Source organism: Epargyreus clarus, unplaced genomic scaffold (assembly GCF_041222505.1).
Source record: "Epargyreus clarus isolate Ecla_fem2 unplaced genomic scaffold, WU_Ecla_fem_2.2 ptg000026l, whole genome shotgun sequence".
NCBI classification, from domain to species: Eukaryota; Metazoa; Arthropoda; class Insecta; order Lepidoptera; family Hesperiidae; genus Epargyreus; species Epargyreus clarus.
The window spans coordinates 4820650-5073192 of NW_027332233.1; the positions used below are offsets into that span (position 1 = coordinate 4820650).

Below are 252543 nucleotides of genomic sequence, written 5' to 3' on the forward strand. Positions count from 1 at the left end.
AAGTAGGATAATATATCTATGCCTAAAACAGCGGACCACTTATTTTTTGTGCTCCCTCATGATTATGATATGAAATAAAAGTATTTTCTAAGAATATGAAAAGGAAGTGACGTTTTTATCAAAAAAGCTTTTTTTAATTATTAATTTACATTCTATGTCTATTTAAGCTGAAAAGTAGGTATGTAGTAGAAAAGTAAAACATCTTGATATGAGGTAGAAATTTTATTAACAGTTACAAGCTAATTTTTACAAGCTTTACAAGCTAAATAAGGCACTGATTAAGGATCAATCAAAATAATGCAAAAAACAACAGAACGATTAGATATAAAACTTTAGTACATTTTATACAAAATTTGCACTCTACAACACGATAAAAAAAGGCGTCAACATTCTTGATAATCGATTAATTTTACATCTAAGTATATTATTGTTGCCATAATAATACAACGTTCGATACTTTTCTCCTTATTCACACTATCAGATTATGAGTTCTATAAATTGTTCTTTGAAAGAAAAATTGGCACATTTGTTAAAGCTTACTATGATAAGGCTCAATTTACACAAAATTACAATCGCCCATTTTTATTTGATATTTAATATATCCAATTGTGCTTTAATCTTTAAAGTTCAATTAAATATCAAGTAATAATTGACTCATCATAATTATTAATTATTGGAGAACTAAAATACATTTTTACACCAATTATTGACAATTAATGACAAAATAATGACCAAATAATATATTATGAATATTTATAATCATACAATGAACTTAAGCAGGATCTATTGTTTTAGGTGAATTAAGTACATTATTAACTTTTGTATGACAAAAAGAACCGACTATTAAACTTCATACGAATAGAACTATTAGATGATGTTCCTTGTTAAACGCAAATACTTGAATCAAATATAATAGGAGCATCTAATTACTGTTGGTATCGAGGTTTGTTACAAAAAAAAAGATTTCCAATATCAATATAAAGATATATCTTATATCTTAATTAATCGACATTAGATAAACTTTACATGGAGTCAAAAAAAGTAATTTTAACAATAAATATCCTTCATAACAATTTTATAGATTTATACAGCTAGACGTAATGCTTGAGCTATTAAACCAGAAGGCATAAATAGCACCTGTTTTCCTTCACAAAATAATAATAATTATTATTATTAAGTCATTTATGAACTTTTTTGGTTAATAAAAGTACCAGCAAGCCTCCAGTTATGATGGCACCACCCCTGTGAAATAAACAATATTTAATATTTTAATTTAATTAATCAAATAACTTTTGAACATTAGCAACAATAATCTAATTTAATCGATAAATAAATGACAGTATAAATTTAAGGTCATTATATATTATGAAGACTCGAAGGTAATTTTAATAATAAGTGCTTGAGCACTAACAATAGAGTCAAGTATTTTCATTTCAATAACAAAAAAATAAACAACTATAATTTAAATAGCTTGTTTAATGTGTGCTATCACTTTATTAGATTTATATAATAAAATCATATTTGCAAAAAATACGGAAAAAGTGTTTGGATCTGAAGGGTAATAGTAATAGGTACTCTCTTCTCCTTAATTTCGTGTCGTAGAAGGTAACTGTGGAATTTAATTCTAGGGAAATTCAGAGGTGTTTTCTTCCAAAGTTGTTCGTCTACGTACCACCAACATACACCCTCGTTTTTAAGGAGGACTTTCTAAGACACCATGCAGTTGAACCCTTTTACTAATCGTATGACAGAAATCTCACCAAATTGTCATCCGGCCGGCAGTAGAGTGCTTATACGCGCGGTACATGGATATTTTATAGTCGCTATTATTTTTAAATTGTTTCAATATCTTATCAGCCCTGAAACAATCAATAAACATACATTTCAATAACATATGGCATCCGCATCAGATGCAGTCAAAGAACCGTTATCTTCAATCTTAAGGATTGACGACTTTTGGTATATTCAATTTGGTTGGGTTAATTGAAGTTATAATAATTTGGCTTCAACATCAGTGAAGAACGGAGCAATGGCAGATATGGAGAGCTATTTATTTGGTTCTTAATGGTGCGTTTGGATATCTCACGTGTGATGCGAATGCGCCGCCACGAGAGCCGTTCTTTTGCCGTAAGCTTTGACGTCCACGACGCCGTAGCTCGAGAGCGCGAAGGCGACCTGAAATATACACAAATGGTCTAATTCTGGCACCACAATGCCATTTTGAGCGCTATCTATAGTCAGGGTAACGTAAACGGTTACATCGCGAATACAACCGCGACGACACTCGTACCGACGCGATCGTATTTATAGCTTAACCTTAAATCAACCTTGACAGTGGCATGAAAAATGACTTTTCCTACATTTTAAAAATCAAACACGGGCGACGTTAAAAAAGTCGCCGGCGAAAATAAAATTTTCTACTTGTGACACTTGGGCATTATCAATCTGTTTTAACTAGCCGCGGGGTATGCGTGTACGCTGTGAGCGGTGTGTGTGTGAGCGTGTGTGTGCGTGTGTGCGTGCGGCTGGCGTCGTGCCAGTTGTGTGCGGACGGCTTTCAAACACAGTGTCATACTGTTGCACGATCTCTTCCCTCTGTACCGAGTCTCAGATCTACGATAGCAGACACGGTGCCAATTGCGCCGCTAGCTGGAAACCCCGTACCAACAACACCGGTCGAGGTGACAATTATTACTACCATAACTGCTCCGTAACATATGGCAGCTAATTTTGGCCCCGAGGAGTGAGACAACGCAAACGGAACCGGGCATGTTTACAATACGACACAAAAATAACATTACGAAAGCTTTATGCCGTTCCGAATCCTGCCAGGGCTGCGGTAGACTTTGTAGTTGTAATTGCTCAATTTGTATCTAGAACCGGCAGGGTACATAGCAACATAATTCGCGATGTTAGAATGGTAACACTAAACATAGGTTTATTGTAGGAAATTTACACTGGGATCTGGGAAGTATCTAATAAAATATAGAAAATTATGATCGTGCACGAAACTCAGCTGCAATTTTGAATGTAAGTACTTTTTTATGTTCGAACTCAAAATTCATGGCTTAAAGTTTATCCAACTATTCGAGATAAAAATAAGTGTAAGTTTCGCGTGTTATTTTAATTTTATTGCTAGATTTTTGTGTACAAACCCTCTGTAATAATGTTATAACATCAAATATGAAGCTATCATAACAGTGTACACACAACAACATATCAGTAAGCTTAATGGTAGTAATAGTATAATGTTTAATGTAGCCTTCAATAGATAGGCTCTCAAGAAATTAGTTTTACTGGATTTTGGCTTCTATAAAGTATAGCGACCATTAAATAGAAGACAGAATAGCAAGATCATTTTTAAATTAACAAATGATTCTGATGAAATCTGATAATTACTTCGCCTAATCAAGTAGAGACAAGTTAATTTGCTTTTTAACCGACTTCGTAAGGTGTCCATATGATCTCCATCGAAACACTTGATCAACGAGCGATCGATATATGTGTGGACACCCTCACGAATATGTACTTGTACAAGAATTGCTCTGTGATGTAAAAGAGAGAGCAAGAATCTCACTTACTTTTCCAATATTAATGACTCGTTCTTTCACAGATTTCACGTGCAACAAGTCAGGCCGATGCCGCGGCGGGTCCTCACCAACTAAATTCTGGAATAAAACCAATTTCTTAGTCTAGTAAAACAATCTTGTGTTTTATTTCTTAAATATACAATAGATTAGGTTATCCATGATTTAACACTCTGTATATGATGTAATAATATAATGTGAACAACACCCAGTTCTTATAAAGAGCGTATAGTGCACATCATCATCATCATCATCATCATCAACCCATTACTGTCCCACTGCTGGGCACGGGTCTCCTCTCAGAATGAGAAGGATTAGGCCATAGTCCACCGCGCTGGCCAAGTGCGTATTGGTAGACCTCACATACCTTTGAGATTTTTTTTTTATAAATGTCTCAGGTATGCAGGTTTCCTCACGATGCTTTCCTTCACCGTTTTAGCAAGTGATAATTAATTTCTAATACGCACATGATGTCGAAAAATCAGAGGTGCGTGCCTGGGATTTGAACATCGGATCCCTCGATCGAGAGGCCGAGTTTTTTTAACCACTAGGCTATCACTGCCTTCCACATTGCACTTATGCAAATATAAACAGGATTTCTATTTTTGTAAAATAGATAAATGAATTGCGAAACTATACGAATATGAAAGTATATGCATTAATAAACTTATTTCTTAACTATACTTTGTTCTTTAAGCTATACTTACTACGAATACTATGTGACATGATATTACGAAAGTAAATACAACCTTTTTAAAGACATGCGCTACAAATACCTTCACTAACATTTACTTTTATTATTTCAGGTAAAACAGGAAACAATTTATTTTGTGTCGCCATGCTAAATGGTCCATTTAAAAAGCATATCATTTCAGGTGTTTACAGAATATAATTTATGTCCCTATACCTAATCTATAAAAAAATAAAATACGACGACATTTACGAGTTTTCTAACAAATATAACATTTAATAAGTGGCATTATGCAGGCAACGGATGACATTTCGCAGACTTCGAGTTAACGTGACTGTATTCGTTTTATTACCGTGAATTATTTAATAATACTATGATTACCTAGTACATAACGTGTAATAAAACTGTTAAGTAGCTCACTTATTGTCGGTACCGATTTTTTAAACATCAGCTAGCTATTATTTTATTGGTGGCAATTTTTTTGAGCACTTATCAAACTCTTAATGTATAGTATTTTCATAATATTAGAGTAGCACATGAGTAGGCAGTCCACCTGATGGTAAGTGGCTACTGCCGCCCATGGATATCTGTAATCAACCCCAGATAGGAATCGATATTCTTACCTGAGGTCGTCCACAGATGCGGACTAAGCTGGAACGCCTCGGAAAAGTATGTCTCCCTTACCATACCCTTCTAACAAGAATACAGCAGCGTTTAACACTGTTGTAATCAGGAAGAAATATGTGTTGTGATGGCGCTGGAGTCGAACCACAAAGCGTTCTACCATCTTCTTCAGTTTTAGATTTAACTAAAATTACATACATTCTTAAAAGCTAATAAAGGTCTTGAAAACATTATGGAAAACTTTCAACTGTCTCCTCATCACATTTTCCCCCACAGTTAAGACGATAATTAATTCACACATGAACATACTTTGTTTCTACGTGGGCACAATTGATTATATCTTTTGGCAAGAATATTGTTATGCAAAAAATAACAAGTACTATTCGAACCACATTCTCTATTTTCAAATTCTTGGTTGTTTCGTCTCAGGTCTAATTAATTTCGCTGACACGTGTTAGCCGTTCAACTTTGTGTTTCAGTGTATGAGCGGATTTTGCAGCCAACTTTAGCAGGAAATAGTCAAAAGTGAGGCAATTTATCACCAAGCTTAGAGTACATTGTATTTGACAGTTTTATGACAGTACTTTGTTTAATATTATTTCTACTAGATGAAGCGCACGAGGTAGCGATAATTATATGAATCTAATAAGCAGTGGGTTCTGGGTTTGATCTCCGGTCAACCAGAAGGTTGGGACAAATGTCACAATAAAACAATGTTATATTTTGTCGTGGTAGACAAAAAATAGCGACATTTCTGTATTAATCTGAACCACAGACATTTTTAAGGCTGAATCGGTTTTGCGCCTCTGATTTTATTAATGTAGGTATAAAATAAATCAATATTTATGCATCTTAGGCCTTATCATAGCTTATCGAGGTTAAATGCGTGCCTATCTACTAATAAAAAAAAACTCAATTTTCTCAGGAACTTGTAAAATAAATTGTTAATTGTTTAACTACGGCAGTGTCTCCAAGAGTTAGTTGTGGTAAAACTTAGTAAATGTATGGCTGGGAATCAATGGCTATATCGGTTATGAGAGTATTATTAAAATGTGTGTCCAGCTTTGAAGGTGGTAGAACCCTTTGTGGTTCGACTCCGGTGGTAGAACCCTTTGTGGTTCGACTCCGGCGGCAGCACCGCCGCACATTTTTTTGCCTCATAACAGCAGTGTCAGGCACTGCTGTGTTCTGGTTTGAAGGGTGTGGAAAGAGAGACATACTTTTTCGATGCGTTCCAGATTAGTCCTCAGGGGTCGGGTGCATTTGCGGCCGTCCTTAGGTAGGAATATCTAATCATAACTGGCGTTGATTACAGATATCCATGGGCGGCAGTAGCCACTTACCATCAGGTGGACTGCATGCTCGTCGGCTACTCTTCTACAGTAATATTATAAAGAGGAAAACTTTGTTTTATTTGGTTGTAATGAAAAGGCTCAAAAACGACTGGACCGATTTTAAAAATTCTTTCACCATACGAAAGCTACATCTACATACTATACATACATATCTACGAGTAACATAGGCTATATGTTATATGAAATATATTTGATAAATAGATTTTGAGGCGGTACAAAGCTTGCCAGGTCAGCTAGTATGGTATAAAACAATTACCATATACGGAACTGCTCCACGAATGATATTGACTTTGTTGCAGTACGGCGCCATCGCAGTGAGCTTCTCAGTAGGGCCCACCGGTCGGTATTTGCCCATATTCTCACAGGCTGCCCAGTGGCCCAATCTTATGAAACAGTAACCTAGAATTTTATATTTGTTATAAAAAAAAAAACTGTAGAGCGGTAGAAAAATTTGTGGTTCGGATTCGGAAGTCATTCACACCTTTTGCCTAATAACAGCAGTGTTAAGTACAGCAAAAGGTCAGAAAAGGTCAGCCACAGATTCAGTACTATCCCTGGGGACTAAGTTCGAACTACGGATAACACACATAACACTGCGCCTAAGTAGAAATAGAACCTAATAAAATACAGACCAAAAAAACCTAATAAAGTAAGTAATTATAATTCACATTACCTGAACAATATGAATCCCAACCAGCTTCATGATAAGACTGCTTGACATTGAAGGGTGTACTTAGTCTTATGAAGTTCACACCAGATTCCAACTTCTTACACTTGCCTTCAGAAAAGAATTCATACAAACTGAAAAGAGAACAAACTGTTCGATAATATTAATTTGAATAATATTCTTTCATGTTCTTTATAATCTTAATATTATAGATTAAAGAAATATTTAATACAATTTTGAACTACCATCTTATATTCTTATACTATATTCGATTCTCCTATTCTATCGTATCTTATATTATATTCAATCAATCTTTATAAAATTAATGTTTGACTATATGTCCTTTATAGAATCATTAACTATGCATTTGATCATGTGATGATCTTAAGCAAAGTTGTTGTGCATGAGCCCACAAAGGTTTCTGAGTTGGTACGACCAATTTTCGACAGATGGCGCCACTGTCATCAAACTGAAGGTACAAATTTTCATTTATATGTATGTCGTGTTATTTTTTAAAAAACGCGGGTGAAGCCGCAGTCACTTCTAGTCACTAATAAAACATTGGTCACTCTAAGCCTTCAAAAGCAACAATTATTCTTAATTTCCACTGGATGATGTTCCCCTTAAACTGTTCACGATTACTGCACAATTTTAAATGCTCTTATCACATTAAATAAACAACATGCGCACAAAATCATTATTTTATTATAGATTGCAAGTAATTTATTAAGGCTTGTAATAAATAAATGAAAAATGGCAGACCATATATTTTTACACCCTACATAATTATTTTTATAGTATAGATATACATATAACTATGTCCAATAAATAGTAATAAAATGAAATCTTACTCTCGCAATGAATTTGATTTCCAGACTTCATCATAAGTCAATTTATTCCTCATTTCATGCGATATGTACTTAGTATCAAAAATAATTGGAAATATATTATTAATATTTTTCTTGAAGTCTGAGTATTTCTTGGGTAATGGTCCTATGAATTGGTTGTGGATGAGCACAGTATCCAGAAATATATTGTGTCCAATAATTGGTTTCTTGTATAAAGCAAGCAAGTCGATAATTTGAGAAAAACCTTTCAAGTGAAATAGTAGATTCTCTTCTAGTATGGCCATTGGTGCACTGGTTGCTCCTTCTACATATTTATCTCTGTATATGAGTACCTGAAAAAAGTAATTGTATTGAAAAATATGCTGTATGTGCCATGCATAGATTAGTAAAGATACTTCGCCGCCTTGAAATTGAATGAAGCCACAAACGGCTTATTAGTAAGTTCTTTTTTTTAATTCTTGACAAATAAAATCATTTTTAGAGAAAATTTACGAAACTACTTTAATAAATAACTAATACTGCATAATCTACATACTAAATAAATAATTATTTCAAATATTTTAGGGACATTTTAGCACGGAGATGTGGCAAAACTTTTTTATGCAACTATTTCAATTCTCAAAACTGGGTACATTTTCTTGTTAGGAGTGAGTAATCTTTACTAATCTATGGTGCCATGTTGATCATTGTTTTTACTTATTGGTGATTACATTTTGGTGTCTAGAATTTTTATAGAACATAGTATATACAAAACACCATTTAGATGGTGATTAACTCCAGGGGCACTACTGTCACACCTATTTCTGCCCTATAACATTTACTTACTATTAGTCAATTATTATCATGCGGATTGCATGTTGGTTTACTACTTTAGTATTATAAACAAAACATTATGATCTCATCTGGGGGGAGTCATTGTCGGCTGAGTTACATATTACCATTTGTATAAGCCATTTCAATTGTCAGGAGTTGTGATGGGCTGCAGGTAGAACGAGTTCTATATATGGATTTGGTCACAGATGTAAGTGAGCTGCAATTACCACTTACCATCAAATGGACTGCAAACTCGCTTGATATTCTAATCTTATAATAAAAGAATTACTTAGACTTTTATAACATTTCCTTTTTAAGTCCTATACATCAAAATGGTCAATAAAATGGTCACCTATACATTTACATGGTAAACATCTACATCTTAAATAAGGTATTAAACTCACACTGGCGCAGAGTGGAGTATACTTCACGCTTCTCTCTTTCGCGAAGCATATACAAATTGTAGATATCTCTTACAATTACCTTATTACTATTACCTAAGCTATCGGTAGTGAGCACATTGGGAAACCTCATCCTGAGTTCATTGTGGAGGATATACCGGAGCAGTGGATTTTGCACATCCAAATACATTGTGCCTTCTTCACTGGTATGTAACCACCTGGAAATAAATTATAATACACTAAATAAAAAAATCAAAAATATTATATGCAAAGTAGATCATCAACAGAATTATTTTCAAATGTCAGTAATCTACAAGGAATTCACAAGGTGTTTCGTTATAAAGAAGAATTGGCGAAAGAAACTACATATCCCGCATCTTGCGTAAAAAAATAAGTGAATATTTCTATAATATTATTTCCATACAATATATTGTCTTCATTGTATAATTGGTACAATGCAAGGTTTTATTCAAAGTATACTTCATTCAGATAAGTTCAGTCTTACCAAAGGTTGGCCATCGATACATTTTTACTTCTGAGAACTAATATTGTCACCTCATATATAAAACAACCAGCATGCACACCTTTCCAACGGAAGGCAGAACTGCGTCACGCTAGAAGTAGGTGTGGTGGTGGTATCTCCCCAGTCGAACCATTCTGGTTCTTCTTTTATTAACCAGGAGTAGCAACCGAGCATACTGTCCACCTGATAGAAGCGGCTACTGCCACTAATAGACATCTGTAATCAACCCCAGATACGATTTGATTGTTCTCTGAGGTATGCCATAGATACAACACTACCCCTGAGCACTAAGCTGGTATGCCTTGGAAAAGTATGTCTCCCTTACCACACTCTTGAAACCAGAACACAGCAGTTCTTAGCAATGCTTCTATTAGGCAGATATAGGTGTCATGGTGGTGTCACCAGAGTTGAACCACAGAGTTCTACCATCTTATTACCACTGCATATTATATACTTACTTGGAAACTTCTGAGCAATAGTTCTGTATCTGTTTTTCGTCATCTATTTCAAGTGTTGTATTTAGTTCATTAAATAAGCTTTTATCTTTCAATTGCTGGTGGACGTTGGCCTCTTCCGCTTTACTAAGGTATGGTAGACCTTCATATGTGAACTGGAATGTTACCAAATAGGACTTCATTAGTGTGTTTTCTATTTCACATTGGTACTAGATAGTTCCATAGTTAAAATTATAAAACATACACTATATAATCACAGTACAATTCCTCAACGAAATAAAATTCATATTTTATTTTCAAGTTTATAACTAGAGTTATAAAAACCAAAACCCGACTGTTATAAAAATATATATGTATGTCATATGTTAAAATCTGTCAAGCTGCTTGGGCTGCAGGGCATGAGAAAGAGTAAAATACATACAGTTCAAAAACTTTATCTTCCACAATTAGATAAAAAAATCTCCACATCTTACACATGTAACATTCTTTAAATATTTTTAGGTTAAATTTGAATTTTGAAGTAGATCCGTAAAATCCATCTTTTAAAAAATGTTTGCACTTTATGATTTATTGGCTTTATCATGATATAATAAAGTTACATTTATAATATTTGGTCAAGTCAGTAGTGATGACGGTACTGTGGATAAATAACTAGAAAAAAACTGTTTTTGTAATTTAATATCTATTTTGGTTAAAGAAATCCTCACCTTGTTAAAATCAAAATTATGTTTGCACAGAAACCTCAAAGTCGATGCTTGGAATATAAAAGCTTGGTCAACACATCCGAAGGCCTGAGGACACAGGTGGAAGGTATAGCCAACAGCAACATATGAGTCATGCTCTCTGTCATACTGGAATACTGTTAGACCAACTTGGGTCATTATCATCTTGCTAACTTCAGTCTTGATGCGGTCATATCTTTCTTCATTTGTGTCAAATAACCTGAAAAAAATAGGTTTTGTGTTTAAATTTTTTGTTACTTGCATAGGAGGTATGTATGTGTCATCATAAATACATAAAAGAGTATGGTTTTTGTATTTTTTGTCTTGGTCTTTTTAATATTGTAAATGTTACAACAAAGGAATATGGAAGAAATGTCATGGATATGTATATCTGCTTCTTAAAAATTGTATCTCAGGATTTTAAGTTCTGCCAACTTATCTTAAATAATCTAAAGAACAGATTCTAACTGTAGGAAAGAAATTATGTAATAATAAAATCTATTATAATGAAAATTTTAACTACACTTACATAAAAACATGCAATATTGTTTAATATTAAATTTTTGTTAAATATTCTGTACACACTCTTGAAAAACAGTTGAACGAATAAGCCTTTCAAATGAAGGTAACGGACTTATTTTATACTAAGAATATTTAGGGTTTCCTTAATTAACTTCAAAATTAAAGCTAATAAACAAAGTTGTTTGTAGGTATATACCTGTGTTTAAAACATTCTCCTGACAATATAGCTGTGAACTCTGCGTCGAAACCAACGAAGCACGATCGTTTTAAGTCTTTATTAAAGTTCTCGAACTGTTCAGCAAAGTTTTTCTTAGTTATTTCCATCGTGTTATGGAACCGATTCTAACCTCTGAACAAATGAGAACTTATACTTTTAAAGTAGCGATGCGTTTATTTGTTCAATCTTTATGCAACTATTATCGTAACAACACTAGTTTAATACCCATATCCTCAAAAAGACGACATAAAGTAAAAAGCTTGGAATTGCCATTCAAATTCCATAAAATTATCAGTTATCACCAAATGTCAAGAAATTTATGTCAAATTGGCATTTGTTGTTTTAAATTTCATCGCTGTGATGTGTAAAAGATACTATTATAAAAAGCCTAAAATAAAGTAACTTTTTATTGTTGTCTTTATTTACATGAATGTGATCTCGAATAAATGGAACAAGAGATATTATATAGTATAGTACGATAGTATAAATAATATTATTTAAAAGCTTTCATTCAGAAAATCGCAAAGAGTATAGTATGTAACCTACGATAATCGGACCTTAGATTTAATTGGCCATATTCGTGATTCAAAAAAATAAAACAAGTTATGTTTGGAATGGTTGTTGTTGAGCGGACTTTAAACGCTTATTACACAATCCGATATGAAGGGCCCTGCATCCAGGGTGGGCGTGTACCCTAGTTAGTGCGGCGCTTATTACACTTCTCTGCAAATTGGGCCCTAACTCAGTTTATACGCGAATGTCTAGAGAGATAAACGTATTGTCGCATTTTACATTATGCCGTCGTCAGTATCGAAACTTCAAAAAGTTGCTGTAGCAGTGACAACCGTGCTCGCAATAACAAATATTAAAAAAAGAAAGAAGAGAAAGATCTGGGTGAAAGAGTATTTGCGGTTACGTGAAAAGCTTTCAAATATGCAAATACTTAACGTGCTTGAACCGGGAGATTTAAGGAATTATCTCAGAGTAGGTGCAGAACAATTTGAACACTTGTTGAGTTTGGTGACACCTTACATACAAAAGCAAAAGCAACTGAGCTCCCTAACCGCCCTAAACGTTATTACACTACCCAATCTGCAGGGCGCTTAGGGAGCTAGGCAGATCGGGATGAAGCGATCGCCCTAAATAGGGACACTAACTCCCTAAGTCTTATTAAACCACTCTTAGTTTGGGTTAGGGTCCCTCAAAATTGGGTGGTCTAATAAGGCCTTTACTTTTTAGAGATACCCCGTATAACTTAGATCAGTGTTTTTCAACGTGTGGGTCGCGACCCCGTGGGGGGTCGCGATGGTTCTCTAGGGGGGTCGCGATGGCTGAGAGAACCAACTGAGTAAAAAAAACAATAAAGTTAAAAAAAATAAATTTATTAAGAAACAAAATGTTAATAAAAGGACGCATTTACTCGTCCACATTTGTATGTGAATACAAACAAATCAACTAAAAATAAAATACAAGAACATCTTGTATATAATTATATATCGCCCCCATATAATTCTCCCATCGTGGATCAATTTTTGCTATATTGAGAATTAAGTCGTTTTCTAAGTTTAGGCGATTTCTTTGCTTACTTTTTATTTGGGTCATTGAAGAAAAAGTTAACTCGCACAAATACGAGGTGGCAAATGGAATCAAATATTTTAAGGCCTCAATTGTTAATTCAGGGTGTTCTCTTTTCCTTTTTATCAAAAAGGTATTTAAACTGACAGACTTAAATTCTAAGTGCAACATCCCATCTGCAGATATTTTTTAAAGATTTTCTTTTAGCTTACTTGCCAAATTTGCCTCATTTATAGCTGCAGTTAAAAGGGATTTAAAATCCACCGTTGCGCAATATTTTCTGATACTTCTTGCACTGAGAAGTAGTGGCATAATTCTTCCTTCAAATTCAATCTAACACCATTTTCATACCAGGCATATATGCGTTAATGTTTATTGCACTTCCAACTTCTTCAATAAAGGCCTGGGTCGATGAAAATGAGTCGAAGTTGTTTTGATTTATAGTCAATTTTTTTTGTAAAGCCATGAATTTTGTCTTTTGCTGTGATGATATTTTGCTCCCTCTCTTGAAGACTTTGATTAAATATATTTAAATGCTCAAATAAGGATTATAAGGACGCATAAAAATGTTGTATGGATTAAATATTTAAACATAATAACATAGGTATATGAAAAAAAATAAAGGTCGGGGGGTCGCAAAATTTTTTTCTTAGTAAGGGGGTCGTGTCATGAAAAAGGTTGAAAAACACTGACTTAGATAATTAAACCAATTATCTAAGCCATATAATGAAGTTTCTGCTTATTTTATCCAAATTATTTTATAATTTCAATATAAAAAAGTAAATTAACAAGTCTATATTATGGAATACCCAGTTACATACAACATGTTACAAACATTGAAATCAATGTCTTTAAATATTTATGGGTAGTAATTATAGATATTTCTTTGGGATCTACTTTATTATTAATTTTATTTCTTCTTTCAGTACTTATGTTCCTACCTATGTTACTGTATGTTCTTCCTATATAGGTTACTATACTCTTTGACTGTATGTGAGTTTCGTCAAAATGTCTTACCTTAGTAGGTACCGATAGTAAACACTTTGTGAAATTTCGTTTGAAATTACGACATCTACAATAGTGTGATGTTCATTTTTTTTATAAATAATCAGTATTACCTTTCAAATAATTGTTATGTAAATGAAAATACTTAACATTCCTTTATTAGAAAATAACAAGCCTTTGGTCGCTTATGTAGAGAAAAAAATCTATATAAAATTATCAATCCACACAGTCATATGATGAAGTAGTATCTACAATCTACATTATAGATGAACACGTGCACATGTAAAAATTGATTTTTAATTTGCCTAATTAATTTATAGGTATTTTGAAAAAAAGAGGTCCGAGCTAGACAATGCTGTAAACACACTAAATTTTTTTTGTAATATCGTAGCCAAATTGAAGAACTTACCATTTACCTACACGGAAATACGACCAGTAAATTGGTCTTGCTAATGTATTGAAACAAAATTGGATTGTTTTTTTTTAATTATATACCTATATTTACTTAAAGTTAATTGGATACTAAAATACCGGTACATAAAGCTTTGATCTATTTCATTATCTAATTTTAAACCGTACCGAGATTAAAGCTAATTGATTATTAAATAAACTAATTCCTTTGGTAATTGCATACCAGAGATTCCTCTGTTACGGCACCGATTTGTTCAGGTGTTTTATAATAACAGTATCAAGGTTTTATTTGAAGCGAGCGCTTGTACCAACGTAGATTCATATTTATCTGTTGCTCAATATAAAATTACATAATGGCGCAGAGAGAGTTCACTCAGCGACTAACCAATTTACTTCCGAAACGGAGCCCTCACTGGCGTCCGAGTGGCGTGAGGTTTGAAGGTGCACCCGATGTTGCAATGCGCTGATCGCTGGTCGCCTCCACTCCAGTCGCCACTTGCTGGTTGACTCGCGAGGCCGCGCCGGATTACGCCTACACGATTCATGTCAACAACACACAACATTTAAATATGCCGCGAGCAATGCCGCGAATCTACGCTCTACACTATCTGTGAAACAAGTTTTAAAAAAGTTTAGTAAGAGTAACGAAAATGGAGCTAGAAAAGGAGTTAGTGGATCCTCACAGTGCAGTGATAAAGAAGCCTAACTACATGCTAATGTCCTTGCAGAGGATACTCATATTGTGTGTAATTATAGCTAGTGTTGTAGTGGTTGTTTACTTCACCCCGATGCCAGGTGAGTGTGAACTATGTTGTGATGTAAACACTGTCGTAAAATTCTACCCTACATTATGATCTCGGTGTGACAGTAATGGTATTTAAATGATTGATGGTTAATTAAGAAAACTAATTTAAAATAATATAAACATAATAACTAGCATATAAATTATTGGTTATAGAAAAGGTGGAATACAGATACATAATTATGTTTTAAATATCTTTTGTAAATTACATACTTAATTATATTTTACTTGCAACGAATGGTATGTTAGTTGTAACAACATATTGTTTCTTTCCATCTATTTAACATAATTTGACTTTATAATGAACTTGTGTCTTATGTAAATTATAATTTCATTACAACCTCGATGTTTGGCACTCGATATTTTTTTAAGTAGTACCTACATTGAGATTTCGTTTTATTTTGAAATAAGTAAGTTATAAATATGCAGTAGTTTTTTTACACAATAAAATGTAGTTCAACTAAACTATGTCAGTCGATTTAAATTTGTATTTTTAGTTGAAGTACAATCAAACATAAGACTAAATTCTATTTAGATATATATATTTTTCGGGGGCCCTATGCAGTTGGGGACCCTGGACAAGGGCCACGTGTTCCCTTACGTTAAAGACGGAACTGACAAGAATTTTATTTATAAACACCTACTTACTATATTTGCATAAACTTACATAACTAAAATCAACGTGATTGTTGTTTTATTCCTGTTACTTGTGACTTTTGTACGTTTTATATTATATAGATAACTTTCTTTTTTCAGAGGAGTATTTCGAAAACTGTGATCGAGAGTGTCACGAACTTGATTGGCCCATGATATGCCGCGTGAAACTGGTGATCGAAGTTTACAAGACTTTTAGCAAGTATGTTCGAATTAAGCAATGGTGAAATTTGCGATTGTGTTAAATGGTAAATAAAAACTAATTAAATATTTTTTGCAGGTCTTGCAGCAGCTGTTTGGAGGATGGCGTGGAGTGTCCATTGACGTGCATTACAGCAGATGGTCGCGAGCGTGGTGTTCTCTCGGCCAATAGAGAACTACCAGCGCCAGCTTTCCACGTTTGCCAAAATGATATTCTCGTGGTGGATGTAGTACACAGAGCGCCTGCTCATGCTTTGTCAATTCATTGGCGTGGACAGCCCCAAAAAGAAACTCCTTTTATGGACGGTACACCAATGTTCACACAATGTCCACAACCGGCGTATACCACTTTTCAATATAAGTTCCGTGCGTCGTCGGCAGGAACACATATGTATCACGCTCATTCAGCTGCGGATGCTGCTGATGGACTTTCTGGAGCACTTATTGTACGTCAATCGGCACGTCTGGATCCTTTGAGGAGTCTATACGACGTTGACGCCACGGAACATACAATCTTTATTTCCGAGTGGGGACATTCAATGGGACCGCTAGCTGGTATAACTTCTAAGGTTCCTAATGCAGAATCATTGCTTATTAATGGTAAAGGAAACACTCAAGAATCTCCAGACGCTCCGTTAACGAAGTTTGTTGTTGAATATGGTAAAAGATACAGATTTCGCTTGGCATATGGCGGCGGAGCCAAAAGTTGTGCTGTAAAGTTTTTCATAGAGCAGCATGTTCTTGAGCTCGTCGCTCTCGACGGTCATATGATCCAAACAGAAAAGGTTGACTCCATTACAATGGGACGAGGAGAACGAGCAGATTTTATACTGGAAGCTAACAAACATCTCGGTAAATACAAAATGAGAGTGATTGCCGAAAGTTCTTGCCAAGAGGATTTGGAAGGTCTTGCTGAATTAGTATACAAGGATAGGGATCAAAAATTATTACACAAGAATGATGAGGTCGGTGATTATCCAGTGAATCGTGAGTTTACGACGATTACCAGCGATCAGTGCAGTATGGACAGTGTTGTGTGTTTGGGTGACGTGCACGCAAGCAAAATACCACCTGAACTCAGTGGAGCGACCGCCGAGACAATTTATGTGCCTTTTAATTACTCCACTAGACAAATTTCAGCGAAACGTGTCGGTGAGTACTTTAATTGTATACCTATTGTGCTTGGAAAGTTTCTTTGCAATTTACATTCTATGTAATGATGCTTTGTTCATTTTGTGTTCATTACGTGAAACATGTCCGCAACATAAAGGTTATTATATATTTACTGCGTACGATTCGTGAGTAGCTTTGTACTAACCAGTTTTTGGAGATTGTTGCAGTAAAGTTTATAACGCACAGTGAAGGTGGAATTAATTAATGTTATATACCTTGATACCGTTATCATATTATGGTGCTTGGTATTAAGCTTGTCCAATTTATATTACCTGTAGGCAGGACGATAGGCATCGTAAACTATGAGTTTATATACGACGAGATTTTGCCCGCGGCTTCGCTCGCGTTACGAAGTAATATTTTCATCCCCATTTTATCGCCTTGGGGGCAGAATTGATCAAAATCCTTTCTTAGCGGATGCCTACGTCATAACATCTACCTGCATGCCAAATTTCAGCCCGATCCATCCAGTGGTTTGGGCTGTGCGTTGATGAATAACTATGTCAGTCAGTCACCTTTAAGTTATATATGTATATATTTAGATAATAATATTCAAGTTTTTTATTGTAGCATATATTTAAACGAAACAAAAAGTCGAAACAACTAGGTCAAATCAAAATAACAAACAACAAAAAACAACTCAGTCTAGTTTATTTTTACTTTGGATCTAGATAAAAAATTATCCGATTGCTACGTTTAATACTAACCTAAAGAACAAAAATACCTATGAACATAAATAAGCTATAGACGTTAATGAGGCCTTTTGAAATAAAACGTAAGTATTTTAGATCTTTCCGTAGAATTTGAAATGTTGGCGAATTTTTGAAACAATGGGCTTGATTTACCGAAAATGTAAAGAAGGTAATAGGAAGTATTTAACTGAAATTCGCTGGCATTTGTTTTTTGTATCTTGGAATTGTATAAATCCATTTATTTTTGAAAGTATCCAAAATATTATAATTCTTTTCTTTTTACTGGCTAGAAAACTTCAACGATGATTTTGGATGCACAGAACCAAATTTATAATTATACATATTTCAAAGTGTACAAACCAAATATCAATAGTTGCTTATTCAATTCTAGATGGTTCACTATCTCTTAAGTATAATCTAGAAAGTCTTTTCATACGTAAACGTTGTCTTACCCTAAACCATAGATATACTGTCTTCATTAGTAGTATACCTATGCCCTAAACATACATAAATCTACCTGTTACTCCAAACCAGGATAGTAGCGCCAATACTGCCAGAAAGAATACATAAGTGACGACACTAGTAGGTACTAGTAATGAGTAGGTACGCTAGTAATGAGCAAGTACCATCTGATGGGTACGTTCACTTTATCTTTTTAGTAAAACAGCAAAATTGTACGTTAAGTTCAATAACCGCTTAGTTTCTCATATTAATAAATCTTTGCGACAAGTGTACACGTTCACAATGGGCACATCACTTCGGTGTCGTACATGTAATAGCAAAGGAAATGTCAACGACGTGTGTTTTGTTATCCATTAGAGTCGGAGCACGATTGTCAAGGTCGGGTGTATTCAGCCTATTGATCTGCGACCTCTTTGTAGGGACGTTGATTTGACCGATTAATGAAGAATCGATTTCTTGGACGAAATCATCGATTTTAATCGCTATTAAAAAAACTCAGAATCTCAGAATTGATCTCAGCTCCCAAAAATGACGACGTAGCATTTTTTCTGTTCTCTCTATTATTTTTGTTTCTGACATTTTTAAAATAACAAAAAAAAGGTTTCGCCTATTTTTGTATCGGTCTTATTTTTGGGGAGACCTAATTTCTGGGCGGTTTGAGTGACTTTTTTCATCGATGTGTTGAATTCCACCAGAGCGGCATAAAAAATAAATTCCTAAATAAAATTGATTCTTTAGACTTCCATTCGAATAATTTTTAATCAATTCGGAAAGATTCGCATCACTACCTCCTTGACTCCATGTCTTGGCCTTATGGCTGAATAAATTATGAACCTGAACAAGCTATACCATATCGCTATCTGTATCTACTCGTATATGGACGGATTTAGGCGACTCGCTTCGAGTCATGTTTTGTCTGTTTGTATTTTTAAATTTCGAAATAGTGTAGAATTTGTACCGTAGATAATGATGTTTTTATGCATCACAATTATATTATTTTTTATGCTACATAGTGCTATTATTATTAATTATTAATGCGCTGTTTCAGAACCTGGCATTAACAGATTTTACGATTAATTCCGTTTTTGTCCTCTCGATATTTTTGTGTTGTCTAGTCAGGTTCTTACGTCAAAAATGTATAATCTCACGAAGATCTTGACAGTAAAGATGTTTTTTTATATTTGTCCCTTCTTTTTATCGGTAGGAATATTGAGGTACTTTTACAAAAAATGGATTTGGAGCTATTTAATGTAGTTCACGTACTTCACTACTTTGCAATGATGATAAATGCATAAATATAGTTAGTTATTTACAACAGATTAAAAGTTCAAAAGTAAAAATACTAATAGATATTGATGAATCGTTAAAACTTACTTAATTGCTTGTAGTTTACACAGTTAATTCATAGGGTGTAAGTTTAGTCGACTTGAAGGCTTGTTTGTTTATTCGATTAATTTTCCTTTGTGTATAGGTTACGTATAGTTTACTTGCATACTTTTCTTATTAACTACAATCATTACTATTCACTTTATAGTAAATTCGTATCAATGCGTCACAGATTTCCAACATCATAAGATCTATAGATTATCAATAAATGTAACTAACGTAATTTTAAATACGTTCCTAAGACCCAAGATATCAAAATAAGAAAATAATGAGAATCACGCTCGAGAAATTCGCAAATTCTTAACGAATCAGTGGCCATAATCTTCGTTAACCTTCTGACCGGATCGTGGACGTTGAGTAAAAGAGAAAACGTAAGCGATTTTGCGACACTCCCAAAAACAAAAGGGCAACGCCAATTAATTATTCACGTTCTCCGAGCCCGCTTCAAGTTTGCACAAATGTCAACGTTATTTTTATATCACTTTGGTTCAATGAAAATCTTCCATAGGTTTAAATGGGAAATGACTATAACGTGTTCTCAATGTCTAAAGTAAACGGCGAATGCATGGCCTTTCAAAACCCATAATTGAAAATATGTACTTACAACACTTTACCGCACCTATTTCTTAAGCATTCTCTTTACATGTTTGTGTTAGTTTTCGCATGAGTAGAGTTACTTAAGATAAACTATTAGTGTTTCAAGGCGATATGCAAACTACGTAAGTTGGTATATTAATATTTTACTTTAGGTACTGAATGGCTACTTTCATATCCACATATAGATATATTCTCGTAAAGTTTGATATTATATTGAATGGAGATAACAGTACTTGTTTTGAATGAGATTAGATAATAAAGGATTTTGCGAAAGTGGCATAGTGAGATTGTGTTTTTCAAAATTCTAGTTTGTCTATTTTTCTGAATTCTAAGTTCACTTGTATTTCAGTTAACGAAGCTATTTCATATAGCAAGCTCGAAAATGTTCATTTTAATTTGACCCATTCAGAAAAGGTAAATGATTTTTTAAATATTTTTATAATGTCAATAAGCTATAAGTTGTGGTTGAAACCCGGCTTCTCAATCGAAAGGTCCGAAGCTAAAATCATAGGAAAATATGGTTTTCTCAAAAGTTTTGCACGTATGTATGTATTAATTACCACTTGCATTAAGAGCAAATGAAAACATCGTAAGCAAACCTAAAATTCTGAGAGTTTTTGAAACATGTTTACAAGGATGTGTGAATTCTACCAATTCATACATGGCCAGCGCATTTGATTATGGGCTAAAGTCCTCTCGCTCTGAGAGGAGACACGTGGCTAATAACCCATTATTGTTGTGAGTTGACGATGACGACGAATGTCACTAAAATATGGCTCTAGCGGTCATCTACCTCCAATTTTATCGCTCTTTATTTCGTACTAGCTGACCCGGCAAACTTTGTACCGCCTCAAAATCTATTTATCAAATATATTTCATATAAAATATAGCCTATGTTACTCGTGGATAATGTAGCTTTCGAATGGTGAAAGAATTTTTAAAATCGGTCCAGTAGTTTTTGAGCTTATTCATTAAAATTAAACAAACAAACAAAGTTTTCCTCTTTATAATATTAGTATAGACTACTTACAATGTTGTTTTCAACAAGTAAGTTGCATTTATTCCTATAGGTAACATGTTATACATACTTTAGATTTTGTTTATATGTTTACATTAATTAACTCCGATCCAATCCGATTGTGAATTAACTGTTAGTCTGTTACACCAAAATACACGAATAAATTAGCAAGTTTCGCTTTTCTGTAAAATTGGTTATTTTGACTTGCACGATAGCACATCAAGCCATCGAAAGTAATGACCTCATTTGACTCATAATAATATGTAACACATTACAAGACGAAAGTCTTTATGTATCATCAAAAACGAAAAAATAATGTAGTCACGTCATGTTATGCGCATTTCGTGCTGTTGTTACATAACTTTTCTCAAATTAGGTTTACCGTGTTAGTGGGTCGCGATTATTATGCAATTGTGTTAAATCACATGTCTGTATTCTGTCCTACAACTTAAACATAGACAACGTGAAATTATATTGTTATTAAGGTAACTAATAATACGAGCGTATAATTAATTCCGTTCGTAATATTTTTATATCTCTACCTAGATCTACCTACCTTTAAACCAGTACCCATAGATTAGTAAAGATTACTCGCTCCTAACAAGAAAATGTAACCTTTTGACAATTGTCACTGTCATCTATTTTCGAGTTTGAAAAATGTTAAAAAAAATTTAGTTTTTAGATCATTTACTAATGAAACGATATTTCTTCGCACTTTTTCTACGATTTCGTATTTTAACTGCGCATGTCGGCATTGTTCCGCGTAAATAACACCATGACAGCCATTAAACGACTCTCATTTCTGTCAGCAGTTTAAGTCATTTAATGGCTTCTTTCAATTACAAGGCGGTGAGATATCTATACTTATCTATGCCAGTACCATACTGTTTTTACCCTATCAAATCAAATGTTAATTAAATTACCTATCGACTTGTCGTATATGCCTTCCAAACTTATGGGAAGAGTCCCGTACCCTGCTCAAAAAAGTAAAATCCGGTTAGTTAATAACATTGACTTCACGTGATCTGTTTTTTATTCGTCGCAATAATCATTTGAAACTACTTAAGTATTCAGATTTATTTCCTTCTTTAATGATATTATGCAGTCTTTATGAATAACGTTTATGGTCAAATACTTCATAATGTTCATTGATGGTTCGTTACCATTAAGAATCAGTTTAAAAGTTTGAATAATATACCCTTAAAACCAATGACAAAGGCAAACAAAAATCTTAATACAAGAATACTACCATTACTTTTAAATACGCTATTCGTGAAATTTGCCATAAAAATATATTTACGGCTTATTACAGCGTGTATAAGGAAAGTGAAGTAATCATCGGAGGTAATGGCGTCGGCTGTAACCACAAATAATATTACTTGATTGCGGCCGTGGTGTCTCTGTAATCACGATGCAACCTCCTTGAGATGTGGTGCTTTCGTACACCGATTTCGTTTTTAGTACACTTCTGCAATCATGAGTTTCAATCGGTGTTATTTGAATGAATAGTTTGATGATGACGTAACATACATAGGTTGTGTGTTGCATTGCAAGTATGTTTGAAGGTGGTACAATTTTGACGGCGCCTCACCTATTTCTGGGTCATTTCTGCTGTGTTTTCTATTGAAGAGTTCTAAGGCAGAATTACTAATAACAGTAGTATAATAACTGCAATCGTGTTCGAAGGATGAGGTAAAGGAGACATACTTATCGGGTGTTTCAACTAAATTCTCAGGGTTAGCAACGCATCTGTGGCCAACTTTAGGTAGAAATCTGATCTCATCTGGGATTGATTCATGTCCATGGGCGGCAGTAGTCAGTCACTGGCTATCAGCATTCCATCAACAGCTTGGACTGCACACTCGTCTGCTACCCCTATATTATATAAAAAAAGCTATTAAGTAAGATTGATCCATCGAATTTAATATCCATTAATCAGCAATCGTGTTACGTTAAGTTATGTGAAATAAATTTAGCTAACACCGCGAGCACTTAAAAAGCAGGTCGCTCTTGCATTTATTGCAAAACGGATGTGTTTGCAAACGATAGACACGTGACTTACAACATGACCCCAATTATCTTTATACTTGACGCATATGTGCAGCCAGCTCCAAAAGTAGATATAGGTATAAGTATTATTGACACCCTAACCTGTTCATCTACTTTCGAAGCTGACTGTACCTATACTTTTACCCATTGGAGGGTAATTTTTTCGTCTGTATGTATGTAGGAGTAGGTATGTTCTCATTCTTTAGTATGCTCTGTAGTCCAAACGGATTGACGGGTATTATATATTTATTGAATTAATATGAGGTGTCGTTGGATTCCTCTTAATTGTAGGGGTGGTAGTGTTAGTGGTAATAAGTGACTCATATGTACCATAACTTTTATATCATTAATGTATAGCAAATTCATGTATAGCAAACATCGTGAACAGCTAAATGTACATTAAAAACTGAATAAATGTACATTATAATAACCGCTTTTCTGATGTAAAACAAAAATGACGTAAATAAAAGGAGTTAAAAATAGCTGTATAGATATTTATCATAAGAATTTAACTAGTATACCGTAGTATTTTCCTGTTCTCCATAATGTCCTTCGCTTAATTTTATTACATTTAATTACCAGTTACCTTACAGTTGTTTCTTTTTTATAATGGTAGATATGTACTAAATTGAAATGTATAATTCGATGTAAGTGTTTAAAAGTCCGAATCGAATCATACAGCTAGAGTGCTACCAACTTGAATAAGTGAGTTTAAGTAACTTTACTTTTCAATGTAATTTCCTTAATAGAAATGATTAATCCAGTATTGGTCATGGATTGATCATGAAGGAAAATATCTTCAAGAAGCCTGAAGTTGATAACAGGTTAGCAGCGCGCTTTCATGAATTTTTTTCCATGAAATAAAAAAACTAAGCCAGCAAAACCGCTGTTAAGATTGCCACTAAGCACAATACCAAACTTAAATTTGGACCAAAGTTAAAAAGAGATTTTTCTAATATTTAAAACTTACATCAAGTTCCTTAACGTTCGTGCTAGAAACCGTAAAATATATTCGTGAACTATAATATTCTACCACCTGCCATCTGCGCCAACTTATTTGAGCATCAAGACACGTATGCATGCAATGTGCTCAGAATGTCGCTTACATAATAGAACGTTTAACTCGAATCTGCTTTGTAATGCCTTCACACGAGATATACATGTTGCAGGCGTTTGGGTTTACCCGGTATTTAACCAAGCGCCTAAGTATATGATAAATAAAAGAGGGCTTCCGGGGTAGTGAATGGCAAGAGTGTGAGCTAGAACCACCCGGACAGCGACCCCGGGAAGGACAGTGGTATGTGTGGTTGCATGCCGTTGTACACACCTGAGGGTGTGGCGAGCTAATACTCGCCTGGGCGAAGTCTGATGAGGCAACGCGCTTAGAGGACTCCGGTTGCGTTCCATGAAGATCCCAGAGTCCTCAACGCAGCGCCGAGGATGGCCACCGGAGGGATGTTAGTGCGGTAAGAATCCCACATAAACCCGTGTCGATCCGACGGCATAAAACCTTTTGAAGGTTTTCCCCTCGTAAACTAAAAAAAGGCATGCGATAAAAGTGCGTTTTAGATTTTATCTCATATCTAAGAAATTTCAGTTTTATGGTCAAATTATTTAATTAAAAGATGCAAATTACTTAAATTGCCTGCTATTTTGTTTTTTCTTTTTGTTATTGCACTTGACATTGCAGCCATGAAGGGTGGTGGTGCTTTAGTGGAATTAAAACTATTTCACCTGATTTTATGCAGCTTGTGTAGTCATTCTTCATAAGGTCTTATTTTCAACTTTAAAAAAATATTGCTTTGGAGCATATCTCTTGGCATTTGATAAAATATCGGATTTTGCTCCAAACCAGTAACATATGCGACTACAACAGAGTAACATTATATTCGAAGGAGTCTCTTATATTCTCAGTTTATATTAGGTACTTAAACGTAGATACGAAGTTCGATTGCAGAATTGGCGCTATTGGGTTTTGGTTGAAATGATAGGTTTGTGGTAAGATATAGATGATACATTTCAACTTGTTCTATGGTTTATGGTTTAAGAATTTAATGAAATAATTAATTTTCTTCGCCATTGTTCTCAGGTGTAAATCCTAAGTCATCTGTAAAGTTCAAATATAATTAATATGAAGTATGTTAAATAGAATCAATATGACTTATGCCTAATCCTTAGGATAAACTATAAAAAAAGAAAAAAAAAAATGTTATCATTGATTTAATATTTTGTAGTCTCTCCTTAATTTTAAGTCGTTTGATCACCCCTATATACGTAACTGTTCAGTATTTTGTGGAACCCTTTGTGGGTTGCCTCCGGCGGATCCACCGCCACACCTATTTCTACCTCATATATACAGATATGTATACCCATATATTTGAATATGGCTAGATTGGTACTAGAGCAGGCATGTTTCTATCTAAATTATGGCATAACCAGCGCACTGCATGCCGGTTTTATACGAGAGCCATATTTCAAGGCAGAATTGTGCCGGTACCAAAGGTAATTGTGCTAGGGAGCCATCTAAACAAGCTGCATGCAGGCAATTAGCTACGTTTAAGCTAATTAATTGCAAGCCATGAATACCAAGCCAGAATAGGACATCAAGATAGGCTGGTTAATAGTATCTTGTTATACCGTAAACCACTTACTGTAGAGCTGTAGGATTACGGACAATACTTGGAAGCTGCTCCACATTGGGCAAAATACGACACCCAAGTCAAATTGAAGTGGATATAAGAGACATATTAAAAATATAATATTTTTGAAACGTACAATTATTACCAAATCATCTATATATATAAAAGCGAAAATATACTCACGTTCAAAACGTATTAATCAAGGTTTTGACTAAACTGCTGAAGCTACAATCATGAAATTTAAAACATAGATTCATTTTATTGTATAGATGCGCACTAAGAACGGATTTTTTGATATTCTACTGATAAGGGGGTTAAATGGGGGTTGAAAGTTAGTATGAAAGTCCGTCAGTTTTAAAGCAAACTGGATAAAAATTGGTATTTAGCTTTCTTATTTAAAGTAATCAAAATTTAATCTAAGGGTTTTTCAAAAATCAACCCTAAAGGTGGTTAAATAGGGGTTGACAGCTTTTTTTTAATTTTTCCATTTTGGAAGCCAGCACTATGAAAGTTAGCCATTGCTTTACTGGTTAGATGTAATAGAACTTTAGTTCTACCGTTTTTGGAAAATCAACCCCTATGTGGGTTAAATAAGGGTTGTAAGTTTGTATGGATTTCCCTCATTTTTTGATGTAAACTCTATGAAAATCGGTATTTGGGGTTTCGATTAAAAATAATTAAATACCTATTTCACCATTTTTGGAAAATCAACCCTTAAGTTGGTAAAATAAGGGTTGACAGCTTATTTTAAAATTTTCCAATTTGAAAGCCAGCACTATGAAAGTTAGCCATTGCCTCACTGGTAAGATATAGTGGAACATTAATTTTATCGTTTTTGGAAAATCAACCCTTATTTGGGTTAAATAAGGGTTGTAAGTTTGTATGAGAGTCCCCCAGTTTTGATGTAAACTGTATAAAAATCGGTATTTAGGTTTTCGATAGAAAATAATTAATCACCTATTTCATTGTTTTTGGAAAATCATCCCTAAAGGTCGTTAAATGGGGTTTGGAATTTTATTTCAAACTCCGTTAATTCGGAAGCAAGGACTATAAAAATTTGCATTTTGCTTTCCTGTTGGAAATAATAGAACTTTTTTAACACCATTTATGGAAAATCTACTCTTAAGAGGGTAAAATTAGGGTTGAAAGTTTGTTGGGAAGTCCGCAGATTTTGAAACAAAGTCTATGAAAATTGGTATTCAGCTTTCTGATTGTAAATAATAGATCACCTTTTTTACCGTTTTTGGAAAATCAACCCTTAAGTTCGATTAATAGGGAATAGAACTTTATTTTAAAATCCGTTCATTTGGAAACAAGGATTGTAAAAAGAGCATTTAGCTTTCTGGTTCGAAATAATATAGCTTCTTTAACACCGTTTATGGAAAATCTACCCTTAAGAAGGTAAAATAGGGGTGGAAACTTCGTTTAGAAGTCCGCAGCTTTTTAAGCAAAGTCTATGAAAATTGTTATTTGGCTTTCTGATTGAAAATAATAGGACACCTATAAAACAGTTTTTGGAATATCAACCCTTAAGGTTGTTTAATAGGGGATGGAATTTTATTTAAAAAAACCGTTTATTTGGAAGCAAGGACTGTAAAAATGGAATTGGTTGGGAATGATAGAACTCTTTAATACCATTTATGGAAAATCTACCCTTATGAGGGTATAATAGGGGTAGAAACTTCGTTTAGAAGTCCGCTGATTTTGAAGCAAAGTCTATGAAAATTGATATTTTGCTTTCTGGTTGTAAATAATATATCACAATTTTGTCCATTTTCACACACAAAATCAACCCTTGAGGTCGTTAAATAGGGGTTGGAACTTTATTTTATAATCGGTTAATTTGGAAGCAACCACTATGAAAAATTATCATTGGACTTAATGAAGCATCTGAGTCACTGTTTTTTTAGATCAACCCTTAAGACGGCTATAAAAGGGTGTTGTGTATACACATCTGTTTCAGAATTTTTAGGAACTCAACAATCAACCACATTAGGGTACTATAAGTAAAGAAAGTTTCTTTAAAAACCGTTATTGAAGTTACTTCCTTTGGCGTGTCTGGAAAAAGAACAGAGTGCAGAGAAGTTTAGTGTAGGGCGAAATTCTACGGGCCGTCGTAACATATATTTTAACATGGGAATGTATTGCGCGTGCTGAAGTGCAGAACAGCGGTTTTTTAGGGTTCCGTACCTAAAGGATAAAAACGGAACCCTATTACTAAGACTTCGCTGTCTGTCCGTGTGTCACAGGGCTCTATCTCTGGAACCGTAATAGATAGACATGTGAAATTCTTACAGAGGATGCATAACGGTGGCTGTTCTAACAACAAATACTAAAAATAAAAAAAGTTGAAAACAAAAGGGGTCCCCATACAACAAACTGCTATTCGTTATTTTTCCAACTAACTTTTGAATCGTTAGAGGTAGACAGTTCAAATTTTCACAATGTGTGTACTTTAATGGGTGTTGCAATATTAAATACTAGAAATTAAAAAAAAATGAAAATTTTGGTTTTACTGATCCCTCCTGGTGCGGGTTTGACTTACACTTGGTCAATTATTAATAACGCACAGACCCGCGGGCCACAAGGGGAAGTCGCGGGCCACACACCACCCGTGGGTGTCGGGTTGCCGACCGCTGGTGTTGAATATTAGCTTTCAGAAATTTGCTGATAAAGTACTTATTGATGCTTATGTACATAGGATGTTTTTGAAATTCTACTAAGGAGGTAAAAGAAGTTTTATATGTATACGGGAATCATTTAGGTTCGAACTTAGAAACGTGAAATTTCAGATAACGTCTATTCAAGCAAATGTACGACAACGTGGACGGGTGCAAATTTTATATATGATAATGTGTAAGTTTATTCAAATTGGCCTACATTTTGGTATACTGATTATGTACGTTGCAACTACTTTGGACACACTGCGTGCCAACATTTTGTCCTGCCGTGGGGTATGGTTGTGGTTATGCGTGGATTAGTGATGGTGATGTGATAGACATATAGATCTCGGATTAAAATTTTGGGCTAGAACAGGGCTACAGTATCCCCTGGCTGTTGTACGAGACTAAAGGGGTACTTCTGGAGTAGCGGGTGGCAAGAATGGCAGCTCTAACCGCCCAGCCAGAGATCCTAGAAAGAACCACTGTATGTAAGGCCCCATATAACATGGATGGTGCCTATGGAATAGTGTAAATAATAATTATTGTATTCTACATGAAACTTATATTTTAAAGAAAGTTTATTACAGTCCACTTAGTAGAGTTTTAGTGTATGTTTCTGAAGAAAGCTTGACCAATTTAGGTACACAGTGACGAAAAAAAAAGCTTTTATTAATTAAATATTAATGCTACTTTATCGTTAAAATTGTTAAAAGTACAAATTTACGATTACAGTTATTTGTATGTCATATCATATTTTTTTACGCGGGCGAAGCCGCGGGTTCTGCTAGTTTTAATATAAAACGTAATGCGGTATTAGTTATATTCGTTTAAGAATTAGCAATTAGTAATAACTAACAATGTATGTACTTGATTTCTCAATACTAAACTTGGCTAGCTAATCCATACTTATAAAAGACTTATAGGGAAGATGACTTTGTCCGTGTAGTCTCGGGAATAGAATAGGGCAACGGTATCCCCTGCCTGTCGTAAGAGGCGACTAAAAGGGGCTTCCGGGGTTGCGGGCGGCAAGAGTGGGAGCTAGAACCGTCCAGCAAGCAACCCTGGGAAGGACGACGGAATGTGTGTTCGCATTCTGTCGTAAATACCAGATGGTGTGGGAGGAGCCAAAAGTGCTTCCCCAGGGTAGAGCTCGATCGGGGAATCGCGCTTGGAGGACTCCGGTTATGTTCCCTCGGAGATCCCAGAGTACGCCAAAAAGCGTTGAGGACGGCCACCGGGGGGGTTTTAGTGCGGTAAAAATCCCACATAACCCGGCGTCGCTCCCACGTCGTCGGGTACCTTTTGAAGGTTTCCCCCTCGTAAACAAAAAAAAAAGAACTATTAAGGAAGGAACTATTGAGGAAGATTACAGACTTATTGACAATATTCATCAGCGCCATTCTTTTGAATTTACAACAAGAGGAGGAACTTATCCATTGTATTGACATTAGGTAACTACAATAATTGCTGTCATATCGAAAGTAGAAAGTGTATGCAAAGCAGAGGTCAAAAGTGTCTACGTACATCATTTCGTTCTAATCATGCTCTATTGTATTCTGTAGATATTCGCCTCTCAGTGCTAGAGAATGACCAAACCCGTAATGACTAACATATATGTTCAGTATAGTTCGTTATAATAGTGATAGATCTCCCTTTATGTACTTTTGTTGTTGATAAGATTTAACTAGTATTGATATAAAGTTCCATTGTATGTGCGAAAGCTTGCTACATAATATTCGTGATGTACTCGTATTTATAATTTATTTTCGCTTTTATATATAGACACTTTAAACTAGTAATATCAAGGCCCAAAGTAAAGGTTAATTTTTACTTCCTTTGTAACTTTATTGAGTACATTTCATACTTAAATTCAGATTGCACTTCAATCTACTGTCTTAAAATAGATTTACATTGTATTTTCCTGGAAATCTATACCGTGTTACAGAGTTAACTCTTGAAATAACAAAATTGTTTTCGCGTTTACCATTTGAAAGACAGTATTACTGTTTGATAGCTATATAGATTATTGCCGTAAGGAGTATTGGCGTAAGCAACATTTTTTAATACTTTTGAAGGTGGTAGAACCTTTTGTGGTTCGACTCCGGCAGCACCACCGCCACACCCATTTCTACCTAATAACAGCAGTGTTAGGCGCTGCTGTGTTCCGGTTTGAAGGGTGTGGTAAGGGAGACAGACTTTTCCGAGGCGTTCCAGCTTAGTCCTCAGGGGTAGCAGCGCATCTGTGGTCGACCTCAGGAATATCTAATCCTATCTGGGGTTGATTACAGATGTCCATGGACGGTAGTAGCCACTTACCATCAGGTGGACTGCACGCTCGTCTGCTACTCCTATATTATAAAAAAAACTGCACCTGGCCTGTCTAGATTTAGGTCCTCAGTTAAAAACCATGACAGTAAGCGTAACCATGAGTAGTCAGCATCTTAGGATCTGGTAATGACTGTACAGTATTATAGTGAACACATATTACTATATTACTGTACTAGGGCAAAATTCTAGGGAAGACACTAAACCGGCCTCGATTTAAATCCACCCGTCTTAATTACGCCAATGATTGACTTAGAAAATTATTTTTATACTGGTCCGTTAAGAAACCATAACACAATTTACATACGGACATCTTCTAGTAAAGTGGTAGCACGCTGGTTGATAAAATCTTGAATACTTTTACTTTTATGCAACGCTATACTGAAGTGTTTGTTCGAACCTCGAGTACTCTGAGCGTCACTTATTTATTTATTTCGTATAGTTTCACCCAAACAAACTATTCTGTTGAGTGGTGAGTGGGTAGCTGATGCATTTTTGATATCGGCTTAGCGTTAGTAAGCGTTGTCCGGTAGTTTATTCACAGTGTGTTCCATCGACCGTAAATTTTACTATCTTTGGGCCACGGTGACGTAACAAGAACTTCGCTTCCAAGACAGTAATAAAGGCCTTATGACAGTTGCGTCGAACCGCTCACATAAGGAAAATTATCGCATGTAAATTGATATCTCTATGAAAATCCTTTATTTGTCGTAGATAAGTATTATACTGTTATGAAATACGCATTTAAAATTATATACATGCAACGATTTATTATTTTAAACGTGTTTAAAATGTCAGTATTGTGTTTATGTAAATTTTGTGTAATAGACGTAAAATAGACCTTGCATTGTTCTTGGATCAATAGGTACTTTTTTGTACAGATTCTACGAATTTGTGATTTATGCCCGCTTGTGGAGGGTATTGATTTTTGAGCGAATGTATATCTTATTTATTCTCGTTCATAGATTAGTAAAGATTACTCACTCCTAACAAGAAAATGTACCCAGTTTTGAGAATTACAATAGTTGCGTAAAAAAGTTTTGCCACGTCTCCGTGCTAAAATGTCCCTAAAATATTTGAAATAATTATTTATTTATTATGTAAATTACGCAATATTAGTATGATAATTTGTTGTTATATTAGTTATTTATTCGTAAATTTTCTCTAAAAATGTTTTATTTGTCAAGAGTTCACAAAAAGAACTTACTAATAAGCCGTTTGTGGCTTCATTCAATTTCAAGACGGCGAAGTATCTTTACTAATCTATGTTCTCGTTATAATATTATTGGGAGCAGTAGGATCATTTTAAAAATGCATAAATGAAAGTGACGATTACTTTTCACAAAAGAACAAACATGATCGTCAAACCAATATTAGGTCTTCATTATATATTTATACATCACATCATATTTATTATTATATCATACTAGCTGACTCGGCAAACTTTGTACCGGCTCCAAATCTATTTATCGAATATATTTCATATAAAATAGCCTATGTTACTCGTGGATAATGAAGCTTTCGAATGGTGAAAGATTTTTTAAAATTGGTCCAGTAGTTTTTGAGCCTATTCATTACAATCAAACAAACAAACATAGGTTTCCTCTTTATAATATTAGTATAGGTAAGCTATCATATAACAAATATACTTGTACAATTAATTAGTAAAAGAACTGGTTCCCAATATATCATACCAAATTTCGTAAAATGAAACTTCGACCGGAAATATTTTTATTTAGGTCATTTTTGTCTTACAGAAAGTTGGGGTCACACCGACGGTCATCGATTCACGTACCCAGCGTCGCCGTTGCTGACGCAAAATGGTGACGTCACGCCGGAGTCCATGTGCCCCAAAGAACCGGGTCATGGGGAAGAGTGTGTACACATCAAGAGCATTCCTCTCGGCTCCACCGTGGAGATTGTGATGTTCGATCAAGGTAAGAAGTAATTACTAATTGTAAAATCAAACAAACCAAGTGTAGTTCGATTGAAATTATGCTCCTTGTTGTCTTGTCCGAAGATGATCATAGAATATTAAAATTTTATCTGACTGCGACAGCAGGGTCAAGAGGGAGTGTGTTTGTGTGATCAAATCTTTGGCACACTGTACAGCCTAAACGGCTTATTCAAAATTAATTATCACTTGCTTAAACGGCGAAGGAAAACATCGTAAGCAAACCTGAATCTGAGAAAAAGTTGTCAAAGGTATGTGAAGTCTACCAATCCGCACTTGGCCAGCGCGGTGGACATGATCTAATCCTTTTCATTATGAGAGGAGACCCGTGTCCAGCAATGGGACAGTAATGGGTTGATGAAACAGGTTAGTGCGCTTGGTTGAAACAGTTAACATTTTTCCAACGCACAACCGTGCTTATCATTTTTGCCATCAAGACATCTAATCTCTTGCTTTTAATCATATAAAAAAATCAAATAGAGCCATTTATTTTGACGACTTCAGATATTCTACTAACATTATGGTAATGTATATACAATTTTTGTAGCGTTTATCTTCAATTCCGACTATTGTGTTTACTTGCCTGCCCATTGTTTGTTTTTTGCTGTTCCAAAAACAAATCCTACATTTCGACTATGTGTATGGACTATGTAATTAAGGTTCATTGAACTTGTATTTTATTACTTAAAGTTTCATTGAGTTGTTTTTGTATTCCATTTATACAAAAACAACAAATGCGTGTATTTAAAATAACATTACAACAGTTAGCAGTTTAAAAAATATTTATACTTAAGTATACTCGTATATTATGAAAAGTCATGATTCTTAAGGAAAGGGAAATCTTCGATCTATAGAATTATATTTATCAATACTTATTTAATTAAGACTTTGTCTTAGCGTTGCAAATAAAGAAGGCAGGACCAAATATTGTTTTCGTAATCAATGGAGCTAACAATTAAGCTGTGGTTATAATTTTTTTTATTGATACACATACGTACTTTTAATATCCGCATAACAACGGTCGACAATGTCTTTTAAGATAGGTGTCCACCGTAATAGACAACTAAATCAAAATGTATAAATGTACAGAAATAATAATCTTCATAGTCATAAATATGCATACACATATTAGTACAACTTCAAAATTGGTACCCTTCTCAAGACAATCTTTATTTTAAATACCTTTGTAAATTTTAGTGTCTGAATGCCTAAGAACTATCCATACAAACCAAGCAACAATTCAAGTTTTATAGGTGTTTAACGTCGCCATATTCGTAATTAGACACTTTAAAGTGATTTATGCACTTGTAAGTATTGACGGCTTTCAACTTGGAAAGCTAGTGTTCACTTTGACAGCACTTAACTTGGCGGAAGGCTTGCAATGTAAATATTGGCGTACAATGGAGTAACGTTTGACTGATGGGAAAATAGGGAAGGCGGAATCGATCTTTTGGGCAAAAAAATCGATTAATTTAAACGATCTCCAGTAATTTATCGACTCAGTGAATCGATCTGTCATCCTAAAAAATCGAAAGTCTATCTTTTCGTAGAAGGATGAACGTCTTATAGATATTTCTTGCTGACGTACACGTATTTCAGTGCTTGTCTTGGTCCTGATGACCTTTTTTTCGCTATTTTCGCCCTTTGCAGTTGATAAGATCGAAGATTGATTTATCGAGGATCGATTCTTTGGGCCTCGATATTTTTGGATCGATTTATTACACTTCAATTCGTATTGCTTCAAGAATCTTTCTCGGAAAGAATCGCCATCCCTATGAGAAAATGTATAGGAAGTCTGCAGGCCATATGTGTATGACCTGCGTAGGTTTCCGGCGACGGACGAGAGGTTAAGATGACTTGATCTTTAGCACAAAAGCAAGTTCCGACGGAAATTGCAAAATGCAGGATGTGACCACTTCGGATTTCGCGTGTACGGAGTGAAATTTAAAGTTTAATGAGTTGCATGTTGACAAAGACGATGTTTTTGGTTGTAATACGTTTATGTCGTTCGTCTTCGTAGTCGTTAACCCCTCTTTGGCCACGGGTTTCCTCTTAGAACGAGAGGTGTTTAAGGCCTAGTCAGCCACTTTGTCTAAGTAAGGATTGATAAAGTGGACTCCTCTTTGAGAACGTTTTTCTAGAGAATTCTCATTTGTGTAGGTTACCCCGACAAGTTTTATCTTTAAAACAAGTGATAATATGAATTTCTATTCATATGTACATTACTTCGAAAAATCATCTTGTCGTATTTTTGTGCTAAAGTTTCAATAATGAATCAGCCAATATAGGCCAGAAGATACAGATAAACACTAAAACCCGATTAACTTTTAAACGAATGTACTTAATTTTATAAAAGAAAAACATTTGTAAATCACAGACAAACACAATATTATTTATACGAAGATTAACAAATAAATCACGGTTCTAGTCTTGTTCGCTTATAATAGGTTTAAGTCAACGTTTAGTTGCCGACACGACGATATCCTTAGGGGTTAGCGTTTCTCGTGACTTTTAGTATCCAGTTGAAATTTAATTTATCCGGCGGCGGGGCCATTATATCGTATTGTCTGGAGGTTTCGACAAAGAACGTAATATTGTTCGATGCTCTATCTCTATAATTATTTTTAACTTGACAAGTTTTTTAGATATCTATCCATTTACACTGTATAAAAATATTTATTAATAACTTTCCAAGTAAATAAAAAGTGGATGTGCCAAAAAAGATCCGAAAAAAGGAAGAAAAATATAAACAGTAAATGGAAACTTTAATTCAACATACATAATTGGTAGCTCCATTGTGGGTGTTTTTTATGCAGAAAAAATGAGGGCCGAATTTTGTATATTTTTAGATCTTAAGGGGCCGATTTTTTTGTTAGCTTACGACTTATTTTTACATAAATGTTTTTTATTGGATTATATTGTCAATCAACTAGTGGGTATTGCTGTTTGTTTATAATAGGTTTAAGTCAACGTTTAGTTGCCGAAACGACGATATCCTTAGGGGTTAGCGTTTCTCGTGACTTTTAGTATCCAGTTGAAATTTATTTTTATCCGGCGGCGGGGCCATTATATCGTATTGTCTGGAGGTTCCGACAAAGAAAGTAATATTGTTCGATGCTTTATCTTATATACTCTCGTGTCACAATGTTAGTTACCGTACTCCTCCGAAACGGCTTTACCGATTTTCACCAAATTTTATATGCATATTCAGTAGGTCTGAGAATCGGCTAACTATTTTTAATACCATTAAGTGATAAGGATTGTTCACCCTTAACATTTTTTATTTATATGGCAGCACAACGTTTGCCGAATCAGCTCAGATGTGATGAGTTGTTTAAAAGTCGTAGAGGTTTACGTAGTTATAGTAGATCGACTTTAGATAAAACAGTTGGTGCTTATGTGTTAAGTATAATGATGATAATTTCTTCATACTAAACATCGTTGTAATTCGATATTTTGATAGGTAAAAATGAGATAGATAGATTATGAATAAAGAGGTAAAGAAAAAAGAGGTAAAAAAATTAAGCGTGGAAGTCACAAAAAGCAATTTTTATTTTAAAAGAGAATAATTATTTTTAAAATTAAAAAAGACAAACCCACTGAGTTTCTTACCGAATCTTCACAGTAGAGGTCGCGTTCCGATCCGGTAGTAGTTTAAGAAAATATTGTAACTGACAATTTGTAAGTGCCGCCGTTGGCCTATACAAAATAAATATATTTCATTTCATTTCATTTCATTATTGTTTATCAAATTAGATTTTACAATTACTTCCGGTAAGAAGCTGCGTGGGAACGTTATTATGTTTTTATATGTCCACAGACGTATATTCTCATAATAACATTGGTCATAAGGTGCAGTGTACTCATATCATTAAGAAAATCAGTAAAGTAAATTAAAGTACCCAATCAATGAAGCTTTTAATAATTTATTAATATATGTGCCAATAATAATCTTGATAATTATCATCTTCATCATCATTTTCGACCTTTTATCGTCCTATTACTGAGAAAGAATTTCTCTTAGAAGGAGAAAAGTTTACGTCATAGTAACATCCCTTTTTTGAGTTCTCGCAGGTTAATTTTCAGTTTTCCTTTATTAATAAGGATTTGATAATTAAATCGAATACGAATGTAAATTCGAAAAAAATGTGAGGTCTGCTTTGGATTAAACCTCGGGCCGCAATTGTGAGTTCCAAAATTACTATTTACTAAGATATTACTATTCTTACGTTGATATTACAGAAACTAATTATAGTAGAACGTGATCTCAATGCGCGCTCACAACGAGTAATGAATGCGCACGCGCAATGTAATTGCTGCTCTAGGAAACCGGTTGTTCATGTCTTCTTACCTTCTGAACCGGTTTTATCGGATATACGTAAATGGATACCTGATTGATTTCAGGTGGAAATGAATGTTTCGAAATATAGTACACGTGAACCATACCTATGTATATGTGGAAATTGATATGTATTCATAGAGTAGTTAAACATAGGGTTAAGGTGCTTATACTTTATGTTATTAATTATTAACATCATAAACAAAAATTTATAAGGAAGGGTGAATGTTGGTTACTCTTTGATGCAAAATTTCACGCACGAATAGTTTATGTCCTACTTTAACTAATACGACACGTTTTATTGTAGTATAGTAGTTATTCTAATAATAATATAATGAGGATAATAATATGCCTATATATGCAAAATCATTTACGCTATGCCAAACGCTGTCATTAACGCAATTTAATGGAAGGTATCTAAGAATATATAAAAAAATTAAAGGCCATCAAGATACGCAGATGAGGTCTAATGCATGTATTGTATAGTTATTGATATTCATTATTTTATGTATAAATAATGTTTTCGTATCATTTTTATCGCCAGACACAATCGGAATATTCTTGAATTATGAATATTGTTTTGCGAATTCGTTTCATATATTAACTTAATTTCTTTTTCTTAGATGTCATGGTCAGTAACTACAGAAATTTTCGTGAATATATGATTCGTTTTAATTCTTGTACAAATCTGACTTATTGTTTTTATTATTTTTTGCGTTTTTTTACTCTGCTTACTTTTGTACTTCAACTTTCAATATGAAGTTTTTGAACTTATATATCTTGTGTCTAAATTATGCAACTTAAGATTTTTTTATAATCATACCATTATTTGAATTTAGATCCGATGTGTCTGCCTTCATATCAAGATTGGCTATGAGCATTTCGTATATTTTTCTGTTTGATTCTATTCGCCAGATTGTTGTTTTTCTGTTCACGGTTTAAATCCCCACCCATATATACACAACTACAGTATCTATATCCATTCAAATTCAAGTTACAAAGAAGGAAATATAATCTTTAGCAATCAGTTTCGTTATTGTGTTACCTAATATGAAGTTTCTTATTATGCAAGCATCTCTTTTTGCCGCGGGCGCTCGTGCAGTGCAGAGATGAATCATTCAGGAAAGAGGCGAGCATTTTGATTTATTTGCGACTTTGGCACAGATGGCCTGTCACTCTAACGACACATATGAATAATGAATGCTGAAACTTTGGAATGCATTGTTTACATACTGCTATGTATGAAAGCAATCGTAGTTATTTATTTTGATACATACCTACTAATGTTCCTATGCTTTAAGAAGATTACTGTTGGACCTTAGTTCAAAGGAAATCCTGAGATTTCCATATGTGTGTAAGGTTGTTGACGTTACCATACTTAGTTCTGTCGTCCATCTCTGTATTAAATCGTTTCTTACAATGTTAACGGAAAAAGAATGGTGCTATTCAATGCTGTTAATTGCCACTTTATTACATGATAGGTATATTGTATAAGTTACAAAGTAAATAAAACAATTTAGGTGTATGAGTTGAATAGATTAATTTAGACCAGCCCCAAAAAATATTTTAATGAAAGTAACGTTGTTACAATTCTAGTTTATATTTCTAAGGACTTACCAATATTCTATTGTAAGTATATCGTAGTTAGTTGTGTCATCGTACTGGACTAATATAGAGTTGTATCTAATTTAAAACAAGGTTTTTATATAAAAGAATAGAATTAACCATTATATTTTATGCAATAGCACTTGGTATATCAATTAATTTCGGCGCAAAGAACTATTCTAATATGATAATGTTCCTAAATTCATTCAGAAAGTATGTTGAGCGTATATTCTGAAAACTTTGTTGGAAAATCTTTAGAATTTTCTTTGGTTCAATTAAATTGAATGATAGCGGGCTTGGAACGAAGTACTACTTGTCATCGTCTATTCAAATATTGAATATTATTCATGTTTGCAAAGAAAGCTGTTTTGTTAAAGAAATAGCAAACGGTTATAAAGTATACTCGATATTGATAGAGAGATTGCGGCTGAAGTGCGACTTGCCATAGTCTATTCAAATATTGAATATCTTTTAATGTCTATAAGGAAAAATGTTGCGACGTTAAAAAATAGTATGCAAATTGCATACCATATAGTAGACCTACTGCAAAGTAGGAATTTTATGTTAAAGATATGTTTGTTATTGCCTCTTGAAATTTTTCTTAAGATTTAACACAAATTAATAAAATAATCGTGAAAAATTGGGACACTTTGAATTTTGATACAGCCTTACCGTATACATCTTGCATTATAAATGTTACCTTTCAACAATTCTATGGTTGTCTGGAAGATATAGCTTTTAAGTGATAACAGCGCCTGTTGTACTTATAATTATGAATATTTGTCAAGTATTAGTTTGTATACAATAAAGCATTTTTGTATTGTATTGTAGTGTTTAAAATTGTTTTGCAGTCAGATCTTGTATAAAATGTTCTGTTGCTTCTACTGGCTAATATTCGTTAATTGTTTCAGGAGGAGAAACAGACCACATATTCCATCTCCATGGATACAGTTTCTACGTGACCGGCGTGAGGCAGTTCAGCAATCGGTTAGACAAGGACCGCGTCATCCAGATGAATGAAGAAGGAACACTCTTCCCTTCGAGAAATCTCATCGACCCTGTGGTGAAGGACACGATAGTGGTGCCAAAGTTTGGTGTAGTTTCCCTTAGGTTCAAGGCTGATAATCCAGGGTATTGGATGATGAGAGACGAAAGATCTTCTCATTGGACTAGAGGATTGGACTTTGTCCTCAAAGTCGGCAATCAGAGAGACTTTGTTCAAGCGCCGACCGATTTCCCCAAATGTGGATCGTATGTGGGCCCGGAATACTTTTTAATTTAGGCTATGTTCATGCTACATCGTTACCATTAGACTTTGGTATGCAGTTGCTCAGTTATTTATTCCATTTGTGATATATTTTTGTAAGAAAAATAGAGATATTATGTTTAAAGTTATTTTTAGGCATTTAAAGAAAGCCGGTCACGGTAGTAAGCGTAATTTACATTAATGATTCTTTTAAATGGATTTTATTAAGTAATTACACACATTGCTTTGTGAAATATTAGATAAATAATTCATAAACGTTGTACGATAATAAATATAGTAATTTGAGTCCCAACAAGTAATCGTATAAATAATAATAGATCTAATGTTATTGTTACTACTTTCTTTTACTATTTACTTGTGACATAAAATTGCTAGTAAATTGTACAACAATAAGTAAATTAACAAGTGTTAACTATATTGTATAATGAAACTTAATAAACCTTCGTTTCATCTTCAAGTTACTGATTGTCGCACGTTTTATCGACAGTCACTTTAATTACCTTAATAACAATTTCCTGTTGAAAACAATGTTACAACAATCTTGTAATAACACATTGTATAATATGTGGAAAGTATGTTATTATTCTCCATAATAGAACATACCTAGCGTACTGTTACTGCTGTTTCATGATACATTATGTCATCAATTAAAGTAAATTATGTAGTTACTGTAAATATAATGCGAAATATATTTTTGATAGTAGCTTTTTAGTTTTAATACACAAGGATGAACTAAACATACCTATTTTAAAATTCACTTTGTTCTAGATGTCTTAGACAAAGTCACAAATTTATTCACTAATAATACCTGGAAAGAGGACGAATAGCTAACTTAATCATTTAGGCATTTGGTTGACTGAAGATTAATAAACGGTGGTAGAATCCTTTGATGGTTAAACTCCAGAAACGCTATCGCCACATCTGTTTCGACCTAATAACAATAGAGTTAAGTGCAGCTATGTTCAGATTTGAAGGGTGTGATTAGGGTGACATTCTATCGGAGACGTTTTAACTTAGTCCTCAGGGGTAGCAATGCATCTGTCTGATCTAGGGTAGGGTTCTTATGTGTTTTGTGTGGTAAGGGAGATTAACTTATCCGAGGCGTTCCAGATTAGTCCTCAGGGGTAGCGGCGCATCTGTGGCCGACCTCAGGTAGGAATATCTAATGCTATCTGGAGTTGATTACAGATGTCCATGGGCGGCAGTAGCTACTAAAGTGGCCTGTATATTCATTTGCTACTTCTATGATAAAAAAAGCACCCAAAATCTTCTAAACAGCAGACCAGTGACCATTGTGAATAGAGGGTCATCATTGACGTACAGTTTTTACCACCGTTTCCAGATAAAAAGTAATTTAGAGTGTTTATACCTTACTACTTTTAAAGCAGACACGGAACCATTCACCTACTTATCGACATGAAAAAAGGTAAAAATGGTAGTTCTTTTATACGGTGAGTGAAAGGGGATATAATTTGATGGTTCAAAAATCAATCGGCACTTAATTTCGAAATGTTTTTTTTGCGACGTAACTCCTTAATATCATATTTGCTGGTTAACGAACATGATAATTTGAAATAGTGTTTAGTATTGGAAGTTGGTTATTAGCTAGCATAATTATATGGTTTATTTGCAATAGATTTCTTACTAGGAAGGCAGTCTTCGCACTTTACACATAATCTCTAGGTATTATCGAAGTAAAAGAGCCTTTGTTACTCACTTTAAAGTAGTGTTTAATCGTAATATTTTTCGTGCGTATGTTGTATGTATGTCTCATTCTTTGGCAGCACGGCAGCCCGAACTGTTTACCGGATTTTAACTTATGTGTCGTTAAATTCTTTAAAATTATGACAGTGACAAAATGTATATATAATGTAATATGTAACTCGTAAGGGATATTGTTATTGTAATAATTATTTAGTTTTGAAAATTGGGTAAAAATTAATAATGCTGGTTCTGAATTACCTATCTCATATACTCAGAAAATAATACTCAAGCGGATTTCAATCTGACAGTCGTGCAAATTTGTATATGATCTTAGAAAGTAGCAGTTATGTTGAAATCACATATAGACAGCTTGTTCATTGATTGCATTGGAACATGTCCCGATTAATCTTACATTCACTTTGATACTTTTATGTTTCTTATTCAATCTTTTATTCAACCATGCAGCGCTTAATTGAGTTCAATTTGAATGGTATATATTTATATTTTGTATGGAGACATAATAAAGAAAGTAGGCGTCAAAATATCAATGATACGTGAGTATTTTAGTATAGTTATGAAAAACATACATGTAAATAAGGATATAATAAAATAGACTTTACCTACTTGAAGCGGTATTTCTAATAGTCCTCATGGAAGTGAGGCATCAGTGATCAGCTTAAGGGAGAGATATATTCTGATTTTGTAACACATGCCCAAGCGAGTAGTAGATGCGAGTAATAAAACGCACACGAGATGTTCCAAGTTAGTTTTCCATATAGTTGCGTTTATGCAAATGGCCAGTAGTAATAGTAACAGCCGACGACGCGTTGTAATTTTATTTTAAGAAGAAAATATATATTTACAATCAGCGTAATAAAGAATTTAATTAAAGCGTAATAATATTTTCACAGAATAATATTCTGTGGTATTATGTCCACCTTTCAACAGCCAAGTAGATTCAATATAATACCAATAAGCGTAAAAGGGAAAACGTGTAGATACATGCCGGTTTTACTCAAGACGGAGATTCTTTACAAAAAGCTTGCCATTCCCTTACAAATTGCATTAATTTATTACGTACTAGGGATGGCGATTTTTTTCCGATAAAGATCGATTCTAGAATCGATTCGAATCGAAGTGCAATAAATCGATTCACATAAAAATCGAGGTCCAAAGTATCGATCTTCCAAAAATCGATCTTTGATCTTTTCAGCTAAAAAGGGCGAGGATAACAGAAAAAAGGTCATATTAATCAAACAAGCACTAAAATACGTATCCGGCAGCAAAACATATCTTTTTTTTTTTATTTTTTTTTTTTTGTTTTTTTCTTCTCGAGGGGGAAACCTTCAAAAGGTACCCGGTGCCGTGGGAGCGACACGGGGTTATGTGGGATTTTTACCGCACTAAAACCCCCCCGGTGGCCGTCCTCAGCGCTGCGTAGAGGACTCCGGGATCTCCAAAGGAACGCAACCGGAGTCCTCTCAGCGCACTGCCCCGTCGGGCTCCGCCCAAGTGAGATTGAATCACCCCACCGTCCGATGTACACGACGGTATGCGACCACACATACCGCCGTCCTTCCCGGGGTCGTTGGCCGGACGGTTCGAGCTCCCACTCTTACCATCCGCAACCCCGAAAGCCCCTTTTAGTCGCCTCTTACGACAAGCAGGAGATACTGTAGCCCTATTCTGGTCCCGGAACTACAGGGACAGCCAAACATATCTATAACACATTCAACCCATTTTGAAAAGATCGCCTTTCGATTTTCTAAGATGAAAGATCGATTCACTGAATCGATCCATTACTGGACATTGATTGAAATAATCGAATTTTTTGGCCCAAAAATCGATTCTTCGATTAATCGATCTCAGATCGCCATCCCTATTACGTACGGAGAAAAAGGCAAATCCATTTTTCTCAACATCATTACCAGCAGTCATTTGTCAGTCATTGTTACCGTTAAAAGATTGTATGCTAAGTACGAATTTGGCCCCATTGGAGAAAACGCTTTATGTTGAGAGAAATAATTAGTATAGAGTAAGTTAATGTTCCATACAGGGCCGGATTTGGAGGTTTAGAGGCCCTGAGACAATGAAAGGGCAGAGATGTGTAATTATTTTGCGAATAAAATATTTTTTCCGCCAAAATGGTGTGTATAAAAATTGTAATCAAGGTCTCACTCGTCGAATTTCGATTTTTTCTCTATTGTCGACGCCTCGGGGCAGTAGCCCGGCCTGTCTCCAATGATATAAAAAGTACTTATATCATCATCTGCTCCCCAAATTCGGCCCTGGTACCATACCTGTTTGAAAATAGCTTATGACATTTTTAGAATTACAATATTTCTCACAATCTTTCTCAGTATAGTTCTTATTTCTCACGAAGTCCATTCGGGTTCCATAGATGTCTTCGTAAATTAAACGCTAGCTAAGCTTCGCGATAAACGCTATCATACGCATTGAAACAAAACAAATAAAATAATTGTATTAGACATCATCATCATCATCATCACATTAATGTCCCAGTACTGGGCACGGGTCTCCTCTCAGAATGAGAAGGATTAGGCCATAGTCCACCGCGCTAACCAAGTGCGTATTGGTAGATACATACCTTTGAATTTTTTTTTATAAATCTCTCAGGTATGCAAGTTTCCTCACGATGTTTTCCTTCACCGTTTAGCAAGAGATAATTAATTTCTAATACGCACATAACTTAGCAAAATCAGAGGTGTGTGCCTGGGATTTGAACCTCGGACCCCTCGATCGAGAGGCCGAGTTTCTTAACCAATAGGCTAACACTGTTGCTATTCTATTAGACATGTATTAAACAATATACCTATAAACTAATATACATTAATTTCTTATTTATATTATTATAAACCCGTCACGCACGCGGCTCGGACGGACTTCGTGAGACAGAGGAATTATACGCTTGCTCTATACTTTACTATTACTCCGATGAGAAAACGCTTTAAGGTTTAAATAGCCCGGAGTGTCTATATAATGATAATGCTTATTAATCACTCGTCTTCGGTACGTCAGACGTTTCCACAGACTTGCCAAAATGGAACTTGTTTTAAAATACCTTACGGCAATTCACGGCCTTTCACTTTTTAACAGCATTCGACAAATCAATATAACCTCTGTAAGTGATGTAACGAATATTTTATTTTGATTCGTATTCGGTTTATATTAAGTAGTTTTTGATTTCACTAAGTAACATATCTGTGTTAGCGGTTACATTATAATGATTTTAAATTATACCTATTATATGCGCAGACAAAATTTAGGCCAGCCTAGTTACTACTGTATTTTTCTTCTTATTTATTCTTTTCGTATTTTGCTAATAAAGATGTGTTACTTAAAAATACGTTATTTTTGTTAAAAGCCTCTGAAAATAATAGTAAAAATCATATTTTAAAAGTACTTACCAAACACAGCTATGACAGCCGATTTAGTAGTTGGCCTATTTTTTGTAGACTAGTGGATATTTTAGATGGACACATAATACCTTAATTCATTTTCTGACTCAATGTTTTTTTTTGAAAAAGTATGACTTTCAATGATTTTATATTTGTAATTATATTCAGTGATTATTTCCTTAACTCATTAACCGCAAGGCTTTAAGTAGTTACAAGATAATTGAACTAGCAAATAGGTCAGTACTGCGCAACATTTCCTTAAAACAAAACCTTTGCCTTCATTAAAACTAATATAATTAATATAATATATTTAAACTAATATAATCAATTAACGATAATTGGATAACAAAAGCCAAACACCAAAACAAGTAAAATTATAATAACTTACGGTAGATATCGACTGTTTATTTCTGTATAGGGCGTGTTTTCATCAGACGACACGGCACCGGCATCTACAACACGACACCGGCAGTTACTTTTTTTGGCAGACGTTCTATCAACACGACACGACACGGCACTTTACTCTATTTCAATTAAATACTTTGATTTATTTATTACGTAAAGGTTAATTAAAGGAATTAAAACCATTATCTATGTCGACTGGTATCCTTCTTAACGAAAGTTTACGTTCCACATAATATATTAAGATGCCGACACGATATAGATATGCCGGGCCAGTAAGACTTATGCAACATGTTATTTCCGTTACCGTGCCGGTGTCGTATCGTCTCTATAAAGAGGAGCCTATAGACGTGTAATAGTTTTAAGTGGCATTCGTTAACACTTTCTTAGTAGGTGCGTAACCACACAATTTGGCAATATGTTTGATTATAAATTTCATATGTCAACATTAGCGTTTAAACCTTATTGAATAGATAGTTGCTAAAGTGGCAAGTATTTAGGGAATGTCCCTGTAGTTCCGGGACCAGAATAGGGCTACGGTATCCCCTGCCTGTCGTAAGAGGCGACTAAAAGGGGCTTTCGGGGTTACGGGCGGCAAGAGTGGGAGCTCGAACCGCCCGGCTAGCGACCCCGGGAAGGACGACGGTATGTGTGGTCGCATTCCGTCGTATACACCAGACGGTGTGGTGACAAAGTCACCTGGGCGGAGCCCGACGGGGCAGTGCGCTGAGAGGACTCCGGTCGCGTTCCTTTGGAGATCCCGGAGTCCTCTACGCAGCGCCGAGGACGGCCACCGGGGGGGTTTTAGTGCGGTAAAAGTCCCACATAACCCCGTGTCGCTCCCACGGCACCGGGTACCTTTTGAAGGTTTCCCCCTCGAAAAGAAAAAAAAAAAAAAAAAAAGTATTTAGGGAAGTAAAAACAATGCAATGTGTTGATTTAGAAAGTTATACAGTCATACTCCTCAAGGGTATCATTTGAAGAGTACTAGTTGCAACAGAATCTACATGATTACACGTTTCATAAGCGGTTATCGATCTGAGAAGTCGTATAGCGAGCTACATTTAGGCTATCTAGGTTAAGTAACTCCGATACAAGCGGTCTTGTAGTGTATTAGCACCAACATCTTGAGTTTGGAAATGTGTTATAGGTTTATTTTTAGCGTCCTATTTTTATGTTATGCTATATCGGAAAGCACGGGATGATGAATGCTAAATTGAAGATGTTGTTGCTGCACATAATGTAGTACAACTGTTGCTTGAGACTCTACATTTCATTATATAATTAGGATATCACGGCACAATACTCTGTTATAGCGCCCAAAGATAGCATTTTAGCGTTTATCGCTTATTAAAATAATTAACTCCGCGTAAATCATAAACTTATGTATATAGTACAAAGCTCAAGGTCCATATTTTACTTCTATACTTTCTTCTATTTTACTTATAAAACGATGAAACAAATTTTTCATTTTAAATATTAAGGCTAAATCTATTATCATTATCATATTATTATTATTATTATTATCTATTCTAAATTCCAAGGCGTATCCAAACTAATGAATGAGACAAACAGTAAAAAATGAAATCATTTATTACCAGAAGATTGGGCGACTATTAAAAGAGCATCAAATAATGTATTATTATTAATAACTTATAAATCTAATGACGTCTACGTACGTAGAGGTTCCAAATTAAATTTAAAATAAACATATCCGTATACACACGAGAATTATGTGTACATTCAAAACGAATAGCGTCAGATTGAACCATTAACAAATAAACGAGAACATTTCCAAGAAATATTACACACATTTGATCACGACGAAAAAACGTAGAAAAAGGTTAAAAGATATTTATGATACCCTCCAAACGTAATAACAAGAATAGCTCTTTTGATGTGGGTACCGTATTTAACTGTGACATGAAAACACCTGTCGTCAAGTATCGTAAAATATATAATGTTTAGCAAAATAAACCTTAAGAGTAGTTCAGTTTTGTGTCTTCTTGTTTATTTATTGCGAAAGACTTTAGTCGTCGTCTAGTTAAGTATGTAAATTGGTATTTTCAATCAAAATTTTGCAGTTTTGTAACCTCGTTTGTATTATGCATGAATTATGATAATATTATACTCGTATCTTCGATCATTAATAGGAACTAGTGATCGAAGACTCATATCAAAATGTTAGAAGTAATTAAGTTTATTAAATAATGATTGGAAGGCCAATTCTTATAGTTAGTTATATTAGCTGCTGTATAGATTTGTTGCTGTGGAAATTGGCATGAGCTGAATAACTTGGCTGCTGCAGATTCCCCGGATTTTATCTTCGATCCTTCACTTATCCAGAAATGAGGGTAGTGGTGGAATAAGTGGATTGTAATTAAGTAGGAATTAGTGGTTTAATCACGAAATGGAATTGAATTAGATTTCGCTGCAAACTAAGTTACCAGATAAAGATATACGATAAGATTCGACGACCGACAGACATAAAAAGATACTCGTTAGGTTTATAAGATCTCTTGTCCCTGTAGTTCCGGGACTAGAATTGGGCTACGGTATCTCCTGCCTGTCGTAAGAGGCGACTAAAAGGGGGCTTCCGGGGTTGCGGGCGGCAAGAGTGGGAGCTCGAACCGCCCGGCCAGCGGCCCCGGGAAGGACGACGGTATATGTGGTCGCATACCGTCGTATACGCCAGATGGTGTGGCGAGCGTCAAGCTCACCTGGGCGGAGCCCGACGGGGCAACGCGCTAAGAGGACTCCGGTTGCGTTCCTTTGGAGATCCCGGAGCCCTCAACGCACCGCAGAGAACGGCCACCGGGGGGGTTTTAGTGCGGTAAAAATCCCACATAACTCGGCGTCGCTCCCACGTTGTCGGGTACCTTTTGAAGGTTTCCCCCTCGACAAAAAAAAAAAAAAAAAGGTTTATAAGATCTCTATATTTTATATCTTTCTTGTGTATACGCTAAAAATTAGCGATAATAAACAGAAATGCGACATTTGTATACCATTTTCGTTGCAACAAAGTATCCTACTATATGTCTAGAGAGTACCTGAAAGTCCAAGTGAGCAATTCTTCTTTAAAACCTACCGACAATTACCTCAACTCCGCACAACTGGGACGAAATTTAAAATAATAGTGCGCTTCTGCTTTTATGCTCCTTTTAGAAGGAAAACTAAAAAGCTTTGCTTAAGGTAGTTACTGTAACTATTGCTGCAATGTAGGGTAATGTTACGATGCGAATGTGTATTTTAGTTTAAAAATAAAATACTTCATTTCTTAGTTAAAAGAAATAAGGTTCACAAATCTGGAGTGCCTACTAGGCAGATGTATTGTTATCTCTGAGTATTAAGTTGGAACGCCTTAGGTATATGAACATATACTTTTAAAAACAGTCCACAATTTCGTCGAAGGTTCTGGACCGACATCCTTACATATGAGGAGACAGGAGGCGTCCATCATTGCCCTAAGGAGTGGCAATGCATCTGTGATCGGTGATAGTGACCACTTACCATCAGGTAAGTCTACCTATTTCTACCTAATAACAGCAGTGTAAGGCGCTGCTGTGTTCCGGTTTGAAGGGTGTGGTAAGGGAGACAGACTTTTCCGAGGCGTTCCAGCTTAGTCCTCAGGGGTAGCGGCGCATCTGTGGCCGACCTCAGGTTGGAATATCTAATCCTATCTGGGATTGATTACAGATGTCCATGGGCGGCAGTAGCCACTTACCATCAGGTGGACTGCATGCTCATCTGCTACTCCTATATTATAAAAAAAGGTAGACAGCAAGGTGCCTTGTTGGATACTTCATTGTTATATATTTCTAGATATTATTATGGCTACTACATAATAACTATAAAGATGCCAACCACCTTCAAGTTGTATATGTAATAGGACAAAGCGGTCAGAAACATAATAATTGTGCTAAAATGAAACACGTGCCGTATATTATTCTTTCAAACACAACACGTCATAAAAATAACAAGAAAACGTAAGACGCATGGATGTGTAAGAGTCCCTAAGTGAATAAGATGCTTACCCCATCCATCTGGGAAATATCAGTGGGCTTGTATTATCTGATAAGAGTAACGGGATACGGGAACATTGTAACGTACTATATAATATATGTAACACCCATTACTGTTCCCGCTGCGGGAATGGGAAAATTCCAGGGGAAATCCTACATTTATACCCATATATATATATTGATTTTTAGGGTTACGCATTCAAAGGGGAAAAACGGAACCCTAATATTAAGCTTTCGATGTGTGTCCGTCTGTCACAGGGCTCTATCTTTTGACTCGTAATAGATAGATACTTGAATTTTTTACAGAGTATGTATAAGGGTAGCCGCTAACAACAAACACAAAAAATAAATAAGTTGAAAATAAATGGGTGGCGCCACACAAGAAACCGCTCGTCATTTTTCGATTTATTTGTAGGACCGTATTAGGTAGATCGTACAAAATTTCACAATGCATTTACTTCAATGATTGTTATAATAACAAATACTAATTTAAAAAAATTAAAATGTTTGTAGTAAAGAATTTGAGAATTTGACCGTGTGCGAGTTTGACTTGCAAATGGCCATTTTTTAAATATAGAACTAGCAAACGAGCGTGCGGATTGCGTTTCACCTGGTTATAAGTGGCTACTGCTGTATTATATGATTTTAGACTAAAATTGAGACATTTTATTATGTAACGGGTACTCACGATATGCAAGCCACAAATAGTGCAAAGTACGGTGCGTAAGGATATTGTTAGTGTTGTGTGTCGTGATATGAAACCTAGAAAAGAAAAACGAACTAGACGTAGGGTAGAAAGATTAATCTACCACTAGTACTTGTCAACGGTTTCTCCCCTCCACCTCAGTTTCGCCGTGACCACGATCCATGCAACTGGGTCAAAATATCGGCAATAAAAAACGCATATCGCGAGTACCCGTTACATAATAAAATACTGCTGTATTTGTAATTATCTTCAGATGAGGTTATATTCTACTCTACTCTACTACTCTACTATTAGGTTCTACCTGGTGCAGGTCACTGATGCTTTGCTACCCCTGAGGACTAGGTTGGAATGCCTCAGAAAAGTATATCTCCCTTACAACATCCTTCAAACCAAAACCACTGCTGTTATTAAGAAGAATTAGGCGTGGAAGTGGTTCCGCCGGAGACGAACCACAATGGGTTCTAGCACCTTCTAAAACTGGTTCGTATTTATAGCTGCTCAAATTTAATAAGACCATAACCGAAAATTAATCTACTAATGGTATATTATTTCATCAAGTACAAGATCGGTAAGCTTTCAAATAAATTGACAGATAAAGCAAATAGCCATCAATTTTTAACGGTTTTTGAAGGATAATTTAATGAAGAATTGTTCGAAATGGATACGATAGGTACTAAGCCTCACGCGATACCGTCGTTTAGCTATTCCAGTTATTTACCAAAAACATAGTAAATTTTCTTTAAAAGAGGTAATTTACGCTTAATATTTACGATACCTTCTAAGCTGTAGGTTAACGGGTGATTTATGATCTGTATTTTGAAGGTCTGTTTTGATTAATTTTGAGCCATTAAGTCAAATAAAACTTGACCTCTGTAAAACTTGGCTACAGGGTAAATTGTTTTAATGGTAAGGGTAATAAGTAATAAAATGAGTTTTACTATAACACTTATTTAACACAATTATTTTCTGTTACTAATAGAGTTGGTATAATACATTAGTTACATCAGTGGGTTAAATCAGTCACCATACATTTTAGTCAAACTGTTTGCCGTGTATATTCTTGATGTTTGTATAGTGTTGCAAAGGAGGACTACGAATGTAGATACATAGATAAAATAAACGAGAAATCCTTCATCGTTCTTCATCGATGTAAAATTATTAATATTTACCTATTTATAGAAAATTGTGGACTTTGTTGAGCAAAATATTAAATATATCAATCTGAATTTACGCTAGAGTCGATTGTATACTTTATCTACAATCTACATGTTAAATACATTTGCACTAAATTAAAATATTTTTAAGTAAATAGTTGATATTAAAACTGAGAGCAACTTCGTTAGCATATAAGCATTGAAAACATTAGTCAGAACAAACGTTGCATACATTTATTATGCATACTCTAACTAAAGTAACTAACTAATATTATCGCCATTATTATAATGTGCGCAAAGCTTTAGCGTTCATTTATTTAACTTACACAAATGTGTCTGAAATGCTGAATTAATCGCAGTTGTGTAAAGTAATGAAGTCTAGAGAATGGTTTTATAGGTACTCGTGATTAGTTTTAATGTTCATAAACTTACATAATTAATAAAAATAGTTAAATATTCGACAGCTGAATATTATATGGGCAAAATATAGACCTACCTCATTGAGTTCGGTACCCCAATCAATAAAAAATAGCTAAATGTTAGGCATATATGAATATTAGATGGATAAAATATAGTTGGTAAGAAGTTTATCTCCCAAATACAGTTATTGATAATGAAACAACATAAAGATTTATGGTGTGGGCAAGTGGGTAATTAAAATGAGGTTTGCATTTCATACACCTAGGGCAAAATGGAGATGAAGGCTATTCTGCACATCTATCAACAAAGTTTCGGATAAATCAGATATTTGATAATAGGTACTCGTACTCTCGGTAAAACAAATGTCAAATTCAATTTTGCGATTTACTTTAACAGGGATTATTGTAGGTTCCTATTCGATAACTGATATTGTTTATTTTTTGTAAAATCGTAGCTGTAAGGGAATATGTCAAACTGAGAACGAAAATTTGGATTTTACGTAGACTTCCAAAAACACTAATTTCTGAATAAAAATTGCTTTTCTTGCTCGGAGCGACATGACATTCGGTTTAGATCGCAGAACTACTGCAATTCTGAATTCGGGCTGTTATGTCACTTTAACGGTTAAAAGTCCTTTGAAATTCGAATATCGTGAAGCAATGAGACTGGGAACATGAACAAATGCTATATTTCCGGCTCGAAGCGACGTGACGTCACACAGTAGAACGTAAACTGCATTGCTAAATTTGGGTCGTTACTTAGATACGTTCCTAATGGTTGAAAGTCATTTAAAATTCGAAGGCGTCGAAGCGAACATGATTTTCTGAATTAACTTTTCCTTCTCCGAGCGACGTGACGTCACTCAAGAGCCCTGTTACTGATTGCAAGCTGTTACGTAGCTTTAAAAGTTGGACTAGTTTGAAATTCGAAGACCTCGAAGCACTGAGAATGGGAACAATTTTCTGAACAAATATTTTTTCCACTGAACGATTTGACGTCACTCTGTTAGAGAGCATTTGTGTCCAAATCAACACAAAAGGTAATCGTTTCATTGAGATACTATTTTGAGTATCTTTTTCATAATAAGCAATCGTCACGTCATGAAAAAGATATTATACGACAAACGCGCTATTTCATTTGTAATGTCTTTTCCCAGATCTTACCCTAACTTAGCTTACTAGTTAAATATACACATACGGTATTAGTAAAAAATACATAGCTTATGGGTTCGTACGTCGCATCGCAAAAATCTGCGAGCTCCCTCGACGCATCGCAAGAACTTGCGAATTGATTCGCATCGCACAGTGGTTGTTGTTGTTGGTCACCCTGAGAGACGCTACGCCGCACGATATCGCATCGCAGCAATTCGCATCGCAATTTTCTGCGTTGCGAATTCGCATCGCGTCGCATCGCAGTTTTGTGTTCGAGCCCTTAATGTTACATACTTGTAATGGTTGAAAGTGAATTGTTTTCTTTACGTCATACAATAATTAGCCAAGTGTGAGTCGAACTCCCAAATGTAGGTTTCCGTGCCACTTGTTAATAGGGCAAATATTAGTAAATGTATCGTTCAATAATTGGTACCAAAAATGGAGAAAAATACTGATTTCTTGTATGGGTCCCAATACTTTTTGTTTATAAATTTTAAATTTTAGCATTTATTGTTATAGCAGCCATAGCAAAACACTTTGTAAATTTCAAGTGTCTATCTATTACGGGTTAAGAGAAAGCGCCACGTGACAGACAGACAGAGGAGACTTAATAAGCGGTTTCCGTTTTTACCCTTTGGGTACGGAACCCTTTTTTTGTTTGTTTTGTACGAGGGGGAAGCCTTCAAAAGGTAGATGTGGGGGCAACGCCGGGTTATGTGGGGATTTGCCGCACTAAAACCCCCCGGTGGCGTCCTCAACGCTTGTTGAACTCCGGGATCTCCGATGGAACACAACCGGACTCCTCCAAGCGCGATGTCATGATCGGGCTCAGCCCTGGGGGCGCGTTCGCTTCTCCCACAACATCTGGTGTTTACGACATTATGCGACCACACATACTGCCGTCCTTCCCGGGGCCGCTTACTGGACGGTTCGACCTCCACTCTTGCCACCCGCAACCCCGGAAGCCCCCTTTTAGTCGCCTCTTACGACAGGCAGGGCACACTATAGCCCTATTCTTGTCTCGGAACTACAGTGACATTGGGTACGGAACCCTAAAAAATATACAGATTGTAGTGAATGTCGTTTTTGCTAGATAATCTTAATGAATCCTTTTCAAAGCGTCGGGTCGGAGATATGAAGAGTTTTTGCATTACTATGGAGTTTTTTTACGTTTCTCTTATTCTACGCGGCATCCGGAACGGTGCTACTGGGTACGTTGATTGATTATGATTGCGTACAGTTTCCGGCAAATTATTTTGTTTCCTTTTTTTTGCCAGAGAACTTTTTTGAAGATTTCTCGGGTATTGCAGGTTTCTTCACGATGTTTTCTTTTACCGTTAAAGCAAGTGATAAATAATTTATAATGTGCACATAAATAAAAAATCAGAGGCCGGGGATTTTGAACCTTGGATCCGTCGATCGGGGCTAATTGTATTTATATATTTGTAAAAGTAAATCACAGTCCTGAAATAGATTTCCTACAATATACTTCAATATATTAAATTTGAAAAACTATTTTGATATATTAATTTTAACTTTTAAAAATCATATCTCTTTAAAAAAAATGGGAAGTAGTCATCTTAATATAAAGTTTTACCCAAATATTGTTGCCGTTGCCGAAAAGCTCATGTAGATGTTAAATTATTACAAAATCAATACGTTATTTAAAAGCAACATATTTAAAAGTAAATTCGTATGTAATTACGGTAATTATTTTCTATTTTTAAGTATCAGTTTGAACGTTTTATACGGAAGACGTAAAAAATATTAATCACTATCAATCTTCAGTTATTTTCTGTAATTGGAATCATTATCTCCTTTATTGAAGTTGTTTGATTGAGTCATTTTTAAATACATTTTGTACGACACTAAGGTATATGATAGGTATACGTTTAAGTTAGTGTACATTTTGAATACATGGTCCATAGATAACTTTTTTTAACCAATCAATATGAGAGCGCAGTGGTTTGAACGGTTTCTTAATCCAGGATGTGAATCTACATCCAGGTTTATTTAAAAAGATACGTATTATGCATATTACAAATTAATCATTTGCTTAACCGGCGACGGACATAGTAAGGTAATAAACACGGCTAAAAGTAAAAAAAAATCGCGAAAATGTGTAAATTCCATAACCAATCCGCACTGGGAAAGCCTAGTGGCCTGTTCAAGTCCACTCTGAGAGGTGGCTCGTGCCCAGTAGTAGAACAGCAACGAATCGACGACGACTACAACACACTAGCTAACAAATTGATCCAACATAACCATTAACATAATAAATGTATAACAATAGTATACTTTCTTTTGTACATGAGTGAATTTGTATAATATAAAAAAAAGAAAAAAATTAAAAAAATATATTTAAATTAAATTTTTGAATTAAAATTATTAAAATTTAGAAAATTTGTATAATAGTTATTCTCAATATTTAGGAATATTCATTTCCTATTTCTGTAGTTAAACACATCTTATGGAAGGGAAGTTGACTTCAATTTAGGAATAGAAACAGTTAAGTGCTTTCTCGTGCTGTCTCTTGTTCTTAGACATCCAAATACGAATATGTTATTCTAGTACTCAAACAGGCTTGTAGCGCATAAGTAGGACGAGGTATTAGCAGGTTGCGAGTACTAAGGTGGTAGAACCCATTGTGATTTCCAGCGGCACCACCGCCACACCTATTTCTGCCTCGTAACAGCAGTGTTGAACGCTACTGTGTTCTGGTTTTAAGGGTGTGGTAAGGGAGACATACTTTTATATTATTTTATTCGTATTTTTTATGCCATTGTATTTTATGCTTAACAGAAATAAATAACTAAAAATATTTCTTGGTCTACCTCACCTGCCTTCTGTTCTTTTTATGGGTGTCTTTAAGTAATAAGTGTATTGTAGATTTTACTGGCTTATTATTGAATCAATTTAAAAAAATACAAAAAAATATCACCGACTTTTATGACATTTATTTGAATTATATTTTACTTTTTAGTGACATAGAAGTCGGTTATATTTTTTTGAAAAAAAAATTTTCATACTTTTTAGTGATGAAATACTAACGTTTATATATATAGACAAGTTCCCGCTTGTCTCTACACAATAAAAAAAGAAAAATTAAAATCGGTCCACTAATGGCGGAGTAATTTGTGTACATACATAAAAGTATATATATTTAGGTATATACCGGCCGACTTGAGAACCACCTTCTTTTTGAAGTCGGTTAATAATTGAGCATAAAAATAATAAGACACGTGTATACTAGACAACTGTAATTCAAAATGACGATAACTACCCTTCCCATTCTGAAGTAACACCTAGAATAGATGATACTTTATCCCCTACTTAGTATTCACAATGCGTAACAAAAGAGTATCCCTTCTATTTCAAGACGTTCCCTGTCTCTTGGCCCGTTAGATCGTTTTAGATCATTTTTGTTCCGATTAAATGTTAAGGGAGTAGATAAATTTGACCTGAAGGGTGTGGTGACAAAGACATCATTAATTTAGGAATTTAGTAAGAGCTTACTTTAGGAATTCAGTTCCTATATACATATATTCCTATTATATGTTTTAGAGTTTAAGGTTTTGAACAATCGGAGGTGCGTGCCTGGGATTCGAACTTCGTACCTCTCGATTGCCTGCACATTTTGAGTGGTATCAAGTAATCAAGGTATCTTTTATGTATGGGAATTTAGGACATAATAAATCATAAAAATATCGCTCAACTTGCCAAACCAACAAAAATATTCTGGATATAGCGAAGATAAGTGTCATCAGCAACTTATAATCAATAGGGAATATTTTCTGAAATATGTCAAGAGTTTGCTATGTCACGAGAAGAAAATAACAACCATTGCAACGTTCTAAAAATAGAATACAAGTACAGATATTCTTGTTATCCAATCAGTATTCAGATCGCGTCACCACAACGTGACTCGTCTTAAGAGGTTTCCGGTCCCCAGCAGAGGAGCTTTGAGCAGTTAAAATTCGATTTTAAGCCATTTACATTCGAAAATAATCAGTTCCGCTGATCTGATTTTTTACTTCAATTATGTTTTAGTAGTCATTTGTATCCACGGTTTAAGATGTTTACTTCTAATTCGAATAAAATATATTAAATATGAGACATAAATTACAAATAAGCTTTAAAAAACCAAAACGGCATCCAAATTGGATCAGCAGTTATTGAGAAACATACATAGGTACTTACCAGTCGAATACAGAACCTCCTTTTTTATTCGGTAAATAATGTGAGTACGATACAGACGGTAGAATAAAAATCGCAACTTTATGGAGATATCAAGACATAATATGCATATACTAATCAAGTAATTAAGTTATATTGATTTAAAATAGCTCCATATATACTTATATTAACAAAAAAGAAAATATATTTATCTGCAGTTTGATTAATTATTGTAGCTGTCAACGGAAACTTTCAATAATAAGTTTAGGTATACCTACAGATTTTAATAGGAATTTTTGTTACTATAATTACTTTCATCCGTCATACCTGACTAACGATCTATAGGCCTTTCATAATTAATATTCTACACCGTGTACAAGCCATTAAATTTAATAATTCGACGTTTAAAATTTAACTCTCTAAAATAAGTATGTTATTACTACGAACGTATGTACTATGTACAGTCAGCTTCAAAAGTCGGTGAACAGATTAGGGTTTCAAAATTACCTATACACCCAAGCGTTCATAAATAGCTGAACTTTCTTTGCATCATAATTAGATGAACATCGTAAAGCGTTAAAATTAGATGAACACTAATGCGTCAAAAGTAGCTGAACACTGTATGCGCAAAATGGTTAACGTCACTAATATTATGTCATTGTTCAGCTACTATTCACACTGTAGTGTTCACTTTTGAAACTTTATGACGTTCATCTAATTATTGTGCTTGTTGTGTTAAGTTATTTATAAACGCTTGGGTGTATTGGTATTTTTGAAACCTTAATATGTTCATCTACTTTTGGAGCTGGCTGTACATGTCAAATTAAATGTCGGCGAAACTTTGCTAAGTATTGGTATTCGGAAGTTATTTTTTATAGGCGATAGTGATATCTAAGTATACCTTGAAGGTGATAATAAACGCTTTCTACACGCACAGCCCGACACCAGGATTTCCTGTGTCGTGGGTGCCATGGACACACACATGGACCCACACACAAACACCCAGACCAAGAATCAGAAATCTAAATTCATCGTTCAGATATCTGTCTGGCCGGGGATCGAACCCGGGACCCTCTGCGCGTCAGACCGGTATGGTGACCGCTCCGCCACGCAGGTCGTTAATAGAGATTGTAGTGAAAGATATTCGATTCCGATTGCATCACTATTGCTGTCTTATTCTGTACCTGTCAATGTAAAGCTGTTTTGTTTTGGTTTGAAAGTTAAATGACGTAATTACCCAAGGCGTTCTAATTTAGTGGTTCCTTAGGGGTAGCGACGCATTGGTTTCCAACTTAATGTGGGAATCTAATCTTATCTGGAGTTGTGTACAGATGTTCATGGGCGACAGTAGCCACTTACCATCAGGTGGACTGCATATTCATACCTTAATATTATAAAAAAAATTATACACTACCTTTATATTATAGAAAATCGCGCGGTTTTCTAACAACCTTATCTACTTTTAATGTGCCGGCAATTTATTTTCTTGCTGTTTCTGATGCCTCCCAAGATGTGATGATTAAAGCAATTGCTTAATTTGCTTAAGGGGAAATTAGTGTACCTACCTAAATAAAATAGAGTCGTGTATTGTAATTACTTTAATAAAATAGAATTAGTGTTAAGTATTACTAAACTAGATCGTATCAGATGTTATATAAGAATCAATCTAATCAAATTTTACGAGTACTGACATTTTACTGGGGTATCATGTCGGCCCTCATTGCTCACTTTCGAAATTACTTAACGTGAAAGCAAATAGACCATAAAAGTGGGAAACTAATTCGCGAAATGAGACCGCATCGGCCTCGGTTCACTGCATCTTGTATATAAGACATTTGTCTGATCGATGTGTTGAAGCGAGAAAGGATTTCAGTGAATAAACGTCATGTCGAATTCTTAAAAAATACTAACAATTTTAGATATATACGAGAAGCGATAAGTCTGAGAATTGAGTGAAGTTTACGTCGATTTCATTAAAATAATTCTAATAATAGTCTATACGAGAAGCGATAAATCTTGTCGAAATTATTATCATATAGATAATTCAGAAATTTCAATAAAGGTACAAGTATACGTACTTAATTTTTTGTGTAATTAAATTAGAAATAGAATTTGAATAATTACTAACATTGGCGTCAATCAATATGATCACATGTCGCAAAGAGAGGGATTTTATAACTGTTGTATAATAGTTATAAAATTGTAGTTACCTTTAGCTCGTAAAAGAATCAGTTGACAAAGTGCATTTCATAAATGTATTAAAGCGAAACAAAATTTATTGTCACCGATAAAATTTATGCCGTTTGAATTTTTCTCGCTTGTTGTACGACAGCAGCAAATATTTCCCGTAGATTGTGCTTTGCCATTTATTGGTCATTAAACAATGTTGGGTTTTAATAAGCGTCATTAAAACTTTATTATCTTGAATGTCAGATGTAGATTGTGGGTCAAATTTGAACTTCATTCATTTGGAAATTTTAATTTTATTAAATAGGACGGTTTTTTATAATAATTAGGTACTTCTTAATTATTTTTTTTACATATTAAATAGAACATAAAATTTAACTCGTACTTTTTTATAAAAAATATAAGAATAAACCAATGAAGTCTCTAGACAGATTTATTGCGAAGAAATCGGTTGAAACTTGCTATGCATAACATATTAAGTACTTATTTTAAGGTACACTTACCTTACACGTAAAAAATTTCGCTGATGTATTTACGAAAAGAGCTGTATTATTTACGTGAAAAGTAGGAGAAGATATAGTAGTTTTGGGTGCAAAATTTTCCTGGTTATTTGCGGGTTGCTTCAATTTCTTTCTCTATGCTTATACTTAGGTAGTTTTTTAGAAGTTTAGTAGTATTTTAGTGGTGGAAATTCATATTTTCTTCGATTTTGTGACCATGGGATGTACGGTCTATTGGGTATTATTAAAAAAATGCTTGACTTATGCAAAAAGCTTATGGGGAATTCTATTCTACTATATCACTTAAGTAACCTAACATAAAGTAGAAATATTTTGTAAAATATTCATAATAACTCTAAAATTCATAATTCAATAAATAAGTTTTTATGTATAATACCGTAAACATACAGAATAAGTAAATATGCATAAATTATAAAGATATCAAGCTTTTCTCTATTAGAATGAAAGCAAATAAAAATCGTAACAAGAAATATTTTCAAAGAAAAATCAGACAAAAACCTGTTAGCTAGTCTTTATTTATAAAAACAAATTGTCGTCGTACGTAACGTTATATCAATACCCGATCTAAAGGGATTAGCCATGATTGCCCGGTTTTCGATGAGCTAAATTGATAAAAGACTAAATAAAACATCAGGCCACAATACGGGTTGGCTCGCAGCCAGCCGACAAATGTTACCTTTGGATAAGAACATTCTGTACGCTAATATAAATAGACTTAGACCAATTTTGTTGAAGCTTTATTCTTGTATTTATTATGAACAATGAATGATAGAAATGTAGGCTTAGTGAAGACTTTTGAAATATTTTTCCAACAACAGTAAATGTTTTATTAGTCTGTCATTTGTACTAAGAGTGTTATGTGTCTGTGTGTGTTATATGCCGGAGGAATTGATTTTAAACCTATTGTTTATTAAATATGTAGATACATTCTCAAATACATATTTCCTCCATTAAGAGAGCATTCTCCACCACATTTGAAATTTAGACTAGATGTGAGGCGATATTATAAAAACATCGTATAATTCCGAATTTCTAAGTCCATCTGTACAATTCTGTTTAATTTTACAAAAACTAAAGTAAATTGACGTGTGTTTATGATACAATATGTTTCCGGCAATTAACTTTTTAATAACAAAATAATTATTTTACATCCATATATCAAACTACATACATACACGTAAAATAGCCTTTGGCTTTCCACTGGTGTGTACTACATGTGTAGTCGAATTTAATTGTCTACTATTTTATTACGAAAGTGTAATAGAAATTTAGGCCTAAATGTTGAAACATTTACGCTCTATGCTTTTTTAGCACAACCATAATATCTCTGAGTGTGTAATTAACGCAAGTCACTCTATCGGATTTCCATAACACCATAAATAATGTAATAAAGTCAAACATCTTATCATCAAAGTATCTGCTTATAAAAATTACATAATCATTTTATTTTTATATATTTAGACGTGGCGGCACTCCTAGTGGTTCAACTCCGCCGCCATACCTATTTCTACCTAATAGCAGCAGTGTTATATGCTGCTGTGTTCTGGTTTGATGGGTGTAACGGGAGGCGTACTTTTCCGAGGCGTTCCAGCTTAGTTCTTAGGGGTAGCGGCGCATCTGTGGATGACCTCAGGTAGAAATATCTAATCCTATCTGGGGTTGATTACGGATGTCCATGGGCGGCAGTAGCCACTTACCATCAGTTGGACTACATGCCGGTCTGCTACGCCTATATTATAAAAATAAATATATTTGTAGTAGCTATGAAGACACTTGGCCAGCGCGGTGGACTACGGTCTAATCCTTCTCAGTCGAAAAGGAAACCCGTACCCATCAAGTGGATTGATGACATGTGAAAATATTTTGCATCAAAATTTATTTTTAATTTGAAGTGTTTATATAACTTCGCACAGTTCACAATAATCGAATGTAATTAACTTTTAGCGGATGAAACCTTCATCATTACACAGTTTGGCAACAGGTCCGTAAACTAACAGCTTTCAGAAAATGGCCCGCGGCGTTTAGCTAAATGGTCTATTCTTCGCTTTCTATATCAGTTTGGGCACTAATAGCTTCCATTTTGTAGTACGAATAAAATTGATGTGCGATATTATCTACTATTAAAATCTTAATTGAAAGGTAATTCAATGCACTGTTTGGTCTATGACTTGGTTTGCATATATGTATATATACATATATCTATGTATCTATATTTCTATATAGTATCTAATTATGGTACATAATTATTTTTGTTGATACTTATTGTTACATTTTCCGTAAATTATAATACTTTTCTGACACATTTAATTAATCTTGATTTTTGTTAACAAAATTCTATTATTCTGTACTATTTGACGTTTAGGGCAATAAGGTTAAAATAATAAGAAGTTATAAAATTATTTTTATCCGAATTTAAATCTAAAAAACTGGAGCTTTAAGTTAAGAGCTTTAAAAAATAAGATTTATTGTATTGTACTTGAAGTCATTAGAAACTCATTAGAAACTTTTAAATAGGAATCTTATTAGGAAACTTAAGGAAAAACAACGGGTTGAAACAGGTTTTATAAATAGAATTATTGTTTAATTTTTGTGACATTTAAATTTTTAAACGCTTTTATAATTAACGTCTGCTTGTAGCGTGTTTTATAAAAATAGTTGTCAGACATTACATTAATGACTTATTGTTCGCTTGGTCTAGACTTTAATAGCTTCATTTCGTAATACAATGTAATTACTGTATATTTTAGTCATCATTTAATTTTTTAACGGTTCAAAAGTTTTTTTATATAAAAAGATCCCGCAGAGATAAAATTAATAGTCTACTGTACGTTTTAATAGGACGGTTGAAGTCCAAATTAATAACTTTTGACTGGTTATAATTTTTTGAGACCAGCTCGTTACAAATTTAAATATACCTTTTTTACTTACTTATAGGATATTATATGATTTACGAATAGGTTCGTTTGACATTCAAATAAACATATGGAAATACAGACAATAATCATAATATTGATGGTAACTAATTGTATAAGAATACTATCCCGTGTTGAAAAAATATAGGATGCGTATTTTTCCAAAACGAACTGATTCGATTCACTACTAGGCAAAAATATTTTAAAAAAGCTAATGATGCTGTTTTAGTTTTTATTAAAATGGGTCTCGTAACTTTCAGCACTTTTACTAATCTTTATAGTTTCGGATTTGACACTCAGGGCCCATTTGAAAATTTCACCCTGTAAAGTAATGTTCATTCATTCATTACAAATATAAGCTAATTTCTTACGACAGGCGCAAAGAGATAATAAAGAATGACTAAACGCACTTCGCTGGTTGCGTCTTCTGTTGGCAAAACAAAGTTTACAAGTACGATAATAAGTACAGAAAATTGCTGAACTTGAACTGTTGATATTGAACAAGGCGGTAATATTTTCTAAGTTTATGCCATCTCGTAAACAACAAAGTTGTGATATGCTGGCTTACGACGGGATATAAGAGCACTGTGGGGGTCAGGCAACAACGCTGCACAATGTTTAATGATACACGAGTATCATACATGGTACATTGTAATATTTTATATAGAAATAGACTAGGTTATTATAAAATTACTGCTTAAAAAATGACTTACGACACCTCATAGGTTAAAATAAGTCAAACCGTTTGGGTTGTAGAACATGCAAAAAATGAGACATACAAACATACATACATCCACTCGAAAACATTATTATCTGTAGTCGGGTAAAATTCTAACGAGTCTCCGGTTTGAGAATACCTATACCCTCTGCCACTCATTTGTAATCAACCTAATGTAAGCCACAGGATTCTAGCAACGCAATGCCTCTGAGGACTAAGTTGAAACGTTTCGGATAAATGTGTTCCTTATCGCTCCTTTAAATCAAAACACAGCAGATCTTAATATTGTTATTATAAGGCAGAAATAGGAGGTGCAGTGGTGGAGGCACCACTGCAACTCATATCTCTGAAAATTATCTTTTCAAATTGAAGAGAACGACCAAGAGTTCTACCACCTTCCAACTTCGAATAGATTCCTCTCTTATTTTAATTTGTGTTACATATCCAATGACTTTAGTGTTTCTCTAATTTCAAGCGAACTGTATCTTCATTTGCAACTTCTATCAAATATAAATACCTAATGTTGTACCTTGATTTAGTCATCACAGAACGCCTGGTCTTTCTATCACGCTATTTTGTATTACGATTCACGCGATACAGTAATCAATGTTTTGTGTTCTAAATCGTCGATAAAAAGGCCTCAAAAGCCAAGGATGAAGTGATAAAGAAATTACTTTTTAAACCAATGGAAAATAATCGACATTACATTTGTTTAGTAAATGGAACGTCCTTATAAATTTAACACAGGGACCTAATTTTACATCATGAGGGTCCAAGATTACTCAAGATTAAAATTTTGTCTTTGATCATTTTTTTTTTATATTATAGGCTTTACTCGGTTCAATAAGCAAACGATTATACAGTCCACTTAACAGTAGCAAGTAGTCAATGCCTCCCACAAATATTTGTAACTAATCGACTGTTTAGGCTTTAATAAAATATTGAAAAAATCAAAACGTCAAAACGGTCGCCGTGTCCAATTAAAATTGGAATTTCTAAAACAAGAAAAGAAACAACAATATTATTTTTCTAAGTCAAAGATAAAAACCAAAGTCAAGATCTTCTAAACAGACTCCAAATCTTACGTTGCAATGACTTATACGTATAAAGTTTTTCTCATAATCTCCTTTAAACTAAATCCATCAGTTCTTGAGTGTTCAGACAGAAATAGTAGTTGCAACCGGAGTTAAACCACGAAGAGCATCTTAAAACTGTATATCCAATAAATAATATTTATTTACCTATTAAACTTGTTATTCTAGTTAAAATATCACGAATACTCGTCTCAAAAGTTCTCGAATTCTCAAAGAACTTCTGATTTGAAGTGCTCTGTGAATATTCTGCTCCGATAATCAAGTCCATTATTCGACGACAGCTATTCACATGAATTTAAGATTGTAGTGGGTTGCACCGTGGGGCCGGTTAAAGTTTGCGGTAAAGTTAAATATAACAATAACATTGACGTTTACGTAATAATTCTGTATTGCATCACGTGGCGACATCCCGCAACGCCTCAAGAGATGGCGCCACAAGAATTCTGAATCACGCTATCTAAGTTTTCTAAATATCTTGCATATATACAAGCTCTAAAATGAGATTTTTGGAGCACGGCAGCTCCCGGGCATGATCACCTAGCACACTTAGTAACGTCATACGGACGTTGACGAGAAAAATAACTTTAACTGAACGAAATCGACGGGTTTAGGGTAATTGTAAGAAAATAAAGCATCATGTTAACCGCAACTAAAAGGGTGCATCCATGAAATGTTTAATCGTAGATTTGACGGCTGGTTACACTTTTAGATTTAAACTTACATGGTGAAACCCAGCCTAAGCTTGTTAAATTATATGAATCTATGTTAGTGAGCGCTTCAACTATCTTCAAATCATAATATGGATTTAATTTACGTCGGAATATAAATAAAACTTCAAAGAAGTTTGCGTCAACAGCGGAGTATTCTTAAGTTGTTATTGTCTGTTCTATTATTATTCTCATTTCCATACTGTTATTTTAGATTCAAAGCTATTTATAATATTTCAAGTAAAATTATTTTAATGCTATCTACTAATAGATTGAATGATATCATAAAGTTTGAAGTTATTTTGACTGTATATATAATGTGAGAGAAATTGCGATATTTTGATAGGCAACCTTGTAAAACCGTATTTCTCTATTAATAATTATCTGCAAAATAATGATTGTCCTGTACAACATTTGTATTTTTAACTTTATTAAATATGTTAAAAAACAGGGCTAAAGGACTGTTATTTCCTATGATGCGAGTGTGGGTATCCATGCGCATGACAGGGAAAAAGCCTTTCGTTATTATGTTATCGTTAGATTAGTAAATAGTTATTACTTAGAAATAGTAATAGTACCATGAATTCAGGTATATCTGGAATCAACTGCTATTGCAAGTTTTGTCAGAAACCGATAGATATTGTTGCTCTCTCTGAAGCACCCGGAGTTATAACGTCTCATTTGTATCTTTTTTTTTAAGTAAAATATAAAAAAAGATATATCAAAATTCGTATTTTTCTGGCAGAAGGTTTAGAAACAGGCGCATAATTTGTCGCTGTATGTCGTGCGTATAGACAAAAACTAAACACAGCTGGTTCCTACATATAAAAATATATACCAATTTTTTTTTCTGGCAGAAGTTGTAAAAATAAGCGCCTTTTTGCCAATGGTTGTCACTAACGTCATGTGTATAGACAAAAACTGAACACAGCTGGTTCCTAAAAATAAAAATATATAACAGATATATCAAATTCGTCTTTTTATGGCAGAAGTTGGAAAACAGACGCTCTATTCGTCAGTGTAGGTTGTCACGTACCGTACAATGAATTCCGGCAGAGCTTGCCGCATTGCGTGTCATGTGTATTTGTGAATTTATTTATTCCCCGACAAAGTTTGATTGAATGATTAGATTTCGTAGAAATTTGAGCCCGTATGTTTTATCCACTGTTGTTGGAAAGCTTTAGAAAATAACAATTGTTTTAGCAAATTTCTGCGATTTGTCAGTAATATTACTGCAATAAATTTTAAACAATGTTTTAATGGTGTTTTGAATTTGTTACTTAGTTGTTATTGATTTCATTTAGAAGGTAGTACCAAATATATGTGACATTAAATAGCATGTTAGTTTGACATTAAATAGCATGTTATTTTTATAAATTGATAATTTACTTTTAAATATATAAACAATAATAAATATTTTTGTTTCGAGTTACAAGTGCATTCCGAATTTTTGTGTGGCAAGTGAGACGCATTGAAGATTGATATTTCATACAGTCTCTAAAATAGTAAAAGAAGAAATCCGTTTCTTAAAACAATCTTTCCTTACATTAGGTACATAAGCAAAAAAGCATGATCATAAAAAAATAATAATATCCGACAACAGTTAGAAGCTCATACCGGACGACAGGTCTTAATAAACGTAAGTAGAAGCTGCCTTTCTGTTTTATGCATTCTATTCATGCCATTATCTTAGTCTCATTATAACATAGAACTCATTTCTATGAGTGCTACTTCTGTAGCTAGTTCTGTAGCGGGCTCATCCAGTATTAAGTGATAATAATAGTATTAAGTGATACTACTCGTACTTACGAATTCATATCGTTTCAAAAGGTAATGTTTCCAGTTTAATTCCCAAGTATTATTTTTTTGGTCGTGTAGGTACATATTAGAATACTATTATCCTTTAAAATATGCTTTTGTTTGTGTTATCATCAGTGAATACTGATCAGTGATAAGAAATCATAAAAACGAAATTTATGATTATTATGGGTGATCGTAAAAAATAATAATATCCGGCGACAGTTAGAAGCTCATTACCGGACGACGGGTCTTAATAAACGTAAGTAGAAGCTGCCTTTCTGTTTTATGCATTCTATTCATGCCATTATCTTGGTCTCATTATAACATAGAACTCATTTCTATGAGTGCTTCTGTAGTAACGGGCTCATCCAGTATTAAGTGATTATAATAGTATTAAGGGATATTATTTACTAATTATGTATGTCTCATAACCTGATATATTCAGTTTAATTCCGAAGCCTTAAGTTTTTCGGTCGAGTACATGTTACAATACTATTATTCTTAAAATATGCTTTTTAAATAATCTATTAAAATAAGCGAATGAAATTGTAAGCTTATGTATGAAGTTTCCATGATGTTCTTAAACATACCAATCCATACGTATGTAGCAGTGGATTATAATTTTAAATTGAGAAGAAATCCGTTTCTTAAAACAATCTTTCCTTACATTAGGTACATAAGCGAAAAGTTTTTTAGCAAATTATATGTGTAAAAGGAGAGACTTATAGGTATTCTAATAAAGTCCTTGGGGGTACCAAAGCATCTATGGCAACCTAAAGTAAGACTCTAGTCTAATGGCCGCATTTGTATATTTTTATTTATATACCTTTTTAAATATATAAATATTTGTTACTCTATAAAGTACGAAAAAACAAGTCGAATATATCTGGTTGTTAATAAACACATCCATCGTCATTGGACCTGGGAAAGACTCCCTAGTCGGTTATAACGGAGTTTTATCTGGCTAATTTATATACTCAGGCGTTTCGGATCGTATTTTACTAACTTGTTTGAATATACAGTAATCTACTACGTTGTTTTTGCAATTTCACGCTGAGATTGTTAAACATTCTTTTTTTTTATAATATAGGAGTAGCAGACGAGCATGCAGTTCACCTGATGGTAAGTGGCCACTGCCGCCTATGGGCATCTGTAGCCAACCCCAGATAGGATTAGATATTGCGCCGCTGCCCCTGAGGACTAAGCTGGAACGCCTTGGAAAAGTATGTCTCTTTACCTTCAAACCAGAACACAGCAGCGCTTATCACTGCTGTTATTAGGCAGAAATAGATGTGGCGGTGGTGCCACCGGAGTCGAATGACTAAGGATTCTACCACCTTTAAAGTTCTACCACCTTTTGTTCTGTTCTTTCCTAGCAGGCTTTGACTGTCTATTGTTGAACATGCCCCATCTATAAATAATTTACATCACCTCGTCTATTATTGAGCATAAAATCCAGCGGTTTCCTGTCGTTTTCTTCAGGTCATCAGTCCACCTAATCCCCGATCAGTCCTATATTCCTTTTGCCTAGAACTTGTGGCCTCGATTTTAGGACTTTTCTACCTCATTCGTTATCTGTCATAACAAATGAACGTCGAGAATATTTCGGATAAATAATTCAAAATAGATCTGAATTATTCTCATTATTTTTCCCAAATGTGCCTAAAAAGTATGACTTCAGATTAGAAACCTATCTTTCAAATGACTTTTTTAATGCTTGATTACGATTAAGCATTCAATACTTAAGTTTAAGGCAGCGATTTACTTTTAAATGTCAGATAGTTTATATGTAAATAAATCACTTTATAAAAAGTTTTTATAGGATTAATTATAATTTCGCAAAATTCAATGAAAGACGATTCATAGATATTAAACAAAAAGTCAGTAAATAACAACCACTCTCATTCTTTTCCCAAACGTGCCTAAAAAAGTATTACTCAAAATTCCCCATTCAAATTTCATTTTGATGGTGGAGTGCATTCAATACTTAAGTTTAAGCTGGCAATTTACTTTCATTATAAATGTCAGGCAGTTTATATAATTCAGTGGGTAATGCCAAGTTCGCGTGGAAAGGGACCATGCTCAAACACTAAATTGACTTATCAATCTCAAAAAGTTCGTAGCAATAGTCTAAAAAGCGTCGGGCACATACATCTTGTATATTTGAAAGTTTTTCTAGTAATGGTCGTTTAAATTTTATTTTCCGTGTAGAAATTATATTTTTATATTATGAACATTTTTTGCCATAAAATAAATGTTAAATTTGAATGTACATTTATCGAGGAGCTTAATGATTTTAACAAATGTGACGTACATCTTGTATATTTGAAAGTTTTCCTAGTAATGGACGTATAAATTTTATTTTCCGTGCGTAAATTATGTTTTTAAATTAAGAACATTATGTAACTAATTTTAAATTTGATAGCTAAACAGTTATTGTGGTTATTGAATATCTAAACGATTTTAATAAATGTTTTTTTTTACGAAAGCGCAATGTTTGAGTTCTGAGAGAACCTTTGTGATTTATGTTGATACAATATTATGGCTGTTAATATTGTGACTATTAAAAGAAGTGATTGGTTTTAATACGTATCGTGTCGTCAAAGTTAAAGAAAGTTAGACGTCGAACTTAATACCGAGTATGTACTTGTATATTCTTTGTCGTAGTCAAACCATTACTGGTCTGAGACACATGCTCAGCAGTGGGGCATGTGTCTCCGCCCAGAGTGATGAGTTTACGTCATAGTTCACTGCGCTAGCCAACTTCACACATTATTTTTAAAAATCAGACGTGCGTGCCGGGGACTTGAACCTCGGACCCCAATTAAGAGGTCGAGTTTCAACCAGACTATCACTGTTTCTGGGATATTCACGGAGGAGTAAATAAATCCTTGTTTCCTACCGTTCAGCTTTGTTCATCTTCATTATCGGCAGCTCCTCATTATCTGTGGCCGGCCTAATTGATCGAAACGTGTTTATTCTCGAAGCCCGTGATTACTAATGTCAATTTGAATTTCAAATAAGCGAGCTTTGAAACTCAATTGTATCCCTTTCAGGAATTTCGAAAAAAAAACCTTTATGATAACCGTATTAATTGATGACTTTCATCTATTTTTCACATTGTTTTTTTTTTAATTCAACTATGTATATAAGTAGTGGCAATAGCGATCTATTCTATAAGGGGAGGAAATGTGTCATGTAGGTTATTCCTAATTGGTAGTAATTCGATCGTCGTATACATCAACTGCTGCTATTTAATATGAAATAAGTTGAATGTTTTTGTATAAAAATCTTGTCAATGTCTACTATACAAACGTAAGTAGTATATACGAATACGAATTCAATAGCTATTCTTAGAACATAAAGATCATTAAGATATTAGATTAGCCAGGGAATCATAAAAAATGCCTGGTATTTTGAAGGTGGTAGAACCCTTTGTGGTTCGAGTCCGGCGGTACCACCGCCAAACCTATTTCTACCTAATAACAGCAGTGTTAGGCGCTGCTGTGTTCCGGTTCAAAGGGTGTGGTAAGGGAGACAGACTTTTCCGAGGCGTTCCAGCTTAGTCCTCAGGGGTAGAGACACATTTGTGGCCGACCTCAGGTAGTTCCTGATCTAATCCTATTTGGGGATTGATTACAGATGTCCATGGGCGGCAGTAGCCACTTACCATCAGGTGGACTGTATGCTCGTCTGTCTGCTATAGAGATATATTATATCTCTTTGTGTAATATGTTTGTATGTATTGTCACTGTAGTATTATGGTCGATAATTTGTCTGCATGGAGGTAGTTATTATTCATTATGCTATTACAGTCTCAAATTTTATACAAGTTAGGCACTGGGTTTTGGGTTGACAAATCGATCTAGATAGACGTTCTGGCGAGAACTTTCACTGGATAACTTGTAATGAGCCATTATACTCTGGGGCCTACAAACTACGAGTATATGCGTAATTCAAAACTTATTCTAGGATTGAGCTGAATTTTACGGTCCACTACTCAATATCTACTATTAGTATACCGCGTTATTCAAGCGTTGAATTACTTCGTAACTTCTCAACAATATAACATTTTAACATTATTGTATGAAAGATGATCTATTTTCTTATAATATGTAGCAAACGAGCATGAAGACTACCTGATGGTAAGTGGCTACTGCCGAAATCTGTAACTAACCCCAGAAAAACTAGAGTCCTACCTGCGGTCGGCCATAGATTTTTGCCACCCTTCTCATTCAAAGTTGGAATGTCTCCAAACCGAAACAGAGCAGCGATGAACCCTGCTATAATTAAGCAGAAATAGATATTATGGCAGATAGAAAAAGATGACAAAAGACATAGAATGTCGATTTTTGTTATGAATAATGAGATACCATTGTTGAAATATCAATGTTTAGGTAAATTGTGTGAGGGGAAAATAATATAATGTAATTTGAGATATGTGTATTACTTGTTCCAAGTTAAATTAAGCATCGATTTCAACTTGAAAAGAACTGCCCAACAATATTGTTGAAACTAACTTCGAATATATACACCGTTACTTACGAAAATAAAAGACCTAGGGGACTGTTCATCGAATAACTTAATAACATAACATGTTACACGAAGCGGAAAACATCCATAAAATGAACGTTAGCATGATTACAAAGGGCATTCGGGATAGGAAATGTTTCCTTTAGGTCAGCGTTTCTTAACTTTTTTAGTTCAAACCACTAGAAAGTAAGCAGTAAGCAGAATTATTAAAAAAAAAACACTTGTATAAATTTCAGACACCTTATTTCCCTATTGAAAAAAAAAACAAATTATTTATAAAATTATATATTAAATTTATTCTACATAATAATATATTATTTAGTTTTAAAATAATAATCATTTAATGTGACTTTCACATGCTGAGATGCTGTTTTTGCTGGTTGATGTTATTTATTTGTTGTAATCTTAAATTGGATTCCAATTATAATCTGTTTCTGTATTTGATGATACATACAAGAGACTAGCTAACATTATTAATTTAAATATTCATAGATAAGACGGTGGACCCCCATGACCCACTTTCGTGTACTTATGGCACACAGTTTAAGAAACACTGCTATAGATAATAGCGTCCAATTTCCATCTCGTGCCCCGCCAGTCCTTTTGTCACATTCTATAGAATAAAATGGGTGTTAGTGTGCCCAGTGGTCCTCCGGCTTATTATGTGGGTCCCGTGGGTTAACGTGCACACATCCGCCGGCGTCGGGAACTAACTGAATAAACATGTAACGGCGTGTTTTCATTGTTCCCTCATTTTCCTTATAACATGTTTCCTCTGGAGCAATATTACGGTTTTTGAAAGTAACTTTTTTGCTGGTTGATGTTTGTATTAGTTGATACATCAAATCGGATTTTAAGTTTAATCTGTTTCTGTATTTGTTTTAATACACAAAAGAGACTGTGTAGCATTTATAATTGCTTTAAATATCCATAGATCACAGTTTAAGAAACACTGCTATAGATAATAACGTCCAATTAGTTTTTGATACATTCAACAAACTGTCTGACATTATTAATTTATATATCCATAGATAAAACGGTGAACCCCAATGTCCCCCTTACACGTAGACCAAAGTCTAAGAAACGCTGCTATAGATAATAGCGTCCAATTTCCATCTCGTGCCCCGCCAGTCCTTTTGTCACATTCTATAGAATAAAATGGGTGTTAGTGTGCCCAGTGGTCCTCCGGCTTATTATGTGGGTCCCGTGGGTTAACGTGCGCACATCCGCCGGCGTCGGGAACTAACTGAATAAACATGTAACGGCGTGTTTTCATTGTTCCCTCATTTTCCTTATAACATGTTTCCTCTGGAGCAATATTACGGTTTTTGAAAGTAACTTTTTTGCTGGTTGATGTTTGTATTAGTTGATACATCAAATCGGATTTTAAGTTTAATCTGTTTCTGTATTTGTTTTAATACACAAAAGAGACTGTGTAGCATTTATAATTGCTTTAAATATCCATAGATCACAGTTTAAGAAACACTGCTATAGATAATAACGTCCAATTAGTTTTTGATACATTCAACAAACTGTCTGACATTATTAATTTATATATCCATAGATAAAACGGTGAACCCCAATGTCCCCCTTACACGTAGACCAAAGTCTAAGAAACGCTGCTATAGATAATTGCGTCCAATTTCCATCACGTGCCCCGCCAGCCCTTTTGTCACATTCTATAGAATAAAATGGGTGTTAGTGTGCCCAGTGGTCCTCCGGCTTATTATGTGGGTCCCGTGGGTTAACGTGCGCACATCCGCCGGCGTCGGGAACTAACTGAATAAACATGTAACGGCGTGTTTTCATTGTTCCGTCATTTTCCTTATAACATGTTTCCTCTGGAGCGATATTACGTTTTTTGAAAGTAACTTTCCTTTTTACGATTTTTCTGAGAATATGTATCCCATTCATATAAAAACCCCAATACCGTTCCAATGTATAAATTTATTTTTTGACATACAGTTTGTGTCTTTATTGTTTGGTAATGATACCATATTATATTTTATTTTTATATTTTTACGAATACAACTTTTTCCTTAAAAGATGTTGTATTCGTAATAATAATAAAAATATATATTTAAATGTGTCATTATTTAATACATAAATTAGGAGAATCAAAAGAGAAAATTACTTTTATACTCTGTACACGTAATAGCGATAGCCTAATGGTTGGAAAATTGGCCTCTTAATTGGGGGTCTGAACTTCGAATCACAGGCACGTACTTTTGATTTTTCGAAGTTATGTCCGAATTAATTATTAATTAGAACACGTTTAAACAGTGTACGAGAGTTCTTAAAAAGTTTTATAAGGATACATAAAAAGGACTTACTGGCATTATTAATTTAAGTATCCATAGATAAGACGACGGAACCCAAACAAAAACTCGTAGATCACAGTTTAAGAAACGCTGCTATTGATAATAACGTCCAATTTCCATCACGTGCCCCGCCAGCCCTTTTGTCACATTCTATAGAATAAAATGGGTGTAAGTGTGCCCAGTGGTCCTCCGGCTTATTATGTGGGTCCCATGGGTTAACGTGCGCACATCCGCCGGCGTCGGGAACTAACTGAATAAACATGTAACGGCGTGTTTTCATTGTTCCCTCATTTTCCTTATAACATGTTTCCTCTGGAGCAATATTACGGTATTTGAAAGTAACTTTTTTGCTGGTTGACGTTTGTATTAGTTGATACATCAAATCGGATTTTAAGTTTAATATATTTCTGTATTTGTTTTTAATACATACAAGAGACTATCTAGCATTTATAATTGCTTTAAATATCCATAGATAGGACGACGGACCCCCCAACACATACTGGTAGATCACTCTTTAAGAAAAACTCCTATAGATAATAACGTCCAATTGGTTTTTGATACATTGAACAAACTGTCTGGCATTATTAATTTATACATCCATAGATAAAACGGTGGATCCTCATGTCCCCCTTACACGTGGACCAAAGTTTAAGAAACACTGCTATAGATAATAGCGTCCAATTTCCATCACGTGCCCCGCCAGCCCTTTTGTCACATTCTATAGTATAAAATGGGTGTTAGTGTGTCCAGTGGTCCTCCGGCTTATTATGTGGGTCCCGTGGGTTAACGTGCGCACATCCGCCGGCGTCGGGAACTAACTGAATAAACATGTAACGCCGTGTTTTCATTGTTCCCTCATTTTCCTTATAACATGTTTCCTCCGGAGCAATATTATGTTTTTTGAAAGTTACTTTTCTTTTTACGATTTTTGTGTGAACATGTTGTCCTGTTCATATAAAAAGCCCTGGTACCGTTCCTATTTATAATTATATTTTTTTGATATAAAAATATACAGTTTGTGTTTTTACTGTGTATTCGTAAAAATATATTTAAATACGTAATTATTTAATACATACGTTAGGAAAAACAAAAGGGAAAATCACTTTTATACTCCGTACACGTAATAGCGATAATCATTGGAAATTCGGCCTCTTAATTGAGGGTCTGGGGTTCAAACCACTGGCACGTACCTTCGATTTCCCGAAGTTATGTTCAAATTACTTATTAATTAGAACGTGTTTAACCGGCGAAAGGGAATTCTTAAAAAGTTCTTGAAGTGTATGTACTCGATTTTGACAATTGTGGTAAACTATGGCAGTGTTCCGCAAACTTGTTGTGTTAAAGGTACATCTAGGAAAACTAAAATTTTAGAAGGTAAATCACAAATTAAAAATTCGTTTTTAAGTAATATTAATCAACATTTATTGAAACCAAAAAATTAGATAAACGAAACAAAACGCCTCGCTCGTGCGCTCGCGTGATTTGTGTAGGTATTTTATTTACCCTTACTTACTAAAATAATTTTATAAGATAACCTTATTTTTCCGCGGCATACCAACTAATGATCACGGTACACTAGTTAAGGAAAACTGAACTACGGTACAAGCTCTTTTACTCTGTGAGGAATCCGGTGCCCAGTAGTGAGATAGGAATAGGTTGAATGCGAATGGACACATTATACGTACTATAAGATAAAATATTTTCATACGTATACAGCTATTTAAGTGCAGAATTGTAAAATATAGGTACCTCTCGATATTAAAAGTAACTTTTGTACGAGTGAATAAAAACTGCTCCAATTTGGAGTAGATAGTGATCTCTATTTTACATTTCCATTTTCATATACTGGGCATTATTGAAAGTAACTAACTTTTAGTTTAACTTTCGTATTATTTTTGCAAATTTGCACTCCGAATAAAATAAAAGTATACTTTGCTATTAGTTTTTGCAACTGCACTCCGAATATAATGAAAATATATACTTTGTTATTTTTCCTATATATTTTCGTTCTAATATGATAGTAAGTTTTTATGTACATTGTTAAGAGGAATGCACACTTATTTTATATAATAACTAATAGGAACATATTATATAAAACTACTGAAGACTCAAAGTTTAAAAGATGTTCACAGAGTAAAATTGTATAAAAATAATATCAAACATATTAATCAAAAGAAATAAAATCTGAATAGTTGTTTTTGGGTAAGGGTCTCAAGGCGCTGGCAGCATTCCCTTTTCAATGAGTATACCAATTTGTTCCAAAATGCGTTCCATTTCTTTGGTCACCGTAGAAAATACTGTAACAAAGTTATGTATACCGGCACATGACCGTTCAGCGGTGACAGAGTTAATCCCTGAAGAGTTAGTTAAAATAGCCTCTTTTCAGTGCTAATTTAGTGTGAGGGCAGTATCTACAATCTAACCTCCGTTATTAATAATCAATCTGTCCAATGTTCTGCAAGCCAAAGATTGACAATTCATAAAATTTATGTATATTACATATTGTCAAATTTCGATTTTTGGTAGGATTAAATTAAGATTAAGTAAGTATAAAATTAAGATAACTGTCCTTTGTACTGTATCTTTATAGTGTTTGCTATTAATTACTTTTCCGTGTACAAAAAATATAAATACAAATAAATAAATGTAATATTAATAATAGGCATTTGCGGAGGCAATACAACGTTGGCTGCGCTTATTGGATATCTAATGATTATTCTATATATTAGGTACGTAGAATAGACCATCTAATAGATAAACTATAATACCTACAAGCAAGCTTCAGTACGTAAAAAATAAAAGTTTCACACTACGTTTAACACCTGCCACACAATAAGCCACTTTACGGCGTTAGTGTAATTATGACACACCTGCATTTTTGCCTTACCCCTTTTAATAGAATCCTGGAGGACCCTCGGTAGAATTTTCTCGCATAAAATGCCAAGCATTTTATAGATAAGCTTATTCTGGACTGAAGGACACGTTTTTTATACTCTTATAGTGTTAAATAGCAATTTGATCTGGTGAGTATAGTGTGAAGTGAGACTACTTTTCTTGTGACATTGAAGGAGCATAAAATAATGCAGTCCACACTATAGTAGGTAAATGGACACTGTTATTCATAGACGATTTCTTTTTTCAAAAATATAGGAGTAGCAGACGAGCATGCAGTGCACCTGATGGTAAGTGTTTACTGCCGCCCATGGACATCTGTAATTAACCCCAGATAGGATTAGGTATTCCTACTTGAGGTGGGCCACAGATACGCCGCTACCCCTGGGGAGTAAGCTGGAACGCCTCGTAAATGTATGTCTCCCTTACCACACCTTTCAAACCAGGATACAGCAGCCCTTATCGCTGCTGTAATTAGGCAGAAATAGGTGTGGCGGTGGTGCCGCCGGAGTCGAACCACAAAGGGTTCTACCACCTTCCAGGATTGTAATTGATCCTAAATATAATTGGAATCCTATCTGACATTGGGCACAGAAGTATCGCTATTATCGAAGATTAAGTTGGAATGGAATGGTTTGACGGAAAAGGTTATGCTGATACACTTATTTCTAGCGTGAAGTATTTTCTACGTTTTGGTGGATGTGTAGATGCCAGCTAACTTACATATGAGCAAACCATCTAAGACCTAAGAAGTCGCAATGTCTTTGTGATCGGCTTAAGGGTTCCCTGTTTTAAATTGATTTGGTTACAGATCACGGGCGGTAGTCACCACTTACCATCAGTATGTTTGTAAGGTATTCAAAGTTATAAAATACCCCTTCTGCATCACTTTTAAAACGGAACAAAGAGGCACCACTTAACATTGTTGTTATATGAGAGAGAATGTCATTAAGTTTATTCAGGTTTTACGGTACTGATAACGGGCCTTTGTTGCATCTGCGTACTAACTGGAGTGTAATGAAACAGGAAAAGGTCTTCATTTCATTAGAGAGTACCTCTTCATTCAAGTGAATACACACTAGGAAACTGTTTGCTCGGGCCTGAAGTATATGGTCTTGAAGGATATATATATATATATATATAGGTTTTTGAGCAACTTTGAAGAAGAATGTTTTCTTTGGTCCTTATTGTATAAAGGTATTTAATACGTTTATTATGGTACTTGTCTATGAAAAAGTTTAACACGGGTATACATGCAAAGAAAATTTGAAAAAAAACAAATCTCAAAGGTAATATTTTTTTGTGGATTAGACGTGATAAACAAGTATGCGGATTTCATTTTAGTTGCGATATTTTAATATTTTATTGATTATACTTTACCTTATATTTAAGCTTGTTATTCATTTCAATTATCCAATGTTTGCCTACCAAAGATCAAATTTGATTGGTTATGAATAGCGAGAGTTCATTGAAAATGAATAAAAAGATGTGAAAAAAAGAATTTTATTTTACAACATTTACCAATGTTTATCGCTCTTTATTAATTATTTAGCAATGTTTAGCAATTAAAAATCTGTAAAATTTTGTTATCTAATAGGAAATAAGTAAAAGATAGATTATTAATAACAGAAGTGGATTACGCATATTGTACCAAGTTTAAAATAATATTTTTCGTCCTGTCTTGAGTACCTAGAATTATCGTCGTGTCGCGTAGGTGCTACGTCGTAGAGCTATGCTACGTAAATCATTACTGCCAAGCAACTATACGACACAAGATTATGATTTAATCAATTACCAGAACCCGGAAGTAGAGTGCGGTACAAGCAAAATGAATGAATGTTAAAGTAACAAAGTATTGTAAGGTAAAACCTTTTTGATTTCCCCAGAGTTTCGCTGGATTGATTTTAAAAAACCTATCAAAATACGTTTGGGTGTACGAAACCGTTAAAATCAGGTAATTACTCTCCGGGATTTCTCTTCTTATTTTATTTTTGGAAACATGACTCTTAGGTGTACAATTTTTATAACCATCAACATACCATCGGATATGTGATATCTATGAAACCGATTCGGTAGTTAAAATTTGTGAAGAGTTCGTTTGTGAACAATGGTTTCAAGTGTCACAAAGGGCGCGAAGACTAAACGAATAGAGGCTTCAGAGAGCGTGGGGCGGGCGGGGGCGGGGAGCGAGCGGGGCGATCGGCGCCCAGAGCTAAACGCGCGATTGCGGCGGGCGAACGCCGCGACAACCCCAGCTACCCGCCGGCACATCTCAAAGAGAAAATCACAACTAGTGAAAATTCTGTGTGAAAAAATGCCAGTTGATTAGTTCTGTGAATAGCGCGTGGTCTAGACGCCTGTTGCGTTCGCCTCTACCGTTTCCCGCCATCTCTAACTCCTTAGAACTTGCCAGGCCGCACCTTTTTGGGATTTCGTCGATAATTTTGAGGTGAGCACAATTTTCTTTTGTTGTTACTTGATAAGTTAAAGCCGAGCTGCCTTTGATATCAAACGCAGCGAGATTGAGTCGCTCGGAAAATTACTCATTATGTAATGCTTGAAAAGTTTTAGTTCGCTCGTAACTTTTGAACTAACGGAAACCGTTGCGGTTTCAGTGTTTGTCTGGACTAAAAATATATTTTTAGTCTAGAAAATGGTATTTTTTAAATTAAAATATAATGAAAATGACGTCTAAAAATAGTTTTAATACCTTTGTCTTGGCCTTGATTGTTTGGCTAAGCTAAGATTCAAACTAGGTATTGAAAAATATAAAAAAAATAATGTCTCCTAATTTAAAGGTAATAATTACAGCAAAAATAGTTTTTATGTTGGTTATGTAGTAATAAGTGCATATGTGCGTAAAATCTGTTAAACCTTCGAATATGTATTAAAAAAATAGATCTGTTTAAATAAAATTTATCCTAATTCAAACCCAAATTCCCTAATTCAAAATTGACACTATGCATTTCTTAAAGAAATATATTTATTATACATTAAAAATCTTGCCTAGTCAGATTTAGATGTAACTAATGCATAAATAACTAAGATGGTCTTGAGTTCTAATTACTCCATCGTAGAGATACGAAACCTTATTAAATTAATCTGTAAGCGACTGGGTAAAGCATATTTCGTTGCTAGGAGGGTTATCTCGAATGAGATTAGACCTTTGTAGGAGCTCGTTAAAACTTCGCGATACCCTACACATTGCGTGACATTATATAAATCGCGAACAAAGAAACTTGGAGATGGTAGAACCCTTTGTGGTTCGATTCCGGAGGCACCGCCACACCTATTTCTGCGTAATAGCAGCAGGATTAGGCGCTGCTGTGTTCTGGTTTGGAGGGTGTGGTAAGGGAGACCTACATACTTTTCCGAGGCGTTCCAGATTAGTCCTCAGGAGTAGCGGCGCATCTGTGGCCGACCTCAGGTAGGAATATCTAATCCTATCAGGGGTTGATTACACATGCCCATGAGCATTGGCCGCTTATCTTAAGGTGGAAAGCATACTCGTTTGTACGCAAACTTCTAATATAATAAATAAAAAAACATTGTAAAGACAAGAATAAATTATTCCATCCGGTCATCATATTGCGCTATTATTCAAACGAAGCCGTTAATGGCGTTAACTTTCTTTTGTTGTCAGCACCGAAAAAGTCTGAGAACAGACTGAGCGGGATTAAAAAGGAATTTGCATAATATGACTGTATCTTGACAAAAAAATCCGTGTTTTTGAAAATGCTTTCAAGCTCATTTTAGTCGCAATTCCGGATTACATTTAAAGATATGTTATAACGATTGAGTTGTCTTTTTTATGTGATCCCGTCATGACATCACCCACACGTATTTTTCTTTATTATATAGGTAGTGTTAAGTGTTGCTTTGTTCTGGGTTGAAGGGTGTGGTGAGGTAAAAACGAAACAGTCCAACTTAGAATTACCGTATCTATGGCTAAGTTTAGACGGGGCCCTATTCCATTTATTGTTCTAATTCTATTAATAGCTTATCACAAATGTCCAAAGGCATCAGTAGTAGTAGACCACTTACCATCAGGTGGATTACTTGTTAGATTGCTACTAAAATGACTTAAAAATGGAAAATAGAATACACGTTTATTTTACCGACTACTATGTACGAGTAGTTACGTATGTGCTTGGACATATGTAATAAGATTCAAATAGTATTGGTTTCCGCAATCGATCACAGTTGCTAAGTTAGGAGTTCCGCCCCAGAGGACTGAGTTAGAACGAGGTATCGACTTCCACATTCTTATCCAGATACAGCATAGATAGTAACACTTACATAAAACTACATAGAGATATGCTCTTATATTATATGAACAGGCAACGCCACAGTTTTTCTGGTGTAATAAAGGAGACACATTCAACCACAAGGCGTTCCAGCTTAGTCCAGGTAGCAACACATCTGTGGCGGCTCAGTAGGATCGCAGTAGGACTATCATTTTATCTGGGGTTGATTATGGATGTCCATGGGTAGTATCCACTACCATTAGGTTTAATGCAGTCAACCTGATGGCAAGTGGATACGGCTCGTCTGCTAGTCATATATTACACAAAAGATAGTAATACAGTACTTAGACAAAACCACGAAGAGATATAGTACCTACCTCAAAATATAGTGAAGTATATCTGCAAATACGTTATGACAGTTAAGTAATAACTGACGGTACAATTTGAGATTGATTTACGTAACTAGAAAACCGCTTCGCAAACTGTAGCTTATAGTTACGTAAGATTTTTGGGATTAGATGAGACTTCGAAAAGCTCTTTCCTCTTTTACATTCGCTGTATATATTTTAGTTGTTTGATCAGGGATAGTAAATCTTAACATAATACTGCGAAGAAATAATTGAGATTGATTCCAGATTGCAAATAAAAGGTTTAATTTATTTTAAGACGATTGAATAGTACCAAAAAGTTCGTATTTTTTGTAAAGGTTTCCAAATAATGTTTAAATTCAAATATAGAATATAAATAAGATATTAAATTACCACTTTTTGGATGGACCACCACCACCGCCCCACATATTTCTGCCTAGTAACAGCCGTATTAAGCGCTGCTTGAAGGATGTTAAAAGGGTGTTCCAATTTAGTCCTCAAACGTATCAACACTCTGTGGCCAGGTTCTGGTAAGAATTGAATCTTGTCTAGGGTCGATTACAGATGGCTATGGATGGCGGTAGCTACTTACATCAGATGGACTGCATGCTCACTTGCAATGCTACATGCTACAAAATTCGCCAGAGTGACGTTAACTAAGTCGACAGCTTTGCACTTCCAACTTTGTAAGCTGAAATGGGTAAAAATGCTTAATTTGCATTACTTGTTTACTGCCGACTTTTATAACTCACTCCTTGATGCCCGATACTGTAGTAAAAAACGTCACGAAATGCTTTTGAAACTTTTTAATTTCACTTTTTATAGCTCGCGATACGGTTTTATATCTCACACTATTCGTGCTTGAATTTTAAACAAACAAAGTTGTTTTTAACGAGCGAATTTGGCCTCGTTGTTGACTCACGGGGAATGACAAGTGACGTGGATTTTATTTACGTATGTTTTACGTGTGTAAAATGGAAATACGAGGTTATATTTATTTTGTGTACGAGTACTAGGGAATATGTTTGACAACGAGTGATAACTTAGTGGCTAGTCATTCGGCTTTTTGAATCGAAATTTTGTGTTATAAATTATATAATACTTGCTTTAAGGTTACGTCAAACTAAGTCCGTTTATATCTACGACATCGAACGTGTCAAAAATGGGTAATTACAAACAAAATCCAATATTTTGTACAATGTTTTGAGCAGTGAGAAATGCTTAAAAAAGAAATTAGATAATATTTTCCAAGAAAACTTTTAAAGCTTAAAAATCAGTTTTGACTAATTTGAGATAGTTAATTATAACAGCATTGTTAAGCGCTGCAGTGATCCGTTCTACGAGGTGTGGTCAAGACTTGATTATTTGAGACGTTTTCATTGTCCTCCGAGTTGGCCGACCTCAGGTAGCAATCTAATCTTATCTGGTCTACTTTAGGTAGTTTCTAGCCATTACCGTCAGGTGGACTACATACTAATTGCTGTTACTTCATTATTATAAAAACGCTTTTAACTGTCATCGGTTCAACAGCCGCAGTCTTTACTCCAAATCAGGTATGCGGTTTGTCATGTTAATGTCTGCGAGAATTAAACCATTCGGTTGCGTAAATTTGTGATTAGAGTTTCCCATTCTGTCAAACCAATTATCTATACTTCTATACTAATATTATAAGGAGGAAAACTTTGTTTGTTTGTTTGATTGTAATGAATAGGCTAAAAAACTACTGGACCGATTGTAAAAATTCTTTCACCATTCGAAAGCTAAATTATCCATGAGTAACATAGGCTATATTTTATATGAAATATATTTGATAAATAGATTTTGAGGCGGCACAAAGTTTGCCGGGTCAGCTAGTGTATTATAATTTAATCAAAATGATTTTTAACTTTTGCACGACTCATGATGCGAAGCATCAGAGAGTGCTTTACGATCGAAAAAATTTTTTCGCTTCATTTTGGCGACTATTTTTATTATTATAGCATTGATAGTTCACGGAATCAAGATATTTTGCATACTATTGTCGAGATAATTTAATGGAGTTTAATTCCATACTTTTTAAAAATTGATTTACTGCAATAGAATTGGAAAAAAACACCAAAATTTCCTGTCCGTCATGTGTGAAACCTGAAAACACTGTAACTTGTGAAAAAATCCATCATTTGAGTTATTTTTTTTTTTTAATTCTAATCGACGATTGTAGGTCACTGAATGCGAATGATTAATTAATTCAGTGTCGTTTAATTGCAATTAATAAAAAACGAAAACTACAAGACTGTATATCTATAGATATTATGTACATTTATTCCACCAGGGGCGCTTGTGCAGTACCTTCTTCCTACTACAGCTGTTTTTTCGGCAATTAATTTTGAACGGTTTAAGTTTTTTTTTTTTTTTATATTTCATAATTAAATGAGCATTATGAGTCGTGCACTTTTGGATTTTCCAAACTTTTTAGTTAATACGGTGGAATAAAATGATGCAGAAAATATCGTGTTCATTTCAGGAGTGAATTCCTAAAAATGGGGTGCATACGATTTTTATAATCGAGGGGTTCTTGTTATCGTTACTTGTCATCTAAACACGATTAATCTTTGCCTTAATTAAGTTTATAGATAAGGAAATAGATATAGATATGGATTAATTTTAGATAAAAAAAATGGGACGATGGAATATAAAAAGGTTATAAGTAAAATTTCAAATCTTAGGTCGATATTTTTTAGAAAATAATGTTTACGGGTATTTAAAATCCATAAAAAAATATTCTCTTCCAAAAATTCTGTTTGAAATATTAAACAAACAGCTCTTGGGTTGAAAAGCACGAGTGTGTTTCCAAATTTAGGCATTTAAATTTCTTTGAAAAAGATATTTTGCATAACTCTTTGTTACATTTAAGAAAAATGGCAGCTAGCCAAACGTGTGCAAAAAAGTATAAACCTTTGTTAAAATGTAGTGTGCTTAAGAAATTTTCAAAAAGTATTAAAGCTTAATGCTATTAAGTAAAGGTTCCTAAATGCCGTTAATAACAGTATTATATTTCTTCTATAAAGATGGACTCAATGCCCCAAGTTACTATTAATTAGAAGCCTTAGAAATGTTTCACCCTGGATGCACCACTGCTGCACCTATTGGCCAAATAAATATTGTTAAGCGCTGCTATGGGTATGACAAGGGAGACATACATTTTTGTATAATCTGGAAGTAGCAGACTAGCATGCAATCCAGTAGCTACTGCTGCCCATGGACACCTGCAATCAATCCCAGACAAGGCCAAACTCCTACCTGATGTCGGTCCCTATGCGCTACCTCTGAGGACTAAGCTTGAATGCCTCGGAAAAGTATGACCTTACCACACTCTTCAAACCAGCAAAAAGCCACCTCCATTTTTATTCTAAGCATTTTATATTTAACCATTCATGTTAGAGCCTTCACAAGTCGATGTTATATATACGGATTATAATAAAGGTTTTGACAGGATTTAACATGATCCTCTTACGGAAAGTTCAGATCGCCGGGATAAGGGGAATTCTTTTCAGATGGATCGCCTCTTATACTCTGAATGGAAGTCAAACTGTACTGCTCGAGAGGTATTTAAAAATTTTTGACGTTGGTCCTTCCATCTATGATATTATTGTTCGGCTCATTACTATCCCACCGCTGGGCACGAGTTTTCTCTCCTAGTGAGGAAGATTTACGCTATAGTCTACCGCGCAGCCAAAATGTAGATTGGTTGATTTCACACACCTTTGAAACCTTTCCTTTTAAACTTTTTTGGCAGTGAGAGATATAGTGACCCCGGCGGTCCTGACAGTCTAGAATAGTCTAGATGACCATGCCCATGGAACGGTCTGGCTCGAATAGTCTCAGTTCGAAGCTTGTTTGCGTACAAAATGTTGAGAAAATTTCGATAGCGTCATTCAGAAACGTGGTGCCATCTATTAACGAGTTGCGCGAAGTCGCCACAAACTCTCACCCATACAATTTTCTTCACGATGTCGCTATGATGTTGCTCATATATTATCTGAATGTCGCCCGTATGTTACCTACCTTATGCAACTTGTTGTAATAATATGTAAAAATATAAATGAAAAATCCTTTGTCCGTACAAGTGGCTTGTCATACTCCTGTAAGACATTCTTTTAAGGTTTAAGCTACATAACCTAAAAGTTAATAAAGAAATTTTATTCTGTTATTACGTCCGTATTACACTTTATCCCGAAAGTTTAATATCTTTAAGAATGAGATTAGCAGACAATTATTAGGTTCTTTTTGTACACAAAAGCGTCAAAGCCTCTCTTCTCTGTTAAGTTTTAGCGTAATTAAAGTATAATTTCTTTTATATTTCCGAATTTCTGTTTAATAACATACTCTATGATATATTGAAGTATCTGATTGTATTTTCTTATTCACATATAAAAGTATATAGGACCCACATACTTAATTTTTTTTTTGTCTGATTGTCCGTGTGAATGTCTTTGAGTTTGTTCCGGGTAAACTCCGAAGCGCTTGGACTAATTTTGACGAAAGTTTCACTGGAATTTAAGTGGTATTATAAGTAGCAACTTTGACTACTTTTAGTTTTTAAAAAGAATTAGGGTTCCGCGCAAAAATTTTAAACATATTATTCCAATAAAATGTTCTGAGTATACACTTTTAAAAGCTGGTAAAACCGCGTTAAGACTCGTTATATAAATAATATACAGCATAGGAGGACAAACAGAAAAATAAATAACGAAGGCTGTACGGTACGAGACCCGGCCGAGGGGTAATCATTTCTATGTAAATAATATATGAGGGCCGAAAATCCCCGCAATTAAAGCTCAAAGTACCATTCCGCTTCCCATATTACTTTTGTATATCAAATGTATAAATAATACACGGTCAAGTATCCGAATATATTCCGTGTTAGATGTGATCGTTTTGCTACCTGGTTTTACATGTTATTAAACCAACTACTTAATTGGAACTACTGTCAGAACTATTGATAGACTAGTTGAAATCATATCTAAGAGTTACCTCTTGGAGTAAGGCTTTAGATCTAGGGGTATAGCCCATCACGCTAGCTAAGTGAATTAGTAAATGTTACACATTTATGAGCATTTTATTTTAAGAACTCTTAGGCCTATATGTTTCCTCATGATGTGTTTCTTCGCTGTTACCGATGTTTCTATTACATTCCCACTGTTGGGTACGGGTTTCGAACCTTGATTGAGAGGCCTAGTTTCACCACATATAATTTTCCGACGTCATGCGTAGTATGGATTAATTATCACTTGCTTTACTGAACAACTTCGTGAACACTCCCACTTGCCTGGCAGTTGACTAACATTTAATAAAACCTTGTTGCCCAGCGGGAAAGACTACGACCTAAGTCTTTCTCATTCTGAGAAAGTACTTCATCGTCAATACATTATAGTCTCACTGCTAGCTGCCTCCTCGGGACATGAATATCAACGTCTAAAAATCTATAGTATGTTCCGTATATATTATTTGCTTTGAGGAAACCAATTACATCTTGTATCATAGGCACGGGTTGTTATTTCAGGAACTAACGGCGGTTGTAAGCACAAATATGAAGTCCATCGAGCCGTGTAATGGGCAATTTCCGTTAGCCATTAACGAAAGGAACACATTTCTCTACAAGCTTTACACGTTTGGGCTAACAGTAGTTTTATTAAGAACTGTTCTGTTCCGCTTTGAAGGGTGTGGTAAGAGAGACTTTTTAGAGAGAGACTTAGCTTTTACCCGCGGCTTTGCTCGTGGTCAAAGGTTTTTATCTGTCTCTCTGGAACGGCAATTTTTTTCGGGATTAAAGATATCCCATTACCTATGGTCACATTATTTGAGCCACTGACAACGTGTATACATAATTTCATACAAACTCACATTCGCATTTATAATATTAGTTAGGATAATTTAATATATTAATCCTTCAATATTTAAAAAAAAATCGTTTACGCGTAAAAAAGTATTTAAAAAAAAAATATATTCTCTCTTTACTTTTTGCATAGCGCTAGCGCTATCATGTTTTCTGGTCACGTGCCTTTGCACAGAAATCGATGTTTCGCTAAAATTGTCTCCGCGACAGACGAACCTACGAAGCGAACCATACTATTACCCTGATGATGTTACTGACTGCTTGGAGATGATATACTAACGACTTCCGAAACAAACGAAATATACAAAATGCGACTATTTTTATAAGATTGAAATAGCAAAAGAGCATGCAGGCCACTTGATGGTCAGTCGCATCTATGCCACCCATTGACATCTGTGACCCACTCCAATAACAATAAGGATTCTATCTAAAGCTTTCAATAAGGATTCTATCTAAAGGAAGTTAAATTTTGATTCTACTCATAGGATAATACATAAGCTTATTCCAAAAAAGCAAGAATGAAAATAAATATACACACAGACAGCCGTCCGAGTTACTTCAATACCGGGACCGGACTGAAAATCAGTGTCGTGAACCATGTTTTCGCGACTTACGCTGAGTTCCGGTAACCTTTTTGCGAGCTTTGCCTGCAGCACGGTATGCAAAACATTGTCCGTAAAATAGTAGGTATATTAATAAGTCGAAATTTTTATTATTTTTTTTTGTGTTTTTATGTGATTTTGTATTTTGCCATAATGATTGCTGTAGTCCTTGTTTTCGTGAATAAACGTTGTTATTATTATTATTATTATTAAAGCCGATCATAGATGCGCTGTCACTCCTAGGGAATAAAATAGTCTCCTCATATGTAAGTAAGCCGGCGTTCTTCAACGGCAAAGGCAAGAACTGTTCCATAAAAAATAATGTTTATTAAAAATTCCTCGCCGAATACATTTTCCACGAATGAAATTTGGAAGAATTTGTTAACATGATTGGCTAACGATATTCTATACGGCGTCTATTTCGTCAGACAAAATAAAGCCCAATCGCTCGGTAAACAACAATTCAAAGGATGCTGCCACGAGATTTAAATAGTAATTTGTGCAAAATGGAAAAATAAATGGAGCCGCTTAAGGGAATCCTCCGAGCGAGATCGATTGCGAAATTGTTTTTACCGCGAGCTCCTTTCCTCAATTTGTTCATTTCGTTCATTCTGTTGATATTTTCGTTCACTTTATAATTCAATCTTATACATAAATTTATTTTACGACATGAGATATTTTTCGTTGCGTTGTTTCTTCTTGTTTATTGCAAATTAAATGAGAATTCGTGGTAAATGAATAAAGAATTTCGAGCTAAATATTGTAATTTATTTCCTTATGAAAAAGCAGTAGGTACAACCTCTCCATTTTGTTTCCCTAATTGTCTAATATCTGATAGATTTTTTTAGATATTTTCTGTTTTTTTTTCCTATATACAACAGTATATAATAATTGAAGTACCAGCAGGACCAAATAAGAGAAAAGTGACAACATCATATACATTAATACAAATCGTAGGAAGTCTTTGCCGACAGGCACGCCGAAATACGAGATATTTTGTAAAAGTGAATACGGAAATTTCGAAATAAAGGGCTGTATTATTATTAATTTTAGTACCTACTCAATATACTGACTGAACTAATACATGAGCGATATTCCCTCGCCAACGTTCACCGACGATACTCGGCGACGGTCGCAGACAACTGTAGGCGACTGTCCGGACTCCGGGTAGAGGACTCCGGTTGCGTTCCTTTGGAGATCCCGGAGCCCTCTACGCAGCGCCGAGGACGGCCACCGGGAGGGTTTTAGTGCGGTAAAAATCCCACATAACCCTGCGTCGCTCCCACGGCGCCGGGTACCTTTTGAAGGTTTCCCCCTCGTAAACAAAAAAAAGGCGACTGTCGCCGATTCGATCTTCTCGTGTTACTTCTCTTAGAGTAAATGTTGCCTTGAGCATTTTAAATTAACTTAACTATCGCTATAATTAACAAAACAATCAATACTATGTCAAACATGATGGCTTAGCAGTAAAGTTAATTAGTTTTAATAACGTCTATAATTAACAGTCATGTGGTGTGGTATATCAATATCATAAGTAATAATATTCACTTTAATTATTAATGTACCGTGAGTTACTATTGTATCGACCCTAATTTACTTTGTTAGTATAATAGGTAATAGGAACTTTAAGTATGTTATCAACGTGCGCTATATGAATTTCCTATCGCAGATTGCATCTCAAACGGGCGTTTTTTCATTTTCATTGGTGTCTGTTTTAGAGATAAATGTAAACATAGGGTACTATTACTTTAGAAATACTTCATCTATAAGCGAAAACCCGTGTCATGTGTAGTGTCACAGGATAGTCTGTCTGACAGTAAAGTATATTTACGCTGCTAGATAAAAATAAAACGTTTTATCACTATCACACAAAAATCATAATTTTATATAATAACCACATATTTGTATATAGGCAATCAGGTTGGCATCCTTTAAAGAATTTCTCTTTTGTTTCTCAATTTTAGTCAGTTTGTCGACTTCCCGACATCAATTAATATCATCAAATCCTCAATGATTTTATTATAATCATATTTAAATTTTGATAACTAAGCCAATACAAGTTTATCAAAATAAAATTGTAAATAGATATTTCGATTATAATAATAATCATTGTTACATCTTCTCATTCGAAATAAGCCAATACTAGTTTATCAAAAAAAAAGGCAAACAAAATTGTAAATAGATATTGTTGTATTAGTTGAAACACAATTTTGTACTTTATTACTTCCTTTATTTATTAGGCCTGAATTATACATTACACGTTCTTACCGAACTTCTAATCCTTTTTACTTCCGCCATCTTATATCCTCTTGTTCCAGCTCCCTTTCAGTGTTGCTAGCTCTCTTCTACCTGTCATGTTCCATTCTTCCAACAGATATTTTGATTATAATAATAATCATTCTTACATTTTCTCAACATAATTATTAGTTTAGGCGCGCACGTAAGCAGTAACGCGTGTAACTATACATTATAACAAGTCCAATTTGCCAACTTGGAATAATACCGGTGGGGATGATCCACCCTTCTGGTTACTACGAGAAGCTTTCATCCCTTAGCTAGAGCGTATTTACGTTATATTACTTGAACAAACACCTCGTTCTCCGTTCCTAGGTTTATTTTGAAACTACTTTATTTGGTTTAACTTATGTAACACGGTCATGAATTTATATGAATTTATTGAAGCAGTCAACTAGTATGTGGGATTTGTAGTAACAAAATCTTTATTTATAAAAAATAATTATTTATAAAAAATAAAGATTTTGTGTGTTATTCCAAAAGTACTGATTGGCTTGGACTTTGTCACGTTGCATAAGAGTATTGAAGTCCTTTTCTGTACTACGTGCAGAAAAAGACAGAACTTGTATTTGATCCCCTCATAATTAATATCAGACAGCTACAGCGGAGAGTGACAGGATTTAGGGGATTTTTCCTATGACGCATTTCATGCTCATCAACCTTTTTATAGTTTTTTTCCTGTCATGCATGCGGGTAGGACACACGTGTGCAGCCTTTCGTGACAGGAAAAAGTTAATGAAATAAAATACATATATATTTATTTTGTTTGGCCAACGGCGGCACTTACAAATTGTCAGTTACAATATTTTCTTAAACTACTACCGGATCGGAACGCGACCTCTACTGAGAAGATCCGGTAAGAAACTCAGTGGGTTTGTCTTTTTTAAATTTTAAAAATAATTATACTCTTTTTCATTTTTTTAAATGCCATTATTTTTACATATAATTATATTACATACACATTACATTACATACCCATTACATTATATTATTTTTACAATAACTGTATTATAGTCGAAATTCGGATATATCATCATACAAAAAACAAAACCTTCACTGTGATCTCTTAAATACATAATATTAAATCGCTATTTGTATCAAAACAATGAAATCAGTACCAGTTTAATATTTAGGCGATGATTAGATGTATCAATATACCAATTTCATCAAAATCGGGATCGGCTAATAATTTTATCCGGAACCAGGTCAATCAATATTTATTTACCGTACATATACACCTAACTACAGCGGGGCTCTGTACGATCGTCCCCTAATAACGAGCAACGAGTATTTTGACAAAAAAATACAACCGACTTCTATGTCACTACAAACATAGATAAGTATGGATATCTCATCGCCTTGTAATTGAAGGAAGCCATTAAATCACTTAAACAGCTGACAATTCTGTCAGCCGTTTAATGACTATCATGGTGTAATTTACGCGGAATTATTTACGCAGAACTATGCCGACATGCGCAATTAAGACACGAAATCGAAGAAAAAGTGCGAAGAAATATCATTTCATTCGTAAATGATCTAAAAACTACATTTATTTTAATATTTTTCAAACACGAAAATAATTGACAGTGACATTTGACAAAAGGTTACATTTTCTTGTTAGGAACGAGAAATCTTTACTAATCTATGACTACAAAGTAAAAATAATTGAAATCAATATTTATTTAGTACATACTTCAATATATTACGTTGGATAACGGCGTAAACAGCGTGTTCAATATGAGCGCCGACTTCAGAAATATGTAGTTATCCCCGAACAAACATAAAAAAACATATATACTGTCGAAATCTCCTCCTTTTTTGAAGTCGGTTAAAAAATGTGAGCTGTCACACTGAGATTTGACAAAGCAGCTGTAATTTAGAAGACTGAGTGACGTATAACCAGCAATCCTGCGGCTCAGTATGAAATATATTTCCAGTTAGAATTCGCGTCTATTCGAGCTAATGTTATCTTGTGGGTGCCATGAATGATGAGTCCAAATGGACACTGGCCACTTTGATGCTCGTTTTAAATTAAGGAAAATACTGATTTTACCAGAGGCTATCGTTATTTTAGCATTTAATTAATTTAACACAAATGTTAAAATTGTACAAAATGTTAAAATATCGTAATTGGATCCTGTTTGATCTTGAATGAATTAAATTCGTATTACTCGTGTCGTGTACTAATGTGAACCTCGGGGGCTTTTCAGAGTGTAAAAGAATTAGATTGTATAAAGGCACATGTAAAAAAATCTTTTTATTTTTGTTAATGTTTAAATTGTTTAATCTTTTTATTTAAGTTATGTGATACGTCTATGTGATGGTTTAAACGGACTATTAGTATGACAAGTTTAAAAACGTTTGCTTAACACGACCCAAATAGTATATATTTTGTTTATAATTTTATACTTTGAAATGCCAACCAGAAAATAATTTTAAAGAGATAAAATCGTTAACTCGCTGTTGGTCAACCCATTAATCTGCAGCGTTCATAGAAGTGATTGTTCAATTACCAGTTTCGGATCTAATTCGATTTCAAACGAACCCAATTTGAATTCGGAATGCGAGGGCGAACTTTTTAAATTTTACATACAGAGCTGGCTTTGTTTTCAGAATAGTTTGTGGTTACTATTAAAGTCAGGTCACGGCGCAGTTTCGTTATTGAGGGCGAGATCCTGCGGAGGGGATATAAAAGTTTATGACGTAGTAACTGGCCCGAAAGTTCACTACAAAGAACCATTGCTAATCTTCTCACGAGGTTCGGGTGACGAGTTTCTGAATAGTCAAAAACGAGTTACCGTTACCCTTGTTGTTCTGATGGAACTTAAATAAAGATATTTTGGTGTATATGTGTTTCATATTTATCATCGAAATGCTTTGTTAATAAATTGTCGAAAATATTTTATAAAATACGAGCTTTGACATGCCGCTCTGTCGTGATTCACTCTCGTTTGAACAGATGGGTATATATTTGGAAAAAGATGTTTACGAGTTATGTATGGGTGCAGACGAGGGTGTTTGATTGAGATTTCGAGATGGTTACTAAAACTATTTATTCAATTTTTACAATTGATACTACATTCTAAACTAAAATCTAAATTATTCTATAGTGAGACTCGTACGATGTTGGTAACGAGAATAATTTAGCTATAAATTATGTACTAGATATAGCGAGTCACAAGAGAATAATCTTGCACTTACTATGTCATCTCGTCTCTCGGTCGTGTCGAAGTTTGGATCACGTAGACAGACACCCTGCTGCAGCTCCTTGTAGATTCTTTGGTAGACTGGTATCTTCCCTCAGGTAGGTACTAACCATCCTATCCTACCGACTGCGCCAGTTATATATTGCGTCGGGATGCAGCAGCCAGGATACAGAAAGACCGAATTACTTATATATACGTATTTAATCAAAACAGAATATTACATGTTTTGGATTAAATCTAACCTAAATTAAAACTAACTATCCTAAGTGACTCTGGGCGCTAAAATTGTCCCAGCAAGTCATGTATGTACATATTTGTCGACTATCTGAGTCCTTAAATAGGATTTACATGCTTTAGAATTTAGATGGAACCCCTGTTCTATATGAAAGTGGTTACCGACGCCCATGGACGGCAGTGACCACGTATCATCAGGTCGACGGCTCGTTTGCTACTGTCATCGTATAAAAAATCCTAAGCTCGTGACCGTTTGTAACAACGACCTATCCGTGGAATAAACTTCATCATCATCATCAACCCATTACTGTCCCACTGCTGGGCACGGGTCTCCTCTCAGATTGAGAAGGATTAGGCCATAGTCCACAGTGATGGCCAAGTGCATATTGCTAGACTTCACATACCTTTGAGATTTCTGTTTTAATACTTCGCTCAGGTATGCAGGTTTCCTCACGATGTTTTCCTTCACCGTTTAAGCAAGGGATAATTAATTTCTAATACGCACATAAATATGATAAATCAGGCGTGCCTGGGATTTGAATCTCGGACCCCTCGATCGAGAGGCCGTGTTTCTTAACCACTAGGCTATCACTGCTTTTTAGTTTTACTTTTCTATAAATTTGAACGGAATAATTAGGTAACATTGAAGCACAGAAATCGGTCTTCCACTTAAATACGTCACTGTTGCGCCGGCGATATCAATGTTTTCAATCTTTACCTGTCACTTTGTAGCACTGTATACTACACAAACAAGACTTTCCTTTGCTTTTAAATGGAATATGTAAATTTGTAGGTACTAAAGAGTCAAAGTAAAGATTGAAAAGATAAGTGTAGCTATGCTATATTATAATAATAATGATAAAATATCATAAATTTAATTTTACAATAACAGCACGGATCTAAACACACACATCTATGCACATGTACTCGTAATACGTAACACGTAGTTTTTTATTAAAAAAAGTGCAGCAATATATGAAAGTAATATATTAATATAAGTATAAAAAAATATAAGTTAAATAATAAAAGGTGATGTTCGCGCTGACCTTTCGAACCCACTCTCTTGTTCCATTGTTCGCGTGTGCCAAATTTAAAAAGATATTATGTCTAATATGTGCCTATAGTACTCCCACAACTTATTTGAATCCGTCAAGCCATTGAGTTGTAGAGTGTGTCAAACAGTAGGATATATATCTATTATAAATGTATACATTCACACATACAATACATACATACATTTGTAGAACCCTCTCTGGTTCGACTCCGGCGGCACCACTGCACAGATTAATAAATAGTTACTACCACTGCCACACCTATTTCTCCCTCATAACAGCAGCGTTAAACGCTGCTATGTACTGGTTTGAAGGGTGTGATAAGCTGGACATACTTTTCCGACGCATTGCAGCTTAGTCCTTAGGAGTAGTAGCGTATCTGTGGCCACCTCAGGTAGGAATCTAATCTTATCTGTGGTTTCATATGTCTATGGGCGGCAGCAGCCACTTACCGTCAGGTGGACTGCATACTTGTCTGCTATTCCTATACAAATTATAAGCTCGAAAAAAATATACAGTTAATTGCAATTCGCTGCTCTACTTCCCGTCACTATTAAATAACTAGAGAAAGTAATATATAACTGGAATAACTAGAGATCTGAAGTACACTTTTCCACCGCTCGTACTGGTCGACGAAAGTACGATTCAGTTTAACGAGTATGTTTAACTTTTATGTAGTATGTTCTATCCGTATGTTATTTTGTAGTAGGATGTAAGTAAAATGTTACGAATAAGAAAAATGATAAAATATTCCTACAAGGTAGTACAATAATTCGAGTTACACCTACAGCTATTAACAGTTGTGTTAAAAGTTGGATATTCCTGCTTGGAAAATATTGTAACACTTATATGAGACATTCTAAAAATTCTCAGACTTCACTTAAATACGCATTACTACATAAAATACATGTTACCCATTAAATTCATCACCTATAATAGTTAATTATTGCGTGAAAGAAAATTACTATCTATCAACTTTTTTAAGCACGCCAGCAGCCACGTCCGATTTCCAACTTGCGTAATGAACGCAATTATTTTTTCTTTCAAAATTGGAGCTATAATCTAATTATATGCTTATCTATTATATAAAGCTAATTATATACAATTTTTGATTTTCCCGATTGGGTTGATGAAAATTGACCAGATTCAATGTAACAAACTGTACATTAACGTATGAAAAGTATATACAATGTAGTTGAGACGTTCAATGTACAGAGAAGTTAAGCTTCGCCGTCCCATCAAACCGCAACTAGGAAGTCCGCCGGTGTGGAGTTGATTGCGAATACGCTATTTCCTGAACTCAGGTGTATTGTCTCCCTCTCCCTTCCACTTACGAATGCAATTAACTGGGCACAGCTGGACTTTAGTTACCTAAATATACGACGGCGAACTGTGGCTTTCTTCCATTATCGGGTGAATGTATAAACTTACCCGTTTATACAAATTAGTTTTTAATAAACAATCTACATTTTTGCGTTTTATCACTTGCTTAAACGGTGAAGGAAATAATCGTGAGGAATCCTGCATACCCGTGAGCTTTAAAAAAACTTAAATATTTCGAAGTGTGCCAGCGCGGTGGACTATGGGCTAATCCTTCTCACTCTGAGAGGGTATCCGTCCCCAGCAGTGAGACAGTAATGGGTTGACGAATAAGGAATCTATAATCTATATATTTGGAATCGCGTGGTGCAGTGGTCATCATACCAGTTAGATTTAGAAGGTTCGGGATTCGATCGTTACCTTTCAGGCGACTAGATGAGATTTCTATTCTCAGTTCTGGGTGTTTGTTCTGTGAATTATAGGGTAGGGCTATGAGGGTAGAAAGCAATTTCTTATTTCTTGAAGCATTTCCCGATGATATGATTTGAACGTAATATCACAAAATATTGTGGTAATATGCCATATATAAAATAGTATTTGAGTTAAATTCCATTTTAAACGACCTTCTCTTTGATATTTGGAAAAATAAAAGAGAATAATCCAGACTATATGATATAAAAAATATTTCAAAACTTACTTTATAATTATTTCATGGATTTTGAATAACTGACTAAATTTCTGGCAGTATTATAATCCAAAAATGCTACGTCTATAGCAGATGACAGTATGTATTTTAATTCCACTTATAATTGAATACTTCCTATACTTGAATTGAGATTAAAACGAGGAAATGTTTTCGCTTTCGTTGAAAACCAATTTAAACTTTCGCAGGTTACCAACAATGCAAATATTTTATCATAAGGTTTCTGATTAAATTACTCCCATTGTCGAGGATTTTATTTAACTTCGTTCCTTTAAAATTGTGCTTAAAGGCGAAAGATTTATAAAACAATCTCATTCGTAAACATTTATTTATAGCCTTTGTACCTATATACTTTAAAATTATGTTTCTATTTACGATTTATGTCGTTTCTTTATAATATAGCAATTGTAGATAAGCATGAAGTCCACCTGATGATAAGTGGCTACTGCCGCCCATGGCAAATATAATCAACCACAGCTAAGATAAAATTATTTCGTGATACACCGCTATCCCTAAGGAATAAGCTGGAATGTTTCGGAAAAGTATGTCTCCCGTACCACATCCTTCAAACCAGAACAAAGAAGGGCTTAACACTGCTGTTATTGGGCAGAAATAGGTATAGCGGTGGTGCCGCCGGAGTCGAACCCCAGAGGGGTTACACCCTTCAAATAATGTGCAAATAACCTTTATTATTGAACTTGACTATCCATTTTGAAATTCAATTTGCATGGTTACTAAAACAGATTAACGTTTTGTATCAAATTCGATGTCCTGCTAATTGGAAAATTAAATGACGAAACTGAATTAACTATTTTGGGTTTAGTGTTTGTGGGTGTGCGTAAATGTCAGTTCTGGATCTAGAATTAGTATTTTTGGAGTGTCCAGAGAAAAACAGAGACCATGTCTTATGTACACTACGTTTTTTATTTAACCAAAATAAAGTTGTGTTGAAATATATAATTTCTACTTCAAGCATAGATTAGTAAAGATTACTCACTCCTAACAAGAAAATATAACCAGTTTTGACAATTGAAACTGTCACTGTCATCTATTTTCGTGTTTGAAAAATATTAAAATGTCACATGTCGGCATTGTTCCGCGTAAACTACACCATGACAGCCATTAAGTGGCTGACAGAATTGTCCGCCGTTTAAGCCATGTAATGGCTTCTTTCAATTACAAGGCGGTGAGATATCTATAGTTATCTATGCCTATAAGTGAAATTCTAATGTACTTTTTTGGATTCTGTACCCAAAGGGTAAAAGAGAGACCCTTTTACTAGGCATCGATGTCTGTCTACAGGGATGTATTTCTTGAAGTGATCAATCTTAGAATTTTTACAATGTATATTGTATATACCTGGTAAAAAATAAAATGAGAATTCTGTTGGCCTGTACCTGTATTAGATCAGTGGTATTTTTTTACGAAATCCGTGTTTTAAAAATATACTCACCGACTAAAAGCATGGAATTACTGTTAACTACCTAAAGGAAAAAGTTCTATCGTCAAAATTTCAAGCAACACTTCTTAATGTAAAAATGGAAGCGCTATTTACCAAAAATTTGGAACGACTGCTAATTTACCTTTGTACTAAAATATTTCCAAGATTCTAGAAGTATTTCGGTCTTGGACGCTTTCAAAGAAATTTGCTTCGTTTGTGTCGGCAATTTATAACGCTTTCAAGCCGAAATAGACCTTTATATCTGTAACATCTCAAAAGTAAATACCTAAAATATAACCGAGATATTTTTTCATTTAACTACAGATACTGATAAAAATACTTTGAACTTTAGATATTATTTAAAATATTTGTAATATACTTATGTTAGTTTTCAAGGCCGGATTCTTTTCTTAAAACAGGGCATGTGTTATGATCTCTGTTCTATTTGGGGTTGATTACTGATGTTCGTCGATGAACACGTAAACTGTTTGTGAATGCCATATTTTATTAAAACAATAAGGAAGTCAAACTACAAACACAAAGGGTTCTGTACTCATAAGTAGAGAGTTTATATAACACGGTATTTCTCACAAGCGCCTTGAAAACAAAGGTTATTTCAGCGGTCGCTTAATTAATCTCAAAGTACATTATGATATTAAAAAACATTGGATTGGAACAAAACATTTTCATTGGAAGTGTTTTTTACTTCTAGTGCCAACAAACTAGCTGAAATTATAAAAAAATAGATTTAACATAATATTTACGTATAAGAACGTTAGTATAGATATTTGTACTACATTATCCTTATTAATTTTTTTTATTAAGAACCTTTATTTTTCTGTTTTTTACTTCAAGTGCCAAAAATCTGGTGGAAATTATAAAAAAAATACATAACAAAAATACGTTTAGGTATGTCATATGAAAATATGTATATTTAAAACTATGTATATACGATCCCAATTAAGCCCAAAATGTCCATCAGTACTCACATGACAACTGGGACACTAACATTTTATGAAAGATAAACAGATTTGGGAGCCATCGCCTTCGGAGTGGAATTGGATGGCTATCGATAACGGTGCCATCAAGGAGATGTAGGGTCGTTCGTGTGTTACTTTTATTGGGGTCCCACTTGGAAAACTGCGAAATTCGGCCGAAGTGTGTCAAGTGTGTTTGGTGCCTTTGGGACCGGGTTAAGGCTGTAATAATAACCATGAGTAGAACGTAAACCATCAAAGATAAAGTTACGGACATAAAAATCACTCAACGGAATCTCTTCAAATAAAATAGACCGTACTTCAATACTGTTGTAAGGAAGAAATTATGTTAATAATATGTTTATTTGCTAATTCGATTTTGGAGTGGAATGTCAGCTATATATACTATTATATTGTAATACGCTTGCATTGTAATAGCGGCTACATTTTATGCATGTGGGTTTTGTAAGGCAAAGCGATTTCGCGATCCGAGCAGGTGCGGATAAAAATCGCATCATGAGTTTTTACACTTAGTCAATGTGGAAAATGTGCTAAGGGAGACCTACTTATTCGAGGCGTTCCAGCTCAGTCATAAAAAGTTGCAATGAATCCGTGTCCGACCTTAGGTAGGATTCTAATCTTATCTGGTGTCGATTACAAATGTCCATGGACGGCAGTAGCCTCTTATTATAAGATGGACATACTCGTTAACTACCTTTAAATTATAAAAAGGATAGGCATAGTGTATATATGTATGTATTACTAATATGTAATTACTAACAGAAATACTGACTTTTATTAGTGAAATCTACCTAGGAAGCATTAAGCAAACATTGGAATATTCCTGAAGGAGTCTAAACTTCGCTTTACTCGAATAGTGTCCGTCGGTACATATTACATTATGATATAGTGCCAAGGTCTCAGCGGTAAGCTCAGTACTTGTTGGGTCGAAGGGTCGCCACAAAGGATTGCCCTAAAGGCGACGACACGCGAACACTCTCATCGTGAATATTGCACGCTACCTCCATTATACAGGGAACATTAGTCTGAACTTATGCATAAAGGTAAGGTTGTAAGTATGTGACGTTAGAAATATGTTTTTAAACTAAAGCAGTATTTCTATTTATTAATTACTAGCTGACCCGGCAAACTTTGTACCGCCTCAAAATCTATTTATCAAATATATTTCATATAAAATGTAGCCTATGTTACTCGTGGATAATGTAGCTTTCGAATGGTGAAATAATTTTTAATATCGGTCCAGTAGTTTTTGAGCCTATTCATTACAATCAAACAAACAAACAAAGTTTTCCTCTTTATAATATTAGTATAGATTAAGCTTGTTTGACTACATTTTTAACCGTCTTCAAACAAGGAGGTTCTGTATTCGACGACAATGTATGGATGTATGTAAGTATGTTTGTCCGCGATGTTCTCAAAAACTACTGATCTGTAATCGTTTGATTATGGTCTAAGGTTTTGCATAAATAGAATGTGATTTGTGTAAATTATATGGTAGTGATTACTATAAAAATATTTATTGTTATTTATTTATATTTTATTGAAAGCAAATAGTGCACTTTATCAAAAAAGAAAATCAGTACAAAGTGTTTAATTTTGTAAAAGTTAAAGTTCAAAATCAAAATTTAGCACGTTTGCTGTGAATTACTCACAATCAGCCCGATGTCGTGCTTAATTACATACTTGTTAATTACAGTAGTTGACATATTCAACAATTTGTCAAAAACAATTTTCATGATGCTATTAATTATTTCAATTCATAAATATTTAATAATAATATTTGAATCGGGTAAGCTGAGGGAAAATAAATGTCTGTTAAAAATAGAATTTAGAAAAAATCAAGTATCGCAACGCAGTTTTTCTACCTCAAAAATGATGAGACCTAATGTAAGACTAAGTCAGTTAATTTTTTCCACACCTCCTTTTAGGTTGCATATAAGTTACTGTATAAACAGTAAATACAAGCTAAACATAGGCTATTTTGTGAATGTATTGGGTGTATAACAAAAAATGAAAAATAAAAGTACACGTTAAATATTTTCATAGGCTATAAAATAGTTTGAGAGTTACGAGTATTAAAGGCGGGCAAAATATTTTCCCTTGAATAAAATATGTGTTCAGCGACTTTGACCGGCGCCGGAAGACCCTCACGGTCCGTGACTAATCTCGTTCTGGAGGTACATAAAAACCTGGCTTCAATCTCAAGAGAAATGTTTCAAAGAATCTCGCAAATTGTTAATCCGCCTATATTTTTTCAAATAAATTCGGGCATCTTTTTATTTTCATCCCATTTAACGCAGAGTATCCGTTGAAAGATTAATACGAACAATTTGTAAGGTGATGGAGCCTGTATGGTTTGACCTGTAAGGTATACACCGCCTATTCTAGTGTGACGCAATTTTAATTTTAGGTGGAAGATAGCACTTACATTTGCAGAGACTATCTCAGTTCAAAGGAGTGGCAATCAATCTGTGTTTGATGTGAGGTAGAAACGTAGAAATTATGTTTCAGAAGCAGTAGGTTACAGATCCATGGGCTGCAGTGGTGGATCAGGTGGATTGCATGCCCATTTGCTTACTATTATAAAAAATGGACCAACTGCAGTCCTACAGCTTGTGCATATTGTAATTGATCTACATGGTTAAATCTGACACAACATCGGACTCGGTCGGGTCATCACTGGAAAATAAAAGGGGATTTCGATATTATTTCAATTGTTTTGACTGAGCCTTGCCTATTTCTTGTTAATAATCCGAACGGTATGATGCAATACCATGCTTAAAATTAGCCCATTATATATCATTCTTCTTGTCATCTTGTATATCACGGGACATACAAACTAAAATCAACTTTAATAATATTCTTGCTCCATCAACTTGTAAACAAAGAATTTCATTGGAGAATATAAAATGGGTTATTTAATGATGTCAGCAGTAATTTATTTATATAATAAAATTCTTACTGAAATGTCGTTAATAAGACCCCGAATCATGGGGTGCCGCAAGAAATTGGGGGACGGGGAAAAAGTAATCTACCGTCAGCTACCTTGTCATATAAAATTCGTCTTGTGAGAATACAGGAAAATATCTGAAAACACAGTCCCTGAAATATTGAATAGCACCCGAAGGATGAAGTAAGCATATTATGTAAAACATGGAATATGTAAAAGATTGACGGAATCTTTTATGGTATCAATTTTTGGGGTTACCCTTTCTTTGGGATTCTTGTCCATGGAGTTGGATTTTTTTTACAATACGGAAGTAGCAAAGAAGCATAAAGTCCACTTGATGTTAAGTGCCACTGCTGCACATAGACATATGTCTATGACGATACCTTAATTCGCAAACCAGCCAACTCCACTTTTTTTCAATATGTTTTTTTTTATTTATTTTGATTTCGTTTAATTTTTATCAAAATAAATAAAAAAAACATTTTGAAAAAAATATGCGAATTAAGGTATCGATATGTAATCAACCCCAGATAGAATTAGAATCTCACTGGAGTCATAGATGCGTTGCTACGACGAAGGACGTGTTGAGGACGAGGAAGTTGTAACGTGTTTAATAAGTATAAGTATCTTCTTTACGGGACACAGCAGCGTTTAACACTGCTGTTACTAGGCAGAAATAGGTGTGGCAGTACTTACAAGTCGAACAGCAAAGAGTTCTTAAAGGTGGATAAAATAATATAGTTACATCAAGTCTTTGTGGCGCGCTTCGCATCTCGAAGCCGTTCTAACGAGATTGATCTGTAGCTTTTAACAATACTTATTGGTTCAAGAAGTCTCCATTTGCGAGTGCCGCGTCAAATAATATTCGATATAGGATTCCATTTTGAAAGGATTTTTTCGTGTTATTAATAAAATGGATTTACTGTTCGAGTTACAAAGAAACTTTTAGGTTTTTCTGATATTCAAGGTTCATGAAGAATATTTAACACGGTATTTATTTATAAAGTTTTAAAATCCGAACAAAAACAAAAAGTGTAAAAGTTTAGTATAAAATGGTTATTGACGTTGCTGAAAAGAGTTGAGATTTTAACGGGAGCCAAGTTTCACAACAATCGTTTATAACATAGTTATAGCAATATATTTATAACGATTTTATATTAATTTGAAAAAATGTATGTGTTCTTTAATATTATATCTGTAATTGACTATTTATAATTTTTTTTTTTATAATATAAGAATAGCAGACGAGCATGCAGTCCACCTGATGTGGCTACTGCCGCCCATGGACATCTGTAATCAACCCCAGATAGGATTAGATATTCCTACCTGAGGTCGGCCACAGATGCGCCGCTACCCCTGAGGACTAAGCTGGAACGCCTCGGAAAAGTCTGTCTCCCTTACCACACCCTTCAAACCGGAACACAGCAGCGCCTAACACTGCTGTTATTAGGTAGAAATAGGTGTGGCGGTGGTGCCGCCGGAGTTGAACCACAAAGGGTTCTACCACCTTTAAACAAATAACAAACATAGAATTCAACCCTACAGTTTATTCAATTTAAAAACGTAAACTTTGAACAAATAACAAACATAGAATTCAACCCTACAGTTTATTCAATTTAAAAACGTTTGATGCAATTGCTACCATATATAATATATAATTATAAATAGAAGATGAAAGAAAGAAAGAAAATACAAGACAATAAAATAGACGACGTACGGATTATAGTGTTAAATCGAAAAGAAAGACGTATTGGCGGGGCGGGTGTGACCGTAATCCTGTAATGGTCTGTGTAGTGCACGGGAACAGAACAAACATAAACTTCGTGGCTCGCAACTTCGTGGAATAATAGTACTTCAGTTAAGTTGCATTAGGATTATAAAGTACTAGTCTTTGCCCGCGGCTTCGCCCGCGTTTAAAAGAAAATAATATGACATACTAACATACATAAAACTGAAAATTCGTACCTTCATTGGAATGACAGTGGCGCCTTCTGGTGAAAATTGGTCGTACCAACTCTGAAACCTTCGTGGGCTCATGGACAACAACTTTGCTAAAGATTAACACTTGATCAAATGCATAGTTTACGATTCAATCCTTACTAATATCGATTAAAATAATTGACTTTTTGGTCCAAAAGATCGATTCTCCGATTAATCTGTCTTAGATCGCCATCCCTAGTTCCCGTGGGATTTCCGAGATAAAAACTATTTTATGTCCTTTCTCGGCTCTCAATCTTCTTTGTACTCTTTGTACAAAATTTCATTAAAATCGGTTCAATGGTTTAGGCGTGAAGAAGAGACAGACAGAGTTACTTTCGGATTTATAATATTAGTAAGGATATATTCTAATTTATAAGAATTTGTTTAGAAAATTTGGTAGTAGGTATTTATGTTTCCGTTTATTACGAGCTCATTACGTTACATTTTACGAGTAACAACACATATTTGTTGCGATTATATAATCGCATAAAATTGTCGCAATATGTATTCTTTAGTTCTTTCCACTTCATTAAAATCCTACGTATAACCTATAACAGAGTCATCATTTAAAATTAGGAGATTAAAAGTTTTCCAGACGTTTAACACTGGAAAAAATTATAAAAATCTCTAATACGGGTAGGTTACCGACGATTTCTTCCACCGTTAAGCTATAATTAATCTGTGCCGTCTACAATTAATATTGTCGATATCTTAACAATGAAGCTAGCAAGCTAGGGAAGACGGGGCTTCTGTTCCCAGTAACAATGATGTTTTAATGACGCTGTCCTGGACACGGCATGGGAATGACATGAACTGTGTGGCTTACTACTTCATTAAATAGCACTATTTGCACTTAGTGTCAATAAATGACATAATAGTTGGAAATCTTGAAGATTGTCAGTGAAATAGTTAAAAATGGTGTATGAATGTAATTCAAGTGTCATGTAATAAAATAAACTTTAATAGTAAAAAAATACAAGGTACTGAACCCTTTGTTAGGATTCAGTTCCCAAAGGTAAAAGCGGAACCCTATTACCAAGCCTCCGGTGACTGTTCATCTGTCACAGGATTTTATCTATTGAACTGCAATAGGTAAACAATTCAAATGGATAACAAATGTACTACCTACTACAAAAGATGTACTACGAGTACACTGTATTCTCATTTACTATTATTATTTACTATTTATTTAAAAAAATGGATGAATGTGAATCATTTAAATCCCATTTAGCAGGCCCGTCCCTTTCATAACTTGTTCGTAGATAGATATTGTACTAAATATTCGCAGTAGAGCGTAAAAGATAGTTACAATAATAAGTCAGAGGTCAAACAAATCTTGTACCGGTCAGTGAACACCTAACCCGTTAGCGACCGCTGTCCGATGGAAGCCAGAAAGTCAAATATTAACGACGTGACTGCTAAGTTCTAATACAACAGTGAATTTAGATCGAGTTCGTGAGTCCGGAAATGTTGGAGGTTAGAATTGTGGCGTACTTCTATTCATCTGAGAATTAGGTTTCGTGGAGGTATCTTACTTAGGCAATTGTTAGCGTTCTTGATCCTTTTGGGCATAACTAATTAAGATCGGTAGATTGACCCTTTAAAATTTAATTAATCTATTATTAAATGAAGATTTTTCTGAACTGATTTATTAATATAGGATAATTATTATGTGAATAGTTTATAATTTGTACATGGATAAGCATTTTATTGAATATTCGCATTACAGCGTACAAGATAGTTACAATAATAAGTCAGAGGTCAAACAAATCGTGTACCGGTCAGTGAACATCTAACCCGTTACCGACCGCTGTCTGATGGAAGCCAGAAAGTCAAATATTAACGACGTGACTGTCAAGTTCTAATACAACAGTGAATTTAGATCGAGTTCGTGAGTCCGGAAATGTTGGAGGTTAGAATTGTAGCGTACTTCTATTCATCTGAGAATTACGTTTCGTGGAGGTATCTTACTTAGGCAATAAGTGTTCTTGATCCAGTGGGCATAAATAATTAAGAGGATCGGTAGATGGACAATTTAAAATATCATTAATCTATTATTAAATGATGACTGTTCTGTTCTGATTTATGAATTTAGGAGCATAATAATGTGAATAGTTTAGGTGAGGTAGTTTTAGTGTACATAACATGTCTAATTGTCAATGTGGTAGTGATAACGATGTTTTTTATACGACACGTCTCAAAAACACATTTCACATCTTGGTTAAAAAAAAATTAGTGGATATTAAGAAGTTACGCAAGGTAAACCTAAAACTGTTGACTATTTATATAACTTTTGCGTATCTCATTATTAGGCGTGACATGAAAAATTATATCCGAATGAATTAACTTCGGATCATAGTAAAAGTCAAGCGTAGGCGAAGGAAAACGAGATTATTCATGATACAAAATATGATTTCATCGGAGTGAAAATATTACACTTCATTAAACGGGTTTGTTAGTGGGTAGTATTCTGTTTTCTATGATATAACCCTAAAGCTGTTAATAATAAATGTATTGTTTGCGTAAAGCAATAACTGGGGAGCTTAAGTAAATGCCAAGTGTAGGTGTACGATAGCGAGGGAGGGTTAATTACACGGTTCGTCATTTGATTTTATTGGGGCGAATGTTAAGGGTGGCATTACTTTTAGTGAGCGGATTTAGGTCAAAGGGGTTATGTTGGTATCGTAAAAATGAAAATTGGATGAGCTTGCACGTTCGTTGTGCTACAGGAAACTTTGGATACTCACATCAACGGATAGGGATTAGAAAACTTTATACGATCGACAACAAAGAAGTCACGTGCAATTTCATTGTTCTGTACTTGGTATGTGTCATTAGGTTTTCATTACCTCAACCTTTTTATGTTTTTGAATACGATACTTGGATATTTTTAAATAAAAATACTGTCTAGATCAAATATTTTTTAGGATAAATTGATATATTATATTTTTAAAAAGCCGCGAATAATAATATTTTTTTAGAATACAACTTACTTCCAACACACCTAGTGTTGGAATCAAAAAGTATTTAATTTAACCACATTAGATGATTACTAATCGGTAATTTTACAGGGTTAACTATTAAAAGTACCTCAATTTACAATAACCATAAATTAATATAGTGACTAACATAAAAAAATGCGTGAAAGTCATTATTTTCCAGTTTTATATGTATATTAAAAGTATGCAAATATTGTTCAAATGCAGTTCTATGGAACATAAAACACAATTATTTCACACCGCTACACTTCAGTACCCTTACCAGGAGTTTTTACGTTTCGACAAATATGACTGTTTTGGTATTTGTTTATGTATTTGCCCATACAAATTCCAATCAGCGTCTCAAGCGGATTGTATCAGAACTATAGTGTCAGTAACGTAACATTAAATGTCTAAATTGACAAAATGGCGCTTTATGTTTTGTCTCTCTTTTTGCGAACATATGAGGCAGACAAAAAGATTTGAGCACTTACTTATTGTTACGTTTACTCAGTCTACTGAAGCAAACGGAACAGAAGAATGGATTGAGTAAACGTAACGTAAAATTGTGGGATGTTTGGAAAACTCATGGTAAGGGTACAGAACGAATGGATGTCCTTCTAGTAACACAATTACTGTAAGTAGGTCACTGAAAAAAACATTTTCAAGTCTAAGAATAAAATATAATTAATGTTAAAACTTCGTGATCTCTAATGACTTGTGGTTTTAATTAAAGTCTTATCTTAATCTATAACAACATTTTAATGTTAGTGCAGATATTTTCTACTTTCACCTTTGTAGGTGTATGTTAACTTTATCTAGGTTAAGAACTCTCATCTGCTTACGATGCATTGAATTTAACCTTTAGAATAAATAGTACCTTAGAATAAGTAACCATATAAATACGTTACCATTTAGAACTAGTGTTAAAGATGTATACATAATTTTCATTTTAAGTATACTAATCCCACGTATAATACGCAAAAACAAAACGTATATATATTAGCCTCGCCGGGAATCGAAGTCGGGACCATCTATGCGATAGAGAGGTGTGCTAGTGTAATGTATTAAAAACACATTTTATTGGCGAACTTTTTACAGTTTATAGTTTCATAGGGTATTTGATAGCAATATGTCAAAATTCTACAAGTCATACTACAATGTCTCAAAGCGGCAGTAGCCTTACTTACCATCAGTTGGACTGTCTGTCTGATGTCTTCACTTCATACGTGAGGCCAGTATTCGTGACTGACCTCGGCCTAAACGTGAGCTATGGTTCTCCACCAGTACATCCTACTGCATAATTCAGGCCCAAGTGCTTTGTTCAACAGAATTATATATTTTTACTCCTAAGATACCCCGCTTATATTTTGTTACTCCCTAGATTCTTAGATCACAGCTATTCTTAGCAGGCACAAGTGCATCAATGCTACATCGAGTTTTTGCGACTAACTATGTTTGATCGCTTTCGGAGAAGTGTTAGTCTAAAACCGGCGAACACTGCGACTAGTCTTTTTGTATCTGTGTATGAAATGATTGATCTTTTAAAAAGTAGTTGAAACAACGTTAGACGTGGATTGCTTAAAGTAGCTACTTCTGCGTAGGCCCTTAGGTAAATAGAAAGTGAGTTTAGATTAAATTGGCAGAACTGTTTCTGCAATAGTATTAAGGCCTAAAATCCTCATTTTGCGAGGAGACCTGTTCGGCAATTCACGAGTTATATAATAGTTCACGAGACAGACAGACAAATGGATGAATGAACGGACCATAGTTATACAGTTCCCGTTTATAATTATAAAACCGTAAAACGTATAAAAAGAAAATTCAATTAAATCGATACAAATCCGTTTCTGGATTTAAACTATTGGGTAGCGAAACTTTAACTGCTCGCGAATTTAAACTAAAAGCCATCACAAATTAATGTTCAAGTTAGTAGAACTTTATTGGCCATTTACGAAGCTACGGGGGCAGTGAAAATTGTTTGGCTCGTTCGTACAGGAATAACACATTTATCATCGTTTAGCTAACGCGCACAATCGGATAACAGAAATCCACGACTCTCCACGGAATATACTTTTTTGCTTAAAGTTGAAACAGAATAATAGAAACGAGAATAATAAGTAACGAAAAACTAGATAATCATTATAAATACCAAATAGTTGACTGTTTAAATAATAGCCTATGTCTCTCTTTCTCATAATTTAGATCAATCAAACGACATCTTATACAATTGGAATTCGTTAAGCCGTTTGGCTGCAGGGCATGCCAAAGAACAAACAAACAAACAAACATACATACAAGCAAACAAACATACATAAACTTAGAAAATACTATCGGTAGTCGGATAGATAAAAACGATAGTTCTATGAAATTCGGCTTCTTTATCTGGTGGTCTGCGATACGTTCTTGGACATTAAATGAACATTTTCCGAAGTTATGTGTGTATCTAAACCTCATTGTCACTTTTTTAATGGTGCCAAAAACATCACAAAGTCATAGAATTCTTAAAAAAATGCCAAAGGTTTGTGAAGCCTATTAATAGAACTATGTGATTCCACTGCAAAACTTAGAAATAAAATATGTTTCATAATATTGAGACAATAGACTACAGTTTTTGAAGGATGAAAAAACAAATTTGACATTTATACCTGTCTTATCCGTAGTTTTCTCTATAAATTCACTCTTTACTAAAACATTCTTGAATATTTCACTGAACTATGACCAACTTTTGAGATATTAATTTTAACTAAATAAAAGGTGACCAACTTTTGAGATATTAATTCTAACTAAATCTTGGAAACACTTGAGATCAGTTGAATGTAAATCCAAAAACTTTGCAGATTTGCACAACTGCAACTTTGCAATAAGTTTGCGTTGTATCGTCCAATTAAGACTGCAGTGGACGGTTTATTGTAACATTTATTTACTGAAGCTAATTAAAACTTACAGTTTTGTGGCACTGATAAGTTAAAAGCGATTTGCTAGGTTAAGCAGCCATGATACAATTTGTTCCTAAATTAATAATGCAACCAGTAGTATTAGGTATAATAAAAACATTCAAACCGGTCCATATGGCCATATATAAACATATGACCCATAATTTAGACGAATAAAATGACACCTCTTATGTCAAAATCCATCAGCAGCAGCAGCAGAGCGTGCCAAAGACCACTCGTTGATCATGTCTCATGACATACATTCATGCACACTTACTTACATAGTCTCTAAAACAATACACTTCGCAGTCGGGTAAAAAAAAATTAATTGGTCTAAAAACACATGAGATTTCTAAGATGATAGATAAGAAATGAGGTTTTACCGATTTTCCAGGAAAACTGTCAAAAACCTCTCAAGTATTTTATACTAAAATCTTCCTTGTGAGATGTGCTTTCCATTCCAAATGCCATCCAAATTGGATCTGTAGTTTCTGAAAAAATCGCGGTAATATAATACAAGTTTACGAACATATAGGGGTCGACTACAGGAGCTCCTTTTTTGAAGTTGTTTAAAAAGGAGACAAAACGATACAAAACCTACGTTTATTCTGTTTTATTGTCAATACTTGTGCTCTTCAATCGGTTACCACCCGTGACCATAGATTAGTAAAGATACTTCGCCGCCTTGAAATTGAATGAAGCCACAAACGGCTTATTTTAGTAAGTTATTTTTTTGAATCCTTGACAAATAAAAACATTTTTAGAGGAAATTTACGAATAAATAACTAATTTACGTAATAATTACGTAATTTACGTAATAAATAAATAATGATTTCAAATTGCTTAATTAATTTAAATAATTTGCTTTACCGGCATTCCTGTCTTCTGTGCACGGTACGAGTTCTCTGTTCCAAAAAATAACGAATTCTTCATTAGGTCTTACAGAAATCTCGTACTGTGAGGAAGCCAGGAATGCTTGGCACACAGCTTGCCCAGGTGTATCTCTACCTGTAGATCTGAATGTGCAAAGGCTTTGGGACGAGCCGCTTTGCAGAATAACACACACCTCATTGGTAAACTCAAGTGTCAGTTCTGCTGAGCGTGCTCGTCTCCTGGCCGTTTCTGTTAAGGAATCAGGATTTTGGCTTCATGCAACACCGTCCAACAACTTAGGGTCAGTGTTAGACAATACATCATTTACCATTGCTATCGGCTTGCGACTAGGTTTACCTTTAATTCATCCACATTGTTGCCCTTGTGGAGTTCAGGTAGACCATTTGGGACACCACGGCCTATCTTGTCGTCGTAGCGCCGGTCGCCAATCGCGCCATGCTGCCCTCAATGATGTCATCCGCAGGGCTCTTGCTACCGTCAACGTACCGGCACAATTAGAGCCGAACGGTATTGTACGAGACGATGGTAAGAGGCCTGACGGCTTGACTTTAATTCCTTGGAAGAATGGGAGGTGTCTTGTGTGGGATGCAACGTGTGTCGACACAATGGCACCATCCCATCTTCAACTATCTTCTAGGGCAGCTGGTGTTGTGGCTACCGATGCGGAAATACGCAAACTGCAGAAATATGCTAGTCTCAGTCGAGACTATATATTTCTGCCGTTTGGTGTAGAGACGATGGGGCCGTGGGGTTCTGATGCTCGATCTTTTTTTAAACACCTTTCAAGGCGTTTGATCGAGTGCACCCACGACCAAAGGGCTGGCGCTTACCTCGGGCAAAGAATTAGCTTTGCTATTCAGCGAGGTAATGTCGCCAGCGTTTTGGGGACTCTTCCAAGAGACAACAATTTGGATGAAGCTTATTATATTTAACTATTTTATTATAAGTATTTTTATAGCCTGTTTCATATATTATTTTGTACTTTTTTTTATTACGTTAATATTGTAAATAATTAAATGTAACTTGTAGGATTATTGAATAAAGCTAAGGTTTTAATTATTTCGTTCAAATATTTTAGGGACATTTTAGCACGGAGACGTGGCAAAACCTTTTTACGCAACTATTTCAATTCTCAAAACTGAGTACATTTTCTTGTGAGAGAAGAGTGAGTAATCTTTACTAATCTATGCCCGTGACTTAAATGTTGCACACAGTAAACGACATTGTTTGATAACCGGCAATTGGTTAATCCAAACGGACGGGACGCCGCGGAAAATCGGTAGAAATTGAGAAATGGAATCGTGGAAATCTCGTAGGAGCCTCAGTTAATTACTGGGTCGATGCTAATTACGTTTCCCCGGCGACGCGGCCGGCCATCCGAACAATTAACTATCATTTGGTCTTCTTGTTACAATTGCAAACGGAAATTGGTTTTAATAATATACGTGGTAGAACATATTGAGACACGAAATTACTTGTAACAACGTAACAACGTTGTTAAAGGCGTTTATGAGTTATTACAATACCATTTTATGTGCCTTTTTATAAACGCAGCTATGCGTTATTACACCCCAATTATATTAAAAAGTTTGATATTTAGTTACTTATGTAAATCAGAAAATACATTTCAATACAATATGATCATACACCCAGTGAGCATAGGATTTCACGAAACTTGTAATTATTGTAAATAATGTTAATACAATCCTTACTAATATTATAAATCCGAAAGTAACTCTGTCTGTTTGTCTCTTCTGCACGTCTAAACCACTGAACCGATTTTAACGAAATTTTGTACAAAGATAGTCTAAAACCCGAGAAAGGACATAGGATAGTTTTTATTCCGGAAATGCTACGGGAACTAGGGATGGCGATCTAAGATCGATTAATCGGAGAATCGATCTTTTGGACCAAAAAGTCGATTATTTTAATCGATATTAGTAAGGATTGAATCGTAAACTATACATTTGTTCAAGTATGATCTTTAGCGAAGTTGTTGTCCATGAGCCCACGAAGGTTTCAGAGTTGGTATGACCAATTTTCGCCATATGGTGCCAGTGTCATTCCAATGAAGGTACGAATTTTCAGTTTTATATATGTTAGTATGTCATATTATTTTCACTTGAACGCGGGCAAAGCCGCGGACAAAGACTAGTATAATATAAAACTTTAGCTTAAGCTTAATATTGTAGGACTTTAAACAAAGGCTTTTGTGACCTAGAATCAGCCACAGATGCGCTGTTACTAAGTTGGACTAAGTTTGGACGTCTCATTTAAGTGTCTCCTTCACTATACCTTTCAACCCAGAACATAACAGCGCTATACTGCATGCGGTATACTTCATTGTTCATAAATGGATCGAAGATAAATCAGAATCAGAATCAGAATTTTGCTTTTATTTTCGTTTGTCCAGATTTATGAGATCAAAAGCGAAATTACATGACATTTCCGGAAGATTTGAATTATATTACCGTATCATATTCCTGTGATACTCTAAACAACCCTTAGATATAGATAATATCATCAGCAATGAAACACGAAAAAATGTATTACATAAAATCTATTTTTAATTAATTTTCCTTATTAAAAATATTCTACGATAAGACTAAAGGTAGTAACTATTTATTAATCTGTGCTAAAGGGGCTATCTAATAGTTAATTTATTTCAGTTACGATGGAGTTTTACGAAAACAATTTATTTAATTATCATTTACCAAAAAATAACAAATTTACAAAAGCTTCCCCTTCCTTCATCGTACCATTCGCTGAAGGATGAGGTTCCATCCACATCAACTGGACCCGTGGCGGTCCTCGACGGTTCGGTTTGCACGGTCATTTATGCTGCGTACGTGCAAAATGTGGTATGACCTTCCTCCTGAGGTATTCCCTGAGCGCTATGACAGAGGGGTGCAAAACGAGCTCTCCTTCAAAGCCGGCGAAGCATTGGCGACCCCTCTAGTGTTACAAATGTCCATAGGCGACGGTGACTGCTTTCCATCAGGGAGGCCGTCTGCCTTATCGTCATCAACCCATTATTGTCCCACTGCTGGGTACGGGTCTCTTCTCGAATGAGAAGGATTAGGCCATAATCAACCGCGCTGGCCAAGTGCGTATTGATAGACTTCACATAACTTTGAGATTGTTTTATATAAATCTCACATGTATGCAGGTTTCCTCGATGTTTTCCTTCACCGTTTTTAAGCGAGTGATAATTAATTTCTAATACGCACATACGAGTAACTTTGAAAAATCAGAGGTGCGTACCTAGGATTTGAACCTCGTACCCCTCGTTCGAGAGCTCGAGTTTCTAAACCATTAGGCTATCACTGCCTTATCGTTAGGTATAAATATATAAAAAAGCTACGTTCGGGGTTAAATTATTTCTCTGTCATTCGGTACACAGTAACCTTCATTAAAACAAACCCGCCAGTGACGTAACCCGCTTGTTACTTTGCCTAAAGTATTTTTCTATCATCATAGCTGTCCAAAACAAATGTTTTTCATGAAAAGAAAACATGAATTTGATTTATTTATTCACTGAAAAGTTACCTTCATTTATTTCAAAGGCTAACGAGTAATTCGATTTTTCGGAATGGAATGACGGCACTACTATTGGCGTTCATATTAGCTCTGCTAACAATCTGATGGGTTGACAGTGATTACAGCGGTAAATGGATCCCTGAGGGCAGTTATGTACTCAACCAGTACTAATTTTGGATTGCTTGCATTTTTATATTTCACTGGTTAGCATGGATCTTTAATCATAAACAAGGTAGGGGCCAGATTCAATTAAGGGCATATTCAACCTTGCTTCTACGATGCAGGCTGATTGGAGAAAAATATGAATGGCTATCTTAACTTATGTGTGTTGGATGTTATCAAGCTAATGTGACTAAGGTTTAATGCTTACCATCCGTGATTGGCGGATTAAAATTTAAACATTTTCACATATTTTCTACCGGTCATCCATCTACGTCCTGACCATGACTAACGTTGCCTAACCTACATTACAACTTCATTTATAACTACGAACTGTTGTTGTTTTCTCCTATCGTACATGTCCACAGGCGTCTAGTACACAGTCAATCCTGATTACGATCTGACGTCTTTAGTATGTGACGGATAACTCGTTAGATATCTTCATCGTGGAATTGCACGGTTAATCGTAATAAATTACTTCACCATCGACAATTATCGTTTTATAGTGTTTAAGGTGGTTCGATTCCGGCGGCACCACCGCCACACCTATTTCTGCTTAACAGCAGTGTTAAGCGCTGCTGTGTTCTGGTTTGCAGGGTGTGGTAAGGGAGACAGACTTTTCCGAGGCGTTCCAGCTTAGTCCCTCAAGGGTAGCGGCGCATCTGTGGCTGCCCTCAGATAGGAATCTTGCCTGGAACTAATTGCAGATGTCCATGGGAGGTAATAACTACTTAATGCTAATATCAGGTCAATGCTCGTTTGTTACTTCGATGTTATACATATATACTAAAAATATAAATATTCCTACACAAAATTGCATAAGCCCCAAGAAAATAACGACCGTCTCCCTAGCTTGCACAACTTATGTATTCTTATTTGGCACGAGAATCTTAGACGGGCTTCCGTGTCTACAAGATTTTGCTATTTCACAGCTATTTTGCGCATTTGTCATTCTTGATTCATCTTTTCAGTACAAAAGCATATTTTCTGCTGAAGTTGCCTTAAAACAGTTTCCGTGTTATGTCTCGTTCGACGGACATATGTGTCACACTTACGATGCAAATAACTTTAGCTTTCACGTTCTTTTTATCAGTAGCACTACCATGAGTTTACAAAAGTATTACTCGCTAGCGACTGCGTAAAATAAATGTATGAAAAATTGTACAGCGCCTTTGGTGGTTACTCGGAGAACTAAAATCCGTAGTGTGAGCCACTACGTAACTCGATACGTAAAAAACCTATCGAAATCAAATCGCTAGCGAATGTCATTATGATCTATTGCCATACAAATTCGGTCCCATGAGTCATTAATTTGACAGACGTTGTCAAGAAATACCGTAACGATGGTAGTTATGTTATTCACTAGGAAATGACAATAGTTTTCTATTTACAATTTCTATAGTGGCGTTTCTATGCCAACTCATGGTAGTGCTACAGGAGCGTAATGTTTATCGAGCGTATGTTTGTATGAAGATACATACATGTCATTCTTTTGTCCGTCCCATAGCCCTTATTGTTTTACGTTTTGTCTAAATATTAGGCGTTCTATGGGGGTATATTTTTAAACAGTCAGTTTTTTTATAGATTTTTTTTTTATCTTACTTTACATATTTAGTTTTTATGGTGGTGGAACATTTGTGGTTCGGCTGCGGAGGCACTTATACCATTCCTATTTCTACCATAAATTGAAAATTCCTAAATTAAAAGAGTACACTCCTGGACTCCAATTAGAAAAACGCTGACAAGCTGATGACCTTTAAACAACTTTTTTTTCAATCATAGACAAGACCAGTCAATAAAAACGTTTCAAAGAAAAAAAGAAAGAAAATAGAATCATTAGTTGTATTACGATGCCCTCACTCAGACCTGAATATATCTTACAGTTAAAACCCGTTTTTGGTTAGGACGCGTTTTTCCTAATTAGAGCTATTTATACCTGATATTCAATTTTTTAGTATTAGTTAATTCCAGTTATAACCAAGGCAGTCGGTAATATCTAGTTGTTACTAGGGAAGACGCGTTCTAACTAAAAACATTTATTACTGTAACATATAGGTACACGTCAAACTTATATCACCCGTTATTGCAGGGGTTAAAAATGTGGCAACCCTGGCTGATCACGAGCGGGTGTGGTAACGAAGGTGCAGTCATGCGGTAATCGGGCTGTCGAATGGATTGCTGTCGGCGTCCAATTTACTTGCTGCCAAATCCACCTTCATTTCTACGTTCATGTGAGCTAGAACACTATTTTCTTCGCGGATTAGCTGCGATAAAGTTAAAGGGTTTTTAATACGCTTTTATTAGCTTCAGACGTATGTATGTTGGTATGTTAGTATGTAACGGAATCTTTGAACATGATTTTAACCCCCTTCAAAACGTCTGATTAACTCGAAATTTGGCATACTTATTAAGGACCGATGACAATTCAATATTTTAAACATTCTGACCCGTTATCCTTACTAGGATAATCAGGATCAGCGATTTTTGTTTTCCTGAGACCCGGAAGGTCTGCGTTAAGACCAATAAAGGAATCTACCAGGCGCGCCGATCACCTAACCTAACCTAACCTGACCTGACCTGACCTGACCTGACCTGACCTGACCTGACCTGATAATGCTGTAATATTAAATCGATGATTGGACGACGTCCTTTTGAAATGGCTAGATGTAAAGCAGTTGACCGTTTTTCTCTTGAGTATTGCCATCAGCGCCTGTTTTTAAAAGATGCTCTATCATCCTTTTTCCGTGATTACTTTTATCCAAGATAGAGGACCTGGGATATGGTATAAATTATGAAAGAAAGCAGTTAGCATTGGCAATTCGGATGTCATTCAACAACTCCTCTGGGATTTTCACGTTAACAATAAAAATAAACACCAATGTAAAACACCACTTCATACAGCTGTGTTAAACAATGACCCAATATTCATTTTTGCACTGCTAAGCAAAGGTGCTGATGCTGATTCGAAAGATAAACTTGATAATACGCTACGTAATAATCGTTAAAATAATCGCTAAAATAATCACAAAAAAAATGTAAAATAAATAATAGTTTAAAAAAAACTAAAAAATACGCTTTTATAAAAAAATCGACCAAAAAATGAAAAATAAATAATAGTTTAAGAAAACTAAAAAAATACACTTGCAAAAGCGTGGGGTGCTTTTTAAGATATTATCAAAATTATAATCCTTCTACTCAATATCTATCAATAAAATATTTATAACTATTGACACCATGCACCCCACGCTTTTTTTACAGTAAAAAATATTTTTATCTTATTTACAGTATTCTTAATTCAAATTTAAAAAAAAATATTTTCTATTTTTTAGTTGGATTTTCTATAAAAAGTGTATTTTTTTAGTTTTCTTAAACTATTATTTATTTCCGACGTCTTTCTGCCGAGTATCATTACTTTCCATCACGTGAGAGCGTGGACAAACGTTGTTCTATTACAGAAAAAAATAAAACGTATATAGGATCTATTATTAGTAGAATAAATACAATTTTTAGGTTCTCATAATGTCTCATAACGATTCCCTATAAATCTAAAGCCATCCTTTAAATGCTTGATCGGGAATCGAATGCGGAACCCTCTGCGTGTTGCACCGATATGTAAGGTGACCCCTGCACCACTGGAATTATAATATAAAACTCAAATGCTAATTTGTTCTCAATTAATATGGAAATTTTCATATATATAAAGTTCAATGTAATATTTCAATGCGTACATTGAATAACGTACCTACTTATCCTAGTAAGTACTAAGTCTCATAGTGTATTTTATATTGTACAAAAACATAAAAACTATTAACTAAATAAATAACGAATATAATAACGAAAAATATGAAGGTGGTAGAACCCTTTGTGGTTCGACTCCGGCGGCACCACCGCCACACCTATTTCTACCTAATTACAGCAGTGCAAGCGCTGCTGTGTTCCGGTTTGAAGGGTGTGGTAAGGGAGACAGACTTTTCCGAGGCGTTCTAGCTTAGTCCTCAGGGGTAGCGGCGCATCTGTGGCCGACCTCAGGTAGGAATATCTAATCCTATCTGGGGTTGATTACAGATGTCCATGGGCGGCAGTAGCCACTTACCATCAGGTGGACTGCATGCTCGTCTGCTACTCTTATATTATAAAAAAAAAAAAATAAAAAAAAAAACAATTTCGAGCTGTCATAAGTACCGAGTAATCAAAAAGTAGTTAGTGTAAATGATCTAGACTATTAATGTATTATTATAGGCACACATACACAGACACGAATACACAGACACACTAACAATCCCAAATTAATATCAATTGTATACAAAGTATATAGCTACAACTACATTTACTCTAAGACCGCCTTAATCTTAAAACTTAGATCCTTAATCATTAAACTTTTTTGAACTTCCTCCCTTTGTCCCTTCACTTGAAATGCCTTCCGTAAGATAATGGTCTGTAATATATTATCCAAATGTTCATTTATGTGAGCACATTCCCCGACCTTTCGTCTGAAGTGCGTCCTTATTTTATTACGGGAAGCCTGGAACATCGTTTTGGAGCAATAACGTCCATTGTTTATGTAATTTCTTTGTTTTTTCATTTTCCTTGCATTACTATTCGTAGTGTAGGTAGAAGCTGTCAAAGTGCTATTTTAAGGGCCATTATAAATAATCCATATATCCAATGGGTCTTTTACCAAAAATCTCTGATCAGTAAGATTAATTTGAATGATCAATTTTAACGTAGGGTGAGCATTTTATCAAACTCTTCAAATCAGAATACATAATCTTTATTGTCTTAATACCACTAGTCCATACCAAATGTGAAAAGTTCCATCACCTTGAAACTTTGGCACAGATTTCAACATTGCTTGCTTTTTTGCTACATCTAGAAGGATTCTAACATACATGCTATATTAAGCAACATTTGGCAAATTACGATTTAGTGACGCAGCAATCAACACACCCCGCACACGTTCGAGCAATGTTCGCACTTTTTACGTTTGCTCAAACGTGCGTTGTCGATACCACAGTCAAACACAGCAAGTCGTTAAAACATGATGAAGCATCTTGGCAATCGGCAAAACGCAAATAGCCATCACTAAAAGTAGCTAGTCTGCTACGGCCGCAATAGAAAAATATACACTCGTATTTGACATAGATGAATAGGACACAAACGAACTAAAAAGGTCAGCGTACCGAGCCGGAAGGGTTCAATTCATTCTTCCCAACCCCAACGGTATACCTGTTACATAATCACGAAGGCCGTTTTACAAAGAAGGTTATATTTTATCTTTCGAAATTCCGAATTTCGATGATTCTATATTTCGAATTACTTGCAATTAATACCTACATAGGAAAATTAGCTCAGGATTTATATATAATATTTTTTATATAATATAGGAGTAGCAGATGAGCAAGCAGTCCACCCGATGGTAAGTGGCTACTGCTTCACTAGTGGCTTCACCTGTAATCAACCCCAGATAGAATTAGATATTCTTCTCTGATGTCGGTTACAGACGCACCGCTACCCTGAGGACTAAGCTGGAACGCCTCGGAAAAATATGTCTCCCTTACCACACCCTTCAAGTGCTTAATGCTGCTGTTATGAGGCAGAAATAGGAGTGGCGGTGGTGCCCCCGGGATCGAACCACAAAGGGTTCTATTACCTTCCAATAAAAGCGTTTATATTGTATAATAATATATTTGCACAAACAATTTTCTGTAACATTATAATAAACTCATAGAACCTACCAAGTAATCTCTATCTCTAGCGGTAATCTGTATTTTATATAAACCCACTACCTACTACATTACTACTACTACTTTATATGTTAGTCCTACTACAGATAGGCATTAGTCAATATTTGCCCACTAGAAACTTAAAATTCTATTTTTGTGTTCATGTATATTTACGGGTTTTAAGATTAGTATTAAAATACTGTAGGACTACCATGAGTTTACAAAAGTATTACTCGCTAGCGACTGCGTAAAATAAATGTATGAAAAATTGTACAGCGCCTGTGGTGGTTACTCGTAGAACTAAAATCCGTAGTGACGTAACTCGATACGTAAAAAACCTATCGAAATCAAATCGCTAGCGAATGTCATTATGATCTATTGCCATACAAATTCGGTCCCATGAGTCATTAATTTGACAGACGTTGTCAAGAAATACCGTAACGATAGTAGTTATGTTATTCACTAGCAAAATGACAATAGTTTTCTATTTACCATTTCTATAGTGGCGTGTCTATGCCAACTCATGGTAATGCTACTGGCCTTGGCGTTTGATACATTAAACTGAGTATACAAACATAAGCCATTGTATGAAACGGTAAGTCCAAGTTTTTAGAAGATTAGCTCGTATTATACCGTTACAATAATAATTTGCGAAGTTTCTGGAGTCTCTAGGGAGCATTAATCGCCGGCAGTCTCGCTCTAAGCCGGTATTATTTAGGTTTGGATAAATGTGAAATGTAAGAGGAACAAATTGTTGGATTTCCTTTCAGATATATTGCTGTATCCGATTGTAATGTTTATTTCAGGCTTACATTTGTTAAGCTTACAGTAGGGTGAACGATTATATTACGAAAGGTATAACAATATATTATTTATGTATTAGAGGTATCTTTAAAGTAATGTGAAGAAACTTTTAATCCGTTGAATTTCATCGTGTTTTAAAAGCATCCAACCTGCTTGGCTTTTACTGATCTTATAAATTATTACTTCATAATTATGATATTTATTTGTACCCAATCTTGAATCGATTTTACGACTACCTATACTATTTTTTAGATTAATACCCTTTTTAAAACTATGTCAATTTTTACAAGAAACTTCATCCTTTCTTGTAAAAATTGACATATTGACATTTTGATGTTTGGTAGAAAATTGAGAAGACAGGAAAGGTAGACTTTTTAGACAAGAAAACCGTTATGCAGAAATTGTTGTGGAAAATAAGAAAAGTGCGGGAACCTAATTCAAGACTCTCTGTAATTTACCAGTGCCTCTTGGTGGCCAAATTCTTTACCATTGTTCAATATTCAAATTTGTGTTCTATATTCAAATAATTTGTATGTGATAGTTCCGTAATATTCAACTAGATGGCGCTGCTAAAATAGCCGTTGAATCACGCTGTTGAGAACCTTTCGTAGATACTATAAGAGGCCGCTTGTAAATTTAATAAAATATATTCAGTGGAACATACAAGTGTGTTTTTGTGCCTCAACCCCCTCACCTCTCTCCGAGTTCGAACATGGTCCTTCGAGCCGGATCCATCTTATTCTATAAGATTGGACTGGAGGGTTTTTTGTGAAGCAACGGACTTGCGGGCAGCGGATTGTTGTCGCAAACGCAAGTCAGACGACCAAGTGTGGATGGTTGTCAATTCGGACGGTCTCCTGAGGAGGTGACTGTCAGGCGGAGCCAGCGGTGAGGTGCAGCAGGGAGCGTTGCTGTCGGAGCACTGCAACGACTACGGGCAGCGGAGCCCGAGGCTACACTACGGGCAGCGGAGCCCGAGGCTACACTACGGGCAGCGGAGCCCGAGGCTACACTACGGGCAGCGGAGCCCGAGGCTACACTACGGGCAGCGGAGCCCGAGGCTACACTACGGGCAGCGGAGCCCGAGGCTACACTACGGGCAGCGGAGCCCGAGGCTACACTACGGGCAGCGGAGCCCGAGGCTACACTACGGGCAGCGGAGCCCGAGGCTACACTACGGGCAGCGGAGCCCGAGGCTACACTACGGGCAGCGGAGCCCGAGGCTACACAACGGGCAGCGGAGCCCGAGGTCGTGTGAATCAAATCACATGAGGTTAAGTAAAACCGAAGAAAATAGTGAGTAATTTACATTATAAAAAACTCTTTGGTGATATTAAAAAACTTTTTGAATTAATATTAGAACATAGAACATTACAAATTTAATATAAATTATATAAATCTATGCCCGATTTCTGAGCAATATAAATACGTCAAACACTTGTAAAATTTGAACATTCTGAATTTGCAATTTTGTCTGAAAGTAGTTTTTATTGACTTATGCTTATTACTTATTAATTATTATTAAGTTTAATACTTATTAATTTATGGTTATTGGTTCATAATGGAGTCAATTATAAATTTACAAAATGATTTAGCGGCACGTGTTTACAAAAGTAAATTGAATTATAAAAAGTCTCCTAAGGAAAGAATTACACTAGAATACGTAAATGGAAGGTTAGAGGGTTTAGAACAGTTGTGGTCAAGGTTTATGTTAGGACACGAGGAGTTAGCTAAGAATTATCCACCCGATGTATTAAAAAAGTCTATATACGTCACTGGCGAGATGTATGACAAGGTAGAGGAAATTTATTTAGACTACAAATGTGAACTGCAATGCCAGTTATCAAAATTCCAAGTAAAATATAGTACACCATCTCATACAGCTCCCCCAATCTCAATAGCTAAATTACCCAAAATAAATATTCCATCGTTCTCCGGAAGTTATTCGGAATGGTGTTCGTTTAAGGAACTATTTAAATCGTTAATTATAAACAACAGTACTATAGATAACATTCAAAAATTGCATTATTTAAAGGGCTGTTTAGTGGGTGAAGCAGAACAAATTCTTAGACACATTCCCATACAAGAAGAAAACTTTGAGCGATGTTGGGAATTACTTACAAAACGCTATGATAACAAACGATTTGTTTCTAATCATGCAATAAAACGATTGTTAAGTCAAAAGAATCTTATTAATGAGTCCGCAACCGGTTTAAAGTCTATTGTCGATACAACTGATGATTGCTTAGCTACCTTGAGTAATTTAGGGATAGATATTAGGAGCTGGGACATTTTAATCATACATATTCTTACTTTAAAGTTAGACCCAGAAACTCGTCGACAGTGGGAATTTAATATCGCTAGTTTATGTGAAGAATTGCCTACTTATGATCAATTTAAGAATTTCTTATTGACTAGGTTTAGAGCTTTAGAATTTCTAAATACCAAACCAACTCCTGCAGTTAGCCAACTTGTCAAAATTAAATCTTTACATGTAAAAAATGTTGTTTGTCCATATTGTACAAATGATCACAAACTGAGCTTTTGTAAAGAGTTCCAAAGAAAGTGTGTAGATGCCAGGCGTAAGTTTGTCTTTGACAATAATATATGTTTTAATTGTATGGGTGGTAGTCATTCGGCTAAAGACTGTCGGTCTCAGGTAAAGTGTTACATTTGCAAACGAAATCATCATTCGCTCCTGCATCCCAAGGGAAGGAGTCCTATGGTTTCAATAACAATGAAAATAACGGGTATGTTGCCTCTTCTTCAGGAAATGCTAATGGGGAAACCAATCCAACACCATTAGTATCTTGTTTTGCAAAGGATACAATTCAGCAACAGGTGTTGCTCGCCACAGCACTAGTGGAGGCTACTTCCAGGAACGGAGTAGGATACAAGGTTCGCGCACTCTTAGACCAGGGGTCGCAGTCATCCTTTGTCACTGAGTCTACGGCACAGTATTTGGGTTTAAATAAAACTCTTATTAAAGGAAAAATAACTGGTCTTGGTGGAGATAAGCAAATTATTTCCAAGGCGATGATTACCATCGAAATCAAATCTTTGATTAATTCTGATGTCAGGATTCCGGTGAAGGCATATGTCCTCAAAAACATAACTTCTCTTCTTCCTACGAGAAAAGTTGAAAAATTGGATTGGCCAGAATTAAAGGAACTAGTTTTAGCTGATCCACAATTTGATGTTCCAAATCACATTGACCTTCTTTTAGGTGCAGAAACATACAGTCAAATACTACAAGAAGGCATGAAGAAAGGTCCGTTTGGTAATTTAATAGCACAGGCTACTAGTTTCGGTTGGATTCTCTCAGGTATGGTGAATCCATCAAATGATCCTATTTCGCAGATCCAAGTTATGCACTGTTGCACGGAAAGCAATGACATGCTCAAAAGATTCTGGGAACTTGAGTCAGACCAACGGCAACCTAAGGAAACCATGTTCACAGATAATGAAAAACGATGTGAACAATATTTCAAGGAAACAACTCAAAGGGATGAGGATGGCAGGTATATCGTACGTCTTCCATTCAGAAATGGTACTCCTGAAGTAACGGCTTCACGGGAAATAGCTGAAAAAAGACTGAAACTTTTAGAAAATCGTCTTAACAAGAACAAAACAATGAAAGCAACATATCAGGAAGTAATTGAAGAGTACTTACACTTAGATCACATGGAAGTGGTACCTAAGAATGAGATTGATAATGATAAATCAATTTATTTGCCTCATCACGCGGTGGTCAAAAATGACAGACAGACTACCAAAGTAAGGATCGTCTACGATGCATCATGCAAAGGGAAAAATAATTTATCATTAAACGATCAGTTGCTGGTTGGACCCAAGTTGCAACCAGAACTAAGGTGCATTGTGATGCAATGGAGGATTTCACCCATTTGTATGTCAGCCGACATAGCTAAAATGTATCGGCAAATAAAGGTCAACCAGCGGGATGCTGATTGTCAACGCATACTCTGGAGAGAAAATGATAAGGAAGAAATAAAAAGTTACCGACTTACCAGAGTCACCTTTGGTACGGCGTCAGCGCCTTATTTGGCAGTAAAGGCTCTTCAGCAAGTAGCACATGATCACGGTGTAAATTATCCTTCAGCAGCTGAAAATATACTCAAACATTTCTACGTAGATGATTTAATGACCGGTGTTAATAGCGTCGAAGAAGGAAAAACAGTATACAAGGAAATGAACGAACTAATCATTTATGATGCCCACAAACAAACACTTCATGGTGGACTACAATTGACTTTGGCATATATTCTAAGCAAGTATTGGATATTGGGCGGAAAACAATTAATAAAGTCACATAACAGACAATGCGTAACCTGTGTCAAAAACTCAGCAGTCACTAGAAATCCGTTGATGGGGCAAATGCCGGCTGCTCGTGTTACCCCAACTCGTCCATTTAGTCATAGTGGTGTAGATTACGCAGGGCCTATTCAAATCCGCACGACCAAGGGCAGAGGTCATAAATCCCATAAGGGATATATCTGCTTATTTATTTGTATGGCTACTAGGGCCATACATCTTGAAGTTGTGACTGATCTAACGACGGAAGGCTTCTTGCAGGCTTTCAAGAGGTTTGTAGCCAGACGAGGAAATTGCTCTCAGTTATGGAGCGACAATGGAACCAATTTTGTTGGGGCAGCAACCGAGTTACAAAAACGTTCTTTTGATGAGTACAGGCGTATGCATCAGGAGGTAGCTGAAGCACTGGCGATTAATCATTGCGAATGGCATTTCATACCGCCTCATTCGCCCAACTTTGGAGGTTTGTGGGAGGCTGGTGTGAAATCTGTAAAATACCATTTAAAGAGAGTCGTCGGTAATTCGACGCTGACATACGAAGAAATGGCCACGGTACTAGCCCAAATAGAGGCCTGCCTCAATTCTCGGCCAATGTTAGCTCTCAATGACCAACCAGATGATTTTACGGTATTAACACCAGGGCACTTTTTAATAGGTGAACCACCAGTGGCAGCACCTGATTATGATTTTGAAAAGTCAAATGTGAGCAGTCTGAGGAGATGGCAACATACCCAACGAATGTTACAAACATTTTGGCGACAGTGGTCGCAGGAATACTTAACTAAATTTTTACATCGGTATAAATGGACTGATCGCCAATCACAACCTTCCCTGGGCGATGTAGTAGTCATAAAGGAGGATCATTTGCCCCCATGCCGATGGCTTTATGGTCTAATAACTGCCACTCATCCAGGAGAAGACAAGGTTGTTAGAGTTGTATCTTTAAAAACTAAAACTGGAATTTTGAAACGACCTGTGTCGAAATTATGTTTCTTACCAATAGAAAAGTAAACTAATATTTTTTGTATGTGTAACAATATAATAAGTAAATTAGATTCTACATTCTAATTTTGCTGGACAATGTTTATGTATGTGCAAGTGCTTTAAAGGTACTCATTTAAGAAAGTTTTATGTAAATATTTAACCTTTGTATTTCCTAGATTCTCTATGGTGGGCGGTCGTAATTGTTGTAATATTGTTAATTTGTTATTAAAGGGCAAGGTCCATCTTGCCCTTGGTGGGCGGTATGTTCAATATTCAAATTTGTGTTCTATATTCAAATAATTTGTATGTGATAGTTCCGTAATATTCAACTAGATGGCGCTGCTAAAATAGCCGTTGAATCACGCTGTTGAGAACCTTTCGTAGATACTATAAGAGGCCGCTTGTAAATTTAATAAAATATATTCAGTGGAACATACAAGTGTGTTTTTGTTACAAGTGTGGTTAGTAACAACCCCTCAACCCCCTCACCTCTCTCCGAGTTCGAACAACCATTTTTCTTTTAAGTTTAAAATCAGTGAGCTTGTAGTAAAATATTTTGAAAATGTTAACCCCAATCTAACAATATTTTATTCCCTTCACTGATTTGTTGTTCGTGTTGTAATATATACTCGTAATATCATAGAATTTTGTTTTGAAAATAGATATCCATAATGAGGTAGTTGTTGATAGTTGCAACGTTTATTGGGCTTCAGAATATCAAGTTTTTGGTATTATAAGTTAAAGGAGAAGCAAGGGGAAGCTGGTTAAAGTCGAGTAAGGTTATCAAAAGTCAAGTAATTTTATTACTAAACTTTTACGTTATATTTATGAATTTATGATCGTATTGGCCCATACTATTTCCAAGTTCTGATATAATCCGCTAGGGACGTTGATTGGAAATTGTATGGGCAAATACGTAAACACATGGTACAGATTTTCAATTAGCTTCTATAAATGTTTGTACCATGCTTATTATACCTACTTAAAGGTGGCAGAACCCTTTGTGGATCGACTCTGGCGGCACGAGTCGAACTGCAAAGTTTACGAGGGGAAACCTTCAAAAGGTACCTGGCGATGGGGGAGCGACACTGGGTTATGTGGGATTCTTACCAAAATATTCATTATAATACTCCCCCCCGGTGGCCGTTCTGCATTGAGGACTTCGGGATCTCCACAGGAACGCAACCAGGGGATTTTATCTCTCAACTAACACACCTTTTAATACATGAAAATAGCAGATAACATTGTTTTAATCTTCTATAATATTCTCTAAGGTTCTATCTTCTATTACTACTGTAATATTCATCTACTGTAATACCCAACTGGTCGCCGGTAAAAGTTAACGATTTGCTATAATAATAGCGTGGCCAAAATAGAAATCCATATCGTAGTACACGAGGTTAGAATTGTCGATGATATCGATTTCAATGTCTATTATTAGCCATGTATTTTAGGCACACTTGACTGTTACGACATTCCGTTAGAAAGCAATAAGTAAGTGTCAGAAATGTTGTATACTTTTTGGGATATAAATAATCTATTTTGTGATTGTGTTTCTTGGATCTCAGTAAAAAACATATAACTACATTGCGTAAGATTTTTGAATTATTTTGAACTTGGAATAATCAAATTCATTCAAATTGAGCTGCAAGATATGCCATAGAATGAAACGTACATAGAAAGGCTCGAAATTTATCCCCCGTAGTCAGGTAAAAATTACGCTAAACGGTCTGAAAAACCTTTAGAAATGGGTAATTATTATCTAAGCTATTTTAATTATTTCTTAAGATGTAGAATGGATAAAGACATTTTTTACGAATCCTTATCTTTTTCCTGCAATCAATCGGAATGTAAACAAGACTAAAATATAGCATGTTTTTATTCCAATTTATATTTAACACCACCAATATAATTGAAACAGGAAAGCGAAATCTCCTCGAATATCATAATTACAATATACCAAAGTAGTTTAACATACAAAGTTCACATAACGTTCCCGCCTAATACATTAGCTTATTGAGCTTTATGTTCGAACGGCTACCGTATTTCATCGGAGATTTGAATACGTTTTATATCTCTCCGTATTACGCGAATTTTCAGCGTGATATTATAAGTTAAATTTATTGCCGTTGAATCGGTTAGGCGTGATGTTCCATTATTTTCGAATAAGGAACTGTGATTTTTTTTTATTATATAGGAGTAGCACATGAGCATGCAGTCCACCAGATGGTAAGTGGCTACTGCCGCTCATGGACATCTGTAATCGACCCCAGATGGGATTAGATATTCTTACCTGAGGTCGGCCACAGATGCGCCGCTACCCCTGAGGACTAAGCTGGAACGCCTCGGAAAAGTATGTCACCCTTACCACACATTTCAAAACGGAACACAGCAGCGCTTAACACTGCGGTTATTAGGCAAAAATAGGTATAAAATAAGCAGTGATAGTCTTGCGGTCGTAACTCAGCCTCTCATTCGGGTGGTCCCAGGTTCAAGACCCAGACTAGCACCTCTGATTTTTCAAAGAAATCGTTGAACGAAAACGTGAGGCCTGTGAGTTCTCCCAAGTATAAAGTTTTTATAGGTGTGTTTAGTTCACCAATTCGTGACCAAAGTCGTGGACTATGCCTTTAAACCCTCTCACTATGAGAGGAGGCCCATGCCCACCAGTGGGACAGTAATTGGAGAAAGACCCCAGTCGAATTACAAGTAACGAAGTCGCTATTCTGTTTTCTACTCCTAAGACAAATTACATTTATTTTGCAACTTTTACGTAAAACCTTTCAAGGTGAAGTACCAGACTAATTCCGTTAGCCCTTGTACCTTATTCATATGAGATTATATCTTTGAAATTTGATTCGCAAACTGTTAAGGGAAAGTTAAGAAAAGTTAGATTGAGTCAAAGTCGTTCATGAATCCCCAGATAGAAGCACGCAGTACGTACTCGCGAACCAGTGGCGCAAAATAAAACACTGAGTTTTAGAGGTTTTCCTACCCTTGTGTTACGTTCAGTGCGATTAGTCCAAAACTTTATGTGGGTATGTTTGCCAAGAGCGGGATGCGTCGAATTTCAGATAAGATCCCGTTTTGGAGAACGGTTTCACAGCAAGCGAGTAACGAATTTTATATTTAAAGCATTGTTGGCACGTTCTTAACAAAGACATTTAATTAAACAGTAGTAATAGAGCGGAGATGAAGAGGTTATGTGTAAAGTGCTATGCTTTATTTGGTTGAAAGATTTTCTGAAATATGAATTACGGCAGGTAACGACATCTACAGTAAAAAGAACACATTAGAAATTGGGCACAAATCGTAGGGCGTAAACTATCACAGATGCGTTGTACTGTTGAAATAGCCTGATAACATTATTTTAAATTTAACAACACTAACTCAGCACTTTTACATATTTTTACTTTCAAATTTTATTTCGTATATCGCTCATCGTTTGTAGCTGGAAAAGTCCTTCAGCGGTCTTATCAGAAATTGTATATATTATTTACTAGCCTTTTGGCTCGCCTGGAAATAGCCAGGAACATTTAGTTATCCTTTGGGACATTGTAACTTAGGGGATGATAATCAGTAGTGACTTTCTTATTTCGTAGATTTTGCTGGAAACATTTTACTTAGCAGATTCTCCCACACATTGTTTATAACATAATGTGTTTCGGAATCGTATGTTATATAATCGTGTGTTATTATTATATGATGAGTTCTTATAATTATTAAACAACTATGATAAAATGCCTTTGTTTTAGTAACGCGTACGCCTGTATAAGGCGTCAGTTTAAGCTTAAGCTTTGGATTAAAACTTACATCAAACTTAATCGGTATTTTAGAAGACTATAAAATATTGTGGTAGGGGTTTGTCGCGGACTGTATGAATAAAAGATTGACGCTTTGGAGGCAAAAATTTATTTTATTTAACTGTTACACGTACAGGTAGTTTAATGGTGGCGAGCGGAAGAGAGCGCTCAATGTTGCCACATAATTGCTACGTTAACACTTTTGTTGGGTTGCCAACATATTGTACCGGCTTTCAGCACAGAATAAAAGAGATGGATTATTTATGGATAGAGATTATTTAAATACACCAGCGTATAAGTCACAAATATATTAAGACGGGAAAGGGGTTAGGATATTTTTCACACACAACAACAAGCCCTTAAAGTTAATTTTCTTATTATATAACGCTCATTGCTAATCCTTACTAATATTATAAATCTGAAAGTTACTCTGTCTGTCTGGTTGTCTCTTCTTCACACCTAAACCACTGAACCGATTTTTATGAATTTTTTATGAGTTTGAGACCCGAGAAAGGACATAGGATAGTTTTTATCCCGGAAATCCCACGGGAACTAGGGGTGGCGATTTAAGTTCGATTAATCGGAGAATCGATTTTTTGACCCAAAACATCGATTATTTTAATCGATAATATCGTAAACTATGTATTTGATCAAGTGATGATCTTTAGTAAAGTTGAAGGTACGAATTTACAGTTTTATGTATGTTAGTATGTTATATTGTTTTTTTTAAACCCGGGCGAAGCCGCGGGCAAAAACTAGTATTTAATATACCCCATTTGCCAAAAATATCAATACTACAATAGACTATCAATTGGAAATAGTTCAATTTAGATCTTAGATGCAAAAAATGGACAATAATGGGTGTTAAATGCCATTTGTTGCTAAAATATCAATCTCCATAAAGTATCAATTTCTAAAAATAAAAATATACTAAAAATGGAGTTCAACGCAACACTGATTAACTGAACCCAATTTATGTTTCTGTAACCTTCACGTCCAGGAAATTTGTGGCCGTACTCGAATAAATTGGACTGAAGTAGGTAAATATTTATGGCAACTTTCAATGAAACCGGAAAGGGTGAATGGAATGCCTTCCGGCCTTTCCTTATCGACACTTTCCCTAACGATTTACGGAAAATCCGAATGTATTTTTAATTTAGTTCACCTTAGCAACGCCAAATTGTGAATAATTTGCACGTAAATCATAACTCCGTGAAACTATCTATCAACTTACACTAACGATTCATAGGTATAAAATAGCGCTATTTTATGGCAATTTTTCAAAATATAGTTTCGAAGAATAAATTAATGATTCTTGATATGATAGTCCGAAGTCCGATAGTCCGAAGGTTGACTGGCAGATAATGCTATGTAGCGTTAAGTCCGCCATTGTACCTTTACATTTCCGTAGTAAATAGTCCCTTGCTTTTAGCAATATGGTACTTACTACTTCAGAATTTAATCGTTGCGCAGAAAACATCTAAATAATGGATGCGTTTTCCGATCACCAGCCATTACGTACCAGATCATAATCGATGTACAAAATTAATCAGGTGGATTAGTAGCAGTCAATAAGTTGTTGAGGGTAAAACTACGAAATAAAAACTTTATTTTATGGTAAAACCCTCTGTGGTTCAATTATCGATCCTCATTTTATCGACTGGTATTCATCGAACCGCCAAACTTATTGATCGGCGACGGTGGATCTATTGATTTGCACCCTAAACGTAATAAAAATATTTAATATCTGTCGCAGTTATTGAAGAAACCTGTACTTTGGGACATATGGTTGCAGCCGAGGTACTGCATATTTCTTCACTAAAACAGTAATCATATTTTGGCAAAGCGCTAAAATTCGTGTCTAGAGAGGTGTTAAATTGTTTGAAGCGCACATTCTATAACTTTCATGTAACCTCAGCGGGGCGTGTAACGAGCGACTCAGCGAGGGAACAATAAAGTACTTTTATTCGAAGTTTTTATCTTTATTTTCGAATCGCTTATGCAGTTAGACTGTTCATTATTTTTATGGCCTGAACACTTCGATAGTGGATAAGTATTTTATAATTTGTGCTACGAAATCTTCGATTGCAAGTAGAGAATTTGCGCGCTCAAATACTAGTTCTCAATTGCCAGAATAGATAATTATAATATGGGTATGATATTTATACGTATTCTTTAATGCTTCTTATGTGTTATGTGATCTCCTTAGACAATTGAAAAGAAAAACAGAAAATAAGTATATTACTTCATTTGTTTTTCTTTGTGAGCAAGTGATTTTTAATTTCAAATTTTCTTAATATTAATTTCGAAAATCAAAGATCTTAAGCGAAACTGAATATGTGGATGGCAACGGTCCAACTCAATGCTTAATTAAAAGTCTTTTAATAAATTAACAAATTAGATTTACTATACAGACGTCACATAAAGCAAATCCTAATTTAGTATTTTAATTAAAATGGTTGCATATTTAATTAACATACACATTGTTTGTTTAATGGATTAACAAACTTTAGTATGTAAATTTATATAATCTGGCTTGTGTAGTAAGATAAAGCAGTGAGAGGTTCCCGGGTATTAGAAAAGATTAAAGAGGGATCGAGGAAACTCGGGTCGCGGCTCAAATTATGTTCCCGTCGGCCTTGCGGTATGTGCATAGCTAATTACGAAAAGCAATTGTTGATGTTTTCTTTGGAATATATTAATTTTGGTCCCATAACAGTTAGTCCATTGAAATGTTAGATTTAGATTGCATTTTTACGTTTGGTTTTAGGTACTCCATAAAATTATACTCGTAGAATCAAAGTTATAGATAATTCAATTTGAAACCAAAATTGTTCTTACATATTTTCTGTGCGACAAATAGTTTAGCTAATAGAGCGCCTTTTTCAAAATGGTGGCCTAGAGACAAGAGTTATGATCCCACCAACTTGGATTTAGCTTTACACTAACCAGTACTAACCACCCCTTGACATCCAAAAAATAAAATTGCGTCCTCTGACTTTTGTACGCTCAAAACCAAAACCTGTAACATTTTTATGGACTAACTAGTATTTATATACTTCAGTCCTAAACATGATACATGGTGACATATTTGTTATTATAGCGCGCAATCTTATAGGTACGTACTCCGTAAATTTTAAGTGTCTATCCATTACAGTTCAAAAGGTAAAATCATGTTGGACACGAAACTTTAAAAAATAATTGACTAATTGAATCCAAAATGAAAATCAAAAGAAACTTATACTTATTTTCAATTTCGTATTACCGCCCGTATCGATTGTTAATTTACAAATATTTTCAGTGATAATTGCAAATAAATAAAAAATAAACGAAAACGGAACAATACAATTTTAAAGTAGTATAAATTTAAATCAACATTTAATTATTCCTCATATAAAATTATTGTCAGAGATATTTTTGGTAGTAACTCTCGTGGAACACGAATTTACATTCCCATATGACAACTTTGACAACCATTATGACACGTTGGATCGTATGCTGTTTCGATGAAAATTGCTACAAATTGTAATCAATGTTCAATCAGATTTTGCGACCTGTTGGCCCGAAATTATTTTATCGTTCGTACATTTCACTGTTATTGAACTTCACTGAATTTCACTGAGTTATTTACGTAATTGATTATCTATTTATTACTGTCGTACGTGGGCGCGTTTTTTTCTCGGATTATGCAGGTTTTCATCTAGAATAGTCTCATAGGTGAACAAGTAATTTATAAATTTTACATCTAAAAAGTAGCTTATACAGCAACAAGCTTTTAGTTTAACTAAAATGAAAATAATAATTAAGCGCAATAAATAATTATGTATAATTATAATATTCTGTTACATTAAATGGTTATAGAAGGCTGTAGCGCGAGTTACTCAATTTAGTATAAATTCTCTTTTCCCAGAAATTTTCTTCGCTACAAGCTTTTGAAATCATTAATTATAAGACCACAATGTTAGCATTTTATACACGGAACAGGATTATTAATTGAAAATCTGATGCCAGAACATAGACAGAAATTGCGGAAACTAAAAAGACAAGATAAAAAACATATATACGGTCGAATTGAGTAACCTCCTCCTTTTTTGAAGTCGGTTAATATAATGAAATGTATGCGTTCGATTTAACTTCTGGCCTATCAAATCAGCTCAAAATCCATAGTATTAGGCGATTTATTTGTTGTGTAATTGAACTGTTTGGCTGTTTGCCTTTGATTTGAATTCCGGCTAATCAAAATGAGAGCTCAAAATCCATTGTATTAAGTTATTAGCTTGTTGTGTGTCACCGCTATGCAGAATATTGCCAATAAATCCCGGATATTCAGATACGAGCTGGCATATTGGCAGCTAATAAAATGCTCATGTAATTGTATGAAAAGCCACATGCGAGCACGATCGCGCCCGGACGTGTCGCTGTTCACTCGAGTTATTGCTCCAATAATGCATAATGCCATTCTAGGCTCGGAGCGTCAGCTTTGACGCTGTCCCATTCAGTTGCGCTTTAAGCCCCTGACAGTTCACATACAATCTCGGGTCGGTTTGATTTTACTTAGTTGACTTTAGTCGCGTTTGAGACTATCATGTAGCTTCCGATTCTCCGCCAACAATTATTTAAAGTAAGTATAAATGTCACTTTCCCCTTTATATACTTTATCACTGAAGTGCTCGTTATATTTAACAGAATGAAAGTTGAATATTCACAGAATTAAGCTGTTATTACTTATTGTGTGATGTTGTTATGCAGAGTATTGCCAATAAATCCCGGATATTCAGCACGTGCTGGCATATTGGCAGCTAATAAAATGCTCACGTAATTGTATGAAAAGCCACATGCGAGCACGATCGCGCCCGGGCGTGTCGCTGTTCACTCGAGTTATTGCTCCAATAATGCATAATGCCATTCTAGGCTCGGAGCGTCAGCTTTGACGCTGTCCTATTCAGTTGAGCTTTAAGCCCCTGACAGCTCACACACAATTTCGGGATGGTTTGATTCTGTGGAGTTAGCTTTGATCGTTTGAAGCTGTCTGTAGCTTCTTGTTCTACGCTACCAATTATTAAAGTGAGTATACTTTTTCACCATCCACTTGTATAACTAATGTGCTTTGCAATTCTGTGTGATGTTTACCAATTCGCATTTGGTCAGAGCTGTGGACTACGTTCTAAGCCCCTCTCACTCTGAGAGGATCCGTGCCCAGCAGTAGGACACTAATGGTTTGACGACTACGTAGAAAAATGGAGTCTTAGGCCATGAACGAAGCTTTGGTTAAGTTGGAGAACTAAGGCTGAAATAGCTTTAACTGTTGCGCATTAGTAGCCACCCATACGTGGGGAAGATCTAGAACGTATGCCATAAGCTGCTCCAATGCGTGTCCCAAAAACATTAGGTGATTTCGATTTTTATTCATAGAACTTGAAAACCGTTAACTGATATAGAGGCCTAGCTGGTATTTGCGACTTTGTAGGGACCGGTACGATACCTACAAATTATCGTTTTTTCTTTGCGAAACTTATATAAAAATATAGTTATCTAAAATGTATCCAGTTAGTAACAATAATGTGTTGTAGGGTGAGAGTCGATCGACCAGAAATTTTATATCGTGAAACTATAACTGTCGCGCCATCGAAGTTACAAGTATCTACAAGTTTTCAACTCTTAAAATGCAATTGGAACTTTCTTTATTCGTGAAAGAACCTCTTGTAATTTTCAACGTTTAACGTGGAGTTTGTACGATTATTATTTGGAGATTTCAAGTTGTAAATTGGTATGTATTAACCTGTAATAAAAGATGTGAGAACCTTTCGTGGTGAAACTTCCAAGGCAGTAATGCCACACTACTTCTTTCTTTTAACCATCTTAAGTAGCTTGAAGGTGTAGCAAGGGCTCTCCCTAACGTGTTCTAACTTAGTACTCAAGAGTAGCAATGCCGCCGACCAAAGCAAGACTTCAATCTTATTTAAGGCTACAGATGTCGATAGGAGGAAGTAATTATTTACAGGCAAGTCTACTATTCTAATACTTCTCCTCCAATCATAAGATTGGTAAAAATATATAAGCAAATACTGTACTTATTCATTATTTACAATACGTTCTGAAAAATAAATCGTAATATCAGCGCTGGCTTTGCGTAAATATTTTCATATCGGTGCTGTGGAAATAAAGAATCCGTAACACAAACTGAATCGTTTGTTTGTTATAAATATGTGTATTTTAAAAATACAACTCAACGTTGAAAAAGTACATTACGTAACCTCGGCACTTTATAAAGGTCAATATAGTTTTCCTTGTTTAACGGGAAAACATTTCTTACTCGTTTCACGGTATCCTAAATTTTATTTCATAATGCAGTCCGCTGTACTTGAATATTTAGTCTTGTTTAATATTTTAGCATTCAAGCTCTTATAGCGAGTTCGTTAAAACCCACATTCGTAGTACTCGTACGTACAGTAGAAAATTCGTTTCTATTTTGCAAAGCAGTGTTACAAGGTATAATTGGGGCGCAGTCTCGGGCTCAGATGCTTCTGGAATAAATGTTATTAGACGACCAAACCGTGAACACAGTTCGCCGGGAGTGTTTTGAATTTTACTACTAGCTTAGGAAAATTACATTCGCTACCCTTAAATACTGAAGTTTTAATTATTCTGTTTAGTTAACTTGTAAATCTCAAAGTATGAACTATAAACTTCATCTTTGTCTCATTTATGTTAGGAACGGAAATTTTAAATGGGTCTTGTGTACGATGTTGGACTGCTAAATAAGTAGTATTACTCGTACATAATGATGGGGTATACTCCTTATTACATGCAACGGAGCTATTTCTATTTTAATACTAACACATCATACGGAAGACTGTCTAAGCGCGGTTATATGCGGCGACTTTTTGCAGCGATTCAATCGCAAAAGATCGAACTCACTCATGAACTCATTTGCGTTGTGTGAGAAACTGTACTGTGAAACACTGTACTGAGTGTGTGTGTGTCTGTGAAAGTCACGATACTGTTTCGTTACCTCCACTCTACATGATTTCGATGAAACGCTCGCGCGTTACTAGCGATGCAAACGCGCATTGACAAATCGCTAACTAAATCGCCGGAAAAAGTTCCCGTTTGTTACCGTGCTAAAAGCCAGTGTAAACCTTATTTGCTTTTTAAACATACATTACAAGTAATATTAGCATCATTTATGGCACCTAAACTTTAGTAATGGACATTGCGACATAAAGGTAAATTAATTTTCTGTTGTTCATTGAGTTTCTAGCAGACGCTGCAACTCCATAACCCGCCGTCAAAACTTTCGGACAGAATAATGAAAATGGAACGTATAAGCAGAAATATAACGGTTAGTTATTATGATAAAAGTTCCAAGTTGCCGTTGTCTGATCGTCGTTGCGGGAACTTATCGCGTCATAAACTGCAAACAAGAAACTTAATCATACCCAGCGCAGAAGTTGCTCTGCTATCTGAGCGCAATCGTGCTAGCAAATGTTGTTTCAGGGTTGCAGCACTTCTACAATAGTAATCATCGTCTATTACTACAAAACTTTTATTTGAAACGTTCACACGAAAAATACCATTTCAATGGTATCTATGAACATTCAATTACGTCCGCTATAATAATTAATAATCTATTTATCAAATTTCAATAATCAAAGATCGAAATTTGGCAATTTCTAGTTCGAAGTAACTTTGTACATAAAACCATTGGATAGATTGATTATTCATAAAGGATGTTGGGGCGTAAAAGTTGTCTAGACGCGCGAGATAGCGGAGTTGACGTTTACTTGACAAAAATTTTCAAAAACCTTTCATGATTGTCGAATAATACATGCATTCTTAATTGCCAAATTCAAAATTTACAGAATGAATTTAGTTATTCATTTATTAAATAAAATATTAAAAGATTCGATCATTTCATATGGTAATAAATTAATCAAAAATAAATCACACGAGGACGCTTGTAAACCATTACCATGAATATGACACGTTTTATTACGTGAAGCATTTAATGAACAAGTTCTAAGAATGAAAATTTTAGAAACAAAAGAGAATAAGTTACAACAATAATCGTACTGCGAATATATTTCGAGACTGAGAATTCTGAAGAAATTTAAGAACAAAGTATACGTGCGGAAAGCACATAACAATTTTTCATTCCTAGCACAATTGATGTGGGCATGCACCGTTCTCGCGTCTTCATCGAACCACGGAAACATATCAATAAAGTACTTTAGAGTTCACATTTGCTCTTTTATTTGGAAAATAAAATATTACTTCTTATAGCACATGTGAACTTTTTTAAAGTTTATTCTATGTAGATATTTTTTCTTAAGAGCAGTAATGAATTTTATATGGTTTATCTTCTAAACCAAATTCTCAAAGTAAATATGTATGTTATTTGTGAATACATTCTCAAAGAGAAAATCCAAATGGAATATGGACGGAAAATTGTAAATATAGATTTAGGTACCTATTAGGGTACATGACGTTTAATTTTTATTTAGCCGCTGTTTCAATTTTCAAGTAGCAATATTTATCTAGAACAAGATTCCCGCTTGAATTCGAAACATAGCTATTTTAGCTTTCAGAATAAAATAAAGGGATTCCTAAAAAACGAATTTGGGAAACCACGTCCATCTAATCAGAACACAGCATACACTGTTATAAGGGAGACTTTTACAGAGAGCATCGCAAAAACTAAATTGCAAACGATGTTACAGAAAGAAATTCGCACTAATTTCGACGAGCTGTTACGAGGCAGAATAATTGAGGTGCAATTCTCCGGCTTCAACAAGTCCCTTTGTGGAATTAAAGCCATCAGAGATAATTTATTCGTAAGATTTTTTATGTCGCTAATAACATTATTGTCTTGGTTTTAATTAGTCTTTAATCTATTCTGTAAAATACCAACAGAAATGGGAATCTTGATTACTCTTAGGCCCAGTTATTTACAGTCAGTAAACGTATCAGACCCGGGCCCTGGCAGACATAATATTTTTACTCGCCTGTGGGAGCTAGTATTTTTCATGTGTGAATAATATTGTATGTCTGATTCTTTGGAACGTCGTGCATCCCTGAACATCGTGACGAATTTCAACATATATGATGTCGTTGGATTCGTCTAAATTATGCGAGTAATCTAGGCTATATTTAAGCAGTCTGGTTGTTGTTTTTATAATAAACGCCAGTTCTATATAATATGGCCCGGTAATAGTATCTGTATACTACGAGTACCGTGATATGGCAAAGATGGGCTTTATTTGTGTATTGTATGTAGTGACTGTGTTATGGAAGATACGATAATAGACAGTGTGTGTTCATTCTATCTCCATACTAAAAAATGCGGTGCAATTGGTATTGGTGCGGTTGCTATTCAATTTGATATTTCATCACCTCTCCAGCAGAACGGCATGGCTTATTTCGTAAAGCTATCACGCAATCTGTTGATGAATACCGAAGTAAATCGGCTTTATACATGTCTCTCCGTGAACTGTGTGTTCATGTGTGGGTCAGATAATTGCTAGACAGATTGTTAGGAGTTTCAGTTGGTATACGATAAGCGAATTTGCTTTGAGTGAGATAAATGTCAGGGTGTCCGAGAATTCTAATCTATATGTACAACAGAAATCAATACTGATATCATTAAGTTGAAGTGTTTCTTGAAGCACCACTCGAATATACAACCATTTTTGTAATTTATAGAAATCGGTAAGACCGGAGAAACAACTAGTATTTTAATACCTATGAGTAGTACATTATGTTGTAAGTGAATCAAAATGTACTAGGATTTTTACGTGGGGAGAATGGAGCGATTTCGAGTTGGAATAGTTGAGAAGCGAAGAAAATGCCGTGAAAATTGTATTTAATATAAAAACATGCGACGCTCAAGTGTATTTATATGATTATGAACAAAGGCTGCAAATTGCAGAAATTAACTACGAGGGAGCTTACCCTTCGGATAATCCAATTTACCACGCGAACCGAGGAGCCGAGGAAAGCTAGTTTAAAAATAAACGGGGCAAGCAGGCTCAGATAGTAAAATATAGCGGCGTTGCGAGCTCGCCGCCACCGTCATACTTTTCTGCCTTATAGTATTGCAGTTCTCATTGTCAACTCATTAGTGTCCTACAGCTGAGTATACCAGCTGAGAGGTTACCTGCACAGATATCAGACCAAAGACTACCACTCTGGCCATGTGACACCTCACGCACCTCTGATTTTTTTTTAAATCTCTCTGATGTGTTTCTTCATGAAAATTTGATACGTCGTTAAAGCAAGTGATAACTATTTTCTATCGCAATATTGTACTGTAACTTCAGATGTGTATGGTAAATATCAGTCCGCGCTCTTTGATAAAATTCTGGTAGGACTAATATTCTAATTAGATTTTAAGAGATGCAGTTACATCATATTTGTTCTTACAGTCATAACAATGCTGCACGGGATTACCTTTGGGATAACCTAATTGGGTACTCTGGAAATTACTCGTAGTTTAACATAAAAGGGGTCAGCAGGTACAATAGTAAAATATAGCTTAAAGGGTTCCCAACGACATGGTATATGGTTGGCACGAAAATAAACGTCGAGACTGTTTAACAAAGATTTATAGTGCAGTAAATCATAATACGGGCAATTATTCCGCCTCGCCCCACCTGCCCCTTTGTGTGGCGTGTTCCTATAAAAGGAACTATAATTGTTTGACAGGTCAATACTATGCAAACTCTTAGCGGCTTTCTATATGTTGGATGTTTGTTATTGCTGCAATTAATGTTCAAGTTCCAGGTGAGTAATTTGTTGAAGAAATATCGTATTAAAAATAATGCCTGTTTTAGAGGTAAGCAAAAATGTTGTGAGGATATTTACATGTGCATTTGTGTGGTATGACCTACTTTCACATCATTGTGAGAAATTCGTGGTCAGTACTAGGGGTACGGAATATATAAGAACTAAACCTCCATTTTGTAACGATAGTGTCTTTGTAAGCTTTGAGCTAGGAAATCTGAAAGCTTCAAGCAGATAGCACAAGTTTAAACAAGAGCAGACTTGATGATCCGTGGAACAAGTTGCGCAGCCTGCTATCTCGGCAAGCAATCGCGCGAACAAACATTGTTTCAGTAGCTACATTCTGTTGCCGTTTTGTTGTCAGTTTGCTGTTTTGCTATCTCGGCTGTTGGTTCTTTACTGGACACTCAGGTCTGACGTGAAATCCTCATTAAATTCTGAATTTTAGTGCTTACGTAATTTTTGTTAGCATGGAAAAGAAATCATCTTTTTTGTATTTTGATGTGATTGAATTATTTTGTAAGTTTAGAGGCAGAAAATCTAAAAGCATCATACAGAAAGTAATAGAAGTTTAAACAAAAGAGACAGGAAATCGAAAAGTTTCAAGCAGCTAGCACACGTTTGAACAAGAGCAGACTTGATGATCCGCGGAACAAGTTGCGCAACCCGCTATTTATTTATTTATTTATTTAATTATTACAAAATCCACAGCTCTTAAAATCATACAAATACATTTCTTATATAGTATTTCCTACAGCCAATTACGGATTTACAATTTTTTAAACATAACAGCACGAATAAGTAAGTTTTATAAATAGGTATTAATATATATAAATACAGGTATAAATACTATAAATATATAATTAATTTTAAAGATAAACACACACATATGTATAATAATCTATATACTAAAGATGTTAATTATAATTTATATACCTACTAATAATATTTCAATTTTACGTTTACTTAGTCACTAATATGGAGATTATTAAGGACTTTATGTACCTCTTTTTTAAAACTATTTTTACTTGTATTGAAAATGTCTATTGTGTTAAATCTTTTATTATATTTTTTTTGTAATCTAATGACGAGTGAATTTTGTGCATAATTACTTTTGGTCTGAGCGACAGCGAATAAAGATTTTCCCGCGTGCCTTGTACGCTTTTTTGGAACATTAAAACTCAAAAATTTTGATAGCAAAGCTTGACAGTCTATGTACCCATTACAAATACCATGCAAAAAGGCCATATCAATTACATTGCGCCTACACTCAAGAGGCATGAGATGATGATATAAACATGAATCCTCATAATTTAAGAATGTATGAGAACATCGATAGTTGAGGTGTTTCATAAATTTGATCTGAATGATCTCTAATGTTTTAATATAAGTTACATAACTAGGATTCCAGATAGGACTACAGTATTCAAGAATACTTCTTACGTAAGAGTAATATAAGATTTTAAAACAACCTAAATCAGAGAAGGGGCGACTTACTCTTAGTATGAAGCCAAGGTTTTTATAAGCCTTATTTACAACTGTATCTATGTGGTCAGAAAATGTTAATTTGGAATCAATAACAACACCAAGGTCCCTAACAGAGTAATTTTTAGTAAGGTCGACATTGTTTATTTGATATGTATAGTTAATGGGATATCTTTTTCGTGTGAAGCTTACAAAGGAACATTTATTTAAATTGATACCAATTCGGTTTTTAACGTAGTAACGACCCAATCTATTGAGATCATCCTGTAATGCAAGACAGTCTTTAATATTTCTTACGTTCATGTAAATTTTAGTGTCGTCTGCATACATAAGCAAACTTGCATTTTTAATACAACTGTTAATATCATATAAATAAGACACATACAGAAGAGGACCGAGAATAGAACCTTGCGGTACTCCTGATGATATTTCAATAAAGTCCGAGCGAGATCCCCCTACTACGACTGCTTGGGAACGATTAATGAGGTATGACTCAATCCACCTGAGAAGGTTACCGTGTATACCCAATACTAATAATTTTCGTAGCAGTATAATGTGATCTACACGATCAAACGCCTTCTCAAAGTCCGTGTAGATCACATCAACTTGATGTCCATCATCCATGCCACTCGACACATGGTCAATGAACACTCCTAAGTTAGTGACTGTTGATCGACCTTTCATAAAACCGTGTTGTTCATTAGGAATAGAATTAGCAATAACTGGATATATATGTTTATAAACAACTTTTTCACACAATTTGCTAAGAACATTAAGGATAGATATTGGGCGATAATTTTCTATTGATGTTTTTAAACCTTTTTTGTGTATGGGTACAATATGAGCTTGTTTCCAGACTTTAGGAAAGTAACCATTCTGAAAAAATCTATTAAACATAGAAGCTATAGGGCTACATAAGACTTCAGCACATTTTACAAAAAATATAGGCGAGATGTTATCACTGCCTGAACTCTTTGATGTGTCCAAATTTTTTAATAGTTTAAGAATATATTCACTTGTTACATTAATGTCATGAATAGTGATTGTTTTGTCGTCTTCACCAAATGAGTCGAATTGGTATGTACTAGCTTGTTCGGTAAAATTTCTTTTAAAAAACTTATTAAACGCGGTACATATATCTGATTGTGTATTTAATAATATGTCGTCATATATCATATGTTGAGGGTAGTTACTGTCATTTTGCTTTTTGGATTTTATATAAGACCAAAAGAATTTTGGATTACGTTTAATGTTTTGTTGTGAAAAAGTTACATATGAATTATAGCACTTTGATTGCAGTTCTTTAAGCCTTGATCTTAATTCTGAGAAATGATTGTAATCAATTGGATTATGGAATCTTTTCCAATTTCTATGAGTTTTATATTTTTCTTTTACAAGTTTAATTAATGCTTTACTATACCAAATTGGATATTGATAGGTGTTAGAGCAGTGGATTAACGGAACGTGGTTTTGTATGCAATCGTTGAGAATTGAGTAAAAAATATTTATTATAATATCGTCATCATAACTACTGTCATTTATAAAGGACCAGTCTTGTTTACTTAGAGTTTCAGTAATACTATCAAAATCAGCACGTTTAAATTGATATTTTACACGTTGTTGAGGCTTTAGGGAAGGAATTAAAAAGTCTGAAGCAACTATAAAAAGTGCAGGATGATACGTGTCCTCATTTACTAATGTATGAGATGATTTATATGACATTATTGGTGAATCAGAAAAGACTAAATCCAAAATGTTACCATTTTTATTTATAATTCTATTATATTGTGTTAAGCCCAAAAACGATGTCTGAGTAATCAAATTAATTGCCAAGTTCTGAATATCCATCGTTCCCTTTTTTCGCACAACAGGTTCATCATGACCCCAGTCAATGCATGGCAAGTTAAAATCACCAGTAATTATAAAGTGGTCACTGGGATGATTATCACGTAATTGACACAACGTACATATGAATGTTTGCAACCGAGACGGAAGATGACTGTCAGGGGGTATGTAAACAACTGCAACATGAAGATCGTACGCTGAACCAATAGTTTGAGCGGATACTGTAATCCATAAAGATTCTACGTCTTTACTATGCCATTCAGGGCGCACGCGAGCTTGAAGGCTTGGAACACACAATATCATAACACCGCCCCCTAATGAACCTCGATCCTTGCGGAATACAACAAACTTGTTATCACTTAACTCAGAATCTAATATTCTGTCACAGAGCCATGTCTCTGTTAACAATACAATATCGGAATCTAGAAGTAGTAGATTATTGTAAAATTCATTGGTCTTTGTCCTCAATCCTCGGGAATTTTGATAATAGAATTTTAGTTTTCTCAATGTGTCATCCATTATTAAGATAAACATATATATAACACTGATATTGACTCATAACTTGATTTGTGAAGTTTACAATAATGCCTATTTCCATCATAAGATTATACATTAGCAGATAACATATTAAATGTATATTGTGTTTAAATAAAATTATTATTATACAAGTAATATTGTAATGTACTGAATTATTTATTCTTATTTTTTGTATATAATATGTAATATGTAATAAGTGGGTATATACTATTTTAAAAATAAAATATATATTTATTATATTTGTATTATATTTATTATATATGTGCGTGTATAATATGTAAAGTAAATGTATTTGTATACATTTAATTATTTTGTATAGGTTATACGAATAATAAAGTGTAAGAAAATTATCAAGTTTAAGTGTGTAGTAATAGTGCAAGCCAAATATAATATAATTACAGCTAAAACAAAAAAATAAACTAAAAAATAACACTACCAACAAACACTTTAAACTACTTTTCCAAGATCTCGTGAAGAAATTATAGGAATGGGAGGAGAAGTCTCGTTCTTTCTGCAAAAAATCCGACAGTTTTTTGTCCAGATGTATTTATAATTTAACTCTTTGGCCTTATGTTTGCAAGATGTCAGTAGCATTTTATTTTCTTTTGATAGATGTTCGTTAATAAATATTCTGTGAGTTTCACCTTCCATTCCTATATCTCGGGTATTTAAATTACGAAATTTACGCGCAGCAGCTACAATACGATCTTTGACCGCCCGTTGTCGCAGGCGAGCAATAATAGGCCGCGCGCTGACGGCGCTTCCCTGCCGACGCGGCTGTACGCGATGAGCAAACTCTAAGTCGGATGGATCAATACGGACACCGATTTGTTGCGATACTTTTTGGACAATAGTAACAGTGTCTTCGTCTTTTTCTTCAGGAACGCCAATGATCTCCACATTCTGTAGCCTGACCCATTGTTGCTGTTTTATATTTTCGTCTTCTAGGACTTTGCAACGTGCAGTCAAAGAATTCAAACTTTCTTTAAGAGTCTTATTCTCATCTTTGATATGCTTCAATTCCGTTGAGGTTGTACCTAGAAGCTGTTTGAGACTCTCATATTGCCCGCTTAAAAATACCAGTGATTCCTGAAACGTCGAGCATTGACTGATGATAGCTGTGAGTTGTTTTGATACCGTTCTTGCAATTGTTTCCTCGATTATGGCTTCGATATCCTTCTTCATGTCACTGCTCCAAACCTCCCTTATATTGTCTGGTATTGAGTAGTCAGTCTTGGTTTTTCGAATGGTTACATAACTATCTTCATCAATCTCTGTGTCGTCTTCAGTTTTAGAGTAAAGAAGGGCACGGATTGGCGTATTGGTGTTATCTGGTTTTGGTAACTTGCTCTTGCACTCAATACATTTCCATTTGAGCCTTACTTCGTGGTTCAATCTCTTATAACGTTTTGGCGAGAGATTGGCACAAGGCAAATCATATTTATGCTTGCATTCCTGACAAGTCATAAATTCCTTGCTTGATATTAGTGTCTTGCATCCAACACAATGAGGCCGCTCCATCATTTACAATAAACCGATCTTTTTCAACTATGCACGCCCGAAAACGTTACAATGACAGCTTCGAAATGGTGTATAACATATGTAGCAAACTAAGCACTAATTACTCTTTTATAGCCGATTATTATAGATGTAATGCACAAAGATTTTTACTTAGTGAGGGTCGCGTGTGTTTTATGAGGACCTGCTTTGAATAAATTTCACAAAATAAAATTCACACCGGGATTCGTGCTTGACGTGTTTGACAACGTTAAAACTATCTCGGAAAGCAATCGCGCGAGCAAACATTGTTTCAGTTTCAGTTGCAATCTGTTGCTGTTTTGTTGTCACTCTGTTGTTGTGATGTCTCGGCTGTTTGTTCTTTCCAGGAAGTTCTGACCAGATGTGAGATTTTCATTCACTCCAGAATTTTTATACTCACGTATTTTTGTTAGCATGGAAAATAAATCATCTTTATTATCTGTTCAAATTATTCAACCATTATATAAGCTTTGAGATAGGAAATCTAAAAGCTTCAAGAAGAAAGTAATACAAGACAGACTGGAAATCTAAAAGCTTCAAGCAGACATCACATGTTTAAACAAGAGCAGACTTGATCCGCGGAACAAGTTGCGCAGCCCGCTATCTCGAAAAGCAATCGCGCGAGCAAACATTGTATCAGTTTTAGTAGCTACAATCTGTTGCTGTTTTGTTGTCACTCTGTTGTTGTGTTATCTCTGGTGTTTGTTGTTTCTAGGTAACTCCGGCCTGATGTGAGATTCTCATTCAGTTAGGAAAATTAATTTTTGTTAGCGCGTTGTGACGAATCCAGTTTTTAAATTTATTTATGAAGTCCCCAACCCTACATACCATGTCATTCATCACACAGAAAATTCTAGTGTGGGGCTCAGAGTGTAAAAGGCGCCGAAAACATCATTCATATAAAACAAGTACGATACCACTAGGTCATACTACGAAGTTTTGCAATAACATTTTTATTTCCGTTTGGAATACAACCATATATGACATCTGGAATTTCAGTGGAAATAACACACACGAATTTTCCACCGAAAATACATTTACAATATTAGGTAATTCCAAAGCTTCCAGGACAGCTGTTGTGCTAATTTCATTTTGTGTTGAGTCTGAAATCTCAACACGTACGTGCAATTCGCAATATTAAAGAGTATCAAGTTATATAGAATTAGTGTCCAATCCTGTTCTCCGGTAGACATAACCCGATAACGTTCATATGAAGCTACGTTTTCTCGGCAGTAAATGCTCCGATTTAGTAAGCTCACATTTATACAACTTTTTATGAAATTAAAGTAAATGGTAAGGTGCTTGTGTCCCTTATTGGGTAGAACCTACATAAGGTTGTTACTATTGTTACTTTTGAAAATTATTTTTTTATATAATATAGGAGTAGCCAACGGGCTCCATCTGATGGTAAATGGCTACTGTCGCCCAAGGATACCTGTAATCAACCTAAGTAAAGATAAGATTCCTACCTGAGGTCGGTCACAGGTGCGCCGCTACCTCTGAGAGGATTAAGCTGGGATGCCTCGAAAAAGTATGTCTCCCTTAACTCATCAAACCAGAACACAGCAGCTCTTAACACCTCTGTTATTAGGCAGAAATAGATGTGGTGGTGGTGCGGCCACAGAAGAAAAAGAAAAAGGTTTCTCCTACCTACACACCATATTCGAATATATCCAAAAAATTAGAGTAGAAAATGAATATGCAGTCTATCAGGTGATGAGTGGTCAATGCCATCCACAAACATGAATAATCATTTGCAAAGAGGATGGCACCTGACGTCGGCCACAAATGCATTGTTACTTTGAGGACTAACCTGAAATGCCTTGTATAAGTGTGTTCTCTTCCCACATCCTTCTAACCGGGATATAGCGTTTGGCTGTCGCCATTATAAGGCAGTTATAGGTGTGTGAGTGGTATAACCGAAGTCGAATCGAGCGTTTTATTACTTTTACAAACCGTATAAAAGAAATATTACCAACGATGTAGTTGGACAGTTAATGACTTGTGTACAAATATCGTGTATAGTTAAATGACCGAAAATAATTACTTACTTTTTGCATGGACGAACCGACTAAATTAACATGACATTAATAGCTGTTAGCGAATAACAACGAAATATGTTTGATAATATATTTCTTAAAGAGTTCATAGGGGATGAAACTTAGTATTCAATTTTCAACTCAACAAAATTCATAAATGGTAACATAGCTTAAAATTATAAGGGATGGAAACTTATTACTTTAGCATAATATGAAAACCTTGAACATAAATTTGAATATCTTATCTGTACGTGTCCTAGTAACTCGATAACGGTAATATATTTAGCAATATATCAATATTAATGTTTGAACACCTCAGAACAGATGGGATTAGGCACTAACTAGTTGCTAAGCTTCCTACGTCAACAAATTGATTCTAATTTCAATTAACCCGAGGCTTTGATTCGTGTCTGAGTATATAATAATGATAATAATACCGTTGTATAGTAACATCAATGATTTTATAGCGAAGCGGTCACAGTAGGTACCGGTCAAAATCGTTGAGGGTCACAGGTTCGAGTCCCGGTCGGGAAAACGCTAAAATAATAAAATTTTCAAGGTATGGGTGGACAAATATGCATTTTATGTTACTTTCTTTTTAAATGCACGAACTGACTAAATTTAAGAATTATATTTGTAGCAGTTATGGAATTACTACGAAATAAAATAGAAAAAATATTCCCCAAGCAACTCCACCTAGGGAATACAACCTTGTATTTAATAAACTGCATAAATAGTAACCATAACTTAAAATTAAAAGGGGTAGAAACTCATTACTTTAGCATACTATGAAAACCTTGAATATCTTAAACGTGTACGTGTCTCTAGTCACTCGATAACGGTAATATATTTAGCAATATATCAATATTAGTGTTTGAACATCTCAGAACAGATGGGATTAGGCACTAATTAGTTGCTAAGCTTCCTACGTCAATAAATTGATTCTAATTTCGATTAACCCGAGGCTTTGATTCGTGTCTGGATCGAGTATAATGACTCACGGGTTAGCAGGTGGGTTAATAAAAGTAATAATAATATTATAGAATGAGAAATATTAGTGATCCATATGACGGAGAATTACAGCACCGGTCAAAATTATAGTGGGTCTGAAGTTCGATATTCGGCCGGAAAAACACTAAAATTTAGATTCTGGGGGTAGATATTTGCGTATTTGTCTCTCTTACAAAGAAATGTGTGTGAATGGCGTTCCCTACATAATGAATTTAAATATGGACCTTTGCCTTTGAGGTGTACAAAAATTGAATATTATCTAACTAACATCAAGATAATCTATGTAGGTATGTATCCATGATCTTTCGCAGTCAGATAAAACGTGTAGACACTTTTTTCTGCCACGCCTTAAAATATCTTTAAATATAAAGCATCATAATAAAATATTATTAAAGACATATTTTTTTCTTATTTGTATGTAGAAAAGATGAATACCGTTTACACCTGTTAGTAACACACCAAACGTTTAGACATGCGGAATCATCTTTCATTGAAAAAGGTAATACTTAGAAGAGAATAAATCACGCCAAAGTACACAGAGCACTCAATCATAATGTTATTGTGGAGACGTCGTCCAATTGAAAATAAACTTGAAGATTTTTTGCCTGACATCGTAAATGTCGCTGTTATGAAAAATCAGGGACAAAGGTAATATTCTCTGTAGGTTTCTTTATTATACGCTTGATTAGGCAAAGAGTCTACTTTGTATAATATGTACCATTTTTTTTATAATATAAGAGTAGCAGACGAGCATGCATTCCACCTGATGGTAAGTGGCTACTGCCACCCATGGACATCTGTAATCGACCCCAGATAGGATTAGATATTCCTACCTGAGGTCGGCCACAGATGCGCCGCTACCCCTGAGGACTAAGCTGGAACGCCTCGGAAAAGTCTGTCTCCCTTACCACACCCTTCAAACCAGAACACAGCAGCGCCTAACACTGCTGTTATTAGGTAGAAATAGGTGTGGCGGTGGTGCCGCCGGAGTCGAACCACAAAGGGTTCTACCGAAGTTACGAATTACGAATATACGACATCGTATATCGATACTATACGATAATTTTGTTTACGGATGTATTTTTTAATAAAGTAAATAATTATTTATCTATGTGGATGTAAAGATAAATTAAAAAAACAGATACAAAGGAAAACATTGTTAGGGGATTTTTCAAAAAGTATTATTGAAATAGATCGAAATTCGAAATCATTATTGTTTTATACATTCAATCATTACGAGTACGTTCGAAAATGTCAATAATTTATTATGTAAAATTTTGTCCGGTCCTTGAAACATAAATACTGGATTTAATAATAATTTTGAGCGTTGAATAGTTTGGATTAATTTTAACCTGAATACTGAATTTCATAGTATCCTTGGAATAAAGTTAACTGTGTCATAAGCTTAACGACCGGAGGCTTTGCGGTGGGAAGTCTACGTGATTTAACATTGCTCACGGCAGCTCTTTAGGAATATCTTTACGATTATATTCAGTGCCGTCATGTATAAATCTAAATATGTTTCCGTTTATTCTGGATGTTAATTCTGAGTTTCATAGAAATTTCTTCCATGAATTAATTATACCGTAAGTTTCAAGTAGTATTTTTTTAACCTATTAATTGTTAAACATATATGATTTTGACGGAGATGAATTAAATTTAGTTATTACTATTTTATGTAACAATAAAAATAAAGCATATAACGGTATGAACATTTCGATTATCTTCGTCTTGATGTACTTGCCTTTTAATCATTTAAAAAAAATATTTATATAATTTTAATAATGATATTGAATAAAATAACTAATTAAATACATAAAATACGTCGAGCATACGTATACAAGTACGATATTAATATTTAAATTATTTACTAATCTATTAATAGTAGTTTAAAAGAAAAATTAATTAATTAATTAATAAAATAAAGAGCACTGAAAGAGATGATTAACGTTGATTAAAAAAAATCTATTGCAATGTTAAAAAAGTATTAATAATCCACCATATAAAATTGTGTAGCAGTAAGTACATAGAGGTTAATTTTTCATACGCAATTTTTTCTCTTCACCAAACACCAGATGACCATTCCAGTTTACGCTTTATTAATTAAACAACATAATTAATTACACGCGACTTACTCACGGTACTTATCGTTAATTATGTCACTGACCATAATTGTACACCTCCGGTAATGCGAGAAACTAATGATTATGTTGTACAATTAATTCAATTGTTTAGATGGTAAATAGAGGAAATTACATGTTACAGATAATTCGTTATAATTGGAAATTGAATTGAAAGCGGATAGCCCGAAGGTATGGTCACTGATACTCAAATTTGTGTATCTACCCCCAGGGGTTCCAGGGGATTGAAATAAGTATTGGGGGTCGGAATATGTGAACGATTGTAGATCTCATTTGAGCGTTACGTTATGGCCAAGGGACGTCACTAAGGTTTAAGTGTTGACTTTTCATATATATCCGTATTAAAAATTAATTATCACTTGCTTAAACGCCGAAGTTAATGGGAGAGTAGACTCGTGATTATATTTTAGAAAAAATAAAACGTAAAAGTAATAAGCGCCATGTACTGTTAATTAAATATTTGTCTAAATTAAACTAGCATCTACACTCACTGTCCTAAAAATAATTAAACAGAGCGAAGCTAACATCTCATAAGTCCGTGGGTGGTAGACTTTATTCCACTGCTATACAAAGATTATCCCCAAGAAGCTTAGCTTTACCTGAGCGAAATGAGTTATATAAATTCCCGTGGAGCCGGAAATGAAAAAAAATAAATTAATTATTTTCCATTTTGCAGAGCACGTAACGATTGAGTGCAGAAATCACCTCAAGTTTTTATCGCTGTTATAAACTAAATATTTTTTACTATCATTGTCATACAAAAAAATTAAACAAAACTAAGCTAAAACATCTCATAAGTCCGTGGATGGTAGACTTTATTCAACTGCTATACAAAGATTATCCCCAAGAAGCTTAGCTTTACGTGAGCTAAATGAGTTATATAAATTCCCGTGGAGCCGGAAATGACAAAAAATAAATTAATTATTTTCCATTTTGCAGAGCACGTAACGATTGAGCGCGGAAATCACCTCAAGTTTTTATCGCTGTTATAAAAGGTAAGCCGTCTTTTTAATGTCATACTTCCTGTTTTTTGAATTAACGTGTTGGATTTAATTTTAGTTACATTTTTATCGTTCTTTCACTGTTTTCTTGATGCTGTGGTGATGAATTACGTTAGTAGTAGTTACTGTTGCAACTAACAGTGACTTATAAAACACAAGGGTAAGTCTATTTCAGGGGTCCATTATTATCAATTTACTATAGTACGATAAACTGAGGAGTATTATGTCAATTAATAATATTTTGAAAATGTTAATTTGTTATGTTTTACAGTTGAAAAGACTGACCTTTAATGTAGAATACACATAGGTACAAGCTTCTACAGGTCATTATAAAAACTAAATACACTCAAAGCAAAATAAATACACAACATAGTTTAAATTATGAATCCTTTAACAATTACATCTATTATAATTGATAAATGCGTGGGCTCTATTAATCCCCGTTAGTAGATTTCAGCGTTGGTATTCTGCATACAGGATTCTGTTTTAGTATTATTTTTAAAATAATGTTATAATTATTTCAGCAGTTATTAAATGTTTTATATTCCCGACCATTATTGAACACACATCCGTCTTAAAAGCAATTATATTGTTCTTACTACAATGCTAAAAAAACGTTTGTCACTTCATATAGAAACTCATGGTCTCTGATATTTTCAAATGCTATAAGGTCTTCAACACGGTTGAACAATTATTATCCAATGACAGTTATAAAGACTCGAAAGTTTAACGTGTCCTACGAAATACGGAAGCGGGCATGAAATTTGACCAGTAATAGTCACCCGAATCAATCAATCAATCAATTCAATCGCCGAAACTGATTAACTTCAATCAATTGCAATCTACATAAGCCGTGGGATGCAAACTTCAATAATGATTATCAATAGAAATTGAAATGTTATAACACAATCTGTAGCAATGTGCTTGTAACTTATATTAACTGTATAACGTTGAACAAACCTGTTTATACGCAATCGGAGTTCCGTACAATTTGTCTCGTTTTCCGCAGTCGGACGAGACAGTGCGCTCGGTCGAAGTTTGTCGTTCACTAATTTGTAGTCGTAACGTGTTGTTCCAGTTGCTTTCAAAGTGTGTTATGTTGCAACATGGTTTTGAGACTTCGAGAGTGATATTCTTAGGACACTGAGTTGAAGATTCAGGTTCGAAGATTAGGCAATAATTGGAAGTGGATAATTGGAAAAATGACAAATTTTCGAACTCATGTTTTCCAATGCTTGTAGTATTTCTGTCATGTTTAAGGGCAGCTATCCATGATAACAATGGAGACCGATAGTAATCTTAAGTACGGAACGGGGCTTGAAATTTGACCACGAACCGTCACCCATGCAATCGCTGACATTGATTAATTTTGCAATCATTTCCGTCGTATGCAATCATCAATACTGGTTACAACTGTGATAAATATTCTTATCTCAAATCAATGTATACATAAAACTACTTCACACCAGTATTTTAACAAACTACCATAGATTAGTAAAGACTACTCACTCCTAACAAGAAAATGTACCCTGTTTTGAGAATTGAAATAGTTGCGTAAAAAAGTTTTGCCACGTCTCCATGCTAAAATGTCCCTAAAATATTTGAAATAATTATTTATTTATTATGTAAATTACGCAGTATTAGATATTTATTCGTAAATTTTCTCTAAAAATGTTTTTATTTGTCAAGAATTAAAAAAAAACGTACTAATTAGCCGTTTGTGGCTTCATTCAATTTCAAGGCGGCGAAGTATCTTTACAAATCTATGCAAACTACATATAATTTGCAGACATGTTAAGCTCTAGAGAGCCAGTGCTGAAAACTATGAACCTTCGTAAAGGTGAGTGTGGTGAGTCATTTAATTTATGTAACTTAACTAATTAACGCGAGTCACGTAGAGGAGGGACATGTATTCGTGTGGATCGCGCCCAATTAAATACTATGACACCTAGTCATACATACAAACTATTACTATTTAATATTATTTACGTAATGAAGCTGCAATGCGTAATTAAACTTCAGGCAAGGTTACTTAATGTTGACCTTAGATACCATGATTCCCTTGATTATAAAGTTCTTGCTATACCATTCCTTTTATACGTATCTTCATGTATGTTAAGAGAAATGAAGGGATCGCAAGAATAAACATGTGCGCATACGTATTTTCTCGCAGAAATGTCAATTGAAAAATGCACGGCTAAATCTTGACCAATATATTGTATAACGAGCTTTTGCCCGCGGCTTCGCTCGCGTTACGAAGTAATATTATTAACTAAGAAGATTTATACAAACTTTCATCCCCTATTGTCTTGTGTCTGAATTTTAATTTTAAAGGTGGTAGAACCCATAGTGGTTCAACTCCGGCGGCATCACCGCCATACCTATTTTTGCCTATTAACAGTAGTGTCAAGCGCTGCTGTGTTCTGGTTTGAAGGATGTGGTAAGGGAGACGTACTTTTCCGAGGCTTTCTAGCTTAATCCTCAGGGGTAGGAATATCTAATCTTACCTGGGCTTTATTGCAGATGTCCATGGGCGGCAGTAACCACTTACCAGCAGGTGGATTGCATGCTTGTCTACTACTCGTATATTATATATGAATAAATAAAACAATTATTAATTTAAAAATTAAAGTAAATAAGTCTCATGTAATTTATTTCATACGCATATAAAGCGTCTCTATAATACATAAATAATATACCTAACTCTATTCGACTTCAAAATCAAAGGCAAAAATTAGTTCAAGAAATAAATTGTGAAGAAAGAATTAAAAGAAATATCTTGTCCCCAAATTTTTCAGACGTCAATTACTTTGGACCCTTGTAGGGACATTTTAATGAGGGTCTTATGTTATCTCCATTGTTAAGAATTGATCATTAATTCTAAGTACTAATTAGTTATAATTCTACTAAATGTAATTTTAAAAATATTATTTTATGGAGAATACTTTTCCTACTTTTATTTCATAAGCCAAATCAAGAATTACGAATAAAAAATCAAATATCGATTTATAAAAAGTTTTAAAGTTAAGTAATTAAAGTAAAAGTATAAAGATAAACAAATCTCGAATTTATTTTTCAATTACTTTATGCCAAAACGTGTAGTGCCATTTTGAATTTTATTTGGATTTAAAAACCTTTTTCCTTATCAATTACTATACCATGTTGAGCAAAGGTCTCCTTTCAGCGTGAGAAATATTTAGCCCAAAGAATATCGCGCTGGCTAATTACGGATTGTTAGACTTAAATATATTTATTGAATACGCAGGGATTCCTTACAGGGATTTCTTAGAGAAATATTCCTTCCATGTTATATCAAGTGATCATTAATTTCTAACACGCACTGCTTTGCAAATTGTTAACATAGATTTGTTTGCCTTTTTCAATTTTGTGCTTTTCTTCAAGTTATAATATTCGAAGCAAATCTAATCAAATAATTTTATTTTACGATGAACCCGGTACAAGATAATATTGTGATGGTATTTTCCGCATAATTTCGTTCGTCTTGTTGTCAACAAACATATTGTAATGAAGTAAAAACATCGATAAAATTCCATTATTTTTCTTACTCTCCGTAAATATTTTTCGGAATTGTTGCGAACTACCAGGAAACATACATATACTATCCATACCTTGGTCTTCCTACCTCCCCCAATCTTGCCATCAAGATGTTATGGTAAATCATAATTCCCTCGGGCTATAAAATAGCCAATCTAATCTACTATGCATATTATTATACTACTAATCTACCTAGTTTCTGTCAAATCTGTTTTGCCCTCAAGATATCGTTTGTCATTATTCCCATGGGAACGGCATAATTATTTGTGGAAGTAATTGCTCTATGTTCATCTCCGTAACCTACTTTGCACGTCGAGAACATTTTACACGATTCCCTAGATTCATTTTAACCTGAAAATGGTGCAAATAAACCGACAGCTTTAATAATAAGGATGCCATATAAACAAAATAAATTGGTCTCGAAACAAAGGATAGGGTTCGCTTTTATTTCATTTGTTTTGATATTAATTATACGGTGACGTAGCAATTCGTAGCAGCGTAGTGCAATTTCTCGTAGCGTGTGTTTCTGAGTAGTCATTAAGTCGAGTCCCGGAAATTAATAACAGTTGTGGTATTGTTGGTGACGTACTTCGAATCTATAAGTTCTCGGTGATTTCTTTCGATTTGGAATTCTCGATTAAGTTTATTGTATAAAACTAGCCGACCCGGCAAACGTTGTGTTGCCCTATAAATAAAAAAATATTAAGGGTGAACAACCCTTATCACTTAGGGGTATGAAAAATGGATAGTAGCCGATTACACGGGTCAACATGAAATTTGACTTTGATTGCAAAGCATTAAATTTCGGTAGTTTAGGTCGTAATAAGACGGAAAAAAAAATATATGGCATGAAAAACTTTGCTTTTGTGCTTAGAAGACTGATTGAACGAAATTTTTAAAAATCTCGGATTTTAATTTTTGATTGAAAATAAAACTATTGAAATAAAAATGTTTATTATTTTTATTAACTTTTACTATCAAATTAGCTTACAGAAAAGTGGAAAATAACTTAAAAGTGCACACTTTTACTTTTTCTTTTATGTTCATAGCTACTTTCTCTCAATAAACACCAAATATAGTCGCCCATCATGTTTTCATTGTATTGGCCTTGATAGCGTTGTTCAAAATTCATGATGTCACAAAAGCAAACTTTATACCGAAAAAAGGTATTTTCTTTTCGTTTTTGTGCATAACTAACTGGAAAATAATAGTATAAACTTTAGGACAAAGAACGAAATTTTTTTTGTAGAGTCGTGTTATCAGGCCTACTGAATATGCCTATAAAATTTGGTGAAAATCGGTAAAGCCATTTCGGAGGAGTACGGTAACTAACAGTGTGACACGAGAAATTTTTATATAAGATAAATTATTGTAAAATCAGCTGAGTGTGAAATGTAAGATTTGAATTGATTTTGCAAACTGGCATGCAGTCTTTTAATAAGGTAACACAACTGCAATTAAGTAAGTCTAAAAATCAAAAGTATGTTTTATTGATGTTTGGGAAACAATAACCTAAATAATTTGACTTCAATTTTACAATTAGGTAAACTCTTGCTTTCCTTTGTCTACATAGGTGATATTCATAAGAAAAAAATCCTTTTTATATACTATACGAGTATAACGATATCTCGTAATTTTTTAAAAATACTCATTATGTTTGCTCATTACGTGTCGCTACCGAATGGAGTCCGACAAATTTAAAGTGCACCCCTTTGAAACCTTAGACAGCATTTTAAATTACGTGCCAATTTGCGAACTCAATACGTATTATATTATTTCTTGTAGCCATTCGCTACGAACCACAATTACTATTTCTCGTAGCGCGTGTTTCTGAGTAGTCGTGAACACAAAATAATATACCTTTTTATTTTGTGTCGTGAAGTTGTGTCGCCGGCAAGTTAATTATAGTCGCGCTTTTGTTAGCAACATTTTAGCAATCTATTGAGTTCTTGATATTTTTTCCTGAACTATTACTATTTTAATAAATTATCAAACATAATTACTTATAATATTCGCATGTGCGAATAAACCACAATTGGAAAATTTTATGTACAGTAATTTTGTCATATTAATTGTGTTCCATTTTGCAAAGAAGTGCATACGAAATATTTTGACATGAATCTGAGTTAAGTATTAATATGAGTATTTTTATCTATTTACAACATACAGGAGCAAACAAGCATGTAGTCTACCTCTGTTTGTAATCAAAGGCCTATATTAAATTGTAAGATATTTAGATCTAACAAACTATTGGCGGAACGGTCACCATGTCGGTTTGACGCGCAAAGGGTTCCGGGTTCAATACCCGGCCAGACAGATCTGAAAGATGAATTTTATTTAATATCTGTTCTGGCTCTGTGTTTGTGTATTCGTCGTTGTGCGTGTCCATGGTACCCACGACACAAGGAATCCTAGTTTGCGGCTGTGAGTGTACAAAGCGTTTATTATTTATTTACATTTAAAAAATCTTGCATAACTCCTTAGCATAAGATAAGATAAGATAAAATACTCTTTATTGCACACTTACAGTTGAAATTTTACAATACACAATATACATAACAGGTAAAACAGTATGCAATAGGCGGTCTTATCGCTAAGTAGCGATCTCTTCCAGACAACCTATGCATGAAAAAGAAAAGAGAGACAAGCGAAGAAAGGAGGATAGTGTGCGTGAAGTTAGAGAAGGATTAGGTTATAAAGGATAGGATACATTTAGTATTAGTGTTAAAGCAACAAAAATAGAGAGAAAAAACAACACAAACAAAACAATGACACGGTACACATGAAAAAGACGAAAACGAGGCGGAATTTCATACGGTCGAGTAATATTTTAAAAGCTGTTTTTTAAATGAATCGAGCGATTCAGCACGGCGTATGGACATGGGTAACTTGTTCCATAAGCCAACAGCGACTGAAGAGAAAGAGTTTTTGTAAAAGGATGAAGAATGAAAGGGAGTTTGGAGAGAAAGATTTACAGAGGAGCGAAGACAGCGGTCGTGTGCAAGGTAAAGGTATTGGAAACGGTCTTTTAGATAGGTGGGAGCGATGGGGCTGAACAGCACGCAGTAAAGCGCAGAAAGAATATGCATATTCCGGCGAAGTCGGATTGGGAGCCACTTGAGTTTAGTACGATACTCGGATATGTGATCATATTTGCGAAGACCAAATATGAAACGAATACATAAATTTTGGAGACGCTCAAGTTTGTTAAGTTGCTCCTCAGTGAGGTCGAGATAGCAAACATCGGCATAGTCGAGAATAGGAAAGAGTAAAGAATGAGTTAACGCAATTTTAGTAGCAATAGGAAGAAAGTTGCGAAGTCCCCTGAGGGAGCCTACAACGGAAAACATTCTTCGACTTACTTCCTGAATTTGAACAGACCATGATAAATGCTTATCAAAGTATATACCAAGATTTTTAACTTTATCGCAGTAAGGAATACGTAAGCCGTCGAAGGTTATATCTGGTAACGTACTCAGGTCTACTCTGGATAGTAATCGGGAACTGCCTATTATAATAAGTTGCGTTTTGCTAGGATTTATTTTAAGACCATGGTATTCACTCCAATCTACGATGCGAGCAAGATCTTCGTTTAAGGAATAAATTGTCTTAGGCAGGTCTCCTACTGTGGTTTGCTTATACACTTGGAGATCATCTGCATAAAGGTGGTAGAGAGAAGAGAGATTGAGACTTATAGAGTTAATAAAAAGAGAAAATAAAAGAGGAGACAACACGCCACCTTGCGGTACCCCGGCAGATACATCAGACCAAGCAGACTGTGCTTCCTGGACCTGAATACGTTGCCGGCGCCCATGCAAGTAACTTTGAAACCATCCTATCGCTGTCGGAGATATGTTGAACGAGCGAAGAATTGCCAGCAGGATGTCGTGGTCAACGGTGTTAAAAGCACTGCTGAAATCCAGGAGTACTAACACCGTGAGCTTCTGGCCATCCATACCTTTGCGGATATCGTCAGTAATGTGCAATAGGGCAGTAGTCGTACTATGACCAGGGCGGAAACCAGATTGGAACGGATTTAACAGGTTGTGCTTGGACACAAAAGAACTGAGTTGTTGGTGTACCAAACGCTCAAGTGCTTTTGATAGGAAAGGTAGGATGGATATAGGTCGATAGTCAGTGAGGTCAGAAGGATTGGACTTTTTCGGAATAGGAATGACGTGGGCTTCTTTCCAAGTGAAAGGAAAACAACAAGTCGAGATGGATTGATTAAGGATATAGGTCAGGATAGGAGATATAATGTCGATGATAGGAATGATCATCTTACGACTAATACCATCGCAGCCAACGGAGTCCGAGTGGATGCTTTGTATGCTCAGTTCAACATCAGGAACAGTGAAGGCACGAAACTGGAATGCAGGGAATCCGGGAGTGGCAACATTAGAAAGAGAATTCAACGTTAATTGTTTTTTTGCGCTATCAATGCACGAAGTAGAGGAAAAATGCTGATTAAGAAGATTTAAATCTAAATTGGACGGACAGTCTTGGCGTGCCTTACCAACTCCCAGGGATCTTAGAAATTTCCATACTTTAGAACAGTCTTGGTTTAGAACTGAACTGTAGATATGGCGTCGTTGTGCATCCCTACACACCTTATTGCAGTGATTTCGGACAGATTTATATACATCCAGATTTTCATCAGTAGGGTTCAGCTTATACTTGGTCTTGGCGTTGTTTTTTTTAACAATAAGTTCTTTAATGTTTTCCGTGAGCCAGGGAGCAGGTAGGTGTCTGACACGGACAGGGCGAGCAGGCGCGTGCCTATCCAACAATTGAATGAGAAGTGAAGTAAAAAGAATCACTTGTTCATCCACACTACTCGCACTCTGTATAACACTCCAGTCAACCTCCTCAGCATCACGCCGAAACTGTTCAATATCTATGCCACAAAAATTGCGTCGAAGCAGTATTCTCGACTTAGCTTTAGGAGGTTTTAATTTGTAGGATAAGTAGATGAGGTCGTGGTAAGAGAAACCGTCAGCAGCATGTTGACCGTGTTTTGCAACACTGTCTGGTGAAGATACGAATATTAAGTCTAATAGAGAAGGAGAACAATTGGGGAAGAAATGTGTTGCAGAGAGTGGAAGAATATGAAGATTAGCTGCCTCAATGACTGATTTAAGGTGGTTCGATCTACCGTCATTTTTTAAAAGACAAGTGTTGAAGTCCCCCATGAGAATCACGTGAGAGTAAACAGGAGTAATTTCTTCTAATAAAGCTTCTAATGTGGAATAGTAGTTAAATGTTGATGAAGGGTTATAAAATACTCCTAGAAGAAGTTTAGTATGAGAGAAGAGGACTTCAATAAATAAATATTCAGCTTCACTACCGGGTTGTGACTGACGAATTATAGAAAAGGGAATATGGGAACGGAGATACATAGCAACGCCGCCCCCCGCCCGTTCGAAGCGATCGTTGCGAATTAAATGAAATCCCGGAAGTGAATATGAAGTAGAAGGAAGACATGACTTAAGCCATGATTCTGAAACAAGTATAGCGTGAATATGTTTGCTATCAAAAGTTGAAATCAGATCTGTGTAATGTGCCGGTATGCTTTGGGCGTTGATATGGCAGATGTTAAAATTTTTATTAACATCCGCAAACAATGTGTTTAAAGTGACATTTAAAGGAGGAATGCTTTCAAAACTGGCGTTACTGCTCTCCCCATCAGACGCAGAAGTAAAAGAAAGGGAACATACGGTTTCGTCATTTTCAATATTGGATACCATCATAGTTGCTTATTTAATAAGATCAGAATAATAATAATCTAAATAAAAAAAAAAAAAACAATAAAAAAGACAAATAAAAATTAAAAAGCAAAACTAATTAAGCTTCATGCTACAACCCACCAGCAGCTTTACTTTGTAAATGACTGATGAATAATGTAAGAAATATTATTAAATAAATGTATAAACAAAATGGATAATTACAAAATGACAATAAATCAGCATTCCAATGAAAGGTAGTAAATTATACGAGGTACTTGCAATTATCACCACGGTGTTTGTACAAAGTGTCAGAAAAACAACATAGGTAGTGACATCTGGTGCAATGCAAGCTATACTACTTCCTGACAATGGCCAAAATCTTAGAATCTACTACAGTATTAAAATAAAAGCGTACCTTTGACTATTGTCATTGACTATATTATAATTATTCATCATTCATAGACATAGCAATAACAAAAACAAACTGATAACCTACAAAACAACATTTGCTAATTGTTTATAACAAATAAAAATAAAAATAATTAAAACAGATATTATGTGCATACAAAATCAAGTACAGTGATGAAAGAATAATATTGAATGATTAATGCAGCAGTGACAGAAGAAAATGAGTTACCAGTGAAGTATGGGAGTAAAGTTACTAAAGCACAAACAAAGCAATAATTGGAAAGATTACTTTCTGTGCGTCCTCTTGGGCCGCTGTCCAGCTTTATCTTCCGACTGACTCAAAGGATGCACTGAAGAAGCAGCGGCCGCAGTGCCTGCAATGCCGTCCAGGTCCGCCAGGGTATTTACCTGCTGAAGGGAGCCGTCGGAGGCCAGGGCACATATGATGCCACCACGAGTCCAGCACTTAGTTACCCCAAGTCGTTGTCTAGCCTGCATAAAGAGTGAATGCCGCGTTTTTGTCAAGAACTCGGACAACGTAAGCCCAGAACCCTTGAGCTTTGTTTTGCCAAACCAGACTTTGTCGCGAATGGGCACTTCACGAAATTTGATGATGATAGGCCTGGTTTTCTTCTCCGAAGGACGCCCCAAGCGATGGCAACGGGTGATGGACGATTGAGTGAACTCCGTCACGTTCAATTTCTTATTGACGGCAGCCACAGCCAGTGCAGTAGTGTCTTCAGACTGTTCTTCAGGGACGCCGTGTATAAGCAGCATTTTGCGACGCCCTTTCATCTCAAGACGGTCAAACTCTCTTGCGAGAAATTCAACTTGCCTTTGCACAGTTTCAAGTGCAGAGGCAACGAATCTCTTAAATGCTGAAAATTCAGCGGCCAGAGTGGAAGCAGATGGTGCCACCGTGCTGGTTTTATGCAGCTCCTGTTGGAACTCCGCCATACGAGAGTTAAATAGCTCTGACATAGCAGTTAAGGTGTCCTTAAGTGAGTCCATTTTCTTCAGCGAATGTGCTAGTGCAGTTGCGTGTAAATAGTGCAGGAGATGACAAAAGTAGCTGGTAGGTCTTTTTGAAGCTTATTTACACATAACACCAACAAAACTAATTATTTCTAATATTAAAATACAGAGTGCAGTAAAAATCGTGTCTAACTTTCAACGCCTACCCGCGAAAAAGTGTCATACTTACAAACATAGAAGTATAGTGTAAGGTAGTAAGGCCCAGCGATATTTCCACCGAAATAAAGCTATGCTTAGATTCCAAATATTTAGTAACATGTCTAACTTTATTGTACTAAATAACCAAACACTAATAAAACTGATGTATAATTGTGGCTCCAAATAGGCTTAATTATTCGCTCGGTGAGCAAAATACTGAAAACCACACTAATTGCTGTTCAATTAAGCGTTCAGCTAAAACTAATCGAAAACAATGTTCAGCTGGAAACTAATTACTAGGCTAATATTTCCACCTGTATTACTAAAAGTTTATACGAAACTGATACAGTTATTCTGGTATTTGTTTGAAAATACCAATTACCAGTTTAAAGTTTGGGTTACGGAAATAAAAGCAAAAAAGCAGATAGTGATTAAGAAATTCGGCCTCTTGAGTCCGAGGGGCTATTTTCCGTTAATTCTTCTCTATTTTTTTTGTCTATAAGATTTGAGAAATTTTCTGACCACACAACTACGTAAACTTCATTCTACGCTCTCTACGATTTACCGATTTTCTAAAAACAAATCTGCGTTATTTCTTTAGTGCGACTCTTCGACCGGCTATGTAAAATCCTAAATCCGTATAGCAAATGTTTGCTCGGTATGTACCGAGGCGAACCAAAGAATTTAAACCTGCATCAGGTTTGCGAATACCCGCGACCATCAATTTGCGGATTTTTCGAAAAATCCATATTCGAAAAATTGCAAACGATTGCCGAATTAATTTGAGCTAAGCCTTTTTATTTACTGAATTTTTTTCCTAACTCAAACATTAATATTGGTAATTGGTCTCATTATCAGCCCATTACTGTCCCGCTGCTGAGCACGGGTCTCTTCTCGTAATGATAAGGATTAGGCCATAGACCACCGCGCTGGCCAAGTGCGTTTTGGTACACTTCACATACATTTGAGATTTTCTTTTTTGTAAATCACTTACGATGTTCTCCTTCATCGTTTAAGCTAGTGATACGCACTTCTAATACGCACATAACTTTAATAAATCAGAGGTACCTGGGATTTGAACCTCGGACCCCTCGATCGAGAGGCCGCGTTTCTTAACCATTAGGCTATCACTGCTGCTAAATAAAGATTTGTTTACGCCAAATTAAAAAATCTAAATACAACAAAACTAAACGCGGCTCTTAGTATTATAAAAATGGCTGTGAAATTGCAAAATAAGAAGTCACTTTTGTTCTATTTTCTATGCTGTATTCATAAATAACGTTATTTTAAAGACTCAGTTTTTAATTAAATTTACTTCAACTATTTACTTATTTTTACAGTTGAAAAGGCTTTACTATATTTTCACGCTTTTTAACTGAATAAGTTTTCAAAATTTAAGCTGTAATTACATCAAGACAATTTTAATAATACCCTACCCTAGATAATCCTGACATGATTACAGGTGTTTCTTTAATAGCCGAATTAGTTAAATCTGCAAATCTTATGTACAAAATCTTGTGTCACAATGTTAGTTACCGTACTGCTCCGAAACTAAAGCCGTTTCAATTTTCACCAAATTTTATATGCATATTTAGTAGGTCTGAGAATCGGCTACTATTTTTCATACCCCTAAGTGATAAGAGTTGTTCACCCTTAACATTTTTTTTATTTATATGGCAACACAACGTTTGCCGGGTCAGCTAGTAACTTTATAATAATCTTATCATACAATACCGACCGTATTCAAGCAGTGTATAGGTAAATAGGCAAAAATAAAAACTAGTTTAGTAGTTTTTCTCATTTGCTTGTCAACGCTTTTATTTTTTGTTTACTAGCTACGCTGTCACAAAAGGTATTGGCAGACTGTCTGTCTAACACAAAACTATACATAAAAAGACGATTTTATATAGAACAGAATGTCTGTCACAGACAAGCTGAGGTTTAAAAATGGAATTTGCTTCGACTTCATTCTTTTGCGACTTGTATATGACGTCGCCACCGTCATACTTATTTCTGTCTTAATAGTAAGTCGGGTTTATGGTTTTAAAACCATTGGAAATAATTGATGGATTTCTGTTTGATTGATGTCTTACTATATCTGAGGACTAAGTTGGAAAGCCTGGGATAAGTACCTATACCTCCATTATCACAATGTCCAAATCGGAATATAGCAAATCTTGAAAATGCTGTTATTAGACAAAAATGTGTGTTTTTTTTATATTTTTTTTATAATATAAGAGTAGCAGACGAGCATGCAGTCCTGATAGTAAGTGGCTACTGCCGCCCATGGACATCTGTAATAAACCACAGATAGGATTAGATATTCCTACCTGAGGTCGGCCACAGATGCGCCGCTACCCCTGAGGACTAAGCTGGAATGCCTCGGAAAAGTCTTTCTCCCTTACCACACCCTTCAAACCGGAACACAGCAGCACCTAACACTGCAGTTATTAGGTAGAAATAGGTGTGGTGGTGGTGCCGCCGGAGTCAAATCACAAAAGGCATTTGAGTAGCAATTTGCAATGGTGAGGAATTTATGTGATAAGGAATACAAACTCAGGGGTAGTGTCGATTCTGTGGTCGACCTAGAGGTAGGAAACTAATTTTATCTGGGGTTGACAGGCGTCCACAAGCGGCAGTACCTAGCTACTATCAGGTGGAGTGTTATTCTTCTGCTATTTCTATATTATAGTCAGGCAAGAGGTTATATTGCAGCAAAAAATAATGGTTTATACAAGCAATTTTTATTTTATTTAAATTTTTATTTTTAGTATTTGGGCGGAAAATTGACACGCCAACGTTGGGCGTGTCAATTTTACGTAAATGAAAATCAACTTTGATTTATTACTTTTTTATCGTTGGTTTTATTTATAGCTGACTTTTATTACTTAGTAACAATTTGTTTAATGCGATTAAATTTATACGAAGGTATTACCTTTCAAATATTTATTACAATTTTATATGATTGAAGTAGGAAACGAGTTTACAGTCCACCTGTTCCAGGTTCGATCCCCGGCTACTAAGTTTGACATCTGATCAAGATCTTATCAAAAAAGCTTCAACAAAGTTGGTTTTTGCGTCATACTCGAACAAACCAACAGAAATACGGGTTTGCGAAACTGCGAGTAGAAGATATATATAGAATAGACAAGTCTCCACACTGAAGAGACTATTGTCAGAAGCAGAACAGTTGCCGCAGACTTGACTTTGTGAACAAAGCCTACTTGTTGCTTTCGGTGTATCCAGTCTAGTAACAATATATGGGCTTGAAACTTGTGCATTTCTACTAGATTCATTACTTTTGTTCATTTCATGACTTTGTTTATTCTAAATTTAAGTGAATGCTGGAGTTACGTGATTAGTCTACTTAATTATAAATGTAGATATACATGTCGTGGATATCGTTAAGATTGCTAATTTTACTATTTTAGTACCTGTACCTCAGGTAAACGCTGTGACGTCACTTTTGTTTAAAAAACGTGCGCCATGTGGACAGAGTCGTTTTGGAGAGTGAGGGCTATGAGCTGCAGCAGTTTACTGTGAGACACGTACCCTTTCACATCTCCAATGCGAAAATATCGGTTTACCTAAGACACGCATTTGACCGCTATCTGTTTAAATAGGCTATGGTTATTTTGCTATATACTTGACCGACTGATTATTTACCGACCGACTATAATAACTAATTTTATTATTACTGAATTACTAACTGACGTGTCCCTTTGATGCCCTTTCTCCGACATACAAATATATTAACTAGCTGTGTATTTTACCCGCGTTAAAAATAAATCTACCAATATAATATACAAAAAAGTCAAGACATAATGGCACTTAAAATGCCTTCCGGAGGGCGAAATTTAATTTCAATTTTGTATTTCTGTAGGAAGTCTTAATGAATTCATTGTTTTTTATAATAAAAGGTTTATTCAAAGATACCACATTGCCTTATTCACTCTATCACTTGTGTCATGTGTCATGTCAGCATTATTTCTCTGTGTCGTGGGTACCATGAACACACACATAGACAAATACACAAACACCCAGACCCAGAAACAGAAATCTAAATTCATCATTTAGATATGTCTGGCCGGGGTTCGAACCCGGGATCCTCTGCGCATCTGACCGGTATGGTGACCGATCTGCCACGCCGGTCGTCATTACTATAATGTTGAAATTAACTTTCCACAAACATACTCGTAGCTCATGAAAGACGATCATTACAATGTAACAACTTTTCCACTAACTTACTAATTCCCTTAGGCATTTTTATAATACTGAGAATTGTATCAAGGTAAAGGCTTATGACAAATCGAATTACTCAAGCGTTATATCAGAACCGGAGAGTTAAGTAAACTAACTTAGTAAATTACGTAGCAAGTTGTGGGAGTAATATGTAGTGTATTTATGAGAAGTTAGGGTAACACCTTCTGACGTGTTTCTAGGATGGAAACTGTTCATACAAGAGATGATTCCCTTTATAAATATTGTAATTAAAAGCTGTTATTAATGATAATTATGTATCATATCGATATAAAGGAAATCAACCGACTAAAATTAAAGACATTACAAAATAATGACCAAGCAAAATTAAAATACTTCTCAATCTTTCAAAGACTACAACTATATTCGACTTTCAACGCTTACTGAGGTGAGAATGAGACGAAGCGAATATAATTAAATTCGTACGAATACATAAGTACATTTTTGTCGATCGTTGACAGGGAAAATTATCTCGACATTGGTAATAAATACGCTACGCTACGTCAGAAATATCGACAAAAGAAAACTATTTTTCAAATTGATATGAAAGCCAAATATTAGCTACGTGAGTATTTTCAAATAACAAAAACAACCATGTGTAGTACTTACATAACTGAGGCCGTTTCGGTCGCATTATGTAATGGTTTACAAAAATTCACCAGAACTTTGAACCGTTCCCTTCACACTAGTTTTATTGCACCCTAACGGTTCTCGAGCTCCAAAATTGTTTTCGAATGGAGCAGCTTCAATTGTTTGCTTATTCCTGTTTGTTTTAACGTGGGGCGTACAAGCATGCGCTTTTACGGGACTCTGACCACCGGAGCGTAGAGTGATTGTCCATTGTTGCGTCGGCCTCACAGGCGGCTCGTGTAAACCGGGCATTGTTCACGCACAAAGCGATCAGTCTCTGACACGACGCTTGTATTAACGGCAAACTAGGCAAAGGGAATTTAGTCTCTAAGTCAGCCTTTATTCGCCGGCAACTCGCAAATTTGCTTTAATTAAAATATCAGCGCCCATTGAAAACGACACCTCGTGAAGTCTTGATTTAGTTTAAACTTCGGGTGAATTTCAAGAGAAACGTAGGCGGATTTTGAATCTGTCGGCAAAATCAATGGGCGATATCTGTAGGCTCAGTGAGATCCTTTCGTTAGGTGTAGGTGTATTCTCCCTCGAATTAATCGCTTTTGAAGTGGGCCGCCAATAATGTTTACTTGGGGAGGCTTGAGTAAATGTCGTTCGATATTGATTACAAATGGCCTGATATTAATGTAAGTATGTTATTACTTATTCTCCGATAAAATATATTCTGTATTCTTTTCGTATAAGTACATAAGAGTTAGGTATGTATTATATTTAGAATACTGTAGATTGGGTGTTAAAAAGGTATTATAGTTCATACATCTGTTCTGCTATATATGTATAAGTTATTGTGTTAATATGAATTAACAGTTCTATTCTCGTGTACAGGGATGTTTATGCAAGCATATAATTAATGCGGAATTCTATTTAGGTCTAAGCTGTTATACATAATATGCTGAATGCTTATCACATGGGGTAAACTGTACGTGGGTGAACGTTTGCAACTTTTAACACAAAAAAAATAAATAATGAATAGAATCAATATAATTTTTATTTTGCTGGTCTACTCTCTGATTTTTTATTTTTCATTATATTCCAATATGTTGGACAAATGTTATTTTACCCACTGTGTGAGTTTACATTTAAAGCAAGTAATTATTTACAAAACGCTAATTAAATCCAACGTCCCTCCCTTACGTAAAGCTCGAATTTGAAATTCCTGGATAACCAGCGTTAAAAAATAAAATGTACACTCTCAAGACACACACACATATAACACACAAGTTTTAAATCGCATATTTAAAAGCTCATTCCCTGCGTCACTCTTGTTCAACCTTGTTCCCCTGTTCCACATAAAGTTAAGTCATTTCGTTGCATGTTCCTCGGTACTTGCGGTGGTATGTAAAAAGTTATTGCAAACAGTTAACAGGAACGCTCAGTCGCACTCGGCTCATTTGAATTGCTATAATTCTAAAGTTTAATGTTAACTTGAACCGCTAAGTGTAACGAAGTAGGTAGTTGTCTCTTGATGCTAGTTCTGCAACGGAAGTTTCGTTCCAAAGTTTATATCTTTAGATTTTATCCTGATGCTATCAGTTCATTTAAGTTATGTTACTTGCATCGCATTTTATCTCTTTAGCAAATATTCATAGTAAAATCGCATATTTAAGAGGTAATCCCGTACGTCATTTTTGTTCAACCTTGTTTTCCCCTGTTCCACATAAAGTTAAATCATTTCGTTGCTTGTGCCTCCGCACTTATAAAAAGTTATTGCAAACAGTTACCAGAAACGCTCAGCCACACTCGGCTCATTTAAATTGCTATAATTCTAAAGTTTAATGTTAACATGAATCGCTAAGTGTAATGAAGTAGGTAGTTGTTGTCTCTTGATGCTAGTTATGCAACGGAAGTTTCGTTCCAAAGTTCATTTAAGTTATGTTATTTGCTTCTCATTTTATCTCTTTAGCGAAGATTGAAATTAAAAATCGCGTATTTCTGAGTTCATCCCGTACGTCATTCTTGTTCAACCATGTTTTCCCCTGTTCCACATAAAGTTAAGTCATTGTAAAAAGTTATTGCAAACAGCAGAAACGCTCAGTCACACTCGGCATATTTGAATTGCTATATTTCTAAAGTTTATTGTTAACTAGAATCGCTAGTGTAATGAAGGAGGTAGTTGTCTCTTGATGCTAGTTCTGCAACGGAAGTTTCGTTCCCAAGTTTATGTTTTTAATAGATACTATCAGTTCACAACTTCAATTTCTGTTACTAGAATCTCATTTTATCTCTTTAGCGAAGATTGAAATTAAAGGCGACTAAGGTATTTATATTCAGATGGGAATGAGGTGGATGAGCAGTATCTTCTTGTGAAGTCGAATGACATGAATATGCATTGCAGTAATGAAGACGCAACGACAGTTATCACCGCGATTCAACAAAACCAGATGGTTTAAAATATTGTTTATTGAAAGATCTTGCTCTCAATCAAGATCGACAAGAAAACGTGAGAAATTCTACACTTCTAAGAATTCTTTATTATAAAGAAGTTCGTGAGGGTGTGTGAAATCTACCAATGCATATTTTTAAGGTGGTAGAACCCTTTGTGGTTCGACTCCGGCGGCACCACCGCCACACCTGTTTCTGCCTTATAACAGCAGTGTTAAGCGCTGCTGTGTTCTGATTTGAAGGGTGTGGTAAGTGAGACATACTTTTCCGAGGCGTTCCAGCAAAGTCCTCAGAGGTGGCGGCGCATCTGTGGTCGACCTCATGTAGGAATATCTAATCCTATCTGGGGTTGATTACAGATGTTTATGGGCGGCAGTAGCCGCCCTCGCTGACCTGGCCTGGCTGACTTACCATCAGGTGGACTGCATGCTCGTCTGCTACTCATATAATATATTAAAAAACTGGACTATAGCGTAAGTCCATTTCACTCTGGGATGAAACCTGTGTTCAGCAGTGGGACATTAATGGGTTGACAAGCTCACCAAGTCGTACAACTAAGCATAGTTAATACAGAACCTTTTCTGAGGCAAACTTAAGTTCCACAATAGACTTGTAAAGGCTTTCAAGTGTATAAATAATAGAATATAATCTAGTATTATTTTTGATAGTTGGTTTTAAGTTAAACTTCTTCGTAAGTTCGCCTTTGTTTTCTGGAAATTTCAATGAAGATAATAATTCGGGCTTATGCTTATATTTATGAGAAAATTTATTCAAAGACGATGAAAGTTGAGTGGTACTTATCTTTTAGTAATCCTTTTAGGTTTTAAGGTTACGTGCATAAGTTTTATTAGTTCTATATGTGTGTATGTTTATTAAACGTTGGACACTAAGTCTTTAACGTTTAGTTTAGTTTAATGTGTAAGGGAGACATACTTTTCTTCAGCTTCAGTTCAGCTTAGCTGGAACGCCTCGGAAAAGTATAGTCCTAAGTAAGTCCTCTGGAACAGCGGTGCATTTGGGGCCGACCTCAGGTAGGAATATCTGATCCTATCTGGGGTTGATTACAGATGTCCATCGGCAGCAATACCACTTACCATCAGATGGCCTGCATGATGGTTTGCGACTTCTGTGTTATGAAAAACCTTGTCACATAATTTATTAAACAGTGTGAGAAATTGTGTTTAGTTCGTGACAACAGAAGATATTAAGACGACTGTATTCAAGACATGCTTAACGACAGACTTATATAACAGAGCGTAAAACATCGCCTCAGAAACAGTACAATTATATACCCAAACGCAAGTTTTATTACCTTTCCCGTCGTATTTCCGCTTAACTCACAAACCACGTATGTTCAGACAGCGTTATTCTTTCATAAACCCGAAAATAACAGATTCCTTACGTTCTATTATATAAAGATACTAAATAGAATTTTAATAAGTAATAGTCAGACTAGATTGGTAGATGGTTGGATGGTTAAATACTAATTTTACTTTCTGTTTCTGATAATTTATTAGGCTTAATGTTTATGAGGCTATTTAGCAAACTTCTAGCAATTCTTGTATTGGATTGATTATAATGATGAGTTTTTTATGATGTCGGATAGAAGAAGCAAACGAGCCTGGAGTCCAAGCTGATAGTATGTAGTCACTACTGCTCATAGACATTTGAATCCAACCCAGACAAGATTAGATTGCTAAGTTATGACTATTGCTACATTTAATAAAGGTATCAAGTCGTCTAAATTCAATGTAAAATAAAAGCAGCTTTCGTATCAAGATACGGTTTTGAAATTTAAATTCAATACCGTCTAACAGTTCCTACGGCTGAATTTCATGGACATTTGCGTAATGTATTCAGCACCCAACAGAAACGTATGTCAGTTACGAAGAACCGAATGTGGTAGTTTCAGTGGAGATAAGTCTACGACGGTAATAGTCGAAATATGACTTACAAAGTAAACAGAAACATTTGAATTGGAAGTTAGAGAAATAACCTAATAATAAAGTAAATTAAAGTAAGTAAGTAAGTAACTACTATTGGTACATCTGCTGTATATAGGATTTTCTTTTTTTAATATAGTGTAGATGGCCGTAGAATTGGAACGGTACTACATATGTTAATATTAATCGCGAGAATTGAGCAGCTCGCATAATTATGATAGAATATCACATACAGGTAAGTTCGTCTAATGAATAATAATATAGGAGCAGCCGACGAGCATGCCGTTCACTTGATGGTAAGTGGCTGCTGCCGCCCATGGACATCTATAATAAACCCCAGATAGGATTACATATTCCTACCTGAGGTCGGCCACAGATGCGCCGCTACCCCTAATGACTAAGCTGGATCGCCTCGGAAACGCAATGCTTAAACGAATTGTATTCGTAGACTTCACATACCTTAGACTCTTTTTTTATTTAAAGATTTCTCAAGTATGCAGGTTTCCTTGCGATGTTTTTCTTCACCGTTTAAGCAAGTGATAATTAATTTTTAATACGCACATAACTGAAAAATTAGAGGTGCATGTTTGGGATTTGAACCTAGTACCCCTCGATCAAGACGCAGAGTTTCTAAACCTCTAGGCTATCACTGCTTTTGTTAATTCCTTCATTTGAGTTTATCTTTAATGAATAAGTTAAGAAGGATTTATATCGTCATTCACTCCAAGTCTTTAAATATACATACAGACAAAAATATACTTTTAGTTACGAACTAGTTACTAGGTTTGTGTTAATCCATCTCATCCTACTTTACGCTTTGTTCCCGAATGTTAGGCAGCTTTTATTGTGGGCTCTATATTATTCATTCTCCTTTTATCACAAAGGCCTTTCATTGACGTAGGTCTCTCATTATAAATGTATCAGAAAATTTCAGATAAAGAGAGATTTATTTCGGACCCTAGGGGACTTCCGTTTTTTTGTTAAATTTATCAAAAGCAAAAATGTTAAATTATGAGTTTTACGTCATTACTGGTACAAAGCGACATTATAAATTAATATTTATTCAGATATCACTTAGATATCGTTTTACTCAAAACCGTATCGGTTATAGAGTATGGATACCTACTTGGTATCGTATAAATGTATTCATACTTATTCGTATTGGCATTGAGAATATAGTGTCGTGTATTATTTGTCAATCGCTTTCGAGTATCGTACTGCAAAAAATACACATCTGGTCACTCAATCATCAGTTTAAAATATCTTATTTATTTAGCAAAACTTTTAGACGACAACATAAATGTATTGGAAACAAGTATTTTTGACCGATACCTAATATCTGTTTGGTACTCAGATGTACAGTATCGATACAAAAGGTACTTAGTATCAAAAGTATCGAGTACGTATTCACTCAGATCGTTTCGCCGTCACACGTCGTTTCACAAAACAGCTATATCAAAATATGAAACGTTGTGGAATTAATAAGCAAGCGGAAATAATGTGTTTGCTTCTGAAATCGGCGGCATGTATTCCCAATTCCCATTCCAATTCACGACTCAGTAATTTCAAAGCTCCATTATATTTTAAAGCACAATACAGGTACACAATTACAAATATTGATTGATTTAGTTCTAAAGGATCGAATATGACGAATTTATATTTGGAATTCAAGTATGAATATTACGTACGACCGTGTTTCTTATTTTACTAACAAACTGGTTTTATTTCTTATTTATTCAATAAGAAATAAGGTCGTACGTAATACATAGTAAATTATATTTAAATGTGATATTCGTAATTAGAATCTAATGGGGTACCCCTTCTATGTTGCAGATCGATGTAGCGCTTATTTAGCCTGGCAAACTATAGAAACTTAAGTTTGATTCCTGAATTAGGTTTGGAGGCAGACGTCTATCGGCAGGTATGTCCAAAATTAAAAGAACCGCAGAGTTAGTTTCGTTAATTGACCATTAACGAAACCAGACCAACCGCCGTAGAAATGTAAACGAAAATATCTGCATCTATACAAGTATTTAGTACCTATCTTTTTTGACCACCTCACAAATAAACGCAAATAAACAAATAAACGATTTCTACACTCACAGCCCCACACTAGCGTTTCCTGTGTCGTGGGTGCCATGGACACACACAGAGACAAATACACAAACATCCAGACCCAGAAATTTAAATTCATCATTTAGATATGTCTGGCCGGGGATCGAACCCGGGACCCGTTGCGCGTCAGACCGGTATGGTGGCCGCTCCGCCACGCGGGTCGTCAAGTGGGATCAGTATTTATTCCTTTAATTCTTCTTATTCATATCATCATTATGCTGCATCCACACTCTTGGCACTTGCTTCAAACTTCAAACGTCCACAAGCGGATAAAAGTGTGGATTCATCGCAAGCGGTTGCGGCAAATTCCCTTTGATTTGTGAAAAAACTATCTTTATCAGGTTGGCTACAAGTGCTTGCAAATCTATACAAAAGTCAAACGGTCTATCTGCACGTATGCGTTTCTAAAGGTTTATTGGTCCTAGGCAAGCTTGCATTACCTTCCTATGGAGATCGTTATCAAGAGATTCTTCTAAAATACCAATTTGTAATCTGAAATTGTCCATACGACCGGACCGAAGCAATTGGTATACTTCAGAAAATTCGGAAAGGCAGCTATTTCACTAATGGACCGTACTAGTGATGTGTCCTGTACCCTTAGTATGAATTAAGACGTTTTGACAAAAATTACTGTTTTTGTTTTTGTTTACGTATTTCCCATATAATAATATTTCAAATCAGTTCTGAAACAATCCGCTAGGGGCGCTGATTGGACATGTATGGGCAAATACGTAAACAAATACCAAATTAGTCATTTTTGTAAAACGTAAAAACTCCTACTAAGGGTACTGTTTTCAGGTTCTCGTTCGAAGCAATTGGTATACTTCAGAATATTCGGAAAGGGGCAGCTATTTCGCTAATGGACCGTACTAGTGATGTGCCCTGACCGCTTGTCATAACCGCAGTAAACGAAATGACATGTCGCTTTAACTGCACTCTAGTATCAAAGTGTTCTAGAGTTGACCGGTTTTCGTTTCGATCGATCGTACAGTTTTCAGTATACGTTTGGATTTTCTTGTTTTAAATTCGTTTTTACTGTTAAAATGTAGCCTATGTTACTACTACAACTAAGGCTGACTCAATAACTCCTTATATATTAAAATACCTCAAATCAGCCGTAGGGCGTGCCAAAGAATGGTCCATATATACGGTTGTAAAACATCAAATAACAGGTAATAAATAAAATTGAATATGGTAGAAGCTCCGCCGTGCATCTACATACAATACCAACTGCCGTTATACTAACTTAAGTATACCGATGTAATACCGATGAGCATTTCAATGTCATATTGATAGAAATCCATTTTAATTTAATTTGAATTTTGCAAATAGATTAAACAACCCTTTGCAATTATGCATCTCTTATCATCTATGGAAAACATATCGTTTACGTAAAAATGGTAAATAGATGTTTATGATTTTGTATTTCTACTAACAACTAACTATAATTACCATTTACTAATTATAAGCACGTCCTTGTAGCCTATAAATATTCAGTAGCATTTCAGGCTTGAGCGTGTTTGTTAGTACCACTAAGGTATTCCGTTGTGAGGAATAAATTTAATTCATAGCAATGTACATTCTTAGTACATAAGTGATAGCTTAGTGGTGTGAAATTCTACTCGTACCTTGAAGCTTAGGATTTCGGGGTTTATATAAGTCATGTCTCCGATTGATCGAAATTATATGAGATTTATATTTATCACATCCTTAAAGGCTGAAGCAATAAAAATATTTTGAAATGTGTGTATCCAAGTTTTGAAAGGTGTATGTTCAGACTTAACACTTTTCAGCCACTTACTTTAATGAGATAAAATATTACCTGAGAGTTTTCCTCTTCATTCTGAATATACAAATTATACTAGAAGACATAATACTTAATAACTTTAGTTCCATGAAATTCGATCCAGCTGTTTTGGAGATTGCCTGGAAAAAACAGGGGGACGGACAAAAATAATAAATAATTGTTTTTTTTTTATAGTTATAGTACCTTACATAGAAAAATGTGTTCTTTTGACATAACAAACAAACACTTCAATTTTATTTTATAGTTATAAATAGTATGCGGCAAAATAACTGCCTGTCATTACGTCCCTTTAGGAAACTTTGTATTAAAACGTCATTAATTTTAATTAGCTCGTAAAATAATATTAAATTGACTCAAAGGGACCTTACGTACCGGTGTCCTCACTTGAGTCACGTTGCTCTTGTACCCATGAAATTTTAAGCATACATTCCCGTTACATAAATATTAATATTTAATGTTGGGCTGTGCGTGTGTTTGTTCAGGTTTCGCTTGAAAAATAGTGGACGGATTTTACGCGATTTTTATTTCAAAACTGTATATTGTTAATTAAATACTGGGGTAGTTTTAAATATAACAATTGGCAAGAAAAAACAATATTGCAGGTTTACTTTTGTAGGGAGTCTGATTTAGTTTTGGGGCACTCATTTTTAATGTGTAACATTTTTTAAATAAAATAATTTTACCAACCTTTTATACGTCTTAATCGGAGGTCACTACATTTAAAGGGGAATGTGAATATGAAAGAGAATATTGAAAAGAATTAATTCGAACTTTACTATTAGGCTATTATACCGTGTCCCTGTAGTTCCGGGATAGGGCTTCGGTTGCCTACCTGTAGTAGGAGGCGACTAAAAGTGGGCTTTCGGGGTTGCGCGTGGCAAGAGTGGGAGCTCGAACCGTCCGGCCAGCGGCCCCGGGAAGGACGGCGGTAGGTGTGGTCGCATACCGTCGTACGCACCAGATGTTGTGGCGAGCGTCAAGCTCACCTGGGCGGAGCCCGAGGCGGCAACGCACTAAGAGGACTCCGGTTGCGTACCTTTGGAGATCCCGAAGCCCTCTACACAGCGCAGAGGACGGCCACCGGGGGGGTTTTAGTGCGGGAAGAATCCCACATAACTCTGTGTCGCTCCCACGGCACCGGGTACCTTTTGAAGGTTTCCCCCTCGACAACAAAATACCGTATATACTTTTATATGTATTTAGTAAAAAGCTCTAATTTTGACATTACATACAGGCGCTTTAATTTATTTATTTCTTTAGATGTGAATATTTATACACTACAGTAAGATTCAAATGTTACATGTGAGCGAAACCGCGTGTAAAAGCTTGTGTTATTCAAAACATGTTTCTTTTACTATACTATAGCTAAAGTAGAACAATTATAACGTAACTACATCGTTTCCACTGTTCGTAATAACCGTAATTGCTTGTTGTCTTATTGGCACGCTGGGAAGGAAAATTGCTTTTACCCCGTACTGTAAATTGAGTAATTTGTGGAAAAAAATGTTTGTAAAATGTTTTATATATCGGTCTTTTAGGGTTGCCAAATATAATGCCAAATACTGTTGTATTATTTTTGTTATAATATAGGAGTAGCAGACGAGCATGCAGTCCACCTGATGGTAAGTAGCTACTGCCGGCCATGGACATCTGCAATCAACCCCAGATAGGCTTAGATATTCCTACATGATAAGCCGCTACCCCTAAGGACTAAGCTAGAACGCTTCGGAAAAGTATGTTTCCCTTACCATACCCTTCAAACCAAAACACAGCAGCGCTCGAGACAGCTGTTGTGAGGCAGAAATAGGCGGTGGTGCTGCCGGAGTCGAACCGCAAAGGGTTTTACCACCTTCATAGGGTATTCTGTTTTAAAGGGATGGTTTTTGATGACGAGGGAACCTTGAAAAGGTACCACGGTTATATGGGATTCTTATGACTCTAAATCCCAGCGCTATAAGGAGAACTCCGGGATCTTCGACGAAACGAAACCGGAGTCCTTTGAGTGCACCCGAATTGGGCTCTAGTCGGAGAGACCGTATGGTCATCCCGCGCCTTCAAGTGTTTACGACAGTATGCCGTCTCATATAATTGATTTTCTCGTGGCCGCTGGTTGGACGATTCGTACTACCGTACTCTTGCCGTGCGCAACCCCGACAGCCCCCTTTTAGCCGCCTGTTACGGCAAACAAACAGTAATGTGGAACTATCCTGGTCCTGGGGGGTTACTACCATCTCTAAAAACAATATTATTTTAAGCATACATTAAAATTTCGTACCATAATTCGATTAAATTTACAAAAAATTAATTTCGTTACAATATTGAAATAAAACTTCCCTGACCTATGATGATTTTTAAAACATGTTGGTAAGCCCCCTTAAATACAGAGACTACTAAAGGTGACCTACTAGTGTGACATCTCAAACTTAAGTAAACTGACGACAGCGACGAGCAAATCTATTCCGAAACATACAAAACTCGGGGACTTTATTGATTTGCAAACAAATTTGTCACTACGCTATCCCTGTTACAATTTAGAGTCTATTTGGGAGTTAGCCAAATAGCTTTCTCATTCTTTGCTACATCGACTTAGGAATAAATAGGTTTTAGCCTTAAAACGTACTATGTATAAAAAGAAAGTGTTATGTTTATTCGACGGTGTAAAGAATACGTGAGTAAATTTATTTCGTATTAAACATGTATCTAGATTATTCGTTTCGGTTGCATGTGTGTGCAATTTCATTTATTTACTTACATGTCTCTTATTCAATCATTTGATTCGTTTCCAAAAGTTTTTATTTGCTTCTTCATAACGAAATACTCCGAAGTGGCGGTAGATTATTATATTTGAAAATAAATCTGTACGGGCTCTATATATATTTTTGACTATTACTGATACTGATTTTGAAAAGTAAAATATATTGATAATATCAAGATAATATAATTAGTCGGTAAATTTATCAGGATAAAGAACCACCCACGGTTATTAAGACATATTGTTCCCTTTGACATTAAAAGCTATTAAGAAATTATATCCGTCACTACCACCCACTTATAATACCTACCATAATTATTTACCTTATTTTTAATCGATTTTACCTCCGTTGTATATTTGTTGACCCAAATCTAATTCGGTAACGAATAAATAATTCAAACCTTAATAAGATTTGATAGCTGATGGGGCGTTTTCAAACTTATCCCCAAGGTTTTTTAACTTTTATGAACGTGTAAAACAGAAGCGCGTGGTGTGAATATTTAACTTAGTTGGGACGGAGTGAAAATATCGTGGCCCTAATTAAAACTTCAGTGGGTATATGAAATTTAATGACCTCTACCTCTGGACCGGAGGATTAATGGCACGTAAGTTGTACTCCCTCGTTGTAGACTATGAGGTTTCGCGTTAAAATTGTATGTGTCGTGTAATTTATTTAACGTATGAAATTGTATCATAAATCCATTTTTGTTATGCTGGACTTTGAGTGGTTTTATATCCATGGACATCCGTAATCAACCCTAGATAAGATTAAGTATTCCTACCTGAGGCCGGCCAAAAATGCGCCGCTACCCCTGAAGACTAAGCTGGAACGCCTTGGATAGGTATGTTGCCCTTACCACAAACTTCAGACCAGAATACAGCTGCTTAACGCTTCTGTTATGAGGCAGAAATAAGTGTGGCAGTGGTGCCGCCGGAGTCGAACCATAAAGTGTTCTACCACCTTCAACAGGTTTTGTTACAGATGTCATTGGTGACAGTTATCACTTTCGTTTAGGTCGACTGCGTGCCAATTCGGTATTTACATATTATAAAAGACCCCTATGATGAATTATATTGAGTATCATAACCGAATCTGTAATATTAGGAAAAGCAGTAAAATAGTGCTAGTTTATATATAGTTATTGTCTGTACATTTGAGTATAGTTGAACACGGTTTCGTTAATTACTTACGCGCTATCTCGGATCCTATCCTTCATTTAGTTAGATAATCATCTTAGTTATGAAACTTTGTTACGTAGTTTCCATGAAATTCGATACGCCTCCCTCTGAATATCTGTTCTCGATAAGAATATGTTTGTACAAATGTGTTTTGTAGAGATGAAAGTCAGCAATTATGGACCACAATCCCTATGTGCTATACATATATTTTTGAAGGTGATAGAAACCTTTATGTTTCTACTCTGGATGTACCACCGCTACACCGTGTTCTGCTTATAATAGCAGTGTTCAGCGCCGCTGTGTTCCGGTTTGAAGGGAATGGTAGAGCAGACTAGCCAATGATAAAGATAAATATCATGAACGTTCCTGTGCGTAGGAAAATTCTCTTTGAAAAACTCTCAAAAATGTATGAAGTATTCATTTTAAGTTCACTCCATTAATTTTTTTGCGCTGCAGGACGTGCCAACGAATACGACATACATACATACGCTCGAAAAGCATTACCGTTCGCGGTCGGTAAAAACAACGCAAATACTTGTAGAAAAATGTACCTAAGTAATGTTTATTCCACAATATCTATATGGAAACCTCAATTTGGGTCGGTTAATTACTTACGCCTTGTCTTGGGCTGACTCGACCGGAGATAAGCGTCCCTTCACGAAACTTGGCCTAGACCGATATACTATCAATTAAATCAACGACACTCTAATCTTAGACTCTACTATTAGTATTTGGGATACGAGTAATTTTGGATAACGAAAACACAATAATACGATATTATCTTTTCTTCTTTATATTGCTATTTATACACATAGTGTTGTTATCTAAATATATCGTTCCCCGAAGCATACACGATCGTGACAACTGGCGAAGGTTTGTTACCGAAAAGAAATTGTAGATTAGGTCACGATCCTTAATACCTGAGGGGTCACCTGATTAGGAGGATCGATCGAAGTTATTCATTTTTTTAATATAATATAGGAGTAGTAGACGAGCATGCAGTCCACCTGATGGTAAGTGGGTACTGCCGCCCATGGACAACTGTAATCAACTTCCACAGATCCGCCGCCTTCCCTAAGGACTAAGCTGGAATGTCTCGGAAAAATATGTCTCCCTTACCACTGCTGTTATTAGGCAGAAACAGGTGTGGCGGTGGTGCCGGGGGAGTCGAACCACAAAGATTTATACCACGTTTGAACACTACATTTCTTAATGTATCTTCGCTTTGTAATTCCGTTATTAATCATAGAAATACTTCTCATGAATCGACAAAAAAATCCTTCATTATGATTTTGATTCGCAAAAATGATACTAGATATTTATTTAATTGACGTGTGTAAACTTTGTATATGATCAAATAAAGGAAAATTATTGCCGACTACTTTTGTTTTACGTTTTTTTAGTTTATATAATTTTGCCTGACAAGGCACGTGTTTGTTACGTTCCATGTCTGTAGATATAAATAGAACCTAAAATATTTAGTTCCCATAATAAAACAAGGCTTAATAAATCTTCACAATATCTCGTAAATTCGTCCCTTCAAAATTTTACTTTTATTAATTTTTTACAAAATATTTATTGTCAATATCACTAAGTAATTTACGCCGCAAAATCCATTTACTTTTAACTACAGGGATACCTTTACGGTCACCAGGGATGCTTTGACTAAGGTAATCATTGTCACTTTGAAAAATTAATGAGGAAATGAATTTATAATCCGTTGTGTACGGTGTCGAGGTGGTAAGCACGATATTATCCGTGTAATACGTTAAGGGGAGCTTAGTGCTGTGATCGTGAATTTTGATAATAATGATTTAGATTCGACGTTGGTAGAAAATTTGATTTTTGAAGTTAGCTTTAGACATTATCACTTCAGTGTTAAGGAATTTGTTTATCTGAGAGTTTACAATAATTTATCAAGGATCGGCATCAGATGGACCTTAATTTAGTAGATAACAGAGTATCCTATCTGAGTGAGAGGAGTTTCAGGCCATAGTCCACCGCACTAGCCAAGGGTGAAATGGTAGACGTCACAAAACTTGACAAGATTTTTTTTAAACTATTACGTACGTAGGTTTCATCCTAATGTATCCCTTAACAACAAGTGATAATTAATTTGTAATATACTCATTACTAAAAAATCTGAGGTGGGATTCGAACTTCGCACCCCCCGGGTATCCATTAGGTTATCATTGCTTTTTTGAATATCACGAGACTCAATGGTACGAGCTATCCCTGTCTCTAAATATCCATCAATCCACCGCTCTGGTGTTTATAGTTTCAGGAGGATCCAACGACCCTTTTTCGACATCCACGATATATAATACAAGGGTTGATTTACGAGACCACTCTACTCCACACTTTTATGATGAGAGGTTTTGTTTACGTAAGACCTTTTTTAATAATAGCGAATGAGGAAATGGTTGCCATCATATTTTATGACTGCATTTCATACTATTTACAAGTGCATTGAGATAAATTTTCGTCTGAATTAGAGAAACTGTTCATGTGTAAAGTGAGCGTGTATTTTATCTATATAAATAAAATAAAATAAAATAAAATAAAAAAGCCTATTTATTCCGTTAATATACATATCAGTCTGTTTACATTTATAAATTGTCATTTTACATTATATATTATTATTAGTATCAGTTATGTCACAGTCATCGATTAACTATATTTTTTTTTTAAATTATACACTTTTAATATTTATTGCTAATGTCATTTAATATTATATATATATTTTCATATTGTGTGGGTCATGTATATTTGTTTATATTAAGGACCTCTAATTATATTCTAGTATTTTATCTATTGAAACATATTTATTCATAAGTTTAGTTTATCTACACTTTGTTTATTATTACTCTGTGGACTAGTAAGTACTATTCTCCGTTAGTTCACTGTTCACCAGGTTGATTAGAGCTCTAAGGACTAATTTTGATACGATAGTACTGGTAGGATTGAAATTTGCCACTTGCAATCTAGAATATCACGGAAAGTACAAGAGTAAAAGCAAAATTCTCAATCCACTTATGAACAATGAAGAATACGAGCTTGTGTCATTACAGCGTCATGAGCTTGAGGGAGGGCCCTAGCTACAAGACCTCTTCACGTGAGCAGAGTACGGAAATTAGAAAAATGTCACGTTGAAACGTAATTTGAGGAACATAGACATAGAAAAGTTGCACGTACACTAAAGGTATACGTAAACGATAGTACGTAATTATTATTTACTAGCTGACCCAGAAAACTTTGTACCGCCTCAAAAACTATTTATCAAATATATTTCATATAAAATATAGCCTATGTTACTCGTGGATGGATAGCTTTCGAATGGTGAAAGAACTTTTAAAATCGGTCCAGTAGTTTTTCAGCCTATTCATTACAATCAAACAAACAAACAAAGTTTTCCTCCTTATAATATTAGTATAGATAAGGATTTATGAAGGTCCGAACTAATTAAAGTGCATCCATAAGTAAGAATAGAACGTAATATTCCGTTTTTTATTTTAAGTTGGGCAGTTGTAATATTTATATAGACCGTACTTCGCACTTTTATGTATTTAAAGTATTATTTCAGCACAGAATATGCGAAACAATATCATTGTTAAAATAGTGAGGCAACGCGTCCTCTGTAATATTTCACGTATATAGCCCATAGATTAGTGAAGATACTTCCTCGCCTTGAAATTGAAAGAAGCCACAAACGGCTTATTTTAGTAAGTTGAAGTAAGTAGAAAATTTACGAATAAATAACTAATACTGCGTAATTTACGTAATAAATAAATAATTATTTCAAATATTTTAGGGACGTTTTAGCACGGAGACGTGGCAAAACTTTTTTACGCAACTATTTCAATTCTCAAAACTGGGTACATTTTCTTGTTAGGAGTGAGTAATCTTTACTAATCTATGATATAGCCATACAGTTTTACTCTAACAAAGCAATAACATAATTAACGACGAAAAACGGGCACAAATTCAACACCGACGTATTATTACGCAATTTACACGACGGCAAACCGTATTTTGTCGAAATTGTACAAGGGAACGGTAGTTAACGTCTGTGTTTTAATATATATGAGCAATTAATGCTAAAATTTGAATAGAACCCAATATTTGATACGGTTACGGTGTGAGGTATAAATGTTGAAATTTGAAACGACTTCGTTTGGAATTTTATTTGATAAATAATAGCATTGTTTTGACTACGTAATTTAGTCTTGATTGTATTTGAATTTACTAGATATTGTTTCATGATTGTATATTTTGAAGGTGGTAGAACCCTTTGTGGTTCGACTCCGGTGGCACCACCGCCACACCTATTTCTACCTAATAGCAGCAGTGTTAGGCGCTGCTGTATTCCGGTATGAAGGGTGTGGTAAGGGAGACAGACTTTTCCGAGGCGTTCCAGCTTAGTCCTCAGGGGTAGCGGCGCATCTGTGGCCGACCTCTGGTAGGAACATCTAATCCTATCTGGGGTTGATTACATATGTCCATGGGCGGCAGTAGCCACTTACCATCAGGTGGACTGCATGCTCGTCTTCTACTCTAAAAAAATATCAAAGATCTGCTCGTAATGTTTCAGTCACATATTATATTGTTTAAACAATGTGTACGGCGAGTCGAATTAGAATAACAATATCTATGTGTGTTAACAAGGATTATAAAGTAGACATTTAAACCATAGATAAGTGATTAGCAGGTCTTACAAGAACATTATTTCAGCTGAAAATCAACTTATAACATCAGAGTGCAGAGCACATTGTAGATACGTTAAATAACAATCTTAATTGTCGATATATGCCACTATTCCATATGTAAAGATTAAGGACAAACAGAGAGCAGAGCCAATTTAACATTGGACCAAAATAAGTTGACGTTCCCAAAACTTTCATAAGAAATGTGTAGACGTAAAACATCAGAAGATATAATCAGGAGCACTACCATGAGTTGGCATAGAAACGCCACTATAGAAATTGTAAATAGAAAACTATTGTCATTTTGCTAGTGAATAACATAACTACTATCGTTACGGTATTTCTTGACAACGTCTGTCAAATTAATGACTCATGGGACCGAATTTGTATGGCAATAGATCATAATGACATTCGCTAGCGATTTGATTTCGATAGGTTTTTTACGTATCGAGTTACGTCACTACGGATTTTAGTTCTACGAGTAACCACCAGAGGCGCTGTACAATTTTTCATACATTTATTTTACGCAGTCGCTAGCGAGTAATACTTTTGTAAACTCATGGTAGCCCTACAGTAGCTCCAATTCTGACAGCTCATTACTGTTGCCACAAAGATGGCGTCTGTGATAGCCGGACAGGCGTACCTATTTTCATTTCATTTAAAAAGTCCTTGTCACAATATTTGTGTAACAAATGACAAATTCGGTTAATAAAGTGAGTAACAAAGTGCTTTTTTGTTTAATATGATGTCCCTTTTAAAAAGTTCACATACTTGCCTCCTGAATATTAAGATGGTCGGCTTATATGTGCGCGTGGCGTAGTGCTGTATGGTGAGCACAGGTCTGACGCGCAGAGGGTCCCGGGTTCGATTCCCGGCCAGACATATATATAAATGATGAATTTAAATTTCTGTATCTGGGTCTGGGTGTTTGTGTATTTGTTTATGTGTGTGTCCATGGCACCCACGACACAGGGAATCCTAGTGTGGGGCTGTGAGTGTATTTAAACGTAATTAAAAAGTAAAACGTTTATTATATGTTAGTGCGCCGACATCAACACCCTTTTACGGAAACGTAACAACTGATTCACGCGAGGAATGAAATCCCTTTAAACTTTCAAAGTCTTTATAGCTAAACCGACCAAACAGGAACAGAACAGCGTGATTTCCATTCTTTGACAGAAGTAGTGGTAAAATCGCCGCTGTAGCCAAAATGAGAGGAATTCAGTTCTAGTACCAAAAAGAGATAATCATTAGCATACAATTAACATATACATATAGCATTTAAGAACTTGTATTTACCTTATTACCGTTTTTATTGCGACATGTAATAATCAAGTTTTTAATCAAGAAAAACACTTATAGAAGTGAAGTGGAGGCAAATTTCGTGTCTAATTCTGCCAGCTCATTACGGCAGAACGTCCCTACAGATTACTACTTTGATAAAAAGACTAAGGATATTCCTTTTTGGAGGTCTTAATTTACATTCGTTTTGCATAACAAGTGGTGGAATTACAAATAAGAGGCTATTATAAATTTAAGTAATAAGGTAAATTGGTAATATTTATTCATTTATTTAGAGTATTTAAAGAGTTTTTTTTTTCTTATACAAGGTGAAAGATTAGTTCTTCTATTCTCTAGCAGAAGCTCTTGATTAAATGGGTGAACATTCACATTTATGTATGTACGATGAAGAGTGTAGTTAGTTTGTTTTAGGTAGTAATATTGCTATATACTCTTGGTAACTGATGTTCAGGCGTAAGAGGCGACGAAAAGGGGGCTTACGGGGTTGCAGGCGGCAAGAATGGGAGCTCGAACCGTCTAGCAAGCAACCCCGGGAAGGACGACGGTGTGTGTGGTCGCTTCTCGTCGTAAACACCAGATGGTGTGGGAGGACCGAAAATTGTTCCCCCAGGGCAGAGCCCGATCGGGGTATCGCGCTTGGAGGACTCCGGTTGTGTTCCGGGATCCCGGAGTTCTCCACCAAAACGGCCACCGGAGGGGATTTAGTGCGGTAAAAATCCCACATAACCCGGCATCGCTCCCACGTCGTCGGGTACCTTTCGAAGGTTCCCCCTCGTAAACAAAAAAAGGTAGTGTATGTAGTAGGTATACATTTAGAACAGAATGAAATTGTATATTCATGGCACTTAAATTACGCGGTGAACTTTGTAGAAAAATTAGAACCAAAACCTTGAAAACATTTTTAAGGCGCCTTATTACAGGGCAGGCGCTGGGTAAATGGACTATCACGTGCTGCCTTCGCTCGGCCTATTATTTGGGTTGCTACAGTACTTATTTACCCTAATTACGGCTCAGAAAGCTTCATAAAACATACGTAGCTATATTTCGTACATTTACTCAGCCCTAAGTAGGTCCTCTGTAATGGACTCGGTATAATCATAATGTAGTGTTATACTAGGATTTCCTGTGACGTAAATGGACCGACTCAAAAATTAGTACGTCAACACCGGAACTTAGCCCTTAGCCCTTTTTTTATGGACTTGAGAGTAAAATACATAACGTAACTCTAGGATTCTATGTATTGTGAGTAGGCATACTTAGATAAACAAATAGTTTCACAAAGGCAAAAACATAATGGAAGTCGAGATTTATAATTTAAATTTTTGTCTGTCTGGGTATCGAACCTGGTACATGCGTTTCAGACCGTTATAGTAACCTCTACCTACTATCGTCTATAGTTTTAAAGCTAAATCATTAACTATACCAAGTATGTTTAAATACCTATTAGATACTTTACATTATTTGAAAATATAAAGATTTTTCATGAACGCATATTGTGCATCTTCCTTTATAGCTAAAGACAGTGGTGAATAATGTTAATAACCAATCCATGTCTACAATGAGACAATACCATATCACTATTGCTCCTCAGAAACAGCATTTATGTAATGTCCAACTGACTCGTTTCCACAATATATGAAAACGGATTATATACGTAGCTCTGAGTTTATGGCCGACTTTTATCACATTTTCCCCTTTATTTAACACGCCCACTTTAAAACACTTCGAGGATAAATGCGAAAAAGAGCATGCACCGTATAAAGTGTTACGTAAGAATTTACTGGGGCGAAGAATTTTCACGCTTAAAAAGTATTGCAATCTTTGTTCCAAGCGGAGATATATAGCGGACACGGCCACTTTCCTCTATCCTCCTCCATCTGTTTTATTGTAGTAAATTTAACAAAATTGTTTTACGCTGTACATTGCTGTTATGTGAGCTATATTACGTTTTGTTGTTTAAAGCAATTTATGAACCGCAAACAGAATAAAGCGAGGATAGCCTTTTTTGTTTTCGAGGGGGAAACTTTCAAACGGAACCCGGTGCCGTGGGAGCGACACAGGGTTATGTGGGATTCTTACCGCACTAAAACCCCCCCGGTGGTCGTCGTCGGGGTTGCCAAGAGGACTCTGGGATCTAAAGCGAGGATAGCCTAATGGTTATGACACTCGTCCTCTTGATCGAGGGGTCTGAGATTCAAATTCCAGGCACCTCTGATTTTTCCAAGTTATGTGCGTATTAGAGATTAATTATCACTTGCTTAAAGGAAAATATCGTGAGGAAACCTGCATACCCGAGAAATCTTTATAAAAATGTTCTCAAAGGTATGTGATGTCTACCAATACGCACTTGGCTAGCGCGGCAGACTGTGGCCTAATCCTTCTCATTCTGAGAGGAAACCCAGGTCCAGCAGTGGGTTGATGATAAATGATAATAATATTACGTTTCACTGTTTTTTAAAGCAATTTGAACCTTGAACAGAATTTTAATGAACCTTAAAAAAGGACTAAAATACGTTAGTACACACAACGGACGGTACGGTTACTTAATTAGGCGCATTCGCCGTCTCAGGATATATCGGTTTATTTGCCAAATTAACCTTCACCTTTTTATGTGAACCGGTCGAATGCCCTTCTTTAGTACGATACTTTGTTGTATAAAGTAAATATATTTCTGTAATCGTATGTTGTAACGAGTTTAGGTGTAATCACAACACTCTGTTTTATTTAAAAGCTGGTAGGTACTCATGCTTGTTACTTTAAAATTAAAAAATAAATAATTTAACATGGCATGTAAAACACTCTGTCATTGAGGCTTTTGTAAATTTTGCTTATAAAACGCAAATCAAAAACAAATTTACAAAAATTAAAATTACATATGTAATGTATTAATTTTATTTTTGTATCTACAAAAGTTAAAATTACAAATGTAATGTAGTAATTCTATTTATTGTTACCCTTAGAAATCAACTACTATATGCCTATACGTTTTTGTTATTTAACTTTTAATCAAAATAAGTGTTAGCTGAGGGCACTACCTATTTATTTACAACGTAATTGGTACAACATGGCAAGTTACCCCAGATTAACATTAAAATTGTGAGCGACCCCAAATTTAAATTTCATCATCATCATCATCATCATCAACCCATTATTGTCCCACTGCTGGGCACGGGTCTCCTCTCATAATGAGAATGATTAGGCCATAGCCTACCGCGGTGGTCAAGTGCGTATTGGTAGACTTTACATACCTTTGAGATTCTTATAAATCTCTCAGGTTTCCTCACGATGTTTTCCTTCTCCGTTTAGCAAGTGATCATTAATTTCTAATACACACAAAACTTTGTAAAATCAGAGGTTCGTGCCTGGGGTTTGAACCTCGGACCCCTTGGTCGAGAGGCCGAGTTTCTTAACCACTAGGCTATCACTGCGAATTTATATTTGCTTCCAGGCAAATAACGAATTTGAAAATATTTTGTGTCACCATCCGTAAGTCATTGAGAATAACGTTGCACAAATCATGTACCTACTTTTGGTTTGAGCGTGTAAACCGTATTTAATTATAACTATCTCAGGATTTTTACTGGGATCTTTAAAATAAAAGACGTACTGCCGATTTGGAGGCTGGTTTAATGACTAAGTTCAAAATTACATGGTGGGCTCATCCGGTGGCCCAGACCGCTGACTTTGCAACGTTACACGGTGGTCTCATGCGGTGGCCCAGACCGCTGACTTGGCTAATCTTATCTAGGCTGTCGCCATAGGCTTATACATATGTAATTATAGCTAATCTAAGGCAGAGGGTTCTGTAGTTTCCATAACTCCTCCGACCTTAAGAGGAAAATTATCGGAGGCTTCGAGTTTAGAATCATTCCGATAATTTTTCTTACATTTTAAACATTTCGGCGATTTTAGCCAAATTATATAAATCAAAGATACAAGGAAAATGCAAATAACTAAACCTAAACTTACGTATCCTAAAATGTCACTGAAGCTAATGTCCACCTTTTTATTTAAAACACTTTCTATCACTTCACTATGCTTTAATGAAAAGGCCATGTATTTCACTTCGTCTAGACTAATTCCTTTCATATTAATTACACTTCGTTCGGGTAGAGTCATATTGACGTGCAACTGAGACAACTCTACAACAGGAATCCTTTCTATAACTTGAGTTTCCACAAAAATACGATGACGAAGGTGAATTCCGTGGACTTGTAGGTCACAGGGTTCATCCAGTGTAACCAGGTAAGTACCAAATACAAGCTGTTTACTGATCTCTTCACCACATTGCTTAGTAAGGGTCGTTCTCAATCTACTATAAAGGAGCCAGCTATCTGCGTTGACTTCCTGGACTCTAACTTCCTCAATTTGTATTTCACGCTGTTCACAGGGTGTATGATCTTTGTCATATTTCATCAGCTGCTCGACGCAGGTAAGTTCGTTGTATAAGGCTTGATTGTCTGCAGTGCAGAGATAGTGATCGCCAGCAGACAATGGACGACAAGGTTTTATCAGCGGTAAGTACTTTATCCCTTTCGCCAGAAGGTAAGGAAATTTAGGAATTATAGCTAAGGTTTTGTTCTTAGATTCATGGAAAATTGGTAAGGAATATATCTTAAAATAATTATATCTTGACTTATCAGTAAGTGGGATTTCCATTATAAATGTAATCTGGTTATCTCTAATAAAGGATTTTACACAAATGGTTTCCTCGATATTTAGTAAATTTGTCTCTACTGGTGGATATACCAAACTCCCATAGTCAGAAATTAACTTTAGATGATACAATAATTCTGTGGAATTAACAATCGATTGATGTAATACTGAAATTTTACTTAATGCTAATGCTGTTTCAATTTCACTTAGCCGAGCAAAGATAGTATGAAAACTACTCGTGAACATTGAAAATAATCCTGTAAGGTAGGTTAAGAAAACCCAATCGTTTTGCTTAGTACTTAAATCTTTCAAAAGCAATTCAATCTTTGCTAGGCGATTATGAAGATTTACAGTATTCTGATTTATTGTTTCAGACACATTAATAAAGCTGTCAAACATTTTAGAGACTATTGTTAATTTTTTTTCAGTAATGATTTGATTGTGATTTAGACTTCGAAGGGGCCGTCCTCATAGATACATCTTGGTTTTGGGGTTCTAATACCACAGGGGTATTCGATTGAACTTGTTGTAGTGGCTTGTACCCTAATTGTTGCGGTGGCTTATAACCAAATTGTTGCGGTTGTCTATAACCAAATGGTTGAGGTGGTCTATAACCTAACGGTAAGCCCTTTTGAGGTCGATACCCGAATACAGGTTGTGGCACTTGACCTTGGTTCATAACTCGAGGTACCCATTTTTGTGCATCTTGGGGATTACTAAAATTAAATTTATACTGAAAAGGTAAAAACGGTTGTTTTCCATTTGGATAGCGTACCGATGACCTTGAACCGGATTCCAAAATTTGGTTACTACCATGAATGCGATTACGTGTATTATATTGTTCTAAGAAATTAACTTCTTCAAGGACAATGCTTAAGGCTGCTTCTAGGGTTGTGGGCGATTTGAGCCTCACGATACGCACCATATTTTCAGGAAGGTTGTATAAAAATACATTCAAAGCCGTATTGTTGTAAATAACTAATTTAGCGCGTTTTAACTCCTGATCATTAATTGTATTCACTTTTGACATTAATAACGAACGAACACCTTGAATTCTGTTAGAAAAGTCTAAAAAACTTTCACCAGATTTAATTTTTAAAGATTCTAATTCGATATTAATACACGCTTCACTACGCGGGTCTCCAAAATGTTGAATCAGCACTTCTTTTAACGCGGACCATGTAACAATATCTTCGCGTTCTGATAAAAGCGCAGCTGCATCCTCTCTTAGTCTACTCGTTATAGCATTAAAAACATAAAGATTTTGTTCTGCATTTCCTTTAAACCGATCAATCACATATTGACACTTTCGCAAATAAAGGTTTAACTGTCTTTTATCACCATTATATAGCGGAATTAAATCTAAAATTTCTTTTGGTATTTGTTCGATAGTCGTAGTCATAATGATAGAGTAGTAAACTATTTAGAGGTAGCAACTTCACTTGAATTGAAATTGGATTAACAATTGAATTTCACACACATATATAAAACAATAAAACACACAATTGAAGCACAATTAATAAAATCTAAATTAATAAAATAAAATTTTGTAAAAGTTTTATAAAAGTAAAAAAACGAAATATTTGCAAAAAGAGTAAAGAATATTTTAAAATTAGTCTTCTACAATTATCATAGAGTTTTATATGATAGTAATTTTTATTATTTATTTTAAACAATTAAAAATTGCGATAATAAATTTTAAAACGTAAACTCTCTGACATTTTCTACTCTGTGTCTTATTCTAAGAATTAAATCTCGATAATACAATATCAAAATTTCATACAGACTTATTTTATTAAAACACTGTTACATGAGCAAGGTTTGATCTCAAATATAACATTTAATTTTAAATTACTGAAAAATATAGGAGGAATGTTGGAACAAAGGATTGGCGAAAAGTTGTACTCACCGACCGCTTCCGAATCCCATACTCGATGGTTTTTACACTTCACGACACAAAAGAATATTTATTTGGTTCGTCGGATTTTCTCACTATTCCTTCATTTAACGCTTACTTTTTCTTACGAATTTTGACGTCCGAAAATACGTTTATTAAGGATTTCCACGAGAAAATCTCACCGGCTGCGCCACTTTTGGTTTGAGCGTGTAAACCGTATTTAATTATAACTATCTCAGGATTTTTACTGGGATCTTTAAAATAAAAGACGTACTGCCGATTTGGAGGCTGGTTTAATGACTAAGTTCAAAATTACATGGTGGGCTCATCCGGTGGCCCAGACCGCTGACTTTGCAACGTTACACGGTGGTCTCATGCGGTGGCCCAGACCGCTGACTTGGCTAATCTTATCTAGGCTGTCGCCATAGGCTTATACATATGTAATTATAGCTAATCTAAGGCAGAGGGTTCTGTAGTTTCCATAACTACCTATTTTGTACCTGTTTCCTTACTTTGCCAAGCACCGTGCTCCCTTTTTAAACACGAATTTCTGACATTTAATTAAAGAGGTATAAGTAATTAACGAAGTTATTAAACCGGTGCGAATAAATAATTACTTTTTAAATAATTATGAGAAATGTTATCTCACTGGCGCTGGTAATTTATAATTTATAATTATTATGTGAGGTTGCCTAATTGTAGAGATTATTTAACTAAGGAATGTTGCCACATATCGAGAGTTACTGTTTTAAGGAAGAATAAAAGTGGTTAATGTGAAAAACATTATCGTGCTACAAAGAAAACGGGGGAACAATATGATGAAGTTGCGTATGCCTGATGTTTTTGGATGAGTTTGCAGACAGGTTGGAAGGTGCTTGAACCTTAGTGATTTGATTTAGAAGGCACCATCGTTTCTTCCTAATAAGAGCGGTGTTGCTATGTTCCAATTTTAAGAAGTGTGCTATGGGTAGACTTTTTCGCGGAGTTGCAACTAAAGCTCAAGGGTAGCAATGCATCTGTGGCCGACTTCAGGTAGTAATCTAATCTCATTTGGGGTTCTTACAGATGAACATGAGCCGCAGTAGTCACTTATTATCTGGTGGACTATATGTTCATCCTTCATTTCCTATTTGAATGCTAAATGAAATGAAATTACCTATCTAATTAACTTTATTTATTTTTTTCTTTTTATAGAGTACATCACAACCCATTTACACATGAACCTACTTAAATATTACACTTTACCTTTTTCCATCACTATAAAATCCCAACGTGCCGCATCCCAAAGTTACATTTCAAAAACTTACACAAGTTAATGAAATACACACAAACACTGCAACTCGAATGGAAACCGGAAAAACTTTTACAGTAAACAGCTATTTGTTTGACGTTTCATTCAGTGGCTACTTTTAGCTTTTCGAGCTCGTTTTACACAAATGCTAGTCACTGAACGGTGCCTGAAGTTTCGACTCTGCTAATATTTTATGCATTAGTTATTTGTTTTTTAATGCAAGGAACAAAGGAAGGGATGGAAAGGTACGAGAATAAAAAGAAAACAGTGGAGTAGCATTAATTGTGTGTAATATGAAATTTGAAGTTTTTACCCGAATGCGGATGTTTTTCGATGTATGTATGATTGTTTTCGTATGTATGTATGTCACATACTTTGGCATGCCATCCAGCCCAAAAGGGCTTGATTTGACCATATGAGGTGTTGTAGGATATGTCTAAACTGTGGAAGTCATAGGCTTTATTTTTAAGCAGTCTGGTTTTATATTTTTATAACGATTTCTAGTTTATAGTAAGCACGCAGTCCACGTGATGGAAAGTGATCCCTATAACGTTTCACTCCCTTGCGTGTCGTTAGAAGTTACTCTGTATTGCTTATTACAATGTACAACTACAGTATTACCGCAGTCAAAACACGAAAACCTTTACTTGTGCAAAATTAATGACAATAAAATTAATTAAAGCATGTTAGATTCTCCTCGGTCGATATTATAAAAATGATAAGTAAGTATATATGTACATACCTACAATATAAGTACCAGGTACATATAACGTACATCAATTACAAAAACACATTACACACTTCATCACACTCGTGGCTAAGTGTTAATTAGTTTGCATAATAATTCATAAAGCTACGACGTAAGGCCCCTTGTATTAAATTGAGGTAACTGGCCGCAAACTCCTACAATATTCCCCCAGTTTCAAGGAACATTATTCTATTAACCCAGTTAGCCACGAGCTCTCTAAAGTTACTGGCGAGTGAACTAACACTCAGGTGTTTAAACTAGTTCTTTCATAATGTACTGGCACGTTTATGTACATAACGTTTTTCTCAAGGAAGATAAAATACTTATACGTCGAGAAACGACTAGATTTTTTTTTATAATATAGGTGTAGCAGACGAGCATGCAGATGACCTGAAGGCAAGCGACTACTACCGCCCATGGACATCTGTAATCAACCCCAGATACGATTAGATATTCCTACCTGAGGTCGGCCACAGATGAGCCGCTACCACTGAGGACTAAGCTGGAGCGCCTCGGAAAAGTATGCCTTCCTTACCACACCTTTCAAACCAGAGCACACCAGCTTTAACACTGCTGTTCTGAGGCAGAAATAGGTGTGGCGGTGCTGCCGCCGGAGTCGAACCAGAAAGGGTTCTACCACCTTTAAAATTATTCTTCTAACCCAGTTAGCCACAAGCACTTCAAAGTTACTGGCGAGTGAACTAACACTAAGGTGCTTAAACTAGTTCTTTCATATTACGTTTATGTACATAATGGTTTTTCTCAAGTAAGATAAAATATTTATACGTCGAGAAACAAATATAAATAAAGTACGCTTATAGTTACTCGTATTAATTGATTGAGCTTTACTTTGCAACACGTATCTATTACGTAAAGATACGCTTAAAGATTATAATTAGAGATGCGTCGAATAGTGGTTTCACCGAATAACCGAATACCGAATAATATTCGGTTTAACCTTTACCGAACTGAATATTCGGCCTATTTATTAGGTTTACCACTTCTTTACTATCAATTTGCTAGTTATGTGTGTTCATGCACACTTTAAAATCTTGATTTGAGTTTTAAAAATGATTACTGATTGATAAATGTTGACTATACTGACTATAGATTAAGTAAAAATGTGTTGACTTGAGGTTTCAAGATAAATGTGGATTTGAAGTTTAATTACTTTATTTTTTAGTTTCATTCAACATATTCTTCATAGGATTTGAGTTTGACTTATAATATAACGTAATTCCTATATAAGAAGTTATGTGTTTTAGTCCCGTACCATGTCGTGTATACAAGAAAATAGAAATACTCGAACCGAATATATTCGGCACTAAAACCGAATAATTCGGCCAAATACGAATAGCATAAAATATGCTGAATACGCCGAATACCGAATACCAAACGAATATTCGGCGCATCTCTAATTATAATGATTTATTTTTTAAGCTTTATGGATCCTAACTAAGTTTTCTGTGTCCGGAATCATAGACACACACAAGGACGAATACACAAGCACCCAGACCTAGAATTTAAATCAAAATTTGTTAAAATATTTTTCCGACCGCGGATCGAACCCAAAAACCACTGCGCATCATTGATCCGGTATAATGATTGTTCCGTCAAGCGGGTCACTATACCGCCACTGGAAAATTATATTTCAAACCAAGTTAACAAAACATAGTCGCAGTATATATTAAAATGAGACATTACAAATATTATTGATTTGAAAGTATCTAATCGCTAGTTCATCATTATCATCATCAACCCATTACCCACTGCTGGCCCGTGCCCATATTTGTGTAGTAAGTATAGAAATATCAGAAATGACAACTTATACCCGACTTATTAAATTTAAGAATTTAAGTCCAGTTTAATTTATGATATACACATATAAAGCGTTTTTCATTATCAACCCATTACTGTCCCACTGCTGGGCACGGGTCTCCTCTCAGAATGAGAAAGGATTAGGCCATAGTCCACCGCGCTGGCCAAGTGCGGAGTTCGTTTTAAGCATTTGATTTTCACAACTTATTATTTCATAACAATTGATTTACTAACCAACATAAAATTTAAATGTAATGTTATATTTTAAAGTCAACAAAAAATTAAATGTAATGTTACTATTATAAAATAAATGGACGTACCTAATTAAGTTAATGAGGTCAAAGTAATATTATACTCTCAATCATCGTAATGAATTTCATTTGTCATTAAAATTTGTTTACAGAAATAACATTTTACACAGCTTACGTGTTACTCAGGCATAATATAATAAGTATTTTGTTTCAAGTAAAATAGGATAGGATATTAAAATATTTCTAATTGGAACTGAATGTTTAAATTTGAAAAATTCACATTTTAAATAAATATTAGGTAACTTACTAATGATATTATTAGATGATGATGATGACTAATGATGTCAAATGTGATGTGCTATAACAAAGGTTTTAGTAATTGTCTCATATTAGTTGTTAGTGTTGTGAACCTTAAAGAGAATGTATAGAATTCTCTTTTAAATCTTACGGATAAACATACAGCATATTTTGAAACATTAATTTACAACAAAAAGACGCCTTATGTGTTCAATGTGTGTAATCAGGCTATTGGTTTGAATATTCTGTTAAATGTTAGATAGTAAGCAATTTAGGCCTTTATAAAATAATAAAAAAAACACTGATAATGAATATAAAAAGGGTGCATCTAACTAACCAATCACTATGAAAATGCATCAGCTTTCAAAAAACAAAACTAGACATGTCTGAGCCTAGTTTAGGCTTAGCCGTCGACTTCGGCAAAGTTAAATCGGATAAATTTAGACGGGGGAAGTATTGATCGCGGGCCACACCGCAGGTAGACGGTGCTATCCCGTTTTGTAACAGCTGCCATGTTTTAAACATTTTTAAAATAGTAGAACTACTTGTGACTATTTTGCATCGACTTTCTATTTTATCTTCCTCTTCTTCGTTAGTTCTTTAAACTGTGTTATAGTTTGAAAAAAATATGGTAAAATGCAGTAGTGATAGTCTGTAAGTAAAACATGCTGATTTTTCAATGTTATGTTTTTGTAAGAAATTAATTATAACTTGTTTAAATGGTGAAGGAAAACTGTATCGTGCCATGCATCATATGTATGATTACGTAAACGAAAGGGAGCAAGCGACATATTTTGAAACTTGATGGTCCGGTGATATAAGACTCGTACATCTGTACTTATGAATGAATAATGTTGAATAGAGCTAATCAGTAATTCACGGGGGCGACTCTTTCTGTTTTATAAGTGGGTACCAATCAAGTAAAATATTCGGAGGTACACGCCTAAGATTTGACAAAGAGTAAAACAAACAAACCAAAGTAGATAATTTTAAATCCAAAAGTTATTTTTATGAGAGTTTAAAAATTAGGCTTTGAGAATTTAGGCAGCGTTCGCCAAGACCAGCTTAAGATAATGTGTGGAGACAGGATAACTCTACTTAAGCAGTCGGTGATTTATTATCTTTTACAATTGCTCATATCAGGAATAACATAACATAACAGGCAAAATGTTAAAGGCAAACTACAAGAAAAAACGTAGAAATAAACAATCGATCCAGAGATTTCTCTGTGCTCAGAGATCGTGTAACAAAATCAGATATAGAGATATTCAAATTAACTTATAAAAACTTATACAAACTTTCAGGTGCAAATTAAATATTAATCCAAGTTTCACAGTTTGCTTACAATTTCAATAAACTGTTCGTTGCTCGAACTCCTAAGTCCCAATTAGTGAACTCAAATCAAGCTTTGATTGCGCAATACGCCTGCTAAGTGCCACTGACGAAATTTCATTACATTTTGAATAAACAAATATGGCACTAGTATCTTCTAGAATAGCAAAGTCATCGTAGGTAGTTAAGTTATTTACTTCGGTTTAGTGCAAAATCTCATTATCATCATCAGTATTAGTAGACTAATACAAGAGAGTTAGCAATATTTTTGTCTTTTTTTGGTAGTTATAGACGATACAAGTATTTCGTTTTAACAAGTAAAGAATTTGAAGTATTAAGTACGAGTACATACTAATTATGGTAAAATTTCGAGCGCCATACGAAAACTAATTAATTAATAATATAATGCGAACAAAACTTCATAATTCAACACTACACATTAACTACAAACACTATATAATTCTAGACGTTGCAATTTTAAATTTTCAAACAGCATTATTCCCTTACGGAGTTCACCGACTCATCGCGACATGACGATGAGTCGTGAATCGTCACGTCGTTACGATAATACGTTCGCACAATGACACGCGGACCAAACGGAGATGGGCCATCAAATGATAATGGATCACCTACCAAAGGGGCCTGGACAGTCGCACGACGATCTGCGCAGGAGTTAGTGTAAAGTCGATATTATAACAAGTTTAATATTTAGAGCACTGGTGGTCGGAATGAGCTTTTCGATGCCAAGTGTTATGTAATTGGAAGCAAGTGTTTGGTTCTGTGAATTTTATAAGTGTAAAGTGTTCTATTTCCGTTTTGAATTCTAACTTTGTATGTTTTTTAAACGGATTAATAGTGTGTGACGAATTCTTGTAACAATATCATTGTTGTAACGTGGAGAATTGTTATAGAAGTGTTTTGCTGAGTGTTTGAACTATTTTTTGTGATTGCATTTATACAGAGTAAGATATATGAATTAATTCATTCATTTTTTAAAGGGTGGTATACCACAAATATAATATTATAGCTTGACCATGTATCGCGTAGAATTAGGTAGTTTACAACTGATTTCCAATGGTGGGTAGCCTTTTGAAGGTGGTAGAATCCTGCGTGGTTCGGCTTCGGAGACACTACCTGTTTATTCTTAGCAGTGTCAACCGCTGCTGTTCTGGTTAGAAGGGTGTGGTAAGGGAGACATATTTATCCGCGACGTTTTAACTTAGTCCACAGCAGAAGCAAACACATCTGTGACCAATCTCAGGTAAAACTCTGATATTATCTGGTTTGATTATCGATGCCCATAAGCGGAAGCAGCTACTTATCATCAGCCCCGCATACTACCTCTATATTATAAATTTATAACCAACTAGCTGACCCGGCAAACTTTGTACCGCCTCAAAATCTATTTATCAAATAAATTTCATATGAAATATAGCCTGTTACTCGTGGATAATGTAGCTTTCGAATGGTGAAAGAATTTTTAAAATCGGTCCAGAAGTTTTTGAGCTTATTCATTACAATCAAACAAACAAACAAAGTTTCCCTTTTTAGAACATTAGTGTAGATTTATAAGCAACAAAAATAAACAGCCAAAAAAATAATAGGTTGCATACGCTGTCAAAACTATTACATTAATTACGTATTCCTATTATATTTCTATCTGTAATCGGATGCAACCACACAACGACAACTAGATAAATGGCACATCATGGGCTAATATATTATTTACTTTAAATACGTGTCAGTTGCAAACGTAAGCTATACACACTATACTAAATAAATTTGCCTAAAAGCTTTTTGAGGTCCGCGTGTAATACCAAATTACCAAACTGATATTGACAAAACCAACAGTGTATAACCACTTTTCCCTTTTGTTAGGTTTCGCAAAATTGTTTGCCAATAAAGTAATGATATGTCAAGTAAACAATTTTCGTTTGTATTTATTTCATACAGTTTTTACTCGCTCATGTTTGTTTTTAATTAAACTAGTATATTCACTAAAGTAACTATATTCCCTTCTTTCATATCTTTTCCTGATTGAATTGTAGTGTATAAGAAACAAAGTTATTATATTTCACGACTAGCATCTTGGATATTTTCTACATAAAAATCTATATCGTGTATATTAGGTATCTCATAGGTAAAGTTCTAAGCAACGTAGGTTCATCCGTTTCAAACACTACTTAGTACAGATATTAAGACAGACAAATAAAAAATATCGAGGATAGGTAGATAGAATAAAATATTTTTTAGTGACTGTATCTTCTTTACAAAGTTTCTCTTCACCATTAGTGCAATTCGTAATAATTTCTAATAACATTTCAGTCTCAGATTTTATAAACTATTTGAAAATTACAAGACAACCTTTCCAGTTAAATTTCTATCCTAAGAAGACTAGAAGCTGTTAAGTTCAATCTCGTCTCCGTAAGCGTTCTACAAAGCGGTATTTTCTGATCGTCTGACCTCGTTCGCGTTTTTATCTACAATCTTGTTCCTTTTAAGATTTCATAAGAATAGAAAATACGATGGCAGTTCACTCTTGCTTACTTACGAGTTTGTGTCACATTAATTTTCTGCAGGAATTTCTTAATTTGAAAAGTATAACATTTCTTTAGATTTTTTTAATATTAAAGTAGCGAACGAGTTTGCAGTCTTCCTGATGGTATGTGGCTATTGCCATCCATGGACATCTGTAATCAACCCTTGCTATTAATATGTAGAAAAAAAGTGTGGCGGTACAGCATCCGGAATCAAACTATAGTGTGTGCGTAAGACTGAAACTTATAAGTTGGGTTAATTTCCATATTAAAGACTTCATTTAAGCAACATGCCTCTTAATAACAAAAGAGCCTGCAGAGTTACAGACCCACAAAGAGTTCTACCACCCTAGGAATTAGTAGTGATGGGACTTCAATAAAATACTTATTGTCAATATTCAAAATTTACGGTCTCTATAGAACTAGACTTTAGTATTTTATGTCATAAAAGAATTGTACAGTTAGCTTCATTAGTAAATGAGCAGATCAAAATTCCAAAAATACCTATACATCCAAACGTTGATACGTAGCTAAACACCCCTAGCATCATTAGATGAACATTGTAAAGTGTAAAAATTAGATGAATACTAACGCGTCAAAAACAGCTGAAAACCGTATGTGCAAAATGGCTAACGTCACTATATGATTTGTCACTGTTCAGCTACTTCTGACACTGTAGTGTTCATCTACTTTTGAAACTTCGTAACGATAATCTAATTATGGTGCTAGATGTGGTACTACTTATGAACGCTTTTGGTGTATAGATATATGTAGCTACTTTTGGAGCTGGCTGTACTTTCTATTATCAAATTTTCGTGACATTGCCCACTAAATTTTTATCAATAATATCATCTAACCACGACTGTATGACATAGAACGTTTAATTTATAATTTTAAGCGTTGTAGAACTTTTAATTTGTAATTGTAATTCGTTGATCCACGAAAATTGTTTTTGTAATGTGCGGTCAGGGACGGATAAGATAAGAATCGAAGATAAGTGACCTAAGGACGCAAACAGACTAGATTTTTCTAGCATAACGATTTTGTGAATAATTTCCTTTTGAGGATTCATGGGACAGAATTTTTGTTTAGCATGTATTTTAAATTTACTGATTACTTTTATTCTGATGGTTTATTCAACTATTTAAATCATTTTTTGTTAAACATTTTATTTCACACAAACATTGAAATTTATCGTTGATAAAATATCGCTTCGATTTTCATACAGTATTCGTAATCTACTATAATTAGCATAATATCAAATCAAAAATAATTATCCTAATCGTTTCATAAGTAACGGAGTAATTGAGTTACTAACAAAAAACTAGCGAATTGCAAACCATTTCCTTTTTAGTCCTTTGAAAATACTTTGAAGTAGATTATAGAACATCTTTTGGACGTCAATAACCTGACGTCTAAATTCGATCTCCAGTGTGATGTGTGTTTTAGCCGTAAGCTAACAGTGGACAAAATGGTTGAAACGTTCACGTGTCTACTTTACATTAAACCTTGACCCTTGTCAAGGATTGGAGCAACCTTCCGGGGTTGTTTATTGTAAGGTCGTAGTAACTAGGTATTTTTGTGACGTTCCTTCGTGTTGTTTGTAGGTATGTATTGTACATTTTATATTTACCCTTTTGGAATGAATAAAAATTGCTGAGATCCGGATTCGAATATAAAACTTAATTTTATTGAAGTAATAACTATGCGTATTTTTCAATTTTCACTCGCTATTTTGATGTTTATTTCGAAAACAAATGTCAAAAACTTGATTTTATCTATTTATTTATGTGAAAATACTATTAAATTATCGAAAAATAATAAAAAAATACACTAATCAGAAATTATTTAAAAATTACTTCTTATTTATAAAACTACTTTACATTAACCCTAAATAATGTTTACATTAATGTAAAGTGGTTCTTTTGAAAATTTATTAGTTAAGTAGGTATTACAAGTATGGTAGGTTTATTTATCAGTGTACATAATACGGTTGCTAACACAAATAAAGCTAGTAAATATGATTTGATTAATCATGTTATGGTAAGTGAGTGTATATTAAAAAGCCTGTGCCCTTACCATACGTATTTGCCCATACAATTTCAAATCAGCGCCGCTAGCGGATTGTATCAGAACTATATGACTGTTTTGGGGTATTTGTTTACGTATTTGCCCATACAATTTCCAATTAGCGCCCCTAGCGGATTGTATCAGAACTATAGTATAGTACTCATGGTAAGGGTACTGATCTATTTTTGTAAATGCTCATTTCTGTTTGAGTTTTCTGTTTTTTTTTTTTTTTTTTTTTTATAATATAAGAGTAGCAGACGAGCATGCAGTCCACCTGATGGTAAGTGGCTACTACCACCCATGGACATCTGTAATCAACCCCAGATAGGATTAGATATTCCTACCTGAGGTCGGCCGCTACCCCTGGACTAAGCTGGAACGCCACGGAAAAGTCTGTCTCCCTTACCCACACCCTTCAAACCGGAACACAGCAGCGCCTAACACTGCTGTTATTAGGTAGAAATAGGTGTGGCGGTGGTGCCGTCTCGACTCCGGCACCACAAAGGTTTCTGTCACCCTTCTGTCATTTGAAAACAGACTACTAAAAATAATTTTGATTTACTGACTGCAACTAGTGATGTCCCTTGGGATCGGGTTGGTGGGGAGGAGCAGGGCACGCTTGTTTAACAAAAGGGGCTTTAGTGTCACCTAGCGTTGAATAGTAGATCTATTTTTAAATCTGCTTTATTTGTCGCTAGGTAATGTTAAGGAATTAGATGATATGCATAACTCAAAATTTTGCTTTTTAAATTTATCTCTCTCTAGATTTAGGTAGTCAATAATTGGTGTTGTCTGATTGAAATAAGTCACAAAAATACAAATAAAGCGCAAAAGAAATTACGCTTAAAAACTGACATATGCATTTTGTATCTATTAGTATATATACTTATATGTAGAAACTTTACTGAGCACTCACTGTAATAATAATTGTATACTTAAGTCTAAATCTAAATATATATAACTCAACGGTGACTGACTGACATAGTGATCTATCAACGCACAGCCCAAACCACTGGACGGATCGGGTTGAAATTTGGCATGCAGGTAGATGTTATGACGTAGGCATCCGCTAAGAAAGGATTTTGATCAATTCTACCCCCAAGGGGATAAAATAGGGGATGACAATATTACTTCGTAACGCGAGCGAAGCCGCGGGAAAAAGCTCGTACATCAATGAAATACAAATCAATTCCACACATTGTCGCATATACATACGTACATATATACGTAATCTGGAACACATACAGAGTTTCAGTGTATTGTAATACTGAAGGGAGTATTTCGACTCCGTGTTTCATTATTTCACACAAGAAGGGGTCGTAACGACCCCAGAGCGCTTTTCGAAGTAATGGCTAGGTATCATCCAAGGGGTTATGCTCCCAAATGGAAAATGAACCTATTTCGACAACGTACGACATCGTTCCATTATCATAAACATAAAATCATTCGTGCCATGTTTGATACTGATATTCTAATTTTGAATATACACATAAGCATATCAGGTATATAGAGTTTTGTTATGGTATACGAAACATATATTATTATGTATGTGTGCAGGTGGCCGCCCGCCGATTTTTGGATACATATATTTATATGGCTCTCTTTATCTTATCATTGGCGTGTACAGACAAAAGTATTTTTTTCTATACAATATTTGATAGGTACGACCTATCAAAATTAGCCTGTAGTCGCGTTACGGAAGATATACCTAAATAGGTTCACTTACAAAGCATTAAATATGACTGTGTTTTTGCTATTCAAAAATAGTTCTTTTTTATTGTTGAAATAGCTAGATCATGCAATCCAACTTTTTGTATGTGGTCACTGTCGCTTATGGGCATTTGTATCCAGCGAGATATATATCAAGGGTTCAACCATAATGTGATCTAAAGAGTCACTACCCAAGACTAAAATGGCCGCCGCGTATGCAAGACAGTCTAAAAAAGTTATTTTGTTCGTGTCAAGACCAATCTAAATCTAACTCATAAATGGAAAACCTATTTGAAATATACGCCTTGAAAATACCAGCCGCGATTGGATAGCGATTCAATTAGACCACTTTAAATCTCACCGAGGTCCTGAGATTTCTCCCGTAATTTCATTTTCCGAACCAATACCACACCTACATAATAATAAGTTCATTTATTACCCGGCCGAGTGGCTGTACTTTTGAGGAAAATATGATTATGTTGAGTAGAATTTCTAATAGAATCACTGCCTTTTTATCTTTTGAAAGAAAAAACTATAAATGTTATAAAACTCAATTGTTTTCTTTGATAATCCGTTTATAATGCTCTATTCATATTCTAAATTCTCATTCTAAATTTAAATTCAGAATATGGGATTTTAAATATATAATTATGCATTGTTCGACTGCGGTAACATAAGGAATGGACTGAAACTATTTTTAATAGGCTTTCAAAGATAATTATGGATAGTGTGCTTAAGGCATATCCTACATAGGATCTAAGTGTTGTATTTTTTCTGTTAAATATCAACAAAAATACGTTATAAATAAAAATACGTTAATACGTTAATAAATAAAAATACGTTATAAATATCAACAAAAATACGTAGCAATTATATATACGTAATTTTAATTATAAAGGGATAATTTCCGGCAAGCAGCGTTGCAAAGATGACGTAGAATTTTTGAAAGAATTTCGCATCAATTTTTTGCAAAACATGCAGCTTCAGCTCAAAGAGACTTTTAAATGTAGCGCCAGAAACTGCGAAACCTATTTCCTGTTCCACGGAACTTATTTCCACTCGAAAAGCATAGCCATTCAGATATTCAGCACGCGGCGTCGCTTTCGAAAAGCAATTGGAAATTGTACCGGAGAAGATATTGTAAGGAACTTGGTTTGTTATGATATTTTATTAGAATTTTACTTTGAAATTTGTTTGTGAAGTAATACGATAAATTGGATAATACGAAAAAAATAAAATGAGACGGCATAGATAATGTATTTAGTACTTTGAGAAAAAGTGTTCAACTATTTTATTTTTATTTGTATGTTTATTTTTAAACAAACTTCAAACTTAACACGAAATAATCGCTCATTAATGATAAAATTGTCCAACCCTTATTCTTTAAACAGTTAAATATTCTCGTTAATGTAATTATTCTCTTTCTAACAAATATATCGAAAAAGATCTTTTTTGATCACCTATTGATACCTAATTAATATTTCACAATTTGAAGGTTATGAATATGAAATAACTTATCAACATTTAAATAAAAAAGTCAGAATTCTAATTCAAAAAAATATTATCCGGTAAAAAGTTGTCATATTTTGCAGCTTCCTCTCTAATGTATTCCTAAAGTATTCCCGGAGCGCTATGACATGGGGCTATTCAAAAAAGGTGCAAAAAGAGCTCTCATACAAACCCGGCGATACATTGGCGACTCCTCTGGTGTTGCAAATGTCCATAGGCGACATTGACTACATTCCATCATGTAGCACTGCCTAATCGTTAGGTTAAACAACAAAAAAATTAGTCGGTGGTTTAACTATATCCGTGTTTCATTGGCAGGGTGGTGAAACAGTTGGCGAACATGACCTAGTGCCCCATGAGTGCGGCGCACCCATCGCTCCAGCACCACACTCGCTCGCCGACCTGACACGCACACTGACACGTGGGTATCCGTGACACTGCAGAGGTTAACAACATTTTTGATTGGCCTAAACTTTGATCCCCATTGACCTGACTTCGATGGAGTCGATTGGTATTTTTTTTCTTTTCGTAATGTTTACTTTGGTCTCAATCAAAATTATGTGTTACATGATACTTGGTTGGATTGGTAATAAATGTTTTGTTTAGTTATTTTATTTATTTCACAAAATACGTAAAATAAGAATGCCGTGAAATATACACAAAATATCAAAATCAGGGGATAACTATTAAGGGGATATTGTATATTATACTTGAATTGTATATAAAAATAAATACATGCAAACAATTCCACTTCAGTTTGCAGAATTTTTGATGCGATGAGAGGTAGTCGTACTTATTTCGAGATCACTTTTACGGCAGAATATCTACCCATGTTCAATAGTAAAAAATAAAAATCCGCGGGTTATTAATCTCTGATGTATATTCATAGGCACTATTTATAGAAACATGACCCGGAAATCAAAGATTTATGTATGTATCGTGCGTCGGTAACATTCGGTGCCGCGCGCCAGTTAAAACTGCGAGTAGTTTTTAATAGATAGAACATAAAGTATGTGTGAATGAATAAGCTATTTACTCGTAGAAAATGTATTAATATTTCCTCCATAATACGTACTAAGTATGTATTATTTTATTTTTTATTTCTAAGGGAAGTGAAGGTCCATCTGCTTATGAAATAAAGCGTAGAATTCGAACTTCCGTTTCTGGTTGAATACATTCTTAAACTATACTATCCCACTGCTGGGAACGGAACTTATCTTAGTAAGATAATTGTTTAGACCACCATGAGATACAAGTGTGAAATGGCAATTACGGCTTTAGAACTTTATAAAGATTTTTTGGATAGTAGTTTTCTCACGACGTTTTTCCATGTAAAAACTGATGATATTTCAGTTGCAAAATTTGTAGTTATAAACTTGAAAAATCACATGTGTATGTCACTCCACCTCGAAAAATCAATATTCATAACACAAGGATGTATTCAGGATCCTGCCCATTCCTACACCATGACATATTATGACCAATACACGTTATTTAAACAATTGTTCTTTGTAACAAATATATCGAAAAAGATCTTTTCGATCACCTATGGATACCTTATTGATATTTCACAGTTTGAAGGTTATAAATATAAAAAACTTATCAACATTTAAATAAAAAAGTCAGAATTCTAAATCTAAAAAAATATTATCCGGTAAAAAAATGGTCAAATTTTCCAGCTTCCTCTCTAATGTATTCCTAAGGTATTCCCGGAGCGCTCTTCAAAAAAGGTGCAAAAAGAGCTCACATACAAAGCCGGCGATACATTGGCGATTCCTTTTGTGTTGCGAATGTCCATAGGCGGTGTTGACTACTTTCCATCAGGTAGCACTGCCTAATCGTTAGGTTAAACAACAAAAATAAGAGTCAGTGGTTTAACTATATCCGTGTTTCATTGGCAGGGTGGTGAAACAATTGGCAAACATGTTTTTAACACATATTTAAACAAACAACAACAACATAGACAACGATTACATTGCACACTTAATATGAACATCTGTAGTACAGTGTAGTTTTTCAAACCGCTTGAATAATAGAAACTAATCTTCATACATAGAAAGTGCTTCTATTTTCAATGTTTTTAAATTCACGCTAAAATAGCTGTAGAGAGCATTCGTTCAGGTCGATTTAGGTCCCTGAATAGGACCGGTTGTAGCAGAAATTTAATTGCTCTTTTTCAACGAGAGCGAGACGGCTTGTATGCTCGGGAAATAAACTTTTTAATACATTTTCATAAATACTATAATTTTCAATTTATCGTTAGTAGGGCAAGATGAACTGAAATGTACTACAAAATTTCCATTCAGATTAATAGAAAAATGTTAACAGTTTGGGTCAACGTGCTTTTTTCGCAATCATGTTATTAAATGTGACACTGTCACTGGATTTTACTGGACTGGACTACGACGTTGAAGTATATTTTATGTCGTTTAAAGTAGTGCATTTTTATTTTGACTGTATTTCGGTTTATAGAAGGTACGTGCACTAACTTATTTTACAAGAAAAGTTCTACAATTTCCAACAATTTACAACACCCTTCTACAATTCAGATAAAATTCATAGTCTCATCATCTTTTCATATCATAATCAAGTCTATTTAGAGTCTTCGGTTCTCTTACGGCTAATAGCGGTTATGTAAAGTCTAAAAAACTTAACAGCAGATGTTTCATATATTCATTTGCTACTTGGTTAAGATAAAACTTTAAGGGGTAGACTTTTAGACGTTAGAAACAGGCATCTTGTAGTTTGATTCCAGAGGCACCACTGCCACACCCATTTCAGCCTCTTTACAGCAGTGTTAACCGCTGCTATGTTCTGATTTGAAGGGGGTGGTAAGGGAGATTTACTTTTCCGAGGCGACCCGGTCTAGTCCTCAGGGGTACCGGAGCATCTGTGGGCTACTTCAGGTAGGAAACTAATCCTATCTGGGGTTGTTACAGATGTCCAGGGGCGGCAGTGGTCACTTATAATCAGGTAGACTGTATACTCGTCTGCTACTGCTATATTATAAACAAAGTGTTGTTAATTTTCAATGTAGGTACTTGTTCTTGTGACGTCACAAGTTTAACCCACAATTTTGTCCACAGTAATCCACAATGGTGCCTCGTTGGCTGGTGGTCTGTTGCGTGGTGCTGTGCGCGCGGCCCGCACACCCGCAAGGCGCGCAGCAGTGTCCCGCGCCTAACACCATCACGCCTTGCAGCTGCACCGTCAAGAAGAACGGCCTCGACATACTCTGCGAGTTCACAGAACAACAGCATATACAAAAGGTATTTGTAATTTTGATGTAATTTTGGAGTAGCAGGCAAGTATGCAGTCCACCTGATGGTAAGTGGCTACTGCCGCCCATGGAAATTTGTAATCAATCCTAGAGAGGATTTGATATCTACCTAAAGTTGGACACTGATGCGCCGCTACCCCAGAGGACTAAGCTGGAACGCCTTAGAAACAAACACACCACCAAACACCACCAGAGATCCCAATCTGACTATATCTAGTGTAAAGAAGTTGTCAAAAGTCCATCTTTAGTAGGTGACAATTGGATCGATTAAATATTAATAACGGGCAGTAAGAGCCCGACGGGGCAACGCGCTAAGAGGACTCCGGTTACATTCCTTTGGAAATCCCGGAGTCCTTTACGCAGCGCCGAGGACGGCCACCGGGGGGGTTTTAGCGAGGTTAGGTAAGAATCCCACATGCCGTGTCGCTCCCACGGCGCCGGATACCTTTCGAAGGTTTTCCCCTCGAAAACAATAAAAAAGGATCGTAATTAAATCTTTAAAAGTAGCATGTCTTTTATGACTGTATGGGGCTATTAACGATAACAATATAAATTAATTATAGCATTTAGTACTAGTTCTAAGCACGTTATTTCCTGTAGGTTTTATTTACGCGTTTAAGCTTTTAATAACTTTTTAACGATTTTTAAGGATGTTACGTAAGCTTGTTAAGTTTTAAAAGCTATTTTCTCTAATACCTCAGTGCCGTTCCTTTAACTGAAAGGTATATGTTTAGTCTTTTTTTTTTTTTGTTAACGAGGGGGAAACCTTCAAAAGGTACCCGGTGGCGTGGGAGCGACACGGGGTTATGTGGGACTCTTATCGCACTAAAACCCCCCCGGTGGCCGTCCTCGGCGCTGCGTAGAGGACTTCGGGATCTCCAACGGAACGCAACCGGAGTCCTCTTAGCGCTGTGCCCTGTCGGGCTCCGCCCAGGTGAGCTTGATGCTCACCACATCGTCTGGTGTGCACGACGGTATGCGACCACACATACCGCCGTCCTTCCCGGGGTCGCTGGCCGGGCGGTTTGAGCTCCCACTCTTGCCGTCCGCAACCCCGGAAGCCCCCTTTTAGTTGCCTCTTACGACAGGCAGAGGATACCGTAGCCCTATTCTGGTCCCGGAACTACAGGGACAATATGTTTAGTCTAGAATCATGTTAAGGTGAACTCTAAAGTATGTTACGTATTTAATAAAAAAAAAAAACATTAAATAAAAGTAAACTTTCGATACTATATCGCTACAAATATTTCTACCCATTAACAACAGTGTTGAGTGCTGCTGTGTTGTAATTTGAAAGGTCTGGTAAGGAAAGCATACCTATTCGAGGCGTTGTGACTTAGTTCTCAGGGGGACTCTAGTTTTATGTAAGGTTGATTTGAGTTGACACTAACCATCAGCTGGACTGCATGCTCGTTTGCTATTTTAATATTATACTCGTACAAATTTGGTGTTATTTTAAAAGTTTGGTATGTTTGGTGAAATGCCACGCAAACTGAGGTATTACTACCTACTAGAAAATATAAAAAGAATAAAGAAAGTTTTAAATCTAAGCTCCGATTAGGTGTTATATTCCTGACTTTTAATGGGAGATCATAAAATGATTTTAGTACCAACGTAAAAGCCTCTCATAAAATAAATAATAATTATAACGTGTGCTATTTAAAAAGCTGGAACTTTTTTACTGACTTCCTAAAGGAAAAATGTTCTCTATTCACCCTGTATATATTTCGGTTGCCTATTATTGACACGAGATATGTGTGTATATTATTAGATACACATTATAAGTATTTGTTAACTTTTAAGGTGGTCAGTTCGATCAATTTTCCAGACCGTAGCATACATAGACAGCCGTGGTGATTACATCAAGTGTTTTTGTGTATATTTTGTTTTTATAAAATAGAGGTAACAAACGTTTATAGACATTGTTTCCACATCTGTGTTCAAAAAATAGGACTGCAACTATATTTGAACTTGGTCACAGATTTTCTATTGTGCGGACGCGGTAATTTTTTTACCACACTTTTATTAGCTTGACCTGTATGTATGTATGTATGTATGTATGTATGTATGTATGTATGTATGTATGTGTGTATGTATTTCAAATTTCAAATTTTGAAGAATTATTAAGAACCGTTGACAATACATGATTTTAATAATTTTATCCTATTCTCTTCATCAGGATCGTCAGGAACCAGGATTTAAATTTTCCTTGAGCGATTTAGTTTTTAAACTATAATTTAAATGTAAGCTATTATATTATTATTTTACCTACATTGTATTAAGCTACGCGTTCACGTTTAAAAAAAAACAAGATTTTCGCTTCGGCTCGTGGAGGCGGGAGAAAAACGTTCCGTGACATCTAAGCCAAAATATCTCTGCCTTACACCCTTCAAATCAGAAACAGCGACACTGTTATTATATTTATAAGGCAAAAGTCAATTTATATTACAGAAAAAGGTTTAATGATGGTGCTTGCAGTCAGAGCATGAATAATTCACCCATTTCTAAATATCTAATACCAGCGTATTTTTCCAGGCAATGAATACTCTTCGCTCGAAACCGATGATAATATTCTACTTGAAGCTGCGTCACAACAACCTCGCCAAGCTACCCTCGTACATCTTCCTCGGGCTGGACATCCGCCACCTTACGGTCCATAACAGCAGTCTTGCTGTCATAGAAGATTCTTCTTTGAGCTCTATTGGTAATTATCACACGTGTATTTAGTTCTTATAGTAATGGTAATTTAGTATAACATTCTTATATCTTCTACTTCTTACGTTGTTTTTGGAAACTATTGAAAAAGGTTTCTCCTTAAAATTGCAGCATATTTTAGCAAGCTACTTCATTAAATTAATTATTAGTAACTTTATTTTCTCAGTAAAATTAGGGGAGGAAAGAAGTACTTATACGCTATGAAGCTGTTCGATCTAAATCTTTATTAGGAATTTTGGTAGTAAAAGGCAACAGTTGTGTGTAAAATTAAGTCTAAAGTTTTAGTACTCGTTGTTAAAAATAGGGAATTTTAGCAATCTTCTTATTGTGAAAGCAAACCTTCGATGATACTGCACCAGAGTTACTGGTATGATAGTGTACGAGCAATCAAAACTTTCAATTAATGATATCGATATTATCCCTTATAAACGATATTATCGATCCAAACTGTACTATCAATATTGGAACGAGCTTCATTCATATTGAGTCAGGGATCAGAAAATATTTTTGTAGGCACGTTTATACACTTCGCAAGTACGGTTTCTGATTGTGAAAATATCCTCAGGCAACAAGTTGACTCAGCTCGACGTCTCGCAAAACAGCCTGGCGACGATACCAACCTCCTCTTTCACGCATCTCAATCACCTGCTCATCCTCAACATGAATCATAATAAGGTATGTTGGTTACGTATGTACAGTCACCTCCAAAAGTAGATGAACATATTAAGGTTTCAAAAATACCTATACACCAAAGCGTTCATAACTGCCTGAAGGCAACAAGCACTGTAATTAGATTAATAATCGTATTACAGCGTAAGGCAGTGATAGCCTAGTGGTTAAGAAACTCGGCCTCTCGATCTAGGGACCGAGGCTCAAACCCAGGCGCGCACCTCTGATTTTTCTAAGTTATGTGCGTATTAGAAATTAATTATCACTTGCTATGAAGAATCCAACTCGGCTGGGCTGCGTTCGGGAAATTACGGAGTATCTTCTCGTCCAAAATTCCTCAGTGCCTGAAGTCGAAATTATTCGAGCAATGTGTGTTGCCAGTGATGACCTACGGCGCCGAAACGTGGTCCTTTACTGTAGGCCTAGTTCGAAAGCTCAGAGTCGCTCAGCGTGCTATGGAGAGGGCTATGCTTGGTATTTCGCTACGAGACATGATTCGCAATGATGAAATCCGTAGACGAACTAAGCTTACCGACATAGCTCTCAAAATTAGCAGGCTGAAGTGGCAATGGGCCGGCCACATCGCTCGGAGGACCGATAACCGGTGGGGAAGGAAGGTCCTCGAGTGGCGACCACGCGTAGGTAAAAGGAGTACAGGCCGCCCCCCGACCAGGTGGACCGACGACCTGAAGAAGACCGCGGGAAACCGTTGGCTTCAAAGGGCACGGGACCGGTTGGAGTGGCGCCAATTAGGGGAGGCCTATGTCCAGCAGTGGACCTCAAAAGGCTGATGGATGGATGGATATCATTTGCTAAACGGTGAAGGAAAACATCGTGAGGAAAAGTGCATACATGAGAAATTTATAAAAATAAAAAAAAACACAAAGTTATGTGAAGTCTACCAATATGCCAGAGCGGTGGACTTTGGTCTAATCCTTCTCATTATGAGAGTAGACCCGTACCCAGCAGAAGGATAGCAATGGGTTGATGATGATGATGATGATTGCAGTGTCAAAAGTAGCTGAACAATGACATACATAATACATCGGTGTTCAGCTTTTGAGGCATTAGTGTTCATCTAATTTTGACGCTTTACGACATTCATCTAATAATGATGCTACGGTTGTTTAGCTATTTATGAACGTTTGGTTATATATAGGTATTGTTGAAACTTTAATCAGCTTATCTACTTTTGAAGCTGACTGTACTTTGGACTCAGTTTTCGTAACTTTGCCATGTGAAAATTATTTATCAGGATTAAAATTATAATATACGTCAGGTTATTGTGTGTGCGTTGATATGTAAAACATAATTAAATAGTACGTGTAGTAGCCTAGTAGAGAGCTTTTGTTTTAGACTGTATAATTTGATTAACAAGCGTTTTTGTGCTTTAAGAAAATTTACAAAGACTAACCGTAACTCTGTAATTTTAAGTTTAAAACAAAAGTTCATTATATTCGCTGATCTTGCCTTTGCCTTTGTAGCAAAAATCAACTTTAGAAGCGAGCTACTTTTGTACTAATTTTTAATTTTTCTAAACCCGTACAGGTTGGTTCTCAAAGGAATAATAAAATAACATTAAAATATTTGCTAAAGCCAAAGCTCATTACTTTGAATAGGTTTATTCTAGGGTTGGCGATCTGAGATCGATTAATCAAAGAATCGATGTTATGAACCATAAAATCGATTAATTTTATCGATCTTCAGTAATGGATCGGTTCAGTGCATCGTTTTTTTATTATATAAAATCGAAAGTCGATCTTTTCGAAGTTGATTGAACATTAACAAATGTGTTATAGACATTTTTTTTACTGACGGATACGTATTTCAGTGTTTGTTTGATCTTGATGACCATTTCTTTCGCTCATTTCGTCCTATTAGCTGAATAGATCGAAGATCGATTTTTGGAGACTCGATTCTTCGGGCCTCGATTTTTTTGTGAATCGATTTATCACACTTCGATTCGAATCGATTCAAGAATCGATCTGCTTCGGATAGAATCGCCAACCCTAGTCTATACGCAAAAGTTATGTGCGTGTTACAGACAATACCTGACGTAAGCAGCAAACATGGCAATAAATCATAAACATTGTGTGGAGTCAGTGAGTAGGCGTGTAACTAATGAAATATTACATTTTAAGGTCACTGCGGTACACAATAAAGCTTTTGTGGGACTAGACACTTTGGAAATTTTAACACTTTACGAAAACAAAATATCTGTGGTTGACGGCGAAGCATTCAAAGGCTTGGAAAAGTAAGTAAAAAGTAATTTATTTCGCTAAATAAATTCGAAGAATGAGTAAAACGGTATGAATGAAACTCGAACGCCTTGAATTATTTTCGAAAGAAACACGGTTCGTTCGATACACATAAACCAAAACAATATTTTTGCTTTGAAAAATGTTGTTAATATTTTATTTCTTGGAAGATCTCTCCGCGTGATACTGTCTCGGGGTTTTTACTACAATAAAGCTCTCCTTAATATTATTATTTTAGGAACAGCCAACCAAGACCGGGTAAAAATGTTTTTTTTCTGCATAGATCAATTGTAAATTTTAACCATCATTTAAGACAATTTCTATGATATCTAGATACAACTTCAATTGTATCTTTTCCAAATTGCGCTTGTTTCGAGAAAGTTAGAGCGATAAATTACAGAATATGTTTTCACTAAAATTGTCTGTTTCGTTGTCTTCTTCCTTTATTGCTAATTTTGCATTATAGATAACATTGTATGAGAATAATGAATTGTGTCTTATGTAATAATCATTTTAGGAAATTAAAACGACTGAATCTTGGTGGTAATGAACTACCCGCGGTACCACAGAAGGCACTTGCTTTACTGGAAAATCTAAAGAAGCTTGAACTGCAGGAAAATAGGATTATATCCATTTCGGAAGGCGATTTTGCTGGTAAGAAGTTTTATTATTACCTCGTATCGTAGTTTTAGCTTAATGTTTAGAAATTGCGTCTCAATCGGAGAAGAGGGAGGGGTTCCGAAGTTTGAATCCCAGGGACGACTTAGTCCACACCTCTGATGATGGAAAGTTGCGTATTAGAAATTAATTATCACTTGCCATAAAGGTGAAGGAAACATTTTAAGGAAGCCTACAAACCGAATGTGTGTAAAGTCTACCAATTCCCATTCTTGGCCAACTCGGTGGACTATGGCCTATCCCGTGACCCGTGCCCATCAATGGGACAGGAATGCGTTGACGACGATCCTACAAACTTAGTTAGCTTTTCCATCGTTATAAAATTTTGCCGGTAATACATACCGGTGTAGTCATAATATGACTTCATATCTTTTATCTATAGTTCATTATTCTTTTAGTGTTTAAAACATGAATCTTATATATTTTAAACTTGCTTCAGACATATTTATGAATCTCTTTGTCGGTAAAGAGTTCTGCTACTTTATTACTTCACACCTTCATTTATTATTTATGGTCTTATATTTGAGCATCTAAGAGACACGTATAATAAATTCCTTTCTTACGGTTACTTACTTTATTTTTCCGTGTTGGTTACTTTGATGATGTGGAATCTCTGTTTCCTTATGATTTCAATGTTGTCTGTCAGCATTAAGTGTATTTTGTATTTTACCTTTTACAAAAATGTTTTTTATTTATTTTGTACTTTCTTTACATCTTTCTTCTATTTATTTTTAATACAAACATACATAGCTAGAAGTATCGATTTTAACCAACATCAAAAAACCGCTTCTTGGTTTATATTCCTTCCTTTTCTTTACCTTCCTTTTTTCAAATTGTTGGAATCTTTTCTTATAACTTGTTTGTTTCAGGTTTACGCAATTTGGATTCTTTGGGCCTAGCCCATAATCAGTTACGTGAGGTGCCAGCGCAGGTGTTCTCTCATCTAACTTTCCTGAATTCCCTGGAGTTGGAAGGTAATCAAATACAAAAGATCGACGAAAAAGCCTTCGCTGGACTTGAAGGTGAGACTCATACTAAAAATTTCATACAACTTAATACCATTACGATATATACTAATTTAGAATTGAATGTAATGAGACTTATAAATACGAATTAAATAACATTTAAAACTATAAAATTGTTACACAAACATAGTATTATTTTTTCCATTCCGAGGGAATAATAAATTGGAATGAAATAGTGTTGATTGAAAATTGGTTATTACGGGAATATTTTTGATCGTGCTAAAATACAAACAAAGGTAATGAATACGTACTACCAGGCAAATATCACGAGTATCGAAACAAACGTAGAATTATTTATATTATTTAAGCCGATTTTCAAATTAGTCATAGGTTTGCAATTCGATTAATATGTTTTGTTTGTTTATTAAAATTGAAAAAGAATATCAACATCAAATTAAACGATTTAATTTTAAAGTTTAAGCCGATTTTCCAATGTTTGTAAACTTTTAGTTAATTTAGTTTGTTTATTAAAATTATGACTGTTTCTGTGTAGAAAACCTACAATACCTTCGTCTGGGTGACAACCGTCTTCACGAGATCCCGTCGGAGGCTCTTCGACCTCTGCATCGCCTCCGTCATCTTGACTTGCGCTCTAACAATATTACCTACATCAGCGAGGATGCCTTCACAGGCTATGGCGACTCCATTACCTTCCTCAACTTGCAGAAGAATATGTAAGTGATCATGTGGTGTTATATTTTAAAAAATATTTTTATGGAAATCATTACGCGAACCGCACCGTTGATCCGCAATCTTAAGTTAATCGATCAATTATCGAGTAACAGAAGTGTATCACAAGTTATTGAGTCACTGGTCATATTATAAATTCTGGGTTTAATTTGAAACAAATTGATGTTATTTCATTAGTGCGTTGATGATCATCTATTTATCAGACTCTATCCAGTTTACTGGTTATTTTGTCACAATTTTTTTGAAGATTTCAATATAAATAGTTTTACAGGAAAGGTTTTTATCTCTTTAATACACTCTCAGCGTTCGGGCTTTGATAAGTTTCTACTAAATAATGAAATTCGTTTCAACTGTATAATAACAATAATAATAACACATTTTACAATAATTTAATTTAAAGCTCCTAGATTTTAATGCATCACACGTTAACATCAAATCACTTTTTGTTAACGCAGGCGACTAATAAAGCATATTTAAGTACTAGCGCAAATACTCATATTTCACACTAGCGCAAAGAACTGCAGCTCACTCGCGAACAATATAAAATTCGTATTTAAAAGTCTACTCGTGTTTGCGTACCTATACGATGAAAATATCGCTGAATAAATAATGAGTGTTTACGTGCGTGCAAGGTTTGTTCAAGCCTGTAGGCTTAACGCTCAGATCTTTACGAGCTCACTTGAAGTCATCTCATATTTCTCGAGTGAAAGTTGGTGAGATAATATAATGAGGTGAGATATGAGATGGAAGTTCGGCGATAAATAATTGTGACAAGCAGGAATTGCTTATATTTTAAAAGAAAATCATACAAATGTAACGGAATACATTTTTAAAATACTATTTTATATGGATAGTTACGAGTATTTGATTTCAAAGTTGCAAAACAAAATATGCATATTTTACGACTACGCCATTTTTGACAACTAAAATTGAAATACCAAATTTATTTACATCACTTGAATCCCTATTAATTCAATTTAATTTTACAACGAGATAATAAAATGCTGAATTTATATTCCCTACGTACAATGTTTTGAACTTTACAGCGGAATTTACGATTAATTTCGTTGCGAGCCGCCGCGGTGTCGGTGTTTGATTAATTTAGATTAATTTTTGGGGTTGTTCTGCCTTTTGTATCATCTCAAGGTTCAAAGTCTTGTAATTTGATTGATTGAGACAAATTGTTCACTCAATCAATATTCGGGGCTCCAAGTGCCTTTCGAACGAAGTGTTGCGTGATTAACTCAACTCCAACCTAACCTTTTTTTGTATAATTTATGTAGAGGTCGATGTGTTAACAGCTGTATTAGTGCTACGAAATTTTCGTATTTACTTATATAAAAACAGTTATTTTTATGTTTATTTGCCTAAACAAGTAAAATTTAGCATTTTTAGTGATTCTACACAAATCTTAAATGCTACGACAAAAGACGACACTATGAATTAACATACAGGGTTTGGATTAAGCTATTACAAATAAAGGTTTAAATTAATACACATTATTCAAACAGGGTTCATCAGCTACCAACGATGGGTTTTGATAACCTCAACTCCTTGGAAACACTGAACTTGCAGAACAATAAGCTTCAGCATATCCCTGAAGAGATCATGGAACCCATACTGGACACTCTGCGAGTGGTCGATATCATGGGTAAGAACCAACACACTGACATTTTTTTAATTTGTAAACGAATTTAAAAATATTTTTGCTTACGTGCTACTTTCGTACTTATCGTGCATAACTTTTGACTATCGATATATAGATAGTAAATTATGTAGGTATTGAACTCAGTATTATCGTATTCCATTAAAACTAGCAAAAATTACAGTGCGATCAATCTTAAAATGTAATAAGCATAAGTTAGTTGAATATACTTAGAAATGTCGAGAAATTTTGCTCCTGGAGAATTCCAACAAAACTGAATTCAATGAAGTTAAAGGTATTAGCAAAGTGTTGAATTGGAGTATATATATTTAAAATATTATTATTTTCAATAGATAACCCACTTATTTGCGACTGCGATTTGGCGTGGTACGAGGCATGGCTGGCCGGTCTTCGCGACCGTGACGACGAGATGATGCAGAAGAAACGCACCGTCTGCACCATGATGCCAGAGCACCGTGAGTACAGCGTCGCCAAGATGCCTCTCGAGAAGATGAGCTGCAAGAGAAAACCCATCTTCGGACTCTCCAGCGCCCACAGAACTTGCCCTCTTATAGTCACTAACACTTTCTTCTTTGTTATTGCTAGATGGCTCTAGAGCGACAAATTCGACGTTAACGTCTATATTGAGTACTCTTCCCCCTTTTGTTTCGCGAAGGCCCAATTGGAGCTAGCTGTGGCCGGATAGCTCCATGCGAACCCTTCGCAACCTTGTAGTTACGTTTTGTTCGATGTAACATGATGGTTTTGTGGAAAATACGATACATATCAATTTGAGCTGATGACAAAAATTAGAAGTATTTTGAAATGGATTTGTGATAAGAATGGAGATGGTTTTTACGATGTCGCGTAAGTTAGAGTGATACATGCGTAATTTAAAATTAGAACAACTTTATGGTAGGTATGCCTTATTCTATAATGTACCAATGGGATGCAGATGACCGAGCCGTTAGCGTTTTGAGGCTACAGTGACATTGCGAATCCATCCATCAGCTTTTAGAAGTCAACTACTGGATATAAAATTATCTATGTGAATAGGTCACTGCACCGACTGTGTGTGATGGTGACAACAGTATGTGAATGACTTCGCAGTAAGAGGCAACTGTTTATGGAGTTATTATCTTAGTCATCTAAAACAATATCCAAGAAATTGGTACAATTTAAGGTCGATACGAATATTGCTAATGAAGTATTTGTTGAGTGCATGTCAAACGGAACTAACGAGCTACGAGATAACGCGCGTACGTATTTTGGTTTTTTACTAAACTAATTATTATAAACAAAACTTCTTATATTTTTTATCGTTTACCCCTGCCTTTACGAATACTGTACACGTATTATACTAGTAAGCTTTTATGCATTTACCATGTTGACTATTATATTATAATACTCTACGCTAGTAATATGGGGCTCGAAATATTTATCCTATATTTACATTCGTGCATTTAATCTACTTTCAAATATACCGATTTCGGGATTTCCTTCTTGTGCTACCTCTTGTGTAGGAAAGATAATTTTAGGTTTGTAATTAAAATGATATTATAAAATAGTTGTAGAGCCCCTGGATGTTCGATTTGATGTAGTCTAGATATAGGTAAATAAGTGTTAGATAAATTAATGGAAAGGTTTATGCCAGATGATCCAAGTAAGTTGTCTAGTGGTAGCCGCATACGATAAATTTAATCGTAGGGGCTATATGGTATAGGCACTGTTATTATTGGGAATCTTAATGATGAAGTCACATCGAATGTGTTTAAGGAAATGAAAATTGCGGACTTTAAGATGAAGTTAAAACAAGCAAATAAAGTATAAGGTAGGCAAGAAAAGCAATGTTTAATTATAAATGCAAAGTTATAAATAGATTTGTATTTAAAATTCAAAGAGTTTGCTGTTTTAATTAATATGGAAATGAATGCAGCAACGTTCATTCATTGTTAGGCGTTCGCAACAATGAAGAAAAACGTCGTAGACTTTTTAAAGTTAAAGACATTATTATTATTAACAATAGACTTCTAAACATAAGCATGTCTTTATAAGGGAAGACAACTTCTATAAAAGAAAAATAAGTATTCAAAGATAAATAAGACATTGCGACCAAGTCAAGCCTGGGTACATTTTATGGTATAAATGTAAATGGGATTGTAAAAACTGAAAGAAATAATGAAAATCGTATTATAGTAACTAATGGATTTCGGATTGGTGTTTAAAAATGTCCGCACTTAAAGTGCTACAAAATATAAAGTAATCTATCGTTTCACAGGCCGCCTGCGTCGTAAAGTCATGACCGTGTTTGGCAAGATTTGAATTTCGGGCCTGCTTAAACTTATTTCATGGATATGACACAAACCACCTTGCAGGTATCGTATTACGTATACATAGGTAATATGTCTGGCAGTTGCCCGTCTGATCAGCGACGACGCTAAGGGTTGCCATTTGCTAGGGAAATGTGCCATTCTTGTAATTTCTTAGACGCAACGTCTATTTATAACGTCAATGAAGAGAATACGTTATATACGTATACAAGTTAAACCAGTATGTAAATACTTTGACGTTATATTGAATATGATCTTTAATATTGTGACAACTTACATGGATAATGTGGTATGGGCTTAGCTAATTCTTCTATATTTTTTTCTTTGTAAGGTTTCTTTGCATTTTTATTGACTTCAATCGAATTTTGTTTTTCCTTTGCTGCTTTGTGATTTTTATTAATGATTTTTTTTCAAATATGATTATTTATTCAGTCACTAAAACGCTTATTTCCATGCTTTAAAAAAATAGCGTCAGTATTAATCACTCTTTAATGCTCTGAAAGCATGGAAGTAGATGCTGAATGCTGGTGTTCGACACCTCTATAAACGCACCTTCCTTTTATTTGATTAAGTTGGTGTCGTTACCGTTTCTTTTATTCATGCCTTTTGGTTTAACGACAAATTTTAGTGTTATTACGTAGTTTTATGTTCCTCTTATTCCTTAGATTACATTGTTTCGTTACATTTGGTGTAGATTCTATGGATAGTCTTTTAGAGTAATAAATGTGACTCTAAACTTAACCGCTTTGGAATTTCATTTGCTAGATGTTTCTCCGTTTCGAGAACATATGGTCTTTTCATTGACATTGCATGTTCTTTTTTTTGCAGTAATTTTAATATAATCTCTATATGCATGTGTAACTCTTAAGTTACTATCCGTATCTTTATTAATATCCAAATTATCCGTATATAAGTGATATCATCGTAACCAAAAACATATCCCCTAGTCTGAATTACATAAGTATATTTAAGAATATTATAAATATATAATATATATATACACGTTTAATATTATAAAGCTTATTATGTGATAACCATATTTATCCCCTGTTTATTTAATTCCAATTTTTGAATGGAATATAATGAATGTGAGTAGAATTCTTATATAAACGTTTGTATGAGAAAATGTAAACACACTTTATATTATTAATAAAATTCGCGAATTCAAATATTAATTTGTGTTTGAATTTAATTCAATTTAATTTATTATTTAATCAACAAATATGTTGCTTACATAATGTAATCTAACCCACTAATGTAACTTACTGTAACTTTTTGATGTAAGTTACAATAAAGCCGGTATACTTTACGGCACAATTGAACATTGCGTATCAATATTTACAATTTTATTGCTTTCATAATGTAAGCATAAAGCGTAATAAGTCTGTTTACATTTTCCCTTTATATTATTAAGAAAAAATAAAATAATTGACGCGTGTAAGACGCGAGATTGAATACTTTTGTATTCTATTTACACGCGTTAATTTATTATAAATAAATAATGTAAGTGAACGTCAAAATGTGTGATAATCATAGTTTTGTCTATTTCACTTAAACACGTCTAACTTTAATGCACTACACTACACATAATTATATCACTTACTCTAGACACATATGTATTTGTTGGTAGAAATCAGAGTCGAAAAACCTGATAATTAAGGAATGTCATGTATTCTTTATAGTTCTAGTTAAAATTCTTGGTGTTACACGTTTTATCTATATTGATGTTCAATTGTATTCTTGTATTGTAACTGTTATACTAATCTTTAACCGCTTTCTTCTGTAATCGATCTGACGCAAGTTAAAATATCGTTGTTAATAGGTGCGGTTATAGAGATGCCGGTGTCGCTAACACGCGTGAGCTTACATTTTGGCACATTTTAATGTTCCAAATATGCATTTGTGAGGCACAGTATATTAATGGTCCGAGTAAACCATGTAATGTTTTCGGATTATTGTAAGCATATATAGAGTTTACTGGATTCTAAATTGGAATATCTGGTTCAACCTTTAGATTATTTTATCTACCACGGAAAAAAATATTGTTACAAGCCGCAATTTCTGTTCAACAAATGCATGAATACATTTGCTAATGAAAGTCGGCACATCTATAAACGCACCTAAATCTTATAATATAATGTTTCCTATTTAACTTCACTTTCAATTCCTAGTAAGAGGAATTAATAAAACCAACACGATACATATCGGGAAAGTGGAAGCTGGTATGAGCCCCACTAACCTCTCTTGCATATCAAATTAGACTTAAGATTAACTTAAGTATATATTCATAGAAACTTAAGTATATATTCGTAGGTTTATGAAGTATTCAATGTTATACTATTTTATGGGTATATTCATCAATGTTAGGAGTTAGTAGCTTTTCAAACTTCGATGTTGCGATGAATGGTAAGTGTGAACTTTCTAAAATTATATGTATGTGTAATAATTATAGTAATTGTCTCGCAGCAATAATTAACTAATTAATTACTTTTAAATATCAAATTGGAATTTTAAATGGAAATTTATCTATCTTTGAAACTACTTGAGACAGTTATATGTCATTATCTATATCTCTTGTTATATTAAAAAAAAAACTCCTTTTAATTGAAATGTTTAATAAATAGATATATCTATTTTGATTTTGATCTATGTCGTGTTAATTCCTGTTTAAAGTCACATTTATTATTTAAGTAACTTAAGTAATATAATTCTAATATAAAATTTTGCTGTAAAAGTGTATTAAAACTTTGGTTTAAATAAAATTTAAATAATGATTAATTCGTTGTTTTATTGGCACGTCTAATTAGTAAAAAATAAGTTTTTTTTTTAAATTCTGTAATTAGCGAAATGTCTATATGTAAGAGTAAATTAAAACCAACATGACAAATAATCGTTGCATATAATTATTATTCGAATTATAAAATATTGCTTAAGGGACCGAGTTTTATAAATATGCATAAATGTAATAGAGTCTTATAAATATGCATAAAAGATGTTTTGCAAGAAAAATTACCTTCATAATACAAGATTTATTGCTTTTTAGGGAAGTCCCGAATTCGATTCACCGTTAGATAGAAACTTCAATGAATTCGGATCTGTTTTTATGAAACCTAACAGCAACATATTTTGAGTACTTTAAGGGTAAGGCTTTAAAATAAATATTTTAATCAGATCAACAAAAAAAATATACGTCGATTACATGATATTTTGAAGCCATGTTTGCGAAAAAGCTTTGCACAATTTAGCCATGAAATGGAATAAGCTCTTGTACTATGCTTTAGAGTATAAAAAAAAAGGAAAGCTCTTATAATAAAACGAGATTTGAAATACTTTGATAAATGTCGTCTTTGAGGAACGTCTCGTAATTCAAGCGTACTTAACAAAATGATCAAAGTTATACTTAACAGATTTAAATGATGTTTCAAGAATACTGACACGGTGGAGTCGTCACTGTCATTGACACAAGGTTCCAGGCTCAATTCCAGGTCAGGCAGACATTTTAATGATTAATTTGTCGTCGTTTTCTAGACATTTTCGTACTTTTTTTCCAAAATGCATAAAATTATGAAGTGGAATAAAAATAAAATAAGGCATTATCATTGTTTATTAAATTATTAAAACGGTAAAATCTAACGATAAGAAAAACACCGGTCTCATACAAAGAGAGTTCTGTATAAACTACACTACGAACCCCACCAAGGTTCCATATGCATCCAATTTCAATTTCTAAATTATAACGTATATTAATGCGTTTAAAACATAAACTATACTTACAGGAAATTCTTTTTTTATATATTATGGTGGATTGCTTTTAGTATTAAGAATCAAGTACTGATGACGAAGTGAAATTTTATAATATTGTATTGATTTCGAAATCTGGAGGCTCGGTAGTGCCTCCGCCAAGTCGAGCCATAAAAAAAGCGGCACGGCCGTACCATTCTTTTCTCGAAGCAATTCGGGCCATTTTTTACAATTTTCCTACCTATATTATTTACTCCTCTCACTTTATATATTCAGAATTTCAGACCTACAATAAAAAAGAAAGCTACACTGTTGTCGTGTTTCTAAATGTTCTAAATTGCTGTTGAATGCCGTCTGTCGATAAGGATCATTGCGTGCTCGCCAGTAATGATAGACCAGGTATGAACTTGAGCTTGAAGGTAACTCTGACGGAATATTTGCCCTTATTTTGAAAATGTTGATCGGAATATGGGGACTTTCGTCAGTAGCTAGAGGCTAACTATGAGCAATAATCTACACAGATACGTCCTAACTAAAGGTACTGTAAAATAAAAACAGCGTAATAATGGAGGACCACTTCAGTTTATGAAATAAGAAATAAGAGTAATACAGAGTTAGAAATAGTAAAATATTAAGGTTGTTTCATATGATAAACTTGTCTTCAAAATACGCCTCGGCAAAATATGTCTACCTCACAACCTTAATCCTTTAAACCATAACGCAGCAGCGCTTCACACCGTCGTTATTAGGTGGAAATAGGTGTGGCGGTGGCGCCGACGGAGTCGAGCCATAGAGGATTCTACCACCTTTATAGCACCCACCTATGTTACTTTCACAATTTCGACGAATCCAATGATACTTCATGGCTACAGGGCAATCCAAAGAATGAGAGATACATACGCGGTACCACAGCAGTCGGGTAAAAAATGAATAATTTGGTCCCAATATAATATGTATGATTCCTTTCAGAAAGCAATCAACTACTCCAGAACCCACTGTGAGAATAGTAATCAATCATAAAGAAAGTGACAGGAATCAGTATTGTTTATACATTCTATGTAGCACTTGTTGTAAAATTACGCGTTTTTTATTTCGGTATGAAGCGTGACGTCGACACGAGATTAATGGGGTGCGAGCGTAATGCGTCGTGGCTTATACGTAACGGGTTATTTACACAAGTAACAACCTACAAAGGAAAATCCATGACGTTATTGGTACTGAAAAGTATTAAGGCCTCTTACGGTTGCGGTTACTTTGGATATATAAGATGTACCCTTACGTACCAAGGACATATGTAATCAATCCCATATAAAATTAGTTATTCCTACCTGAGCTCGGCCACAGATGCGCCGCTACCCCTGAGGACTAAGCTGGAACACCTCGGAAAAGTATGACTACTCGTACCTTACCACCATTCAAACTAAAACACAGCAGCACTTATCACTGCTGTTATTAGGAAGAAATAGGTGTGGCGGTTGTGCTGCCAGAGTCGAACAACACAGAGTTCTACCACCTAATGTAATTAATGAAGGATCCCTTATCCGTATTAAAATCATTATTTTTATCTTTTAGTTTTTCGATCAATGACCTAGTTTCACTCTTCCTACAATATAGTATGCATTAGTTATTTTTATTACGGCCATATATTTAAGTACGAAGCGACGTCGACACCAGAATAATGGAGCGTCTTGCGGCTAATGCTCTGTGGCTTATAAACCAACGCGCTGCTTGGCTTATAAACTTCTAGAAAATGATAGCAAAAATGTTAATAAAATGTTTTGTATAAGTTATCCAATATAAGCCAAGTTAAGTTACGTTCAATCAAGGATCACAAAGATTGTAATTTTGTAGAATATATTGGAAAATATACCTATTCCTTCACACATACAAATATATGTTTGGTATTATAAGTTATCCTATATAAGTCAAATTAAGTTACGTTCAATTAAGGATCACAAAGACTGTAATTGTGGAGAATATATTGTAAAATAAACGTTTGCCTCCACCTGAGAGTTCTTTAAAAAATATGTTAGGTCTGCTAATTCGCACTTCATCATTGCAGTGAAGTAAGATCTTAAGGTATAAGAGGAAACCCGTGCCGATCAGATGGATCAGAAGGTGGTAGAACCCTTTGTGGTTCTACTCTGGCGGCACCACCGCCACACCTATTTCTACCTAATAACAACAGTGTTAGGCGCTGCTGTGTTCCGGTTTGAAGGGTGTTGTAAGGGAGATAGACTTTTCCGAAGCGTTCCAGCTTAGTCCTCAGGGGTAGCGGCGCATCTGTGGCCAACCTCAGACAGGAATATCTAATCCTATCTGGGGTTGATTATAGGTGGCGGCAGTAGTCACTTACGATCAGGTGGAATGCATGTCCGTCTGCTACTCCTATATTATTAAAAAAGGACAATAATTGGTTGACATACATACATGACATACTAATACATCCTTGTTTATTCTTTGAATCCAAAAGCAAACAATGTTAGGCGATTTTTGCTATAAAATTATTTCCCTGCACGTTATGACGTTGACACCGTTAATGGATTATCGATTGGGTAATACGATATAGCTCATTGATTGACACGGGGAGGTAATATTTCAATTGTATCAAATGACGTCATAAATTATGGAGATTATTTTTCGATTGTGATTGAATGATTATAATAATTACGGTTCCAACGCAATATGACATCAATACAGATTACCGCATTAACTGTTACACTGTGATCGATGTGAACTAATATTTTTATAGCTTCGTGGCACAGGAGAGAAACATCGTGAGAAAAATATATACAAGAGATATCTGGAAAATAATGTTCTTAATTGTATTCTAGCATGGTAGACTAAGCGCTTAACTTTCTCACTCTGAGAACTGTATCCAGTATTAAAACCAAACAACACCTCGTTGGTATGTAATTCATTTACATTTAGCATAAATTATGGCATGGTCTTGTGAATAAATTAGTACTGCGTTTCGGTGAAAGGGTGACTTTTATATCAGGCGAACTTTTTAGTCCGAAGAGTGAAAACGCATCTCTATTCGGCTTCAGGCAGAACCCCTGTTCTAAATGGAGTCGATTTTTTTTATAGTATTGGAGTACCAGAAGAGCATGCAGTCCGCCTGATCGTAAGTGGCTACTGCCGCCCATGAACATCTGTAATCAACTCCAGATAGGATTAGATATTCCTACGTGAGGCCACAGATGCGCCGCTACCCCTGAGGACTAAGCTGGAACGCCTCGGAAAAGTATGTCTCCCTTAACACACCCTTCAAAACGGAACACATCAGCGCCTAACACTGCGGTTATGAGGCAGAAATAGGTGTGGCGGTGGTGCCGCCGGAGTCGAATCACAAAGGGTTCTACCACTTTGAAAAATGTTCCTGGGCGGCGGTGATAAACACGACAGGTCTACACATCTTACTATGAGTTGAACTACATGCTCCTTCAATAACATATAAAAGACAGAAATGACTTGGCAATGATGATTATCCTTATTCTTTTGTATAAGCAAAAACATCAACATGTAGTATCGATCGTCCTCGTCTAATGCGGTGTTGCTTATTGGCTGCTTATATGAGTATGAATATATACGATGATATTAGATATTGCGTTATTCCGTCCTATATTAGCTCACTAACACCGCAGAACGCGTATAACTGCATGAAGCATTCTGTGTCTGTAGATCCAATTTCTTAGGACTAAAATAGGACGCGCGATTTATGTAATTTGGGAAATTATGCGGAAATTGTACACTACATGTCTCAAATAATTTATCTATGTATGATATACAGATCTTTTTATAATAGTAGGGGAGCCCAGGATACTAAATGTGTAGTAACTCGAGCGTCACTGGGACCTATACGATTGTGTAGATAAGACATTAGAATGCAGGAAAGGTTATACTATATTATTCGATTCAGCGGGGAGTTTCCTCATTCTGACGATTTGAAAAAAATTGTACGAGAATGTATGAAGAATAATGTATTTTCCTAAAAATGACCGTTTTCCTTTAGTTTTTGATGCATCATTACTTCCCAGGGATTCATGCTGTAATAACTGACACTATCAGACAGCATAATAATACAGGATGTTCTTTTTTTTTCAAAATGACTTTTTTTCACTACTTCGACGTGTGGTTTGGCAGATTATGATGTTTCCCGCTTTCTAGCATTATTTCCTTTATATAAAAAAGAAAATTGACCACACTCGAGCATGTCCAGTGATCGACTACCCTACGTAGAAAGCTCATTTATGGTAGGATACTCTACGGGGTGTAAGGTATCTCCCATATCTTAGTCTGATGCGCTCGAGACACTTCCGAAATCCCCTCTTGGGCTCCCCAACTATAATATAGAAAAAGCAAAAAAACATGCAGCATAGATATTTGTAATAAAACCCAAATAAGATTAAATTCCTACCCGAGGTTGGCCACTCAGGTGCCAAGCTACCCAAGGGGACTAAGTTGGAACGCCTCGGAAAAGTCTGTCTCCCTTACCACACCCTTCAAACCGGAACACAGCAGCGCCTAACACTGCTGTTATTAGGTAGAAATAGGTGTGGCGGTGGTGCCGCCGGAGTCGAACCACAAAGGGTTCTACCACCTTCAAACCTCTTACTATACATCCTAAACCTTTTTAATTGAATGGTCTTGTGAATAACTCAAATCACATTCATAAAAAGAAATACGAGTTTTATATAAAAATTTAGATTTTTTTGCTTAATTGACTACTCCAATTTTGGAAATACAATAGAATCGGCAGAAATGAAGAGTTTATGAATACGCAAAAACGAGAACCTTCGAATTTTGTTAAATGAAATGGTATTCTGAATCAAATGAATAGAAATACCTAAAAGTTGAAATTTAGAATATACTTGCTCGTATTTCAGGCCAATTAACAAAGGAATTCGTTTGAATATGTTGTGTACAGTATTCCTCGCGTAGTATAAAATAAACAATATTTAATTCAGATAAAGTCTAAGAGTAGGTAATAGAAAAGCAAGGCATTATTTACTTTAATATCTACAATTTGGAGTAGCTATTTTTCTGTAGTATTTATGTACATATTTATGGATATATAGTACTTTTCTGTAGTACCTATATATAGCAGTTTAAGTGATTGTTTTACGTGGTATAATTTTGGAAAGATTTTATTGAGAAGAAATGTTACATTTTAGGATTGGATCGAGTAATCTAGGCCAGATTTATGTAGAATCTGAGCTAGATTAATCAATGAAGAGGAACATGGTATATACTCCAGCTTTTCCGCCATGCCTCTATGTCCTTCTACCATATATTATAGTAACATGCTTAGTAACGTAGATAGTGCTATCCTATCGAGCGCGCTCGGTAGCGGAAACCTAATAAATCAACCCGAAGGAAGTATTGCTTCAATTTGCTCGTATTACTTTCCTCGCATGTTTTAAAATGATTCTACAAATATGACGCTGTGAATTTAGTAAATATAAACTGTCAATGCGACTTCGTTTGCGTGGAGATAAGATTTCAAACAAATAGATAAGCAGACGGATAAAAATTAAAAAATATTAGAAATTGCTAAATTATCTATTGATCTCCTCTAACTACTTTTTCCGAAAATATTTAATGTTGTCTGTACATTGAGTTTATTCTTAATATATGCATATATTTAAACACTTAAGGAATTTCATTATGTTTGTATCTATTAAAAGGTACTTTACTGTCGGAAACTATTACTTAAATAATAAATCTTCTAAATATTTAAGAGGAAAGTTCTGAATTATTTTCTTAACGTTCAAAGTTTGATGTTGGTTTAACTTACATGTACGTGCATAAAAGATTTTTGAACAAAAGCAATTAGGTAAGTTATATAAAGTTATTCCAACACACCAGGGACTAGCTACTTTCTTGTATTTGTTCATTCTAACATAAAGACTTCTACACAATGTGTGAGTTATGGATTTTGATGTTAAAAAGTTGGTAGATTGTACGTGGTTTTACTTTGTTAGCATCGCAATACATCATCGTATGTAAAAGCACTGCAGTGCTGTGTTCTGATTTTTAAGGTAAGACAAAGGAGACACACTTATTTGCTTACTTTACAAGGTGGTAGAGCCCTTTGTGGTTCGACTCTGGCGGTACCACCGCCACACCTATTTCTGCCTAATAACAGCAGTGTTAGGCGCTGCAGTGTTCCGTTTTGAAGGGTGTGGTAAGGGAGGCATACTTTCCCGAGGTGTTCCAGCTTAGTCCTCAGGGGTAGCGGCGCCTCTGTGGCCGACCTCAGGTAGGAATATCTAATCCTATCTGGGGTTGATAACAGATGTCCATGGGCGGCAGTAGCCACTTACTATCAGGTGGACTGCAGGCTCGTCTGCTACTCCTATATTATAAAAAATGCATATTACACCAATAAGTGTAACATACAGGTTTTACCGGTTCATATTCGGCTTGCTCTAGTATAAATCATCTTTTGCATACCTACGTGAAGTTGGGCGTGCGAACCAAGCGCGATATTGCAATCACGGCACCCCACGATAAAACTCCACACCGAAATATATTCGTTGCTAAATTACATACGTGGCACAACCGGCACATATTGCGGTTATGTTCAACATCATAGTGTTAAGGAAGCTGCAGTATTATAAATATCCTTTTGAATATATTGCTATGAAAGAATTCCGAGTTTATATAACAGCTTATCTAACAAAAATGGGTAATTGTGGCTAATACGGGAGCTTAAAGGAGTGCAGAGTGTAAGGCGTCCTTCGACCAGATAGACTAATAAGGGCATAAAATAAAGTCTGAATTTGCGGGAAGCATTATTTTAGTAGTGATGGAAGAGTTATAAAGTGATGTATATATTCTAACAAATATGAGTAATAAGAAAAAACGTAAAAATATAAAGGTATAGAACCAAATTTTCCGTTTTTATAAGTCGGAAATAGCAAACAAGCATGCAGCCACCTATCTAATACAAAACTCTGCGACAATATATAAGAAGGAGTCCTACCTGAAGCTGATCATAGATGCATTATGTAAGACAGGCGGCGCTCTCATCCTTCCATGGAAACGGAGTACAGGTGCAGTGGAGGTACCTCCCCGCTTAAATCATACACGGACTACGTCAATTTCATCTTACTTTACACTTTCTGTGACTCAAACACTTCTTGATATAAAAATGTGCTAGCCACTTGAAATCAAGCATCAAAAATGTAATTTTAAAAGTAAATTCCCAATGCAAAGAAACAACAAATAAATTTAATTTATTGATTTTATGTACTTTTTATGCATTGTTTAAAAAATATTAGCATTCTGCACTTCTTCTCTATATACACTGTATCGGTGGCAAATTTCATACTCTTTCGTCCGCGTTTTTTTCGTAAAAAAGTTTTCGCTTCACGTATTAACATATAGATATAGTTAGTCGTTAAAAACATAACATAGATACAGTAAATAAGGATAATGTTTCGGACATTTAATTTTGTGGACAAAATGTTTCATCGTAATCACACACTGTGACAGCGATGGCTAATAATCTGTTTTCAATATGTAGTTGTCGGTGTTAAGATCAAATAGGGCTGCTGATTTTGAAAATGTATTAGTAAATATTTGGTTTAAGATATGTGATCCTTAGTAAATTTTGTAGAGTGAGATAATGTATACAGTCTGAAGGTTATCCGCGATCTCTGAGTTGTCTTGTGTTAATCTGTTACTAAAGGTAAGGTGGCAATTGAATATCATAGATTATTATTTATTTGTAGTCAGTAGTACAATAAACATATTAAGCCATTTAACGCCAAGTCGATCAACTTTCGCTATAGTTTATTTGAAATTCAACTTGCGTATAATTGTATTTAAAAATTCAAAAACGTCCTTATTACTAACAAATTTTTCATTTAAGTAGTATACTATAGGAGTATACTTAGTAAAAAAATCCGGTAATAGACAAAAATGTCGGTAACATGCAGGGAATGTAAAGGGACCCCCATACCCCTAAAGGCTTTTTGATTATCTCTTCCGGATTTACGGGTATGCGTGATGTATAGGCATCTTTCAGGAAGCCTCAAGATTACATACTGATAGCGAAAGTTCGGTATTAAACGTTTGGGAAGCAAATATATTATACCGGGTCTCGTTTGGGTAAGCAATATTTCTCGAATGGTTCGAGTGAGAAAACTGTTTACGGTTAGGAGTCGAAAGTGTTCGTTCGAATCGCTTAAGATTTATTTGGCACTACACATTTATTTCGAGATATCTACATCTACATTTTTGAGGCTCTAGTATCATTTACCTAGTAGAAACATTTGACTATAAAGGATATTCTATAATCATAAGTAATTATGGAAAAGTAGAAAGTAACTTAGCGCTAAAAATACCTTATATGTCAGTTGACGCCTAAAGCTACAAATTATATTGCCTCTATTTACCATACAAATCTGTGATATCGTAAACATCCTGTACAATTACTTCCCCATATAATTACTAATTAAATTTGTAAAATTACTTCCTCATCTCATTATTATACTCAGCTCTCCCACGCCCGAGATATTCCATTCCAAAACAATTCGCTGACTTTGAGCGATAAACGAAAACTTCGCAGAAACCAGATACTGAGCAGCCCTACGATATTCGGGTAAACAAACGCCCTTGTCCGTGAAATTGGCAATGGTTGATTACCTCGATATTGTTTGCTGGGTTTATCCTGCATCCATTAAACCGATAATAGTGATATGTTATTGCTATCAGCTTTATCGCGGATTATTGGAACTGTCAATTATTAAACTAATCGTTACCCTTTTATTTTTATTGAGCTTTTGTCAGAGGACTTCGACGGGTGTAACGACAGCGTTTTGTGACAGTAAATCGTCAGTTAGAAAAATAAGTCTCATAACCATTAATTGTAGTCATTTTTGAGCATATGTAGGATATTCTACAAAGACTTTTTGGACCTATTGATAGCTATTATAAAGTAATCATGGTTAATACGAGTTCTACGCAAGCGGTTCAGTTTTATGATAATAGTAAGCAGATGATGGTTTCAGCTATAAGGTAAGATGTTCTTAACAACTTACAAATTAAAGACATTTTTCTATTAATGTTATTTAAAGTTCTTCCTCTTCTCAACGATTACATTCTTCGAACACCAAAGTTACTGTCAGTATATTCCTGGTGTATTTGTATTATTCAGTCTTTTTCATTTGAAGTTCACTAACTGTACAACTCTTTTGTCGATACAACAGCAATGTGTACCTATACTTCAGGTTTTTGTTGTAATGGGAATAAAACCAAATTAATGAACTAAAATAAAACAAATTGTTTTCTAAGGTTACGAAAATGTTACTTACGTAAAAAAAAAATTAAATACGTCTGTTAAATCTGTTCTATTTGTATTTGTATATTATTTGTATGGAATCTAATTATATGTACGTAAGGTCTTTGGCTTAATTAAGCAATTGTATGAAATTTGGATTTGTAAGTAGTAAAATACTTTTTCTATCACTTATTTATCAGGGATACGTCTTGTAGTCGAGGCTGGTTACGGCTGACGGTGCAAGGAATTTTCGGTACCATTATTGTGAGCAGCTTCATCCTGATCGTGCTTATGGCTATCAGCTCCTCTTACAAGAACCAGTTAAGACATCGGCGGCGTTGTATAGTCATGGGCTGCAGAGTCATTTGCAACAACGCACCTTTCTTTGGAGAATTCGAAGACGATATACATCATACCGTAACGGTGATTATAGCAAATATAAATATATTTGTATTAAGAATTCCATACCATCATTATAAGTAATGTTTTTACTTCTTTATTATTATAAATCAACCAATGGATCAGTTTTCAAATTTAATATTTATTTACACAATAAAAAATATAATGAAATATTTACCTAATTTTACTCATATATTTGTGTTTGTTTTTTATTGCAGGACGCTGAATACCACTGCGGGCGAGTATTTTTAACGCTGAACCGTCCAATGTTCATCAATTCCAGTTTGCCAGCGCAATGGTTATCAGCGATTCGCATCAACGTCAGTGAGCTCGAGATAGTCGGTGGAAACCTAGAATACATATCACCAGATTCCTTCATGAGCCAGTTTGGAGGCAACCTAAGAGCTCTCGTTTTACTAAAGATAACTTTGACAACAATAGCTGCTGATACTTTCCTCGGACTTTCAACTTTACAAGAACTACACATCAAAGATTCAAAAATATTAAACATAAGACAAAATGCATTACAAGCAGTAGATGACACGTTATGTGTTTTAAACATAAAAGCTGAGAACAATTGGGATCCAGTCAATGTTACGGGATCATCAAATTTCGAAAAACTGCGCGTAGTAGATTTCTCAATGAATACTTTTCATGATATTCTTGGACGTAATAGTTTTACTGAGCTGAAACTTTGCAAAGTCCTGTATCTAAATTTGTGTTCAATTACTGCCATTGGCGCTGGTGCTTTTGATTTCTTGGAAAGTATAGAGATATTGCACTTGAATAACAATTACCTCACGTCTCTGCCCCCTGATATGTTCCTGAAGATAATACCACTTGAGCCTAGAATAACTCTGCAGGAAAACTTATGGCATTGCAGCTGCTCCAATCATAACTTGAGGATATTGACTAAATTGGGATTGATGATTGTCGACCCCATATGCTACTTTCCAATTTCAGTACGGGGATTAACATTTTCTGAATTCGAATATTACTGCGCAGACGATCCCATTACAGAAGTTATTGACGATGATTTATACATATTTAGTGGAAAATTAACATCAACAAATAATCGATATTGTGAAGCAAACTCGTCGACAGGTAATTTACCCATAATTCACTCGCCCATACCGGAGAATAAATGTGTATCAAATGTAATCTACCGAACGAACCTGGAAACAGATGTTGGTGTTCTTTCTAATAACAATGATTGGTTAAAACCATATTTTTCGATTGAGACTAACGGATTCACGATGGTATCACTTATGTTCAATGACCCATTTGACTACGGCCTAGTGTGGTACAAGTCTTCGTGTCCAAATGAAATATATTGTATTAACCATTTGCCTAAAGTTTTGCGTGTGTTTAATGAAGATTCGAATATTCAGTACACGTTTTGCCGAATCCCCGTAGGATCCAGGGTTATAGAAGGCAATCAATGTGTTGCTTATGACCTAGCGAATTTTCGGCCCAATATATTATTTTACAAATCTGTATTACTACTTGTTTGTGTCGCGATTATTTGCCTACTCTCCGGAGCTCTTTGTGTTTACGCTTTGATACACAGGAACCCTATTTTATTGAAAGGAAATAAAAGGGTCGTTTTCGTGAAGCATAAAACAGTTGATGCGTTAATCCTTCCCCCGAAAATACCTTTGAGGTGCAATTTACCCGACGATTCGAAAATTGCTACTGAAAATAGAGACGTTTTTGTTATACCGGGAAATCGTAGGAATACCTTACCTGGAAGTCTAATGAGGACCCATTCTATTAGGACTACTGAGAGTAATGATCCGAGCTATATATCAGCCCTGCAACCTTCTGACGATCAACTAGCTGAATGGCGAATAAAGCGTGATATTGAAGTGACGTGTACTTACGATTCAATCGATTCTAATTTGTCTGTACAGTCTCATAAATTTAACAGAGACTCTTTACCGTACTATTCCATTGAGAGCCCGGAGAAGATTTATGATACTATCATATTATAAGTTAATAGTAAGATTCCTAAGAAAACTGAAGTAAGTTTTTGCCATTCAGAAGATATTTCCGAGAACTTGGAAGCCATTTAAGAAACCAATTAATATTGTCTGTTAACCGACCAAAACTCGCAGGACGACACTACGATGTGAGTGTTCTGACTGTAGAATTAATGGTAATGTAAAGATTTATGACAGTTTAACACATCGCTGTACCAACTAGAATTAGTCCATTACTCACGTTACGAGCTCCATGTTTGCGAACTAATTTATTCTGGTCGGGGCTGACTCTGGAACTGAGAGTTCGGTACACTGATCACGTTAAATGTTCTGTGTGATTCAGTATGCAGCTGTTTTGCCTACATCGAACACACTACTATATAAGTGACGTACATGCATTGCTGTGTATTTGATAAATGCGAAAATAGTTATTCAATATACCGGCATATTTAAGTTTAAAATTTTCTTTTCTTTTGACATCTGTAATTTCCTGTATTATGTCTTAACTATAGTATTAAGTATCAATGCATTAGTGTGGTAGTGTTATTTTTAAAGATTACAACGAATGAGTAAAATAAAAATGATTAGTAGATACTGTCTTCCTTCCGTAACCAATAGAACAGGAGTTTTACCTGAAGCTTGTTAATATAAGATCGCTTTATGTGTAAGTGAGCCGTCATAAAAACAGATTGTCTTTAGATAGAAACCACGTGCAGTATAATGACCTAAATATGGATACAGTAAATTGATATTTTAAACTATTAGCGTACACTAATTGATCCTGGCCAAGAGCGTCTCAGTTATTATTACATACATCATATTCAGCTCATACAGCCCGTTACTATACCAACGATGTTGTCTAGCGTTTCAAATATTCATCACTAAATACAATTGTCGTCTCGACCACTAATGTCATTTGTCACGTGTGAATATATTATAATGTGTATTGAAATCATAAATAAATTAAATTTTGATTATTGTTGGGGTAAAGTTCTTATTCGTAAAGACGTTATTTTCTTTTTTTGCTTTATGTTTATTCTATTTTGATTTTATATTTACAGTGTTATATAGCTTAATATAAAATATTTTTGGCTACTGCACACAAATTATTTCAATTATTTCTCGTAAAGGAAGATCCATATCCATTATAAAATTGAAATAAAATAATTGTTAAATGATAATATTACTGTTATTAAACCACTAACTATAACTATAACTATCTAACAGACAATTAGTTTTTCACATGAATAAATACTTATATTTAATAAAAAATGTTATTTTAATCTCTGGACATTCATTAAAAATAACGGCGGATTATAAACTGGAAATATGCATCCTCATAAATATTCGTTCATGCAATTAAAATGCTCATTATTATATTCTACGAATTCGTGCTTCATTCCACGATGTGATGAAATATATCAAGTTTTCCTGAGAAATTATTATCATAATTGTTCATTATAATATTATAGTGTATTGCAAAAAGTGAATGATGGTACGCTCAGAGCTCACAATGAAAGCAAAAATGTTTCTATTATTGTAATTTTGACTTTACTACAAAATATTATTTATCAAAAAATATATTAATGCCCTGAAAAGTTGCCTTTTTGTTTTTATAATTATCATGAATTTTTAATGGGTTTAGATATTTATTTCTCATTAAGTATTAATGACATTCACTTACATGAGAAAGTTTACAAAAATGTACTATGCTATTACAATACATTAGAGAGCGTACAAACAAACAAAAGCGGTAGTAATAAAAACACACATATCGGGTACCCACAAAGTTTGCACAAGCGTAGATGGTAAACACGGATATACAGGTAAACTAGAAGTCCCTTTTGTCGATAGACGATATTATTTAATTACTCTATTTATCACCATAGACTTTTTCATACCATGTTTGGAAAGGTACTAATCAAATGACTTTCAACAGAGTAGGTATTTAAATCGAATTTAATGAAATAAGGAAATGTTACCTCAAATCTTTATTGTATTGTAGTTTGAGGTAAAATACATAAATATTTTGAGGTTACGCTGAGTTTCTTCAGTAGTATTGGTTTGATGCGACAAACGCACAGACAAACGTACTAAAATTCTAAAAATGTTATCATTTATCATTCTAGTCTCTCAATCTATTTTTAACAAATATATTTTTAAGCATATATGGCATACAAACACGCGACGCCCTCATTTTTTATATGTATAGGATTTATGCAGTATACTCGTGTGTCGTCAATCCATTGCTGCCCCACTGTTGGGAATAGGTTTCCTTTCAACGTGATAATTGATTTCGAATACGCAGATAATCTGAAATAATGAAATCCTGAAAAATCCTGCCTACTATCGTGCCTGTTTCATACTTCGGAACATCGATTAAGAGGCCCTGCTTCAACCACGCTATCACTATGCTAAGCAGTAATGGTCCAAATTTTATTAATTAGGAACCGGAACGTCCGCCAACCGCGACGGTGGAGATCAAATGAAGCTCTCGTGTCCTCAGTATGAATCAGCGTACAGTCCGTTTCAGCGACATGCATTGTCTTGGCTATGGACGCCGGTCTATTTTAATTGCACCCATTTAAAATCAACTGTACCACTCGCAATTAATAGCTATAATCATGTAGTCTTGGCCTATGTTTCGTAATGAGAGGTATGCGAGGTGTTTTACATTCTAACATTTTCGTTTGAAAGGTTTGGGCCAAGCGTATATATGTTTGCAAATGGTTATACATTTTTTTATGGTTTTAAGTTTTCAGATGTTTTCTTTTATCGTTTTAACTTACTTAACAATTCTTAGTTTGTAAAAATTAGGTCATCAATATATCATACTTTATCTTCGATCACTAATAAGAACTACTTTATATATTATTATTTATTTCTTTTATATCATACTTTTCCGAGGCGTTCCAGCGTAGGACTCAGGAGTAGCGGCGCATCTGTGGCCGACCTCAGGTAGGAATATCTAATCCTATCTGGCGTTAATTACAGATGTCCATGAGCGACACTAGACACTTACCATCAGGTGGACTGCATGCTGGTCTGCTACTCCTATATTATAAATAATAGTAATAACATTCAAATCCTATTTTGGACATTTTTCCATTCTGAGAAAATTTTCCCTTCAAATTATATAGTTGGTAAAAATTTAGACTTGAAATTCACTTCTCATTTTGAGTTGTTCCTTTTTTACTGTGTTTTTCTTAATGATGCCGTGAGAAGAAATACTTGGAAACATGAAAACTTTCAATGTTAGTAATAATGTTATATTTCGGAGTCGAAATAACAAGCGGGATTTTTGTGTAGGTTGGTTTTGACGTTTCGAATGTAAGAAAATCTTGACTTATATTGAAACTAAAAATAAGATTTATTTTACTTATGTAAGTATAACCTTACGAAGTTTTAATTGTTTTAACTTCGGGAGGAAAATAATAATTATGCTTGAAAATTTTTCGTTATGTTTTGATGTTATGATCTAAACTGTTTTTATTTTATCTTGAGATCTCGTATTCCATTATGTATAATTTATATGTAGGTAATCTTATATATGAAATTCTCGTGTCACAATGTTAGTTACCGTATTCCTCCGAAACGGCTTTACCGATTTTGACCAAATTTTATATGCATATTCAGTAGGTCTGAGAATCAGCTACTATTTATTTTTCACACCCCTAAGTGATAAGGGTTTAAGTGATAACCCTTAACATTTTTTTTATATTGCAAAACAACGTTTGTCGGGTCAGCTAGTAATTATATAGAATGTGGTTAATGAAATAATATTTATATTTAGGCACATAATAATGTAACGAGTTGTAACAGTTAAGCGCCTGCAGAAAATTCTAGGTTCGATCCCCGGCCAGATAAATATCTAAAAAATAATAATCAAATTTACATTTCTATTATGAGTATGTATTCATGACATCCATATGATAACACAGGTAATTCTATTATGGTCTTATTTGAATTTAGAGTCAGTACTTTTACCTATACCGATATATCATGCATTTAATATAATTCGCTGCGCAAAAAGTGATAGACTAATCTTATCATATGTAAACATTACTATATTTGTATATTAAATATTTTTGATTGTAACTAACAATAGTTCGAAACGGACTACATTGGCAGCCCTTGCTCTTCCGGTGGTTACAAGAACAATGCACTTGGCAGTGACATTGTCAGGGTTGGCAGCCATTGATAGTGACGCTGATCATCAATTACCCATGAAAAATAGTTTAGATAGTAATTATACAAATATATAAGAATGATTAAATAAAACATGTCTGGCATGTAACGTATGCTTATACGAATTTATATGTTGTTTGTTCGAAGGATGGGGCACTGGTGACTACAACATACGTCTAACGTACCATAGACATCAGTTGCAACACTTTATTTACTTATACTTGGTTGTAATTAAGTTTAGCATTACAAAGTTTGCTATGAATAAAGTCTGTATTTATTTATTGAAGTATATTTTCCCTACAAATACTTAGTATAATTATACCCTACAGGCATACAAGTTTTCTTGAAATATGCTAGCTATATTATTAAAAATCATTCATTTTGTTTTTAAGAAAGTTATACTCTATAGAAACCCGCCCTTATACAAACTTTACTGTACTATGAGGACATGATCTCTCAAGCCAAACTGCCATAATCTTTAAAAACTTCATCGACCTATTTCCGGTACATAAATTTTCCTTCATCGTAAATTATTAAGTATTAATACAATTGGTTAATGATGCGCAAAAATCTTAAAATAGATACAAATCTGCATTTTGGTTCTCGGATCTCCTTCACTGAAAAGCCGAACCATTACCAGGCTACCCCGTCTATCTAAAGTCAATTAATTATAATATCATTACTGGATGCGCTTATGCCCCATATCACAGAATATTCAAAAGCTTTATTTCACCGATAAAAACCTTAAGTATCAGAATAAGAAACTTCATGGCAATAAAGTTCGTTCGCGGCTCTTTTGTCAGTTATCGTCTATCTGGCCCCAACGCCCAATTGTGATGATAATAACCCAAACTTCCCTTAGAAGTTTTCTAAGCGTTCCCGACTGTGGCAATGTTTTAGGGGATTCAAAGTTTAGGCAACTCTGTCACCCGTAAATTTTCAACAAAGCTTAAGCTTACAGCAGATTCTTATCCTTTATTTTGTTTAACTGTTTTCTTATAAAGTTATTTTGTGTATCCACCAAGATACTTCTTAAATCTATTATATTTTAAGCTAGCAGTGTTTTTGTTACTTTGGCAAAGGGACTTCTCTCGCCGGGCTAAGTGATCATGTCCGAGGAGCGACCGGGTTTCGGCATTCTCAGTTCGGAACGTGTATATGTACAAGATGTTTAGAAAACTTGTATAGCGTGATTCAGAATACATGTGGTGCCATCTCTTGACGAGTAGCGGGAAGTTGCCACATTGCTATGCTTGAAAGATACAACAGTTCTTGTGTTTCGGTGGAACGTTGTGGATTCCAGCTGACTTACATAATATGAGGCGACTATCTTAGACCTCAAGTATGGCAACGCAAGTATGATCAGACCTCATGCAAAAATACATGTTGTGTATAAAGATGAAGAGGTCCATGAGCGGTAGTTATTATTTACCATCAGATGGACTATCACTTGATTCCTGCATCAATCTTATGGAAGGGTATATTTTCATCACAACTCTTTTTAAATTATTTTATGGTAATAAGAGTCTAGATACTATTTAACTGCGGGTGAGTAGCAATGTAGCGGGAAACTATATAAAAAGAAAGAAGGATATTATATTATTTAAAGAATAAGATATCATAGAATGGATTGTCAGAGAAAATAAATAAAGGAATTGTCATTGAATCTTTTATTTTATAAAATAGTCTTTCAGGAATAATGAGTCTACATTTAATAAAAAAAAAAAATTAAAAACTAAGACTATTTAAGAAAACAATTTGCTAAAGCCACTGTGTCGTGTGAGTAGGTAAAGTTTGCTATTACTTTGGAAGTTAATAGGAATAGTTTCATGTGACTTGGCACTTTGGCTTTATAGAAAATTATGGGCTATTAGTTACGGAGTTCCGAGGGTTTCCGGACTTTCCGGTAACTACACAGGTGAGCTGTATATTCCATTGTGAACGTAATATCGATAAATTACGTATATTACTTACGTATGAAAAGAGAGTAGGAGATAAAGATATATTTGTGAAAATCTGACTTATTTCATAAATTAATAAAATATGTAAATCAATAATGAATAAATAGTTAAAAATTATAAGTATAAAACTTATTAACACTACTATAAACATGTAAATATTCAGTAACTTAAGAAGTTTTTTCAAAATATTATGATTAATTTTACAAACGAAGCAAACGGACAGACGAGGCCATATTTTATTTTTATTTGTCCATAGACATTTCTTATTCCAAATGAACCAGAAGTTTACAAAGTAAAACACGCGCTCTCTGGCTCGCTGGTGTCCTGGAAACTTAATTGAAATTTCTGATATAATGAATAGTCTGTCTTAATATAAGCACTGCTGATACGTATAAGAGATAAATAGGTGTAAGTCGCTACTGCAGAAACAACTCTAACACTGGAAGTATGGAAGTAAAATTAACAGACTTTTTATAAATTATTGAAATACTTTCATACTTATCCGAAGCTGGAACGCCAGCTTAGTCCTCAAGGGTCGACCTCAGGTAGGAATATCTAATCCTATCTGGGGTTGATTACAGATGTCTATGGGCGACATTTGCCACTTACCATCAGTTGGACTGCCTGCTCGTCTGCTACTCCTATATTATAAAAAAAGTATTGAAATACCACAAGTCATAAGAATTCCATATTTAACATATGCTATTACACAACACCTGTAAAGGTAATTAGATAACGACTACATGATACATTAATATAAGTCGGCGTGCGTGTTGCGACGTTGCCAAGTCGCGCGACCGACGCTCCGTGGCAGGAAACACGACGCAAGCATTCGCAATCCTTCATTTAATATTAATTTGCGTAAACACTAAATGTCACCATATTTTGTGTCGTTAGTAAAATGTCACAGATGTTTGTTAGTCTTATAGTACACATTTCAGGAATGCTTTATAAATGTCTTTTACATATATATCATGCGTTCATTACTCATTAGTAATAGGACAGTTAAGTAAGCATAAATGATGTTAAGAAATTATTGGTTGGTGCATATTCATATTCATTTCAGAAATGTTACGTCCAAACCAAATATGGTTTTGGTCCACTTTGACAGACTTATTCAAAATTTAAAGACTAAAAATACCACCGGGGTTCACATCACAATATATAAATTGAATACTAAAAAAATATCAAACATTTCCTCATAGGAAGTGCAACACTTGTAAGGGTAATTAGTTAACGACTACATGATACATTAATATAAGTCGGCGTGCGTGTTGCGACGTTGCCAAGTCGCGCGACCGACGCTCCGTGGCAGGAAACACGACGCAAGCATTCGCAATCCTTCATTTAATATTAATTTGCGTAAACACTAAATGTCATCATATTTTGTGTCGTTAGTAAAATGTCACAGATGTTTGTTAGTCTTATAGTACACATTTCAGGAATGCTTTATAAATGTCTTTTACATATATATCATGCGTTCATTACTCATTAGTAATAGGACAGTTAAGTAAGCATAAATGATGTTAAGAAATTATTGATTGGTGCATATTCATATTCATTCAGAAATGTTAGAGCCAAGCCAAATATGGTTTTGGTCCACTTCGACAGACTTATTCAAAATTTAAAGACGATTATGGTAAATAATTTTCATTGAAAATATCAAGAACAATAATAATGTTAGCCGCTTCGTCTAAAAATACCACCGGGGTTCACATCACAATATATAAATTGAATACTAAAAAAATGTCAAACATTTCCTCATAGGAAGTGCAACACTTGTGAGGGTAATTAGTTAACGACTACATGATACATTAATATAAGTCGGCGTGCGTATTGCGATGTTGCCAAGTCGCGCGACCGACGCTCCGTGGCAGGAAACTCGACGCAAGCATTCGCAATCCTTCATTTAATGTTAATTTGCGTAAACACTAAATGTCATCATATTTTGTGTCGTTAGTAAAATGTCACAAATGCTTGTTAATATCTGAAATGTTTGTAGTACACATTTCAGAAATGCTTGCGATATGTGTATATGTAAACGATATTTATCGTTTACATATACACATATCGCATTTCATTATTCATTAATAGGATAGTTAACTAAACTTAAAATGATGTTTAAGAAATTATTGATTGATTATTTCATCTCAATTGATGTTTATTTCGGAGGTATAACGGTGAAGCCAAACTCATTAGTTAATATTAAGGTAAATAATTTATTGAAAACAGCAAGGTTAATAGTTGATTTAGAAGCTCTAAAATTAGCATCTATTTTCACATCACGAAATACATATTTAGTCTTAAAATCTGATGTAAAAGCAGAACACCTGTAAAGGTAATTAGATAACGACTAGGTGCGACATTAATTGAAGTCGATGCGCGACTGGATGGCCTGCCAAGTCGCGCGACTGACGCTCAATAGCAGGAAACACGGCGCAACTATGTAATTCGTATCCACATGCTTGCAAACCGTCACGAACGTGTGTAGAGCGTTTGACTTAGGTTTTGTTTGATAGTGCTTGTATCAAAGCTTTGGATGATTTAGAGTTTGCGCCAAACATGCGGACGCAGCAAAAGCAACATCATATATTATTAATATGCGTGAATACTAAATGTCATTATATTTTATTTGATAATACTTGTTCATAAAATACTACAATAAATTTGTGTAACATTTTAGAGATAGTTTGATATATCATTTGATAACTAGAATATGATAGACGCATACATAGAACGTTGTAATCATGTTTTTTTAAAGAGATAATAGCGAAGAATGTATAGATGTCCTGTCATACTTTTATAATGTTTTATAATTCTCTAATATTTCTCTAATATAAGACTCAAAATTTTTAAATTCAATAAAATTTTATAAAATTTCGCTTTAACAATACAACTAAGATCAGTTAGGTATCTATTTTGTTTTAAATTATTTAAGTTCGTGTTAGTTGGTTTCAGTAAAATAATCATAAAACGACGTGGTGCTGCGTTATGGTGCTAGAAATTACTGATTGCCTTTTTCCGTTAGGTACAAAATTTTATAGTCCATTATACTTGAAGTACCGCTGTATTACAATAAAGTTTTCAAAGTAAAATGATCGTAAACTACGTAGTAAACGATATGACGTCAGAAGTTACTAACTGCTATTTTTCTAGGTATTCCAACAAATCTTTTACTAAATTGAACTGAAACGCGATGAAATGAAAATTACAATGTCAAAATTTATTAACCGGTACTTTTCGCTCTTCACAAGTTTTATCAAGTGTTCTGGTTGAAATCGATACCCAAATATTTTCGTTATTCAGTTTATTCAGTAAAGTTTTCGCAGTAGGTTAACAAAGTTAGACCTTCTAGCCTATAATTGGGGCAAGGGTTAAAATATCAGCTACTGCCAGCTATTTTCCGTTCAGCGCAAAGTAAAACAATAGTAGGTATTGAAATAATGTTATCTCTCATCATTATTCAGGTATTCCAAAGCTCTCGCAGTGAACTGACGTAAAACTAGGTGGAATAGGAATTATAGCGTGTCAGAAGTTCCTAACTGCTGTTTTCCGCTTGGCGCAAAGTTGCAGTGCGTTCTGCTTGAAGCGTCGTTATCAGAGTTTGTAGAGCCCTCCACAGCTCCATACGTTATTTCGAGCATGCACAACCTGTATAAGGTTAAATATTCTAGTTGAAGCTGTCTGTTGCGAACAAATTTCATGAATAAACTTCCGTACGAACAGGTGGAAACAGGTGCAAGATTATTTATCACCTGACGTTTTCAAATAATCATTTGACTTTTGTTACAATGCGTCACTTAGGTATATACCTTATTTCTAAAGATTCTCTTTTTTATTTGTAAGTAAATAATTTTATTGAGTCAGTCGAGAGTCCTCAATTATCGTAATAAGCAATATTACATTTTGACAACATATTTGAAGTCCTGCACCTTTCTGTCAAGGTGTACTAAATACACTTAAACCAACCACATGTTTAGCCTTAATAAGGTCGCATAGATGAGGGTGCCATGTACACGTACAAAAAATGATACACAAAAACCCACAGCCATAGTAAAAATATATATTCATAATTCACATATTTGTCGGCATTTTAACTTTCCTTCTTCTCTTTCAATTGTAGGGCGAAGGCCTGTGTCCAGCACGAAGTAATAAGGTCATTAGTTTCCACATGTCAAGTATCGTAACCTTAGTTTCAAGTGCACTTCAGCTCCATACATCATAATTATCGCTTGCATGAACTAAACATGTTCAGTTGAAGCAGTCTACCTAGAAGCGAAGTTTTATGAATAAACTTTTCTATGAAACGAGTTCAATAAAAGTTTCTCTTTTGGGTTTTCAGTTTCATGATTAATACTGGAAATATTCCCGGGTTATATGCATGTCTCGAATGAGTGATGAAGTGCTTGTGCAAACAAATGTATCATCATTTATGTATGATATATTTTCTTGAATTTTAAGATTACAGAAAATAATTTAAACCATGATCATAGATAAGTATAGATATCTCACTGCCTTGTAATTAAAGGAAGCCATTAAATGGCTTAAACGGTTGACAATTATATCAGCCATTTAATGGCTGTCATGGTGTAATTTTCGCGGAACAATGCCCGACATACACAGTTAAGTTCCGCAAAAACACGAAATCGAAGTAAAGGTGCGGAGAAATATCGTTTCATTCGTAAGTGATCTAAAAACTACATTTTTTAATATATTTCAAACACGAAAATAGATGACAGTGACAATTTCAATTGTTAAATCTGGTTACATTTTCTTGTTAGGAGTGAGTAATCTTTACTAATCTATGACCATGATAATGAGGAGTCACTTTGCTAATGATTCCAGGGTATCTATATTTGAAACACAAGCTATGAAATATTAATTACGTGTACTAAACAATATATTATGTTTACTGACAGATGTTCCCGATATCTATATCAAACCATTAAATACGCTAAGAGGTAATATGCATATGATTTACTACTGAGTACGATGAATTATAATTCAAACATTTAAATATATATATAAAAAAAATAATACACTCAACATTTATCTGCATAGTTTTTATGAGATCTCATAACTTTGGGACTATCCCAAATAACATAGTTTTACACACATAAATAAATTACCATTTATAAAGTTAGTGTAACAATTTAAATTCATATCCATTTCAACTGGGATTGTTACACAAAAGCTTGAGCTACACGTGCGCTCATATAGCAGTTTATAAATATGCAAACGAATGTAGTTCATTCGTTGCCCAAAGGAGGAGCTCAAATATCAGAGGAACTCGAAACTTTTCTGGCACGTTTCGTTCGTTTTACTATTGTTTGCCATTCGAAAGTATTTTTAGTGAATGAATTAGATATATTTAGATACAATTAATTCACTCTTATTGGATTAACGTTTATATGGCGTCGTTTAAACCATTCGTTTTATTCTTGTTCGCTATTTTAAAGTGTTGTAGTGTTCATTCAATTAACCCAATCTTATTGAAATCACCTTATTTTATATCGTTTAAGCTGTAAGTAGCTCTTAATCTTTAAGTTGGAGTTAAAAGGAGTTTATTTAAAGGATGGAGGAAGGAGTAATTTAAGAGCAATAAATACAGAATGACTTTTAAAAAGACATACATTTTGCAACGATACTTGACCTGCAATAAATACGATTTTCATTTTATCTTCATTATCTTTTGTATTATTTCATAAAGAAATATTTAAATTAAAATAGTTACTTTTATGTTATAACATTAAATTGAAAAGTAAAATAAATAAAATTAATTAGTAATCTATTAAGGCCATGTTAACGGAAGGGAATGTTCTTAAATAGGCCAATCGTATAAAATAGCTGAAGTATTTACATTGAAATTAAGCGGTGACAGCATTTTGGCGCTGAAACGACGGCCAGAGTATTATGCATTTTTCATTAAGGGCACCGTCTAGTAGTAGCTCAATTAGTTGACATACTTGAACAGACTGAAATTCCCTTTTTATGTTGTTTGGGCGTTCCTTGTGTTTATGCGCCAGCATGGCTTTAAGATATAAGTAACTTAAATATCGTGAATTTTTGAAGGTGGTAGAACCCTTTGTGGTTCGAGTCTGGCGGCACCACTGTTACACCTATTTCTACCTAATAACAGCAGTGTTAGGCGCTGCTGTGTTCCGGTTTGAAGGGTGTGGTAAGGGAGACATACTTTTCCGAGGCATACCACCTTAGTCCTCAGGGGTAGCAGCGCATCTGTGGCTGACTTCAGGTAAGAATATCTAATCCTATCTGGGGTTCATTACAGATGTCCATGGGCGGCAGAAGCCACTTACCATCAGGTGGACTGCATGCTCGTTTGCTACTCCTATATTATGAAAAAAAGAAACGTAAAGTATCACAAATTGTAGTTCAGAAAACCCTTGTAATAGCTATTTCGTTTACTATTATATATAATTACTATATTATATCAGAACCACTCGGAAATATCAAAATGGCAAATAGCATTTTGCTGCCGGCGCTGATAATGAATTAAAGATAATACGCAAATTGCAATGCATGTTTTTGGCAGCATTGTTGTACATATCGCGGTCCTTGATCGAAATTAGCTATTATTCCCAGTGATAGTTTATATTAAACGTCGACGTGCGTGGGAGATGTTCATTAACAGGAATGTATTTCAAATAACAATACAATTGAAAATATCTCTATTTACTCTTTGAATATCTATATTTACTCTTTGAAAATTATCTTTCGTAGTTTCCAGATGTCCTACCACCATTTCTATATCTACTAAATACCAACAGTGTTATGGTTGGGGTGTGGTAAGGAATAGACGAGACGTATGGTGATAATTAAATGAAGTTTTTCAAATTGGTCTTCAAATTTGACTCCTGGGGGTTACTGCCATCTCTTAAAACAATATTATTTTAATCATACTTTTACTTTTTTTGTAGGAAGTTTAACTTTTTAAGTAAAATATGATAAATTTTAGTTGGTTTTATACAACGGATAAGCGAAAAATTATTAAGGGGTTAAGTTTGTTAGTTCGACTGTGTATGACGGAATATTTTACTGTTTTTAGGAGGAAATAAAACTTTCCTGAACTATGGCCGTTTTTAAAAGATGGTGGTAGGCTCCCTGATCTGTAGTTGATTAGGTCCTGACTACTGCGGTCTGTGGCGTGTCGTCAGTGATCCGTCAGCGTCCGTTGCTAGCGATCGCTTGGGACCGTCGCCGACACCACGAACTGTAGCTCCTTGACTGCCTGATGCATACTCATTATAAAAGAATATTAAAACTAAATTGTTAATTATTAAATGCTCCCTGCCTATGGTTATTTCTTTTAAAAAATCAACATTACTTAAATGTACTCTTTCGTCACCCGAATCAAACACAGCCATTTATCCGTGAAACGTTGTACCCGGACAGTCGTGACGCAATTACAGTCGGTGACTGAAAAAAACGTTCCTTTCAGTCACAAGCAATTGAGTTTTTGCTGCATTTGGCCCGAGCTCGGCGCCACGCGCTGCGAATATGTCACTGTCGGCCGCACAGCCCTCGGCAGCCCTCATTAGGACCTTCATTAATTCACTTCGTAAATAACTACTATTTATGTATTACAATAAATTATTTAAAGTTGTAAACATGTATAAAATTACGGAATGTGTCGACTATCGATCTAATAGTTTAATAGGGGCCTCAATTGTTGTTATCTTATATATAAAATTCTCGTGTCACAATGTTAGTTACCGTACTCCTCCGAAACGGCTTTACCGACTTTCACCAAATTTTATATGCATATTCAGTAGGTCTGAGAATAGGCTACTATCTATTTTTCATACCCCTAAGTGATAAGGGTTGTTCACCCTTAACATTTTTTTATTTATATGGCAACACAACGTTTGCCGGGTCAGCTAGTACTTTATAAAAATGTAATTAAGTTAAAATAAATGCATTATGGATAACTGACTCTATAATCAACCGCCTAAAGTTTAATTGGTGGTCTTCCACATCATTCCAAATAAATTTTATAGGTAATGTATAACGGTGGTTGGATTGTGGCGTACTCAGTAGCATCTGTTTATTATAACAGTTTTTGTGTTTGAGGTATTTTGTTTTGGCTATACATATTCACAATTAAACAGTACATCTAAATATACATAACTCAAAGGTGACTGACTGACATAGTGATCTATCAACGCACAGCCCATACCACTGGACGGATCGGGCTGAAATTTGGCATGCAGGTAGATGTTATGACGTAGGCATCCGCTAAGAAAGGATTTTGATCAATTCTACCCCCAAGGGGATAAAATAGGGGATAAAAATATTACTTCGTAACGCGAGCGAAGCCCAAAAAGGTAGTTGAACATAGACTTCTAATTGAAAGAAGAGTTTGAGGAAGTCGAATTAGAGAAAGCAGTAAATAAATAAGTTCGCAAGAGAGTGCTGCTATCCAACTCTTGGATTTAATCTTAAAGTCTTCCCCTGTGTCACAGAATACTATTATTGGTAGCTAACACACAGATTCTAGTTGTACATGTTCTCTAAATCAGAATGCAAATGTATTTGAATAAAGTATTGTCTCACTCGAGATGCTCCTATCCTATTTTAAGTTACAGGTGTTCATGAGCGGATATGATTAATTAACAGGGAGTACAAATATATGCCATTTAAGAAACTTGACATTTAAGACTAAGAGTATTTTAAGAATTTCATAAAATTACTAGTTACCTAAACTAACACGCTTGAACT

The 252543-nt window shown here is 34.9% G+C and overlaps 5 protein-coding genes across 8 annotated transcripts; 4 read left to right on the forward strand and 1 right to left on the reverse strand.

Annotated features, from left to right (window-relative positions):
- Window positions 1-207: 207 nt before the first annotated feature.
- On the reverse strand, window positions 208-14926 carry LOC140753099 (pre-piRNA 3'-exonuclease trimmer). 2 transcript variants are annotated; one of them, XM_073087476.1, is made up of 11 exons: window positions 14802-14926; window positions 10672-10906; window positions 9968-10119; window positions 9069-9204; window positions 7776-8104; window positions 6931-7058; window positions 6514-6656; window positions 3582-3668; window positions 2087-2175; window positions 1761-1859; window positions 208-1242 (listed from the first exon to the last, which is right to left on the reverse strand). In XM_073087476.1, the coding sequence occupies exons 2-11, from the start codon at window positions 10849-10851 to the stop codon at window positions 1179-1181; spliced, it is 1407 nt and encodes a 468-aa protein (XP_072943577.1). In that variant the 5' UTR covers window positions 10852-10906; window positions 14802-14926; the 3' UTR covers window positions 208-1178. The 2 variants fall into 2 exon arrangements, with proteins under 2 accessions (XP_072943577.1, XP_072943576.1); XM_073087475.1 differs by lacking the exon at window positions 14802-14926 and adding an exon at window positions 11405-11737.
- A 140-nt stretch (window positions 14927-15066) lies between these two features.
- On the forward strand, window positions 15067-40945 carry LOC140753098 (uncharacterized). Its single transcript, XM_073087474.1, has 5 exons — window positions 15067-15211; window positions 15975-16074; window positions 16153-17225; window positions 32835-33014; window positions 39887-40945. Exons 1-5 carry the CDS (start codon window positions 15067-15069, stop codon window positions 40255-40257), a joined length of 1869 nt encoding a protein of 622 aa, XP_072943575.1. The 3' UTR covers window positions 40258-40945.
- A 38361-nt stretch (window positions 40946-79306) lies between these two features.
- Window positions 79307-224160, forward strand: LOC140753304 (uncharacterized). Of its 3 annotated transcripts, XM_073087810.1 has the most exons (12): window positions 79307-79530; window positions 152824-152879; window positions 207270-207372; window positions 210038-210220; window positions 212767-212935; window positions 213512-213621; window positions 215757-215869; window positions 216391-216527; window positions 217421-217573; window positions 218070-218250; window positions 219778-219917; window positions 220265-224160. In XM_073087810.1, the coding sequence occupies exons 4-12, from the start codon at window positions 210047-210049 to the stop codon at window positions 220525-220527; spliced, it is 1440 nt and encodes a 479-aa protein (XP_072943911.1). In that variant the 5' UTR covers window positions 79307-79530; window positions 152824-152879; window positions 207270-207372; window positions 210038-210046; the 3' UTR covers window positions 220528-224160. The 3 variants fall into 3 exon arrangements, with proteins under 3 accessions (XP_072943911.1, XP_072943914.1, XP_072943912.1); XM_073087813.1 differs by lacking the exon at window positions 207270-207372; XM_073087811.1 differs by lacking the exons at window positions 79307-79530; window positions 152824-152879 and adding an exon at window positions 199739-200087.
- On the forward strand, window positions 123170-126729 carry LOC140753052 (uncharacterized). The gene is made up of 2 exons (XM_073087418.1): window positions 123170-123326; window positions 124157-126729. The coding sequence occupies exons 1-2, from the start codon at window positions 123170-123172 to the stop codon at window positions 126727-126729; spliced, it is 2730 nt and encodes a 909-aa protein (XP_072943519.1).
- An 8512-nt stretch (window positions 224161-232672) lies between the features above and the next one.
- Window positions 232673-237667, forward strand: LOC140753055 (uncharacterized). Its single transcript, XM_073087425.1, has 3 exons — window positions 232673-232676; window positions 235444-235697; window positions 235892-237667. Exons 1-3 carry the CDS (start codon window positions 232673-232675, stop codon window positions 237665-237667), a joined length of 2034 nt encoding a protein of 677 aa, XP_072943526.1.
- The last annotated feature ends 14876 nt before the right edge of the window (window positions 237668-252543 follow it).

What these genes read in the sequence shown, in the direction of transcription:
- LOC140753099 (XM_073087475.1), bottom strand. Translation starts at nt 11,532, where the DNA reads ATGGAAATAACTAAGAAAAACTTTGCTGAACAGTTCGAGAACTTTAAT. An exon ending in AAATCAAATTCATTGCGAGA is followed by an intron (nt 7,059 to 7,775) that starts GTAAGATTTCAT and finishes TTCTCTTTTCAG; the next exon opens with TTTGTATGAATTCTTTTCTG. An exon ending in GCGGCGCATTCGCATCACAC is followed by an intron (nt 1,860 to 2,086) that starts GTGAGATATCCA and finishes TGATTGTTTCAG; the next exon opens with GGCTGATAAGATATTGAAAC.
- LOC140753098 (XM_073087474.1), top strand. Translation starts at nt 15,067, where the DNA reads ATGGAGCTAGAAAAGGAGTTAGTGGATCCTCACAGTGCAGTGATAAAG. An exon ending in TTACTTCACCCCGATGCCAG is followed by an intron (nt 15,212 to 15,974) that starts GTGAGTGTGAAC and finishes TTCTTTTTTCAG; the next exon opens with AGGAGTATTTCGAAAACTGT. An exon ending in AATTTCAGCGAAACGTGTCG is followed by an intron (nt 17,226 to 32,834) that starts GTGAGTACTTTA and finishes TTTGTCTTACAG; the next exon opens with AAAGTTGGGGTCACACCGAC.
- LOC140753052 (XM_073087418.1), top strand. Translation starts at nt 123,170, where the DNA reads ATGTATGACAAGGTAGAGGAAATTTATTTAGACTACAAATGTGAACTG. An exon ending in TATTCCATCGTTCTCCGGAA is followed by an intron (nt 123,327 to 124,156) that starts GTTATTCGGAAT and finishes CCTCTTCTTCAG; the next exon opens with GAAATGCTAATGGGGAAACC.
- LOC140753304 (XM_073087810.1), top strand. Translation starts at nt 210,047, where the DNA reads ATGGTGCCTCGTTGGCTGGTGGTCTGTTGCGTGGTGCTGTGCGCGCGG. An exon ending in TTCTTCTTTGAGCTCTATTG is followed by an intron (nt 212,936 to 213,511) that starts GTAATTATCACA and finishes AAATATCCTCAG; the next exon opens with GCAACAAGTTGACTCAGCTC. An exon ending in AGCCTTCGCTGGACTTGAAG is followed by an intron (nt 217,574 to 218,069) that starts GTGAGACTCATA and finishes GTTTCTGTGTAG; the next exon opens with AAAACCTACAATACCTTCGT.
- LOC140753055 (XM_073087425.1), top strand. An exon ending in ATATACATCATACCGTAACG is followed by an intron (nt 235,698 to 235,891) that starts GTGATTATAGCA and finishes TTTTTATTGCAG; the next exon opens with GACGCTGAATACCACTGCGG.